The sequence below is a fragment of the Topomyia yanbarensis genome, chromosome 2 (assembly GCF_030247195.1).
Source record: "Topomyia yanbarensis strain Yona2022 chromosome 2, ASM3024719v1, whole genome shotgun sequence".
NCBI lineage: Eukaryota > Metazoa > Arthropoda > Insecta > Diptera > Culicidae > Topomyia > Topomyia yanbarensis.
The window spans coordinates 85,827,997-86,110,699 of record NC_080671.1 but is presented as its reverse complement, the minus strand read 5'-3'; the positions used below and the strand labels follow the sequence as shown (position 1 = coordinate 86,110,699).

The following is a 282,703-nucleotide window of genomic DNA, read 5'->3' as shown; positions in this document are numbered from 1 at the left end:
AGCTCCGTATACATTGACCACGATCTTTGATGTGTTGTGCAATTTCCTAAGTACGAAGTAAATCACGGCAAACAAAATACGCTCCGGCAATCTGATCATGCCAGTCTGATTGTATCAGCAGCATTATGGAAATGCAATTTTAGTCGGCAAGCAATACAAACAACAAGCGAGAGATAGTAAACAAACGAACCTTGTTCCGTTTGTTATAGTAAAAGCTTGGGAAACTAGAACTACAACACTAAAACTTTCTATATTGATAAACTAACTGCAAAAGGCAACTATTACGCGAGAGCTTGTGTTGAATATTCTACCTCATAGGTTAAATTTAGGTAATATTAAGTAGATCGAATTTTTGTTATGCTTTTTCAAGACAATGGGTGTGCCGATAAATGAAACCGTCAAACTAGTTTCTTTTGAGCAAACGCCTAAAACACGCAGCAAACAACGGGAAGACAGTCACAGCAAAATCGGGGCTTGCCGCTTCCGGTCGTCGAAGTCACCGGTCGGTTTTCCGGTGTTGAACCTCAACACCATAATACCCTAGGCAGAAAGCACTGCGTTTCCGATTAACATTAATATTGCCACAGTATTTCACCACCTGTGAAAGCCAAAGTTCGCTAACCTTTCGCGACAGGCTGTTTTCTCAGTGACCGTTAGGTCTGAATCAAAGGTGTTTGTATACTTTTTTTTAATTTATTGATTCATGTACTATCTGACCGTATGGCGCATCGTCTATGACCGAGTTTAACTTGTTGTTTTGCTCTATCTGTCTCTCGTGTTCAACCAGCGTTTCGTATAAATAAAGTAATAAATGCTATGAAACCCACATTGTGTGGCGGATTGTGAGTCATCCATGTGTCATTGTTGCGCTTGTTTTTTCCTTTTGCGCCATGTACACATGTCTCGTATACGAATGGTATAATCCGTTGCAAAATTTTACCACCACGAACTAAGTGAAATTATCTGTTCAACCAAGTGTTTTCAGAGTTGCAAGTAATGATTGTGTCACTTGTTGTTGCTGTGGATGTCTGAACTAAATAAGTCGTCGATCTGGTCAGATGAAGATGATCTAATCGCGAATCAGAATAAATTAACTTGAATGGTACGTTCCCCATTCCTGATTCTGAACACAACCAACTGTATTATTTCAAAAACTAATTGCGCGAAAAATGGAAGCTAAAACTGTGGTCTGGCAGATCTTATTCCCCATTTTCAGGAAAAACTTCAAGACACAATTTACTCAAGAACTCATCTCGGAGTTCAAGCTTGATGTCGGTGTGCCGAATCCCGAGGAGCTGCCGGAATCTGAGATACTTATACGATTCATTACGAACCATGTCCCGAATCATCCCAATAGTAGCGGAACAGATCGGAATTTCTCTAAACCGAACTCCATGCTGATTTGGCAGAAAAAAATTTACCTTTAGGAATTTGGCATATTTTTTTTCCATTCTGATGGAACCTGCACCTCTAAATGTAGCCTACTAACAACGTGGAAACAGTACAACCAGGTCACAGCCCACAATACTATCATCCCAGTATACCAGTTTTGTTGTACAGCTGTGCACAGGCCCGATGAGAGGGGGAGGCAGCCAGGGCAATTGCCCTGGGGCCCGGATAGTATTTGGGGGCCCGCGATCTTACCCGAAAGATTGGCGAAAACGTCCGGTATTCAAAGAAGATCAAAAAATAGCAATAGTAATTTCTTTGTAATCATTAATAAATTGTAATGTGATGAAATCGTATAAAAATAAAAACTTTATTTGATAGTTGACATTTGTTAATACAAACGTTCTTAAGGGAGTTGTCTACTTTGTGTACAAGTTTAAAAAACGAGTTTTATTGCTTAAATCGACGGAATAAACTACAAAATATTGAGAAGCCTATTTAAAGTATTTTCAAAGAAAGCAATAGTGCGTCAAACAGAAATGCGCACGGACAAACGCATCCGTCCTCTTCTACATTCGCTTCTTTGCTGGTGGTGCTGGTTGTTGGCTTGGAGACACTGGGCGTGATTGTTGTTGAGTGAATATTTGTTCCTGTCAGATCCGTAGATATTGGTTTTGAAGCCGTTTGTGGTTTGACATAAGATAACAGTGTGTTGTTTACGGTTATAGTGGGTGTGCTTTTCTTAGCTGCTTTTGCACAAAGTTTTCCGTGGTGCAGTGTCTTTTTGTAGAATTCGAGCAATTGTCTGATGAAACGTCCCATTTTTTCATACTCTGTTGCGTTTCGGCTTCGCCTCATCAGAAACCGACACTAACATATTGTCGGAATAGATTAGCGCCGGCTTGACGCAAATCCCTTAAAACTAAAACACACTTTGTGTTTCAATCGAACGACTGACCAAACGTGATGTCCCGTTCGAGCAGAAGTTCTGTTTATGCCGATGAGACACAGTGAAGCCGAAACTTATCTTGGCTTAGCAGGCCCATGCGAAAGCACTATGCTATATTTCACCCTAAGGAGGAAAATTTGGTAAAAACCAAAATTTTCAACCTGGTGAGAAATTGGTGAGGCTAAGCCGGCGCTAATGTATTCCGACAATAAGTTAGTGTCGATTTCTGATGAGGCGAAGCCGAAACGCAACAGAGTATGAAATAAGGATTTGTGCCCTCCTGTACAAAGACTGGTTTTTACCAACAAATTTTCACCCTGGTGAGAAATTTTGGTTTTTACCAAATTTTCCTCCTTAGGGTGAAATATAGCATAGTCCCATTTTTTGTTGATCCACATAAAATGATTACGTATGAAAAAGTTGATTTGTACGGAAGCATGCTCACCACAAGAACAAGATAGGGATACCCGGAAAAATGCGAAGTTGCAGCTCTTATGGAAGCCACTTCTCCGTATCTTGACATAAATTTGTTAACCACGATGTCAAAGGTGTGTGAAGATAATTCATTTAAGCACATCTCTCTAGAGCCCTTGCCTATGTATACGGGGATGATGTTGTTAACGTGGCAGCTTTCGTTGATGTGCTGCACGTTGTTCCGCGAATATTTCTTAATGTTTGATGTGGTGTATTTGCAGGGCGTTAACTTTTCCTGGATTGAGCACAATCTGCACATTTAGTAATTATTTCACTTCCCGAGTAGCTTGTCTTACAGGACATTTCCAAAAATCAATAGCAACACAATTCGTCTGCAGTCGTTTTTGCCGTGTATCTATACCGGAACGATTTTTAGTTTCTACTCTGGGTGAGATGAGAAGATAGACTAACCTTAATAAACTGGTGATTAAAATGGATAACCTTTATATATTTTGTATTTTTGTAGCACGTTGAGTTCAGTTCATCCAACAGCAGCAGTACTCGGTTGCCCACTGTATTCGCAGTTGTTTAATTTGCGTCTTCTTATTTCTTTCTGTGTCTATATTGTTGTCGGGTCCTACATATTCTCACAGCATATGAAAACCGGTTCCTGCGTTAGCCATATCACATAGTTTATTATTTAAACCTGCATAAAATCTACGGTATAAATTGTATATAAATTAAAAATATTTTTGATGTAATAATTTTAAACGAGTATTTCGAACTGCATCTGCTACCTTCTCATTTTGCTTACAGCTGAACACTGCTCCATTGCTACACGCAAATAAATCAATCCGTGTATCGCTTTGTCTGCACAGTAGATGCAAAATGCTGTGTTCCAAACCACTATGGCCAATGTTTACACCCTACAATTTCACCATGTTAGACATAGCGTGCTGATTATGTTCCAGACCATCAATCAAGCAGAAGTGTTTGCTTCGCGAAACGAAATATATCCGCTCACTGTTAAAATAAAAATTCCAAATTCCTCCTGTGGATTGGAAGTATTATTCCTGCTATTGTAACACCTGCAGATCGTTCAGAGGCGCAGAATGCTCTGCTTTAATTGTTTTTTGTCGTTACCCAAGTAACCAAAGGTACTAATTTAAAATTCTAGATAAGCTATAAGTTAGCATTTCCATTGCTAACTGGCCGTATTTTTAATGCTTCAATGTCCCTAAAATGTAAAGCATTACATCTAGCACTATATCGACAAACAGAACATAGACATCGTGCTAAAAAGCTTTTGAAGATAAATGCTATGAAGCTTTTATAGAAAACTCTAAGTGCTAATATAGAATCTTCTTATAGTGCTTCGAGACACCGAACAATATCAAATATACGTATGCGTTCCAATAGTAACATGTAATGTCATGTAATAAATGACGATGCAATAAACTTAAAATCAAAATGCAAATTCTGCACGATTTTTCGAAAAAAAAATACAATTGCAAATATAATCCACAGTAGACGTTTGCGTAATTTCAACCAACATCTAGGTAGAGTTTGAATTAAACCAAGTATACATGCAAATCTCCTCACAGATCGGTGATTAAACGCGTATACCAAATTGAGACGAGGTTTTCGACTGCGGATCGAATCCCATTTCTATAGGAACTAATTCGTCAATTTAAACAGTCGGTTTGTCAAACAAAAGAAGAGAAAGGGTGGGCATGGCAAGGCACAAATCTCCGATCAATATGGGAAACGTGCCATTTGAGCTAGACGCTACTGCTTCCTGATTCCCGAGTACCCGCAAATTGAAAAACTCGTAGCTATGGCCCTGATTTTACCCGATTTGGATACCACGGAAAAAGAAGCTGTCGAAATTCACCTGTCTGGCACGCTATTTGTGGATGTAGCAATATGAGTCAACCGAAGACTAATAGAAACCATGGACTCACGAGTTTCCCATGGATGAAAAGGAACTAACTCATACTGAACTAGAGGGCTTTGGTTTAAAAGGGCTAGGCAGTAATACAAGCCTTGGGCCCGACGCAGCTCTCGACGACCCTGCGCTGCAGTAAAAGCTCTGTCGCATTCAAACAGCTAGCTACAAATGATGGTATAGACATGATATATTATATCGAAACATGGGTCCACATAAAAAGGGTAACTTGGAAAATCAACATAAAAGATCGCATAAAAAATCACATAAGAAAGATTTCAGTGTTTATCGAAACATAGTTCCTAGCAGATGTTTTGAAAACCGGTATTTTACTTCACAACTCTTGGGCCCCTCCCGATTTCTTTTTCTGCCTACGTACTTGCATATACTTGAAATAATTGAAATCATAAAATTCATTTTTAACACAAATGGGTGGCTAGGACTGAAAGTTTACGATTTATGATGGTACCGTACAATAATCAGATGAATAAAATGTGTGAAAATTGATCATATTAAGACATATCTCAAAGCGATTGAATTATGGAATTATTTATAGTGGGAAATGCATTTATTTTTTCACTAATTTTATATATAAATTAGTAACATTTTTGCAAAATACTCGAAAATTTTGGAACTTTATGCAATTAGAGTGCATGATACAAGGTTTCCATATATTTTTTCGGGTGCTTAAAAAAATTGATTTATTGATTTATTATTATTTATGCACAGATTTTATAATTTTTTTAATGCCTTTCAAATGTTTTTTTCGAAACCTTTCGTCATGTGCTCGATCTCCACAAAGTTTCAAATTTTTTCGAGTATGTTTAAAAAATGTGTTCAATTCGTATAAGCGATACGAAAAATACATGAATTACATAACTTACCTTTTCATTTTCAAAAATGGAAATTTTTTATTACTTCATTTGAAAGTATAACTTCTCGAGAATATTTTCCCAAATTTTCATAGAGATACGAGAAATAGATCGAAAGCTACAGAGCTTCCAAGTGCGTTTCGTCTACGGCTCTTGGTAACTTGACATTTCAAACTCGATTATCTCGTTGTCGTCTCGAAATGTCTTTTTTTACAAAAATGGTTTTTCCGTGATTTTTTTTTCAATTGATCGTAATTAATTTTTCTCTTCGTTAGCGATTCCTTTTTTATGCAAAGATTTTTTTTATGGATGAGAATTTTTTAATGCAATTTTTTGAGCTTAAAACAGCATTTTTTAGGAAAAACGTTCCCTTATGCAGGGAAAAATTATTATTTATTCAACTAATCGTTAGTATACTCATAGAATACTAATAGAATTTTTTGAGGTTTGGGATTTTAGTTGATCTATTCGTCTTCAATCGTGATCACCACAAACCTCCTTGACAAAAAAGTGTTTCGGAGAAAAAGCCATGCCTCCGCCAATTATCAATATATTTTTATGAACTTATGCTTGTTTATTTCACTAAAAAATGTACTACTAAAATACTACAAGTTTCATGTAATGAAATCATTGCTTTATGCCTTTACGTAAATTCAAACTTTTGTTGACATTTTCCGATAGCTTGGTGCCGATCTATTTTCGCCACCTAATGCTAGCAGAAGTGGAAAAGAATGATCGCATGGTCGTTCTAGGCGAGGATTTGTGAAGTTTCTTTTGCCGGCGTCGGCGGTAAAACATGATGATGAGTTATGTTCTATCAATGACCATGCGGTAGACTTGGGTGCAACGCCCAACTCCTACTTAGCAGAAGGCAAAAGACTATTCACATTTCCTTTCAATCATGTCCATATAAGCATATATGCATAGTCCTAGTTTTCCGTTCTAAGTTTATAGCTGATTCGCTCTAGAATACCTACACACAGAAAAAAAATCTTGGTAAAAGTAAGAGTGATCCGCTCTTAGCAAAAAACAACCAACGCCTACTAATAGGTTGAAAGTAAAACTTTCAAATTAACCAACAATAATAATCAAAATAAAAGTTTGCTATTTATGCTAATGAAGAATAGTAATTAAAATAAAAGTTTTATTTTCAAACTAAGAGTATGCGTTAGTTGTTTTTTGTTGAGAGTGAAAAACTCTTATTTTTACCAATATTTTTTTTCTGTGTGTATCCGTCTTTGAATTTTATTGCTTTCGTTTCTCTTAGTCTCAAATTTGCCGAAAATAGCCAAAAAATCGATACAGTATAATAGATTTCTACGATACAGTTGGATTGCTCATTCTTTATCCCATTATGAATCAACCGGAGTGAAGTAATTAAGTTGTCGTTTGTTGTGTCTTGCCCTTCTCGTTTGCGATTACTGTTTACACGTTAGCTGATGAGGTGTTCTTGAAATCGTTCCGATATGAGCAACGGCATATAATTAAGATTTCTGCGGCTCTATGTGCAACTACTGCCATTTTCTGGTTATGCAGTTAATTACACTGTTCTACAAAAATGACCTGTCAAATGATCTACACACAAATATATAAATCAACCCAAAGTATAAGTTCTTTTAACTTACTTTTGAGTTGTGCGTCGCTTTCGCACTTATTAGTGTTGTCAAAAACAAAACGAGAGATTCGACTCAGTCGATGTCTTTCGTGTAGTAAGGGCATGTTCAGGAGCGTTTTATTTTGTATAGGAGTTTCAAAGTAGAATTGAAACTGAAACATTCACATCCCCAACAGAGCATTTTGTTTTATAATTTCGAACAGTTTTGTTTTAAAATTTAAAACTGTTATACGACGCCGTTGCTGATTTTGAAACACGCTTAGAACTGTGTTTTAAATACATGGAAAGTATTCAGCACAGACACTTTGATCCGATAGACCGGGGAAAAATAAATTTGAATACAGTAACGCCGAAAGCATGGCGAGACATGAATTTTAAACTGAATATAACACACGCTAAAACTGCTGCTGGGGACAGCAAGTTCCAGTTTTAGAAATTTTCAGTTTTATATTATAGAACTGTCAAAATTATGAATCTAAAACTAGAACACTCCTGAACATGCCCTAAGGTAATTTTGAGTTGATGGGGTATACTCAAAATTAGGTAAATTCAACTTAAATTTAAGTAAATTGAACTAAAGGTTGAGCCATGATTTTTGCTATCGATGCATAAATAAAATTCTGTGTGTAGTCTTGCCTACGCTTGAGCGCCACAATCGGTCAGCGAAGGAAGCTTTTTTATAGCATTATTTATAGCATTGCCTAGTTTGACTCTGCACGAACAACAAACAACTGACAGCTCAATACCGGCGATGTGTCGTTTCGGTCGTTTTTAATTACATATACACGAATACATAACGTTATCACAATCAAAACATTGTTGCAGTAAGAAGGACGGAACCTGAAATTTGGAATAATATACTCTCGAAAAACTCATCCATAATGGCACTTTTCAACTCGTTCGAATTTATCGCCTTCGGCTCGAGCTTCAACATACCGCTGCCACTGATTGTGAACATGCTAATATCCATCGGCGCATTTTACGTGAGTCAACATCTGATCCCGCGTATGAAGGCGATGTTCATCAATGCGAATCTCTCGGGAGTAGACATGAACAAAGCGACCAAGATAAGAATGTGTGTTTTTTTATTGAGAGAAACCAATTTCCTTACTTTAATTTATTTTGTTTATTCTAGTCCTGAGGCATTCGGAGTTGTAACGGGTTGCATATTCTTGGTATCGTTGTTTCTGTTCATCCCGATACCTTTTGCAAGTAATTTCTCGAAAGATGATACTGGAGAGTTTCCGCATCATAAGGTAGTCCACAGTAGGATCTAAACATTTTCGCAATTCATTATCGATCAATTTTAGTTTGTAGAATTCATTGCTGCTATGCTGTCCATCTGTTGTATGATTCTGCTAGGATTTGCCGATGATGTGCTTAATCTTCGATGGCGTGATAAGCTCTACCTGCCGACGATAGCATCGCTGCCTTTACTAATGGTGTACTACACTAACTTTAACTCGACAACGATTATTTTGCCCAAATTTGTAGCCAGCTTTGTGGGGACCTCACTAGATATCGGTGCACTGTACTACGTATACATGGGTATGCTGGCGGTGTTTTGTACAAATGCTATTAACATACTAGCAGGAATCAACGGGCTGGAAGTATGCCAATCTTTGGTGATTGCGGTGTCGATCATTGTTTTCAATCTGGTGGAGATTATTGTTGGAAACAGCAAAGAGGCGTACGAATTTTCGCTGTATATATTACTGCCCTATGTGGGAGCAACGCTGGCGTTGTGGAAATATAATCGGTAAGTGAATTTCATGTTCTGGGTTTTGAATAGTATATTGAGGACGCGTAGCACATAACTTGAACCGGAGAGCCGCGTATCATATTTCATTTGTGTCAGTTCGTCGAGATTGGAAAATATCTATGTATATGTGGTAAACAGTATTACACAACTTTCTTAGAGATGACTGAACCGATGTGTAAAAACTTAGTTTCCACATTACGATATAATGCTTCCATAGGTTGCTATCGATTTTCTTTTATCCGACAGTTATTTAAGTTATAAATTGGATTGCAACGAGAATTATAATTTACTGGATCATGATTTGCCTCGAGAAGAGGTAAACTATTAGGTTTAGTTAGCTAATTTACCACTTGTAGGAATTGCTTTATTGGTCTGCCAACGAAAGTTCGAATAGTACTGTGAACGCCCAATCCCATCGGTTATTACGCTTAGCAGCGACACTCATTACACCCAGACCACGGCATGTACCTATGAAGGTGAGATGGATGCGTGTCCATTGTCTGAGTACTGTATTTCTTTTTGATAGAAATTTAACAACAAGAACGAAAAGATTACAACACTAACTCGTAGCTCACAAAACATACAAATCTGGACCTTTTATTCAAAACGACATATCTACAATGAGTGACTCTCTTTGTTTACTTTCTCTTCTGTTAATAATTAGGTCACTTTAACATTTATCCCTCAACTCTTTGCATAATACGCTATTCGAAACCACCGTCTTTCGATCTGTACTGTAAAATAAGTGAAAAGTGCTATAGTGACGCCGCAAAAATCGAAAGAGAAAGTAAACAAAGACAGTAACTCATTGTAAATATGTCTTTTTGAAAACACGCTCAAGAAATACAAACATCTGTAGAACAATTACATGGATGAAGACGATAATTCAGGAAAAGCTAAAAAAAAATCTAAAGTGAGTGATGGGTGTTGATCCGCCACCCCCCCCCCCCCCCCAGAACAGGGTCTTCCCTCAGTTACGCGATTCCCACCTTCATGAACTCTGGCGACCTGATCAACCAGCAAACATTCCAAACCTACCCAAACCTCTCATGCTCTATATGCTGTTGAAACAACCTCCAAGAATATCCTAAACAAACTACTCAGTATTTAACAATTCTCGAACGGCCAACAAGTCGTACTAACCTACCACCTCTACCTAAACAAAACCCAGGGCCTCATCTTGGACCCAAACACAGTCAACCTACCCGCCGATGAAATCCTGACGGCCCTCAAATCGCAAAATGTGATAGGTACGAAGGTCGGACGAATCACAAAGCTAGTCAATGGGAACCCCACCAACGCACCACTACTTGTCCTCTTTTGCCGAATTCCTCCTACCTGAAACAATATTCATGGGGCTGGTGAGAACTCGAGTACGCCAATAATACACATCGCCCATGCAGTGCTTCCGCTGTGGAAGATTCGGGCACGGCAGTCGAAACTGCAGCTAGAAAGAAATTTACAGTAACTGTTCCAACGGACACGATGCAGACAGAGAAATCCCTTGTAAGGAAAAAAAATGCCTGTGACCAAGGCTAGCACTCGGCCAGAGACCGAAGATGCCAAACTTTTCAAATGGAAGAGCAGATTATTAGAATAAAATCTGCAACCCACATAATAACATAACTAGCAACATATTTTTAGGCCACTATCCCTAACAGCAACCACTAACACCACTTTGGTGGATTCCCCGGTCGTCTCTGGTGTCTCACGCCACCGTGGGCCACAATGCAGCACAATGCCAGAACCCACCAAACGTACAAATACCCAAATCTGCAATAACGGGAACGTCTAGCAATCGGGTCCGCAGGCCTTTAACTATTATTACCCTGATCGTTACCCAGTCCATCCACTGGCAAACAGGGCTCTCCCGACCCAGAGGACGACAGCCGGCACGCCATATTATCAAGGACCCAAAACAACGATCACTAAACCCAATCCCCGGATACTATTAGCCAGTGGTTTTCAAACGGGGTGAATTAGGTTTTTGTAGGGGATGAATATTACTCTGACGATTTTCAGACAGGAGTACATGATGGAGGTCAATATTTGGAAAGGGGTACATGGTACAAATAAGGTGGAGAACTACTACTCTTGGCACTCAATTGCCTAGAAGACAATCAAGCGACAACCGGAAACCAGACTTCGTGTACCCATCGCCATACCCCCGGGGGCACTGGGAGGGATTCACGCCAGTTTCCAATCGTTGAAGGAAGTAATGCCGTAACCCTCAACGACGGAACCTTTACTTTCATCCGAGGCCTATTCTACCCTCAATGGGAAACGGAGATAACTCTCTCATCACCAATGAGGTCACCACAGTCGAACCCCTAGAAATCGCCAAATAGCAAGGGTAGCATTTCTCGTCACTCAGCTGACGCAGCCATGCCCCCTTCGTTTCTGAAACAAAAAAAATCGAGGAGAATCCCTTCGCTCCCCACCGCCGACTCCGACCAGAATCTCTACAAACCCTTTACTGGAGTTGAACTGACATATGCTCTCTCCACAGCGCATGGAAAATCCGCTGGCCACGACAACGTCGGGGTAGCCTTCAGCATGCCCCCGGAGGGTAAAAGAGCTCTATTGGAGAGCCTGAACCGAATCTGAATTGGGCAGCCCATCTCCACTTCCTGAAAGACTGAAAGAAATACCGAAAACGTGTGAAGGTGCCCGAACCCCAAAAGACTTTCGACCAATAAGCCTGCTACCCTGTATCGGAAAAAAAATCAGAGCGTTTAGTGAACAGGCCCCTGATATCCCACCTAGAGGAAAACGACCTGCTGGATCAAAGGCAATTCCCCTTTCGCAAGGGGGCGGAAACCGGTGCTCATCTCGGAGCCTTTGGTGAAATCGTTCATTAGGCACCCGTACATCCAGGCCATCGAAGCCACCTGCGACCCCCTGACCACCATATATTGGATTCCTGGCCACTGCGGGATCAGTGGCAATTTAAACACTGACCAATTAGCAGTGCGCGTTTTTGACCAAGTCGGTACCATCGGCCGACTTTCATGGCAAAGGCCATCAATTTCCAAGCAGAGAGCTCTCTCCAGATTACGCACGGGGCACACAAAAATAACCCTTCTCCACACAGTCTCCACTGCCATTCTGCTCGATATGTAACACCAGGACCACAGTAGAGCACATCTTGACAAATTGCTTAGAACTCCAAGATCTCCGCTCGCAGCATCAACTCCCTTCATCAATCCGGGAAATCATTTCTAACGACCCGGCACGCAAGGAGGCATTAATCTCCTCTTTTTAAAGACATTGGACTCTTCAATCATATAAAACAGCCGGCCTACACGAAGACCCTCCACTCCATCCAAATGGGTGTTAGAGAGCTTCTCCGCGGTCCACTATCGCTCACGTCAACTCCATCCACCATGTGGGGTCTACCAACATCGAGCTGGCTTTAGGGAGGTCGCCTGCAGCCCCGCAACACTATATTGAATGATATATAAATGTTGAATGACGTGTAAATATCCATTTCTTTTAAGGCGAATGACCTCTTAGGTTAAAGCCGCGCAAATAAATAATAAGAATAATAAATCAAATGGAGAATCGTACCATCTCGTGTACATATATGTCAATTTTCACTACGCAGTTGTGTTGCCTACCCCGGGTCAGTGTAGTGGTGTGACGAAAAATAATCGCCACTTTTTCAAAAGCACCATTCCGCCCGGTCAATTGGTTTTCCACCAACTAATTTGCATGATTTGAATCCTGATAATCTAATAAATCTACTGATTTTCTTCTTTTAGTGTTTAATGAATGTTTTATATGGATAAACCGGTGACAAAGCTGGACGCATTTTTTCCAACGCATACTATCAAGCGTTTAATTCGTGTATACGCTCACCGAAAGTTCTTTGAACCTTAATTGTTAGTATTGAATCTCTAGAATACTCGTCCGCAACATCTGTTGCCACGCTGAACATTTGTTTCAAACAACCATGCGGCCCTCGCGCGTATTTACTGTAAAACATGCAGATTTCAATATATCGGCAACATTAATAGCGTTTTTCTCGAAACAGCATTTTTCAAATTGTCGGACACAACTCAGAAACTATTCAAAGGATTGACTTGATTTTTTAAAATATATGTAGCCAACCGATGAACTACGGAAAAGTAAATAAAAAATTCTCCTCATTGCAGTGAGCGAATTCTACACAAAAAAAAACAGATTTTTCGGTTTTTATGAAGCCATTTTCCGAAATTCAGACTTTTTTCTATTTTTTTGGTTCATCGAGTAACTACAAATCCAAGCTTAAAAAATCTTACCGAATTTATTTTAGACAATTGTATCAAGAGTTATCATGTTTGCCGTGGCGCTCCTCGACGTGGATATGGTTGGACATCTACTCTTGGCACGCTCGCATGTGTGGCTCTGCGTGACCGAAAAATGCAATTTTTCGTGCATGTTAAATGTATAAATAAATCCTTACATTACACAAGAGGTACATTGTTGCCTTACTTTCGAAATCGTAAAACAAAATCTACACCTACACAGCCAATACATGTAGCGGTCCTGGAAGATTGCAGACGTTCGCCTACAATTTTTCTTGTCAATAGTACTGTTTGTGGTACATGTGGTATGTGATACAATCACTAAAGCGGCCAGGCCAACTATGCAGCGTACAAAATGACGATGATACAAAATTATACGGCAATCAAATTATTTATTTAATGAAGAAAATTAATCAGCAAATTAGTTTGAATCTTAAATAAGGAAGAAACGAGGACAACTGTTTCAATTTGATAAATCATTGGAAGTGACGTGGCTAAGAGGGTTAATGTCACTCCTTTTGTCCTTTCCTGGGACACATGTATTTAGCCCAGCCCTGCCTAAAACAAAATTACTTTCGGTTTACAGACGCCCCCTTAACAAACTCACATTAGATTCTCGGAGATGGTTGGGCAGATTTTCACAAACTTAGTCTCAAATGATTATCTACATTATGTATTAGAGCTACTTCTCATAGCGGATCGGTTCAGAACAATCGAAAAGTTTCCCAAATTCCTTCACTTGTGCTTTAGTCGAACGATGATATGGGGTGGTGAGATTCCGAGGTGACGAAAATTAATCGGATCATGTGAAGATTTTCTCTTCGAAGATTGATTGATAATTTCTAGTGAAGATTTATTTTGAAATCTTTATACTTCTTCCAGTAGTGTTTGCAATCGGAATAGTAAGTAAATCCCTTCTCTGAAGTAGAGTTACTAGTTATATTCATTAGGGTGACATTTATTATTGCTTTTAATAAATACACCAAGCATCACACCCAAGCGAACTCGGCAAAAACATAGTACTATTTTCTGAGTATGATAATGTCTAAAAGGAGTGCTTTAGTCGCCGCGCGACGAAAATGCAAAGAAATGTCAGGCAATCATGGTGAGCGACTAAAATGTTGCGACTAGGTGCATGTTTATGTTAATAATATGGGATTAATGTTTCGATTTTAATGCTTCAGTATGTGACAGCAAACTTATCCGCGCACATATTTACCAGGGACTCGCTCAAATGGCACGGTCCTCATGGTCATCGGAGATTTGTACCATGCCGTGATATGTCATTTTTCGGACGGGAAGGATTGGGGAAGTGGTATTGTTATTCAAAATCGGCTTAAACCGATTTAGATTGATAAACGTTCACCGTGACTTTTTGGAAGCCATAGTTCAGTTCATAACCCTTTTCCGCCAGAAATTCCAGAGATCGATGGCCGATACTGCTGTGTTTTTCATGTAATCGACTTGATTCTCAGAACAGGATTATGAAAATCTAGTCTCATCAAAACATCAGAACTCTTCAAACATTGCTTGGGATTCCACGGAATGGTAAAGAATATCTTGTTCTGGGGAAGGCTCATGGTTCGGCAATGAAGCAGAAGTCCCATGCTCGCCCACTTATCTCCTCTAAGTTCTGTTTCAGCCAGGTACAGCTTTGTACGTTAACCGGAGAAAATCCAACAATACAATACCTTAAGCCAAACCTACTGCAGCTGTTGATGAATGAGTTAGGAGGGATTGTAAAGAAACACCCGTGCAGATCTTTTATCAGACCATCCTTCAGTGCAATCGAAATGTGACCTTTCTCCAACTCGATAACTAATAAGATTCGAAAACTCTAACCAATAAGCCGAAGCATTGTTCGAGTGAGCGATTTTGAGATTGTGCTTTTTTCTTTGATTTTTATCAAAATTTTACACATTTTTAAGGGATTAGAAGAAGCACGCTTCTTGCAACTGTCAGCATTCACACTTGATGTTGTGAAAAGTGACTTAATTATCGATTCACCAAAAATCCGAAATGGAGTGCAAAATTTACGATAAAAATAGTGGTAATGTAAATCATTCTAGCAAAGTCCATACAATCAAATCCAATTTTGTACTACCACTTATCGAAAAATACATTGTTTCACAGTAGAACCGCAGTAGGGTGCTTCATCTAGATGTTTAAATTATCGAAGACGATGTAATTAGAATCAGATAACGACGGTTCGAGCTCGTTTGGTACGAGCCAGTTTGTCAATTCAGACGTCATACCGTCAGAGCAGAGAGCTACATCTAACACCTCTTCTCTGCCAGATCGTGCAAATGTTGCGCGATTTCCTATAATGAGGCATTATATAGCAGGTGGGGCTTAAACATTAGAATTTTTTAAATTGCATTTTCTGAAAGTGCATAATTTCGAATAGAGTTTTTTAAAGTATGGTTGCAGTGGATCTCAAAAACTCTCGACAAACATGTCAAATGGTCCTACGTGCAAATGAGAGCCTCTCTTTGTTTACTTTCTCTTTCGATTATTATGGCGTAAGCATAATACTTTTCAATATTGTTTCAGGATATATCGAAAAACGCTGATTTCGACTAGCATATTATGCTAAGAGTTAATGAACAAACGTATAAACGGACGAGTTATTAGCGAAAGAGAACGTAAACAAAGAGAAACTGTCATTTTCACTTAGGACCATTTGACATGTTTAGCTAGAACTATTCATCATATTGTCATAATTATTTTTAATTGTTCCTATTTACATTCTCTTGTACTCGAACGCTCCATTTTTCATCAAAAAATTTTCGATTCTTCGCTCTGAATTTTTGTTATTGAAACCGATTTTATGGTCAACATGGTCTTCTTATTGGGATATTTTTTTTGTGAAACCGAACCGTTCAATTCAACTTCACTTCAATATTTTGATTTGATTTCTTTTTAGTGGTTCATATCGAAGGGACCATTCATAAATCATGTAACGCTTTTAGGTGGGGGAGGGTACGACAAATTTTGACAGGTTTTGACATATGGAGGAGTACACTAGAACATTACGCGACATATTTTACTGAAGAATTTTTTTTAAATGTTGTTACGTAATATGGGTGGTGGGACAGAATTTTTTTTTACAATTTGTTATATGGGTGAATGGGGGTCAATTTTGGTCCATTTTTCCATTGAATAGTTCATGAATGGTCCCGAAGAGTGTTCACCGGAAGCTTCTACTAGCGTACTTCGGGAGAAGGGCCATTACTCCGACATTTTAATTTTTTTTAAATTCAAATTGGCTTACGCTTTTTCAAATAAAATTTGCATAAACCCATTAAAAATCATGAACTTGGTTCATTTTCCTCCCTCAATTTTGTATATTAACCCTTAAGTATGTGTACATTAGGGTGGGACAAAAAATAGATTCCAGCTCCGAGAAACATTTTGGGTACCATTTGGGTCCTAGAACATCTGTGCAAATTCTTAGCTCGATCCCTGAAACTATATTTTTGCGCCCACTGTTTAAAGTTTACATGGGATTTTATATGGGAAAACTAACTTTCACAAAATAATTCCTCCAGGAATCGCCCATTGCTTCCTAAAAATAAACCGTTATGTGGCTTTTGTAGGAAATTTAACAAAGAATCAAAGTCTCGAAAACTACGAAACGATCTAACGCTTGAGAAAAAAGTTACTAAGCTGAAACCAAATGATGCTCTGACGATTGATAAAATATTCATTTTTTCTAGCACCACTGCTGTTGATTGTCCAATTATATGCAATTTTGTTTTGATCTTCTCTTAATACGTCTAAATCATTTATCTATATTGTTTGGCCACTTCGCAAGAGTTTTGAGGGTTAAATTGAGTCTTCTTTTGTACATAATAAGAGGAAGTTAAACATTTTGTATATAATTGGGTCATTAAGCTATATATAGTTTTCCGTTCCATTCGATAAATTTTAGGTGCAATATACATAATATAACATTATTTCAAAAAAAATTTCGTTGTGCTTCGTGAGAACGATTTCTCGACAAACATATGATTACGGCTTAAAAGCCAACTGTCAAATATCTCTTTGAAAGGAAATTCCGGACAAACCGTTACTCGCCAATCACAGATGTTAATAGCTAACAAAAGATGAAAGTTTGCTCTTTCATTAACTGCTAAGAACTGTGTTTAGCCAGTAACGGGTTTTCTGGAATTTCCTTTCAAAGAGAATTTTGACAGTTGGTTTTTAAGCCGTAATCATGTGTTTGTCGAGATTTTTTTGTTTTTTAAAATAAATCTTATGTAAACTTGGCAGCCATACATAGGAAAACTGCGGTTGTTTACATCTGCCTATCAGGACAACACCCAAAATTAAAAAAAAAACTATATGCAATGGATGGTGTTTATGTCAAATAAAAGTAACCCTCCGGGAAAACCGAGAAAACATGCCCTAATTTTTTCTGACAGGCCATCATTTGTCCTGAAATTCGATATGTCAAATCCTTCCTATAGTGTCAAATCCAGACTGTCAACATATTTCTTTATTTTAAATTTTAATATTATTTTCACGTTTCCTGAGTTGGAAAAAAAACATTGTTGCAATCAAGAAAATCAGCTTTATCGATGTAAGTAATAAAAAACGACTTTTTTTTCTTATTTAATGACCCAATTCGACCGTCAACAGCAGTGATGCTTTGAAAAGTAAAATTTTCACCAATCTTCAGAGCATCAATCGGCTTTTGCTTAATAACTTTTTCCACAAACATCAAATCGTTTCGTGGTCTTCTACATATACTGAAAGCTCTTTTCACGCATTATCTCGACAGACTGCTATGAAATTTCGTACGCATTGGTTGAGTCTTCAACGAACTCCTACGCCAAATCTGAATCACATCTGTTGGAGCATGTTTTAGCACAAATGATTCTAAGTTTGTATGGAGTTTACTATGAGAAAATAATACATTTTCATTGAACTCATAAATATGCCGCGTGGTGCCCCTGAAAAATATACTATATGCTACATTCTATAGATTCAGTCACGTAGAACAACTTCTTCTAAAGACAGCTCATAGCTATGACAACTGGTTCATGAGTTATTGCAAAATTAAACTTTCGTTGCCCTGAAAATTATGAAAATAGTGCTGTCTCTGGCTACCCGGCGAGCTGAAGCTTCAATCAAGTGAACTTTGACGTATTTGTTATGGTCACCAGTTGTACCGTTGGCGATAAGCGGAAATATAGTCCAGATGGTATCATCCGACACATGTGATCTAAAGGGCTTTGGATCGAATTGTAACAGAATTATTTTTATGTATTTTTTGTGTACAATAATATACGTTGAGCAAATTAAAATTGAGACGAAACTGAAGCGGGAAAGATTCCCGTTATTTTGAAGCTCAACTGATGTTCATCACATCCCTGTGGAGCTGGTACTGCTATAGAGTGCCCCGTAAACTGAAGGCGGGTTAGTTGAGTAAGTGGCCAATATCTGTCACTATACGCCAGCAAGAGTGTCTGCGGCCATGAAGCACGATTTGATTTTGACCAAAACTTTTGAACGAATCATCCAGGGATTAGGATTGGAGTAGCATCGTGAATATAACGTTAGAACATAACTTTGTCAAAATCAAATAACACGTCAGAAATAACGGTTGTGATCTCCCTTATTACTTTATTTGAAACTAACAATTCGACATAATAACGTTCCCGCTTTACAGGCAGTAAAAAAATAAAATGTCAAAAAAAATTAAGAATCGAACTCATGTCCTTCAGATTATCTATTTATGACGCTCGCATCTGAACTATAAAACCGCCTATGTTGATAGCTGCCTAATTCGGTTTATGACTGGCATATCACGGTTAACTTGATTGAAGTATCAGCCAGAGTATCCAGATAAATTCATTTTCCACCAACGACGTAAGACACTTAAGCATTGTATAAAGAATAACTTTTGAACCAGAAGTTGTAGCCTATTACACTCTTCGGAGAAGTTGTACACGGTACCCGTATCTACCGAAATTAGCATAGTATATATTTTTAGAATACATAGGAACGTGTCTACGGTATATTGAATAGTGTGGATCGTTTATCCATGTTAAATCACATACAAACTTTAAACCATTTGTGCTAAAATATAGTGCAACCTATCAAATCAACATTTTGCATGGTGGAATGAGGTCGTTTAGCGAGTAGTTTTAGATCGGTTCCACTGAATTCTAAAATTTGTGCCACCCTAGTGTGTGTGTGTGTGTATGTGCGCGCATGCATGTGTCAAATAATGTCACTCAATTTTCTCAGAGATGACTGAACTGATTTGCACAGTTTCAAATGAAAGGTATACCGCACCCATAAGCTGCTATTGATTTTTAGTAGATCCTACTTCCGGTTCCGGAGTTACGGTTTGAAAAGTACGATTACACGGCAAATCCCCATATAAATTGGTAACACCAATGGTGTCCGAATGATATAATACATATATAAGACCAATCAAAGTAGCTGTGACCACATTGGCCCCCGAGGGAACTCCACAAGTTCCTAACCAACTGTCTTATTTTCCACCGAACTCTTAACCGGATTTACAAACTGGCTTAGACCAGACTGGTCAATCAAAGATTCTTGGAACATATTGTGCCTTATCGATAATTCCTGGGTTCCGGGCATATCCCAGAACTAGAGCTACTTCGGTGATGACTGAATCAATTATCACTGACCTAGTCTCAAATGGAAGGTACAATATGAAGTTGGGTGTTGCACTCCCCATCCATCCCTCTCCCTCCTTGTTCTCACATCCCTCACCAACTCTTTCACCCCTCTCTATCAGACCAACCTCACACCCGCATTCGCTTCTTCAATCTATATACCAAAATACGTTAGGTTGTTCCCGACGCAACCGCCCCCTCCCACTAATTATCCCCCACTTCCTTACCACCCGCATTTCAAAATATGTTAACATGAAGATAACATTGAACTCACGCTGATTAACCTAATTAAATATTATATTTTTGTTTGTTTCAAGTGTGTCAGCGCCGACATGTTGCTCATCAGCTTCGTGGCAGTCGTGCACTTATATATACTTACCAAGTATGTAATAGACATTTCCACAATGTTACATTGAACGTACCCAGCTATTAAATCATAGCTATGGTAAATGAGAAAGGCACAATTGCATAACTAGGTGGATTAAAACTGGTTTTTACTTTCCGATGCTCAATACAATTCTCCTAGAACAATTATAGTTGCCCAGTTGCGTGACAAAAGTAGTACATGACAGGCAAAATTGATAGTTTTTTTTTAGTTTTATGGGCGAATGACCAAATTGTTAAAGCCCCAATAAGCAAACGAAATTTATAAGCTTTCAACCATTTTTCAAGTCAATAAAATATAACAATTTAAAATTTCATCGTTAACTGAAACTGTTCCTGGCAGCACTGCTCCAGCTAAATTGAATCCAATCTAACTGCAATATTGTGCCTTGCAGGATAATCGCTCGATATGCGATTATATGAAAGCTCAATTGAGATAGGCGCGTGACAGCCGCCTATATAAATTTATAGGCGGCTTTTTCCTTGAAGCTTTCGAAAAGCACACAGCTGGCAGAAAAATAAAGCTCCACTGAAATCTGCTTGCGGAGCAACTGCGGCTATATTTGATGCGCCTTTCAGACGCCCGCAATGTGAGATTTTATTATAAGCGCGACAATAACTTAAGTTCCACAGATCACACTGATGTTTGTCAGTGCTCGAATTAAAGGTTATAGCCCCAGATTGCAGCCTTACTTGTTTCTGTAAGCAAATTTTGCGAAATTAAAATTATAACTATGTGAAAACCGAGATAACAACTTTGTTGGTTATAAACAACAGGGCCATAAAGAGGCAACGGATTTTTAATTTATCCAGTTTCCATATTTCGTCTAAGACGAAGATTGTTTCGGATTGAAAAGAATAAAAGCTATTTTGATATGTTTTGAAATAATCAACAACCGTAACACAGTATTTTATTTGCGAAATTAAGGAAGCATAATCACAAAACGCATATATAATTACTTAAGTCCAATCAATCACTAATCATTTTAATTTATTTTACTGAGTATAATACACAATTCAAGCGCTGTTTACGTAGACCTTTTAGAAGATTATCCCAAATGCAAAATAGCTTCGACTAATAATTTTTCTAAAAATAGTTTATATCAAATCTATTCGAAATAAGGCAAAATTTTGCTTATGGTTCACTATCTAATGTTTAGTGTCATTTGCTGGTAGGTACACAAATATGTATGCAATAATGGGTTGAATGTTGATTTTTTACATCCAACACACATACCAAGCTCGCTGTTGAGATTATGATGAGAGTACCGGAATTGAGTAGAGAATTTCGACTATATTTATAATTCACTGTTACTGAACTGTAGGGTTCTGTGATGAGTATGATAGAAAATGTACTGTTTTTGAGACAATTATACGTTATGATGATGGCGTTTTGAATGCTGATCGTCTAACTAAAGTACTCGTCGTCTATGACACTGTCCTCCCAGCGAGCAAATAGATTAATGACAATATTATCGAACCGCCAGCTATTCTCGCGGACGTAATCTGGCGCATAGTACTTGTCCACATGGCGTTGCAGTTTAACGAGATTCGTTTGACCGTCGAAGTACTTCCCACTGGCGATTAAATTCTGAACGTACTCTCCGTTCATTACAGTGCTCTTCTTCGGGTCAGGAAGATATGATTGATTAGTTCCACTAATGCTATCACTATTTGTAGTGCCGGTTAAAGCTATAAATTCTAAATATTTCACTATATCTATTGGTTGATAACAGTGGCGACAGTACCAGCCACCGTAATGATTCAGATCACCAATTAGCATCACTGGCTTCTCGATCCGAAGCAGTGCGTCCGGATCGGATCGATAAGCTTCATCTACCGTACTTAATTGACATGCAGCGCTTCCAATCCGTGTGCTGTACGGATGCTGCCAGAAGAAGCCGAACACATTGTACTTTAGTCGGAACCGGACAGGCTGCGGCCAGTTATCGTACCAACGAAAATAATTTACGGCTCGACGGTTCAAGATTTCATCCGTTTGACTATAAAGCAGAATATCTTCTGCATGCATATCAGTTCTGGCAATATATTTTTTCATTTTTCGAAAGATATTTCTTCCACTGCAGGTAGTATCTTCCAAAAATATGATTTTCTGCTGGTTTTGCTTCAGAAAATCAGTGCTCTTTATGTGCTCTGCTATGGAATAGGTTTCACTCTTCATTGCCCCCATGACAGGGATCTGTTTATCACACAGTACAAACATGCTCACAACATCGATCAGTTCCATGAGTTGAATTTCCAGTACTTCCACGCTGATGAAATTTGTATCGATTATGTAAAATATTCTTTTCGGCACCTTGCGAGGTGCGGCCGTTTGATTTCTCGGTGGAATCCTCGATGCTATGAAAGCCCTCCAAAGCACTTCTGGCTGACCGCAATCGGGCCCGTGCCACTCCGGCAGACAACGACAACGGCCGTCCGCGAGGATGTCATTGTCCGTATCGTCATCATCATCATTATCATTCGCTCTATCGTGCACTTCTAACGTCTCTACATCTAACCCTCCTGTATCGAGCTCAGTCTCATTAGTTTGCTTCGTATGTGGCCCAGCGGAAGAAGTGGGTGCCTTTTGCACGATTGGTTTTGCCTCTGGGAAGCGGGTCCCTTCGATGAAGCACAGTCTTTGCTGCTCCCGGTAGCCATCATGGTAATATATCAACCTGAAACAATAATTTATTTTTGAGTATCCTTGATATTTATGTTTAACGATTCAAAGTAATGTAAAATTTGCTAACGTTATAAAAAAAATCAATTTTTGATCACGTAGCTGCACTACTTTACTGTGAACTAGATGCCCGTGATATAAAATAATTCAATTCGTTTCCCAAATAGGGTAAATATCAGTTAATCTCAATTTATAATGTAATTCATAACAAGGGCTACTCCACTTAGGCTAATTTGGATGCCACCTACATTCTGTACAAGAATGCGAAAATTATATCTGGGTGCTAACAAATTCCATGTACATAGAGCCGTACTAACCTTTAAACAGAACATATTATGTACTATCATGTAACAAATACATACTACATGCATGTATGATTTCCATGATATCATACTGTGATTTAGCTACAGAAACATTATTATCCTTCAATATTTTATAGGTATGTATAACCCCTACACATAAACTGAAACCGCACACGAAAAACCTTGACTGTCTGTACGCCTATACCTGGCATGCAGGCGTTTTTGCACGTAGCTCAGCTGCTGCCTTCCTTTTTTCATATGTTTCAATCGATAATTTTTCGGGGCGTTTTGCTCTCTCCCGGATACACTTGAAAAAAAACCATCACTTACCTATAGTATTTGGTGTAATTGTCCGGTTTAGGTACCGTTTTCAGCTGCACTGGTTTAAATCGGGGATGCCGCACACGATTCGGTCCCGGCTGATCGACTTGGCCATAGTTTGCCAGGGCCAAAGTGGAACTCTGATTGCTTATAAATTTTACATTGAACCAAGACGTTGGTTGGCTGTCTGGTGCGCTGGAGCCCTCCGGTGGGCGTTTTGCCGATCCACCTGTTAGTTCATCCTGCTGGATATTGCTGACCAACAGCGATCCGAATGCCAGGAACACCGATATAAGAAAAATTTGCAACAGAAACAGACCCCATAGGAAAAGTCTGACATCCAGTTTTTTGTTGGTCAAAAACATTGAGCCGCCCACGCTAGTGATTACATCAGTTTGTTACATTTTTTACGTATTTCACTGTGAAGTCTATCGGCACACTTTGGCTGACATTTTTTTTTATCTTAGTTATTGATGAAAACTGATTTCAAGCTCATCATCATAAATCCTTGACCGTTCGAAACTGCGCTCTACTCGCGAATGAGTGACTCATGAAATGGCAAGGAAAGTGAAAATTTTTGCGAACCTTTTGACAATCTGTCAGCGCTGTCAGACCAACCAACAAGAATATTTTTTTTCACAGTGCGTATTCAGAACCAAACATTTGGAACATTAGCCAAGACACATGTATTCTCTCTATTTCTCTATCATTTGCTATAAAAAGGCTCCGTTTCAAAATAAGAGATTATAGGGTAGACGATCGCTTACTCGGTCAGTGTGGCAAGCAGAAAGCAAAAGTTTAGCAAAGCGAAATTGATGCTGGCAGAGTTTCTGCGAGCATTTTGCGCGATTTGTGCGAGAATTCTGGCAACGAATTCGCTCAAATGCAACAACCGTTTCTGACAAAAGTGGTTACACCAACCGACGCTGCTCTTTTTTTATCCAGAATCGAGCCAGAAATGTACGACCAAGATCTCTGCATGCTTCCTGCCACATCTTTGTCAGATGTTTTGCTCGATTCGTGCAAAATTCTACCAGGTAGGAATTCCCAGGATCTTTGCACAGTTTATGTCCGAGTTATGGCAGGGTTTAGCTCGGTTCCTGTCAAAATTTGCCAGAAAATGCGAGCGAAACCGAGTTCGCCCTAGCTCAACTAACCCGACAGGGTATACGCGTAGAAATCCGACAGGGCTGCCAAATAGGGTTGCCACCCCTCCGGGTTTGACCCGGAGACTCCGGTTTTCGGAAGCGATCTCCGGGTTTTACATCAATTTCTCCGGGTTTGGTGGGAAGAAGCATAGGTTCAATTTTTTTTTGGAATAATTGATTCTTTACAAAATATTTAAAAAGTCTAAATTAACTATTACTGTGGTTCAGATTTATTTTTCCCGACTAACCCTTCGTTTCAAGGTGGCGAAGAGTTCACCAAATATTGCTAATTTCTTTCACAAAGCAATGAAAATGAAAAACAAATAAAATTAATCTTCCGGAAGTCGCGCTAGTGCACTGAGTGGCTGCTCTGAAAATCTAGCGAAATCGTCTTAGGGGACCAGCGGCTGCTCGTTCGGTAAGCCATATGCGCGACTTCCGGAGGGTTGAGGAAAGTATTTCGCTATGTGCTACAATTGAAATGTTGCATTCCACTAAGTCGCTCAAAATGGTGTAAAAAAGTTATTTTACTGCAATTTTACCAAATCATTTCACTCTTAGTGGTGCTTATCACCAGCTGCACTAAGGTCTGGCAGATTTGTTCTAATCCAACCGACTAGGTCAACATCAAACGAGTTCTTGCGGTGTTGTTGCTACTCCAGCAGCGATCCTTAACTGGGCTAGAGAGGTGAGTTTTGCCCCTTTGTTGCGAAATTAAAATTTGTTGGTGACGAATAACCGACACCACATAGTGTGATGTCGCAGCTCTCCTTCTCCTTTTAGTTGTGGAGGAGAGCAATGCTCGTTCGACCTCCACAGTGAGAGTAGCTGCTGCTTTTGTATTCTTGGCACTTAGTCGAGGAAGTGAAATACTACACCACATTAAACCGATAAAACCGTTCTCAAGCGTGAAAAATTTACAGTTTGACTTTAACGTGGTAATAAAAAGCGATTAAAGTGCTCTAAAATACCTAGCAATCGCTTTGATTCCAATTTCTGTCTCGTTCCACTCAAAATCCACCACCCCCCAGATCAGTGAAAATCTCCGGGTCAAAGCCTCTCCAGAGGTGGCAACCCTACTGCCAAACCAAGACTTACAGAAATCTAGCAGAGCGGTCTCTGCCAGAAAATTTGCTCACTGGGTATACTTATGACAGATATGTGATATCAAAATCACTGCACGGTTAAATAAAACAACCTGTAGAATAAGTTCTTTCAACTTACTTTTGAATTGTGCGTCGCTTTCGCACTTATTCCCAGTAAGTTCAGTTCTAACTAGAATCGGTTGTGTCACTGGAGCCGGAATACGAACTGGAACCAGCCAGAATTCCGGTTCGTTTCCGGCTGAGCTTAACTGGGTTAGTATTGTCAAAAACAAAACGAGAGATTCGACGCAGTCGAGGCCTTCCATGGAATAAGGTACTTTTGAGTTGTTTGAGGTATACTCAAAATTAGGTAGATTCAACTTAAATTTAGGCATATATAACTCAAGGTTGAGTATAAAAAACCTGTCAATGAGTTGTGGTTTTTGCCGTGGCTAAAAGGAAACTACCTTCAACACGGTTTACCTAATTTTACCTTATTCCACGATACCCCGAGATTGAGTCGAAAGAGCTCAACTTTTGGTAGTATTTCGTATCCGTGTACGATGCCAGATTTACAGTCATGTCTGTATTTTACAGACTTTCGATGGTCTCCTACATACGTAATCAGAAATCTACAGACTTTTAAAAGAGCAACAGTGTTTAACAAAATCGTACTAGAATAATTTGGTCGGTGTTAAGTAAGGCCGGACTAAGTCGCAAAACATCAAAAAATGAAGATAATGATAGCACTGGATAAAGAATTTTGTCAGCTACATTCGATCTTTGCCAGATTTGAAATATGTAACAATAAACAAGAATTATGGCAAAAACTAATTTTCAATCATAATGTAAAGGATGCTGCGATTAAAACTTTTAACTCGTTTTTCTCGAAATCAACATTTTGTCACTTAGTCCGGTCGGTCTGACTTAACACCGACCATTTGATCCGAATACGAATGATTCCTTCACAATAGTTTACTAATTTCAAGTTACTTTTAAAGTAATAACCTAGTGTAAATAGGATGTACACAACCAGACTTTTACCGACATTATTCTGCTACAGACATTTCACAAAAACATGTCGTCGCTGTTGTGCTATCTTATGACAAGCGCCATTTAGCACTTTTCGAGAAAAACGATTTTTAAAGTTTGAGATTGAATATCTTAAAATTTATAAATGCTAGAAGCTTTTCGGAGAAGACATTCGATACTTCTATCTTTTCTGAAGTAATCTCTCGATTTGTGTGAAGATCGGTTGACTACACTTACAGTTTTTGCTTAAAATGTAAACCAAAGTCGCTCGCATACGTGTCATAAGTGTGTATTCATGATAAAATATGTATGACGTGTCACAAATGTGCACAGAAGATTTCATATAAAAATGAATTATAATTGATTCGTAAAATTATGCGTTGTAGATCACTATGTCCAATATTATACTTTTCCATGCGATAGCAGCAATATCCGGTTGCAAAATGATAGTATTGGATCACAAAGTTTTCCCGATTTTCCTCCTTTATTCAGGAAAAACAAACAAAAGTTGGTTTCATTGACAATTTAGAGACAATGTCTATCAAACAATGTTATTGTTGACAGGTGACTAGACGAGATAAATATTCTTCTTGCATAATCCATCACTACATTTCGGTATACTTTCCAAAACAAGTGGAAATCTCAAAACGAAATTTGCTCAATAATCTTGAATATATAAGCCAACCATTCCCAGAAAAAACTATGGTAGGAAAAGTTTTGCTCCCGTGACAAGAACCTAGCTAATGCTTATGGTTGATCTGCATAGGAATTACCTATGTCATCAGAAACATCTGTTGGCTTGCTATAAGCTTTTCGGCTTATAGCAAGCCAACAAACTAAGAATGTTGTCTCTTTTTTCTTTGTCATAAGATAGCACAACTCGATCACTCGAGAAATTGGCGCTTGTCATAATCGTGTTTCGCTATATCTCAGTAACCCAGCAGAATTTCAAAATTCTGAAAACGCGACTTTATGGAGATTTCAAAATTTAATAACATGGCATATCTAACTCAGTTCACCCCAAAATGGCGTTTGTCATAAGATAGCACAACAGCGACGATGTGGCATCGCTGCCATAGTCTCTGATCGTTGTACTGCAGCAAATGGAAGCGCTGCCAGCGCCATTTCCAGGCGGTGGTGAGCCCATAAACCCAACTATCCATTAGTTTGACACTTGGAAAGTAAACTATGACTATAGAAGCTTGTTTTGAAATTGATTTGCATCGCGTTTTTAATCAATCACGCAAAATGAATGCAAGCCAATCCGAACTATTGACGTGTGCAGCGAAAATTTATCCGCTCTACTCCATAGGATTTAGAAATCGTAGGCTCGAAAACCAACTAGTTGTTTCCAGCATTTTCGCGGCAATTGGTGGATATGATGGTAATGTTTGTTAAATGGAGTGAATAATTGCGTCATAGGCTTCAAGTACTTCGACAGGTGTTCTTACGACCCCAAGTAAGCAACAGTTCGATACTCACCAGAAGACCCCAACGCATATAGCTTAATCGCAACAGCTTCGTTCTGGGAGTAGAGTTTAGGGTATGAGCCAGCATAAATAAAATAATAAATAATTATTGAACTTTTGAGTTTCCTAAACCTTTATCTTGTTTTTATCTTGATGCAATAAAATCAAACGAATTTAGGTTAGCAAGTCTTGGTTGCTGTGGCTGACAATCAAGCTTCAGTTTTTAGAAGGAAATAGATTAGAGCAGTCGACAGCCACCTACCTCGCAACAAGATGGGAAAAATGCAAGGATTTTGAAGATGTGCACGAAACTAGATAAAATAGATGAGAGCAGACGCAGAAGTCACGACATAGAGGAACATGGGAGGATTTGACCAGGTTTACAGATGAACTTACGTAGATTTTTAAACGTATTCATAATCATATAAACATGGTTGAAAGTTATAAGGTCGAAGTTCATATTCATGATTTTTCGCAGAATTCTTGATTTACTTTTTCAAAAGTCAGTTTTTATGAAAATTGAGAAATTTATATATGTTTGCAACAATGTTATAATTTTCGATGGTACATTCTTCAGTGAAATAAAAAGCATTCGTTGAAGTCTACTCACATCGAACTTGACCTTTCGAACCATGTTTTACACTAGTGAGTTTTGTACTGGTTCTTTAAAACAAAAAAAAAAAAAATAAAAGATCGGAGCCCGGAAGTCCGACTCTTATTTCGCCTTTCTCAATAGAACGGTATAGCAATTGCTCAGAAAATCTACTTTTTCAACCAAGCTCCAGATTTTTTGTTTGCTGTCGCCACAGTCGGAACCCATTGAGATATGAACCGATCCGGAGATGCCGAAAACCCTCTTGCGCATCTAATAATACCTGGTGAAATTAGTAGGAAAACATTTCTTCTTTTATTTTTATTTTTCAGCATTCTACCAAGACGTTCAAAAAAAAAAACTACTAACTTTTAACTAATTTACTTCTACAAGAATACTCAATTCGCTTAACTGCAAGGTATCAATACATTTTTCTCTAACATTTTCCTGGCTTTTGAATGAAATGAAAAAAAGTACAATAAGTGCCATACTTTTTCAATTAGAGCTGTAGTATTAGTGAAAATGAACCCAAACACAAGAAAACAAATAAAAAGATAAATGTCTCATGACATAGAACAAATTATGCAGCTCTTCAACTATAACAATCTGAATTATTAAAATTACTATGTTAACCATTCAGATTGTCAAGAATTTATTGAAAAATCGATCAAAATTGTTGAATTTTTAATAAATTACGTCTAAAACATTACCTAATCTCATTAGCAGAAACACGCGAAGACATCATTCAATGGAAATTTTTCTCATCTCAAAATGTAAAAACAAACTAGTAATTTACAGAAAAAGTAACAGTTGAGATTTGATAGTACGTGTAGAACGATTTTTCCCCAAGTATGATCTTCTATCACCCCTCGAGAGATTCTTAACCATGAACCAAACACCCTGTATGTAAAACGAAAGAAATCTATTTTTTAGGAAAAGAAAACTCCTACACTGAAAATAATCGACACGATAAAACCATATGCAGTTAAACATCACTTTCATATGCATTCTCATCTTAAAAAGTAAAAGAAATTATTTCGCTTTGCATTTCACATGGAAACCCATTAAAACGCGTTTCACTTGGTGTTTGGAATTAAATTCAAACAAATTCTACGTGAATACGACTATATTATTGCGCTTTTCACACAATGTTCGCATGAATTCCATTTGAAAACCATATTTCAACCGTGAACCACAAACGCATGAAATGCAACCGTGTGTTTGTGGATTGAAATAATTCAATAGATTTCCACACGATGTTAACGATGTTTAGTTTTTTCAGTGTATGTCCATGGGCACAAAACTTAACTTACCCCATGGAAAATCCTCCCGATTTTCCCACCGACTAAATCGGTATGCGTCCAACTAATCGGCCGATTGTTGCAATTACTCTTATGGGAGTATACCATGGGCGTCTGCTGACGCGACTACCGGTTAAATAGGACTAACGAAGCCTGACGAAATCGGTCTATGCCAACCAATTGAATCGGTCGTTTAGTTGGTAGAATAAAATTGGGACCAGATTTATACAGATTAAATCTGGCGATTGATATGTTGTTCACCTAAAAAACACAATTTAGTAAGTTAATTAATCGGTCGTATCCGAAGCACCCGACTTAGTCGGTCGACTGGGAAATTTATCAACTATTAAATTTTCTATGGGTCAAAATAAGTTTGATTTTTTGTGTTTCGAACTCATCTCGTCAGTAACTAGCACCAACTGGTTTAATCCAATTTTCCCACTTTTGGGAATTAATATTGCATGATGTCATCATGCCGTTTGGCTCCCTAGCCATAAGACAAGAGTTCGTTTTCGTTTTCTCGTCAGCAAACTGTTTGCTGTCCGGGACATCACTCGGGACAAGTCAGTTTGCTTAGATGTTCAGATGTGTCGTGTGAAGTGTTTGGAATTTGTTTTGTGTCTAACTAGTGCTAATTTAGGTACTAGTTTAGATACATCGTCTAACTAGACACCCCGTTGCTGCTAGTTACTAACGAGATGAATGAATTTGCCGGCTGTTCGGCCATCTGTGGGAGCTGTCCATCAATGTCAGCTTCTTTCTCCGAACAACCTAGATAATCCGTGTAGTGTCGGTAGTGGTTGTTTCAACCGGCTAAGAATTACACTACGGACTACCTATTCCGGTGGTAACACCAAACAGGGAACCCTAATTCCATAGTGTCATGCGACCCGTGCTATGGGTAAAATTGTTGAGGGGGTTTAAAATATTCTCAATGGCGAACGGAGCCTGGGAAGAGCCGGGCGAACTCCCCAGTAACTGGCTGTGGTCCACTAGGAGGTTGTTAACTCTATTATCTTTCTCCAGACAAAACCAGCCTAGAGGCCGTGTGGCATCCGGCGGGTTGAAGTATGTCAACCAAGAATTGATCCACTGGGTTCCTGTTCCCATGTCGTAGGAGGCGACTGAAAACAGGAGTCCTCAAGTCAAGGTGTTACTCCGTGCCGAGGACTGAATGGCTGGCAGGACTAAAATATGCCAATCGCGCACGGAGTGTCGTGCTGTGTTATGCGAATCTCTGACACAGTGGACGTTCGTTTCTTCGCAAATCGTGGGATTCAAATGATGTTCATGTCCCTAATATCCATTTCGGGGTTCGCTATATGCGATTATAAGCCAACTTGTTTGGTATCTTCTAGTTGCTGTACAACAAGTGCTGATGATGAAATGTGTAGTGCTGTAATCGAATATGGTTTGAGTAGCACAAATTAATCTTCAGCATAAACGTACAGCAACTATGAATCTATCTCGCCTTGTGCAGGAAGGGAAAGCTTCCATAGCTTTGGTTCAAGAACCGTATTTCCATAAAGGAAACTTCTATGTTGGAAAGCTACTTAACCCCGTCTTCGTAGCTTTCAAAAAAAATGGCATGACAAATCCACGTGAAATGCCTCGTGCATGTATACTTGCGAATAGTGCAATTGACGCTTGTCTTATATCGGACCTCACAACTCGTGGTATTTGTACTGTCATGGTAAATATGACTGTTGACAACATAAACAAGAAATACGTCTATTGTTCGGCATATTTGCCGCATAATGAACCATCACCTTCTGATGATTTCAAAAGGGTTGTATCATACTGTGGCAGAAATGGGTTTCCTCTCATAATCGGCAGTGATGCAAATTCCCACCACATAATTTAGGGCAGCTCTGATATCAATTTGAGAGGCACCGAATTGATGGAATACTTAAGTAGTACAAATCTGCACATTCTTAATGCAGGAAACCGCCCAACTTTTGCACGAGCTGGCAGAGAAGAGGTGTTAGATGTAACTCTCTGCTCTGACAGTATTACGCATGAGTTGACAAACTGGCTCGTACCAAACGAGCTCGAACCGTCGTTATCTGATCATAAGTACATCGTCTTTGATCATTTAAACGTCTCGCTAGATATCGTCACCTATCGTAATCCCAAATCTACGAACTGGGACCTCTACGAAGAGGGCTTACCGACTAGGTTTCATGGGTATCTTCCGACGATTGAATCTCCAAGTGATTTGGATGAGGTCGTGGATAAAACAAGCTCACTCATAGTAGCAGCATACCAAGAGGCTTGTACGCTTCGAGTTATGCGTGCTTCTAGAGAAACACCTTGGTGGAATACCGAACTTGTTCGACTCAAAAAGTTATGTAGGAGAGCTTGGAATCGCAGACGCAGGGACGGGTCGGAGGCATTTAAGTTGGCTCGCAAAGCATACAGAAATGCCCTTCGATCCTCTGAGCGAAGTGGTTGAAAAAGCCTCTGCACAAATGTCTCAAGTCTCAACGAGACTAGTAGATTAAATAAGTTACTTTCGAAATCGAAAGACTTTCATGTCAGTTCCATTAGAACTGCTAATGGTGAATACTCGTCTGACGAAGATGTAGTACTCAACTGTCTTTTTGACACACACTTTCCAGGTTGTACGGAGCCATCACTGACGACTGCCCCTGAGTTCTTTTCAGGCAGTTCTGATTCTTGGGCATTTGCTCGTAGAATTGTGACAACCGAATCGATCAAATGGGCGATTGAAAGTTTTGCTCCGTATAAGTCTCCGGGAAAGGACGGAATTATTTCAGTTCTACTACAAAAAGGATATGAACACTTCAAGCATATTTTGAAAAAGGTGCTTACTTGCAGTCTTGCAACAGGATACATTCCATTAGCGTGGCGGGAAATAACTGTCAAATTCATTCCCAAAGGTGGCCGCGTCACTTATGAGGAGGCAAAGAGCTTTAGACCGATCAGTCTGACCTTCCTTCTCAAATCAGTGGAACGTTTAATCGACCACTACATTCGGGATGGTAGCTTGGGCGAGCACCCGCTGCATGCAATGCAACATGCATATCAGCGGGGGAAGTCTACTACCACCCTGTTACACAATGTTGTCTACAACATTGAAAAAGCTTTTTCACAAAATCAATCAAGTTTAGGAGTTTTTCTCGATATTGAAAGTGCTTTTGACAACGTGTCTTTCAAATCCATTTTGGAAGTAGCACGAGATCATGGAGTACCTTCATATATCACGAACTGGATACACGCAATGCTTAGCAACCGACATATGTGCTCATCGTTAAGACAAGTAGAGATGAGGAAACTGAGTGTCTGCGGATGTCCTCAAGGTGGTGTGCTGTCACCACTTCTATGGAACCTTGTCGCCGATAGCTTGTTGAGAAAACTAAATGAGCTTGGGTTCCCGACGTATGGTTTCGCCGATGATTATCATATAATGATCACCGGTATTTGCATTAACACACTTTTTGATTTGATGCAACAAGCCTTATGTGTTGTTGAGCGGTGGTGTCTTCATGTTGGACTATCAGTTAATCCAAATAAAACCTCAATGGTGCTTTTCACGCAACGAAGGATTACAACCGGAGCTCGTCCATTGCAGTATTTTGATTCTGAAATTATTGTCGAAGATCAAGTTAAGTACGTTGGGGTAATTCTCGACTCAAAACTTAATTGGACAGCTCACATCGATTTCAGGATCAAGAAAGCTTGCATGGCCTTTGGCCAATGTAGACGGGCTTTCGGCAAATCTTGGGGACTCAAACTCAAGTACATTCAGTGGATCTACACAACAATTGTTAGACCAATACTGGCATACGGGTGCCTTGTTTGGTGGCAGAAGGGAGAAGTCATGACAATCCAATCAAAGTTAAACCATCTTCAGAGGATGGTCTTGATGGCGATGACTGGTGCGTTCTCGATAACACCTACTGCTGCTCTCGAGGCACTCTTGAACATAAAACCACTACATGTGTTTCTGAAACAAGAAGCACTTTCTTGTGCATACCGTCTTAAGGTTACTGGGCTCTGGAATAGTAACCCAATAGATCGTGTAACTAGCCACACAAGACTGTGGCCCCAAATGGTTACTTGGGATGAATATACACTTGCTCCCAGTGACCTTACACTCACATGTAGTTTTCCTTCTAAAACTTTCAATGTGAGAATTCCTCTTCGTGAGGAATGGCTGTCTGGCTGGATGGAGCGACAACTTGAAGAATACGTAGTTTGCTATACGGACGGTTCTTTGTTGGAGGGCCGAGCCGGTGCTGGTGTCTATTGTCATGAGATGAGATTAAACCAATATCATTCGCTTGGTAGATACTGTACCGTATTCCAAGCAGAAATCTTTGCGATTCTATGTGGCGTACAATCCGCACTTCAACAGGGAATTTGCGGTAAAAGAATCTATTTTTGCTCTGACAGTCAAGCTGCCCTGAAAGCACTTAGTTCGGCAGATTCGAGATCGAAATTAGTAATCGCATGTCGAACTCAAATCGAAGAACTTAGCAGTTCAAATGCTATCTACCTTCTATGGGTACCCGGTCATTCCGGTATTACTGGAAATGAATGGGCGGACGAATTGGCTAGAGCTGGCGCTGCGACTGATTTCGTTGGTCCAGAACCAGTTCTACCACTCAATAAGTTGGATAAAGCACAAGATTCGCTCTTGGGCTGCATTCGAACATGCCAACCATTGGCGTAGCTTGCAAACTTGCGTTCAAACAAAGGCTTTTCTGCCGGATGTGAGCCCGAAAATGTCAAAAAATTTGTTGCATTTTTCCAAGCACAACTGCAGTATTCTGGTCAGGGCACTGACTGGACATTGCAAACTCAATTATTACATGGCTACTATTCAGCGCGCTGATCTTTGTGAATCCGATTACGGAACATCATATCATTTGATATGCAATTGCCCTGTATTAATGCAATTGCGCATCCGGATTTTTGGTTCTCCATACATAGATGAACCTATGTAAAGAGAGCTGAAATTTAAGGATATGCTTTTGCTCCTAACCCAGTGTGGTAAAGAGCTATAGTTTTTTTTAATCCGTATTTGAATGACAATATCTCTTAGGGGGTGTTGTCGTTCTGTTATCTCAATATCCCCTCGGGGTGTTGATATATCCGCTCACTGTTTGAGTAGAGGTTCTAAATCCCTCCGGGGGTTGGAAGTTTTATTCCTGCTGTTGTAGCACCTGCAGATCGTTCAGCATCACTCCGGGGGTGCAGAATGCTCTGTTTTAATTTTCCTTACCCCTAACCTTACCACTTCCCCAATCCTTCCCATCAGGAGAATGATGAAAAGACGATTCTTGGCAAGGCACAAATCTCTGATTAACATGGGGAACGTGCTATTTGAGCCAGACGCTACTGATTCCTGAACTAGACACCCCGTTGCTGCTAGTTACTAACGAGATGAATTCGAAATACAAAACCTGTTTTAATCCACCTAGCGGTGCAATTGTGCCTTTCTCAAATATGAACACGGGAATTTTTGCGTTGTTTATATTCATTATAAGCTTCCGAATGTATATATTACATTTTTATTATACACGACATGACAACTAGATACAAGAATAGAAATCATTATTCGAGTTCTAAAACTTTATAAAAAAAACAGCCACATTAATATTAAATTGAAAAAAAGGTGCGAAATCGGCAAAGTCCCAAAAAGTCGATCTTTATAAAAAAATAAATTTCCGTGATAACGTAAAATCTCGACGTTTCATGCATTTTAAAGATGTTTGGCATCAAAAATACGAATTCGATTTCTGAAATTTCATGGGGTCCCCCCTTTGAAAAAAATTTTGAGCTTATATGGGAATTTCATATGTGACCGGACGGTTTAGTCTATATTTCCGGAACCATATAAGCGATCCGTACGAAATTTTATAGACATCCGTGGGAATAATATTCTACATGACATGACAACTATATACAAGAAAAAAAAAATCATTCGAGTTCTAATATTTTGTGAAAGAAAAAAACAGCCACGGTAATATTGAATTGAAAAAAGGTGCAAAATCGGCAAAGTCCCAAAAAGTCGATTTCAACAAAAAAAAATTTTTTTCGAGATAACATAAAATCTCGACGTTTCATGCATTTTAAAGATGTTTGGCATCAAAAATACGCATTCGATTTCTGAAATTTCATGGGGTCCCTCCTTTGAAAAAAAAGTTCCGGCTTATATGGGAATTTTATATGTGACCGGACGATTTAGTCTATTTATTATTAAAATCGACATTTTCTGCGTGTTCGTACTCATCAACCTGTAATTCCGGAACCGGAAGTCGGATCCATTAGAAATTCAATTGCAGCCTATGGGAACGTTGCACCTTTCATTTGAGACTAAGTTTGTCAAAATCGGTTCAGCCATCTCTGAGAAAAATGAGTGACATTTTTGGTCACATACACACACATACGCACATACACACACAGACATTTGCCGAACTCGACGAACTGAATCGAATGGTATATGTCACTCGGCCCTCCGGGCCTCCGTTAAAAAGTCGGTTTTCAGAGCAATTGCAATACCTTTCTATTGAGAAAGGCAAAAAATATACTTAATCCTTATGTAATTTTCAATTACACTTTCGGTCCAAAATAAGCTTTACCACTTGAACGTTTTCGTTTGTGTTGGATTGAATATTCTCAGAAAACCACGCACAACGTCACGAAAAGCCGTCAAAGAGCTCCTGCTTCAGCATCGTTCAAAAACGATGGTGAAAAAACCTTTTTCAAATCGTCTATTTGCTCGACGCGCGAGCTTTACCCTCTAGTATTCACGTGAATGGTTAGCAAAATGAGCCGCCGCTGATGCTCAAACGTCATTTTCCTAGAGCTTCTGAAGGTATTGCACTAGATACAACGACGCGAGTTTTAGATTAATGGTTAACGTCGTGGATATTTTCAATATATTCAATGCGGGGGCGGGTGATCGCGGTGGCCATTATTGTAGTTGTGGAGCGTGAGGGAAAGGGATTAGCCCCCCTCAAAACGGATTGAATGGGAGGGGGGGGGGGGGGGGTGCATTGACATCTCTTTGGATGGACTTTAAGGTTTACTCACCTTTGTTTGAAAACTCCTGTAATGGTGACTGTGGTGATGCCGGTTCGTATACTTGGATGTATAGCACAAAGTATTCGGAAGATTCGTCAAATAACTCGCTTGCTTCCGTGCCCATGCATTCCAGGTCGCCCATGTATACTGGTGCTTTTGACCCTGTTTCCGACTCTGAAATTATATAAAGTATCAAAGATATCAGAGGCAATTTGTGCTGCGCTTTGAAAAATCCGTTGCTAAATAATTTAACTAAAAAATTATTAGGCTTCAGATTTAGTTGAAGCGGGTTGTGAAATCTTACTCTCGTCCATCATGCCGTCCATATTATTTGATTTATAACATTGTAAGCAGGTATTGATCGTCTCAAAATAAGTCCAGGCGATCCTCCAGATGTTTCTATTTTGTTCTTTTCAGATCTGTAATAAATCGCATCAACGTAATATATATTATATTTGTTTAATATTCTAAAATTTTGAAGGAATACCTGTATTTTCTAGACAAATTGTGAATTCAGGTGCGTAATTCGTTTGTCAATAAATGTATGTTGTAAACTTGGAGTTCTTCGCACATTTTCGCATAAATGTCGAAATTTTTGCATGTACCTCACAAAGCTGCTGCATTTTCGCTTAACACATCGATCACTCGAAGAGTTTCGCTGCGTTTAATATTTTACATTTTCCGGTTTTGTTTTCACTCATTATGTGTGATATGTTCGGAACGCGAAACAATTTGTTTTGAAAACAAAATTTTCTTTGGTCATAGCTTACTTTTCAAATGTCAAATTAATGGAAAGTAAAATCTCTAGAGTTCACTGCTTGGAAATAGCGCCGGTAGCATTTCCATTGGTTGTATTTTGAGGCAGTACAAGTGACGGATACCATGGTACCGAAACCAATCATGATGCTTGCGTAATACCACAATAATTCTGGGTGACACACATACGATTTCTCAACATTTCATGGTGATTTTGGTATCACATGTGTGTCGTCATACTACCTGTAAATAATTATTTACTGTACTGAGAATAAAAACAACTGATAGATACCTGTATTTACAGTTTTGAAGCCTTTAGTAAAAATATATTGCTATCAGAAAGTCTGGTTCTACATGAGCAGATAATAAAATGAGCTCGATGTTGAAAAAAGTACTCTTAGCCCTACAAGTTTGTGGTACAAATTTGTACAAACAGCTATTTTTAACTGAAAACTTGGTTTATGAGTTGCAAATGTTACAAAGATTTTAAATACACCAGGTTTGAGATTAAAATCACAATCTTTCAAATTCGAATAAATAAGTTTATAATACTTGCGAATTGAACGAATTATCTCAAACGGTCCGCAGACGAGACAACAAAACACACACCACAAAAAAATACTCACTATGGATGTTGTTCTAGCCATTCTAACGCAGCAACAGAAACCGCGTGTGAATAGCTAAAACAAAATCCATAGTAAATATTTCTGGTGGTGTGTCCTGTTGCCTCCTGCCTAAACACATTTCCAACTAATTTAAACTTCGATGTCGTTTCAGGTATCCATCACAGGTCTTCGTGGGGGACACCTTCAACTATCTATCGGGAATGACCTTCGCAGTAGTCGGAATTTTGGGACATTTCAGCAAAACCGTTCTCCTCTTCTTCATCCCTCAAATTATCAATTTCATTTATTCCGTTCCCCAGCTGTTCCGCCTCATTCCCTGTCCGAGGCATCGCCTTCCCAAGCATGACCCAAAAACGGATTTGCTGAACTACAGTAAAACCCAGTTTCGTGTGAGTGATCTAAACATTTTAGGAAAATTTTGCTACGTCGTGTTCAAAAGTTTGCGACTGATTCGCAGCGATGAGGACAAAGACGGCGTAGTGGTTTGTAATAACTTTACGATTATTAACTTTGCAATACTGATTACCGGTCCGATTCGGGAGGATAGGCTTAATCGGTTGTTAACCATGTTCCAAGTGATCTGCTCGGTGTTTGCGTTCGCTATCCGGTACCCGCTGGCGCATTATTTTTATGATACCAGCAACTAGATTTTTTTTAGAAAACTGTTAAATTATGCGATAAAGTGTTAGCCAAAGTCACCTATTTTCGTTTAACTTTAAAGAAGTTAAAATATAGATCCGATGGATTTAGAAAAAAATATTTTAAAATTGTTATTTACGCCGAAAAAAACGATTTCACTCATTATTATTGCGCGATTCATTAGAAACGTGCGTTGATCGTTATAAATCCAAAGAAACATCCAGTTGACCAAGTTTAATCAATTTAATTATCCCATGCTAAATGACAGCGGTAACAGTATTTATTAAATTACCGAAAAAGTAGTTTTCAAATATTTTGTTTAAAACACAATTTTTACAACGGTATAATATTTTTCAAACCAAATCCATATAAGATAAGAATAGCGACAATCTCTGGGTCTTCTATGGGAAAAAAAACAGGCTTTAAGTAAATAAAGTTTTTTTTCTGTTTTCAAACCTAATGAACCATAAGTTATCGATAGGACAATGTAGGAAACCATCACTATATTCACATTCATATTTCATTCAAAGCTTTGATACAAATCACGCTGCTTGGAGTGTCCTTTTCCCGGTCTACACTAAACACATAGAAAAGCGGAAAAACATGATTGATTATTCAAAGTAGCAATCATTGTACAGTTCAAAAGATCGTACCATCAACAACGTTCATCTGCTTTCCACGAAACTTGCCTGTCATGGCAGCGGCCTTTTCCGGTCAGGTAAAGCTAAGGATAGGGTGACCATACGTCCTGGTTTCCCAGGACATGTCCTGGTTTTGCACTAACTGTCCTGGTGTCCTGGGAAGTCGAGGAAAAAGCTTGATTTGTCCTGGTTTTTTCTCATGTAAGCCTAAGTGTTCAAAATAATAAAATAAGAATTTTTCAGTCATAAAAAAAATTCAACGAATTATGTATTTTTGATTAAAAACGAAATGTTTATTCTCCAAAAAACGTCAATGAATATTGGAGAAAGGGCCCTTGTCACCCGTACGACGAAACTTAGTCGCGATGCTCTCATAAGAGCGCTGGACGACACTGACGTCCATCTTCCGGATACAATTCCGGAACTGGTCAACTGCTTCGTATTTTTGTACACTAGGGCACTGAGGGAGCCAATAAAATCCTCAATGGAACTGCACTGTGACAAGTTGGTTGGGTTCCTTTCTTTCGGCACGTACGGTATCTTTTTCTGCTCAAGATACTCCAGCGTCTTCTTGGCGTAATGGGAAGACGCCTTGTCCAGCCAGAAGACGTACTTCCCATCCGCGAGATATTATTTCAAGAATCGCAGAGGAATTTTTTCAAGACACCTTTATTCCAGGGGCAGGGCCGACTTGTCTTAGTTGTCATTTCCTGGAATGTGGGTTTTCGAGAGCGGAAAGTAAGTTTCGTCGTCCAGCACGAGCGGTAGTTCTTCGTCATCCACCGGCACTGGGATTTCACGATCGCTATCTGCTCTTCCGTGTACTCGGGGGAACAAATCTTCTTCCGTTAGATGATGTCCTCCATCTTCCGTGAATCAAGATATGGGAGTAGTGATATTTTCGGCAGGCGTCACGCAAACTCGTTCCGTCCTTGTTTTCGAACAGCTCTTTCAACGATTCCTTCTTCTTCTTCGTCATTATCTTCGCCAGACGGCCACTTCAGGCCTTCCACTCCATGTTCAGGGATGCCAGGATCCGTTAAACTATACTCACGGGCACGTTTTCATCTCGAAAGTGGTTTACCGTAAACATTTTTCCACGATGGCCATGCGTTTCGTAAAACCGTACAACACGCTCGCGGAGTGCTTACTGTTTCGACGCCATCTACGATTAATCTGATAGCACCCGTCGAAAAGAAACATGCCGTCCATTTCTAGGGAGTACAGAGAGCAATTCTCTTTACTTTAATGACAGAAAGGTATTGAAATCATTATCATTTTTTATTGAACACCCGTTATATTTCTAATTGAGTTTTCGCTTTATTCACTCTGCTCCAGAGATCGACAAACAAAACTTAATACACTCGAATCTCCCAATTTTACCATCCGATACCTTTTTAATTCTCTCGATAGTACCACGTTATTTCATTTTCCAACTTTTTTACATGGAAATTGAAAAGAGAAAGAGGTGTTCGTATGTATGTAGCATATGAATGAGCTTTACTCTGTTTGCAAGAAACTTTGGCAACCGAACAAATCAATGTCGATGAAACAATGATTACCAGAGTTTCTTCTTGGCTAAAATCGTCTTTCAATCCGAGATCCGAAAAATTTCCTTTGGTAGATCTGAGAAGACACATTCAAGTTTTTATGTAATTGGTTCACTAATTTTTCTCGGTGAAATTAAAAAAACGAAACCTTCTTTCTTCATTGTTACGTTACATTTCGTCCTATTACGCTTCCTCTATCGTCGGACGCCTACAAACATTTATTTCGAATAATTATTCAATGTTTGTACGCGTCCGACGATGGCTGAAGCGTAGTAGGCCGAAACGTAACGTTACAACGAAGAAAGAAGGTTTCGTTTTTTAATTTCACTGAGAAAATCAATAAACCAAATACATAACAATTTTGCGGTGACCAATAAAACCTAAATACATTGAAGTTTTGGTGACTCTTCTTCTCCTAGAGTTCTCTTGCTAGTGGCAGTTTTTCGTTTTACTGAAAATCCATTTCATAAAAAGTAAAATGGCGCAACATCAATAACTATCGTGGAATAACCTCGTTGAACGCTCTCTCGAGCTGGTGATTATGGAGCCCCTTTGAAATCAATACCAGTTCCTAATAACTCTATTTTTTCATCTCAATCGGATCGAAAGCTAAATCGGTGTGCTTGCTAACTGTGCAGTGAATCAAACGAATGTTTCTACATACTGTCTGCTATCTACATGTACCGCGCCAGCAGAGCAATCGAAAAATAACAGTTGTCCCAAGCCAGTGTGAACAATAAAGCACCGTCACTTTCATCGATGCGGTATCGATCGTTTATTTAAAAATGCATGAAACTCAGTAGCACAATTTGAACGATCTTCGGTACAATACAGCATATACAGTTGTTTGTCTAATTCATCCTTGTGTTCGCGAAGTGGAACAAATAGTAAAGGCGCATACTCGTAATGCGGTACTGATAGCATTTAAAACTTTGGACATGGAGAAAAGTTTGGTTATCGGAAACAACATGCCACACGTCGTTGCGCATGACAATGTTAGAATCAAGATACCCGTTTAGATCGACGATGATAAGACTGATGTGCGTCTGGACGATCTATCCCCCCGTACTACCAATAAATTCACTACAACCATCACGTCGGAGCACGTAACGGTGAAAGTTTGAAACCTGGAGAAACTTTTTTCCAGGTATATCCAATGGTGTTCGTATCGTGAGAATGCGAGTTACGAAACCTATTCCTTCGTGCCAAACCATGTGCGAAAGTCGCGCTCAAACTGATACTACCAACACCAACCTATCCGCCGGTTTTAATATAGCAATCGATAAAAGGGAGAAATTTGAAATCAACGGTAGGTTTTACAACTGTTTCGATCCTAGCTCTCAGATCGAGAGAAAATGGTTTTCACTGGAAATTGCCAGATATAGCGCAGGGAAGCTACTAGGGACCGTTGATGTTTCGGTTTTACTTCAATGACGTGTATTTAGTGCTGAAAACTCCTCGCAGGTTCCTGCACAAACGATCTCATAATATTTTGTCTCATTTGCTCAATACAGGATATCCCATTTCTCCGACAACAGCATGAAACATTTGTCGGTAGTGGTGTAGCAAGAACTGCGTTTGTGTGTGTAAATCCGAAAAAGCACGGTGATAGAATTCACACGAAAATTTTTCTGATAGAACTCTTCCTCCCAGACCCACAAATTTTTTTTACCGCCGAAGCTTTGCCTGCCGGACCCAAGAACTTTGTAACTGCCGAAAACCTTTGTATAAGACACAGTCGATTGAGAGGTAACGGGGAGAGGCAGTCCCCTTTCAACTGTCCTGGATTTTTACGCGCCTCATATGGTCACCCTAGCTAAGGAGGGTATATGTCCTCCCGAAGCTACTCAAGATACTGCGCACCTTAAACTAGATCCACAATTGCAGCATGCCGACGGGTGCAATCAGCCAGATTCCATCACGACGTTCTGCTCTCAACGGAACTTTTGTGTTATGGTAACGACCTTTCCGTGTCAGGTAAATGCAATGAATAACATATACATTCCGAAGTAGGACATACAGATTACAGGTGGACGCCATCGCCGCTCATCTTTCTACCGCTCAACCGTCAGGACATTACTTGCAAGAACATCTTAGTATCTACTATCAGAACGTGAGAGGACTACGCACCAAAATTGACGAGTTGTTCATCACTGTTTCAGATGCCGAATATGATGTTATTGTTCTAACCAAAACGTGGCTGAATGATCAAATCAATTCACTCCAGTTATTCGGCTCAAAGTACACGGCTTACCGTAACGATCGCGATCCAGACAGTACAGGGAAAACACGCGGTGGCGGTGTGCTTATCGCAGTGTCCAACCGGCTCTCGTCTAAACATAAAACTGCTAGAACCGATCTCGAACAACTATAGGTAGATATTCGCGGTCGCGATACTAATATTTGTGTTGGTGTAGTGTATATTCCCCCCGACTCCGCATGTGATATAGATATTATACAGAAGCACATAGACTCAGCACTTGACATCGCAACTTCCATTCAACCCAACACGGCTCATCTACTGTTTGGTGATTATAATCAACCTGGACTTCTATGGAAAAGTACCTCCTCCGGCTATGCTTACCCAGACCCTTCTGAATCAACCTTCTCGAGAGCGAGTATTGCCTTACTGGACGGAATGTTTGTATTGAACATGCTGCAAATGTGTACAGTAAATAACAGACGAAATCGAATCCTGGACCTCCTTTTCGTAAATGAAGAAGCTTCTATTAACTGCACCGTTTCAGAAGCCCTTGAGCCGTTAGTTGCTTGTGACGCACACCATCCTCCTCTTCTAGTAACGCAGATCTGTCCCCAGTTAGTTGTTTATGACGAAATGCTAGATGTCAGGGAGTTCAATTTTTCGAAAACTGATTTCAATAGGCTCCAAAACTCACTGCAGGCAATCGATTGGGAGACTTTGCTGAATTCCGCGATCGATGTAGATGTTGCCGTAGAAAAACTTTCACTGGTCCTAAAACACTACTACTTTCGCTATTTCCGAGGTCTTTTCGACGTTTTAACTCTCTCCAGTAACGCCATCTTTTCGCATTCAGCTGTTACGGCGGATCTGATACTAACAACTAGATCCCTGACCTCCTCGTGCACGTTGCCCTTGCTTTTCACGAATTCTTAGAGTTCTTCGATTTTTTGCCTCAGCTTCGTCACTTTAGGCAACCCAGACGGCTGGTCTTCTTGGACAATGCTTGGTTTAAGAGTGCTTCCCTGAAACCCTAGCTTTCTTTGGTGTCCTATTGGTTTGTCGCCGCTCGTGCTCGGTATGGTCACCCTAAGCTTTGATTGTAATGTATTTTAACGTAACAAGCGTAAACTCTGGCGCAAAAACTGGTGTCAAAGTGCAACTGCCATTATTGAGAAGGATGAAGGATGCTCACTGTGGTATGCAGACAGTCAGACACCATGTAACAGAGGGTACTGTACTGAGACAAGTCTTTGAGGTTCACGGGGACAATCAATCGAATCAAATTGATAACTTCAAGTCAATTTAAAAAATCAATTATGACCATTTCGACATGACAAATTTCCGCACGATTTGGACGTACCTTGTTGCTCGGGTTGGCGTAAAAGTATTGTAAAGTTTTACAACTCTATGTTGCTGGAAGATAATCCTCGCGATGATACAATGTAGGAATTGGTTGTATGCTGAGACATTGTATTATTTCTAGGGGGTTCCCAGCTGGTGCTCGGTATCAGAAAGCTGGCTAACTAAGTCGTGCGCAATGGATGGGTAGAGCAATCTAAATGCTGAAAATCTGGATATTTGGCATCAGATTAAAGACAGAGAGCAGCAAATTTATACCAAATATTTGTTCCAATCAAGAAGTACCTTGCTTGCGTTAGGGACTGATTTCAAATTTTGGTCTGATGTCAACAGTTTAAATTGGGCGGCTGCGGTGGGCTGGGCATGACGTCAGAATGGCGAACGTCAACCCGGTAAAATGGTTCTAGAAACTAATCCAACAGATACAAGGAGGAGAGCTGCACAGCGAGCAAGGTGGTTCAGCGAAGTTGAATGGGACCTAAGGAGTAGGGCATTGCAAAAAATTTTTTTTTTCGAATTCTCAAAGGCCCCCCCCTCTCATATTGTGACAAATGTCAAAGTAAGCTCAGATGCCAAATTTCACATCATTTGGACAATTTTAGACCCCCGCCCACTTCGCTTGAAATTTTTTGAAATTGGTACTATGGGAAAATATGGAGGAAAAATACATTAAATGCTATAACTTTTGAAGTAGCAATCAGAAAATTACAATTTATACCTCTTTTGGAAGGAAATAATCTAAGTATTTGAATGAAGATATATCTGTTTCTTGAAAAATACGGGAAAGTGGGGTACTGGGTCATTTTGGCCCCAAAATCCCCTATTTTTAATGATTTTTCTGCTCCGTGAGGCAAATCATACATATTTTGTAGTTTTTCCAATGTAAAAAAATCTCAGAAATCGAACGGAATCCTTTTGACCTTAGTTCGAATACGAGAAGTTGGTGTTATAGGGCTTTTTGTCAGTCATATTAAATTTTATCATTTTCTCATGCTTATATCTCCATTATTCTTCAATCAATTTTCATAAAATGTAACTTATTGAACGTGTAAAATTCTGAGGAATAAAACAAAAATAAAAACGTTAACGGTAAAATTCAGAAACATCAAACTTTTTGATATTTACTCTACAAATCTCATTTTTTTCATTATTTGTCATAATACCTCAACTTCCCCTATTTTTCCAGGAATGAAACTTTTCTCATGTGATCCCTAAGCATATTTTACACTAAAAGTAGTAAATTAAATAAGAATTTTGTTGTTAAATGGAGTTAATATGTGCGATTTTATGATAAAAATGTGAAATCGACACTATATGTCAGATAATTTGATGTTCTTGAATTTTACCGGTAACGAATCTATTTTTGTTATAATCCTAAGGATTTTCCACGTTCAACAAGGTATAGTTTATGAAAATTGAGTGAAGAATAATAGAGATATATTCACGAGAAAATGATGAAGTCTAATATGAATGTCAAAAGGCCATTTAACCCCAACTTCTCGTATTCGGACTAAGGTCAAAAGGGTTCCGTTTGATTTCTGAGATTTTTTACATTAGAAAAACTACAAAATATGTATGATTTGCAACAGGGAGCAGAAAAATCATTAAAAATAGGGGATTTTGGGGCCAAAATGACCCAGTACCCCACTTTCTCGTATTTTTCTAGAAACAAATATACCTCCATTCAAATACTAAGATTATTTCCTTCCAAAAGAGGTATAAATTTTAATTTTCTGATTGCTACTTCAAAAGCTATAGCATTTAATGTATTTTTCCTCCATATTTTCCCATAGCACCAATTTCAAAAAATTTCAAGCGATGTGGGCGGGGGTCTAAAATTGTCCAAATGATGTGAAATTTGGCATCTGAGCTTACTTTGACATTTGTCACAATATGAGAGGGGGGGCCTTTGAGAATTCAAAAAAAAAATTTTTTGCAATGCCCTACTAAGGAGTCCTCGTGCCCTGCTAGGCTGGAGACGTCTTCTTGATAGAGCAAAGCACATCACGGCCTTAGACTGATTGGTAAGGTAAGAAACGCTCGTGATGGACGTCTATTCTTGGTGCTAAATGGAACTTCGGAAGTTTTAGTTTTCCTCCCAAAAAATCATTCAACTGCCTTTCCCTTTTTGATCTTTATTTTCTCTGCACGGTCGTTAAATAGTACGTGGTCTACTGCATGGCCTATGCCAGCTTGGTTTTCATATACAATGGATTCTGTATGTTTTCGGTTTCTTATTATACTGCTATAGTTTAAGTATTGAAGATTACTAGTGTTTTTCTTCTGTTTCTCTGCGGAATAGATGATTGTTTTCAGCTACTTCTGCTTGTGTGAGTGAGTACACTATCGTCACTGTAAATGTAATTTTCTACCGTTTAACCAAATGTCCAACCATATCGTATTCATCTTTCCAGTTATTGCATTTTTAACAAACAACTATTTTTGTACCATGTGAAACAATCCAGCATTTAGTTTTATTTCGTCGTTTCCATCGGCAAAGTAACTATGATTTACAAATTTTAACATCAAGTTTCAACTATAGAGATAATTTGCTTCTACTTTTGAAATGCTCAACTCATTCTAAAAACTAATTTTGTAATAACCAGGTTTTCAAATGTGTGTACGGTGTAGATTATGTTTTAGTATGAGTACTAAGAAAGAACATTTAATGATTTTTTACTGGAAAAACTATTTTTTTGTCGTTCGTAAAGAGCTTTTTTTAAGGTTTTCTACTGTTCTCTCCGTCCTTCTCTTTTATATAAATATATGAATAGTATCTCAAAAATATATATAGTTTCATATTGTGTATGCTTCTCTTCTCATGTGTAATGGCTACACAATTTGCTGTTCCACTTTTCTCGCTCGCGTGCGTCGCGCTATGCTTACAAAGTTTAGTGTATTTATTACTGTGCTGTTGCTCAAAAAATGTTTACTTTCACATTCAAGGTATCTAAGTTGTAATGATTTTTTTTTGTTTGTTAAGATTTTATTGTTGTTTTCATTATTCTCAAATACATTTCATATACTGATCACAGTTATCTATATTACATTAACAATAGGTAATAATGTTTTTTTCTCCAGTTTGCTCTGTGATTATTTAGTCGAAATTGAGACCAACTATAAACTTGCAAAACACTGAAAACTGGTTTGTTTGTTCTATGAGTGTGTGATTTTCTGTGTGATTTTTAATATTTCTGTGATAAAAGTTACAATTAAAACTTAAACTTAGGTAGTATATATCTAGTCAATTGCGCAAGGTGTGTTTGCTTAGCACACGGAAACAATAGTTAGCAAAAATATAGAAGCGTATTTTCCTTTTCATAAAAGAAGTAAAGCATAATCTTAACAATTAAGGGGGTGATAAGATCTTACGTTGAAGGAATCGGCACGATGCCTACCAGTGCCTATTCAGCATCGTTGACTGTTGAGTGTAGCGAACTATTAACTAGCCTCTGATAATGTCACAATTCACGTGGATGGCCTGCTAAGCCTAAACAGTTTAAACATTCTAGCGAACAAATTAAAAACTGGTACTTTATGCAGTCTATAGCACATTTGGTTCTATCGGCTAAGTTGTTGAATGAGAGGTAAAATAATATTTAAGCTTGTACTATGTTTTTGTGGCTGTTCTCTTCAACAGGGAAATGACTGTATCTTGAATTAATGATGCGAGCCTATTGAAAAACTAACTTGTTTTAAAAATAATCAGTTCTGCAGATTATGTTTCCATATTTTGATTATTTAATTCAGTGTGCTTGTGGAGTCTGATACCTAAGTGTACGTTTGTGTTTGGGTTCATCATAATGACCGCAAATTCTCGTTAGATCTCAAAACACAATCACTCTTCTAAGCGTCTTACTGTTGTCTTAAAATTAAATTAAAAATTATAATGCTCGTAAGTGCAGTGCATATACGTTCCAGCATGCGAGAAATGCAGAAGCACTGTAAGAACTGTATACGTTATTAAAAGTAGGAAAAGGAAAATATTTAGAAGATAGAACTCCGATACATATAACGAATAAAAGAGTTGCACAGTTTTGTGAATAGTATAGTTTATAAAAAAATAACTAGCACCAAGTGAAAAAGCATACATTCAAAGCATGGAAGAACAGTTGAAAAAAATATGTTTTTTATAACAACTTGTGCACACAAGTGTAGATACAACTAATCATTCTGGGGGAAGTTTTCGGTTTTGTTTAATTGTGTACAACCAAGGAATACATATCTTGTAACAGGTTTAGGACGCATTGACACAATAAGGTTGCATTTTCTTTGATCAACTATTTCATGCCTTCCGTTTTTCAAAATTTGTTCCCAAATTTAACGATATGATTTATTATAATAAACTTTTTATAAGAATATTCTTAACATTCATCAAAATGAAAACTGCCTCTGTTTTATGTGAGGCACTAAGCAACAAGGTATCCATGGTTAACGGGACATTTTTTTTAAACATTTAGAAACGATGATGTCAGCATTCCCAAGTATTACAGGGTCCGGCACTCGAAGTGTAACCAAATTCAGACCGGTCGCTCAGCTGTCGCACTGGCATTAGCTATCTATAAATTGGCTGAATGACAGTTCGGAGTGTTGTTTACAAGCGTACAAAAGCCAAAAGTGAATGCAAAAAAGATGGGTAGGTAATTGAGATATCTGACGTTTAAAATACTCACACTGACATCTCGCATTTTTATACTACCGCCCTCCCCTTAAGCCCAGAAGCGGTTTGTTTTCCTCCCAATTCACCGTGCAATCAATTTGTTTTCCTCCCAATTCAAACGTCAAAACGGCACAATACCAACGCAGCTGGATAAGTCTATGTCCAAGAGGGTGAATGCTTTGACGTTTCTTTGAAAAATGAGTGAAGCCAACATATGCTGGCTTCTTGGCTCAGATAGTTGCCAAAAATGACAGCGAACGCGCCTTAAGTAACATTCACATTGCTACGAGCCTCACCCCACTTAGGAGCGTCTGATCCGCAGCGTGAAATTGAATTTAAGCAAGCTACAACCCAGTGATCAAGGTGAAAACATTGTCAACTCGTGACCACTGACGGACATTCCCCTGAATAACGACGAATCACCTAACCAGTTTCTGTTAGGATCAGTAAACGGTCTGAGGTCGTGGGTTCACTTCGATGACAGTCCGGTACATAGATGGAACTGTCGAACTCAATCACAGATCATGGCGAACTTATTCTGGAAGCAGTGGATCCGTGACTACCCACGATCACACGCAGAACCAAGCGCTTTACTCCAGCAAAACCAATTGTTGTCGGCGACATTTTAGTAACCGTTGACCCAAAGTTCGACCGAAACTGCTGGCCTAAGGGTAAGGTTATTGCAACGCAACATGCTCCCAACGTACGTGTACGGACAGCAACCGGTGGACTCAACGAGCGACCTGCAGTATCTCTAGCTGTGCTCGACGTATGCACTCTAGACAATAAGCTGACGGATAACTCATCACGTATTCTGGAGGGGAGTGTTGAAAACGCTCGATATTCAACCACACCTAATTCGGTACAATTGATTTCGATATTGCAGAATTTGGTGCGTGTCCCACCCAATCCGTTCAGGCGATCGGCAGCAGTAGAAAGGGCATATAGGGGACGGTGGAGAGTTGTGAACACCGCTAAGCTATAAATAATAAAAATGTGGTAACTACTACTAAATGTTTCTACAACAAGATACAACTAATCATTCTGGGGGAAGTTTTCGGTTTTGTTTAATTGTGTACAACCAAGGAATACATATCTTGTAACAGGTTTAGGACGCATTGACACAATAAGGTTGCATTTTCTTTGATCAACTATTTCATGCCTTCCGTTTTTCAAAATTTGTTCCCAAATTTAACGATATGATTTATTATAATAAACTTTTTATAAGAATATTCTTAACATTCATCAAAATGAAAACTGCCTCTGTTTTATGTGAGGCACTAAGCAACAAGGTATCCATGGTTAACGGGACATTTTTTTAAACATTTAGAAACGATGATGTCAGCATTCCCAAGTATTACAGGGTCCGGCACTCGAAGTGTAACCAAATTCAGACCGGTCGCTCAGCTGTCGCACTGGCATTAGCTATCTATAAATTGGCTGAATGACAGTTCGGAGTATTGTTTACAAGCGTACAAAAGCCAAAAGTGAATGCAAAAAAGATGGGTAGGTAATTGAGATATCTGACGTTTAAAATACTCACACTGACATCTCGCATTTTTATACTACCGCCCTCCCCTTAAGCCCAGAAGCGGTTTGTTTTCCTCCCAATTCACCGTGCAATCAATTTGTTTTCCTCCCAATTCAAACGTCAAAACGGCACAATACCAACGCAGCTGGATAAGTCTATGTCCAAGAGGGTGAATGCTTTGACGTTTCTTTGAAAAATGAGTGAAGCCAACATATGCTGGCTTCTTGGCTCAGATAGTTGCCAAAAATGACAGCGAACGCGCCTTAAGTAACATTCACATTGCTACGAGCCTCACCCCACTTAGGAGCGTCTGATCCGCAGCGTGAAATTGAATTTAAGCAAGCTACAACCCAGTGATCAAGGTGAAAACATTGTCAACTCGTGACCACTGACGGACATTCCCCTGAATAACGACGAATCACCTAACCAGTTTCTGTTAGGATCAGTAAACGGTCTGAGGTCGTGGGTTCACTTCGATGACAGTCCGGTACATAGATGGAACTGTCGAACTCAATCACAGATCATGGCGAACTTATTCTGGAAGCAGTGGATCCGTGACTACCCACGATCACACGCAGAACCAAGCGCTTTACTCCAGCAAAACCAATTGTTGTCGGCGACATTTTAGTAACCGTTGACCCAAAGTTCGACCGAAACTGCTGGCCTAAGGGTAAGGTTATTGCAACGCAACATGCTCCCAACGTACGTGTACGGACAGCAACCGGTGGACTCAACGAGCGACCTGCAGTATCTCTAGCTGTGCTCGACGTATGCACTCTAGACAATAAGCTGACGGATAACTCATCACGTATTCTGGAGGGGAATGTTGAAAACGCTCGATATTCAACCACACCTAATTCGGTACAATTGATTTCGATATTGCAGAATTTGGTGCGTGTCCCACCCAATCCGTTCAGGCGATCGGCAGCAGTAGAAAGGGCATATAGGGGACGGTGGAGAGTTGTGAACACCGCTAAGCTATAAATAATAAAAATGTGGTAACTACTACTAAATGTTTCTACTGTCATGACGTCACTTTATCATTGGCAATTTATCCGAAGAACAGGATTCTACCAGGATATCTGCTATTAGTTCGTGTTACGCCGACTATTAGCACCGAGAACTGACGTACAAGCAAAGTTTTCAATATGTGTAAGAAATGAAACTGTCGTTTTGAAATGCCACTAGCAAGTAGGAACTTGCCACCAGGCGGCGCTACGATCGGCCAGTAAACGATATAAGGGTGTTACGTGCAAACTTGGATCCAATGGTGACCCCATGGGAACCTGGTGATTTTCAACGTATTTTCTTTTAAATGTGTATACAGGTGTTGCGTCCGCAAGAAGAAAAACTAGCATCCATGTTCATCCAATTCACTCTTCCGCCCACTTGCCATATGAACGACTCGTATCAGGTTCTTTACAGACACATCCCAAGCAACCATAAGCATTAAGCCATTGCACTATGCTGGCTATACATTTGCACTAATGTTGCATTGAAACTCCATTACAGCATTAACAATGCAATAAAGCTCTATATTAGCATCAATAATGCATAACTGTACAGCCGACATATAGCATTATCGCTTGCTCTATATGCGTATATAAAGCTGATATAACATCGTGTTGATCGTACCATTGTGTTGATCGTGTGTTTACCGCTGAAATACAATTTTTAATTTTTCACTATAAAACCCCGTTGTATCGTCAAAATTGTGTGTCATCCTTATAAATTGATTACCAAGAAGTGCCTAGTGCTTGGAGTACACCTTGATTTATCACCCTACTTGCAATTACGAGCGATTAAAAGTCGAGTTTTGTAAATAGCAATTGCAATTCGCATTGTTCTACTGGCTTGTTTTTGGCACCGACAGTACCAGTTAGCAGCTTCCCCTCTCTGCTCTGTTTTCATCAGCCGCGAATCTGAGCAAAGCAAGGATGGAGAAAAAACTGTGTGGAGAATGTAATTTGCCAATAAACGAGCCCGAACCTGTATGTTGTGGCTTTTGTGACGCGTTCTTCCACATTAGTCAGCAATGCTGTGGATTCAACAAACATTCGAACAGGGATCTGTTTGCGCAGAGAAAGGCAATTTTGGTTTGCTGCAAATGCAAGGATAAGTTGAATGGTCGAAACGTTTTTTCCTACATCAACGATGCAATAGAATCGGAGCAGTCTCAACTGTCAGACTTAAATACTCTCTCTGCTCAAGTTCGTCAACTTTTCAACCTGATTGAAACGCGTAGTAAACAAGTTGAAAATATCGCAGTTGAGCGCGCTGTTAGTGGACCACCAAACGATTCCAACTGGCCTAAATTAGGTGTTAAACGACGCCGCGGCAATAATGGACAACCCGTGCAAGCCTCTGCTGAGCGTGGAACGAAGCCCATTGACTTAAGCGATTTGTCAGTTCCGGTCGTTGTTACTTCACCACCACCACCGAAATTCTGGCTTTACTTGTCCGGTTTCCAACCAATGGTAACAGTCGTCGATGTTCAAAACATTGTGGGTCGATGCTTGGATGTGACCGATGCTGTTGACGTCGTGCGTCTAGTTGCCAAAGGAGCAGACGTTTCAAAAATGTCGTTCATATCGTTCAAAATTGGACTGGATCCTATCTGGAAGGAACAATCGCTCGATGCTTCAACTTAGCCAAGTGGACTTCTGTTCAGGGAATTCGAGGAACAGCCTAAAAACGCGTTTCAGATGGAATGTTTACCCCTTCTATCAAAGCAGTGGGGAACCAGCAATCGTAACTGCAGCTTCGAATTCACGAGAAACAATAACAAGCATTGAGGAAGCCCTGCGCCTCCCGACCCATATACGCACTCCGCTAACATCCTTCTATATAATCATTCTGTTTCTGAGGTCGGTGATTGCAGAGGGGGCTTCCAGCCTGTTATCCCAGGCAAGTATAATAGTGTTTTTGCACCTGCTGTACCTGATAATTTCTCGCATTCCAGCAGCGCTGCTTCAAGCAGTCTCCGGATATACTACCAAAACGTACGCGGATTAAGGACCAAATAGATTCATTCTTTCTGGCGATTTCGGAATCTGAGTACGACATAATCATCCTAACGGAAACCTGGTTGAATGAACAAAACTATTCCGCGCAGCTGTTTGGTCATCAATACGCCGTTTTTAGGAATGATCGGTCCCCCTTGAACAGCCGTAAGACTCGCGGCGGAGGCGTTTTGATAGCAGTGTCGTTAAAACTAAACGCTTATATTGATCCCGCAACCATCTCCAATACGCTCGAACAGTTGTGGGTCGTTGTTGATGTACCACAAAACGCACTCAGTATCGGTGTTATATACTTGCCCCCCGATCGAAGATTTGACACAGTGAGTATCAATGAACACGCAGAATCTTTGGGTTCGATATCATCACGATTTAACCCCCACACTCCTGCTATTCTATTTGGTGACTATAACCAGTCAAATCTTCAGTGGTGTATCTCGGAGGGAGACACACCGCATATTGACCCGCTGGTTTCGCATATGCTGGCTGCTTGGGGCGCTCTCCTGGATGGGTTTAATTTCCATGGGCTCACCCAAATTAATTCATTATTGAATCGAAACGAACGCCTGTTGGATCCCGTTCTCGCAAATGATATCGCTCTTCCGGTCACTGCAGTATCGGCACCCATTGAGCCCCTGATTGATCTTGATGCTGATCACCCTGCTCTTAGTGTTGCATTCAATTTGCCTACTCAAATTGTCTATGAAGAGCCTTCCATCTCGAATTCCCTGGACTTTCGTCGAGCCGACTATGCCGCATTGAAAGATACGCTCTTAATCACCAATTGGGATTTTATTGAATCGGCCACCACTATTGATGAAGCAGTGGAATACTTCAGTGCCGCTGTGCAGGATGCTGTTTCCTACGTTGTTCCGCCTAAACTGCTTCCGCAAAAACCGTGTTCGAATCCAAGATTACGCTCTCTCAAGCGAGCGCGATCTGCGGCTCTTCGAAAGTGTTGCAGTTCCAGGTCGCCATATTTTAAACGACAATTGAACATCACAATCAACCGGTATCGTCACTACAACCATTTTCTGTACAATCGTCATGTTAAGCGCACCGGTGAGAATCTTCGTCGAAATCCAAAACTTTTTTGGTCGTCTGTCAACTCAAAAAGAAACGAAACTGGTTTACCATGCTCCATGTTTTTAGAAAATTCAACTGCCTGCACTGAAAGCGAGAAGTGTAATTTGTTTGCGATGCACTATAAGCAAGTATTCCTCGATTGTTCCGCCACTTCGATCCAGATAGAAGAAGTAACGTGTGGGATGCCTCGTGATGTATTTGATTTCAATATTCCAGATATAACAGAAGACATGGTAGCGTCTGCTATGCACAAATTGAATCTATCGTTTGCTGCTGCTCCTGATGGTATTCCGTCGTCGGTGCTAAAGCGCTGTGCAGTCGCGCTTTGTAATCCACTGGCTAGGCTGTTCTATCTCTCGGTTCAGCAAAGTGAGTTCCTTACACGCTGGAAGTTTTCCCACTTGTTCCCAGTTTTCAAAAAAGGTGCCAAGCGTAATATTTCCAATTACCGAGAAATCACTTCTCTGTGCGCCTGCTAAAAACTGTTCGAAATAATTGTGAACGACACTCTGTTCGTTCGCTGTAAGAGTTATATAGATAGTGAACAGCATGGCTTTTTTCCGAAACGCTCAGTATCTACTAATCTTATGCAGTTTACCTCGAACTGCCTATGGACTATGGATTCAGGATGGCAAATCGATGCGACGTACATGGATCTGAAGGCGGCATTTGATCTAGTGAATCATGAGATTCTCCTTAAAAAACTGGAACTGCTCGGTATATCAGTGATGGCTGTGGCTTGGTTCAGGTCATACTTGACGAACCGTTCTGTACAAGTTCAAATTGGATCGATAACATCAGAATCTTTTTCAAACCGATCCGGAGTTCCACAAGGTAGTAACCTCGGTCCGTTGCTGTTCTTGCTTTTTATAAACGACGTATCCACGCTGCTTCCACCGGGCTATCGTTTCTTTTATGCGGATGACACGAAAATTTTCAAAATCATCAAGTGCCTTTCAGACTGCTTGGAGCTACAGAATATGCTGCATATGTTCGAGGTATGGTGCAAAAAGAACTTTATGTGTAAGTATAGCAAAATGCAGCATTATTTCTTTCCGTCGGAAAAGTTTGCCAATCGTGTACGATTATGAAGTTGGCGGAAGACCTCTTACACGAGTAGAGCACATTAAAGATCTTGGCGTCACTCTGGACCGTGAAATGACTTTTAGACTTCACTATGTCGATATCCTGTCAAAAGCAAACCGACAATTGGGGTTTATCTTCAAAATTGCAGAATTTCGAGACCCTCTATGCTTACGATCATTGTACTGTTCACTTGTACGCTCATTGCTGGAATATAACAATGTTGTATTGTGTCCTTACCATGCTAATTGGATCGCGAGGTTTGAGAGTGTTCAACGTAATTTTATAAGGTACGCTCTGCGGTTTCTGCCGTGGCGTGACCCAATCAATTTACCGCCATACGAGGACCGCGCTGTCGGTTGCTAAGAATCGAGCCACTGCACATAAGACGGATCACTTCACAAGCATTATTTGTCGCAAAACTACTCACGGGCGACATCGACTGCTCTACTTTGTTGACTCAGCTGAATGTGTACGCTCCTGAGAGACCTCTTCGTCGCCGTAATCTGCTGTTCCTGGAATACGGATCATGCAACACGCAATATGGTCAGCATGATCCACTTCGATTTGCTTGCACGCGGTTCAACGAATTAGCAGAACTATTCGATTTTAATGTGTCGTCCAAGGTCTTTCATCAGCGACTACTTGACCTTTTTAATGTTGTTCGTGACAATTAGTTTTAAGTTTTTTATTCATTAAAACAATATATGTCAGATGAATGCTTCATATACAAATAAACAAATAAACACGTACATGCTTCAAGGAACTTTAAAGCATGTAAGCTTTACATGTGCATTTAGTGCCATTATAGAGCAAATAAAAAGCCGATATAATGCTATTGTAATGCTGTGGGTTCACTCGTTATGCCACTCTTCTTGGAGATCGTATTTAATTTCAATGGAACATATGCAATATAGTCCAGGAAGCAAACGCAGCGCACTTAGCGTGAAGGACTAGGCAAGGTACTCCAGTTCGAGACTTACTAAAGGTAATTTTCGTAAAACATTCATATCATGTGAGAACGAAAACCCATCAAGGATACTCATTACAATGCATTAGAAGAGAGTCAATTACGGTTTTAAACAGATCATTTTATTTTAAAATTTTTCCGCCATGGCGGACAATGTCAGCCAACTAAGGCTTTTTAATAGCATTAGTAGTGCCAATATAAGACTTTCAAATTTGACATTTGTGCGCTGGTGCTGTATAATAGCATTAGTACAGCAGAACGAGCTGTCAACCTCTGCACAGTAATAACACTATGGGCCCTATTCTCAAAGTCACGTCACCGAGTGACTAGAAGATAATTCTCTTCTAGTCACTAAGTGACGTGACTGTGAGAAAAAGGGCCCTATACTTCGCCTTTTCTGGCATAATACCACCCCACAGAAAATTTGACAGTTGTGAAATGTCCCAGTCGACCGACTAAATCAGGTGCTTCGGGGTCGACCGATTAGTTAACCGACTAAGTTGGGTTTCGTCGGTAAATAGCATCCGTCGGCATATTAATCACCAGATTTAATCTGTGTAAATCTGGTTCCAGTTTTAAACTACCAAGTAATCGGCCGATTTAGTAGGTTGAAAGACCGATTTCAAGATTTCGTAGGTCATATTTAATCGGTTGTCACGTCGGCAGGCTCCCATGTTATACTACCATAAGAGTCGGTGCAACAATCGACCGATTAATTGGTGGCACACACTAAATGATGACTGCGTGAGTTGCAGTGACGCCAGATTTGTGGAATATTCAGGAATGTTCCACTTTTTGTCATACAACATTTTCGAGCGCTATCTAAGAATTCGACTCCGGTTGATGAAAATGATGAAAACAGTTTAGCTTAAAATTTCGATCTTGCAAAAGATTAAGTGCAAAAAGTGACAGTAGCGATTACGATACGATTGAAGTGTTATCCTACAGTAGTGAATAAGCCGATTCCGATACGATTACGATTTCGATTACGATACGATAACGACTCCGGAAATTTTATGAAACTGTCAATGGCATACGGAGAAAAACAGCGTCGTCTCCCGTCGTGTGCAATGACCGTGAAGGTAACTTGCTGACAGATAAAACTATGGTAGCAGCCAGGTGGAGAGAGCACTTCAAGACATTATTGAATGGAGAGAATGTTAGCGCGTCAATGAACAGAATAAGGATAAGTGACGATGGACAAGTTGTGGAGCCTTCGACGCTACAAGAGGTGAAAAAGGCAATCAAAGAGCTGAAAAACTGTAAGGCTGCTGGAAAGGACGAGCTCCCGGCCGAACTTTTCAAACACGGTAGTGAGCAGCTGCACGAAATACTTCACCGTACTCTTTTGAAGGTATGGGAAGAAGAAGAACTACCTGCTGACTGGCTAGAGGGCTTCATTTGTCCCTTATACAAAAAGGGACACAGACTGGAGTGCGCCAATTATTATCGAGGAATATCGCTCCTCAATTCGGCGTACAAAATTATGTCACGTATTCTGTTCAACAGATTAAGGCCGTTGGAGGAGTCTTTCGGGAATACAACTTGCAGACACACCATCAGTTTATTGATTTCAAAGCGGCGTACGATTCAGTGAAAAGAAACGAGTAATGGCAGATAATGGTAGAACATGATTTTCCGACGAAACTGATTGGGCTGATTCGTGCAACGCTGGATGGATCGAAATCAAGTGTTCGGGTTACGGATGAGATTTCGACGTCCTTCGTAACCTTGAACGGATTGAAGCAGGGTGATGCGCTGTCAAACTTGCTGTTCAACATTGCTCTTGAAGGTGCCATCAGGAGAGCAGGCGTGCAAAGCAACGGTACCATCGTCACTCGGTCGCATATGCTCCTAGGATTTGCGGACGATATTGATATCATTGGAATCGGCCGCCGAGCCGTGGAAGAGGCATACGTGCCTTTTAAAAGGGAGCAAGACGAAGTACATGATAGCTGGAAGAAAACGTGGGTCCAATAGTGATGTTGGTGGTGAAGTGGTGTTAGGTGGTGATAAATTTGAAGTAGTGGAAGAATTTGTGTACCTTGGAACTCTAGTGACGTGCGATAATGATGTTACCCGCGAGGTAAAAATGCGTCTTGCAGCTGAAAATAGGGCTTTTTACGGACTTTGTAGCCAGCTGAAGTCCCGGTAGTTTGCAGACGAAGACAAAATTCGCGTTGTACAAGACATTGATAGTTCCGGTTGCCTTGTACGGCCATGAAACGTGGACGTTAAAGGAAGTTGATCGTAGAGCGTTCGGTGTCTTCGAACGTAAGGTGCTGCGAGCAATACTCGGCGGTAAAGAAGAAAATGGCATCTGGCGGCGTCGCATGAATCACGAGTTATACCAAGTATATAAAGGAGTGGATATTGTCAAACTAATAAAAAACAGCAGGCTGCGGTGGACTGGTCATGTGGCACGAATGCCGGAAGAACGACAGGCGAAGATAACATTCAGTAGAGAGGCGGGAAGAGGCCGACGACTCCGTAGCAGGTCACGATGGCTGTTTGCAGTGGAAGAGGACCTAAAGCACTCAATGGGTGACTGGAAGAGATTGGCCCAGGACCGGGTCCAGTGGAGGAAAATTCTTCACTCGGCGTAGATTCAACGAAGCGAATTGTTGCCCGTCAAGTATCAAGTAAGTACGATTACTATTCGTCTCCGACGGCGATTGGTACAGCGAGGATTCCGTCAGCGAAGAGGAAACACCGCAAATAACGATCGATCAACCAGAATCGCAAATGAACATCAACAACCGCACCGAACAACCGAAACAAGTGACACTTAGGGATCCGTCGTGTATAGTCCAACCCAATAAAGTGAATTTTAACCGAACAACAGGTTTTTCAGCAAAGTTTGTTCTAGCTTGTTCTCTGTGCTATAAGCGGTTGTAACATACAGTGTTGCTAGAGAAGTTTATATGAAGCAGGATTACTAAAAGTACACCCATAAGTAAAACAACTCACAGAATAAGTTATTTTAACTTAAATTTAGGTACTTTCGAGTTGTGCGACGTTTTCGCACTTATTAGTGTTGTTAAAAACAAAACGAGAGATTCGACTAGTCGAGGTCTTCCGTGCAGTAAGGTACTTTTGAGTTGTTTGGGGTATATTCAAAATTAGGTAAATTTAACTTAAATTCTCGACAAACATATGATTACGGCTTAAAAGCCAACTGTCAAAATTCTCTTTGAAATGAAATTCCGGACAAACCGTTACTGGCCAAACACAGCTCACAGCAGTCAATGAAAGAGAAAATTTTTCTCTTTTGTTTACTACCAACATCTGTGATTGGTGAGTAACGGTTTGTCCGGAATATCCTTTCAAAGAGAATTTTGATAGTTGGCTTTTGAGCCGTAATCATATGTTGGTCGAGAATTTAAGTTAATTAAACTCAAGGTTGAGTTATGATTTTTGCCGTAGTTGAATGGAAACTACTTTCAACACGGTTTACCTAATTTTACCACATGAAACCACGAGATTGAGTCAAAAGTGCTCAATTTTAGGTAGTTTTTCGGTGGCGTGTAGGTAGTATGATGGCGCCAGTGGTTGGTTGGTAAACCTGACCGCTACGCATTCAAATTGATTTGGGTTCAATCCCGGCCGAGGTCGTTGAGATTTTTCTGAGGTGAAAAAATCTGTGGTCACGTCTTTCTTCGAAAGGGAAGTAAACCCGTTGGTCCCCAATCCATGAGTTGATGGATCGATACCTAATCCAAATAGTGGATTCACCTCTCTAGCGTCGGTAATCAAGAAGTAGAATCCAACTTCCTATACTTACTAACAAATATCCTCCTCCCGTGATACTTGTGGAGTTCGGGCCTGGCCGGCGCCGGTATTGAACAATAAAACACTTTAGGATTACCAGAAGTTGCACATTGAAAGTTGTTTCGCTACTCCTAGGCATAATTATCTACTGATTCCCTGTGCAACTTCAGCTAGTCCAGATCGATAACGGAGTAGCAGCCAGGGGTGGTCGCTCAAAAAAAACAATTTTGGGGTAAAATTCTCTTTAAACCACCCTTAAGGTAAAGCGATGCCAAAATCACAACAAAGGTTCGGTTATGTTCGGCTATGTTCGGGTTACGTTCAGCATCTGTGTGTGGTTAAAAAGCACTATACCGATATGAGATGGCACGCACACAAGCGTATCGTTCAACAATCAGCTCACTGATTCTTGCACCACGTGTTTCATTTGTTTTGAAAAATAAAAAGGTACAAATTTCCCAAACGAATCAAAATTCCGGGAAGAGAATCTATTCATCAGCTTGTGCTAACATGCCTGCATACAGTGATACAATTTCTAAACAATCTGAGATAAGAGTATAAGACATTCAGGTTACAAATGGTTTTGTCTAGCGCGCCAATGCAATGTTTTGATTTTGACGATGAAATAAAAAGAAGAAGCAGAAACGACGCCAGCCATTTTAGCTGCCACATTGTGGTTCTATTCAGCATGTCCTTAACCTAAAGACAACAAAAATAGCTGAGCTTGGTTTTACTTCGTATTTGACCTATTCCTATGTGGTGGCGCTACCTGAAAACAGTGGCGCGCACCCCTCGGTATGAGCAAATGTAAAAGCATGTAAGGACACGTAGAAAATATAAATTGCCATTCATTTCTCGCTTCGAGTACTGTTCGGTCGTTTTATTTCACCACGACGCTTCCCACATTGGTGACCCCGACGAAAATCACGATTGAACGTGTAAAAGTTAAAATGTCTAACCCCGGTGAATTAGAAAACGCTAATCAGGCGGCAGCGGCAAGTGTCGCCGTCAAGCTTCCGGATTTTTGGAAAAATGATCCGGTGATGTGGTTCGCCCAGGCGGAAGCACAGTTCGCTCTTGCCAACGTCGTTCGCGATCACACGAAGTTTTACCACATCATCGCCAAGATCGACCATTCGGTAATCTGTCACGTAACCGATTTGGTAAGCAATCCGCCAAACGAGAACAAATACGACGCAGTAAAAAATCGTCTGATTGCAAGATTTCAAATGTGTGTGCAAAGCAGACTCGAGCGGCTGCTAGCTTCCTGTGACTTAGGTGATATGCGGCCGACTTACCCGCAAAGATGCAAGAGCTGGCCGCAGGATTAAACGTAACAGACGACTTATTGAAGATGCTTTTTCTTCAAAGAATGCCACCTAACGTTAAAGCAATCCTTTCTATCAGCGACGGTACAATCGGGAAACTAGCGGAGATGGCGGATAAAATGCTAGAATCCCCAACCAGTCATACTGCGGGCCCGTCAAGTGATCCGGATGTCAACAACGTGAACGAGTACAACGATATGCGGAACCAAATTGCGGTTCTCACGGCCGAGATACGGCATATTCGAGCGTCACGGAGGGATTCACAACGCACTCGTTCGGCGTCTAGATCGTCAAGAGAAGAGGAAATTTGTTGGTATCATCGCAAGTATGGCGGACGCGCACTAAAATGTCGAGAATCCTGCAAGTATAACCACTCAAAAAACTAATCAATTGTTCATCCGAAGCGACGGGGGTGAACGATTCATTTACGAGTCGCCGCATATTGCTTCACGACCGCACGAGCAATTTTAAATTTCTGATTGACACCGGTTCCGACGTTTCCATCGTACCGGCTACAAATAATGATAGATCGAAAGGAGCTACTTCATTTGATCTCCACGCTGCAAATGGACCTAAAATAAAAGTTTACGGTAAACGTTATCTGTCAACTGATTTGGGACTACGACGAAGATTCAACTGGTGTTTTCTGGTAGCAGATGTTGGTGCGGCCATAATAGGTGCCGATTTTCTAGCAGCGTTCGGTATTCTAGTTGACTATCACTCATCACATCCAAACAAAAGGCCCTCCGGTGGCTTTTAAATGTCGCAGAATGCCACCCGACAAGCTGGAAGCAGCAAGGAAAGAGTTTCAACTGATGACTGAACTTGGTATTTGTCGTCCTTCAGGCAGCGCTTGGGCCAGCCCGCTGCATTGCGTACTGAAGAAAAACGGTGATTGGAGATTTGTTGGAGATTATCGTGCTTTGAACCAGGTAACAGTACCAGATCGATACCCAGTTCCACACATACATGACTTACTAAACGCGTTTCAGGGCAAAACGATCTTCACAACTCTGGATTTGGAAAAAGCATACCATCAGATCCCGGTCGAGCCGGCTGACATTCACAAGACCGCTGTAATAACGCCCTTCGGTCTCTTCGAATTCACTCGTATGCAGTTCGGTCTGTGCAATGCAAGTCAGACTTTCTAATGGTTCATGCACAAAGTGTTCGCCGACCTAGATTTCGTAGTTGTCTTTGTGGATGATATATGTGTCGCATCGACCTCTGAAGAGGAGCATTACGTTCACGTTCGCGCCGTTCTCGAACGATTGCAGTCATATCGGCTCATCATCAACGTAGCAAAAAGTCGATTTGCAGAGCCTAGCGTCGAGTTTCTGGGCTATTCGGTAAACAAAGATGGTATCTTGCCTCTTCCCGAGCGTGTCCGAGCAGTGACAGAATTCCCGTTGCCTTCAACTGTTAAAGAACTACGTTTTTAGCTCTTGTAAACTGCTACAAACGCTTTATTCCTCGAGCTGTTGATATCCAAGCTGAACTGCGACGACTAGTTCCCGATAACCGAAAGAACGATGTGAGGAAGCTAGTCTGGTCAACTCAATCCACTGCAGCGTTTGAACGGTGTAAGCAATCATTAGCAAAATCAGCACTACTACATTACCCTGATCCAAAGAAGCCGCTGGGATTGCTTATAGATGCATCGAACACTGCGGCCGGAGCTGTACTTCAGCAATTTGACAACGGACATTGGACGCCGCTGGGTTTTTACTCCAAGAAATTTTCGCCAGCCCAGGCGAAATATCCAACATTCGGAAGAGAGCTCACTGCAATGAAGATGTCTGTTCAGTATTTTCGACATATGCTTGAGGGCAGACAGTTCGTTATTTTCACCGATCACAAGCCACTCATACACGCCCTTACGTCGAACCCAAATAGCAGATTACCACATGAGGAACGGTACCTTCAATATATTTTGCAATTTACCAACGACATACGACATATAAGCGGACAGCAAAATATCGTTGCGGACGCATTGTCGAGAGTAGATGCAGTAAGCATTCCTTCACCGATAGATTTCGACAAAATCGGCTCGGATCAGGTAAGTGACGATAACCTGCAGCGCTTATTGAAATCCCCTACCTCATTGAAGTTGGAGCTCCGCCAAACTCCATTGGCCCGCAAGTTAATTTACTGCGATGTTTCGCGTAATAGAATAAAACCATACATCCCTTTACAGTATCGAAATACTATTCTCAAGCACATGCACGGATTAGCACATCCCGGTGCACGTTCCACACGACGTTTAATAGCAAGTTGTGTGGACAAACATGAACAAGGATGTTAACAAATATGTACGAAATTGTATCCAGTGTCAACAATCCAAAGTTCACCGGCATACTAAGGCACCATTTGAAAAGTTTTCCGTTCCTGGTGCGCGTTTTCAACACATTCATGTGGATTTAGAAGGACCTCTGCCACCGTCTGGTGGGCATCGTTACCTTTTGACAATAGTTGATCGATTCACTCGTTGGCCCGAAGCGGTGCCTCTATCAGATATGACCGCGGAAAGTGTCGCCACAGCTCTTTGTGCAAATTGAATTTCCCGCTTTGGCGTACCTGAAACCATTACTTCTGATCAAGGCAGGCAATTTGAGTCAGTACTGTTTCGTGAGCTGTCGAAAGCTTTTGGATCCGAACACATTCGAACGACCGCGTATCACCCCCAGGCCAACGGTTTGGTGGAACGTTTCCATCGAACCTTAAAAGCCGCTATCAAGTCGGTAGACTCAAAACATTGGAGCGACCGTTTGCCGCTGATAATGCTGGGACTTCGGACAGCTTTCCGCGAAGATTTTCAATGTTCGGTCGCCGAGTTAGTGTACGGGCAAACATTACGTCACAGAGAACAGACGTCCATCTTCAGCATTCAACTTGTGTAAAATCTCTAACGGTTTCGAAGGTAGTTGGGATATCCAAACCAGGTGCGCTACTGTCGTCATGTTTTTTGTGGCTGAGTTCGACAGAATTGACAGCGGTTATTCCTCTACCCAGTCACACTAGTCCGGAACCGGTTCGGACTTCCAGCATGAATTGCAGCTCAAATGCATCATCCGAAAGAGACGGAATCGGTTGTTTTCATTGAGCAAGATTCCATACTGAATCCATTCAGGATTTCGAACCAGTTCCGGAATGGATTTGACGGATAGTTGGGATAGGTTGGTGTGGCGGCGCTAGTGTTTATCGTATATTAGTTCAAATGTTTACACACGTTTTGCCTTTCTCATATAAAGAAAGGCTATGCAATCACTGTAAAAATTGACTTTTTAACGGAGGCCCGGAGGGCCGAGTGTCATACACCATTCGATTCAGTTCGTCGAGATCGGCAAATGTCTGTGTGTGTGTGTATGTGTGTGTGTGTCATTTAAACTCACACAATTTTCTCAGAGATGGCTGAACCGATTTTCGCAAACTTAGTTTCATATGAAAGGTATAACGCTCCCATAAGCTGCTATTGAATTTTTAGTTGATCCGACTTCCGGTTCCGGAGTTACGGGTTGAAGAGTGCGGTCACACAGCAAATTCCCATATAAACTGATACCACCATGATGTTCAAATGATGTAAAACATATTAAAATTTATGTAACATTACTCTAGTTTGCGGGTCTGGATCACTAATGATCAATCAAAGCAGCTTTGACCACATTGGTCACCTATGACAGTTCATGACGCCCCCGGGGAACCCGCCAAGTTCCTAAGCTAATATCACACCCACTCCCCAACGAATTCTCTACCGATTTTTACAAACTTGATTTCAAATGAAAGATACAGTAATACCATTGACTGCTGCTGAATTTCATTCTGTTCTGACTCTTGCTTCCGGAGTTACAGGGGTGTTAGTAAGGATACACTGGAATTTCCCATATAAATCGGTACAATCGTAATACCTCAGAGGCTAAAAACTATTGAAATGGTCACCAAATTACTTCTAATCGCAGATCTAGATCACTGATTGCCAATCAAACATTCTTTGAATATATTGTCCACTATCGACGATTCCGGAAGTCCGGAATTCCGGGCATATTCCACAAATAAAGTCACATCGGTTCTTCGGTGATGACTGAACCGATTTTCTCAAACCAAGTCTCAAATGGAAGGTAAAATATGCAGCTGAGTATTGCATCAGAGCCCCTCCGCCCCCCCCCCTCCGCCTTGCCCTTACATCTCCCTCCTTCATCACTACCGTCCCCTTGGACCACCCTCACGCCCGCATTTCCTTCATCCACCCCGTATACCAAAATAAAATGAAGGATTTCTGACGCATCCTCCACTCCCACTCTACTAACCCCCCATTCCCTCCACTTTTAAACCCATTCCACCAACATTTCAAAATATAATCACATGAAGATAACATTGAACTCATGCTGATTAAGCTAATTAAATACTATTCTTTTGCCTTTCTCATATAGAAAGGTTACGCAATTGCTCCAAAAACCGACTTTCTAACCGAGCCCCGGAGGGCCGAGTCTCATATAACATTCGACTCAGTTCGCCGAGATGGAAAAATATCTGTGTGTATGTATGTGTGTATGTATGTATGTATGTATGTATGTATGTATGTATGTATGTATGTATGTATGTATGTATGTATGTATGTATGTATGTATGTATGTATGTATGTATGTATGTATGTATGTATGTATGTATGTATGTATGTATGTATGTGTGTATGTGCGGATTTGTTAACAAAATGTCCACATCGGTGTTTTGGAGATGGCTGAACCGATTTTTACAAACTAAGATTCAAATGAAAGGTATACTATTCCCATAGGTTGCTATTGAATTTGATTTTCAACCGACATCTTGTCCCGGATTACGAGTTGAAGAGTATGGTTACAAAACAAAATTTGTTGATTTGTCCACATCGGTTTCTCGGAATTTTCTGAACCGATTTTGACAAACTTGATTTTAAATGGAAGGTCCATCAGCTGCTGTTGAATTTTGTGCGGATCCGAGTTCTGGTTCCTGAATTACAGGAGGATACGTACGATCACGCATTAAATCTCGATTCTAACGAATTCTGCGATGAATGTAAAAAGGTGAAATTTTTGCCTTTCTCAATAGAAAGGTATTGCAATTGCTCTGAAAACCGGCTTTCTAACGGAGGCCCGGAGGGCCGAGTGACATATACCATTCGATTCAGTTCGTCGAGTTCGGCAAATGTCTGTGTGTGTATGTATGTATGTGTGTGTATGTGCGTATGTGTGTGTGTATGTTACCAAAAATGTCACTCATTTTTCTCAGAGATGGCTGAACCGATTTTGACAAACTTAGTCTCAAATGAAAGGTGCAACGTTCCCGAAGGCTGCTATTGAATTTCTAATGGTTCCGACTTCCTGTTCCGGAATTACAGGGTGATGAGTACGAACACGCAGAAAATGTCGAGTTTAATAAATTCTGCAATGAATGCATAAAGGTGAAATTTTTCCGAAAATATGACCACAGCTGCTTCGATTTGTAGTATTAGGTCACTAACATCCATTCAAAGTCTATTTGGCCACATTGGCCACCATCATCGGTTCAGGAAGCCCCGGCGGAAGTATCTAAATTCAGAATAACCGATGTGACTGGTTTCTCGGAGATGGCTAGACCGATTCGACTAAACTTAGCCTAAAATGAAAAGTATTGCGTCCCCGTAAATGGCTATTTAATTTCATTTAATTATTCCGATCCGACTTCCGGTTCCGGAGTTATAGGTTGTGGCGTGCGATCACATAGCAAATTGTGATTCAAACCGATACTCCGATGAAAGCAAAAAAGGTAAAAATTTCGCTAAAATGTCTCTCAAACAACTTAAATTTGCTGTTCTAGGTCACCGACGGCCAACCAAACTTTCGTTGACTACATTGACCACCATAGACGGTTCCGGAAGTGCCCGGGAAAAGCGGCCATCTTTCAAAATTTACGAACTCACATCAGTTTCCCGGAAATGGTTGGGCCGATTTTCACAAACTTAGTCCCAAATGACAGCTATAATATCCCCACAGATGTTTATAAAATTTCGTACGGATCGCTTATATGGGGCCGGAAATATAGACTAAATCGTCCGGTCATATATGAAATTCCCATATAAACCGGAACTCAATTTTTTTTCAAAGGGGGGACCCCATGAAATTTCAGAAATCGAATTCGTATTTTTGATGCAAAACATCTTTAAAATGCATGAAACGTCGAGATTTTATGTTACCTCGAAAAATTTTTTTTTGTAAAAATCGACTTTTTGGGACTTTGCCGATTTCGCACCTTTTTTCAGTTCAATATTACCGTGGCTGTTTTCTCTTCTTCAAAATTTTTGATTTATTTTCCTGTATATAGTTGTCATGTGATGTACAATAATAAAATGTAATGTATGCATTTAAAAGCTTTTAATGAATATAAACAACGCACACATTCTCGTGATTCATGATTGAGAAAGGCACAATTGCACCGCTAGGTGGATTAAAATAGGTTTTTTTTAAATATTTTTGTTCAATCGTTGATGTCTGTTCTCTGTGATTACGTCTACCTGGAGAATACCTCGGGAATGCAGCATCAAACAACCTTGATCGTTCTGAGTTCGCTAAGCAACTACGAGATACAATGGGTAAACTAAAGCCAACTGAAATTCATCATCACGATAAACCAAAATTTTTCATCAATCAAAACCTGGCAAAGTGCACTCATGTTTTCGTCAGACACGATGCTGTAAAAGGATCGTTAGTGCAACCGTATAATGGACCATACCAAATCGTCGAGCAGTACAGTAAGTACTTTGACATCCTGATTAGCGGAAAGAAGCGAAGGATTTCCATCGACCGCATCAAACCTGCCTTCATATGTGAAGAGGATATAGCTGTACACCCTATACCGGATTCAAAAACACGAATTACCCCATCAGGACACAAGATGAGATTTCTTGTGTAAATGGAGGGGGTTATGTGGTGGCGCTACCTGAAACCAGTAGCGCGCACCCCTCGGTATGAGCAAATGTAAAAACATGTAAGGACACGTAGAAAATATAAATCGCCATTCGTTTCGCGCTTCGAGTACTGTTCGGTCGTTTTATTTCACCACGACGCTTCCCACACCTATTATGAAATTATTTCTTGATTCACGAACCGACGGTTAACAAACAATAAATATAAAGCGAATTACATTCGAAGGCATGAAATTAACTGTTATGAAAATGCAACCAGATACGCGTTTTTCGCTGATACTGTTTCCTCAAATTCAGACAGATGGTTAAAGAAGTTACGATTATGAAGAAAACTGTAACAAATTAGAGTAAGGTTTGTCAAAAAATAACTACGCTACAAATTTCTATTAGATGATTTGGTTTTAAAAAAAGTACGGAATCGTTTTGATTGTTTGCTATAAAATTTCAAATTACCTCGCACACTAGGTTTGTTCCAGTGCCTGATTGTTATTCTCAGTTTCTCCGTAGCCAGAAATCTTGCTCCTTTTTACCCCAGTTTGCTACCAGGTACTGGAAAAAACCTACTAATAATATCTTTAACCCATTATTGCCCAACTTATTTTTCACACGCAGCGCAAATTGAGTTTTCCGATTGGAAAAAATGATGTGGTCATTCCAGTGAAATTAATTTCCTACTAAGAGTAGCTGATATAATAAGGAACAACCAGTGAACATTTCAGATTGATCGATTAATTAATTTCTGAGATATCGTGGTCGCCGCGAATGAACTTTTCAACAAAATACAATTCCGAGATAATCGAGTTTCACTGTCGCTGCAGCGAATCAACGGTCTAGCGTATCAAACACTACGCACCGCCTACGAGTGGTCAATGGGTAGCGGTCTATGAATCGGTGTAACTCAAGTTTTGGTATTCCGATCTTAATGAAATTTTGAGAAAATTTTCCTCAGCGTATGTAGTTTGAGAATATTTAATTTACAAAAATTCGATTTTTTCATCATGACAAAAATGTATCACCCCTTAAGAGAAAATTGAATAAAAACAAAACATAAACACCCGGTTTAACCATTCTAACTTCTCTAAACGTATTCTGTAAGAGTATATGAACAATATTAACTCATTGATAATGCCTGTTCTGCGTTATTCCTTAAGTAATAGGAGTTATTCTTAGCACCTACTATATATAGTAGGTTGGGCAATAATGGGTTAATATGCGATCTGTTTATGTTTTTTCCCATTTTCGATAAACTAAATTTTGGTTCAGAAATCATTAATCATCCTCAATCACACCATCCGACATATTCCAATTTATAAAGATTCATACCGAAAATGGCCCAATCAGTTCCAATTCGCTTTACGTCAGTTTGTGTGCCTTCAAAATCCAATTCAAGGTACCTAATTAACCACTTCTAGTTTTTTATGTTTCCTGGTGTTCGAACGACTACCTTAATTTAGAAGCTGTTAAAATTTTGTCCAAGAAGAAAACTCCGAAAAATTTTGTACTTTAAATTTCCGGTCGTAAGCTTTTTTTCCTAATGATTGAGGTCGGAATTTTAGTTTTTCTTTTGTCCCGAGTAATACTTCCAGTCAATTATCCAATTTACGCGTATACTCTAATTTTCATTCACAATTATTCATCTTCCGCTCAAATTGGGGTGATGCCTGACTGACCGTACTAGATTAGATCTACGAAACGGCCAGACGTGCACCGCTAGACGTCAAGCTTGACGTCTGGATCTTGTGCTTTCCTTTAGAAGGAAATGTTATTTAGTTTGCTAATGAATCAACAACGAAAACTTCAATAAATAGAAACAATAGAAACAGGTTAGAAAAACAGAATCAGATAACGACTAAAACTATAAATAGGTTTGCTTTTTTTTTGAAAAAAAATGGCATCACAATGCTCGCTCGAGAATATTTAGGAGACAGCGTGAAAATCTCAACCTTAACAAAGATAAAATTGGGCACTTTTGAAGTGCCCAAGAAATACCAATAAGTAGTAGTACTAGTCTAAAACAATCACAAAAGATCAAGCATAAAACAGAACTCAGGGAATGTTTCCGTTAATGAGAATAGGAAGACCCGCTTTACTCTCGTCGGGCACGCTTAGAACGGGTGTTTGCCTCATTTTCCTGGGGACCTCCCTGCTGGACACCAGCCCCACCGCCTGTCTGGGAACGGGATTTTTTACCACCTACCTGCACCTGACTCTGGGCCGTGATCTGCAGCGAAATGGCGTTGGTGTTCAGCTTTTCCGCCAGCAGCAAATCTTTCAGACCTTTCATTTTCTGACTGTACAGAGTAATCAGAGGCCTTTTAGGACCACCATCCTCCGAATCTACCAGCTCAAGTGATTCTTTCTTCGGTTCCACCTTCACTTCAACTTTAGTAGCGACAGCCTCTTTCTTCTCGATGTATTTCTCTTTTTTGCAGTTTTTAGCAGTATTGCCGTTGGCTTCACCCGCAGCTACCTCACTGTCCTCCGAAGTGAACGGTTGGCCGCCACCCTGCAGCAGAAAATCCGGATTCAGAAGCTTTTCCCCACACTTACCAACCAGAGCCTCCAGTGATTTGGGCAAACCTGGTTTGCCATTCTCCATGTTCGCGTCCGATTTGTTAACGTTATTATTATTGTTGTTATTGTTGGCAAGTGACCCGCTGACTGGTTTACGGTTCTCCGTATTATCCCCATTGACTTGGTGATGAAAGATCCGAGGAGATTGTTCTCCACACTTGATAATCACCTGTGAGCGGATATCGTGGTCAAATTTGGCGATCGTCGCCACCAGAGGTTTGGCCCAGCCAATGTGCAAGATCGGCGTTAGACTGCCCTCCTCCCACATGCAAATTCCATCGTAGAACCGTAACAAATTGGCAAAACAGTGCGAATCGCGCAGAATACTTTTAGCCGAATGGCCGGAGCTCTCCAATTTCATCACCTGCGGGATCAGTTCATTAGCGATGTCCAAAAATTCCTTATAAATTTCTTCGTCATCCCGCGAGTAGTTGTATCTAAAGGAAACAAAAAAAAAATCCGATGAGTAATGACGAAAAAAAAAAACGTTCGCCGAAATGACAATAAACCAAAAAATTAAGCTTTCCGCAAAATCTATTTCTACTCACAGTCGAATCACATCGCTGCTGTCAGCCCACGAAGCAAACGCCTCCCGGTACATGTTCCTCCGGTAGTAGAACCCTCCCTGGTAAGTGTACGGGTAAACGTGATGATTTTTGTAGTACATCTGTGCCGATCGAACCGATTCGTTGTACAGCTCCTCACAGTTTCTTCTACCAGTGGTCGGAGAGACTTCCTCCAGCTCCCCCAAACAGCCGAGGGCCATCGGGTATTTCTTCAGATGTCCCATATCGTACAACTGCCAAAGTAACTGCTGTTGCAGATCGGCCACCTCCAAACAAGCACTGGTCGCCGTCAGCGATGGATTGATGGCGGAAACAATTGCAGCCACTTCCATGTATCGATTGCAAACCACCGGATTTCCGGCAACGTACAGCCAAGTTTGAGACTCTACGCCTGGTGACACCGATTGACCCCGCTTATCTTCCGCTCCCTTTCCATGCCAAGTAACCTCTATAGTCTCGTCTCCAGTCTTGCCAAAAACCACCCAAACGTGATCCTCGGAAATAGCCAAATGTACATCTCTGTAACCCAGCATCTGACATCCGGCCACCACAGCAAATGCCACTCCAAAACAGTCCAACTTATTCCCACACAAATAACTGTACAAACTCTGCAGATGAGCCCGATCCTTGTAAGAGCTTCGCAGGAGCGAATTCCATATTATGTCAGATACTTTCTTAATCACCTCCCTACTGGCAAACTTCGAATCCGTCGTATTTTTAACCAGCAGCTTCTCGATAGGCGCCAGCACCGATTTAAACTTCTTGTACAATCCTTCGATAACATCGTACTTAATGATCGGAAAATTGCTAATTCCGTCAACGTTCGGTTGCGGTTGATTTCCTGTACCTGCCGTTGCCGGTGCTGATTCCAATACCTTGGTCGTCAATGAGTGCTCAATAAGTCCGGTAACTATCGAGAGCAGTGTTAGATCTGGTTCCTCTTCTCGGTTGTTCAACTGTTGACGGAACAGCTTAATCACGTCCGGAATAGCCCGTAGTGGGAACAATTTGATCACATCATCGCAGAACTCCGTCATCGCTCCGGTTTACTTCCGGGAACGAAATAACTGTCGTATCGCTCCGAACTCGAGAGGGTTGGCCACTTCAGTACCCAAAAAATCCGAATTAATTGAACCAGGCGAACAAAATATGCCACTTTTCACTTACGTCGCCGCAAAATTTTCTTCATTTGACGTTTCTGATTCATCTTTTTCACCTTTGTTTTCTTTTTTCTCTAAATTTATTTTGCTATTTTTTCGCGTCTTTTGCGCATTTTCTCAATCGTTCAGTAATGCAGGGCTGCAGCAGCTCGATGGAATTAGGGGAAGCAAATCGAGCTGTTGAAAATTGTGTACACTGATAAAATAAAGTACCCATTAATGCGTAGAAAACTACGCATTTTTAATAAAAGTGGAATAACCCATTAAATGGGTAAAGGGTTTGTACCCATAAATGAGTACAGACCTTGTACGTCAACCTGGGTTTGTTTTACCTATTATTTTTCGCGGAACTGTTGCAACAAAATGCGTAAAAAATACCCATTCATGAAAATCGCACCACAATGCAAAAAAACCTATCAATAGAATTATTTCTATTATTCTATACTATAGTACCATCAAATACAAATACATATTTGTATTTGGTACCATGCTATCACTTGCATTGATTCATTACCCGTAATGTATATTTTCGTTGGCGACCAATAGGATTTTCGATTGATTGACACCGGGGTAGTGGAGTGCACTGATGAAACTGCACCATTTTTGCACTTTCTAGCGGAAGTGCAGAAAACTGGGTATGTTCCATTGACACTTCTGCTGGAAAGTGCAAAAACCAGTGCACTCCATTACACCGGTGCACGTCAATTGAAAATCCCAATACAGTCGTGATTCGCTGGTTGGGCCACAGCCTTGTCCAACTAACGAATTTGATTCGCTAGTTGGACCGACTGACAAATGTCAAAAACTCTCCAAAGGAGATGTTGGCAATGTGAATGCATCTGTTCACATCTCTAGATATTGTCAGATTGATTGTCAAAGTAAATTTGACACGAGATTTTGACGTTCAGATGCCTTTTAGTTGGACAATGGTCCAACTAGCGGAGGTCCAACTAAAAAGCGGTTAAAGTGTCCAACCAGCGAATCACGACTGTAGAAATTGTCAAAGCGTTTCCGTCACATCAATCGTATATATGGTTGAGAAGCAACGATAAATGCGTTGTCTAGGGGCAGCATTTTTAAAAATCAGCTAAGTTAAATGCATTTCTTTCTATCAAAATAGAAATTCGTAATGTATTTTGCGTTGCGTGAAATGTATTTTGCTTTGCGTGTAAGACGTCAAAACCCTACAAAAAATTAGCCCTACATTCAACAAAACATCGAACAAAGTGAATCAGCGTAGGACGTTTGTTAAACAAACTTTTTACGAGGGAGTGCAAAGTTGATGCAAAAATGGAAATCAAATGCATTTTTTCTAATTTGATGCAAATTTGTTATACATTTCTAGAGTGATCTGCCCCTAGTGCGTTGTCCATTCGTTCACCAGCAACCGCAAAGATAACACCTATTTGGGTGTCATGGAGCGAGCTGGGTTCACATTGGCGATCCATGCCAGGAGACCGATTGATCAGTAAATAAAGCATATACACAGTTTTCACAATCTGTGGATCATCCAGAATGCAACTTAAACGTTTTATTTGAAAAAAGTACTAAAGATTCAATTTATACTACAGTGAATGAAATCAAGAGCGAAACAAATTGTTATGTGTGAAATTTTCAACAACAGTCGCAATGGTATTTATGCTATAACTACTTCACTAAATTTTAAAGATTGTATCGTTTCTAGGACCAACCTGATCATATTATTGTAGATCTATAAGGGTGTATTGAAAACACGTATATGGCACCCCTATCCCATTTGTATTGAACTAACATAAGTCAACATCTCAGCGGACACATAAATTATGGGCCCCACTGACAGTTCAAATTGTTCTGCTCGTTTTGCTCGAAGCTCGATTTTCACTACGGCATGACTCAATTTTTTGACATTTGTTAAAAAGCGAAAATATTGGGCAGCTATTTAGGCAATCCACCACGACGTTTGTTTGACAATTCAGCGAGGGGTTTTATCAACAAATTTACTCCTCCGAACAGAAAAACCCGCCCGATGACCATACTTCGTTAGCCCGATTCGTTTGATGATGGATCGAATCGGCGATTTTGTCGGAACCACCCGAGTTACGTCAGAAGAAATAATCAGCTGATTAGAAATGTCTCATGGATTCCTTATTGAAGAAATGTGTTGTTTTGGACATGTCGGTAAATACCAAAAGCTTTACACCATGGTGCACCAACAAATTAACCGAACTCGACTATCACTAAATTGTGACGAATGAAATTGATTCTGTTTATTGTGGATCGACCCTAACGCGACGATCTAGATGTTGGCTTTGAAATCATGGGGAGGGGTACGACAAATTGTGACATGTTGTGACATACGGGCGAGGGGGAACAGGCTAGATCGCTCGTAACATGTTTTGCCTGTAGAAAAAAAATTTCCCGGAATTTGTTACGTAATAAGGGAGGGGGGTATAGAGAAATTTGTGACATTTTGTTTCATGAGGGAAGGGGGAGCCAATTTTGGACAATTGTTGTGTTACGTAATTTATGAATGGTCCCAAAGCGTCATTCAAAGAGTTTGAATGTGCATGATATTGGACAGATACAGCATTATGTATTTCTTTTCATACATCCAAAAATTTAAATATCGGGCATGCAAAATTGTATGCAAAATTCACGATATTCGATAAACCAACAAAATATTTCTGCAGGCGCTCTAGAAACATTCTTTATTTTAAATAGCGTTTGCGTTAAGCATGATATCTCTACAAACCATCCCATGTTTTGAAACAAACATTCATCGATTTTTAAATAAAGTGCCGCCATTTTCACAACTAATTTGTTTGCAAGCCCTTTCTTTCAAGATCTAAATATTAAAGTAAACTATTAAAAGAACTGTTAAAAAATTTGATCAATCGGCTCATCGGTCGCAGAAATGTCGTGCACGCAACTAACGCTACTGTAAGGAAATGCTACGACACAACGCCCGGCAAATAAATCCATTTTTGCATAAAAATATAAACATTCTTTAGCAGTAAGGCTTGGGCTATATACCTAAAAAAATCATGAAAACATCAGCACACTTAAAGATATATAGTCCGTTGATCTGCAAATCAGTTGGAAAAGGACAAACTGCACTCACTACTCACTCTAAATGTTTGCCGGTCAAGATACTTCCAGCAGAATATCTTTCGAAGAAACCAAAGCCTTTTGGAATAAATTAAAAATCTTTTTCCCGGGATCCCCGAATCCCGGAAATGAGAAAAAATAATTGCCCGGGAAGCAGGAATCCCGGGAAATCCAAAAATCCCGGGATTCCCGGGAAATAAATTTCCGATATGGAAGCTCTAGTAGAAACAGTAGAAACTAGAAAAACTCTAAAAAGAGAACTGCGGAGACTCCATTGTGAATCGATTGGATTCGGGTTTAGCTGTCGAAAAACGAATCCAATCGAACATTTCCTATCCTTATAACAATGAACGTGTTGCCATACAAAGCCGGGGCATACGTTGCCAAAAATGTTGTTTTTCTCACCGCAGTTCTCTTTCTAGAGTTTTTTCTAGTAGAAACTAAAAGAATGCTTACACCAAATTTGCATTCCAGTCGTGATGTCGCCCTTCAGCAATCGCCATTTGTGAAAAGGCTAAACCGTGAAAATGAATTACAGAAGGGCACGGTAAATTGACTATACTGACTTTGTCTTGCTAGATAGTGCTGGGTAAATGGGCGAGTTTGACAAGATATTTCTAATAGGGCTCAACAAATGGGCGCATAGAAACCCAATGCAAATGAAAGGGCGCGTGCATCTTTTCTTCAAATTTCATAAAATATCAAAATATTCCAATATTTATGAGCAACAACCTCCGAGTAGACATCATCATATTATTTGTCATTTATATAATAGATCCGCCGTTTACAAAATAATTTTGTGAATAGTAACCATTCGCCTCGGATGCATCCAAAAATATAAGTTTAGCTTTTATATTCCATATATAAAGGTCGTCTGTTTCGCCATTGTGTTTTCTTTAATTATAAATCGAACTAAAAACCATTTTAATTAATTTTCACGTTCACCTCAATCTTGTAGTATTTTGGTTGCATAATGTCATAATAGCAAAATCGCAGTTTGTTTACATTTGCGATTTAGGCTCTAATGAAAGATCTATGTCGATATGATTAGGGCTTATAAGCCAACTATCAAAATTCACTTTGACGAGAAATTCTGGACACACCGTAATTACTCAAATATGGCGCATAGGTCAACGAAAAAAGAATTTTTTTCTATTTTGTTTACTATATAACATCTGTGTTTGGTGCGAGTTTTTTGCACATTTTCATGCACCATCCATATCTATAAGACTATTTGAAACATCATATATTCCTTGGAATATCAGTTGGCAGTTGGCTTTTGAGCCCTATGGCCAATTTCTTCACCCTTGCTTAGGCTGTTCGCAATGCTCTGACGTAAGCTTGTTTCAAAATGACAAGCTGTCGGATAATTTAGATCTGTCAAAATACGGTTCTATCACATTCGCCCGAATGACATTCGCCCGAAAGTCATTTACCCGAATGACGTTCGCCCGAAAGCCATTTGCCAGAATGGACTATTTACCCGAATGCCATCAACCCGAATGGACCACTCGCCCGAATGTCATTAACCCGAATACCACATTCACTCAAGCATAATATAAAATCGGTAACTGTCTAGTTTAGTGACTTTAGTGATAGAAGTCCGACTTTAATGCGGTTTTTTACCAAAAGGATGTATTTTAACCTAAATAAACCAAATCCGAGCGGGAAATGTGAAAACTTTAACCAAAGTTTGATAAACTGAACAATAGGGCATCGCAAAAAAAAATTTTTTTTTGAATTCTCAAAGGCCCCCCCTCTCATATGGTGACAAATGGCAAAGTAAGCTCAGATGCCAAATTTCACATCATTTGGTCAATTTTAGACCCCCGCCCACTACGCTTGAAATTCTTTGAAATTGGTACTATGGGAAAATATGGAGGAAAAATACATTAAATGCTATAACTTTTGAAGTAGCAATCAGAAAATTAAAATTTATACCTCTTTTGGAAGGAAATAATCTTAGTATTTGAATAGAGATATAATTATTTCTAGAAAAATACGGGAAAGTGGGGTACTGGATCATTTTGGCCCCAAAATCCCCTATTTTTAATGATTTTTCTGCTCCGTGAGGCAAATCATACATATTTTGTAGTTTTTCTAATGTAAAAAAATCTCAGAAATCGAATAGTGTGATGCGGCCCTTTTGACCTTAGTCCGAATACGAGAAGTTGGGGTTAAATGGCCTTTTGACATTCATATTAAACTTCATCATTTTCTCGTGAATATATCTCTATTATTCTTCACTCAATTTTCATAAACTATACCTTGTTGAACGTGGAAAATCCTTAGGATTATAACAAAAATAGATTCGTTACCGGTAAAATTCAGGAACATCAAATTATCTGACATATAGTGTCGATTTCACATTTTTATCATAAAAATCGCACATATTAACTCCATTTATCAACAAAATTCTTATTTAATTTACTACTTTTAGTGTAAAATATGCTTAGGAATCACATGAGAAAAGTTTCATTCCTGGAAAAATAGGGGAAGTTGAGGTATTAGGACAAATAATGAAAAAATGAGATTTGTAGAGTAAATATCAAAAAGTTTGATGCTTCTGAATTTTACCTTCAACGTTTTTATTTTTGTTTTATTCCTCAGAATTTTACACGTTCAATAAGTTACATTTTATGAAAATTGATTGAAGAATAATAGAGATATATGCATGAGAAAATGATAAAATTTAATATGACTGACAAAAAGCCCTATAACCCCAACTTCTCGTATTCGAACTAAATTCAAAAGGGTTCCGTTCGATTTCTGAGATTATTTCACATTAGAAAAACTACAAAATATGTATGATTTGCCTCACGGAGCAGAAAAATCAATAAAAATAGGGGATTTCGGGGCCAAAATGACCCAGTACCCCACTTTCCCTTATGTTTCAAGAAACAAAAATATCTTCATTCAAATACTTAGATTATTTCCTTTCAAAAGAGGTATAAATTGTAATTTTCTGATTGCTACTTCAAAAGTTATAGCATTTAATGTATTTTTCCTCCATATTTTCCCATAGTACCAATTTCAAAAAATTTCAAGCGAAGTGGGCGGGGGTCTAAAATTGTCCAAATGATGTGAAATTTGGCAGCTGAGCTTACTTTGACATTTGTCACAATATGAGATGGGGGGGGGCTTTGAGAATTCAAAAAAAAATTTTTTTTTGCAATGCCCTACTGAACAATAACAAGTGAGCTGATACAGCGGAGCTAGTGTGATGCGGCTTGGCCGCATATCCGAGGCCAAGGATCCGAAGCGGCGCAAAGCCGCTGAGATTTCGTTGGACGAGGCGTTGATCCACCCGTCGCCGGAGTTATACGCAAACCTGTGATCCTCTTGTTTGCCCGGTTTACTCAAACATAGGGGCTATAGCTAGTTTAAAGCCGACTGAGCGGTAGCGAAGTCGGACAGTAGTGCACCAGAAAGCTATGTGGCGTAGCCACATTAGTCAACCGTACACTGACCAATGTGACTATGCGACATCGCTTTTAGGTGTACTATCCGACGTCAATGAGGTTCTGTTGCCAACGCCACAAATGCTCTTCAGGTGCAAACTGATGCATATAGGACGCAGTTGTCAGCTCGAGCGGTGAAATCTCGTGATAAACCGGACAAAATAATAAGAAATCTTTCGGAAACACCATCGATCGAGGTAAATATTTGTTAAGATGTTCCGTTAACGAATTTAATCAATTAAATTAGTAATTATATCTTGCATGGTGGAAGTCCATTTGGCACAACACCGTTAGTAAATAGTAGCTCATAAATGTTATGTGACGAAGCTAGTGTGATGCGGCTTTCCCACAATTACCGAGGTCGAGGAACCGAAGCGGAGGTCCCTACTCGGCAAACCTGTGATCCATTGGTATGCTTGGTTTACTGAAACATAGGGGTTGATTCCTTCTTTAAATATGAGCAGTTCTTTGAGTTTGTATACCAAATAACCCCCGCAATTAAACCGGTGATCCACTCGTTTGCCCGGTTTACTTACACTTAGGGATTGATTCCTTCTTTTCAACATGAGCAGCTCTTTTCCCACAATTAGGGGTTGATTGCTTCTTTCAAACATGACAAATCCTTGGATCTGCATGCCAAATAAGTTTGCAAAGAAACTGTTGATCCACTCGTCTGCCCGGTATACTCAAACATAAGGGTTGATTCCTTTTTTCAAAACAAGAGCAATTTCTTGAATCTATATACCAAATAGCTCTCTACGTAATATTGGATTTCGAGACAGGATGATTCTTCCACCTAATTCACGGATGATTCTTCCATCTAAACCAAAGTTTTTTCAGAAAAATAAAACAACTTGGTCATCAGACAAAATATTCGGAAGATCACCGAATACAACTAATTTACAAAAAAGTTGTTGCCTTGGCTTTCTTGCCCCATCAAGGTGTTCCAATGGCACTCGAAGAATTGAGGAAAAGTTGTCCAAAGGCTCTCGACGATTTTTGGATTAATTGTATTTTTGGTAGGAAGGAAACTATTCAAAAAGTTTCTCGAAAACCGTTGTTTGCCCCCCGCTTCGTGATCAGTTTTCGAAAATGTATCGACAAAGATTCCTAGAACCACCAATAATGTGGAAGACTAGCACAATAAATGGAACGGTTTGTTAAGCCGTGGAAATTCTATGATGTGTTGAAGCAGTTGCAGCTTGAAGAGAAAAACCCTAGTACATATGTTTTACGTACACTACAAGCGGTACCAACAGCTAAAAAGTCTAAAAAGAACTCACGAAAGGACCTAAAACTGGAAACCCTAGTTAAATCATACAAACCAGGTGATTGGATTAACTATTTGACTGGTATAGCTTTAGTGTTAATTTCTTCATAGCATCAAATGTAATAAAATTTGTATTTCATCTTAATAAATTAAATTTTGTCGATTGACATTTTGATGTTTTTCGGGTATATGGAATTCGGGCGAATGGCATTCGGGTTTATGTTGCATTCGGGCGAATGTCTTTCGGGTGTTCGTGGCTTTCGGGTGAATGACATTCGGGTTTATGTGATATTCGGGTAAATATCCTTCGGGTAAATGGCTTTCGGGCGAACGTGACAGAATCCAAAATACATATAGAACAAGGTGTTCCCAATGCGATGTTTTAGTCACCTGTTCTAAATGTTGTTTATTTGATTTTGTTATTGTTTGGGTCTTATGTGACACATTGTTTTTTTCTGCTGTCAGTCGACACACATACCAATGAAAAAATTAGAACAGTGTTCTATTCGTGTTTTATATTGTGGAAAATTTAAAACAGAATAGTCGGGCTGTTTTAAATCTGATCCAAGAAAGTGCTCGAAAAGTAGAACTGCATCTGATCATTGCGATTGATCTGTTTTAGTCGGTGATGCAAAATAGAACATCCCATATCAAAGCCCTTATATAGAGGGACTTTGATCCCATATAGAATACATCAGCTTTGCGAACAGCCTCACATTTTATGAAAGAGAAAAGTTTTCTCTTTCGTCAGTTGCTAGGATTCATAATCGGCGATTAATGGTCTGTCCAGAATTTTCTCTCAAAGTGATTTTTGACAGTATGATTATTGGCTCTTCTCAAAAAACTCGCGAGATTTGCTCGAATTAATTGACTAAAGCTATCAGGGTTGCGCACACACTATTTCAATTTGTATTACACCCTGTTTTTATCGTTTTGTTTTCATACCTATTTTTATTTATTTTGTTATCAAAATGCTTCATAATAACACGAAGTATAGGAAGCTTCAACATATTGTTACTGTGATCAGCAGTTTGTCAGTCATTTCTCTTATCTAAAACCTGTAATTGGCGATTGTAAGGACATGATTTAAACCTTATATTACATGAGATGGATTTAGTTCACAAAAACACATTGAACTGCGACCAAGGAGCCGTCAGAGCGGTACGCTACAACGGTAAATCCCTATGCTTTCCAACTTTGTAAGATTTCTGTGTAATTTGTAATTTATTAAACGTACGGTAACCTGTTACATATATTTAATTTAGGTCTCGGAAGTTGTGTTGAAGTTTTATATGATCGTCTAGCTAACGACACAACTGAATCTTCTAATTTTTCTTCATTTTAGTGGATGGTTCCTACTGCCTTACCTGTGGCTCTGACAAGAAGATCAAACTTTGGAATGCTCTCAATGGTTTGTTACTGAAAACCTACGGTGGACATGCAGGAGAAGTAATGGATGCGGCAGGTAGCTGCGACAGCAGCTTTATAGTATCCGGATCAACGGACAAAAGTATTATTTATTGGGACGTTTCAACAGGACTGCCAGTTCGTCGCTTGCGAGGCCACGCCGGAGCAGTCAACTGTGTTAAATTCAACGAGGATTCGTCGATCGCCGTTTCAGGTTCGACCGATAATACTGTATCGTGCTGGGACGTTCGAACCCGAAAATTGGAAGCACTGCAAACTATGCGAGAAGCAAAAGATTGTATTACCTCATTGATCGTAACGGAGCACAAGATTATCAGTGGATCATTGGATGGATCCATTCGGCAGTACGACTTACGAGCCGGGGAACTAACATGCGACACGATTGGCGTTCCTATTACTCACATCATTCAAACGAAGGACGGACAGTGTATATTAGCAGCTTGCATGGATAGTACAATTCGGTTGATTGATAGTGATTCCGGAGAACTTCTGTCCGAATACAAGGGACACAAAACGGAAGATTATCACATCGAGTGCGGTGTGATTCAGAGCGATTCTAATATAATATCAGGTTCTTCGGAGGGTTGTGCTCTTATTTGGGACCTACTGGAAGGTACCGAGTTGCGTAGGCTACAGATGAACTCCGGGGTGGTTCACTCGCTATCAACACATCCAACGGGGACTGATATACTATTTGCCATTAAAGGAAGAATCGAAGTTTGGGGACATCCTTCGGAAGAAATGGAACTGAATGACTAATATATACAACTAGATATATAAAAATCTTCATATTTTTGTCAGAGGCATCCGAACGCCTTGGTGATCTTAGTTGTTCCGTTCATGGTTAGGTTATATATGATCAATTAATACTGTTTAGGGGTGTAATATTTGAAAAATGCTTAAGAATTAATGTAATCTTCTACCTTCAAATCCTCTCAAAGCTTCAATGTGACTATTATAAACGCGGGTAAAATTGACTGTAGACATAACGAGTGAATCCTATTTGAAGTTACGTAAATAAAAATACGTATGTCGACCTCTACTCGCACTTAGTACAGTCGTGATTCGCTCATTGGGCCACAGCCTATGTCCAACTAACGAATTTGATTCGCTAGTTGAACCGCAAATGCATCTGCTCACATCTCTAACTGTTGTCAGTTCAATTTTCAAAGTGAATTTTACGTGAGATTTCGACATTAAGATGCTTTTTAGTTGGACAATAGTCCGTTTAGAGGAGGTCCGACTTAAAAGCGGTCCAGTTAAAAAATGACCCACCATCGAATCACGACTGTACTTACTCAACGACGCCAGATATACGACTAATCTGGACCCTAAATCTAGAGAAAATTTTCAATAGGACGTAAGTAACAATGAGATTCTCTTTGGGGTCTTTCTCTTCTGTTCATTACTCGGCCATTTCAGCATTTACTACTCTACTCTTTGCATAATATTCTAGTAAAAACCGTCGGCTTTCGATATGTACTGGAAAATTAGTGCAAAGTGTTGTAATGACGTCGTAATAAACGAAAGAGAAAGTAAACAAAGAGAGGCTCTCAATGTTACTTACGTCCTATTGAAAAGTTTCTCTAGAAATATCTACCCATTGACGCATGAACCGAGACCAACGGCTTTATTTTCCTTCTGAAGGAAGACGTGATCAGAATTTTCGAAACATCCCAATATACTGGAATTGAACCCTGACCCACTGACGTAAGAAGCTATCATACTACGTTTTGAAAGTTGTATGCAACAAAGAGAATAGTGAAAGAGACGAAGAGTGAAAATCAGTCAAAACGGCAACACTCCCTTTATGATGATTTCAACACTAGAATTTTGGCAACCGCTTCTACAGGCAGCACTTTAAATGACTCCTATTATATTTTGAAAACAAACCGTATGTCGATCGATGGATTTGTTTATCAAACGATGTGCATTTCGAAACAAAGAGATGAAATAATTCTAAAGCTTATTTTTACTCATACATATACTCTAGAATGCACCTTACAATCACGATTGAACTAAATTCTGACGAAAATTCAAATTTCTTTTTTGATAGAAGTACAATACTTATCTCCTCCAACTCAGGCATGAGTAATGTTTATTTACATTGCACGATTGGTCTGCTCAATAAGGTATTTTTGGCTTCACACTATTCGTCTCTTTCCCTATTCTCTTTGGTATGCAATAGTTTTATTCCTCGGTTGAACTGTTGAACGTCAACGGTACACGGTTAAATAAAACAACCTGCAGAAAAGTTCTTTTAACTTACTTTTGAGTTGTGCGTAGCTTTCGCACTTATTAGTGTTGTCAAAAACAAAAAGAGAGATTCGACTCAGTCGAGGTCTTCCGTGTAGGAAGGTACTTTTGAGTTGTTTGGGGTGAACTCAAAATTAGGTAAATTCAACTTAAATTTGAGTATAAAAAACCTATCAATGAGTTGTAATTTTTGCCGTGGTTAAATGGAAACTACCTTCAACACGGTTTACCTAATTTTAAGTTCCCCCACGATACCACGAGATTGAGTCAAAGGAACTCAATTTTAGGTAGTTTTTCGTTTCCGTGTACTAAATTTTACACACGCAGAAAAAAAATTAGTAAAAATGAACAAATTTTGGTTTTAAATAACAATTTTCCCGTTTGATATAGTGACAAACAAGATTCAGGTTTGATTCAATCAATACTGTTGGTTGAAATTACCAACTAATTCATTTGTTGGATTTTCAGTAGTTTCAACAAATATTTCGTTTGAAACAACAAAATCATGATAAGTTTAACCGAACAAACAAGTTTGAAGAAACAAAAACAAATCGTTTGTATTAACCAAAGGAGAGAACAACTCAAATTTAGTTGAAATTAAACAAAGATTCTGTTGGTTTTTAACAAAGGGATCAGTTAGATCTAACAAATTTTATTTTGATTCAACCATGTTTCTATTTAAAATGTAAACAGAAGTATTTGTTGAACTAAACCAAATACATGCTTTCGAAAAACGCCCATTTCAGTTTGAAACAGTCATTCGCCACGTTTTTGATTAAACTAAACGTTTTGTTGATTCAAAAAGGCCTGATTCTTCTGCGTGCATGGAACGGAATCGTACCTTGAATTTCGTAAGTTGATACACCAATTTTACCTCCAAGTAATGCTCCAAATTGCGGATAGAATGTCAAGTACGGCAATGTTTAAGATCAATAGCCATTGTGTTGAACCGAAATATTTTTCCACCATGCCACAGACCCTCGCTCATTTTGAGCAACCAACATGTCCGGGGCGCACCCCGTTTGCCACATGAGCAGATCACTTGCCAAATCATGTATTTCTAGGCAAACTTTATATGTTTCGGCTTCTTTACTTTCTTCGGAATATCAAACTTGTGCTGGGCGGTGAAGGACAGTAGCCCCGGAAGTCCGCCTTGACGTATGTCTCATCATTTCATGATGAGACAATAAGGCTTCGTCAGTATCTGGAGTATCCAGGCCCGTGACTTTCCTACCGTATTTTGCCGTTTGTCACGATTTGCAATCTTCTGCACTTTGTACGTATGCAGTCCCTCCCGGTCCTTAGATCGCTGAACGAAAGATTTGGACAGATTCTACTTTTTGGCCACATCCCTGACCGATGCATTGGGATTCCGCTTAAACGCTTTCACTACACGTTTGTGATCCTGATCACTAATAGAATATCCATTCTGACCGCATTTCTTCTTCCGCTTGACGCTCAGAGTTTGGTAGTAACGTTTAATCATATGACTCACCTGCACGATCCCCAGTTATTTTACGATGTCCCGATGAGAGTTGAGGATTTTCCAGGTGCTTGCACAAAATCAATTCGCGACGTTGCTTTTCGGGTGACGCCATTTTTTTAAAATACAATTAGGTTTTACACCAACCGACATAACCCAACAAAATGAGCCGGATGAACTTCGTTTGACAATTCTCGGTGGTTTGTTTACATGGGAGTTACGTGAGTGCAAATGCAACAGATGAGCACCCGTTGCACTCGAACTCACGCAACTGACAAAGTAAACAAACCACCGAGAATTGTCAAACATGAACTTCATTCATCATGAGTTCATTCGTGTCGTCATCTTGTAGAACTCAATAAAAACAATACACTCTAAATTATTCCTATTCAAATTTTCAAGAGAACATATCCATCAAAGAGAATAGGGAAAGAGACGAATAGTGTGAAGCCAAAAATACCTTATTGAGCAGACCAATCGTGCAATGTAATTAAACATTACTCACGCCTGAGTTGGAGGAGATAAGTATTGTACATCTATCAAAAAAGAAATTTCAATTTTCGTCAGAATTTGGTTCAATCGTGATTGCAGGGTGGCAAGATAGAATTCCTTAATATCGGTATAGTCACTAAAAGTTTATCGGTAGTTATCGGTAGGCCGGGTTGTTGTCCCAAAAACGTAGTATTGACATAGAATTGTAAAATACTGACAACACAGATCTGAGACCAAATCCAACCCAAAAAATGAATGTTGAGTAGGATGTGTCCAAAATCAATAAAAATCGGTAGTTTTCGGTAGGAATAACAAAATATCGGTAGTTTTGCCTTGGTTGTCTGTGAATCGGTAGGGAAGACCAAAATCGTTAGGACTACTGATAAATCGATAGGTCTGGCCACCCTGCGTGATTGTGAGGTGCATTCTAGAGTATATGTATGAGTAAAAACAAGCTTTAGAATTATTTCATCTCTTTGTTTCGAAATGCGCATCGTTTGATAAACAAATCCAACGATTGACATGCGGTTTGTTTTCAAAATATAATAGGAGTCATTTAAAGCAAAGAGAATAGGGAAAGAGACGAAGAGTGAAAATCAGTCAAAACGGCAACACTTCCCTTATGATGATTTCAACACTAGAATTTTAGCAACCGCTTCTACAGGCAGCAGGATATTTTAAAATTCAATGGATCTTAATTATTTTAAATTCATATTCCGGTATGTTTTAGTGAAATAGTGTTAGATGTTGCGCTTCTTCCATTCAGCATCAATTAGTTTGTGTCGCAGAGAGGTTAGTTTACTAACTTTTGAACATTATCCAATGATTTTTAGCTAGTGGCAACGTAGCATGCTAGCGCTTTATCATTTTTTTTCCGGCGGTGTATCCATTTCCTGTTTTATATGAAGGAATTTTATTCAAAAAAATAATTAATGGCAAAAAGAACACTAACGACATACTTTCCCACAAAAATCAACTTGAAACTGGAAGGAAACAGTCAACTTTCGTGAACCGTAAAATATTTCTGTTTGTTTTTTTATCGAAAGAAAAAAAATAGCGTTTCCCTCAGGTAATTTTTGCCAGCTCTCAGTTACCCCAATTAACGGACAAGATTCGCTAGTTGGGGTGCAGTCGTGACCCAACTAACGAATTTGCGCTGTACTATACAACGTTTATTCCGTGATGCTATTTGATGTGGATCACCCTTTAGAACTTAGACTACGGTGCTTACAATAGTTACATTGTTTGATTCGGTATTTTTCTTAATTTCTTGATGTTCCTGATATGATGAAATTTGACAAAATCGATTTCCAACTTTGAAATAAGCAACATATTTTCTTTCAATCGTTATATATTCCACTTCGTTTGCAGTTGGCCGACTATTACAGCTCTAGAAATCAATCAATATCATATCAAATATAAGCGAGCGAGTATCGCCTTGAAATTCCTTTATTTTCGTTCTTAGCGTTCTTTGCTGCAGTAATACAACTAACGATTCTCTTTTTGCACGAATTCTGGTAAGGTAGATTTTATTATATACTTTGACAATAGTTTTGGGCATTCATTTATTGCGACTGGTTCGGGGAGATATGGTAGGAAGGATGGTAGAGTCTCCTCTCTGTTGTCGGTAATAGGCAGAGAGTGCGGAATGCGACCGACAGAAAATGAATATGAATAATAACAATAATGAGCATTTTCATCATTCGAAAGTACAAATGTTCAATACCTTAATGGTTACGTAAAGGTCGCTTAAAGGTGCTTTCATAACGAAATATCGAAATTATTCGAACCTGTTAATATGAGCGGCACAATCAATTTCAATATCAGTCACTTAAAACAGTCGAAATACAAAACACAATAGTATAGATTTTGAGATATGAAGAACACCGCATTTTCCCGATGAGCCTCAGGAAATGCACTGTAACTCGCCCAATTGTAAAAAATTAGGGATGAAAATTGAAGAAATTTTATTTTAATGTTGCATTGTTATATGAAAATCGATATAACAGCAAAAAAAGTTTGAACCATTTTTTTAACTGTAAAAACATACTTGGACCGGAACCAACGGTTTTATTTCCCTTCTGAAGGAAGACGTGACCTCAGATTTTTCACCTCAACGGATTCGGCTGGGATTGAACCCAGACCTAAATGCCTATCAGGTAGCCACTAAGGTGCATTTACATTGCTTATTGGTTACCTGGGGTATTATATGAATAGTTTGAAAATAGTTTAAAAGGATTCTGGAATGATATTTATGTATACTGATTATTAATATATAATTATTGACAAAGAAAACTCAGCGGTGTCCAAAATAAATTGCAACATTTTAGTACTTTACAACCGGTAACAGTATTGATGTTTTGAACACTTTGTTTTCCTCCACCTGTCATAGGAGGATTATTTTCATGATGGAACCTGACGTAGGGGCAGATCACTGTAGGTAGGGTGACCATATTAGGCGAGGACAGCCTGAAGGAGATTCTATCGAACGAATGCTTTCCAGTCCAACATCCAGAACCCTGTCAGAATGTCTCTCGTGAGCATTCGATAACCGAGCACATCTTCGGATTTGCTGACATGTGTTTTTTTTTTGTTCTACTACAACCAACAAAGGTTTCAGGCTGTTTTTGGAGAAATCTGCAATTCTTGATTGAGCGAATGAGACGATATATTTTGGATTTGTAGGCAGCGGACCGACAAGGAGTCTTCAGTACTAAATTCATGTCATTGAAGCACAGCAGAAACAGCGACGGTCCCAAGTAACGTCTCTGGGCTATTCCTTACATAGAAGTGAATGTGGATGTCTGGCAATATCTAATAAAAATCTTTATCTCTCGGTCGGTGAGCTAGAATCGAAACAACTGCAAAAAGTACCCTTGATTCCAAAATTCTTCATTTTATGGATGGTTATACCATACTTCACTCTATCAAAAAACGGCAGATAGGTCGATGCAAATAATATCAGTTTGAGAGCGGTGTTCCATACTCCTTGTCATGTAGGATGTTAGACAAGGCAAGTTAGTCATTATTTAACATCCAGATGTGAAGTAGTTGTTTTTCGATTAGGTACTGTTTGCATTAACCCTGAAATGGTTTCATAATCACCAACTCGAGACAGCGGCCAATGAACTACTTCCACGATAGTAATGTCTCGATCATGACACGGATTTTTAGCAGCATTGAAAAAGGCCACTGGCAAGGGTTCGAACAAGAAAAAAAAAATCACGTTTTGCGATTTTTTTAGAACTTTTGGTGAAGCGAATTGACCGAAACTTTTGTGTATTATAATGTATCACTTCAATGACATTATGTAATTTTTTCATGCAAAAATAACTACAAGCGACTCAGTGATGAAGCTTTTTGTAGAACGTCTCTGGAAAAAAACACGATTTGCGGTGTTAACAGTCATTCAAAAACTACTCAACCGTTTTATTTCAAATATTGCATTCACAATCTATGTAAAAAATACCTAAATCTTTCGTCGAGTTTTTGAGATAATTTTTCAATTAAGGGTCTTTTTCACTCATCTATCTATATAAATAAAAGTCAATGTTTGTATGTATATGATTTATGAACTCCCAAACGGCTTAGCCGATTGCCGTAAAAAATATACATAGGAGGAATTTCTTATGGAGAGTGTTTGTGTGCCGTTGGTAGCCTGATGGTGCTACGGAACAAATTGTGTTTTACTCCTATTTCGTTGAAAGTCGTTCTAACGCGCGATGGGTATTAGCTAGTTTGAAAAAAATGGCTATCTGTCAAGAAAAATTCTGCTATTTTATGTATAAAAAAAACCCTTAATTGAAAAATTATCTAGGGTTTAACTATTTATTACAACAACAAAATTACAAATTATAAATACTTTAACCGAGCTAATTCAAATGTTTAAATTAGTTGACAGTTTTATACAAGACAGCTGGAGGAAAACATACCCCCCAAGAAGTGTGTATGTGTGTGTGTGAATGCTTTGCGAATAGAAATATAAAGTAATAAAACCATCATTTTTACTGTAACAGTACAGTAATTTTACAATAATTTACAGTAAATTCTAGTGCTATGCTACAATACAAAAATAATAAACTTTAACGTTTCCCAAGTAAATTTCAATGTAAAATCGACTTTTACAATGAAAAAGGGGGGTAATTATGTACCTTAACATTTAAAAATTCGATTTTCATTCATTTTTTTTCTCGAAAAAAGTAACATCTATTGTGAGTTCACTGTATCAGTTTTTTGCTTAACAGTAAATATTATTGTTACATGAAATATTATTGTATATCTACTGTGAGAACTCTGCGTCGAACGAAGTTGAAACAGAAAGACCTATAGTAGGGTAACCAACCAATTTTGGACCCCTAGAGGAAGTGAAATTACATGAACGTCAAAAAAATATTTGCTTGTCTATGTTTTTAATGCAATACATGCACGAGTCTGCTCCAAAATTACTGTTCTTGAAAGAAAACTGTCAATGGATGTTTTATACTTTGACATAAACTCGAAAATGACATTTCTTCGCAGCATGAATTTTTCACATTTCGGACCCTTCCACACTAATTTGGACAGTGTTCCAAGCATATTTTGGATACACTGAATGTGACTGAATATATTTTGGAAACAGTGCATTTTTTTCTACTAAACTGACTCGTTCTCTTTGCAGTATGTTTAATGCATGAACGAAGAACATAAGCAAATCAGTGACTGCCAATCAAAAATGGTACATTAATCTTTATATGGAAGGCTGACTGCATGAAGTATTTTTTAGTTCTATCATTTTGAGAAAAATAAAAGCTTTCGGTACAATTAAATTACTGCAGACTTAACAAAGCAGCATTAAATGTTATGCAATAGAGTAAACAATAATTTATTTCGTGTAACAATTTTGGAGTTACATCCTCAAGTGGATGATAAATCAAGGTTCAAAGTTTCGTCAGGAATCTTCTTGTACTAAATATTAATTTTTAATTCTTTTGTTTACGGGGTGGTTTCTTGTTATTCTTTCTAAGCTCAGTTTTTCTTTGTTTCTCTTCCTTTACTTTCCTTTTTTCTTCAGTTTTCGCCTTGTGGTATTCAACTGTTCGGCGCAATGTTAAAACAGCAGGACTACGTCGCTTGAAACGTGATGTTCCTGTTCGTGTGAGTGTTTCATGCGATTCTAGGAATTCAGCAAGCACACTCTTATTATCATTATTTAGCTGTGATATGTCTTTTAGATTTGTCAACATATAGCTCGTCGAATTCAACAAATTCGAACTACAAATGTTTTTCAACATTTCAGAAGTCTCCTCTTTGGTCATATTATGGTCTTCAATTAAATGTTCCTCAATCGTTTGATTTTCGACATCCATTGGTTTGAACATTTTTAAATAATTTGACCAAAAAAAGAGCAGGCGACCTACCGTTACAAAATTTTCCATTTTTTGATTATTCTAACTCGATAAACAAATAGCTGTCAAGAAAGAAAATCGAGGGGTGTCCAAAATAAGTTGATATCAATTTTTTAAGACATATTATGGACACCATTTATTTAAGATTTTTTAGATAAAACAACAAAATTTTCCACTTTTTGATTATTCTAACTCTATAAACAAATAGCTGTCAAGAAAGAAAATCGAGGGATGTCCAAAATAAGTTGATATCAATTTTTTAAGACATATTGTGGACACCATTTATTTACGATTTTTTAGAAAAAACCTTTTCAAACACGTAAAATGCATAATACCAAATCAGACAAACTAATTAAATCGATAAAAAATCTAGAGACAATTTAGAATAGGGCGTAAGTAACAATGAGAGATTCTCATTGGAGTCTTTCTCTTCTGTTCATTAAGGCTAGTTTACATTTCGGAAAACGTGTCACGGGATTTGGGTCCCTGTGTATTTTAAATGGAACTCGGGATTTCAAATCCCGTGACGGGCAATGAGTCTACACAAAAATGACAGTTTTCCTGAAGTGTAAACCCACCCGCGGGAAACATCACGGGATTTTAAAACTCTCCACACAGAAATCCGGCCGGGAACAATTCAACACAAATTGTTTCCGACGGGGAAAATAGTATTTTTATAAGGTTTGCAATTCGCTGCAAGTTTGATACTGTTTGTATTTTTAAGAAGCAGCAGAGTTTTTGGTTTGACAGTTTGGAGAGATCTCGGCGGAAATCCCCTGATCAAATCCCGACGCAAATCCCGTGCGAAATCCCGTGACCCATTTTCCGAACTGTAAACTAGCCTTTACTCGGCCATTTCTACATTTACTACTCTACTCTTTGCATAATATTCTAGTAAAACCCATCGGCTTTCGATATGTACTGGAAAATTAGTAGAAAGTGTTGTAATGACGTCTTAATAAACGAAAGAGAAAATAAACAAAGAGAAGCTCTCAATGTTACTTACGTCCTATTGAAAATTTTCTCTAGAAATATTATAATTGTACATTTAAATTCAATTTAAAAATGTATCATTTCAATCGGTTCCTCTTGGCTATCGGTGAAACATGAAACGTTTTCTTTGATATTTTTGAAAACTGTGGATTCTGTTTAATTTTAAACAATTAGAGATGAACTATTGATAGTGAAACTTAATAGACAACCCAAGGAATGTAATTACTGCATCAAACCAAACAAATGCAGAGAAACTTGGCAGTGTAGGAGGCAAATACATTAACAGGGTCCAAAATATGTAGGGGTCCAAACTAGGTTGGTTACCCTATCCATTGTTTTATGGTTGTGTGTAGAGTAAATCAAGAGTACTTATTCAAAAGGTCCTAAGTGACATTGAGCTTGAACTGAGAAAAACGAGTTTCATGGACTTAAAACAAATCCCTATTAGAGAACAAATATGTGTTTTGATAAAACAATTATGCCAATATAGTCTAAGGACTATGCTCTATAGGTAAATAATACTGAAAACATGATATTTTTAGTGCTAACGTAGTTTTTAAGCGCTTTATAATGATGCGTCCTTTTGAAAATTATAGGACCGTTCACATAGGTCTTTTTTCGGGTCTAAGAATCATACGACGCTGCACATAAGGCTTTTTTCAGCAAAGGAAGCTCTTACGACGAATATTGAATTTCTTCAAAGTTTTCGACAAAATGAGCACCGGAATACGAATGTTCTTCATTACTATGGTAAATAGTTGCACTGGATTTAACAGAAGTCTTGAAGAAAAAAATTGCGGGAAACTTTAGTTTATTCTAATAAACCATTGGCTGGAAGTGGTTAAACCAACGAATGGCATGTTACTTTAGAATACCTAAGCTTTCCAATTATCATTTAATTTATTATACTTTCTAAATTCAACTTCGAAAATAAATCGCATGAACAGAAGAAAATAATTTCTTTTATTTTGATGCTTTGGACGTTTTTACTAGGTACCTATGTGCAGTTGGAAAACAGAATGAAATGAATCTTGCGTCGTTTTTGCATGGCGCCTATGAACAGTTGCAGAGGTTTTGAAATGTTTCACGCATAGGCCCTTTCAATTTAAAAGGTCTCAAGTGCAAAACTTCAAAATATGATCATGAAAACTTTGCGACTTTTTATATAATGCTTGTTATTTTGATAAATACTGGGTATAATGAATCCTGGTTTTCGGTATTCGTTAACTATGTTGTAATCACATGCTGCGCTGCAAATAACTCAGTTTGATTACATTTGTCACTAAGGACCATTTGAATCAGCACTCTTGAAATGCTATTGTAGAATTCTATCCGGGTACCTACTTTTGACTAAAACTTTACGAAGGAATTTTTCAGGGTCGTGAAATGCATAATCCAAAGACAGACAAAATTACTAGAGCATTGGAAATCCATTAAATTGAACATTTAATTAAACCCATTTTGAAAATGCATTGTATAAAATCGGCTAGATTGCTAGATAAATGGGAGACAATCAATTTGGCAGCTTTCCAGAACTATAAAATGACCCAATTTTAGTTGGCATCGACAGCAGAGGGTTATTGTTGCTTTTTTATTATTTCCCCATCATGGTTCGCTGATTTCCTAACGCTGACGATGATGATGATGATTATTGTACTTACTAGCAAACAGTTTTGTCGAAAAGAAATGTATAGGAAGAGAAAAGGTTGTGGTGGTTTTATTCCGTCCGTTTTAACAGCAAGCACGTTTATGAACCGTAAGAGACCGGATATCGCCGGGCACAAAAAATTGGCTGGTAAAATGTATACTAATAATATTACATATTAGTCGACATTCCAGTGTCATTTAATTTTTAACATCTAACATTCTTTCCAAAAATTCATAAATTATGTTAAATCTCGCGTGTGTACTGAATTCGCTGCCATACGGTTCGGTCTGCCATCGTAGTAGAGGGAAAGAGAAAGGGTACGAGCCTTTTGTGTGCAAGCATTGCTCTCTGAAGGCACAACAAACAGACCCGCGTTCCTGGCCGATGTAGGAGCGAGCGAGATGAAAATGCACTTTAGCGAACGAACGAACGAAGGTCTTGGCCAACTTGATTCGGTTTGATGATTTCAGTGTTCTTTCTACGAAATTTATTTGCGTGCCGAATGGACTGACTGAATGCATGCGCGCTGAACAGAGCCAGTTTTCGGTAGTAATTTACCACGGAACAGTGAACGTAATCTACTCGGAAGTGCGGTGAAAAAAAGTACTTGAGTGTGTGAACGAAATTAAATAATTGCGAATTTTGTGCCTTTGAAGAGTCGTGAAGTCTGCAGCTGGGCTAGCGAAAAGGATCTTCCTAGGTGTGAGTTTTGTGCATTTATCGGAGGTACGCTAGAAATAATGAGGTTCGTTGTTTGAGAGTTTGCAGAAATCACCGAAGATGTATCGTTTACATATCGTGGTGCACGGTTTTATTTCGGTTTAATTTGGTATTTGAACCGTAGAGTATCAAATGATTGGTTATTGAAACGTGGATTGGTTGTCGGTGTTAGAACGAAGAAAAGGGAATATTTTATTGTACAAGAAAAATCGTAAAAAAATTGCTGTAAGCAAGCTGCAACGCTTTTGAGGAGTACGATTTTATAGGTAAGTTTATTGTTCAATGGGTTACAGGCGTATATGTATACACAATGTCCTTGTTTATAACTAACAACTAAAAATGAGTGCTGTCATTGTCCTGTATGGTACAGATCCTAGTTTGTACACATTAAAGAGGAGACATTAAATGTGTTGGTGTGGTGGAAAGCATTGCACTTTCTGTTACTGAATGAGTAGCCGTTCATGTGAGACAAACACACAGAAAAGACCGATGTTTATTGTGGTAGGGTAGGTATAAACGAACGAACAATCGAACAAACTTAGATGGATTATTTTTAATTCTACAAAGATTAGTTGATTGTATTTTTATATAAAATATGCCCAATATTTCAAGACGTTTTTAGAACAGCCCGTAGGAGGCGTTAAAATAAACTAAAGTTAATGAACTGATTACTCGTCATCATTGGTTTTTGAATGATGTGTATATTAATAATCGTAGTTTTCTTGACCTGACAAATGGTAAAGCCATCAGGGTATCGTTCACGCTAAATAAATTACGATTACGATTGCCGAGCTAATTCTTTAATTTCATTTAAAACTTACTGCATTTTTGTATTTGATATTACACTACACTCCTGTAATAGGTGTTAAATTCGGTTGCACTCTATTTGACATAATATTCATTTGGAAAAATGGTCATTTGGCATAATCAGATCAGATTTTCGAGTAGTAAAAAAGGATGCAAACCAAATATTTGTTTTTAAATTTCGTTCGTAATTTTGGAATGGAGTTTTTGTTATTTATCAAAATCTTGAACAGGATGCCATTAGCAGTGATTGAGTAAAAAAGTTTAAAAACTCATAACTTGAAAAAAAAAAAAATCATTCAGCCAAGCAAAAAAATACGTGTCAATTATTTTTAGCTAAACATTGCAAGTAATAAATTTTTTTGCTGTGAATCGGACGTGGAATAACCCATACATTAATTAAATATATAAATACAGTAAATTAATATATCGAGTTTCAATCGAAATTGATAATCCTGCAACAACACATTTTTTGACCCTTTGGCGATTTAATTTAATTTGCAAATGTAAGATTCTTGGTAAAAAAAAAATTGTATTTTGGCAGCTCCATTGCCATTCACTTTTTTGTATGCAAATGACATTTTTTTTATAAAATTGAAATAATACGACCACACCTTCCATTGAACTAGCTTGACCAAAAATGTTCACTCATGTTGCTAAATTCAGTGTCAAGGAAGACGGATAATGCCAAACAAGGACGTGTTTTATTTGCCTAGAAAATCAAATAAATATTATTCTTTAAAAGGGCTTAATAGATTTTTGGAAATAAACTTGTTTCGCTTATTATTCCGTTGCAGAGCTGAATTTTATTAAAGATACACCTTCGTAGAATCAATTTCAAAGGTTTTCTATATTCAATTATAGTAAACTGAGAGAAAGCAGCAAAACAAAAGTCTGTTTACAAATCTTATTAGCCCTTTTTCAAAGTTTTGAAGGAATTATGCGTATATTGCTATTTTTGAAGGTTGAGGTCTAACGGTTTATATAATATTTTAAAGCAGAAGTTTATTCATTTAATGACCTAATTAATTAATTTATTATTAATTAATAATGCAAAAATCACTCTGACAGTACCAATGGGGATTTTTTTAAAATAATGAACAGGTGTCTATTCCAATCACAATAGTGGCATTGCGGTGTATGACCATCGAGTGGCATTAGGTCAAAATATCGACAAGGTAGTGTCATACTGGTATTGCTGCTGTACTGGATGGAGACTACGAATCTAGCTCACTTTACGGTACCCAACACGCATATATCCGTACGATGTCACTATACGTACCTTGGTAAATTATTATTGTTTGTGTATAGATTCTTATGCGCTGATTAGTGTTTGTGATGCCGAGTAACTTTATGTTTATGCTGTGCATACGTACGCTCTACTGACGGTGATGATGATGATGATGATTGAAACGTGCATATTTCCAACATAACCACAAGAGTATAATTTGCTTCAGCTTTTTGTCCATGTAGCATAGATGCGGTACAGACGGTACAGATACGAGACGGATATTTGTAGTTGTTGTGTTGACCAGGCGGCAGTTGGACAACACCGTTACAACCGTAGTTCAACTTAATCAACATCGAGGTCCTACTATACATTAGGGTGGATTGATGGTTACAGAACATCGTGTAAGTTTACCCTATTGATATTTTGACTTTGGACCTATATTCGAGCTAGTGTACCTATAGTTGTGCGTCACATAAAAAGTGAGATGCGAACCCCAGACGGGGGGTTACCACTTCTGAAGAGGCTTTAACCCGGAGATTTCCAAAGGCACCATTTTGAGCGACTTAGTGGGATGCGAAATTTTAAAATTAGCGAAATATTACATTTAAACCCCAGACAAACTTTAAACGGGCACTATTAAGTTGGTTAAGGACCGATTTCATCACCCTCGTTCAACCTTTAAACCAGGTTCACCAGTATGTTTAAACCTGGTTTAAGCGCTAAGCTAATGGCCGATTTCTTCACCCTTGCTTATCTTTTAAACCAGGTTTACCGAAACCTGGCTTAAGCGTTAAGCGAGGGTGAAGAAATCGGGCCTAAGTGAAACAAATAGGCTGCAACTGCTTTAATGGAAGTGTAGCCCCCCTTTCCGCATAGTAGCAGTTTCCGGATCAAAGGAAACATTTTAGAATTGAAAGGGAACTTCTATCCCTATCTGCAATTAATGCTTCAACAGTCGTACCGGCAGTTCTCAGATGGATGGAACGAGTTTGTTTCTTGTCCTTACGAGTCGCTATCGTATATCTGTCGTTATGTTATCGACGCTTGCTTTTTATTGGTGTTGCTGGTTGTTGGTTTGGAGGCTCTGGGTGCAATCGTTGTTTCTACTCAGATGGTATGGTACTGGCAGTAGGTTTCGAGATACAAATTAATCGGGTGGCCTTTTAATTGTGTTTTAGCAGCGCATGTCGAAGGCTGTTCGTTGGTGTTGATTGTAGTAGGTTGATTTTGCTTCTCGGCGCATGGCTTTTCGTAATGTGCAGTTGGTCACCGAACTGGCACTTAGGAATCTGACCAAAGTGGGGGCCCAGCGTTATTTGCTTATAGTTAATATTAAAGCTACAAAGCAGGAAGATAATCAGGTTTGACCAGCCACATACCAATCAAACGAACGCCGTTGTGAACACCTGTGGAAAGGTTTCTCAAAATATCGCTCGAGTGCTACTTCTCCACATTACGACACGAGTTTTTAATGTGGTCTGATTTGGTGCGCGGTGCTAGGTCGTGTGAACGTACTTCGATTTCAGCGTCATTGATGTAAACAAGGGTCTGTATTTTAACGTTGTCCTATTCGACTCAGTGTTACATGTTGTTCTTTGCACTGAAGTACTCTGCCTGGGCTACACTTCCCAACGTCGTCAGTAGAGTGACAGGAAAAAAATGACCTCTATATCGGCCCACACCTGAGTCGATTCCTAGTCTCGCCAGGAGTATTTGCTCCAATTTGAAGCAAATCGGACAAGTCTAGCTACCGGACCAACTTGCCTGAAGTTTGTATGGGATTTTTAGACAATTTACATGGAGAAAACACACTAGCTCGCATTTTCGCCGCTAGGTGGCACTGTATGCATCGTATTATCACTGTAAGTGAAAATAAGAAAGATATTTTAATTGTCTACAACTTTGTCGAACACTGCGAGTGAATCCGGCTTTGTTAAAAGAAGTTATTAAACTTTTAACGGAGTGATGTCTGAGTTAGTTTTGCATGGGGCCTAGCAGTGCATGGTTGTGTATCAGTACTCGATTCTCACAAACTAAACATTTTTGGGGAATAATCGTTAGGTTTAGCTCAATAATATGTTCAGATGAGTTATAGTAATTAATGTGAGTCATGCTTTGGATAGAACATTTTAGTCCCATATGTTACCGCATAGAGGGCGCCAAAATTGACTTTTCAATGGAAAGAAATAGAGATTAGGTGTTTTCCACAAAGTTGTAGAACAGGCATTTTGCAATAATTCTTCCGAACATCTTGATATTCTATCTCTCTTATATGAAAAATTAGTGTTGGCGCCCTCTACGCGGTTACAGGTGGAACTAATTTTTTTTTACCATAACATAAGTCGTATTATGTACTACAATTCTTATGAACACTGATAGAATATATTCGTAAATCGCTATGCATTAGTTTCGTACAGATAATTTTCATAAAATATGCGAATTTTTTGTACATATAATGAATCGTTCGTAGTTCTATTGAAACACATTTATTTTTTATTACGAGTTTTTCGTGAAAACCACGAAACGACTTTCGTTGACTTATTACGAAACAGCTTCGTTCGACAAACGAATTGTTCGCTGCTATATACGAATATCTTTATAATATTTACGAGCACCATTCGTCGAACCATCAACGTCAACAGAGCTTCAATAGAGGTAGAATATGGAGTCATTGTTGCTATACGTCAGATAATTGTTGATGTTCACGACGATCTCGATCTGGCTATTTAGTAGCCGTATCCTTGTCCGCCGGTTTCAGGAAGATTTTCTAAACCTCTTCCGCTTCTAGTTGATCCAGAATCCGGAGCAGTACGGATTCAGTTGAGCCATCGCTCGATGGTTTTGCATGGAAATTTTTGAGTTTTTCTCTGCCGGAGCAATGTATAAGAATATGCTAATAAATACTAAAACTTCTCTTAGATGAACGAAATGAATTCGTGCGACCAACGAGATTGTTCGTAATATACATAGACTAAAACTTTTGTTCATTAAACGTCCATTTCTTCACACCAAAATCTTTCTAGTACTCAATAATGATGAGCAGGTTTTGCCAGATCGATCTTTTTAATTAATAAAAAATCGGTGCTGTCCAACATTGATCTTAAAACATCGAATGCGACATACGAAATCGTTTGTAATATACATAAACGTTTATTAAAATACACGAAAAATTTCGTTTCGTTCACGAAAAATAATGTAGTTATCAACGATTACATTCGTGCAATGTAACCTAAATAAGTAAAATTCACGAAAATTTTCGTTCATCAAGCCACAGTAAAATCGATTTGGCCGCTTCGATTTTTTTAAATAAAAAAAATCCATATTGTCAAACATCGATCCGAAATGATTGACTGAAAACAATAAGAGGCTAATAATACGAAAACTTTTCTAAGATCTACAAAATGAATTCGTGCGACCAACGAAATCGTTTGTAATTTACACAACTGTTTATTAAAATAAACGAAACATTTCGTTTCATTCCCGAAAAATAATGCCGATTTCAACAATAACATTCATGTAATGTACAATAAATATGTAAAATTTACGAAAACTTTCGTTCATCAAGCGGCCATTTCTTCGTACCACAATAAAATCGATTTGGCCACATCGATTTTTTTAAATAAAAAAAAATCTATGTTGTCAAACATCGATCCCAAAAGATCGACGGAAAACAATAAGAGAATAATAAATACGAACACTTTTCTAAGATAAACGAAATGAATTCGTGCGATCAACGAAATCGTTCGTAATATACACACACGTTTATTAAAATAAACAAAACATTTCGTTTCATTCACGAAAAATAATGTCGTTTTCAACGATAACATTCGTGCAGTATACATTAAACGTGTAAAATTTACGAAAGATTTCGTTCACCAAGCGGCCATTCTTGTTCGTGAAATGAACGAAACCCACTATTTAGAATGCACGAAAATACTTCGTTGCAGAAAACGACGAATGAGTTTGTGTATTGTATGATCCATTTCATTATATTTACGAATTTATATTATCAGTGAACGTACTATTGAGCTAAATCTAACCAATACTTCACAAAAATGTTTAGTTCATGCAACATTTAGAACTAACATAATACCCAAATTTCTTATGCTTTTCGAATGTGTGTGACTCCTAACTTTTGTTTGCTGCTCACGTTCCAAAAAAGGAAAATTCCTATTAAGTTTATAAAAATTTCATATCTTTTAAAAAAAAACTCATGATAAAGCTTAAATTTCATAGAAATGCGCCATTTTATTTAAAAATAAAATATTTTCGATGGTCAATGACCGGTCGGGTTAAAACCCAAATAAATAACCATAAAAAATCCAAAGATGCCTAATTCTACTAGACGTAGAAAAGGGATTCAAAATATTATTCACAATTAAAACCAAAAAGTTAAGGAGTTGTTTATCAAATAGAATCATGGTAACATAAAACTACAGCTATTTTCACGAGCGTGCATTATGAAACACCTCGGGAATGAAAAAAAATGTAATCTCGTTTGACTAGTATCGCATTTTCAATCTCGATATTTTGCCAATGTTTGAAAATCGGAATTTTACTGCCGCTATCGGTAATGAAAAATATACAAACAAAGATTTAGAGAATGTAGAAGATTTCGAAGGTGTAGCAGATTTGGAAGATTTAGAAGATTTAGAAGATATAGAAAATTTGAAAGATATAGAAGATCTTTAGAAGATTTAGTAGATTTAGAAGATTTGAAAGATTTAGAGGATTCAGAAGATTTTAAAGATTTAGAGAGATTTAGAAAATTAAGAAGACTAAGAATATTCAAAAGATTTAGAAGGATTAGAAGATTCAAAATATGCAGAAGATTCAGCAGATTTAGAAGATTTATAGGATTTTGAAGATTTCGATGATTTAGAAGATTTAGAAGATTAGAATATTTAGAAGATTAAGAAGATTTAGAAAGTTTAGAGGATTTAGAAAACTTAGAAGATCTAGAAGATTAAGAAAATTTAGAAGATTTAGAATAATTAGAAGGTTTAGAATATTTAGAAGATTTAGAAGACTTAGATGATTTTGAAGATTTAGAAGATTTAGAAGACTTAGAAGATTTTAAAAATTAAGTAGATTTAGAAGATTTAACAGATTTAGGAGATTTAATAGATTTAGAAAATTTAGAAGATTTGAAAGATTTAGAGAATGTAGAAGATTTCGAAGGTGTAGCAGATTTGGAAGATTTAGAAAATTTAGAGAGATTTAGAAGATTAAGAAGACTAAGAATATTCAAAAGATTTACAAGGATTAGAAGATTCAAAATATGCAAAAGATTCAGGAGATTTAGAAAATTTAGAGGATTTTGAAGATTTAGAAGATTTAGATGATTTAGAAGATTTAGAAGATTAGAATATTTAGAAGATTTAGAAAGTTTAGAGGATTCAGAAGATCTTAAAGATTTATAAGATTTAGAAGATAAAGAAAATTTAGAAGATTTAGAATATTTAGAAAATTTAGAAGATTTAACAGATTTAGAAGATTTAAAAGATTTAGGCAATCTAGAAGATGCAGATTTAAAATATTTAGAAGATTTAGTAGATTTAGATTTGAAAGATTTAGAAAATGTAGATGATTTCGAAGATGTAGCAGATTTGGAAGATTTAGAAGATATAGAAAATTTGAAAGATATAGAAGATCTTTAGAAGATTTGAAAGATTTAGAGGATTCAGAAGATTTTAATGATTTAGAAGATTAAGAAAACTAAGAATGTTCAAAAGATTTAGAAGGATTGGAAGATTCAAAATATGCAGAAGATTCAGCAGATTTAGAGGATTTAGAAGATTTGAAAGATTTAGAAGATTAGAATATTTAGAAGATTTGAAAGATTTAGAAAGCTTAGAGGATTTAGAAGATCTAGAAGATTAAGAAAATTTAGAAGATTTAGAAGAGTTAGAAGATTTTGAAGATTTTGAAGATTTAGAAGATTTAGAAGATTTAGAAGAGTTAGAAGATTTTGAAGATTAAGAAGATTCAGAAGATTTAGAAGATTTATAAGAGTTAGAAGATCTAGAAGATTTAGAAAATTTAGAAAATTTAGAAGATTTAGAAGAATTAGAAGATTTAGAAAATTTAGAAGATTTAGTAGATTTAGATTTGAAAGATTTAGAAAATGTAGATGATTTCGAAGGTGTAGCAGATTTGGAAGATTTAGAGGATATAGAAAATTTGAAAGATATAGAAGATCTTTAGAAGATTTAGTAGATTTAGAAGATTTGAAAGATTTAGAGGATTCAGAAGATTTAGAAGATTTAGAAGATTAAGAAAACTAAGAATATTCAAAAGATTTAGAAGGATTAGAAGATTCAAAATATGCAGAAGATTCAGCAGATTTAGAGGATTTTGAAGATTTAGATGATTTAGAAGATTTGAAAGATTTAGAAGATTAGAATATTTAGAAGATTAAGAAGATTTGAAAGATTTAGAAAGTTTAGAGGATTTAGAAGATTTAGAAGATTAAGAAAATTTAGAAGATTTAGAAGATTTTGAAGATTTAGAAGATTTAGCAGATTTAGAAGATTTAGAAGAGTTAGAAGACTTAGAAGATTTTGAAGATTAAGAAGATTCAGAAGCTTTAGAAGAGTTAGAAGATCTAGAAGATTTAGAAAATTTAGAAAATTTAGAAGATTTAGAAGAATTAGAAGATTTAGAAAATTTAGAAGATTAGTAGATTTAGATTTGAAAGATTTAGAAAATGTTGATGATTTCGAAGGTGTAGCAGATTTGGAAGATTTAGAAGATATAGAAAATTTGAAAGATATAGAAGATCTTTAGAAGATTTAGTAGGTTTAGAAGATTTGAAAGATTTAGAGGATTCAGAAGATTTAGAAGATTTAGAAGATTAAGAAAACTAAGAATATTCAAAAGATGTAGAAGGATTAGAAGATTCAAAATATGCAGTAGATTCAGCAGATTTAGAGGATTTTGAAGATTTAGATGATTTAGAAGATTTGAAAGATTTAGAAGATTAGAATATTTAGAAGATTAGGAAGATTTGAAAGATTTAGAAAGTTTAGAGGATTTAGAAGATCTAGAAGATTAAGAAAATTTAGAAGATTTAGAATATTTAGAAGAGTTAGAAGATTTTGAAGATTTAGCAGATTTAGAAGATTTAGAAGAGTTAGAAGACTTAGAAGATTTTGAAGATTAAGAAGATTCAGAAGATTTAGAAGATTTATAAGAGTTAGAAGATCTAGAAGATTTAGAAAATTTAGAAAATTTAGAAGATTTAGAAGAATTAGAAGATTTAGAAAATTTAGAAGATTTAGTAGATATAGCATATTTGGAAGATCTGCAAGATTCAAAAAAATTAGCAGATTTTGAAGCCCTCGGAGAATCATAGAGTTTAGTAGATCCAGAGTATTTTAAAGACCTAGAGGTCATCTTGGAAAAGTTCATGGAGCTTTAAAAAAATTAGAGAAGCTTGTCGATAAGGAAGAGGTAGAAGTTTTCACAAAATTGGAAGATTTAAAAAATTTAGAACTCACGGTGTTAGCTCTCAATCGAGAAAATCCAGGTTTGTTTTTGCTATCAAAGTTTGATTCGTGCATTGTTCTTGGTGTGGATTCTACTTGTAGTGCCAAAGCTACAGTCTCAGCAAAAGATAAAAGCTGATATTCGGCAAAAAAAATTAAGTGTGTAGATTCGTGCATTGTTCTAGGTGTGGATTCTACTTGTAGTACCAAAGCTACAGTCTCAGCAAAAGATAAAAGCTGAGATTCGACAAAAAAAAATTAAGTGTGTAGACCAGGAGGAGTATTGTTAGGAGTGTAGTTAAGGGATGATATTAAGGACATCGTATCCAGTGTCACAAAATTGCAGCCAAAATGGGTGTTATTTCTTCTTATTGGCTTATTCTCAAAATTAAAACAGGGGCGTACACAAATGACGTAGCTTTTCTTCGGCGATTTTCGGCCCTTCCCTTCCCTTTGTAGCATTCGGTCACAAAATTTTAACCCGCCACGCAGCCGGTGGATAAAAAAAATTCAAATGTGCTTTGTATAATTCTTTCCAATATATGCCCTTATAAAATTTTTTACATCTTTTATAAACATTTTCATTATAACAGCAAATTGCGCACAAAATGAATTTCATGGCAAAAATCGTGTAGATAGGTTTGTTGTGAATTCTACATATTGACCATTCAAAAGTTACGTAACGCTTTTAGGGGGGGGTACGACAAGTTGTGATATTTTGTGACATAGGGGGAGGGGCAGTAAGTTAGATCGTAACATGTTTTACCTGAAGAAAAAAATTTTTTTCAAGGAATTTGTTACGTAATAAGGGAGGGGGGATGGAGAAAATTTGTGACAATTTGTTACATGGGGAAGGAGGGAGTCAAATACAGGCACTTTTACGTTACGTAATTTATGAATGGTCCCATATATGCCATGGAGCATGAAGAGTTCTCTAAGTTCACAATCCTGCAGTTGCTACAGTTTTGATACGAAAAAGAATACGTTCGTTTATATTTCTACTTAATTTTTGTTGGGTTAGATCAGAAGAGAAGATTTTACCCTTAAATGCGCAATGTTGTTTTAAAACAACATTGCGAAAATCATCTCAAAATTATCACCACAGACGTCCATCTTCAGCATTCAACTTACGTGATATCCAAACCACGTGCGCTACTGTCGTCATGATTTTTGTGGCTGAGTTCAACAGAATTGACAGCTCTACCCAGTCAAACTAGTCCGGAATCGGTTTGGACTTCCAGCATGAATTCCAGCTCAAATGCATCAACCGATAGAGTCGGAATCGGTTGTTTTCTTTGAGCAAGATTCCATACTGAATCCATTTAGGATTTCGAACCGGTTCCGGAATGGATTTGACGGATAGGTTGGTGTGGCGGCGCTAGTGTTTATCATATATTAATTCTAATGTTTACACACGTTTTTTAAATATTTTTGTTCAATCATGGATGTCTGTTCTCTATGATCAAACTAAGTCTACTACTTGGGAAGGTAATTCTTTCTTGTTTATCTCCAATAAAGTCACTTGACCAGGTTTTAAGTTAAAACTATGTAAATCTCTAAAAAAGTTTTCAATCCTTCCGAATTCATCGAAATGTAACGTGCAAAAGTATTGCGCGTGTTCTAGATTTTTTGCAGAATTGGTAATTTACTTTTTCAAAAGTTATTAAAGATATTCTGTGATCGTTGTTTCTGGTCAAGTCTCCCCACCTCGGGGAGAATTGACTAAGGCATGGAAGATTTAATCAATTTTGATTTATTTGATGCATTTCCTTTTTGGGATAGTTTTCACGTCACGAAATCAGCTATATAACTGCCTACTCTGTGAACTAGTACTATAAAGACATAGTGTTTAAGGTGGATTTTTTATGACGCTAGTAACATTAACAGCAGGTACCACAGAATAGTAAATATCAGGAATTTTGTATCTTTCTTCAGCTTATTGTCACTTGTTCCAGTCTCCCCATAAAATTTTAGTCAAGTCTCCCCAACATTAGATCTTTCATTCAATGTTGTGCTAATTTTATAAATAACCATTCCAATATTCCAATTAATGTAAAATAATTTCCTTACTTCATAAGGATGAACACGGTATATGAGTTCTTTAAAAAAAACTAATTACTCTAGCAGATATGTCCACACAAAATTTGATAAAAATTACATCATTTAACACAAGAATTACGGAATATTTTCTATGAGGAAAAAAAAATTCACTTTCAACTTTTAAAACTATCTGATGGGATTGAAACGAGTATAAAAATATTCCTTTAAAATGATTAAATAAAACACGTAATTGATAATTGTTGAATTTCGCGCTTGGTCAAGTCTCCTCATGTACATATCTCATAAATTTAAAATAGCATACATAATCTTTACGTTTTCTGGAATCGAAAAACTTACTTAGCCTGTAATACACTGTGTATAGTATTTGATAAAGTTGCTGATGAATATTTCAAGAGTGCTGATTCAAACGGTCCTTAGTGATAAATGTAAACAAACTGAGTTATTTGCAGCACAGCATGTGATTGTTACATAGCTAACGGAATACCGGAAACCAGAATTCATTATGCCCCGTATTTATCAATATAGGTAATAAGCATTATTCGAAAAGTCGCAATATTTTCATGATTCTATTTTGAAATTTTGCACATGAGACCTTTTTAATTGGCAGGACGTATGCGTGAAATATTAAAAAACTTCTGCCACTGTCCGCCTTGCAAAAACGACGCAAGATTCAACATCAAAATAAAACAAATTATTTTCTTCTGCTCATGCGACTTTTTTCGAAGTTCAATTTTGAGAGCAAAATGCATTAAATTATAATTGAGATCCTCATTTATTCCGATGTAACATGTCATCCATTGATTTTAACCACTTCCAACTAATGCTTAGTTAATATAAACTAAAGTTCACCGCAATTTTTTCCAAGGCTTCATTTAAATCCGGTGCAACTATTTACCATAGCAATTGAGAACATTCGTAGTCCAGTACTCATTTTGTCGAAAACCTTGAAGAAATTTAATATTCATCGTAAGTGCTACTTTTGTTGACATAAGCGTCGTATGATTCTTGGGCCCGAAAAAAAGACCTTTGTGAAAGGTCCTCTAATTTTTGGCTCAAAAACTATATTAGGACTAAACATTTCTTGTTTTTAGTATTATTTACTTAAAGAGCATAGTCCTTAGCCTATATTGGCATACTTGTTCCATCAAAACACATATTTGTTCTCAAATAGGGATTTGTTTAAGGTGTATGAACTTTTAACCTCGATTTTCTCAGTTCGAGCTGAATGTCACTTGGGATCTTTTGAATAAGTACTCTTGATTTGTCCAGTACGTTTCTGACAGAGCCAATGTTTAACGAAATATTCATGCGGGACTTCCAATATAACGATAGTTTTAGTTACATTCTGAATTGGTTTGTCAAAATAAGTTGAATGTGCAGAGGCTGAGGCTGAGGCTTAAGTCATTTTCCTCAATTTGGGACACAGTTTTTCCTACTACATTCAGGGAACAAGTTACAAGGATCTGTTGCACAATATCTAATCGTGAACTCGGCAAAGTATTCCAGTCGGGCACCTCGCTTTCTAAGGTCGCGCATTGATTGAGGTCTCCGTTTAATTTTTCGTCCACTTTTGTAGCCTACTCTCGTTTGTTCGCTCTCTCTCTTTCTCTGTCGATCATTGTTGTTTCTCGCTACTTCACAATCCAACCGGGCACTTCCAACCTTACTGATATCTCAACGACGTCAACGACAAAGGCAAGCCAGGGTACACACTCATACACAAACTCGTACACTTTTGGTGCGTCTCTTCGCCTTCAGTTAATTTCCAGTCAACCTACGGCACCAACGGTTGGCGTCGTCTCGAGTTTATTTTTTTTGTATTTACTGTCGCTCGCGCGCCGTTCTCTCTTGCCTTGCTGTGTGTATATCGCATATTAGTAGCACTTCTACTTCCGTCGAGTCAAGACGCGCGCGAATCGTCGTCAGTTTCGAAGTGGCCTTTTTCGGTTTAAAACAAAATAACTATAACCTAAATTGTCTCCGTTTCCGTTTCCGACGTTCTTTGATTGAAACTACCGTAGGTTAGCGTGTGTCGGCTGTGTAGGAGGATTGGCATTAGTGGGTGTGATAAGGCCCCCGCACCAGGTTTGACAGAAATAGTACGTGATTGTTTTTAGGTCAACGATAAGTGATATACATTTCGTCTGGATTTCAGCAGTGCAAAATAGTGAAATATTGCCGATTAGTTGCCCCTTATCAATGGTATCCGAACGGAACGTATTGTGAGTCACGTAACGTTACATAACGTCATCGGCAAGTGAGCGGAGTTTGTAGCGCCAGATCCATACCGAGCTACCTCCAGTATTCGCGGTATTGAATTGATTCATTCATTGGATAAACTCGAAACCTACGCAGTTGGCCAGTAGTACAGATCTCGTACGATCGTTGTATGCAAGCGGGGAGATCTGGCTGAGTTGTGAGTGGTCGTGGTACGGCAGGGAAGAATCTAGCGGGAGAGGGTGGACCCAGTGCAGTGGTAGGTGGATCGTGCTGGCAAGTATAGCGAGAGTGAAACCATTTGTGGCTGATTTGTTTATTTCCAAACACGACGCTGTGATTGGTAACAGTAGCCGTCCCGGTAGCAGCAGCTTGAAGCAAACAGAATCTCCAATTGAGTTGCAGCAGATAGCAGGCCAACTGAGAAGCGCCAGGCAGGATGACGATATTTAGCTTGTGAGTTTTTTGTTTAGTATGAAATTAATATTGTTCATATCTCCAACTTTTTATGTGAATTGTTTTTTTTTATTATTAACCCTCTGACTACTATTATGCTGTTTAAAATAAAACATTCTGTGATCAATAGAAAGTAAGGTATAACTGACAGTTCTCGTGTGACGTTTTTCACATAATGACTTCGAAGTAATTGCCATTGCGTTTACATAATCAAACGCTAAATACAACGGACAAGGTACAATGGAATTTTTCACTTTATTGTGCCATAAGAGTATCTTGAAGGGAATTACCATTATAACGGTATACTCTTTTGGCTTCCTTGACGTAAGACATTTGAAAAGCATAGAATAATACCTACAAAATACAACTGTTTCGAATTGTAATATTGATATAAAATATGCAGACTTTGGAGAATTGTTCAATTTTGAATAATCAAATGGAACTGCATAATCACGAAATTACATATAACATGACCAGGCCCGTAACCAGGATTTTATTCCGGGAGGGGCTTATAGAATTATTGCATAATACTTTTAGTTCTGATGACGTCTTGATACAGTCACTAGACACTGAATGGCATTTTGTAAAGTTCTTAATGAAGACAATTTCAAATCTACGACAATTCCAAAAACATGTTCTCTGTCATAAGAAAGGCTATAGTACATCAACGAATTAGTGATGTTGAATTTGATTTTTATTATTAGTTTACAAGTTACAATTTACTCTCGTTACAACAATGGATATTCTAAAGTTCTCAATATATATGCGCTCGCAGAATATGGCAATCCTCGAAGGCGCTGGAAAACTCAAGTTGTTCTAAGCTATACGGTTAAAAGGTGTAGAAGATGCTAAATCGAAATAGGTAGAAAAATATTCATAAATTGTTCGAACGTAGTGAATGTCGAAATTTGCACAAAATCTTCTGATATAGCAAACGAATTGTAGATGCGCAGAAACGGTTCAACTTCTATTTTCTTGATTTGGCATCCTGCAACTATTACCAGTTCTAATGCATCGTGCTAACACAATTTTTTGACATATTCTATATAAATGAAACTACTTTCAAAACTGGTCTTGGCTTGGTAGATCAGAGCCCCAGTTAGGAAGGGTTTTTGGTGATTAATAGAATCAAAATAAATATATATCAATAATTTAATCAAATAAAGAAAACTGCCCAAAATTTAATCTGTTAAAGAAAATTGTCCACAAATCGAATGAAAACCACTTGATATTGATTACTAATATCTTGTAATTCACGTAAAATTTGTTAAATGTATCGTTGCTGATACCACCAATATAACATGAAACTATAAATATGAACAAGCTCAATAATTTTGAGTATCTCTTGATTCCGACACATGGAAGGGAATACATGGCACTTACTTCCCCATTGCCGAAGAGTAGGTGTAAGACCAACTTTCTATGATTGTTTCGGTTACACTTTCTAAGTCAATTTGTCACTCCATTAAACAAATATATTGACACTAACCTGTTCAATAATTGGTTTGTTTTTTTAATAAAAATGATTCGCTCAATTTTTTTCCACGATTACCATAAAAATTTGAAGATATTCGACTTCTTGAACCAAGCTGTAATGTCTATTTTATTACAGGTTCATTGACCACAATTTCAGAAATAGTTTCAATTGAAGCTGTTGACATAACGCACCAAAGCCCTATGGATAACGAAGACGTAAGGATATCTCGAAGATGAAAAGATCAGAGCGCAATTCCGAAAGCACTCGAGCTGAGTGTATAGAAAATATAGAAGACCTGCTCTTGAGTCGATTTTAATTGATTGATTTCTTTTTGCTCTCTTTTTCTCCGTGATCTCTGATCATCTCTCTCATTTGAAAACATGAAATCGAAACAATAATCCATTATTGACTTATAGATTCAACTAGTTTCAACATTTTAGTCGTTTTCCGTGATAGCCTACTGACGTCAGTTTACTGTATCGTCACGTCGTTTTCAAACTTATATAGACATTAATTGGAAACCAACGAAAGCGATCAAAATGCTGCTGCTAAAATATAAAAAGGATAAAATCACGACGGTTAGTCCTACCGCTTTTGTATATGTTTCTGTATGTCAACGAAATTAGTAATATACGAGCGTATATAATTTGTGGATTGATGAACACCTCCACTTTTGGGCTTGATCCCTTTTTCATGGTTTTTCTTGATTATTGTTCAATTTACCGGACTAACAGTGTTTTAACCCTCAAAAAGGCAACCGGGTCTAAGAGGCCCGGCACGTTACAATTTTTTAGTTACAAAAAAATGTGTATGCAGTATAAGCTTGGGCATGGAAATTTTGATAAGTAGCTTTGAAATCTATAACAAAAATAAAGAATTGTGAAATTTTCATCTATGGAGTTTTGCGCAGCTATGTTTGAATTTTTTACATGCACAAAAAGGCAAGCCGGGTCTGGCAGGCCCGGTGTGCATGCAATACTAGGCTACTACTACTACTAGGAATACCACGGGTTTTATACATTAATATTTATCTGAAAAAAACATTTGAATGAGTTCATCGTCATATTAGCAGGAATTTTTTCATGTTTTGATTGATTTTATCTTTTTACCTTTTCTTTTAAGAAAAAAATCTTGAAAGTTTGAGCGAATTCTATACATTTCTTTTATAAGAAATGTAGAAATAGCATACGATAATGACGTGTGTCATATTTTTTTGGGTAAATACTTTTATTTCACTCACTGTGGTCTACTTGACAATTATTTGGATACAACATAACCTAACTCTGTCGTTATTGTCTATTTGTTGTCTATTCTTTCTGTTATAGTTTTCGTAATAATTCAAATTGTAGGATCTAAAAACAACAAAAAATTGAAATGGCTATAAGACGATATGCCCATGTTTTCAATCGTCTCAAAGAATCTGAAGTAATGGAAGAAATTTGAGCAAATTCAACAGCAGACGATTCCGAAACTGATTTGCAAAGCGAGGAAGAAGATGTGAATGATATTGCTTCCGATGATGAATTTGATGTAGAAAAATATGAATATGTACTCCGGTTATGCATCAGAAGAAATTGATAGCAACCCAGAAACATTTATTGTTCGTGTTCAAACGAAATGGAGCTTAGAACCAATCGACAGTCGACGTGATCTTCCGAGTACTACCCTTTTGGAAAAAAAAATTGAGCTTTTTACATTCATCGCCTTATACGCTGAAATCGGGATTTACTGCGTGTTCGTACTCATCATCCTGTAATTCCGGAACCGGAAGTCGGATCAATTAGAAATTCAACAGCAGCCAATGGGAATGCTGTACCTTTCATTTGAAACCAAGTTTGTAAAAATCGGAAAAGAATTCGCTGAGAGATAGGTATGACATTATCTTAGGAACTTGGTAAGTTCCCCCGGGGCATCAAGAACCGCCATAGCTGGCCAATGTGGTCGAAGTACCCTCGGTGGGTCATTAATGATCTAGACATGCAAAGCCAAGTAATGTTGCACATATTTTAATATATATTGCATCATTTGGACATCATGGTGGTATCAGTTTCTATGGAAATTTGCTGTGTGATTGTACTCTTCAACACCTAACTCCAGAACCAAAAGTCGGATCAATAAAAAAAAACAATAGCGACCGATGGGAAGGCTGCACCTTTCATTTGAGACTAAATTTGTACAAATCGGCCCAGCTACCTCAGCGAAAAATCGGTGAGATTGTTTGCCACATGCATACATCCATACATACATACATACATACAAACACATACAGACATTTTACGATTTCGATGAACTGAGTCGAATGGTATAAGAGATTTGGCCCTGCGGGTCTCGGTTAAAAAGTCGAAATTTCGACCGATTGCATAACCTTTCTATATGAGAACGGTAAAAAAGGAGCTTGAATTTAGACGGGCCTTAGAGGCCCGGCTTGCCCTTTAATGTTAGGATTTTAGCTTGCCTTCACAAGGGTTAATACGGAACGCATTCCCCGTATAAAATGAAATTGAGTGTCAGTAGAAATACTGACGCGAAAACAAAAACTGTTTTCTCGGCAAGATTGTCATCAGTTAATTGAAATGTTCTTGTCTGGCAAGCGTGAATGTGATGTCTGATGTGCTAAGTGTGCTCTAATCTATTACAGAAAATGAATTTGTATGATGTATGTATGATTTTAATCATTTTATACTGGCGAATAGCTAGTATACAATCTGAGTTTTGTTAGACGCCATCACTAGCTCATTTTGGGACAGTTTTCGTGCTTATTTTCTTTAAAATTTCTATATTTTTATTATATAAATCGTTTGTTTGATTCGGTTCAATGCATTAGCTAAATGAAGCCGTGGGTCTTCAATATATTTCCATAATGTAAACAATGAAAATGATAAAACGTTAATAGTTGTCCAACAGACAACGTACGAGCGACTAGCGATTGCGCGTGGAGACCTGTTTACCAGGCTGGGAAAATAATTATGGTGCTGACTGTTAATTTTGAGATAATAGACGCAGCTTTTGCCGTCAATATTATCTGAACGGCAGCCGTAAATTTGGCAATGTTTTTTTTCAGGAAATGGTATTGGAGACTACGGATGTGCAAAGGTGTAATGTGTATAATGATACTGTTGCATTATGTTGTGTACGTGCAGGGTCAGCTAGGACGACCAAGATTCCACCATTTATGGGAAATTACTTCCTAGATGATTCCTTAATAATGGATCCCATTTTTTCCGAATGTGAAAGGAATCTTTTCAAGGGCTGAAATTGACGATTCCTGTCAACAATACACACCTTGAATGCGATTACTTCTCGTATTAAAGCGATTCTAGAGAAAACATTTACATAATCGACACAATCTGACATTTCTGGATTCTGGAACACTATATGCGATTAACTATATTTTGTCGATTAGGAAGGTCAACATGTAAGAACTACATCAATCATCTCCAACTTAGTAAAATACTCCACAAAATGGGTTTTAAAAAACACATGTTGTGTCCGCTGCCAGCATTGTTTAGAAACACATTTCGATATTTTGTACACCATAAAGTCAGATTGTTTTTCTACTAGCATCCATACAGTTTCATATATTTTCTGATGTAATGGTAATAACTGTAATAATTGTAATAATTGCAATAGTATTTCAATAGCTAAAATCTTTTCAGATCACGTATGTGGTTCAATCGCTCTATGTTAAAGATATTCTAAAAAAATCCCATTTCTTTTCACATAAGGCATGCTTTTATGCCAAAAAGTTTGCATCGTTCAGTGGCATTATAATTAACTTAGAATCATTCTTTAGCGATTGTTGGCATACAGAGGAATGCCAAAATAGATTTGTTCGACGCTATAAACAATCAGATATATTTTTATATTTTCGAATAACGAGTCATGTTTCTTTTTGCTGAAGATGTCACATCATACACGAGGGTTAAATGAATGTATTTTAGAAATAGCTGAATCTCCAGATTTAAAGATTAAAGTATGAATTACCAGCTTAACTACATCTGCATCATTGTAAATCGAATCTAAAAAATTTAAAACCGGTTATGAACATATATTGTTCGAATTTTGTCTATAAGATTTTGTCCCCTCTCGCAGGTTGAAGAGATTGACGGTATTGTAAACATCATCAAGCCTCGATAGATTCAATAGTTATTTAAATATAAGGACGCCTATATCCACCAGATAACACGGTCCATGGCAACATGACCGGGAACTCTAGTTTATACGAGGGAACTCACTCCCTCCTAGCATCTGAACCGCACACAAATAATTTACTATCAGATTCACGGCCCACGCGATCATTGAAGAACACACGTGAATATGTGGATGGTACTATGGTTAAAAATTCATATGTATACCACGCGAAGTCACATACACACTAGGACACACGAAAAACACGTTAACATACAAACGCTTGAGCTCTTTGCGACAACCCACGCACACCTACACCCGCGACCTCGAAACATGATCATATTTTGAAGATAAAGTCTTAAAACACACTCACTTAAAATTCTCAAGCGTGGTCTCAAGCGAGAACTTACAAAAATGTCCGTGCGCATGCGATCACGAATCGGTCACGTTCGGAAGTCTAGCCTAGGCCCATACCTTCAGCGGAACCAATCAAGAAAACACGACCATTCAAGAACGCACGTAAATATGTGAATGGCCTCACGGTTACAAAATCACGTCAGCATACTAACGGTTGAGCCCCTCGCGATCATCCAAGAAACCTACACCCGCGATCTCGCAAATATGATAACATCCCGGTGATACGGTGAACGTCTAAGCACCTATACATTAAAAAACGCGGTCTCAAACGCGAACCTACTATCGTCCGTATTCGCGCGATCTGGAATCGATCACGGCTTTACCCTCGGTCCCAGTAATCTAGGTCTTTCCACTCGCTCCTAGCATCTGAACCGCACCCTCAAAAATTTACGTTGAGATTCACGATCTGCGTGATCATCCAAGAACACACGTCAATTCGCGAATGGTCACACGGTTACAAAATTGAACTTATACATGCGAAATCATAATAAAAATAAAATAGAAAAAAATTAACTCATCCACTAGAAAACACGTTCCATGGCGACATTACCGGGAACTCTAGTGATATGGGGTAACTCACTCCCTGTCAGAATGTGATCCGTACACCGAAAACTAAATATCAGAATGAAGGTCCGCGCGACCATCCAAGAACACACTAATATGTGAATGACCACACGGTTATAAAATCGGATGTATACACGCGAAGTCACACACGTGATCACACGCGACAAACAAGATAACATATGAACGCTTAAGCTCCTCGCGATCGTCCATGCACACCTAGGCTCGCGATCGTGCTAACTTTATAACACCCCGGCAATAAGGAGAACACTTTACTACCTACGAAGTTTTAAACACTGTCTCAAACGCGAGCCTACAAACATCCGTTTTCGCGCGATCGTGAATCGGTCGCGTCCCGAAAACCATTACCCTCTGTCCTAGTCACTTAGGAACCATACATTCAGTAGGACCAATCAAACAATAAAGGTCATATTCACTAGACAACACGTTCCATGGCGACATGACCGGGAACTCTAGTGATGTGGAAGATTCTCACTTTCTTCTAGGATCTGAGCCGTACACCAAAATAAAGTATTAGATTCACGATCCGCGCGTGATCATCCAAGAACACAGACGAATATGCGAATGGCACACGGTTATAAAATAGAATTTATACACGCGAAATTACATACACATTAGCACACGCGACATGCAAACGCACTCGCGATCGAACAGGTTAACGTACAAATGCTCGAATCCTTCGCGATGATACACGCGCTCGCGAAATCCGTTCGCCCGCACATATCTGAACCGTACAATGAATATCACATTCAGAATCACGGCCCACTGCAATCGGCCTTAAGGTTGGACAGAGAAAGGGTAAAAATTGAAAAGAAAAAAGCCGTTTTTCTTCATAAAAATCAATCAGCAGTACTGCAACAACATTCTACATACGCTGAGTGATTTTTATGAAGATCTGACATACGGTGTGGAAAAAACTGCTTTTTTCTTTTGCGATTTTTGCGCATTCTCTGTCCAATATTAATCAGTATTTTAGTGGGCGACATTGTCTGTCTCGTATGCAATTGTAGTGTGTGATTCTAACGGGAAGCCCTTCCGAGAATCTAGCTCTACTGCTCCAGTTGTCCTAACTCTCGTAAAAAATATTGTCTATAAGATTTTGTCCCATTAATCGATCATAATTAGGTAACCCATTTTTGCGCATTCAAAAGTTGCTAGTACATTTTGAAAGGGGCACCACGTTAAAAAAATCGCTTTAAAATATACGCCATAAATCAGTATTTTTCTTACAACAGTGTATTTGCTGTATCTTGAAGGTTCAAACAATTTTTCAAGATGCCCTAAAACCTGTAGTATTACATTTAAATAAAAGTCAATGGGTAATCAACAATCCACTAGCTATAACTTTTGAAATATTTAAAAAGGAGCCTCGGGAAACGTTCAAAAGTTGAGCAGTTTCTCAATCTTTCTTTTCATAAGAAAGGTAAAACGTGTTATTGTTGAACGAGAAACGCGAATAACATAATGCAGCGAAGACACGATACTGACAAAATTGGTCAATAAGCTGCAAAATCGGAGGCTCATACAATCGGATCTTCGTTACACTGTTTTATTAATTTTTGTTTGAACCATATTTAAAATTTCTTGAAAATGAACATCTTCTCAAAATTTTGATTTGGAAACCTATCCTATAGGCCGGTTGTATTTTTGTTTGGCGAATACTATATTAGCAAATATCTTCAAAGTTTTGGGTACTAGTTCAGATACATAGTCTAACTGGACACCCAGATGGTGCTAGTTACTGACGAGGAGAATCCGAAACACTAAAACAAAAAACCATACTTTATGTAAGGTATGTGCCCTCATGCACAAAAAAATTGGTCTTGTTCAAAAATTTTCCCACTTGGGAATTTTGCATCTTCAAAGTTGTTTTGAGTAAAATTGGCGAAAAGATAAAGTATAAACACGGTTTCTTATTTTTTAATAAATTTGTTTTGCCGAGAAATGCCGAAACTTTTTTTTGGGCAGTGCTTCGCTATGTTCGTCCTCGTTAATTTTCATATGGGTCAACAGTGTTATGCTTGCTATGAACATCCTTGGTTATATGGCTATTGTTTTCCGATTTTATTTTACTGCATATAAGAAGTCTTCATTTTATTATTTTAGAAATTTCACTTTTTTGTCATATTAAGCGGGTGACACCAATCGAGCTGACAGTTCTTTGAACGGAGCTAATTAATATATTTGTGTATTTAGTGTTTATTTGGTTAGTAAGGAATTAATCCAGAGGAGATTTTATGTTCGACAGTAATACGCATGGTTTAGCCAGAGTGGAACGATAGCTTGTCGCTGTGGGTGTTCTCTTATGACCAACGCCATTATAGGGTAAACTGACTTAGATTTTTGATTAATTTTTCAATCAGACAACAAACCCAGTATCAAGTATACATTGAAGTTAAAAATCTTTTAACCAGCCAATATATGAACTACATAATCGCTATACAGATCTACTATTTTCATCAACTAGGTTTATGTCTTGTGAGTAAAACGTAAAAACCATATTTTTCTCTGCGCCTTAGGTTGCGATTTCCAAATAAATCTAACATATGAAGACTTTTTGCCTTTCTCATATGAAGAAAGGCTATACAATCACTCTAAAAATCGATTCTTTAACCGAGGCCCGGAGGTCCGAGTGTCATATACCATTAGATTCAGTTCGTCGATATTTAAAAATGTCTGTGTGTATGTATGTGTGTGTGTCATTTAAACTCACACAATTTTCTCGGAGATGGCTGAACCGATTTTCCCAAACTTAACTTCAAATGACAGGTATAACGCTCCCATAAGCTGAATTATTAGTTAATCCGACTTCCGGTTCCGGAGTTACGGGTGGAAGAGTACGGTCACACAGCAAAGTCCATTATAAACTGGTAACACCATGGTGTTCAATTTATGTAATACAAATTCAAATAGATTCAACATTACTTGGATTTGCGGGTCTAGATCTCTGACTAATCAAAGTTGCTTTGACCACATTGGCCGCTATTTTCCGGTGAACTCTTAACCGATTTTTACAAACTTGATTTAAAATGAAAGATATAATACTTCCATTGACTGCTGTCGAATTTCATTCAGTACAGACTTTTCGTTCCTGAGATACTGTTTGGTTATTGCGGTCACAAAAGAATTTCTCATATAAAGCGGTGCAATCGTAATCCCCCATGGGTTAAAAATCGATTGAAATGAACGTCAAATTGCTTCGCTTCGCTGGTGCAGATAGCTTATGGTTTAAAGATTTTTGGAATATAATGTCTACCACCGATAATTCCGCGTCTCGGGTACCAGGCATATTCCAGAACTAAAGCCACTTCGGTGATGACTGAACCAATTTTCACTAAGCTAGTCTCAAGTGGAAGTTATAATATGAAGTTGGTTGTTGCACCCCCTATCCAACCCTTTTCCTCTTCCTCCCACACCCCATCCTAACTCTCTCACCCCCTCCTCCCTTACACCAACCTCACATCTGCATTCCCTTCACCCACTCGTATGCCAAAATATGTTAGCTTGCCCTCAATGCATCGCCCCTCCCACTAATTATCCCACTAACCTCCCTCCCCACCCCGCCATTCAAAATATGTTTACATGAAGATAGTTCGTGGCAGTCGTTCACTCATATATACAAGTGTAATAAGAACATTCACAAAGGCTCGATTTCATCATCTTCGTTTAACTTTTAAAGCAGGTTTAACGCACCGCTATATCTGGATTAAAAGTTAATCGAGGGTGAAGAAATCGGGCCTAACACAATCAATTGCATTGCATATACACTCACAATATCTCGCGAAGGCCACGAGCGTTTGTACATTTGGAATGATAAATGTACAAACGCTCGTGGCCTTCGCGATAGTATAAACCTGGTCGCAAACGTGAACATGTAATTGCGATCATCATCACATGCTTCCACCTGCGATCTCGCCAACATTAAGACATTCCAGTAATTAAGTGGACGTTTTAGCACTTGAAAATTTATAAAAGCGGACTCCAGCATCGTCCGTATTCGCGTAATCATAAACCGGTTACATCTGAAAGTACCTACGCTCGGTTCTAGTAGCCTACCAGATAATGCTTTCAGTTGGAGCAACCAAAAAATGTTACTCATATCCACTAGACAGTACGTTCCATGACGACATAACATGGAACTCTAGTGATATGGGGAACTCACTATCTCTTAGTATCTGAACTGTACAGTAAAGATTAAGTATCAGATTCACGTTCTGCGCGATCATTCAATATGCGAATATGCGTGTAACCACACGGTTTTTCGAATTCATACTCGCGAAGTTACACACATGCTAGTACACGCGAAATGCAAACGCCCTTCACGATCAAACACGTTAACATAAAAACGCTCGAGCCCTTCGCGATCGTCCACGAACACCCGTGATCTGGCAAACATGTAAAGACCCGGTAATTAACTGAACGTTTTCGAACTTCTAAAATTCAAACCTGGTATCAAACGTGAACCTGCAAACCCCGGTGTGCGTGCGATGATAGTTCGGCCACGTCCAGCCGTCCCCAGCCTCGATTCTGCCAGCCTAGGTTTATGCCTTTAGTTGGACATGATCGTGATCGGGAAGCCTAGTGATATGGGGGAACTCATTCTCTTCTAACATCTGAACCGCACACTGAAAATTAAGTGTCAGATTCACTGTCCGCGGTATCATTCACGAACATACGCTACTATGCAAATTACCACGCGGTCGAATTTATAAGGGTGACCGGGGCTGGTTGACCGAAGGGGCAGGTTGGCCGAGTGCCTTTTATGAAAAGGCTATTAGGCACAGTAGCGACATCTATATTGATTTTGTTGGGGTATTAGGTCACCAATGTACCGACGTAATTTCAGGTGTTTTGGTGGTGTCGTTTATACAGGAGCACGTTTGTTCTTTTTTCGGCACTGGTGAGTAAATTTCTGTTTCTGAAAGTAATATGTGTTACTATGTTTTAATTGCCGCAAGGTTCTACTGTATCGATTTTGTTGGCTATTTTCGGCAAATTTGAGACTAAGAGAAACGAAAGCAATGAAATTGAAAGACGGATAGGTATTCTAGAGCGAATCAGTTATAAACTTAGAACGGAAAACTAGAACTAGGCAGGCTCATATGGGTATGATCGAAAGGAAATGTGAAGAATTCTTTGCCTTATGCAGAGTAGGAGTTGGGCGTTGCACCCAAGTCTACCGCATGGTCTATGGTAGAACATAACTCATCATCATGTTTTACCGCCGACGCCGGCAAAAAATTCTTCACAAATCCTCGCCTAGAACGACCATGCGATCATTCATCTCCCTTTCTGCTAGCATCAAGCCGTGACGTATGCATTCAATCGACACCAAGCTATCGGTGTCGCACCGATCCTATTGTGATTGAACTACTTATTGATTTTTTCGTTCCGCACACACGGATGGCTGATAGCAATTAATGACACAGCTCAGCTAGCAGAAATCGAATTTTTATGTACTTTTTTACCAACTAGTTTATATGTTACTATGTTTTAATTGCCGCAAGGTTCTACTGTATCGATTTTGTTGGCACACATTTCACATTTCCTTTCGATCATGCCCATATGAGCCTGCCTAGTTCTAGTTTTCCGTTCTAAGTTTATAACTGATTCGCTCTAGAATACCTATCCGTCTTTCAATTTCATTGCTTTCGTTTCTCTTAGTCTCAAATTTGCCGAAAATAGCCAACAAAATCGATACAGTGAAAGTAATATGTGTAACGCGAATCAATTTACATCCGATTTCCAATAACTGTACCAATAACTGGAAAGGGTATTCAAAACCCAACAAAATGGCATAACGGTTACCAGTGTAACCTTATATTTGTTAGTGTAAAGAGTGATTGTTCTCGAAAATATATATTGGGGCTGGTTGGCCGAGTTGTAAATTTAGTGTGAAATTCCAACCTTTTTCAAATCTGAGCCGTACTACGAAATCGTCTGGAGGAACCCCTGCCGGCTCGAGGAAAACCGCCCGGCGTCCCAATACTTGATACATCCGTTCGAATCTGTAATCCTGGTCGTTGATTCCTGATGCCGGAAACTGAAAGTTTATATCCCCCCCCCCCCTGTTCAGCCTTGTCCACCCTCTCTCCCATGTCTCTGATACACAGATGTATGACTTCACCCCTTCTCCCCTTGAATATCTTCCCAAAACTTATGTGCCCCCTATCTTCTAGTGTTAGTTGATCAATCCGTTCGAATCTGTAATCCTGGCCGTTAATTCCTGATGCCGGAAACTGAAAGTTTATATCTCACCCCCCCCCCCCAACCCTCCCCTTCAGCCTTGTCCGCTCTCCCTCCCATGTCTCTGATACACAGATGTATGACTTCACCCCCTTCTCCCCTTGAATATATTCCCAAAACTTAAGTGCTTAGTTTTAGTTGATCAATATTTAATCTCGTTAAGAAATGCCCAACAGTACAACTACTTTAAAATAGCCCTAATTAATTCCCCTTAATCTTGAACCACTCTTTCTAGTTATTTCTAGTTAATAAGCTTGTAAAATGTTCCGCTTAGTTAATAATTAATTTCTCCTACAATCTCCCTTCTAAAAATCATAAAGTGAATTACTATACAAAGAACACACAAAATTACCCGTCCCCCAAATCTTACGAATATTATATTATACCCTCTTTTATATGTATAAGTTAGCTGTAAAGTTTTTTTTTTAGTTTCATTATATAAAACAAAATAATATTGAAATGTGTAACCCCCTAGTTTTAAGAAATTCAAAATGTAAAACAATGAAAAAATGGCACCTTTAAGCTAACGCATACGTGCCTTATCAAATAAACAAATTGAAAAAAAAAAAAAAAACCTTTTTCAAAGCAAAATTTGATATTATGCTAATATTGATGATTATAAGGAAAAATATACACGAAATAAGTAATAAAAACACTTTAAACTTATTACTAAATAGAAATAAGAGATTCGAATCATTAAAAGTTGGCAATTGTTTATTAAAAAGTTGATTCGAATATTTCATGAATTAAATGCCAAACTGGATTCAGAGTCTTTGCCATGGGCCCCTTCAATCCTAAAATTTTTCCTCCTGAGGAGTTTCTGGCAGGATTTGTCACAGATCGACCCAACCCCGAACAAAACTCGTCCATTAGCACAGAATCTGCTGCAGATGTAAGCCTCTCTGAAGACGTCAGACCTCTTCCCAAGGCGAGTGCACGATCTGATTCGAAGAAGTGGCAAGGTCGTAAACGCCGATCGACTAAAATTTTGACCGATTTCCCAATAAAAGCAGTATTGGAGGAGCAGAAAAATGAAATCAAACGTAAGCGTACCCTGGCGGAGAAAAAAATCTGCAAGAGCTGGTAAAAAGTTCACTAAAGCTGCCAAAACTAAGCTCAAAAAGGTTAAAAAGACTAAAAAGTGAAGAGTAGATTTTATTTTCCTTACCCAACTACGAAAAAACGATATTTTTTTTAATTAAAAGTTTTCCACTGTTACATTTAACGTTTTCAACTTATTTTACCAAACTCGGCCAACCTACCCCAGACCTGGGGTTGGTTGGCCGATTTTGCTTTCCGCATTTGTTTGCCAATAACTTTTTCTCTGATTTTTTTCATAAATGAAAAAAATTACATATGTGCTCTAGGGTTGTATCTTCATGACAGCTCAAACCGGTTTTCAAAAAGTCTAACCAGAATGAGTACAGAAATTCCCAAAGCAAAACTTGGCCAACCAGCCCCGGTCTCCCCTACTTACCAAGTTACATACACGCTAGCACACACGACATACAAAGGTATGCGCGATCGAACACGTTAGCATACAAACGCTTGAGCCATTGGCGGTAATAAACGCGATCATGGAGTCACCACACCCGCACATCTGAACCGTACATCCAATATCACATTCTGAATTACGCTGCAATTGGCCCTAAGTAGTGTTTAGTGGGTGACATTTCCCGTCTCGTCTGTAATTGATACGAGTGATTCTGACAGGGACCTCTTTCGAGAACCCTGCTCTACAACTCCAGTGTGACAACTCTCCAAAAAAATCTTACTCGACGAAGCAAGACCGTTTAAGAAATCTTGGTGTTGGGCTTTAAATTGAAACTAAACGATTCCGTGGTTCGGTACATGTCAAAAATTGTTAGCTTGTTGTGAGATATAAATTTATAGATAGAAGGAATATTCTCACTACTTGAAGTATGTAGTAATTTTTTTTCATGATTTGATGATCTAATTTGGTTTTTCAACCACTGAGAATGACTGCAACAAAACTTTTTTTTTACTAGAAAGTGTGCGTTTATTTTCCAGAACTCACATTTTTTTTAATAAAATACCTACATGAAATACATAATTTATGAACAATCTAGAATCGCTCCAATTATCACCAAACGTTTGAAATCAACACAAGAGGCCTGCTGCATTCATATGCTATTTCAAAACAAAAAAGTTCCTTTCACTGTCCACCTCCTCCTCCTCCATTCCTACCCGTAGCCGTCATCGGCCATTAGGACGCAGGACTCAAAACGCGACCTTTCGACACGGTACATATTTGAACAGGGCAATCTTATTTTGTTCGACCGACCTGGCCTCACGAAGTAGAAAAAAAATGCTCGAAAGTATGCTGCACAGCTTATACATACCTATATAGGTTCGTACGGTCAGGCTGATAAGTTTCGTGCTGCCACACAATTTGGTAACACCTGTCAGGCTTATTTTCGGCTGCGGGTCGTTATCGCCGAACAGAAATCTATGCTGCCTTTGGCCCTGGGCACGCTAGAACCATAGTACCATACCAACTGTCTGTGCCTTTTTCTTTCTTGTGTTTCCTTTTCACCCAACTAATGATCACAGCCGCGTATGGCATCGCCGGCAATAAGGTCTGACTGATTTTTCCGTCGTTTTTGTGCCCACTGCCGCACTGGGTAGTAATCTGGGACCATATGGTGCATCGAATGCAAGCTAGCAAACGAAAAGGCAAAAATCACGTGAAAGACGAAATCCAGGGTGAAGTAAAAAAAAACATTATAGTAGGGTACGGCGAGGCATGGTGCATGGTCGAGGAATGTTTTTCTTTCGTTACGTTTCGTTTTTTGAACAACACGAGAACGGGGCGCGGAAGCAATGAGAAGAAGACGAATCAATACCGAACGCACGTGGAAGTCTGAAGAAGCTATTCGCTCTTTACGCCATCCGTGGGGTGCATTGATATCGGTCAGCGGAAGAATTTGAGTTCGACGCACGGTCGAAAGAGCTTTAGGTCGTCGTCTGTCGGTCGATTGGTCGACCGGGGAAAGAATGCGGTAGATCCAAACGGAATTTGACGAGTATAAATGGCATCGTAAACTACTATAAAATCGGCAATGTTTTGAAAATAAACATCATGGCGGGAGAGAAGGTGGTACTCGATTCCTAGGGGAAAGAATGGATAAGTAAGTGTAAAGGAGTTCGGAATATCGGAATTTCGGCTGGTTTCCGTTGGTTCGATTTCAATGTCTCATCAGTAAACAGAATTTCTGCTCTGTCCCGGAAAGTGTAAGTAAGTATGCTCGAAATCGTTTAATGAGATCACAAGTAGAGTTTCTAATTTCGGACTACCGCCAGCTTGGTGCCATAGTCAAATGTCATGGTACTGAAGAGACGCAGTCGAAACGCAAACCTCTGGGGCGACATTATGGAACCAGTTCGAATCGACTTTTTCGTACAAGCTTGCATACAATAACCCTTTCGTTTCGAGATGCGCAATGCCACCCCTGGTCTTATATAGTTAGGTTTTCACCCTTAACGTACAATTTTCTCTTTAGGGAGGAATATTTCATATAGCACGGAACCGTTCAAAAATTCATGAACAAAAGATCACGATTTCGTGAACTGTACGGTTTACGAAAACCGTGACCAGGTTTCTGAAATTATGAATAATAAACCTCGTATTCATGAAACTATGCGTTTTCAAAAAATTAGTTCGTGCAAAAATGTACATGGCATTACATCGCAATGTTTGGTTGGATTACTGTGGTTGTTTACTGGAGAAATGTTTGTTTTTGTTATGATTCTTGTTCATACATTAGGGATACACTGGTTTGTATAATATAGCAACTAAAAGAACCGACATTTGAACGATGTTCATGATTTCAGGAGCTTTGTCGCGATTTTCTTAATTTCTCATCATGTTACCGTGATATTTGGTCATGAGTTTACTAGAGGTTTACTTAGGAATACAAATTGTGTCTCCGCTTTTTAGAGCTAGTATCAATCCAGCGCTAGCTTAATCCGTTAACTAAGTTAGTGTCGGATGCTGATGAGACGAAGTCGAAACGCAAATTCCACAACTAATTTAGTTACAGGTTTTGTGCTCTTCACGCGCAAAGATGGTTTTAAACCATTTTCTCCTTAACCCATTGACGACTTTTATGGATGTAATGAATTATATGAATTTGTTAATTGCTTATTAGTTTTAAACAATTCATGTGCGAAAATCTCGTTTTTACATTTCTTACAAAAGAAATATATAGAATTCGCTCAAGCTTTGAAAACTTTTTCCGAGGCCCGGAGGGCCGTGTCTCATATACCAATCGACTCAGCTCGACAAATTGGGACAATGTCTGTATGTGAGTGTATGTATGTATGTACAAAATGTCACGAGCGGCGGAGATATTAAACATTTTGTATTTTTATTCCTCGCTTACCAATCTCCAGTTATTACAATGAGACCGTTACATACAAAGTATTGCTTTACTGGTTTTTAGGGGGTAAACTAAATCTATTTCGAATATCGGGGTATGGAAACACATCTGCGTGATTCAGGGAATTCGATTCTGAAAGCATTTTTATGAATTACCACGATAGTAAATCAACAATTGTCAAAAATCAATATGTAAGTTCACTTCAGAGACAAAATGCTGTATAACTTTTTCTAAAGTTCCTGTATGTATCCCTTGGGTTAGGCAATCGTTCAGCAGTGAGGTAGATGTTGGATGGTATATTAATTCAAAGATCAAATATTTCTCATATAACTATACTGCCCATAAACGCACATAAGAGCCCCATATTGAAAAACAGTAAACCGAGAAAAACGCTGTTCAAGATTTACATTTTCATTGAGCCTGGATGGGACAACCATGTTTTGGTATTTTTTCGATATTTTCTGAACAAACCTGGTAATCTTATTTGTGCATTGTGATTCAGTGGTGATACAGTATACAATCCAACAGATAACTCATTTTCAATAAAAATCCATATGGGACTCTTATGCTTTTAAGGGCAGTATACTCGTAGCTTCACCGAGAGCAACTGTATTTTTGAATCCCAAAATTCTAGCGAAAATTTGGCTTATTTTGCAATATTCAGATCATATTGGTCATGACGCAAAAATTATTAGTTGCGTATTATAACAAGGGTGTAAAGAAATAAATATATCGCATAATATGCCTAGAAAAATAAGGTCACTGAGCTAATCATCATTTGCCATTTCACACACACCTCCTATTCCCTTCTCTCTCACTCTCTCGTTCTCTCTCTCTCGCTCTTTCTTTCTTCGTGTTCGTGGCAACTGTCACAACTCACATCTATCTTGCTGTTTCTCTATCCATTTCTAAGCTGTGTGATAAGATCTCCTGCTAATCTGAAATATTTATTAATGTCCAAACTAATTTCATGTGTGCGATATAATTGTGGAGGTTTGAGAAGACAATACTATTTTTTGTCTGTTGTCACCTTATAAATAGTTTTTTTTGCATTTAGTATAGGAGAGAGCCACTTGTAAAAATAGGTTTAATATTACATCCTACATTGTCGCTGTTGTGCTATCTTATGACAAACGCCATTTAGCACATTTCGAGAAAAACGATTTTTAAAGTTTGACATTGAATATCTTGAAACTTATAAATGGTAGAATCAATTCAATGAAGACAATTGATGCTTCTATCGATTCTGTATTAATCTTTCAAATATTACGATGATCGGTTGACTATGTTGCGAGTATTAACTATAAATGTAAACAAAAGTCGCACTCACACGTGTCATAGGTGTGTATTGATGACAAAATTTGTATGGCGTATCATAATCGTGCATGGAAAATTTTCCATAGAAAAAAAGCATCAATTATAAACTTTAATTCATATCTTTGCCTTTATTTGGTCTATAAACAATCGGTGAGATGCATTTTGAAGGAAATTTGTCAAGGAATTTATAAAAAATAGTTATTTTTGGTTGCAGTGTTGCCAAATATGCTATATTTCCAGTGTAAATCTAAAACTCCATTATTCTCACACTTCCTGTATTTTTGTTTTGAAAATAATTATGCCATTGTGTTTCTCAGATAGTTTTACACATAAAAACATCTTATGCATCACGATAATTTGAGCCAATCGTCATTTGAAGCAAAAAATTGAAAATTTTTCAGCACGTTTCTCGCTATATCTCAGTAACCAAGCAGAATGTCAACATTCTGGAAACGCCACTTTGTAGAGATTTTTTCGACAAGTAATGTGGCATATCTAACTCAGTTTACCCCAAAATGGCGTTTGTCATAAGATAGCACAACAGCGACGACATGGCAAATAAAATATTGGTAGTCCTGAGAAAATTTGCAAAATATTTGTATTAACTATAGAAGAAAACTATATCTTTTTTTTCAATTATTCACACCCTTAAGATGAAAGAAGTATCACTTTGAAACGTTGCACTATGGGTAGGCAAGTGATTAAAAATCGAAAACTACATCAACTTTAATTTAATTCAGCTCCATTCAGAGCTTTTATATACACTATAGTTAAGGAAGTTCTAGGCTACCTCAGAAAAATATTTAACCTAACTGGGTAATATGGATGTTTGAAGATGAAAATTTTCAATAGAGACATTACACTTGGGTTATTTAAACTCTTCGTATCTCTATTGAATTTTGAATGAAACGTGCTCAAATATTTAATGTGAAAAGTAAGAATGCCATTTTTGTGATGATATTATTGAAAATACATATTCATTGTATTGGTATGAACTATCATGAAGAATAACGGATCAAAGTCCAAAAATATTTAAGATTTAGAACCGGGAACAGAAGTCTCCCAAAGACCCCATTCTCGATGGGGGATGGAAGTACAATGTGTCTTCTAACTTATCGTCGTCCATTTTTGCTCTATACTGAGCACACTTCAATTGATGTTTTAATGGCAGTCGCAATTGGTAGAGAGGCGTTGGATAATTCTGTGCACGTTTCGTTTGAGTTCTCCGTATTGTACAAGTAAATTAACGGGGATTACAATCAGAGTTTATGCATTGAACAGATAGTTGATCTGACTACATTTTTACCATCTTGATAGTTTGAACTATTTCTTTTTCATAGTATTGGTTTGTATAGGACTCATTTATCCGTATTTCCTGAGAATTCCGAACGAAACAATATGCAAGCTATAAGGATGACTAAAAAGAGACTGTATTGCAAATCAACTGAATGCACGGCTTTTTTGTTATCGACAAAAAACACAATCACTAACAGAACCTCGGCTGCTCCGGAGCAAACAGGAGCAAAGAGGATAAGAGAATATAGGAACGGGTTTCTACCTGTTTGAGCTGGAGAACTTCCAGTTTTTTTTATACATTTAATGTTCAGTTATTCCTTTTATTTATTTTATTCAATTTATTAATTTGCATCAATTTGTTTTATTCTAATAATCTTATAACTAATATAAAATATTGATTTATTTTTCATTTAATGAGCTATGATTCATGTATTTTATAATTTGGAATTATATAAATCATTCCACTCATTTTATGAATTTGAAAACCATTTTTTTTCATTTTTGCTTTACTTTTTTATTCATTAGTTTATTTATTTTCTATAATTTATTCAGTTTATTCGTGCAGGACTAGAGACTGTTTTCACCCCGCCTCTAGTTGGGTGCTAACTTCGCATGAGTTCTGCATACTAATTCATGATCCAACAGTGATATATGTAAGAAATATCTCATCTCACTGCTAGGTGGATTAAATAGGTTTTTTTTCAATAAATTCAGCTGTGTCTGAACTACAAGACCGAAATATCTATATTTTTATTGCAAGTATCTCAAACATTGATCTAAATCATAGGTTTTTGCAGAATTTTTCGTAGGTCAGTTTAATCGAAAAAAATTACCAAAATATGCAAAAATGGAGATTATTATTATGTTGGTCTATAAAAGAATCTTAGAGACATGGATAACTTCTCAACTAGCATAAAAATAGATTATGTGGTTTTTGAGGTCGCTGATTACGATTCTGATTACCGAATTTAAAAATTCGAAATGGTGGCTACACAATGGCAGCCATTTTTACGAAATTTGCGATTTTTTTACAATGAGCATAAAACTCTATTCTACCAAAGTTTTTGTGGTAGCCGATTACGATTCTGATGTCAGAATTCGAAAGTTCAAAATCGCGCCTAAAAATGGCCACCATTTTTTAGGAAATTGGCAAATTTTATTAAAGTTAGTATAAAACTCGATTCACGGGGGGTTTTGGTTCACACAGTCGCCATATTGGATCTACCATTTTGAATTTTACATTTTCGACGTCAGACTCAGAACCAGAGACCCCGAAAACGCCCTTGTAAGACATTTTAAGCCATTAAAAAATATGAAATTTAGTCAAGCACAGTCGCCATATTGGATCCGCCATTTCGAATTTTATATTTTCGACGTCAGAATCAGAATCAGCTACACCGAAACCCCCCTTGTAAGACGTTTGAGGCCAACACAAAAAAAAACAGGAAATTTAGCCAAGCACAGTCGCCATAATGGATCCGCCATTTTGAATTTTACATTTTCGACGTCTGAATCAGAATCAATGACCCTGAAAACCCCCTCGTAAAACGTTTTAGGCCAATATAAAAAATATGAAATTTAGCCAAGCACAGTCGCCATGTTGGATCCGCCATTTTGAATTTTACATTTTCGACGTCAGAATCAGAATCAATGGCCCCGAAAACCCCCTCGTAAGACGTTTTAGGCCAATAATAAAAACATGAAATTTAGCCAAGCACAGTTGCCATAATGGATCCGCCATTTTGAATTTTACATTTTCGACGTCTGAATCAGAATCAATGACCCTGAAAACCCCCTCGTAAAACGTTTTAGGCCAATATAAAAAATATGAAATTTAGCCAAGCACAGTCGCCATATTGGATCCGCATTTTGAATTTTACATTTTCTACGTCAGAATCAGAATCATCGACCCCGAGATCCTATATAAAGCTAAAAATAACAGTATTAACCGTTATGTGTCCAACAAAAAAAAACACCTTTAACAGGCCAACGAAGCTACCCGGGTACCCACAAATTGAAATGCTCATAACTATGGCTGCCTTTAACCGATTTGGACACTTTTAGATGATTTAGATTCAAGAACTCGACCACTTTTTGATTCTGTAAAATTGAACGGATTGAATTGATTTGGTTGTTAGTAATCCGGATTTTCCGGAGTAATGTTCCAGTACTAGGGTATGATTTGTAATTTTTAATAATGTCCTAGCAATATGATTATCAAAACTCTTCAAATTGTCTTGCAAGTCGATTATTTATTGTCACGGGACCCTATGACAATGTGAAAAATGTATTTGGAATGGAATGGCCACTCACGGCCCCACGGGAACCTGCTCCGGAATGTCCGTTCCGGGGTCAAATCACCAAATGGTTCCAAAACCACGAGATGCAACCTACTGATGCAATTCCACGAATTTTGATACCCATATTGCCAGTATTCCATTGAAATTCAAAAATAGTATCCCAGCACTGGAACATGCTTCCGGAAATCCGGATTCCCGGGAACCGAATGAAGTAACAATTTTTACCAAGTCTAAAAGTGTATGAGTTTCCGAATCCAAAACACCCAAAACTATCAAAATCGGTTTTTTCATACGTTTATTTGACACGGCATTTGCAAAAGCTTTTTACGCCAGTTTCTTTTTCTACATAGCACGTTACAAAAATCCTTAAGACTAATTTTAACTATACTAGTAATTTGTCTAAAACTAACACTGAAATCACTTTATTGTTTGCTTTTTTCCTTACATTGTTGTATTTCATAATGATCTTGTATTTTCGAGTGTATTTATTTACTTTTTTTCTGTTATTGTCTAAACTTAAAAACTGAATATTCTAGGACACTTTAATTGGTGAATCATTAGCCTTGGATGAGAGTATGAGGAGATGAATTTAATTAAATTTTGACAGACGCTGTTTTTTAGAAAATGATAGATAAGTTCCATGTATAGAGGATCGCGATACGCCAGGATGTCTCTAACAGGAACATGGATTGGTCTTCCTCGGACTTGTAAAGAATCTATTAATTGTGATCTGGCTTCACGATATTCAGTGCAGGACCAAACAACATGCTCAATGTCGTGGTAACCTTCTCCACAAGCACAATGATTACCCTCATCGAGCCCAATACGACGGAGATCAAAATCGGTTGGAAATTACCTTAGTTATTGGCATTTCAGTTTTGTGGGTACCCAGGTACCCACGTCGGCCTGTTACGTAATATAAAAATTCAGGAGCCCCTCCTCATTCTATCAACAATATTATTAGCCCAAACGTTTGACTTAGTGAAGTTTTAAGATGTCACAAATGTTTCAATTTCCAGCTATGTATAAAACATGGGAATTTCATTAATTGAAACCTAAAAAGGTACCCGGGTACCGCGTCGGATACATAGGGGAAGATTGGGTAAAACGCACCCCCGGGGCAAAATGCACCCCTTGCTTGTCTCGAAAACTGCTGAAAATTTCTAGAAAAGGGTAACACCAGTCGGAAGTCCGCCATAGTAAACATACTTTGCCAAAGTTTGATAACCGTACGTCAATAGCAGCTCGAGAAATAAACAAAAGACAATAACGTGCTCTTCTCATGTTATTATCGTGGCTCGTGCAACAATGATTTCCAACTCTTATAAATGTATTTTGTAATATATTATCTGTGCATTCTGGTTGTGTTTATACCGTTGTTCATTATTCTGTCGCACTATATATGAAAAATCTACTAAATAATTCACCTTTTGCTAAATTTATATCTCTGCTCCATCGGGGGCTCTTTTTTGATTTTGCTGATTCTTTAATCGAAAACAAAAATTGTTCTGAAAACCTACTAATTGCATAACCTAAGTCTATTTAATGGCACGCTTTTGTGAAATCTCGTCAGAAGACAAAACCACTTGCTTGTTCACCGAGCATTATGCCCCGTTGTTGCGGTGCTTTCTACCCCGTTGTTGTAGTGTATTATGCCCCGTTGTTGTGATGCATCTTACCACCGCACAGGTGCGTTTTGCCCCGCTTATTTTCCAAAAGGCAATTTTTAATGATTTTGAAGAATCGAATCTTTTTCATGTTTTTGATTATTTTGCAAAGCGTTATGATTGTGATTACAGAGGAAAATGTTGGCTAAACGATTATATTAATTAAATTCTCCCGATTGATGTTCTATAGCTGAGTTATGATCATATTTCCTTAGGGGGTTGCGTTTTACCCCATCTTCCCCTAATGGTTAACAATGAAAAAATCGCGTCGCAGAGGGGTTAATGCAGCAATAGCAGTTTTTACCAAAATTGTTTTCCACTAAGAAGAAATATAGCATAATGATTTTGTGAACTGTTTCACGAGCACAAATGGTCAGTCGCTAGGAATCATGAATCAGTTCACGTTAATGTGAATAATATTTTTCGATTTCGTGAACCATTTCACGAGCTCGTGGTAAGTCGTGACTATTATAGTAGAAATCATGAACTAGTTCACGAATACATGAAAATTATTTCATGCTTTTGTGAAGAATTTCAAGAGCATGAAGTTGTGACAAATTCGCTAGAAATCATGAATTAGTTAACATTAACAACTATAACATTTTATGACTTTGTGAAATATTTCACGAGCATTGAATCGTGATTACGGCAACTTTTCTTGAGGCAATAAAGAAATGAATCGAGATCTTGTTAAATGCGATTTATAACATAAGTACCGTAAAACGGGGTATCTTTGATCACCGGGGTAAGTTTTTTCAGTAACGTACGATAAGATGATTTCCTATATCAAAATCATCGAAACGAAATACAAACCATATTCTATACATGTTCAGCAAATGATTATTTCGTCACTTTATGAACTTTTATGAACACTAATTCAAATTGAAAATGATACAACTTTCATGCATCGTTTCAATCTATTCAAACAATTCCTTGCGTATTAATGAAATGAACCAACTTCAGCCGAACTAATCACTTTTTTAAAAACCGTAAATATTTTCGTCCAATAATTTATTTTAAAAATCCGAGATTTTTATTGCTAACTATTTAATTTCGACTATTTCCCCGAAAAAGTACGATAAAAGTCGGCCGCATTCTTCTAGGCGCCTGCAGATATGCAATTTACACAAAATTGGGAGTGTTATCTCTTATTTCGATACACATATTTTGCCGATCAAAGTTACCCCGAAAACATCGAATGAATATTTACAACAAATTTATTTTATTTTTATAGTAAAACAAGATAAATTACAAAACAATTTGGACGTTTTCAATCTACGGGTACCAGTACTTGTTTTAAAAATGCAAACAGTTGCGTTTACCTGTTTTGAAGAAAGTTATTCGAAAAATTGTAACAAAATTGATCAATGTTCCCCCGTTTTACGGTAATGAAACACAAAATATATTTTTCGGGCAATTTAATCACAAGATGGCGGCTGTGCAGTATTTTCCCCATGCGCATTTTTGGAGGTGGACCACGGCCGGAGATCTATCTCCCGTAATGTTTGACCAAGAGCCAAAAGCTAAAGGTTTTTCTGATTCCTTATATCAATAGCAAGCGAGGTACGTAGGATTTTTTTCAATATTCAATATTCAAAAAAACGCCCGGAAAATGTCATAAAAATTGACATAAAATAATTAATTAAAAAAGGTTAAGCAATAAAAAAATAAGATCCTACGTACGTCGCTGGAGAAATCAATTTCGAAGATACTGTGAAAATTTCAAAGCGATCAAAAATCATTTGTTTGAGTTACGTTTCCGGCCAGCTCAAAAAAAGTGGTTTCGAGAAAAACGCAGTTAAAGTTTTCAGTACGCACGGGGGTACATAAGAAACGTTGCGGCAGTATTAAAAATTTGAAGATAAATAAATACATAAATATGTATTGTTTTTATCTTCCATGTTTTGGGATATAATTTTTAACATCCAAAAGCATATTTTAGACTAATAAATATAAAATCCTTTTTTTTTAAATTCAAGTTTTTTTTGAAATTCAAGTTGATTGATTGATGATTGAAAGGATGCATGAATAATATTCCGGGTTTCGTGAAATGGTTCACGAGAAAAAATGATATGCGCAAAATCACGATCCAACCTGTGGTTTTACGATTAACGCTCATAAAGTTGTGAACTAGCTCACGTACAGAAAATCTATTTGGCGGAAACCATGACTGAAGTTCACAAAACAAAAACAAATATCTCCACTAATAAAAGCGTTAAGTAGGCGTTACAGATGGGAATGGAACAGAATAATAAAACACATGATTTTTGTCCTGTTTTCGTAACGTAAAAATGTGATTGTTTCAGAATTCATGGCATTTTATTCACGATTTTGGGAACAATTTGTTTTTCCGTGTGGTTTCCGATGGTTGTTTTACTTCATCCAGAATTTTGACAGAAATTAGTCAAAATTCTGTATCGAATTCAGGTTGATTTAAAAGAAATATTTGCATTTATTGTTTGCATAGAGCAAACTTATTTATATGAAGAGTTTACCTATACATTAACTTAACCCTAAATTTTATTAAAGTACCGGACTAGATAGTTTAAAAAGGAAGTGTTTTAATGCCTAGTAACAATTTAGTTAACATGTTCCCATCGTTTCCACCATTATCCACATATGCGCAATGTTTCCATCGAAAGCATAATTACAAAAAAAAAACACTATGCTCCACTCCATTGGACGTGCCCAAAGTACTCATCAAGGGATCATAAAGCCGCTTCGGCGACAAGTAACAACAGAACAACACACAGAGCGAGAGATCGGGAACGACGAAAACAGCTATTATAACTGTCGTCTTCGACCAGCCTACTGGACAAAAGCGCAGAGAATCCGGTTCTCGCTGTTTCGCGGTCTTCGTTTTTCACATCCGGAAGAGACAGCACACAGCAGCTTAGAGAGGCGACTCGCGCACTACCTCGAAGTGAAGTGTTGTTTTGTGTTACATGTATTACGGAGACGAGCTGCCCCAACGGGCCGGGTCCGAGCGGGGTTGGATCCCGATGGACGACATGGCGGGTGTTCGCGCCACATTTTTTTTAATGGTCGCGGCGGCGGCGGCGGCAACTGTGAGCAACGAGATCAATTCCAGTGAATGGAATAATGATCCAACCCAACAACGTAAGAACCAAGCGAGTATGGAGAAACACGTTCAAGAGCGCTAATTACAAGTATGAGTCCTTCCGTTCGATGGTCCCGGGAGGAGATAGGCTAGAGACGCACGGAGTGCGAACGTACGATCTTACATATTTTTATTAAAGTTCAATGCTTCAAATTATAACGTAACAATTTCCTTTACGCACATTTTCGTTTTTGGATGGGGCTTATCGAGAAATGTGTTGGAATGGAAGCTGGTGGACCGCATTAGGTAGATGGTACTGTAGAATCTCATTTTATCACTTGAAAACTAATCTTTGCGAAAACTAATAGTTTGCGTGAAACCATAGTTCCCCGTGTGTAAAATTTTCTAGTGGGCCTAAAATCTTCCAATAGAGTCTGGGCGTTACTTTGCACGTTTGGTAAAGACCGATCGTTAGGAAAAATCATCCATATCCCTGAGGTGATTCTTAGTTCCACCTGGAGTGTCCGCTTCAAATTCGAAACCCTCCGGCACTCGCGCGAATGGTTCCCCGAATGAGCAGCCGCTGGTGCTGAAAGAAGATTTCGCAAGAGTTTCGGAAGGTGTTGCACAAAATACAACGGAGCGAGTGCCGGAGGATTAATATGACAATCCTTGCTACCGGACCAACGTTCTTGATGTTTGCATGTGATTTTTCGACAGTTTACATATAGTTGATCGTAAGTTTGTTTGTCGCTAGATGGCATTGTCAAAGATCGCATTCTGCTATATTTTTCATTGGTGGAGAAAAATTTAGGTAAAAACTGAACTTTGTTTAAAACCATTTTTGGAAATTGCGCGTGAAGAGCACGAAAGCTACAATTAATTCAGTTATGGAATTTGCGTTTCGATTTCGTCTTATCAGAATCCGATGCTAACTTAGTGACAGGACTAAGTTAGCGCCGAATTGACGTCCAAAAAACGAAAACACTTTTAGGGTTTCTAAGCAAAGCCCTAGTCATGTGAGATGTCTCGATGTATAAAACCAATTTTCTCCTAATGGAGAAAATATAGTTTTTACTTTATTTTTTCTCCATTTAATTGAAAACGCTGTTTTGGGTTGGTTTGTCGTAGATGAGTTGGCAATCGGTTGAGTTGCATTCTACTTTGCATCTTCCGCGCATGTACCTACACATAGTAGTTTGAATACCCGGGAAGTAGTTTTTCCAAGTATCCGGTGTAACGGATTATACTTCTCCGTACTGCGACGTGCATTTTGCAATTAGCTCATGAGGGCTACGTGGTGATAAGTCATGTAGCCTTACCTCTATAAAGTCATTTTCTATATACACGGGAATCGTAATTCCAACGGTGTCACTTACAACCACTTGCTTTAAGTTGTTATACAGAACGAAACGTTCGGTTTGGGCTAACGTGTTGAATGATATCAGTACTGCATTGCGGAGATGATGATTCTGAAGATAGATGACTTCCGTAAGCCTAAGCTCCATTTTCACCTTTAAAAGGTATCACAAAAAATCGATTTTATTGAACTAAATTTTAAGTCAACGTATGGTCAGAGCAGAGTTTTTTCGTTACATTTACTCATAATGGCAAGAATACATACAATGTTTTCTTTGTTCTCTAAGTAATGTATACTAGATAGAGAGACTGCTAGTTACCTTTTCCTTAGCTCGATTGTAGATCTAACTCGGACAGTAGTAGAAAGTATACTGAGAAAGTTTTAGTTTCACGTTCTATTATTAATACTAAGAAAAATAGCATTTAAGCTATCAATTTAGAAAAGATTGAGTTTTATTGAAACTAAGGTAAATTATTGTGGAGATTTTTTAGGGGAGCCCGGAGCTAGTTGGCGGAGTCCACTTTTCTCGGCTTCCATTGGCCATATGGCGCTGTCTCTCATTGTGTACCGCAAGTAATGTGAAATACATTGTCCAATGTGTTTATGTTGCGTAACATTTTATTTTGTCGGAGTTGTGGGCGAAATTGTGTTTTCGAGTATACTAAGAACATTTTCTTAATTTTAAATATTTTGTGTTATTCAGTGATTTCTAATCTATTCCACGAATGATTGTATTTTTTAAAAGTGCGTGAAAAGAGCTTTCAGTATCCGTATAGATGTTACACCTATTCACAAACAAAAGTTGTTTTTAAAATACTTTTGTATAAAATATGCGGTGACGCATGCGGGTCAAGTTGGCGGTACTATCTACAGTGCAAAAATAGTCATCAAATATTTTTATTTCTGTTATTCACTCCTAAGTAAGAGAATCTTTCTCTTGTGTATCTCGTCTGAAGAATACCGAAAGTTTGCTTTTGAGTATTGAGTACGCATCGAAATCAAAATTCTGAGGCATAAAAATTGAAATATAGTTACAAATGTCAGTTAATATACAGTTTTTTATTAAAATGACATTCAACACGTTCCTGAAGTAATTGAATTTTTATTTGATCGCTGATTTTGTTGGCGTACCCACATATACTCCGGGGCCGGGCAAATTAGAGGGATTTCCACGTCATATATTATTCATAAGAACTAAGGCAATGCAATAAATGCTTTGATCAAATTCGGAGATGTTTCCAACAGTCTGCCCTTTTTATGCAACGTGGTCTATTTTGGTCGATCTATCTAAATTAAAACGTGAAAAAAATGAAAGCTGAAAACACCGCTAACTAGCACCGGTCTCTCCTACAGGTTTGTATTTTTCAATACGAAAAATTATTGGATTTTGCAATTAAAATAAGGTCAAACATTATTCGATTTTTGCAAAGGTGACAAATTAATTTGAATTTGAATTTCGGTTGAAAGTAACGCATATCTTTGCCTTTGCAGAAGCTAAATTGTGTATCTGATAAAAACCCACTTTTTTAAACCCAATTGTTGAGGCGGAACAAGATTATTTTCTAGAATAATTTTCAGATGCAGAATAATATTGCAATCGGTCGATATGAGTTGTGATCGGAGACTGGTTTTCCTGGTTTTGGGATGGCAATGACCAAACCCAAGCGACAATAGAAATGCTTGGAGGTTTGTCACTCGTTTATCTTAGTCATTAGAAGGCAATTATTGAAGCAGATGATTTTGTTATGGTTTTATGTTTATGTTATGTTATGCTTTCCGCAATACTTATAAGCTGTATTTCTGTATAACAACTTGGTTGTAAAAGGGTTATGTGCATTTTTTAAACCTAGAATAAAACCTATCATAAATCAAGCGATCAAGTCATAATACAGTTTTATTATTGACTATTGAATACATTTAAGTTGTACGATTACTTTAACAAAACCTATTCAAAACAATAATTCTTATGAAAGGCATGGGATACAGTACACGGAGAACTTTATTTAGTCATCGATAGCATATTTTTAAATCTTTTCTTCTGCTGGAAATTTCGTGCATTGAACTCTTGTTCACTTGATTGTTTCATAGTAACAACAAGGCTGTTACGTCGACAAAAACAGTTCGCAAGTATCGCTGAACATCTCTCCTGAATTTTCGAAAATGAACTACCCGGAGGATAAAGTCATGAAGCTATTACATTCAGTTTGGATTACTGGGCATAGTAATATTCTAATAAGGTTTTGTACTGCAAACTGTTTGGGAATCAACCCAGTAAAATCATTTTTGCCTGTCCCCTAAACAAAAGAGCTCTGAAAATTGACTTTTTAACCGAGGCCCTGAGGGCCGAGTTTCTTATAATATTCGGCTCAGTTCGTCGGCAATTGTCTCTGTGTGCGTATGTGTGTGCATGCATGTAACCACCAATTGCAAATCGGTTTCTTGAAGAAGGCCGAACCGATTTTATCAAACATAGTCTGAAATGAAGGATACAACGCCTGCTATTGAATATCATTCAATTCCGACTTCCAGTTCCGGAGTTACGGGTTGAAGAGTGTGGTTACGCTTGGAATTTCCTTATAAATCGGACTCAGAATGATATCTAAAACCTATAAAAAGTCATAAAATGGGTTCAAAATTGCTCGGATTTAGGGCTTCAGTTCACTGATGCCCTATCAAACACACATGGACAACTTTGGGAAACTTCGGTGGAACCGGAAGCTTCAAAAAAGCGGCTAAGTTCCTGAATTGAATTCACATCTGCTTCTCAGAAATGTCTGATTCGATTTTCTCAGACTTATTCCCAAACGAAAGCCACATCATCCCTATAAACTGCTATTAAATTTCATTGGAATCGAAGTTCTGGTTCCTGAGTTACGGGTTGAAGTATGCGGTCACATGCGAAATTCCCATATAAACCGGTTTAATCATTGTACACCGGATTCTGTTTTTGCACGCACTTTTTTTGCACGGTTTTTTTTGCACGACATTTTTTGCACGGTTTTGCAAAATAATACGATTTTTATGTATAAAATACCTATTTCGATATACAAGTTTAATGATTTGATCATCCCGTGAAAAAAACCGTGCAAAAAAAATCCGTGCTATTTCGAGAAACCGTGTAAAAAAAATCCGTATTATTTCGAGAATCCGTGCAAAAAAAATCCGTGTTATTTTGAGAAACCGTGCAAAAAAAAATCCGTGTTATTTCGAGAAACCGTGCAAAAAAAATCCGTGTTATTTCGAGAAACCGGGCAAAAAAAAAAATTAATAGACATTTAGTAACGGCAGATGAAAATAAATGTCATTGGATATTTGCAATTCAAATGGGGATGATCTGCCAATGTGTAAAAATCGCGTATTTTCAATTTTAGGAAATGAGTTGTTATTCAAAATTCAAGTTATGGTAGTTGAAAATCAATAATGTTGGGCAATGGTTTTTCTAGGATTGTATGTTTTTTAGATATCATCAAATAATATTCCGATTCATATATCACATCGCATTGGCAATGGAGCAATTGGTATATGGCCAAGTTCCCCCGGGTAGTGCCACTACACAAAGTATATTAATTTTGATTGGTCAGTTTGATAAGCTAGAAACTGATAGCGGAGATTTTAATATGCAGGGATACGCAATACGTATTGTTTGGTCTGAGTAGATAACGACTGATGTTTCTTTTTACCAACCCATTAGTGATCTCTGATTAAATAGGGCTTTCAAAGAGTTAGGGACAGGCACAAGTCTATTTTTTTTACTGAGATGGGACAAGTTGGTGCTGGACCTGTGGCCTTCGTCTGGTATGATCAATTCTCGTTGGTACGGATGTGTTCATGACTGGTTTGTGGATGAGTGGTCCTACTTACAAGTGAACTGATCACTTCGCTTGGGTGGAGATATATGTGAATTCTGCTAGCTGTCGAGCTTGGATATGTTAGCTGGTTCCAAGAAGATGTGCAGAACTGGCACCTACGAGAATGTTGATTGTTTCACTCGAGCTTTGGTTCTTGGAAATAACAAATCGCTTCCTCGGTGTGATATGTTCGAGTTGAATGCTCAGTGGTATAAATGTGCATTCGGTTCGAGCAGATTGAGTCGTTTGGAGGATTGGTGGTCTCCGAGAGCAGATGCGAATAACTCTGAAGTATCCAATAAAGGGAGATTGTATCTGTGGAACTGAAAAATATTGTCACTACTCTAGCTTATTGGTACATCATAATAACTACCAAGATCGACTATTTAGAACAGAAATTTTCAAATTCTGTTATAAGATCGAAAAGAAATATAGCACAGTTGTAGTGAATAAAGTATTTGCGAATAAGGGCCAATACTGCTGGCATCTTTTATCATATTTATTAATAGTCGATTGATCCGCTTCAGACCTAGGAGACGAAAGAAAAGAATAGGTACAAGACAAAAGGCGGTTCTAATTCTAAATTGGTTTAGTATAGATACAGACGACTCAAACGCACTGGCAGGAGAATTTTTTCAGAATTAGACAAATTAGAGGACATCACACTTTTTGGGACACACATGCACAAAACTTTATCGTCCTCCTAAAGATCGGTGTTTAATTGGCAGATAGTCGCCATTTCGCACGATTTTGCAAAGTTTGCCTCGCGGGACGGACCGATATCCACCCAGGCACAGGTTGCAGTCGTTAAAAAAACTAGATTCGCTAAGTGTAAAGTAGCGAATTTTCAGCTTTGCAGGAAAGAATTTTTCATCAAAGTGCAGTTTTGGAAATTTTAATTGCAAAGAAGGGGTCTGTCAACATTGCAAAATGGCAATTGCTGCCTCTTATCAGAAAAGAGTATTTAATTAAGTAAAAGCCAATCAATAGGCCGTTGAAAATTGACAATTTCTGACATTTCAATTGCGCAAGAGAGTCTTTGTATCAAAATGATTTTTTTTTTTACTTTTCATGAAAATTCTTTTAATGAGAAGATAACCATTTACATGAAAAAATCGCAAAAAATGACAATTTTGATATTGTTGTCCCAGAATCGAACAATGTTTCGTACCAAACTGTATATGACCGCATACTGTTCGAAAGGTCTAGTTTTCTTCGTTCAAAAAATGTTACAAAACCGAAAATCGGCTGAAAATGACAACGTAGCTAATTTTGTTGTGACAAAGGTCCCAAAAAAATGTTTTTTTGCTTCAAAATGTCCAACAGTATTCATTGTTAAATACGATAACCAAATAGCTGTTAATAAAAAAAATCAGATTTTTTTTACACGGTTTCTCAAAATAACACGGATTTTTTTTTGCACGGTTTCTCAAAATAGCACGGATTTTTTTTGCACGGTTTCTCGAAATAACACGGATTTTTTTTGCACGGATTCTCAAATAACACGGTTTTTTTACACGGTTTCTCGAAATAGCACGGATTTTTTTTGCACGGTTTCTCGAAATAACACAGATTTTTTTACACGGTTTTTTTTTGCACGGAACGCATCCCCCGTGCAAAAAAAGAATTTGGTGTATCTAAATGATGCAAAGCTAATTTTTTTGGTCCAGTTCACTAATTGCAAATCAGTCTCTTTGACCACATTGAGAACGGTTGAGTATTCCGTAATAACCGAAGAAATGGCCAGGTTCCGAAATTAGATTCAGACCTGTTTCTCATATATTGCTGACTTGATTGTCACAATCTTTATCTTAAATGGAGGGTATAGTAATCTTAGGTTTAAGAGGGGGTAAAAACGCCACATTTCAGCTCATGAATTGTTAAAGAATGCTTTACAATTGTGTGAAAATCGAATTTGCTGATTACTAGTTTTTTACCGGCGTTTTAGCTCGCTATACAAACATTTATTAGAGTAATCAAATGATTTGGTATATATAATTCATCCCACAACTATTAAGTGCGATTAAAAGTACAGAAAACAGAACATACGATCATCTTCGTGTGGTCCGCTATCGTATCATTGTAGCACGTCCATGCTGTAATAGCAGCTGGCCAGATCTAACCAACACTTAACAAGATCATAATGGGATCCATTTTTTAATGCTCTCTCTTTCATATACTTCCGAGTTCATTGTCCTATTCGTCACAAAACGCTGGTTTTCTTGCCACAGGAACAGATTCCTTGCCCAATCGTTATTTTTTGCAAACTTATCCTCGAACACAAATTCGAATCTGCTAAGAATATTGTCATTAGCTGAAGCCTTGTAGAATTTGACCTTCGAGGTTTTTTTTACAAATCGTCTTTTGCATAGGTTTTATCCTCGAGCAAGACACATTCATCGAGTTTCGTCAGCACGGATCGGATTCTGGTGTCTGTTTGTTATTTGAAGCGTCGGTAGGATTTGTAACCTTCTAAATGAAAGGGAAACCAATTCGTCGCGCAGCATAGCTTTCAGTTTTTTCGCTAAGTCGTTATTCGGATCTGCCTTTATTTTCCGAATGACCTTCAACCGCAATTGACGGTAGATGATTCCACTTCAAGCCTTGGTTACGTGAGCAAACGACAAGCTTTCATACTCATAAAACACCATCACTATGCTCTGGTAGATCCCATATAAAAACCATATCTGGGTGTATGTATGGTTTATTTTAATTTTATTTCGATTATAGAGGTTTTAACCTTAAGGTCTTTCGCCTCTTCTGGTTAGAAAAGTCTGTTATGAAAAATTTCTAATCCTATGTGCGGGGTCGGAACTCGAACCCAGTTGCGCTGCGTACAAGGTAATCGATTTACCAACTACGCTACGCCCAGCCCCGTTTATTGTCTTGATAGTTGTGAACTTTTGCACGGACCATGATTATGGTCTTTTCAAGGAGCTATGTGGTGTTTGAACCCATGAGTATTTGCTCAGGTAGCACCTAGCGGGCAGTTTTGAGATTTTCTTCATACCATTATTTGTTCTTTTCTTCTCCTGCATGATGAATATCTCAGAATTACATTAGTTTCAAACAGTGGAAAGATAGGCCGAGCGGAACTATTTGCTAACAACGAAATGATTTAAAAAGTTTGCATATCCGACATTGGGAGCGGCGATATCGCCCATTCCAACATTACCTGCTTTACCAGAACGAAATAATATTTTTTTCTTACTTAACTTGATTGATAAAAAATTGAAGAATAATCCATAAAAATTTCAGAAGCCTATTCAAAGTGCTCCCGAAGATACACAACCGAATACTTAAGAGCCTTTAACAGGCATGCGAGCACACGAATGAACATGGTCGTGGGGACCGCTACTCACCCACCCACTCGGTATTTTTGCCTGTTCCCTTTAAGATTCTTTGGATTCGGCAAGATTTCATTTCTTCAGATTTGAATTCTCTGCTGAAGGTTAATGATTTGATTTCTTCAGATTTGAACTCCCTACTAAATGAACCTAACTTTGTAGTTAAATCCCACTTTGAAATTTGTTTTTGTAGCACATTCAAGTCATTTTATTCGAAAGAAATATTTTCTAAAAAAACAGGTTCTTAGGTTCATGTAGAAAATAAACTTATTTAAATTGAATTTTTTTTTTAATTTTAATTGTTTTGAATTATAAAAACGTGTTTTCTATTTCTATTACGGTAGGTACAGTCCTTGCAAATGTCGTCCTGTCCTGTTCATTGTTTTAAAGTGGTTGTATATTCCAGAACACTGATGCGATGGTATTTTACGAATGCGATAAAAAACGATTAAGATTTTTATTCATCAAATTTGAATAAAAAATATCCCAAACGACTTACTTGGAGTCTTCGATGAAAATTTACGGCATAAGTTAGAAGGGAAAAATGTAAGTGTATATATTCTACTACATTGCGGTTATGTCTCTTACATTACTCATCCATCTTTTTGTTCTCATCTTCCATCTAGCACAAGTGTCATATCAAGACGAAACTTTCCCCACTGAAACACGTGTATTTTCCAAACAAATCGCTTTCAGAACTATCCAACCACTAGCATAGACTACTGCTACAGAATTGATAAAGTGTGCGAATAATAAGTGCTACATGCTTTAATATTTGATTTAATTATGGGAGCGGGCACAGTGTAGTACATAAATCTATTACCTTGTACGCAGCTCACCTGTGTTCGATTCCCAATACCGCACATATGGGTACAAATTTGTGTATCCCAAAAAGAAGCGAATGACCAACCTCTCAATCTAAATTTAAAAAAATGGTTTAATGTGTATTTAAGTTGTTCTAAGTTAAATTGGTAACCCTATTGTTGCTACATCGATTTTTTTAAATTTTGGGGTCATTCACAGCCCTTAGCTAGTTGAGTTAACCATTTTAATTCTAAATAGGCTAGAGCGTATACAAAAAGGAAGTTTAACACTCGATGATGGTACTAAACTCCTTCCTCTGTTTAGCCCGTTCTGAAAACAAAACGAAACAATCAATCAACAAGTGTTTATTCGAGAAATAACACGAATGAGCGCTCCTTAGCCGAGTGTACAGGAGCACAAAAGACTGTGAAACTTTTTCAGGAAACATCTATTGATCTTAAATCTACTTAACACGTCTAAGAGGGAATATTGTCGGTGCGAGAAATGATCTGTTTTGTACGTAACGACTGCGGGAGCATTCCTCTTGCACCAAATTTTGAACCTCGCATCACTCTGGGTAATACGAGGGAGAGAAACGATGAATAACTTTACAAAGAAGCTGCATCCCAGACTAGTGAGGAGAATGCATGAATGAAGTAACCCAGCTGGAATCCGAATCGAAAAAATCCCAACACCAAAAAAGCAATGTTTTCTAGGTCTTTCAACCATCGTTGCTCTCGATCTCGCCAGCGCGCCGTAATGTTTGTGTTTTGGATGTCTGGTTGTGGATCGTAGCCCTACACGCGCAGTGTTACCATCCCTACATATATGTATGTATACGTATATGATGAGCACGGTTTGTAGACAGGAAATTCCGAGACGCGCGGATGTACGCATCGTCCATGATACGCACGATCTGTCGAGTTACGCACCAAACAGTAGCAGTTTTGTGGCTACCGCAGTCGCCGCCGCCGCCGCCGCGCCGTTGACGATTTGTTAGAGGATTAGTGCGATGAAAAAACAACAATGCATGAAAGGCGAAAGAAAAACAATCATTTCAGTTGATGGAACGACCGGTGAAGAGATGTGTGCTCTCGCAATTGCTGAAGAATTGTACACGCTTTTTTTGTTTAATTATATACAATTTTCATAGGATCATGCGTGGCGAGTTTTTTTTTTAGGATAGGGATGAGATAGTAAAATGTGTATCTGACGTCTGTTACTGGAACACTTTTCTTACTCAACCTTCTAAGAAGTTTACTATATTATAGTTTATTACAAACTGTATAACGATATTTTTAAAAAAATGTCGCATCTATGCCGGAGTACCGGAAAAGATGGATCAACTGTTGTCACCGGTGGCGACGAGTTCGTTGTCAGATAATATTGCAAAAGTGCGTTAATAAGTGGCAATCAGCGTCTTGGTTTGCGACATTGGACAGCCACGCTGTGGGCAGTTTGTTCACTAATCGAGCGTTTCCTGCGCGTGAAAATGTGTGCATTCCCAAGGGCATATGATGACTTTCAACTGCAAAAAAATGACACGACACGTTGCCGACAGGATGGCTAGCAGGCATCCGGTAATTGCTATTGCGACTGATTGGATACCGAAGGCTGAAGAAATGTTTTGTGTGGTATGGTTGTGTCTGCACTATTTTGCAATGACAAATCCGCTTCCTGTGGTGCATAGTACATTTTAGAAATATGAACAAGTTTTCGACCCATTCCCGCTGCCATTCGAAGAAATGTTATGGAATTTTGATTTAAAATTTTACAGTTGATTGTTAGGAATTTCCTTCGATTAAAACTGTAATACTATGTATATCTGCCTTGCTCAAATGATAGAATAATTCACAATATGAACCTTTAATATAGGGTATATCCAGATACAAGACACCATTACAATCGGCCGATACGAGTTGTGATCGGACGCTGGAATGACGATGATCTTTGCTTGTCTCCATTTTTTTACGAACAATATTACCCTCGAGAAACATGTTAAATAAATTCCACATTTCACATGAATTTGATTCTGGCTGGCTCTGGGGCTTTATTGTTGCATGACAATAAAGTGCAAGTGAGAACTCTACCATTGAAAACGGTGTTTCGTTCGTGCTATCGTGTATTCTTTGTGTATATTCCACGCTTTCGTTAGTGCTGTTGCGATTACGCATACGTTTGGTCGTGCCTCGAAGAGTTCTCATCGATGTTTCTCTCGTTAATCCGTCAACGAACCGTCGCCCGTAACCGGGTTTTTTAGTTTCCATGAAGCTTTTCATTTGCGTTTCTAACGTCGCGTATTTATTTCGGTGATATGAAGTTAAAAAGGTATCACGTATACCGTACATGTAAATACTTGTTTTGATTCTATTGTTTCGGATATAGTGGACGCATAACTCCTCCAATCAATATTTAGTGTGAGGTCATAGTACATTGAAAACCCGTTTTTATCTGCCCCTGTTTTTATCAGTTTTTTGATCCGATTTTATCGATCAACCAGTATTATGAGACTATGTCTACGGATTAAAGAAGAATATTTGTAGAGCTTCAATAAAAAAATCAAATCAAAAGAAATAAATATGTATTGCCATTGTCCCCATTTTATCAACCTAACATAAACAAAGGGGTCTCCGCTGTATAGCCAGTACAGATTGAAATTACGATAGACAGATGGTTGCTACCGTGAGAATTTGGGATTACCTTCCATGTGCAATGTAACTGTTGCGAGCTCGTATATAAGGACAAAGCAAATGAGGAGGTATAGGAATTCTTGACATTTATATCGGATTCAAGATGATCATTTTGAAGTTGTCGCGGAGATCATGTAATGGAATAGATCAGTTATCATCCTGAAGGCATAACCTCATAACGAGCTGTAGGATTGGAAGTCACATAGAAGTAGCGGCGGAGCAAGTAGGAGTTAAGTGATATCACAAAGTTTTCGGTGCGTACCCGAAACTCTGCCTTTGCAAGCGTCAACTTCAATGTATGGTATCGAGAGTAGAGGTTGCAGGAATTCGATGAAAACATGTAAATTTCTGATCCCTAATAATATTCTTTTTCAAGATCCAGTCCATGTAAGAGAATTTTATCTGTTCAGCACAAGGTTGAATTTATGGCTCAAATATACTAAGGGGAGACTTGATTTTGATTGTTTTTTATGTTTCAGGAAGCACTGGAAATTCTTACTCGTTTCTCAGGTGTCCGAGATCAGGAGCTATTTGCTACGGGATTTTAACAGCCTTTCCTAGAGTTATTATATTTGGTTAGCCATCAAGGGACACCCTTGAGCCTTTGCGCGGAAGCTTAGGGGGGGGGGGGAGGATTGATTTTCTTTTTTTCGAAAACTCTTAACCAGAGTGGATGATGTGTCTTCAATGGGTCGTCAGATTAGACGTGATCGGTAGCGCAGCTCTTTTTAGCATTTCTACTAAAGGGCGGTTGGAACGTTCCTTTAGGATACGTTTCAGAGCAATTTGTACGCGGGACATGTTAAGAGGGTGTGCGGAGTCTTCCCACAGTAGAAACATTTTTCAGCATTCTTTCTGTAAGAATCACCGACATGATTCTCTGCATTTTCCACAACGTGTCTTGTTGATACAATGGGTAGCTGTATGGTCTAATCGGTTTCAACGACACGCGGCGTAAAGAGGTGAACTGGTAGACGAACCCGATTCGAGCGGACAATGTTTGACAAATGTGATCGGGAGAAGGTCACATGAAACGAGGTCGATGGAGCATAAATTGTTTTCTATCCTGATTTTTGCTTCTATGCTGATTTTTGCTGAACGCAAGTGTTTGCGATCCAGAATTTTCACTGACTGGAAAATGGCACCTTTGAATGTCACAACCCCATACTTCAGCGGATCTTCGTCTATCATTCTCATTTGGATGATTACTCCATCGATTTCAACTACCTTTGCAGGAACGTAGACACGATATTCCTGCGTAAAATACAGTAAGCAATCATGATAGCATGTTCAAGCTTATTCACTGTTACTCTACGTTTACTTGGCCGAACCTCAGTTATATCGGTTACGAGCGACTGTCGTGTTGTTCAATCTCACGATATCGCGATGTTATTGAATTTGATTTTGTTCCAGAAGTATACCACGAAAGAATCGGTCGAATTTTGTTTCTCTATATTGGTTCCGCCATCCGGTTAATCATTTGGGAAAGACTTCTTCTAGAAGCATCTGCAGCAATCGGAGTTTTTCATGCACTGACAGTGGGTTTCTATATCATCATCATTCATCATCACATAGTGGTGTAGCACTTCCAATATAAACTAATAAATTTGGAATGTGCGAAAATGGGCTACTAATTTGGTTGCAAAAAACACAAACGGTCTATGAGATGAAACACTATAGCCATGTAATGGAGAAAAAAAATCGGGCGATTTTAGATATCGGGGTTTTAAACAGTTCTAGATGAAATGACCGAAAGCCATTTGGCCGAAAGCTGTTGGACCGAATGTTATTTAGTCGAAGGTGCCATTTGGCAGAATTCAAAGTATCGAGTATCTAAAATGCGCTAAATAGTTTCTTTTTATGAAAAATTCTTCAAAGTACCATAGCTATTTAAAATAAGATGGATTTCCCGGGTGAGATGTACATATGTGGGTGAGACGTCCCACCTGGTAGTTTCGTAAAAATTGATATGTTCGGGTCGTTCTCCTACAGAAATTTCCAGCCTTGCGTAGTGTATTCATTGCTTATCAGATATTTTTATACTAAATCGTTTTTATAAAATTATTAATCCATTTGGGCCTTGAAAGGAAGTGATCCTTCTTGATCACTTTCTTGATTTTCTATCGCACTCAATTCACGAAAATTGGGAAATGGTAAAACAAGTATGCAGCCATTTGTTGCATTCATGGCAATGCGTCCATATTATTTCTTGAGCGTTGTGTTTTTCCTATATACTTCGCATTTCTTCACTTTTTGCGTTCTTGGTTATCTCTTGATTGCCGCAACCAATACCGCTTTCTGAACCCAACAACTGAGGACCATCGAATGAAAATAAAATTTTTGCTTTTTGAGGCCCTTATGTGAAAAGTGAAAAGCAATATTTTTTTGCCAAAATTTCCTATTTTCCAAAAAGGGTGCTCTTGTTCCGCTGGGACATCAGCATTGCTCGAGAAAGGCAATTCGTGCAATGCATATGTGCAGGGCATTTTGTAGGTAAAAACATGATCACATGGAGGCGTTCCAGTACTATATTTTTGTACATTTTACCCACACGTTACGTTTTGATGTCAAAAATAATATGTTCATGTCGAAGTAATTCGAGCTAATTCTGTACAAAACAGTGTCATGCCAAAGCCGAAAGCCGTTAGGCCGAATACTGTTCGACCGAACGTCATTAGGCCGAATGGGTTTTTAGGTCGAAAGGGGTCATTAGGCCGAACGGGGACAAGTATCTTTTGTTTTAGCCGAAAATGATTTTTGTTTCAAGTTAGAAGTTACTGAACTTTTTTCATCACTGAAAACTCGTGAACGATTCGATATATGCAAAAAAATATTGAAGAAAAAGGTGAATTTATAGAATGAGCTTGCGGAAACGTACAAACGCTCGAAGGCCTTCGCGATTACACAAACCTGGTCACAAACGCGAACATTAACCTACCGCTCGCTCGATCATGAATCGGTCACGTTTGGAAATCTCTACCCTCAATCCTAGCGGCTCAGACTCATGCCTTCAGTTGGATCAATAAAAAAATTACGCTTCGATTCACTAGACAACACGTTCCATGGCGACATGCCCGGGAATTCTAGTGATATGGGGAATCTTACTCTCTTCTAGCATCTAAACCATTCACTAAACATTAAGTATTAGATTAACGGTGCGCGCTCGATCATAAAAAATAATTTATGCTCTCGACGTTACATGTACGCTAGCACACGCGACAAAAACGTTAACATACAAACGCTCTAGTTCTTCGCGATCATCCACGCACACCTATGTCAGCGATCTGGCAAACACCCTGGTGACTAAGTGAACGTTCAACGCGCTTATAAATTCACAAACGCGCTCTCTGGAGTGAATCTACAAACGCCCGTGTTTGCGGACCAATCAATAAAAATGACGCTCATATCTCCTACACAACAAGTTCCATGGCGACATGAATGGAAACTCTAGTGATATTGGAGAACTCACTCTCTTCTAGCATCTGAACCGTACACTGAAAATTAAGTGTCAGATACACAGTCCGCGCAATCATCTAAAACACGCAAATATGCGACTTGACACACGGTTGTAAAACCGAATTTATACACGCAAAGTCAGATACACGCGACAAACATGTTAACATACAAATGCTTGAGTCCTTCGCGATGATCCTACACCCGCGATTGTGTAAACTTCATAACACCTCGGTAATAAGCTGAACGTTTTAATATTTACGACGTTACAAACGCGAACCCGCAAAAGTTCGTGTTCGCGTTATCATAAATCTGTCGCGTCGGAAAATCTTTACCCTCCGTCCTAGCAACTTAGGTACACCGGCGATCATTCCAGAACACACGCGAATATACGAAAGGCACACGGTTATAAAAGAGAATTTACACACGCGAAATAACAAACACGTTAGCACATGCGACATCTAAACACACACACGTTAACGTACAAATGTTGCAGCCATTCGCGATGATACACGGGATCGCGAAGTCCCTAGGCCCGTACATATGGTCGGTGTTAAGTCAGACCGGACAAAGTGACAAAATATTGATTTCGAGAAAAACGGGTTTAAAGTTTGAATTGCAGCATCCTCTACGTTATAATTGGAAATTATTTTTTGCCATGATTCTTGTTTATGGTTATATATTTGAAATCTGGGAAAAGTTGAATTAGCTGAAGAAATTCTTTATCCAGAATTGTCATTATCTCACTTTTTGATGTTCTACGACTTAGTCCGGTCTGACTTAACACCGACCATATCTGAACCGTACAATGAATATTACATTCAGAATCACGGTCCGCTGCAAATGGCCTTAAGCAGTGTTTTAGTGGGCGAAATTCCGAGAACCTAGCTCTACAGTTCCAGTAGGACAACTCTCAACAAAAAAAAATCAATTTTTGGAATAATGCTTCTACGATTCCATTTCAAACAAATATTATTTTGCTGTAAGACCATTACAAATTGGAAAATAATTGAACAATGAAAGGCAAAAATTTTGGATATTTTTCTAAAAAGAATAGAAATGAAAGGAACCAGATTTATTAATATTTTTTTTCCAAAAATCATCACATACCAATAATTCAATTAGCTTTATTAAAATGTGTAAATGTAAAAATGTAATATCGATTTTGATTCATCGGGATCTAAGTGCTTATTTTCTGAATCATTTTTTTGAAACCTGGTTTAACCCATTCATGCCCATGTTGTTTGTGGACAACAACGTTTTTAAACAGTTATCACTTTTGATTGAGACGAGATTTGCTCACAAAATAAGTAAGGCTCATTAATGTGATTATTGCCTTTAATTTGAGTATTAACAATTATAAGCATCAGCTCTAGAAATGAAGTTATTGCAATTAGTCTGATTGGATGCCGACGGAGCAGTGCTGCCAGGAACAGTTAACGTTGACGACGGAAAATGATTTTTTCATATAACTTCGTTATGATGCAATATTATTGAAAACTGATAAAACTTATCAAATTAGACTGTCGTTGGCTACGTTTTTCACGTAATTGGACTATTGTATTTATTCTAGAAGAATTGTATTGAGCATTAGAAGGTAAAAATTGACCAGCTTCTAGCACTGCCATTGAAGCACCTATCTTTATGAAGATAGGCTTTTCATGTTTCTTGACTCCACCGTTTTCAAGAAAAAATAGTTTTGAAACCCTACATGAACTAGAAAAAAGTTGGGCATGAAAGGGTTAAGTAGAGGGAATTCTTTAAGATTGAAAATAACTGAATTGAAAGGGTGGCTATTTTTCTTCGGTTCACGTCGATCATTACTTCTTCTACGTTTAATTGGAGGACGATAACTACAGTGGGATTGGGGATCAGAAGTATAATTATCATCATTGTTAGAAAGTAAATCGAAAGAATTTTCAGTGGCGAAAATAGATGAAGATTTAACTAATGCAGCGTATGACACTTTACTTTTCGTTAATGTTCTTTGGTATAATTTAGATTTACAATTAATATATGCAGGACATTCATTTAACTGAGTACCTTTGCATAAACCACATATTTTCATCGAATGAATTGCACGAAGAAGTAATATGCGTATTACCACTTTTTTCACATTTTATTTTATTTAAACAAAATTTCTCAGCGTGACCCGAAAAGTTGGTAATGATCGATCACAGTGCATTACTTTCGGCGTGAAAATGCGAACCCGAAATATTTCATTATTTACATATAAAAAATCTAAAAGAGCAGATCCAGAAAATATTACACGGATAGCATAAGAAGTAATGCATTTAGTTATTATTTTCAATAACTGTTGTGTACAGGCGTTCACTGTGTAAAACCTGAACAGACGATTCATAGATTCGAAAAATATTACTCCATCAAGTGGGCGAATGGCCACCCGGTTAAAGCCCTCAATAAACAAATTACAATTACAACTCCATCAATTTCAACAAGATCAGAAGGAACATAAACTCTATAGATATCAGAAAAGAGTTTAGAAGATACTAAAGAATTCATCTCAATACAATTAGAAAATGTAATTTTAAATTTAATTAAAAAAAAATAATTTCTTTTACTGAGTTAATTTTTTTTTAATCTCAGAAGAATTGTGTAATCCATTTATTGGTTTGTATTTTTTTCTAAAATAAACAGTATAAGGTCCCTTTTGAGGATGAAAGATATATCGTCGCTGTTGTGCTATCTTATAACAATAAACGCTATTTTGGGGTAAACTGAGTTAGATATGCCACATTACTTGTTTAAAAAATCTCTACAAGGTAGCGTTTTTAGAATTTTGACATTTTGCTTGGTTACTGAGATATATCGAGAAATGTGCTGAGACATTGTGAGTTTTTTACTTCAAATGACTGTGTCTGGGGACTGGCTTTAGTTATCTTGATGTATTAGATGTTCATCATTTTCAAAATAAAAATACACGAATTTTGAGAAAAATGCTTTTTAAGTTTTAATCTGGAAATGTAGTATATTTGGAAACACTGTAACCAAAAATTACAATCTTTTCTAGATTCCCTGATTCATTTCTTTCAAATTGCATTTCACCGATTGTTTATAGACCATATTAAGCCAAAGATATGAATGAACGTTAAAAGTTGATGCTTTATTTGCATGGAGAATTTCCTCATCAATACACACTTATGACACGTGTGAGTGCGCCTTTTGTTTACATTTTTAGTCAATAGACGAATTTCGCGCTAAATAGTATTCAGAGTTGGCAGCACCCCCTCAGGTTTTAATAAAACTTTCTGTACATGAATACTTTGTCACAAAAAGCCATCTTTGCATAGTTTGTTTTTGCCACTTTGCATACTTTGTTTTTTCTAAAATGATCCAGACTGTCTTTTGAAAAGGGTCAAACTTTTTTTTACCAATTTTTTAAAATGGCTGTAGTCCGAGTGAGTAAGGGCGCTATAACCCTGGCTCATTAGCCAGGGTTAACCTAGGACCAAAGGAGTGACATTAACCCTCTTAGCAAAGTCACTCCCAACAATTTATCCAACCCCCATCAAATTGAAACGGTTGTGTACGGTTGTCCACGTTTCTTCCTTATTCAAGGTTCAAAATAATCCGATGATTAAATTATTCATTGAATGAATAATTTGATTGCTGTATAATTTTGAATCATCTTTATTTTGTACGCTGCACAGTTGGCCAGGCCGCTTTAATGCTTGTGTCATATTCAATATGTGCCACAAACATTAAAATTGTGGACGAACGTCTGCAATTTTCCAGGATCCCTACATGAATTGGCTGTGTATGTGTCACTACACTAGACTAGAATTTTTTAAAACGGCTGTGGTCTAAAAATGACAAATCCTGCAAAAAATGTTGTATAAGTGATTTTCACAAAATTAGTCAAATTTTTGAATAAAAATATTGAAAAAAGTCGACTCCTACACTGAAAAAAATCGATTTAAAAAATTTAAAGTCGATTTACAAAAAACCCATCTTTGGATTGGATGAAATTTTGACCCAAGATAGATAATTCACTAAACCAATGAAAGTCATAATACTCTCAGAATCCAGTAAAACTAAGTTTGTGAGAAGATATTGTCAAATTTAGCAACTAAGTATATTTTTATTAATTAAGAATCCCATTGAAAAGAGTTTATGTCATTAAACAAATATTCCATTATTTCTTCTTTATTTTCTTGTTTAGTTCTAAAGAAGGATCAGGGAAAGAAATAACCACCACAACATTATGTATTGAATTCTACATAACTATTTATTTATTTTTATATTTAACATTTGTTTTAAAACTATCTTCATGCATGCTACATATTTTGTATTATTTCTATACAAGGAAAATATTTTTGATTCATCTTCTGAATTAGAATACCTTTTCGCCTCTAATTTGTCAGCAGAAATAGGCACAAAATTGTGGAATTTCTGAGTATTAGTTCTGAGTGTTTTGGCGTTATTTTACAGTTCTTCGAGATCGGTTCAGTGGATATGTAGCAGAAATTAGTTATATCAGTTTGTTCAACTGCCCAGTTACGCTGAAGTTTTTTTATGCGGGGGATACGTACCGCATAGAAAAAATCCGCATAAAAAACGCATAACTTTGAAAATCCGCATAAAAAAAAAACCGCATAACTTTGAAAATTCGCATAAAAAAACCGCATAACTTTGAAAATCCGCATAAAAAACACATAAGGTGTGAAATATTTTTCATAATTAAGAGCCATAGTACTCAAGGAAGACCAAGGACTTGAAGTAAGAAAGTTTAGAAAAAAGCGTGGAGTAGGGCCATATGAGCAAGTTTAGAGTTTCCCGGCTACTTAACTCTTTTTCTTCTGCAACACAGGAGTCAGGATCTTTTGGCATTAAATGCGAATCACCTGAGTCTGCGGCATGTCCAGACAAGCGTAAAGTCACTTAATGACTTATGCTGTCGGAACCGTGACTCCTTGGAATCGCAAGACTGACCTCGGCACCTAACCGACCAGCATCGATAACGATTTCGAGAGAAATTTCAACGTCAGGAAATTTCTCCGTCGGAGTAGACTAGGCCCACCACCGGGGATTAATTCGAATAGATCGGGAAGTAGCTCTGGCAGATGCTCGTCGGGGCGCCTGACAACTGGAAGTCACACTCCACCCCGAATCGCAGGACCGACCTCGGCATCTGCGCGGGTAGTATCGGTTTCGGAAGATCTTCCACTGCCGGGGAACTCTTCGTCGGAGTAGGAAAGATCCACCGTCGGGGACTATTCCGAGTAGTCCGTAGCGAATCGCCGGCTTCAATCATCGGGGCGCCAGTGAACCGGACGCAATCCTCCACCGGGAATCTGCCGGACTGCATCTAAGGAAGAATAACGTGTCCGTCAACGGTTGCAGGAGACATTCTTTCGTCGGGGAACTCTCCGCCGAGATAGGCTAGCTCCACCGTCGGGAACTACGCCGAGTAGCACCGAACGCGTCAGACCCTGGTCGTTGGGGCACCAGTGAACCGGAAGCCAACCTCCAACCGGAATCGCCAGATCGACTACGGCATCCAACTGGTCAACGTAGAGAGGAAGGCATGTGGAATATCATGCCGTGCAGGACTGATATGGCGGTTACGAGACAAGCGAAATCTAGCACGACCAGCTAGACCTGGAATCAAGTGAAGTGCATTAACACGCCTCCCCCCAAAGTAGTCATTTCAAATGGAATCCGGGGGATCAGGCAAATGTCGGACTTCTTGGTGGAGTTTAGAGGAATAGAGAGTTTTCTTCTCTGTTCAGAGTCCCTCACTCTGACACACGATGGACGAAATCGGTAGTATGGTCTAACTCTACTGACCGTGTGCCGGGTCGGCGTAAATCACCACCATCACCAAGTAAAAAAAATACACGCTCAGAGACTTTTTTCCGATCTCGCCGAACTGAGTCGAATGGTATAAGAGATTCGGCTCTGCGGGCCTCGGTTAAAAAGTTGAAATTCCGACCGATTGCATAAGTTTTATTATGAGAAAGGTAAAAAGATATTCAGTCATTTTCTGTTTTTATTTTCACTGCATCAAGAATGCTTCTCATATCCTTAACCCAAAGACTAGTAATTTATAACCTAAAATAAAAATATGAACATTTTATGTCTTTTGTTTAAGCATGTCCGTTCACGAGGATCTATCTTTCGATAAAAGTCGCTTCAGATGATGCCCTAGAAATTAAAAGGAAGCTGCATAAAAAGAATCGCATAACTTTGAAAATCCGCATAAAAAAAACCGCATAACTTTGAAAATCCGCATAAAAAGCGCATAGCTTTGAAAATCCGCATAAAAAAGTCGCATGAAAAAATCCGCATAAAAAACCGCATAAAAAAGACTTCAGTGTATATAACTCTCGAGGAGTTGTTATGGTATTTCCATAGTCGCGAGCAAGACTGGGTCTTTTTGCCATTCGCTTGAAAGTGCCATTTTCCATGGGATGTTGCAAAAAATGCCGTGCGAATTCTTTCTTATTTTTGTATTGTGCATAATTGACATAAAATTAAAGTTTGAAAAGTTTGTCAATTGTTTCATAAAATTTATAATTTCTGAGATGAACAACTGAACTGCAGTCTTCCAGTTCACCAGTCTTCTGACTTCTAGTCTTCCAATCTTCCAGTCTTACAATCTTCCAGTCTTACAATCTTCCAGTCTTCATTGAAGTTCCTGTTGGAGAAACGTACCGTAGAAGTGGTTCGTGCGATCCGCTAGTCTTGTCCTGATAGGGATATACACTTCTTTCAATGGTTCGTCTTTCTTCAACACTCTCTCTCTCTCTCTCTCTCTCTCTCTTCTATCTCTCTCTCTCTCTCTCTCTCTCTCTCTCTCTCTCTCTCTCTCTCTCTCTCTCTCTTCTCTTCTCTCTCTCTCTTGAATGACTGAGTTTGACAATCCAAATCCTGCAGCTCAGCAATCCAATCGTGGAAGGATAATTCTTCACACAGACTTACCACGGTCACCGCAACTTTTGCCCCTGAAAATAAGGGAAAAATTTTATTAGGCAGCACGAGTTTTCAAAAAACTTCACTTCACTTAAATTTTTACGCAAAAAATGCTTCATATTTCAATAAAAGAAAAAAATGACACCTAGTGTCTTCCGCAAAGTTTTTAAAATAATATTTTCCACATCCTTGTCGAAGATACCTAAACAGAGCATGAAAATTTTGAAAAATCAGTTTTCAGCTCTCACTACTAGGAAGTTTAATCATTATTATGTCATCGCCAAGAGCAGGGGTTTTACTTTTACTGAAACTTTTTCCAAGTCATTTTATGTCTGAAATGCAAAACTCGAGATAATTAATTTTGGTCAGCTTTTCACAGCTTCTGGACCACAGTGCGACGGCCAGCTGCTGTGTTTTCCGCAATAACAACATTGTTGTGAGCAGCTCGTTGATTCGACTTATGCTTCTCGTATTAAAGCAAAGTGTTTCAACTATGGGGAAGAGGGCAGAGGCTTCTGGAGAGCGGATGGTTTGATTAAAACATATCACCACCGGGAAGCGCAGCATTTGGCGTACTTCCAGCTGTGTAATGTACATACAGCAACTAACAAACAACGAAGAATCACATAATAGGTTGGACGTAACAAATTTGTCCGGGCCTAAAACAATGAAATCCGAAACCCCGGCAAATGGATTCGAATGGACGGGTGGAAGCAGGTAACAAAAAAGCCGGAACAAAAAGGTCAAACGTGCGGTGGTGCACCTCACCAAGGAAGTAAGCAAGAAATACCGGATTGGGAACAGACAAAAAAGTGGCTTTGCGTGAAATTCGTATTCCACGTGACGGGAGGGAATGAGAGAGAGAATGGGCGAGATGGGGAAAAAATCAGTGGAAAACACAAACTGCGTCGAAAATTGAACAGCCAGCCGGAACTAAACCGGAAGGAAGTAAGTGTACATAACGAACGTGTGAGTTAAGTGATGAAAAAGAGCGATGGCAGAAGAGGAAGTTGGTGAAGACTCTTGTGCGGCTGTCGAGAATGTGTTTTCATCATTGCTGGGGGTATTGAGTTTTTGTCACTTCTTGGCTTATGTTACAGAACTCAACTGTATCTGAAGTGAAGCGCGAGGCTGAAAAGTGGACTATCTCGAATGGTGTCAATTCGTTATGACCGTCAATGCATTTTATCTGATCGAATCCATAAGCATTTTTTTAGATTTAGATTGGATCGTACACTGAAAAAGCTTGTGTCATGCTATGTTTCCATTTTATAAAGCACCGTGTATTTAAAAACACTCAAGCATATGATATTAAAGTCCATTAGACCTTATCGTCCATTAATCTTCTTGGCATAAATAACATTCATTCGAATTTCACCGTTAATCAATGTTTCTATTGAGAGCTTATTCTCTTGTGCCAGGCAAACCTGTCCGCTCCACACCTGGTACTCGAGCAAAATAAACTCCTAATGACATACTGTTGTCCTTTAATATACATTACTGTCATCTGTATGTTGTGCTAGTTAGGTACCAACACCAGCAGCTTGAGTGGCATCCTCTTCAGCTGATGCGTTTCTTTGTGCCTAACAGATACTCCAATAGATGAAGCCTTTCTCAAGAGGACATCTGCATAAAATGCAGGTTTTTCTCTCTTCATAATGAAGGGTTTCTTTTGTTGCTTCAAAATGCGAAACAGCTTCGCACGAATAAAAAAAAAACGTCTCCTCGATATCAAGTAGCAACATCCCGAAAGGGTTGGGTTCTTCTCTCGAATGTGATATTCGACAAATATGTTCTACCATATGCTGTGAAGCCTTGAAACGGGAGTTGTAATTAGATCTCTCACGCAGTTAGCTAACGTTGCTTTCTTTCCATCCCATCTCTTGTTACAGTTATGGAATGAGGACGAAGGTCCCGAAGCAAAAGGACAAAATGACAACAGGAGGCCAGCTGCAGAGTTCGGAGGATACCACCACGCATCATCACCATCACCAACATCAGCAGCAGATTCCGAACATTGCTGGAACGATCACCGATGCCGGTGAGAAGCAGCAATATCTTCCTAACCACCCAACTCTTCATCATCATCATCATCACCTACATCATCAGCACGCGCATCTACCTCAACTTCACCCGTTTTCCTCTTCGGTGACCAGTGGCAGCACCGGACTGCTAGCAGGAAATGGCGGTGGCTCGGCGCCTTCGACTCTGACCAGCGGAACTAAATTACCTGCAAAAATCTCACCTCTAGGACCGTCCCCCTTCCGACAGCTGCTTCCGGTGGCACTAAGTATCATCTCGTTCGCCACCGTGCTCAGCATACTGGTCATCTACATGGACACGACAGGTTAGTACTTACGCTTTGTTCGCTGGTTGCTTGCTGGCCGTGATTAAAACATTCCTCGCATTCCTCGGGGAACATTCCAATCCAACCAACCATATTTCTCAACAATTTTATCCAAATTACCGCTGCACGACTGCGACTGGCTAATGGTTCCTAGCGGGTGGATGAGGGGAAGCGAAAAATGAGATTTAATTTGGTTTAAGTGTAATGCTAATGTGTGCCTGAGCGAGAATCAAGCCGGTAAATCGCCTTCTCCTGGGGGGTGAGTGTGGAGCAGGAATGTAGACATTATCGTTATAAAATGCATGGAAGTGCAGAATAACTGGCCGGGCCGTTTTGAAACCATTCGAGCCTCTTGGCACTATTGTGCCGAGCGACCCGTACATCCCTGTAGCTTCATTACGTTTAAACAGCTGAGAGAGATATAAAATAGTGTCTGCAATAGAAATTAGAAAGTTCCTTTATGGAGCAACTTATATTTTGGATCAAATGTAGATTACCGTGAAGGCACATAATTCCGCGCACCTAAGGCATAAGGAAACTTAAATTTATTACAAAAAATCCAAATAAAATGACTAAGTTATACAAATCGCACTACTGGATAGCATTTTTATCACGTTTATATAATTAATTATATTAACTGGAGTATTGATGCAGAATTATACAAAAAATGCAAAAATACAAGATGTGTCAGTGTACGAAATTCCGCGCATATATTTTGCCCAAATTCAAATTCCGCGCACGGGTGTATCAAATTCCGCGCATTTCAATATTAGTCAAGAAACCAAAAAAAAAGTATCGAGTTCATTTGAATTTTTATTATTAACGCACATATTTTGAATTCAAAACATTGACATTTTTGGTTTTAGATTGAATTGGTTTTTTATAATGTGGTTCTTTTTATTTTCTTATTCTTCGTCACAGTTTTTTGTTGCTTTCTTTTTTCTGCCTGCTCTTCTTTAACTTGTTTTTTCTTCAATCTCTCTTCTTTTTTCTTTTGTATATTCATTTCCACTATTTTTTTCTTCTTTGCGATATCTTCAAGATACTGCTGATAAGCCTTACTGGTCGCAACAGAAGGTGGTTGTGGTTTTACATTGCTAATTTTTTGGGCTTTGGGATATAAGTTTGGAGGTACGTGGAAACTTTCTTCAAATTCGTTTAAGGATGCTGTGGATTCATCAATGGTTAGATCTGATTTTGGCTGATCTAGCTCTGTAAAAAAATCACATTAATTTGGTTTCAACTCAGAATGGATACATATATACTACCTTGGTTTGGCGGTACCGCTTCCTTGCCATTCGCATCGTTTGTCGAGTTCGAGGAATCAGTCAGCACAGCGGCTTCGGTTTTAATTTTTTTCCACACTACAAATAAGTTAGCATCTTCGCGTTTGCCTGACCAGGTGCTGGAATGCATGTGTAGGTTGAATTCCTCTCTCTGCTGATCCGTCAAGAACTTTTCAAGACTTTGAAGAAGCTCGAGGGCTGTTATCGAACTTGGAACACTTTCTTGGTGAGGTAGATTAGGTTGGATGCTCCTTTCATCCGATGTTTGATTAGAGCCAGAATATTCAGTTTTGAGCGAGGAATAATTGATGGCATTTGGGTCGAAAGGGTAAAGACCACATTTTCTAAACCCATTGGACAGCGTAATAGAAAGATTTGTCATATTGTCGGTTGCCTTTTTCAGAAGCGGTGCGATTTCTTTTTTTGGAAGAATGTTACCTGCATGATGAATGCGCCATCCAACTAGTTCTTGATTCCAATACGTTTTGAGCGGACGAAAAAAACTCACATCTAGCGGTTGTGTTATCTGAGTTGAATTCGGTGGCAAGCATACCAATTCCATTTCCGTTCTTTTGCAAAAATCAGTGGTATCCTGCGACACATGCGATCTGTGCCCGTCGACGAAAATGATGACTGGAAATCGTATTTTTTGCTCGACCACCCATGGATGAAAAACATCTTTCAAATACAATAGAAAAGTATCACGATTCATCCACCCTGATTCGGTTTTTCCGGCCGCCCAGCCTTCTGGGAGCTTCTTCCAAATTTCACTCGGCATTCTTTGTTTGTAGGGATATAACATCAATGTTGGAGCAAGCAAACCCGCAGCATTCGCCGCAAACAGTGCAGTGTATGATTCTCTGTCTGAATTTCCCACTTTTGCGTGTACGTAAGAAACTCCAACCTTTGCAAGAACTACCTCTTTCGTTGGAACTGTGCGGATTGCTGTCTCGTCCATATTGAAAATTCTGGAAGGATCATAAATTGCCTCTTGCAACCCTGGTGTACTAACCACGTACTCTGTTATCTCCTCAAACCAAGATCTAATCATAGCTTCTGAAACTCCTGCTCGATGTTTAGAGAGTGGGCTTGGTACTCTCCTGGATATGTTTGGATGGCGTTTGAGGAACCCTTTCATCCATGTCCTTCCAGGGACACCATTGCGGAAAATGTTCTGTCTGTTGGTTTTTGTAACGAATTTAGCAACGCAAACTTTAACGGTTTGGGTGCTTACTGGAAAACCGGCCTTGGACATTTTAATTATCCAATCCTCTATCTTCTGTTCTTCTTCATTAGTGAGTAACGTCAATTTCCCGGGCCCACATTTTGCATATTTATGTGTCACTTTATCTCGCAATGTGCTGGCCGGAATGCCGTAAATTTTCGCAGCTTTACGAGTGGAATGTCCTTGCTGGACCATATACAATGCTTTTTCGACGTTTTCCAGAGCGTATTTCATATTTTTCTTGTTGGCCATGACTACCACATATATGAGCGGAATTAGGTTCTCCTAAATACAAGTGCACCTTTTTCCACGCACTTTAATTTTAGCGATCAAACCTAATTACACTCTCGCTGTCCTTTTTTTCTTATTAATTGGTGTGCAACACACGTATTTTCACTTATTATTCACCACACTTCGGAAATGAAAATCAACCCTATCACTAAAAATTATTTATAATTTCTTCACTACGTCCTTAACGTAGACGCTAACAAAATATGCAAACATGGCAGCTACCGGGTTGCGCGCTCTATTTTATTCTCTTGCAAGTGTGTGAGTGTCCAGGCAAAGTCTAATTTTAAACCTTTGTTAAGGATAGGCATACAGCAAAGTATGTGAATATATATGTTCAATAGTTTATCGTGCTTGCTTCTGTAAATTGAAAAATAGTGCTGAATGCGCGGAATAATGTACTGCGCGGAATTATATGCTTCCACGGTATATCTAGATGGAGAACTTAAATTACTTCACAATAACCTCAAAAATAATTATTGATCAATGCCATACAACGGAAGAACATTGATATTTTTTTTTGTTTCAATTATAGAAGTTTTAATCTTAAGGTCATTCACCTCCTTTTTCCGGTTTGAAAAAATTCTTACTATGTGCGCGATTGGAAATCGAACACAGGTAAGGAGCTTAGAAGGCATCGACTTAACAACTGCGCCATGCCCACGATCATTTTATCAAACTTTAAAATGTTTCACAATATCGTCTTGACGTCAAAGAGAAAGTTGCAGGAAAGTTTACGGGCCTTTTGAAAAACCTATTATTCTTGATGGAGAAACGTGACTAACTTATGAAAAGGTCGTAATAAAACAAAATAATTGTGTTGTTAAAACAAAAGTTAAAATATCTCGAGAACCACTAAATTTTGGAAATTTTTTGTTAAGAGCATTTCGATTTAAAATGGCATTTAGAATCATATTCAAAAAGAAAATTGTATTTTTGACTGCAAATAGTAAGAATTATAAAAAATGTCAAAAGTTGTTGTTAGGAAAACTTTTTGTATTGAAAGCTTCTCCAGGATCCAAATACACTAAAAAAGTTGCTTTTACGTCTTTAAAACGATAAACATTAAATTTTTGATATTTTTGATGGGGTGACGCGAATAACTTTTAAAAAGAGCATAATTACACGAATTAATTGTTTTTGAAGAAGCAAAATTTCAAATATCTCGAAAACTATCGCATTTTGTAAGATTTTTGTTAAATGCATTTTCATTTTAAATGGTGCTTAGAATTATATTCTGTAATAGAATTACAATTTTGTATGTCTATTAGTATGAAATTTAAAAACATGTACGAAGTTATTGTTAGGAAAACTTTTTTACCGATTTTTTCTCCATCATGCAATCACATTCAAAATGTTTCTTTTCTCTTTAGGTTTTTGGTAACAAAATATAAAAAAAATTAAAAAAATGGGTTTTTTCGCAATTTAAATTTTTATCATAAATTTTTGTTTTTTTTTTGAAAAAATGACAACATTTTTTCAGTGTATATTTTTTTCAGACAGAAGTATTCATTCCCTGTAACTCGTTCTCAGATAGTTTTGCTGTATAAAATACAGTATTCGAACAAAAAAAATTTGAAATTCATACACGTAGAAACGTTTACGCCCATTTGAAAAGTTGCTCTTGAGTCAAAATAATCTTATTACCTGTGAAAATTATTTAGTCTTGCATGACGGTGAAACGTGTAAAGTTTCATTGGAATCTAAGATGGTCGGTAACGATTTTAAAGATTTTCGGACGGATCTTCGTGGAATTCCTCATATAGGAGTCCCGTTTCAAAGTTTCTGCTGAGATATTTTCCCAGTTTTCAAATGAGAATAACTTCTTTTGTACTGATCGAAATCGCTATATTTTTGAACTATCCGATCGGAAATATGTGCACGTATATTTTATTTGATTTCGTAAAATGTACTATTACTATAAATAACAAAAATAATGAATTTTGTGAAAGTGGTAATTGTCAGCGCTGATTGGTCCGAACAATTCAATCAAGCAGCGAGCGTTACTAGGACCGCCTCTTTGCATCCAATGAACCGTAACTCATATATATTTAGACGTAAGAAAAAATCGTGTGAACTGCTTGGAATTTTTTTGTGTTTAACTAGTGCTAATTTGGGTACTAGTTTAGATACATCGTCTAACTAGACACCCAGATGGTGCTAGGTACTGACGAGATGAATTCGAAACACAAAAAATAAAACTTAATTTAAGTTAGGTTTTGTGCCCTTAACGCGCAAAGTGGTTTAATCCAATTTTCCCTTATGGGAATTAATATTGCATAATGCAAGGTGTTTGGCTCCTGAGCCAAAAGACAAGAGTTCGTTTTCGCTTTCTCGTCAGCAAACCAGGGTTGCCACTATTTTTTAAAGAATATCTGGCAGTTCAACTAAAAATGTCTGACAAAATCTGGCCCTTGACAGCGACCTCAAAGTCATCGAAATTTGGCATACATTTTAGTTTTCATAGAATTTATATCAATCGATTTTTGTAAAATGTGGGACATTATCATCCAAATTTCCAAAATGTGTATGTAGCAGCTTCTAAAACTTAAAAAATCTGGCAGAATGAGAGATTTGTCTTTTTGTCTGGAAGCTGCCAAAACCTCTGGCTGTGCCAGATAAATCTGGCATAATGGCATCCCTGCAGCAAACCTGAGCCTCTGTGCTTGCTTTCCGGGACACCACTCGGGACAAGTCAGTTGCTTTGAACGTTCACATGTGTCGTGTGAACTGTTTGGATTTTTTTTTGTGTCTAACTAGTGCTAATTTGGGTACTAGTTTAGATAGATCGTCTAACTAGACACCCAGATGGTGCTAGTTACTGACGAGATGAATTCGAAACACAAAAAAAATAAAACTTAATCATTTCAATGATGTACAGGCGCGCCTGTTTTATGCATACAATGATTCCTTAACCGAAAAAATAATGATTGGCGATGGCTGCTGAACAGGTTTGGAAGCGACCTGGTTTTTTGTTTCGATGATTTTGTTGGAGGGAATCACCTTATTGTACAGTTACTGAAACAAATAACAGGTTATCAAGGATACCCCGTTTTACGCTAGATATGGTTATTTTTGTTTCCACGTTTTGTTCTCAAGTTTTAATTGTCGCAAAGTTCTACTTTATCGATTTGTTGCATGCTTATATGACCATAATCGGAAAGAAAAAGCGAAGAATGTTTTGCCTTCTGCTTGCTAGGAGTCAGGCTTTCCAGGCGAATCTAACAGCATGGTCGGTAAGCGAGCATAACTTGTCGTCATGCTTTGACACTGATTTCGACAAAAGATTTTTCATTCTTTCTCACCTGGAGACGTCAATTGTCGATGAGTTAAAGTTTATTGTTTTTGCATTGATGCACATTATAGTTTGGTACATTCTTATTCGGGGTACACCCTGAACCTGGACTGTAATACTTTGTTTCAATTTTGTAATTTTCTGAGACACTGTTTGTTTCAAAACGAGACTGGTACAATATTGAAACAGTTCTACGCATACCGTTTATAACAAACTGAACAAAATGAAAACACTAAACTTAAAAGTCACCACCACTAAAATCTCTACTACATTCACAGCCAGATCTCATGGGATCTTATTGGTAACAGCACTTCTAATAAGATGGTGTACTGTCAAGCGCGCATGTCTTCTTTATCGACAACTAAGATTGCAATTAGAAAATGGGGTCGAACCAGAACTAGAACTTCTTTTCTTTATACTGAGAATCAAACCTTAGAACAGACGGATCGTAATGTTTACTACTTTACTCTCTGCGCTACGCACTCGTTCCCTCATCGACCGGTTCACAAAGTCACGTAGACCTCACGTGACAGCTTTACCGATAACCAAATATAAGGGTTCAACACACGCCGACTGGAAGATGCCACGGTGAAAAGATCGTTTGTTGAAGAACTGGAGACTCGTGGTGCAGATATTCCGGAAGGTAGTTGCGTAGAACACCAATAGACCGCCATAAAGACCACCTTTATCGCCACCAGCTAGAATAATCTGGGCGAACTGCGTACCCAGGGAAAACAATGGAACCTACGCAAAAAAAAAATTGTTTCTTTTTCGTACAGGATGGCACAATACCTAACTTACAATTAGTTTTTAGCGTTTCGAATTCTCCTCATCAGTAACTAGCACCAGTCTTTGGGCTAGTTAGATGATAAATCTAAACTAGCACCAAAGCCGGCACTAGTTAGACTCTCAACCCTAAATCCAAAAAGTCATACGTCTTGCGTGAACTAAGCAACTGGCATGTTTTTGGATTTAGGATTGAGCGTCTAACTAGTTTTGGTTCGCTAGCCAAAAAACTGTATTGGATTCCGCATTTTTATCAGCACACCAGAGCTTCTGTGCTTGTCTTTCCGAGGCATCACCCGGAACATTCCAGTTGCTTAGTTCATGCAAGACGTATGACTTTTTGAATTTAGGATTGAGCGTCTAACTAGTGTCAGCTTTGGTGCTAGTTTAGATTTATCATCGAACTAGCCCAAAGACTGGTGCTAGTTCCCCGTATGTAGTCGGGGATTTGTGCCTTGCCGTGTGTTTTCATCATTTCCTGGGCTGAAGGAAAGGACAAGGAGGTGTGGGGAAGTAGAATTGGAAAAGTGGGGAAAATAACAGCACAAAAACAAAAATAAACAACAGGTAAGTTAAACTCACAAGTAGTTCAACTCGCCTGCCAGTAAGTTTAAAGCTCTTTACCACATTGGATAAGAAACTTTAGTATGTCTCTGAGTTTCGGTCGTCCAAACATGGTTTCGTCTATATAAGGATGGCCGAAAGCTCGAAACGGCAAATCCGCTACCGCTGGACAGTTGCATGTCAGATGATATAAGGTTCCGTAGTCGGATCCACAAAGACCACATGAAAAAGACTCAGCGCGCTGAATAGTTCCCATTTGATAATTGAGTTTGCAGTGGCCGGCCAAAGCCCTGGTCAGCATGCCGCAGTGGAGCTTCGATAAATGTAGGAGATTTTTCGAAATCACTGGGCACGGTTGTTCTAGAAACGCCTTTGTTTGGCGACACGTTGGTAGATTTCTCCAATAATTGCGGTGCTCGGACGAAGCCCAGGACCGTATTTTTCAGCCCATTCATTTCCAGTAATACCGGAATGTCAAGGAAGATAGTGTTGACAATTCTTAGTTCTTCGATTTGGGTTCGGCACGCGATCACTAGCTTGGACCGTGATTTGTCTGAGCTAAGGGCCTTGATTGCAGCTGACTATCGGAGCAGAAGTTTATAACTCTGCCGGACAAACTCAGTTGAAGGGCCGATTGTACCCCGCACATAATCGCAAATATTTCTGCTTGGAATACAATACAGTATCTACCTAGTGAGTGAAATTGTTCCAATCTCATTTCACGACAGTAGACACCAGCACCAGCACGTCCCTCCCTCAGGGAACCGTCTGTGTAACAGACCACTTGCGTTTGTTGTTGTCTTTCCATATAACTAGACAACCACTCCTCTCGAGAGGGAATCTTCACATGGAATGTCCTGTAAGGAAAACTAGATGTGAGTGTAATATCGCTGAGAGCAAGAATATCTTCACCCCATGTAACCATTTGTGACTCCAATCGTGTATGACTGGTAGCAAGATCAACATGGTTACTGTTCCAAAGCCCAGTAACCTGCAGTCTGTATGCACATGATAGTGCTTCCTGTTTGAGGTGTATTTGTAATGGTTTGATATTTAGAAGTGGCTCAAGAGCAGCAGTCGGAGTCGTGATGAAAGCTCCAGTCATCGCCATGAGCGTCATTATTTGCATATGGTTTAGATTTGACTGGACCGTCATCATCTCTCCCCTCTGCCACCACACAAGTCATCCATATGACAGTATTAGACGCACAATTGTCGTGTAAATCCAATAGGTTTGAGACCCCAGATCTTTCCAAAAGTTCGTCTGCACTGCCCGAAGGCCATGCACGTTTTCTTGACTCTGAACTTAATGTGAGTGGACCAATTCAGTTTAGAATCCAATATAACTCCAACGTATTTGACTTGATCTGCACACAGTAGCTCAGTATCAAAGAACTGCAAGGGACGAACCCCGGTTGTTATTCGCTTCTTCGTGAAAAGAACCATTGAAGTTTTGTTTGGGTTAACTGATAATTTGACTTGTCGACACCACTCTTCGACAGCTCTTAAATCAAAGATTTTTCCGATGCAAAATCCAGTAATTAGTATTTGGTAATCGTCAGCAAACCCGTAGGTTGGAAATCCAAGCTCATTGAGTTTCTCCAACAAGCCGTCGGCCACCAAGTTCCATAACGAAGGTGATAGAACGCCGCCCTGAGGACAACCGCAAATACTCAACTTCCGTATCTCAGCCTGTCGTAGTGACGAGCAAAGTATGCGGTTACTAAGCATTGCGTTTATCCAACCCGAGATACATGCAGGTATCCCATGACCGCGCGTCGCTTCCAGAATAGACTGGAAGGACACATTGTCAAAAGTACCCTAAATATCTAGGAATACACCCAAGCTAGATTGCTTGAGCGAGAAGGCTTTCTCAACGTTGTAAACAACATCGTGAAGGAGAGTGATCGTGGATTTCTCACACTGATATGCATGTCGCATTTTGTGCAGTGGATATTCAACTAAACTAACGTTCTTGATGTGATGATCGATTATCCGTTCCAAAGCTTTCAGAAGAAAAGAACTTAAGCTGATAAGCCTAAAACTGTTGGCTTATTCATAGCTTGAGCGCCCCCCTTTTGGAATAAATCTAACAGTTATTTCTCGCCATGCTTTCGGGATATGCCCGGTAGCAAGACTGGAAAGCAAAATCTTTTTCAAGACATGTTTAAGAATATCAAATCAAATCATTTGTATGGAGCAAAGCTCTCAACTGCATACTTGACCGATTCAGTGGAAACCAATGTGCGTGCTAACGCCCACGAGTCCGAATCACCAGAATGAGATCTGTGAACATCTTTTTCGTCCGTCACATAAACACCATCTCTGGTTTTTAAGGAGTTCATCTGAAAATCATTCGATTTGGACAGAATTTTATTTAATCTGATAGCCTCGTTCAGACTAGAGACTTTAGTGCATAGGCTTTGCCAGCCAGCCCGTTCTGCAGATCTAAGACATTTCTTATATGCACTACGAGCTGACCTGAAAGCCCTGGAGTCATCACGCTGACGCCGGTTCCAAGCTCTTCTCATAACTTTCTTCATTCTTTCAAGCTCAGCCCTCCACCAAGGGGTTCCCCTAGTCGATTTAACAGTACGTAGTGGACAAGCTTCTTCGTAGAATGCTAATATGAATGAGTTTGTCGTATCCACGACGTCATCTAAGTCGTCTAGTTGACTTATTGTTGGAAAATTGGAAATTTAGTCGCCAAGTTTTCCAAAAAGAGTTCCCAGTTTGTAGATTTAGGATTACGATATGTCACCACATTGAAGGTGACATCAAAATGATCGAAAAATATATATTTATGATCGGATAGAGACGGTTCAGTTTCATTTGGAACCTGCCAATTTCCCAGTTCATGCAAAATTCTACCAGAGCAAAGTGTTATGTCAAACACCTCCTCCCTCCCAGACCTCGCAAAAGTTGGTCGGTTTCCCACATTCAGAATATGGAGATTTGTACTACTTATGTACTCTATCAGTTCAGAGCCTCTCAGATTGATGTCTGAGCTGCCCCAAATGATGTGATGAGCATTCGCCTCACTGCCGATAATGAGCGGAAGCCCATTTCTGCTACAATATGATACAACGCTTTTGAAATCATCAAAAGGAGATGATTCGTTATACGGTAGGTATGCTGAACAATATATATATATATATATATATATATATATATATATATATATATATATATATATATATATATATATATATATATATATATATATATATATATATATATATATATATATATATATATATATATATATATATATATATATATATATATATATATATATATATATATATATATATATATATTTATATATATATATATATATATATATATATATATATATATATATATATATATATATATATATATATATATATATATATATATATTTGTCTACGTTTCCGACAGTCAGTGTCAGTGGCGTAGTAGCGGGGGGGGGGGTTTTGGGGACGAAACCCCCCCCGAAATATTTTGGAGAATTTTGAAAAAAATCAATATGTTAAACAAAAATATGCCTAATATTTTAAATGAAATTCTCAAAGGTTCATTTGCAAAAGTTATCTTGTGAAAATATTTCCTTGTAGTGAAAGACTGCAGACTCGACACCTACCTGGCGGAACGTTGTGGAGGCTAGCTCAACCGCCGAGGACTATAACAAGTAGATCGCGGCGAAGCGAGGAGCTGGGAGCTTATTGGTTCACGAAACGGATATCGGTACCGAGAGAAATTTCGCCACATTCTGTAGTCCTTGACTGACGGCGAACATGGACTGGAGAGTTTGAGAAAAGTATCCCCATAGAGACCACCGGGCGATTCGCTACCGCATCGGCCAATGGAACCCTGCTGCAGCACGAAGAAGGTCGGGCCGCAAGCTAAAGTGGAAGACGAAAGCCTTTAACGAAGACCTCTTTGTTGAGTTACTTCGGCGAACAACGGAATCAAGTACGTTGATGCGGCTGATCTAACAAGAAGGATTGTGACGGCTTGTGACGTTACAATGTCATGAAAACTAGGGCCATGCAATAGACGGCATGCAGCTTACGGGTTAAATGAGTAGCTCAGTACGCTACACGCAGCTTGTCTTAGATCCAGAAGGCGGGCTTAGAGCGTAAGATCGGAGAGTGAGAGAGGTCGCTAGCGACGTTTCGAGAAGGTAGGTACGGGAGATCAAGCTTAGCAAGCCAATTGCAATAAGCAGCTGTGCTGTGAAATAAACGCCAATCCCTGGGTGACGCGTACTGAGTCGTCATGACGAAGACGAGGGTCCGTCGACACCAGCTGAAATATACCCGGGTAAGATAAAGATAATCGTTGAGGGTCTCTTCCCGAAACACGATTCAACTACCTGGTCACCGACACCGTACTGCGAAGAAGAAGGAGGTAACACAGCCGAGTGGTAAGTGACTAACGACGAGCTCAAAGAAGCGTCGATGCACTGAAAGCAGCGATCCTGGCATATCCGGACATGTTTAGGATGCTACTGGTGAAGTCTTTAGATGATGGTGATCCCCGAAATGAGGAAGGTGCAGAAACTGATGTTGCTGCCAAAGTGTGGGAAGTCACCAAGCCATCCAGCCTCGAATAGACCAATGCCGCAGCGTGGCATAAAAGAATGAGCCAGATCCTGAAGAGCTACTTTCAGAGTAGAGCACTGCTGTACCAGACAAACAAACGGGCAATAGGCAATGCGAGTCACAGCGGGCGTTCCTCAGGGCTCCATTCTCTGTCCAACATTTTGAAATGGGATGTACGATGGGGTCTTAACACTGCGGCTTCCCAGGAAAGTGAAAATCGTTGGTTTCGTGGACGATGTGTCACTAACGGTGAGACACTTGAAGAAATGGAGGTGTCGGTGACGGAGACAACGAAACCGCGAAAAACTGAACAGGACGCCTCGACTGCTGGTCGTACGAGTTGCGATTGCGTACCGGAGGCAGTATGCCTTGTCGCCGAGATGATCCCCATCTGCATCACCCTGACGGAGGATATCAAGTGCTACAAACAATGAAACGCCAGAAACGTGAGGAAAATGATGAGAATCGATTCGATGGTGACGTGGCAGCAGGAATGGGACAATACGGAGAAAGGAAAGTGGACCTACCGGCTCATCGAAACCTGTCGGCGTGGGTCAATAGAAAGCACGGAGAGATGACCTTCCACCTGAAACAGCTCCTGCCGAGCCACGGCTGCTTAAGGAGTATCTTCATCGGTGTGGGTACGCAACGTCAACACTGTGCTTGGAGTGTGAGATCGTCGAGGAGGCACCGGAGCGTCTTTGAATGTCCGAGGTTTGAAGTCTTTAAATGTCCGAGGAGAGTCTTTGAATGTCCGAGGTTTGAAGTGCGGTGCAGGGAGCTACTTAAAATGGGAGGACCGGACATCGACCCGGATAATGTAGCCTACAGAATGACAAGCGACGTAAAGACGTGGAACGCAGTAAACAGAGATATGATGTAGATCAGTGATTCTCAACCTGGGGTCCGCGGACCCCTAGAGGGCCGCGAAGTCATTGCTGGGAGTCCGCGAAGAAAAATATATTTTCCGAGTGCATATTGAAATTTCACGTCATGTTTCCTAACAAATTGAAAATAACATATTGATAGCATACAAAATTGATGTTTATCTATGGGGGTCCGAAGCAACCCAGTGTGATATCTAAGAAGTCCGTGGTACGAAAAAGGTTGAGAACCGCTGATGTAGGTCACGACCGTCTTACAATGGAATGGACATCGAACAACGGTTTCGGGAGAGCAATCACCGCCAGGGAACTCTCCGCAGGAATAAGCTAGATTCACCGCCGAGGACTAGTCGAGTAGACTGCAACAGAGAAGCGAGTATGAGTCGTCGAAACGCCAGCGAATCGGACGGCACGCTCCATGCGGATTCGTCAGACCGACCACGGCACCCCACCGGTTGCTCCGACAGAAAAATAGCGAAAACCAAAGAAGAATAGATATTGGGAGAACTTTTTTCGCCAGGGAACTCTCCGTTAGCGTAAGCTAGATTCACCGCTGGAGATTAGACTGAGTAGACAGCGACGAGACACCACTAGTCGCGGGTCATCGGCGCACCAGTGCACCGGACACCCTGCTTCACCAGAATCACCGAACTGACCTCGGCACCTAGCTGATTAGCTCGATCTCGGGAGAACTTCTCTCGCCGGGGAATTCTCTGTCGGAGTAGGTCAGGTCCATCGTCAGGGAATAGACCGAGTTGTTCGCGAACAAGTCGAGGTGCTGAATGAATCATCAAGGAAGTAGTGCCAAATGGCCCAAGAAGAGAACTAAAGGGCTTAAAGGAGTTGCGGTGCTAAATGGCACCGGTCACGGAGCCACAGGGCTCAAGAAGTTGTATTACTGAACCAAATCGGTATCGGGAGGTATCGGGAGAACTTCTTTCGTCTGGGACCTCACCGTCAGCGTACAGTCCGATTCACTGCCGGGAACGAGACCGCGTAGATTGCAACGATACACCACCAGCCGCGCCGGGGCTCCAGCAAACCGGATGCCCTACTCTACCGGAATCGCCGAACTGACCACAGCACCTGGCTGGTTGGCTCACTTTCGAACTTCTCTCGCCGGGGAACTTTTCGTCGGAGTAAGCTAGATCTATCGTCGGGGACTAAACCGAGTAGTTCGCGTACCAGTCGGAAGCTCAACGAGGAAGTGGAACTGAATTGCACAAGGGAACTGAAGGGCTCAGTAAATTAGAAAGTCGGAAGTTTGCCGCCCAGATTGTCCTCGTAGGGGAAGAGCATTAATTCTATACCAACAGCTAGCTTTCCTACCTTGACTACCCAAACCCGTTCCCTGAGTTGTTGGTTTTGAACATTTTTTTGTCCTGCTCAGAATGTTTTTGAACATTTTTTCATATATATACAAAAAAATTTCATATCCCCCCCCGAAAAATTTTCTTACTACGCCACTGGTCAGTGTAACTGTGACAACACAGATATCGCGAGTTGTGAGCTCCGATATGAGACACGCGTCAATAGCCTTATTTGCAAGAATGCAAGCACGAGGCATTTCACGTGGGTTAGTCATGCCTGTCTTGTTGTAAGCATTGAAGGCAGTGTTAAGTAACTTTCCAAAATAGAAGTTTCCTTTATGGAAATACGGTTCTTGAACCAATGCTATGGAAGCTTTACCTTCCTGCATGAGTCGAGATAAATTCATAGTTGCTGTACGTTTATGTTGGAGATTGATTTGTGCTATTCTAACCATTGTTGATTAGAGAACTGTACATTTCATCTCCAACACAAATTGCACAACAACTAGACGACACCACGCGAGTTGGGATGTTAACGCATATAGCGAGCCATATCAGGTTTAAATGGGACATGATCATTTGATTCCCACGATTTGCGAAGAAAATAATGATCCACTGTGTCAGAGATTCGCATAACAGAGTAAGGGCAAAACCCAAAATGCTCCGTGCGCGACTGACATATTTTAGACCCTCCAGTCATTAAGTTCTCGGCACCGAACTACACCTTGACTTAGGGTCTCCTACTTTAGGATGAGCACAGAACTAGATCGAACATGGTGTTCGATGTTCATTTGGAAAGACTGCTGGGGAGTTCACCCAGCTCTTCCCAGGCTCCGTTCGCCATTGAGAATATTTTAAACCCCCTCAACAATTTTACCCATAGCACGGGTCGCATGATACTTTGGAATTGGGGTTCCCTGTTTGGTGGGTTTTTACCACAGGAACAGGTAGTCCGTAGTGTAATTCTTAGCCAGTTGAAACAACCACTACCGACACTACACGGCTTATCTAGGCTGTTCGGAGAAAGAAGCTGACGTTGAAGGACAGCTTCCATGGATGGCCGAACATCCGGGAAAGCTAGTTTTAGTCGGATTTGAAAAATGATCAGCAACTGACATCAGCTTCCTGCCAGTTAGACGATATATACAAACTAACACCAAAATTGGCACCAGTTAGACACTAAATTCAAACAGTTCACAAAACATGTGTGAATACCTAAAGGAACTGGCTGGTAGCAAGTGATTTCTCGGTTAGCATCACATAAAGAATCTATACAATTTTGATGTAAGTCAGGGTTTAGCTTGACGAGTTAACGTCTATGATTAAATTGTTTTTATTTTTTAGTGAGACACGGCGCAAGTTGAAATGCACTTTTAATCCAAAGTATTAATTCGACTATATTTTACATTGTCTCATCAAAATTAATAAATAATAAAATTGGAAAAAATGAGTATCACTGATGGTTATCTCCACCGATCGTTTGAAATCATTCATCCAACGGGTTGCACCCAGGCCAATCGAACAAATTAACTGTAACTGCACTGCATATAGTGCACTTACCATCAAGCGAAGACCTCCGCTCCCCGTCACTTTAGCAGGTTCACAGACCATTCATTCCATTCGGCTCCTCCGCATCTCTTCGGTTCGCCGCGTATCGGAGTGGAAAATAGCACATCGTGTGACCGCAAGGCCGGATGTGGTCATTATTCAAATCACTTCTCGCGTTCCAACAACAAAATATGTACCTACAATAGCGAATGGCTGGTCGGTTGGTCGTCCCATCATCGGCGATGCGGCTGGCAACACACACATCGTAAATCTTAGCATATTTCTGGCCGCTACCGCTACAACCGGTGCATCATTCGGTGATGATGGTGCGTTCTTGAAGTTGCAACGAAATTCGATCGATCAACCCCCGGTTTCACCCATGTACAGCCAAGCAGTGAACTCTGATGACCATGGCCAGGTTTTGTCATTGTCCGGTACCTGTCTGTGCCACTGCACCCAGCATCGCGGATGCTGGTTAAGATTAATCGCTGCATGCCTTGCGAACCAATGTTGGCCATTTATGGGACACGGTCATCAGCAGAGCAGTACAAGTTACCATTTTCTCTGCCTGGATGGATGGAACACGCAATTACTTTCCCGCCGTTTAATTTGACTAAATGCTCAACGATTTTGGTACAGCGTGAGATAAAAGCCCCGTGGTTGTGTAATGTCGGCCCAGAAACGGTTGAAGGAAGCCGGCGCCAAATTAACCGCGCGGCGACGGCGGCGGCTGCAGTGGTATGGCGGGGAAAAGTCGGCCGTAACTTTCTTCCGCGGGGTCGGAGACTAATTAAAACCATTGAGGAATTTGAATGTGGGGACCACAATGCGGTCGCGAAATCGGCTTTCTTTTTTTTTACGTATAAAAAATAGCTCATCAGACGGTTGGGGTTGCTTTCCTGCATGTTTATAAAAGTGATTTAGCTTCGCGATTAATTAACTGATAGCTAGTCTGCGTTTCTGCTTTTCGGAGGGTCTCGAGTGAGCTGGTAGTCCGTAGGATAGATTAGACCGTTCTGAAGGGCTCGACTGAATGTTAAAAAGCATGTAAACGGTGTGGCAAGAATCGAGGTTATCTCGCCACAATTTTACGACTCTATAGATAGTTCTTTATTTTTATACCCAAAGTACTTTTTTCAGGCATAATTGCAACAATTTCATAAGACCGCAAATAACGCGACAAACTAAAAACGAATATTAAGAAATATTGATATGTTCTATATTTTTGATAAATATGTTATAGAGTATAACAAAACTGAACAATAAATCTATAGAGCGAGTCACCTAATTGTGGTTGAAATGTTTGCTAAATATTGTTTTTTATTTTCATTCATAGAGGATTTGTCCTTAGGGTAATTTGCCTCTTTCTTGGGGATTAGACAATTCCTAAACCTGGTTACGGGCATCAACATCCAACAAAACTTTCTTAAGACCTTCCGGGGTCTCTGACCATCAGTGAGTGGCCTCTATAATTCAACAAATGTAAACAGATGTAAAGTTGCACTCCATTAACGTGCTGGATTTGTTTTTGTACTTAGCTAACGGAAATCAGAAGTAGATATGTCAAGGATTCGTCTGACCACTCCATTTGACCATGTATTGTTGTTACACGATTAGTAATTATATGCCTTATCTACGATTCAAACAGTGTTGAATCTGTACAATGTAACTGATACGATAAAACGCAAACCAAAGGCTATTTCCAACTCCGGAAAGGCCACATTCTCTTTTTTAATATACATTCCATTTCGCTAGCAGATGACGTTGGAATCAATTTCATATTCTATTGATCTCTTGAGATTTATTTATCTTTGATTATCGGAGCTGCTGGAATAGAAATAATGGTCCTTCGTTATTTAATCTGTTTCTGTACAAATTATTGTTGGAGTAGCTTCCTTGTTATAGGTTTTGAGAGACGTCTTGTGCACACGTTCAATGTGGCCAACTCAGGAATGTCTGTAAAGCGGTGAAGTTCGTTTAAAATTGTTTTCAAATTTTAACGACATTCAATTAGTTAGAGATTACTGGGTAGGGAAAGTTATGAAACTTAGAGCTATAGTACTCAAGTGAGAGCAAGGATGTGAAGTAAACAGATTGGAAAACTAGAAGTGGCAGGGTCATTAGAACAGGCTTAATATTGTACGGGCTTAATCTTTGTCTTCTGTTAATGAGAGTCGAGCTTAGGCAGAATAACTACGAATCACCCGCGTTCACTAACATGTGTCCTGATAAAGGTAGACGTGTCTATCTTTACCGTGACAGTAATCTCTAGCTAATTGAATGTCGTTAAAATGTAAAAAAGAAAATGTGACTAACATAGTCGAAATAAAAAAGGAAAAAATTGTATTCAAAGTTAAACATTAAAATAACTCGAATCTATAAATATGGGCGGTAAGAATTATTTTCAAAGCAGTCATGTATGAAACATGGAATAGCAACGTGGCACATAATTCGCTTTAGCAATTGTCTTTTATTGTCTGTAAATAAAGGTTTAGAATTTAACTCGCTCATGCAGTATTACGTTGATTCAAGAACGCTCATAAAAATATTCAAGTAGAATATTTCTAAGTAGGGCGAGCATAGTGTAGTATGTAAAATGGATTGCCTTGAGCACAGCTCACCTGGGTTCAATTCCCAACCCCGCACATAGAGTTCGAGAATCAAAAAGAGATTTTTCTAACTCGAAAAGAGGCGAGTGACCATAAGTTTAAAAGCCCTATAACAAAAAAACATATTTCTAAGGATTTATCATCATTTATAAATTTCGGAAAAACAACAGCGTACGATATTTAACGTTTTTCAGCTTTTGTTGTGCTGAATGAAATTAAAATCTTTGTACTATTTAGTTAGACAATGTTCATCAAATTTATACGAAATTTTGAAGTATCGTACGTCTTTCATTAATAAAGAAAAAATGATTTCCAAAACGATGCGGAGTAAGTGATATTTCCAGGCATATCTCGGGCAGAGTCATCAATAACAAGCACCAATCGAAAAGCAAAATCTTGGAAAAATTTAATAAATGCTCGATGAATATTTTTTTAAAGAGCCAGTTTTTCAAAAGTGGGCGCCGCTTTGTTCCAGAAGTTGAATTGATGTGCTCCGATTTAGATGAATATTTCAGTCATCGCTTGTTTGTGTATATGTGGGATGGACTCCGATCAAATATTCAATTCATACTTTGTGGGGAAGTTGGTTTTAACAGGCATTGAAAATTGGACCAAATAAATAGGTCGAAATTTTAAAATCTCGCCAACTCTGGTATAACTTGATGAAGCTATATTCTGGTTAGTTTTTCTGAAAAGGCCTTGGGGGGGGGGGGTCAAATTTGACATCCCTTTTCGATTTAAAAAAGATGAATCGAAAAACATTCATATTTTACCATGAAAAAATGACAATTTTAAATGCATTCTAGGTCTTTGCAATAACCTAGGGTAGGTTTGCATGGATGAGATTTTAAGTAAACTTAGGACTATAAGCTTGTCGTAAAAACTTTTCGGGGTCTAGAAATTTGCGAAGTATAACATTTTTCAGAAACTTCATATTTTTAAATTATATTTTTACTTGAGATTTCTTTCCAAACATTTTTTACTTAATTTTTTGATTTCTCAGTCAATTCTACCTCAACTTGATGTGTTAAAGTCATATATTCTGTAGAAAAATCAGGGGATTAGTACGATCGAATAATTTCCCTTTCACAAACGCATCACAGCATGTGGTCAAGAGCGATTTTAATTCAAGAAATAAATTTTTCAGAAAAACTAAACAGAATTAACTTTGATCAACATATATTTCTTGAACCATTCGTTATCGAGCACTCAGTCGAGATAGAAGTCTTTTGTCATCGGTCCGTACACTCTATAGCGACAAATAGTGTTAATCCGCGTTCAAGGTTATTGGCACACTCTACGCCTAGTTGAGGTTTCATTATTTTTCCCTTCTTTTGTGTTTCTGTTTCTGAGTACCGTTAGCCGGTCAGTGAAGTGAAGCAGTGTTCTTTTAGTAAGCCGTCTGGATACCGTTACATACACAAGCTAAGTATTAGTTTTCGTTTCCCCTTCTTGGTTGTCTTAATAACGTGCACTGGGCAATAGGCCCGTGCAAAAATGACTTCCCCTGACGGCGGTTCATCTCAAGGTGAGATGGACGTCGAAATAAAATCGGCTCCCCGGCTCAAGGTATATCCGAGCTCGGCCACCGGGCCATTTGTGATCTTCTTCCGGACCAAAGAAAAAAAGTGTTTGAATCTGTTGCAGATTTCTCGAGTTCTGACAGATCGGTATTCGGCCGTGACAGAAATATCGAAAATTCGCCCTGATAAGCTTCGGGTGGTGGTTAACAGTTCTACTCAGGCAAACGATATTGCTGGCTACGAGCCCTTTACGAAGGAGTACCGGGTTTATATTCCAGCTAGCAGGGTTGAAGTCAGTGGGGTCGTTTCCGATTCGAGTCTGAATTGCGAGGACCTGCTAAAATGTGGGACTGGCTGTTTCAAAGACCCCATGCTTAAGCCAGTGAAGATACTGGAATGCAAACGTTTGCATTCAGCATCAGTCGCAGCTGACGGCAAGAAAATATACGTCAACTCAGACTCTTATCGGGTGACCTTCGCCGGCTCTGCCCTGCCCAATTACCTCCTCTTTGACAAGGTTCGTCTACCTGTTCGCCTCTTTGTGCCGCGGGTCATGAACTATACTAATTGCAAACAATTGGGACACACAGCCTCCCATTGTAGCAATAAAGCCCGCTGTGGGAAATGCGGTGGGAATCATGCGGATGATTCCTGTGGTAGAGATGTCGAAAAGTGTCTCTACTGTGGGGGAAACCCACATGATCTCCCTTCATGTCCCGCGTACAAACAGCGCGAGGAAAATCTTAAGCGTTCCCTTCAGGGACGCTCTAAGCGATCTTTTGCAGAAATGCTTAAGATAGCTACGCCACCTGTCTCTACGAACATCTTTACCAACTTGTCTACTGACGAAGGCGACTGTGATGAACCCCAGGAGGGAACATCTTCTGCTGTGCCTAGAAGTAGTAGAAAAAGGAAGAACATTTCTTCTTCCAAGCTTCGTCGTAAAGGCCAGAAGGTGTCTCTTCATGGTCCCCCTAAAATAACTACTCAAGGAAGTACTGGTGCAAAACCGAAGCAAGTCGCTAACGGTCTCAGTAACCTGAGCTCAGAAAAGGAGTTCCCAGCACTTCCAGGAACATCAAAAACCCCAAGTGTTCCCATATCTCAGCCAGAGAAAGAAAACAGTGCTGGCTTAATAAATTTCTCTGACATTGTGGACCGTATTCTTACAGCGTTAAACATTTCTGACCCCCTTAAAAGTATCTTGATAAGCTTTCTCCCCGCAGTAAAAACATTTTTGATGCAGTTCACTGCGAAATGGCCCCTTCTTTCAGCGATTGTATCCTTCGATGGCTAATTCATCGAACGAGGTCAAGGATTTAATCACTGTTCTACAGTGGAATTGCAGAAGCATTATCCCGAAAATCGATTCGTTTAAAATCTTACTAAATAATTTGAAATGCGATGCATTTGCCCTATGCGAGACATGGCTCACTTCAGAAATAACCCTACACTTCCACGATTTTAATATTATTCGCTTGGATCGAGAAGACTCTTACGGAGGAGTACTTTTGGGGATCAAAAAGTGCTATTCTTTCAATCGGATCGACCTCCCCTCGACACCAGGCATTGAAGTTGTCGCTTGCCAAACCAGAATTTGCATTGCTTCCACCTACATCCCCCCTAGAGCCTCAGTTAGCCACCGACGGCTTTGCGATATTGCGGAACTCCTCCCCGCACCGAGGCTAGTTTTAGGTGACTTCAACTCCCACGGCACGGCATGGGGTTGCCTTCATGACGATAATCGATCTACCCTACTCCATGAGCTTTGCGACAACTTCAATATGACTATTTTGAATACGGGTGAAATGACACGGATTCCTGCCCCTCCAGCGCGTCCGAGCGCCTTAGACCTGTCCCTCTGCTCGACATCGCTGCGGTTAGATTGCATGTGGAAGGTAGTCTCTGATCCCCACGGCAGCGACCATCTGCCAATCGTAATTAATATTGCTAACGGTTCAGGGCCACCGAATACAATCAATGTTTCGTATGACCTCACACGAAATATTGATTGGAAGAGCTACGCGTCCGCGATATCCGAAAAAGTAGAATCGACACAAGAGCTTCCTCCGGAGGAAGAGTACGGGTTCCTGGCTGGCTTGATTCTCGATACCGCGATTCAAGCTCAGACTAAACGCGTACCAGACGCGAATTCACGCGGGCGTCCTCCCAATCCATGAGGGAAAAAAACCGTTATGCACCTTTAAATCTGAGCCGACACAGAGTTATTGGACTTTTTCCCTATAAATAACTTGTTTGTCTTTAAATATCTCTAACTCAATAAGTATACTTTGTTTTTTAAATCTTTATATTTCAAAGGTGAGAGAATTCTTGTCAGGTGGTTTTCTCATATCTTTCCGTTAATGAGTTTAAGGAACCTTATAGAAGTAATTTATTTAAAAGTTTCTTCACTTTTTTAATCACTTCTCAAAAATCTGTATAGGTCATATCGTCATTTTAATAATCCAGATTGTTTATCTTAAAATGCCGCAAAATTTGTTCTTTGACATAGGGCACTTATATTTTCTTATTTCTGTTTGAGTTATTGAAGTTCAATATTTTATATCTTATGTGCTCTTATGCTAGCACTACTTGAAAAAGTAAATTACTTAACTTATTTTTTTAATTTTCATTGGAAAGCTAACAAAATTTCACAGAGAAAAATGCACTAATATTTTTCAGTTGAGTAAATTTAGTATTCTTTTAGTAGTATGTTAGTTTAAAGTTAGTGTTATTATTAGCATTTTTGTTACTTTTCATGAAAAAGTAAATTAATAAAATCTCTTTTCGTTTCAACGCAAAATTATTTTGATCACATCATTTCATATGCAGAAACAATGATTTCGAACCCAGTGCATTTGGCGTGACATCATGTTGTGTCAACTATTAAATTACAGCGAAAAAGAAAGAGATGGGTATAAAGTGCTAAAGAACCAGCTATATAGAAAGAACATCAAATGTACAATCGCAGTTATAATTTTTTTTTAATTATTAATAAGAAAAATCACAAAACTCTTCGAAAAATACTAATGTGGAATTATTTAAGTAGTTTAAAGTATTTAAGTAGAACTATTTTAACTATTTAGGTAGTGAAAAGTCAGTACTCCTAACTAAGTGATGTTTGTATTTAATTCGATAGAAAAATTTCTCAGTTTCTAAAGAAACTTTTGGAATAAGGATATATTGCATTTTTTTTACTATAGTTTTAAGAACAAATTAGGAACCGTCTTGAAACACAACTTTTCGATAATATTTATTCTTATGTTCATGATTCATTATTTGTACAAAATTATCAAAAAACATATCAAAATACTCATGCTTAACTAATTCAACAATAGAAGGTTTCTTAATTAACTGAAAAACATGATGGCTTTATTTAGTAGAAAATTTTCTCAGCTTTCAAATGGACCTGTTAGTTTAGAAATACAAAGTATGCTTTTTGAGTTAGAGGTATTGTAAGAAAAAACAGTTATTTACGGAAGAAGTTCAATAACTCTGTAATGGTTGAGATTCTATTAGGCGGAGCTCTGTCGTGTTAGGAAGATTCATGTCCTAGGGCGCCACCTGCACGACATACCACTCCATGGCCATTTTTCTGTAATGACCAGATGTCAAATCCAGCCAAAACAGAAGGAACAATTGTGTTGATTGGGTAAAGGTAACAGATGTCTTTCCAGGTATTCCTACACATAAAATTCCAGCTTGATGGTCCCGGTTGAAATGTAAATGTCTCTCTTCAAGCCACACAAACAGATGCCCTGCCACACGATATATTTCTTGGCGAACTTCGACAGCTTGATGTTTTTAAAATCTTTGCCAGCTTTCCTCTTCCAGTCGCCGTATAATATTCCTGTCCAAGAAGCTGTTCAATGTCTGCTTTGACGCAAGTTACGTATTCCTGTACCACGCAATCAAACTTCGCCAGCGTCGTCATGTACAGCATCCGCAATCTTTCTTTGGGCAAATTGTTTTGCTTATCGTAACGATTTAGAGTCACCAGCTTCTTGTAAGTCGACAGTCCTGCTAGTATTTTAGTTCGATTGACGGTTGTAGACACTTCCAGCTTGCTTGCAACATTTCGGAAGAAGAAGTTCAGGTTCCGTTTGAAAAAGCTGGCCACTCTTTTCGTCATTTTTGCGGTCTTCGGCTTCCGATTGCCTTCCAATCCAGTTTTCCGAACTCTTTCATTACATTGGTTGATTTGGACACATTCAACTATGTCGCCAACTTGGTGAGCGAATAGTGCGGATTTTCGCGATGCCCGATCAAAATTTTGTTCCGTTGCTCCTCTTGCTTCGATGCTATTTTCACAACTGGAGAGCAAATGTCAAAATCAAACAGTATGTATGATGCTACATACATACATCTATAAAATGAGTGGTTTTTAGTTTTTTTAGTGGACGGTGAAAAAAATGCGTCATGTTGAAGTTGACAAATTTTTCATCATAACACCCTTTATTTACGTATTCTTGATATTAAAAGTGCATAACTTGAGAACGCGACCGTATATACAAAATCAAACTACCCCATCCTACTCAGCACTCAAATTTAAGGGTAAATAACCACTTACTTCACCTTCTTATTTCTATTCTATTCTATTCTAACCCTTACACAGCCAGTATTGAAAAGCATCCTGGAAAACACTGCAGTTATACTTTAGTGTTTTTCTTGTCTACATTAATATTTGAAGCATATTATAATATGTCGCAAATATTAAAACGGCCAGGCCTACTGTGCAGAGTTGGGTTTGAAGATGTTTCAATATTATCCGGCAATTGAATTATTCATTTAATGAACAATTTAACCAACGAATCGTTTTGAAGCTTGGATGCGGATGAAACGAGGACAACCGTACCGACCGTTTCAGATTAGAAGGGGGTTGGGTTAAATCGTTGGGAGTGACTTGGCTAAGAAGGTTAATGTCACTCCTTTGGTCCTCTTGGATGGGACAGAGGTATTTACACCTTGCCCTGACTAATGAGCCTATTTAAATTTAAAATAACATTGCGCAGTTAAGGGTTAAAGAAAATAACTTTTGGTATATGGGTTTATATGGGCTTCAATATTATTTCATCAGCAAAATAAAGGAAAGATGAAATAATTTTGGTAACTGAAAATTGATGAGTTCGAATACCATTTGTTAATTATGTTATTTTCAATTCGGATCTGACAATTTACTGTCCGAAAAGCAGAAAATTCAGATGGACATGGAAGCAGGAATTCATTGCATCAGCGGATTGCAGCCGTCCGATACTTTACATCATTTAAGCTGACGTTATTAAGCCATTAGTGGAGTTTTTAAATAAATAAAAACACAGTAAAACTCAATTGAGAAATATACAAAATAGAAACTACATGGAACATAAAATATAACCGGAACAAGCTCACCGGAAACAGACTTGGGGTCCAAAACTATTCAAACCAGGCGGCTTCATACTCTTCTTCACTCCTATATCCTGATATCTTGCTTGGGCCTTCCTTTAATGTTGCGGAATGCCTGTCGTATTGGATCGCTTGCCTCTTCAGCTCTTCCGGAAAGTCCCTCCACTTCTTCCGAGAATAAACAGCCAAACACTATCGATATTAAAATCTCGAAATCGGTGTTACTAAGAAAAAACTATCAAAATCGTAGAAAATATCGCGAAAAAAATTGTCGACAGAAAAAATGAATTGTCTCGAATCAGATCTCGCCTACTAATCCCACTTACTTCACCTTCTTATTTTGCTTAATACTTCTAATCTTGCTTAAATTTCAACCGGCTCTTTTTATAATTGATAATACAAAAAATCTTCAATTGTTCATTAAATCCTACTCTGGCGTACTAGAGACAAACGGAAAACACCTCATTTCATCATTTTCTTCCTACTTTCCGAAAAACAGCATGCGGATTCATCACTTCCAAGTTGTTGGTTTTCGTCGGGCGACGTTATACATCGCGATTTTGTCAGTTTCATGAAATTTTTTTTCTGATGCATTTTTGATATGTCAGTTATCCACCCTCCATCTGCGCGGTGTGAGACGTGAGACGACTAATCTAACTACGACTTTCCTCACCCGATTCTGAAGAATCATTTTAGGTGACGTGATTTTTTGGTTTATTTTTATTTACGTGACTTTAAAATATTTTTTTTTTCATTGGTCACGCAGGTGACGTGAGATGACGATTTAATGGCAGTAGGTAATTTTACCTCTCGAAAATGGTCACCTAGAGTGAAATGAAATTAATCACCTCACGACACACGGCAGCGCACGATGAAGATGACTACTTAGTTCGTTAGTGTGCATTCCGAGCTAACAAAAACAATGACAAAAACTGATAAAATTAGGGCATTCGAAATCGAAACTTTACCGCAGTTGTTTTGTGGCAACAGAATGCTTACTCGGCACACTGGTGCTGTTTCAATTGCCCAAAGCTAATTTATAGTACGTTACGTACGTAGACTTTGACCAACCGAAGGCATAAGCTACCGATAGATTTGCTTACTTTGGTGTTTCGTTTCTTTTTGTGTCAGCGTCTTTCCGCTGAAACTCCCGGTCAGGTATTATTTTTTTCGCATGCCAACAATTAGGTACACGAACAGCAACGGCGGAAAACGACAACTTCATTTGTCGTATCGGTTTTATGGTTTTAGTTTCTGTGCTGTTGCCACTGCAGCAGCAGCGTTGGTGGTACCTTCTTCCGGTTCAGTTTAAAGTTACTTACTCATAATGCTGCTTACGAAAGAGCTTTGTGTAAGTTTTTTTCTTCTTCTACCGCTCTTCATTTAACGACGCATTACGAATGCCGAGGGCAGTGCACTTTGGCTGAGTGACCGTTCAGGCGCTGAATTATGGATGTGCGGGTGCACAGCCACATGTAGGTCCAAAAGGTCATTGAATTTTGACCGGGGGGGGGGGGGGATTGTCCGGTTCCGAACAAACGGCAGACGATTTTCCTATTGTTTGAAGCTTGAATAAATTAGCAGCTTTGCATTAAGATTCGGACTATTCAAAAATCAGTTAATTAGTCGGTCTGATGTCTGGTACGTGATACGCTTCCAAAGCAGAGATGGTTCAAAATTGTTTTATTAGGGAAGCAATTTAATTCCCAGTCGTTCCTTTTGATTGTCTGAAATATGCTAGAGTTGCTTCATACTGACTCTCCACTGGAGCTGAGTACTCCACAGGTTGGGTTGTACGCATCGCTGGATTCATTTCCCGCCAAATAAGCCGTTGAGTGCTGTGGGGAAAGAGAAAAAAAACTAATCAGAAACGGAATCATGTGGAAGGTAAAAAACTGAGCAAAAAATACTGCCAGAGGCTAACAACATCAGTGGAGGTTTAAGTAAAATAATCCACTACCGGTGTTAACCATTTTATCAACTCCCTTCATCAGGTTATTGTTTCCCAACATTTTTTTTTTATCAGCCGGTCCCCATTTTTATGAGGCTGCCCCCACGAACGAGAAACCATAACGATTACATTAGGGCGGGGAACCCCCGAAAATTTCGAGCTCTCGACATGCGATAGGATGGTTCAGGTTGTCGTTGGTCTGACACTCGTTCAGTAAGTAAATTCATAAAAATATCTCGTGAGGTCGAAACTTAACCTTAATTTTAAGAATCGATGTACTCTATGAACCAATTCCAAATACTATCTGCGATAAAACGAAAACATCAAATTAAAACAAAGGTGAAAGAACACCGTCGTACCACCCTAATAAACATACCTTCAAATAATAAACAGCCCAGCCGCTGGTGGTAAGGGGGGCTGGATGACCATATAATTTCGAGGGCTTGATACCTTTTTGTGCTCTTCGTTCTTTTTTTTGCGGTTTGAGGTACACTACAATACCTACAACGGTCGACAAGAGTTCAGTAGACTGGGTTAGCAACCTGTCGAAGTAACAGAGAAGAACGGCCTTCGAAAATGGGGTCGATTTTGTGGTGTGCCCAAGCTCAGATGAAAGTGCATACTTTTGGCCTTTCTTATATGAGAAAGGCTATGCAGTCTGAAGCCAGGTCCGTGCAGGACCGTAGCCACTGATAGACACTGGAAGCTGAATGTAATTTTAAAAACATTTAGTGAAAACAGTTCCAAAACTAAAACAATAAACACGGAAAATCCTTAAAATATGTTATCTGTAACAAGTAAGGTGGAATAAGTAGAAAACTATCCCAAAAACCCGTCTCCCGAACACACATTTACTACCCAAATCGTGCTGCACTGTGATGGAGGACGAAACCTACGTCAAGATTATTTCCAGTGATAGCAATGTATCAGCGTGAAATCCAAGTTTATCGTTGTAGAGAATGTTCGAACAAAGAGAATGTCGAAATTTGCTCTAAATCTTCTGAACAGGCAGACGATTTGTAGATCCGGAGAAACGGTTCAAATGTATAATTAGGCGGCTTGCAACTATTACTAGTGCTGTGGTACCCGAAGTTTGTGTTAACTCAACTTTATGATATATTACAGTTCATCTTTGGCAATATTTATTTATCTATTTAAGTGTTCAGATTATTTCACAAATCCCAACTTTTTACGTAGGACTACGTCTTTGTTTTCGATATGGGGGTGCACTTTGCAAATTCGACAAAAATGGTATGTAACGAAAAGTAGTCCAATTTTAAACGCTTATAATTCAACCATCTCACGGTAAATTTTCACATTTTTTTCGCATATCGCTCAGAAATACTTCTAAGAATAGATTCCAATAGATAAACCCAAAGACTTTAATATCATGGCATTACAAATTTAAACTATGTATAACATAGTCAAAATACCACGCATTTACACACAGAAGGCTGCGCTTCCCTAGTCTGGCACGACAGATTTATGTACCTAATGCGCTACGCTTCTATGAATGACGTCATCATCGACTATTTAAAGGACAGATTTGGTCGAGCAAGCTCAGTTGCCTGTTGAACGGTAGCCAGGACAGAGCACTGCGCTGCTTGCTTTCACAGCCAGTGTAGCAGACTATTAAGTCTGTTACACTGACTGTGGAGACACGCTACGCAGTACAGTTCAACTGGCGACTGAGCTTGTCCGATCGAACACCATGCTTTCCCTTGTGTCGTGCTCGTTTCAATCACACATTTCATGTACAATCTAATTCATATCATCACTATCGTTGGCTCATTTTGCTTGGTACGTATCTTCCATTCGTGTACGGATACGATGTACTGTCATAGCTCTTTGATTCGAGCACTGTACACCGTTCGATTGGGTTTATTGTTTGAGGTGAATGTGTAGGTGTATTCAAGTTGTTGCGGTCACATGCGTGTATGATAGACATTTGAGTCTCTGAGATTTGCGCGAAGCGAAAACGTTTATTTTTCTTTGTATTGTCATCTCTATCACAGGCTAAGGAGACGAAAACTTTCTTAGCAACAAATTTATGCGAATTGATGGAACGCGTAACGAAAATAAATAATTCCATCAATTTATTGATTCCACGAGATTCATTTCCTTTCAACCTATCCCAATTTGATTCTCCTAATACATAAGTGCTTCAAAGACCATTTATGAATGAATACACTGTTACTCAAAAAACCGTTGCAAAAACGCAGTTCATATATAAAGTTATTTTCGATTCTTGTGTATGTTTTGCTTCGTTTTAAGACCACTGCATTCGCGACATTTATATGTGTACTTAATTATAATAACGTCGAAAAGCTTTTTTTTAAGACTGAGAATCTCCCATAAAGATTTAAAAAGTTCTAGATATTAGTTCGAATTTCGATCGCAGTTTTCTATCTGCTTTTTTAATATCTTCTTAAATAGGTTTAGTTGGATTTGATCGCCCATTATAAATAAAATGACCTGATGAGCAAGACGGTTTGGTTCAATATATGTACCATTCGATGTTGATTGGTTGTACGTGAAGTGAACTGCAGAAAGAATAATATTTGATTAATTATTAATCCAAATGTAATAAGAAATGAATTTTTTTTTGCAGTCTTACGTCAACAGTTCGTACAACCCCTTGGGTTTGTCCCTCGTAGTTTTTTATGAAATCGATGCTTTTTACTCCATTGGACTTATGAATTAAAGATATCGCAGAATGATTTTTCTAGTTCAGAAGGTAAAAGGTAGACCAGTCATTTTCATCGTTGCTTTCTAAGTTCTTTTAAGCAAGAAACTTAGGCGATTTTTTGGACAGATTTTTCAAAGGCAAAGAACGTAGAACATGGAATTTTTGGAATAGCGCGAAAAGCAGATCTTAACGTTTCTTTTTGGCCCGCACTTCAATAATATTGTTGTTTTCGAAACAGTATTGAGTAGTAGTGCCAAATGTCTGTCTGACGCCATGTTGAAAACCAAACCGGTTTCGCGGAATACTTCAAAACCCAATCAATATAGTTATTTTTGGAACGGGCTTGACAAGTAGACAATAAATATCGATGTTTGAGGGTTTGAAAATCAAGATGGCGACTGTCGGTTCAGTGGAATTCTCTAAAACCTTACCAGTATGGGTATTTATGGAACGGGATTGACAAATAGACGCCAGATATCGATGCTTTAGGTCATTTTGAAAACCAAGATGGCCGCCTAGGTTTAGTAAAATTTTCAATAACCACAACAATGAGAATTTTCGAATGATGAATAGATACCGGATACCAATTCTGAAATGGGTGTTTCAATCCAAGATGTTATCTGGGGCCCGGGTCGTATTTGGGGGCCCGCGTTTTTACCCGGTAGATGGGCGAACACGTGCGGTATTCATAGAAGAGCAATAAAAATATCAATAGTAATTTCTTTGTAATCATTCATATTATTAAATTATTGTATGATGGAAGCGTAAAAAAACGGAAACTTTATTTGATAGTTGACATTTGTTAAAACAAACGTTCTTAAGGGATTTGTCTACTTTGTGTACAAGTTAAAAAAGCGAGTGTTATTACTTGAATCGAGGAATACACTACGACATATTGAGAAGCCAATTCAAAGTATGTTCGACGAAAGCAACAGAGCGTCAAACAGGAATGCGAGCGCACGGACAAACGCATCCGTCCTCTTCTACGTTCGCTTCTTTGCTGGTTGTTGGCGTGGAGATACTGCGCGTGATTGTTGTTGAGTGAATATTTGTTCCTTTGAATATTGATTTTGTAGTCGTTTGTGGTTTGGCATAAGATAACGGTGTGCTGTTTACGTTATAGCAAGTGGGCTTTTTGCTCTTTTGCACAAAGTTTTGCGTGGTGTGTCTTTTTGAAGAATTCGTGCATAGGAATCTTCCATGGGTGCATAATCATTAATCAGTGTTGTCTGATGAAACGTCCCATTTTCGGTTGATCCGCGTATAATGGTTACGTATGAAGGAGTTGGTTTGTACGGAAGCATTCTCACCATAAGAACAACGTTAGGGACATCCGGGAAAATGCGATGTTTCAGCTGTTATGAAAAGCACTTCTCCGTATCTTGACATAAATTTGTTAATCACGATGTCAGGGGTGTGTGGAGATAATTCATGTAAGCGTATCTCTGCACGTTTAGTAATTGTTTCACTTCTCGAGTAGCTGGTCTTACAGGACATTTCCAAAAATCAATAGCAACACAATTGTTCTGCAGTCGTTTTTACCGTGTATCTATAGCGGAACGATTTTTAGTTTCTACTCTCGGCGAGATGAGAAGATAGACTGAGCTTAACTAACCGTTGAATAAAATGGTTAATTTTCATATTTTTGTATTGTTATAGTACGTACTATATTGTTGTCGCGTCCATGTGTCGCTTTGTCTGCACAGTAGAAGCAAAATATTATGTTCCAAGCTACTGTGTCGAAAAAAATGAGTGACGATTACAAGCAGAAAGTGGCCTATTGCGGTCAAAATATATTCCTATTTACTTTTCGAGACGTTCCTTAAGATCTGTTGTTAAAAGTACAAATGGAGCTAAAGATGGCCAATGTTTACACCATACAATTTCACCATGTTAGACATAGCGTGCTGATTATGTTCCAGACCATCAATGGAACAGAAGCGTTTGTATCGCTCATTGTTAAAATACAAATTCTAAATCCCTCCGTGGGTTGGAAGTATTATTCCTGCTATTGTAGCACCTGCAGATCCTATTTGCCTTACCCCTAACCTTACCACTTCCCCAACTTCACATCAGGGAAAAGATAAAAAAACGATTCATGGTAAGGCACAGATCTCCGATCTACATAGGGAATGTGCCATTTGAGCCAGACGCTACTGATTCCTGAATACCCACAAATTTAAAAACTTATAACTATGGCAATTTTACCCTATTTGGATACCGTGAAATAAGAAGCTGTCGAAATTCGCCTGTCTGGCACGCTATCTGTAGATGTGGCAATATGAGTCAACCGGAGTTTAATAGGAACCACGGACAATACAAGCCTTGGGGCCCGACGCGGCTCTCGACGGCCCTGCATCTACCTATTAAATGCAAAATATACAAAAATAAAAGCATCTTTTTGTATTGCACTGGAAGACCTTCTCAAGTAATATTTATGTTAAATATTCAGAACCTTCTTGGATATTAAAATGACATCAGACCTCTGGTAACTGCATATTTGACAAGTCCGGTCCAAAACATGTTATCTGAGTTATACAGAATGTCGCTAAGCCGGTGGTCACCATTTTGTAAATGGCCTCAGAACATTGATATTTATCATGCGTCCATTAAACCCGCTCTGAAAATATGCATACTGAATGGGTTTTAGAGAATTCCACTTAACCGGATTCATTTTAGAATGTCCCCAGGCATAGATTTTTGACATCTACTTGTTAAGCTCGTTCCAAAAATACCTATATTGACAGGGTTATAGAGAATTTCGCTATACTGGAAGTCATCATAATGGTTTTCAAAATGGCCTCAAACATCAATATTTGGCGTTTATTCGTCAAGCCCGTTCCAAAAATACCCATATTAGTGGGGTTTTGGTGAAGCCCACTTAACCGGGATTCGTCATCTTGGTATTCAAAATGACCTCAGATATCGGCATTTCGCCGCTGTTGTGCTATCTTACGACAAGCGCTATTTAGCACATTTCCAGAAAAACGATTTTTAAAGTTTGAAGTTGAATATCTTGAAAGTGATAATTTGTATAAGCAGTTCAAAGAAGACAATTGATGCTTCTATCTATTCTGTATCAATCTCTCAAATATTACGAAGTTCAGTTTACGGTTTACTATGTGGCGAGTTTTTACTAAAAATGTAAACAAAAGTCGCACTCACACGTGTCATAGGTGTGTACTGTGTATTGATGACAAAATTTGTATTGCGTGTCATAATCGTGCATGGTAAATTTTCTATAGAAAACGCTTTTAATCCACCTAACAGTGTGATGATATATTTCGCTCTTATCGCTTTCTTCGGGTATTATAACGATTGAGAAAATTTAGAACTTGATGCTTCGCGATGTTAAGATAAGGAAAATATGGTCAAGAAAGGATTAACTAAAATTTACCCTTGTTTGTCTGCCAGAGTACATCAAACATATTTTCATATGAGGCTGATAAAATTGGGGGCTGATCAAATCGGGTCTTCAATGAGATAGGCAGTATTCGAAGAAGTTTCTTGTGGACGAGTGTAGAACGACTTTGTTTCCACTTACTTGAAGTCAGCGGCGTAGTTAGAAATTCGGTTGGGTGGGGATTGGTGAAAATCTCACTTTTTGTCCAAATGGCATAATTACGAAACTGCCATCTTTGAAGTTTTAAAATTATGGAGAATCAGTTTTTCAAAAAATTGTAACAGAGTTCCTGTCTTTCACGAATTTGTTGAGATTTTCATTTAATACAACTTTATTGTAGGCATAAATACTACGTATATGGAGTATATCGAGTCATACAATGCACAGTGGTCCAGATCGCTAATTTAGGAGGAATTTTTACTTTCTGACAAACCTGTATAATTTAGCCGTATCATGTCTTAGGATGAATTTGTGTACTTTAGAAGATGCTTCTTTTTATTGGAATAGTTATTAGGGTGGTTCTAATTTATCTAAAATACGAAAATAAACTTTTTACTTATGAAAGATAGAGCTCCACAGTCTTCCACAAAGTTGTAAAGTAACTTATTTTGAATAAATTTGTTGAACATATTAAAGCTCTATCTCTTTTAGTTTTTGTTATACAAGAAATTTAAAAAAAAAGATTAGGGTGTTCCTGAAAAAAACGTTTTTTTAGTATAACTTTCGTATCTTTTACTTTTTGTTAACACAACCTTTGAACAGCTTATTGAAAACTTCAAGCCGAGTATTTTTCTCCAAGACACCGAAGGTCTAACTTTTTTCTTTAAAAAGTTATGGACACTTTTCGTTAAAAAAATAGCCTATTTCAAGGCTCAATATCGCTGATGCGGGCACCTAAAATTGAATTCTGTTTCCACCACATGAAAGACCATACTTATTAGTATATTTGAGCAAAAATTGGCGAATACGATATTTTTTTAAAATTTGCAATTTAGATTTAAAGTTTGTAGTTTTGCAGGTTCAACGCATTAAAGCATTTACACACATATCGTTGTATTATGAAAAAAGCCACTTTCAAATATCATTCTCTCATCGCAGCAAGCTTTGCATAAGTGAAACGACTGTCAAAAAAGTTTTCTGATTTTATTTGTTTTAAATAAAACTAGTAAATATGGATATTAGTCGAAGAGAGTTGGCGAATTTGCTTATTGCTGGTAAAAAGACAGATGAACTGCTTAAGTTCATTACAAGTAGTAATCCAAATGTAAAATTGAGACTTGTTAATGTTCGAAAGAAATTTTATATTTTGTTAAAACAACCTTTGAACAGCTTTTAGAAAACTTCAATCCACGTTTTTTCATAACTCTGAAAGTCTAACTTTATACTTTCAAAAGTTATGGAAACTTTTCGCTCATAAATAGCCCTTTTTCAAATGTCATTATCTCTGATTGGGGCAAATAAAAGTAAGTTCGGATTGAACCATAGAAAAGAACATACTTTTAAGTATATTTGAGCAAAAATTGGAAAATATTATTTTTTTTAAGCATGTAATTTTAAATTTACTAACCAAAGTTTTAAATTTTATCGCATAGCGACATAAAAGAAATTGCCTAAAGCCTTTGTATTTCCTTTTCTGTTTTGCTTACATATCAACAATACAGAATGTGTTCATTAAAAATAATTTGGCTATGACAACAATTTATGATTTATATAAGGAGAATTTATTCAATGCCAATTAATTCAAAAGTAGATGCATTGCATTTTCAGGTATATCCAGCGGTGCTCGTTGAATTCGACGTTTACATTTAAGAGAAATTATAGGATCTGATGAAACAAGAAGTCTCTTGAAAACGTCATCAAGATTGACGAGTCGATCGAATTTGCGTGCGTGGAATTCTCGGAATCTGCGAATACTTTTATTCCTGGTTTCTTGAACTTCTTCACTGCACATACCTACTGGCAGCATGTTATGTTGAATAATGCTTCCTCCATGGACCAGGAGTTTATGCACGGTTGGTGAGAGAGCGTACCAACCATACAGGCGTACATAAAGCAATCGTGTATCTTCGGCGTAACTCCGGTAAGCATCCGCGTTAATTCCCAATTTGCTGTTGATGATTGTTAATAGCACATACATACGTTCTAGCAACATTTCGTCCAACCCGGTTTCTTCTGCAACGACATCTCGGTTTCTGAAAAATTTTCGAGCTGTGTTACCATCGTTAGAATTTCCGCCACCTGGCAAAGGTTCGCTAATACGAAGACCTAAACGGTCACGTAACGCTTGTCGAATTTTTATTTGTCGTTCCTTAAGCTCGCTGGTATTTTTGCCTACGCGCCAACGCGGTTTTGCTAGAGCTAAACGGTAAGCAATATTCAATAGTAACTCCATTGCTCGTATTAATGCATGTAAAGGTGAAAAAACATATAAACTATCCGGTGGATCGCTGGCTTCCAGTAAAGGATCATTCAATCGCTTTCCGGAGCGTTTGCATATATAACACGCTTGAGACGGTGTGCCTGTTACGTCATTCACTACCTTCGTATCAACCATGGAAAATATGAAGCTTGAACTAATCGGAATCTTGCGCATATTAACATTTACTATAGTCGGGACTAATTCATCGATTTGCTTGTTCATCGCGGCAACTTCATCCTTTGTTAGTTCAGGATTTTCCTTCTTGAAAATTAATTTAACTGGTCGGCACAGGGATACTGAAGATGGAAAATCATTATTCCAAAGAATGCAATCTCTTGACTCATCTTTCCGGCGACTAACTACACGTAAAGGTACTATAGATAGAGCAAATATATGCGAATCGTTATACTCGAATAGTTCTCCATTTTCATCTTCGTCAACGCACATTTGCTTGTATCTATGTTCAAGTGGAAAAGAGACTGTCAGTCAAAGTTTAGAAGAAAAATAATGTTGCCTACCGGGAATGGTTGCTGCTTCCATCGCAGCCCCACTTAAAGATAACAAACGTATTATCCTCAGGATGCAGTGGTAGAACTCCAATATTCAGAAACGAGATGAGTCGTTCCACGGTATGGTTAACAAGAGCTTGAAGGGGAACATACGCACAAGAAGGCTGAACAGAAATTCCTGAAAAAAACTGTTGATTCAGGGACGAATCTTTGAGAATAGTACATACCGATCGGATAGCATAGTTTCTTTTCTTCTACTATTTTATTATACGCGGGATAAATGTCCAAACCCTTCTGCATAACTGAGCTGCGTATGTTTTGGTACTGCGCCTTAGAAAAATCATTTTCACAAATAAATCTAAGTGCCTCCTCCGCAGTAAACGCTTCTGCAATCGGGACAGCCATAGATCCTAAATTCTCTACGGTAGATCTGACGGGACTTTTCGACAATCGTGCGATTTGTCTGCCAACTAAACGGAAACCAGTAGAATTAGCGTTGACGGCTGACGCTAAACCAAGTTCTTCCGTGGAATACTTATCGCGCAACTTTCCTAATCTTTTTATTTTGGCTCTGCGACATATTTCGGAAAATGGTTTCCTCTTTCGGCCTTTACCTTTACCTTCGACTTCGAATCTTAGCTTTCCTTCAAGCCACACAAAATTTTCCAGCTCAAACCGAATTTGCGTGCGCTTACTCCGAATCCACAACCTTCTAAATTCCAACATGAAGATTTTTATTTTCTTCCGAGCACTAACAAGTCTCAATTTTACATTTGGATTACTACTTGTAATGAACTTAAGCAGTTCATCTGTCTTTTTACCAGCAATAAGCAAATTCGCCAACTCTCTTCGACTAATATCCATATTTACTAGTTTTATTTAAAACGAATAAAATCAGAAACCTTTTTTGACAGTCGTTTCACTTATGCAAAGCTTGCTGCGATGAGAGAATGATATTTGAAAGTGGCTTTTTTCATAATACAACGATATGTGTGTAAATGCTTTAATGCGTTGAACCTGCAAAACTACAAACTTTAAATCTAAATTGCAAATTTTAAAAAAATATCGTATTCGCCAATTTTTGCTCAAATATACTAATAAGTATGGTCTTTCATGTGGTGGAAACAGAATTCAATTTTAGGTGCCCGCATCAGCGATATTGAGCCTTGAAATAGGCTATTTTTTTAACGAAAAGTGTCCATAACTTTTTAAAGAAAAAAGTTAGACCTTCGGTGTCTTGGAGAAAAATACTCGGCTTGAAGTTTTCAATAAGCTGTTCAAAGGTTGTGTTAACAAAAAATAAAAGATACGAAAGTTATACTAAAAAAACGTTTTTTTCAGGAACACCCTAATCTTTTTTTTTAAATTTCTTGTATAACAAAAACTAAAAGAGATAAGGCTTTAATATGTTCAACAAATTTATTCAAAATAAGTTACTTTACAACTTTGTGGAAGACTGTGGAGCTCTATCTTTCATCAGTAAAAAGTTTATTTTCGTATTTTAGATAAATTAGAACCACCCTAATAACTATTCCAATAAAAAGAAGCATCTTCTAAAGTACACAAATTCATCCTAAGACATGATACGGCTAAATTATACAGGTTTGTCAGAAAGTAAAAATTCCTCCTAAATTAGCGATCTGGACCACTGTGCAATGCTATTTACGAAGTGTTCCTTAATCTAGTTTTTGTTTTCTAAAATAACTTTCTATTGTGAGCTTCACAAACTCAAACTTTGGATAAAATATTTTATCGTTTATAAACAATAGCAAAGATATCATAAACAGTAAAATCATAATAATTTAATTCAAAATTAAATAGAAATAGCCTAAAATATGTTAATACCTTGAACACATGGAGCCTTCATGTCTTCAACAAAGTGGTTTGTAATAGCATTCCCCAAAATTTTGCTGAAGACATTAAGTCTGGAACTAAATTAGTTTGAAGAGTAAATTTGCCATAAATACTTTTTGGAGGATATAACGTCAAAATTGATTAATCAATTGGTGTGCTGTTTAAGTTTGTAAAATTCATCGAAGATACTAAACCTGCGAAATTGGCGGAACGGAAAACGACATTTTTCATTATTTCCCCTACTTTTGGTAGGTGGTTTTCTCGTTAATAATTCTATAACGTTTTCGTCTCAACTCGACGCATTCCCAAAATAAAAACATTTTCAGCAAATGTTGGAAATTATGCAATTTTTTGGTGAGCAGTTCTAAGTTTCATAGACATTAAAGTAATTCCAGTTTCGCTTCCCATTAAAAAAGACCCTAATCCATATTACAGTACACCCCTTCAAAACTGAACTCATTATGATAGGAAATTATGATTATGATTATGATTGATTTCAGAACTCTGGAATGAGTTTCTATTGGAGTGTTTTTAGACAAGTATTTGATATTGATGTTATTCGACAACTGTGAGATAGATCAGTTACAGATCAGGATCGCATTCCCACAATTTTTCAAAGGTCCTCATGATGTTTCAAACAACAGGTTATCAATGTACTGATCAGATAATTATTATTGTAATATTGATTTAAATCAGTCAGCATCAATTAATTTTTAACTTCAATCCAATTATTTCTTTTTGGGTGAGAGGGGAGGGGGTGGTTAAACCACAAAGCATCCTCTTGGCTACACTACTGCTTGGAGTTATTCATTTCGCTTTTCATTTTTCGAGATATGTTTCAGATCGATCCGATGGTTATAAGTCAGAAGATTCGCGCAAATGAAAATTTTTGCACCGATAAGTGATCAAGTTCCATCTAGACAACTTGGCATTGTTCGGTGGTTATTCTAGCGGTTGTAGATAGAAAAATGAAATACGAAATTCGTTTTATCGAAATAATATTTGGCTTATTTAAATGTATTATTAGTATATTGAACAATACATAGGCGACAAAGGGTAATCCACAAACAACAAGCCATAACTTTTAAAGTATTCGAAATATGTATTTGATGCCTTCAGTAAAGTTATTCACAAATGTAAGAGCTACAAATTTGCTGAAGGCATTATTTCAATACAATCACTTCCAAGTAAATTTATGAAAATATCTTATTCTTAGGGGGATTATTCAGTAAAATCACAACACCAAAAGAAAGGGCATATTGTATGCTTTAAATTCCCCGAAGATACTATTGACCTAAAATTATCCGTTTTGGCGCTAACAATACATTGAATGTTTTTGGTCTTATTTCTGGCTATGGGAAATAATAAAAATCTTTCGTCCGCATTTAATGGTAAATATCTCTTTTGATAATAGTCCGATAATAATAGTTTCAACAATTTATAGTTCGTTCGAATGGTATTCGTATAAGCTTTCTAAAATAATATGAATTGTTTAGTTACGTCGTCAATTTCGACAAGAAAATTTCCAAAAACTACCAAAAACGCGATTTTTGCGCCTTCAAACATTCCTATCTTGGAAACTAAACATCAGAATCAAAAACCATTCAATAGCGTTCTGTCTGGGTGATTTTTAAAATTGGATTTGGATAAGAGCGGTTCAGCCATTGCTGAGAAACACGAATGAGAGTTTGTCCATTACATACACACACAGCCACACACACACACATTGTCCCAAATCGTCGAGCTGAGTCGATTGATATATAAGTATATATATTCTATTCATTTCTAAGAAATGTAAAACGAGTGAATGTCAATATTGAATACATGAAATCGAAACGTTTGTCCCAACTTATTGACTTATAGATTCAACCAGTTACAACATTTTAGTCGCTCTCCGTGGTTGCCTATCGACGACTGTTCGCTGTATTGTTAGGTCATATTAAAACTAAATTTGACATTAATAGGAAACCATAGAAATACACTAAAATATGGCTGCTGGTTGCAACAATAAGTGCATCGTGAGAACCTAGGAGCGAAAATTGATAGCAAAAATTATCTATCGATTCTTTGCATGATTGAATAGTATGTGATTTAGGAGCAATTTGCATCCGATTAAAAAAAAAAACCCTGTTTTAATCCACCTAATGGTGCAACTGTGCCTGTCTCATTTCTCCAAACTATAATTCCACGGCTGGTTATGTTCAATAAAATTGTGGAAATGTCCATTACATTCCTAGTACACTTTGCACCTATACACAAAGGCTCGCCAGCCACGAACTTGATGAGCTACGTGTCGACGGTGAATCACTCTAGTCAGCATTAGTACCAATGTTGTCTTCCTGCTAACTTATTTTGTCATGCTGGGTGGGTGTGTGAGGAGAAAACCCTACAAACGAACCACTTCCCAGCTTTATTTGGTATGCCTGGTGATATACTTATAGTATAAAGTTGATGGGGTGGCATGTATTTGAAATTTTACCCAAAGACATTTTTCCAGTAGGGAGCGTTTAAGCAAATTCACTCCGAAGAAGAATGTAGTCGTAATACCCTAACCTTTCACTGGCGTATATGATTAAATAGTGGGTAATCCTTCCTAGTATTCGTTGGTCACTTTTTTTGAATCGATTCAATCGGGAAGATCGGATTGGATAAATTAAGGTAAGATTAATTTACCGACATACGTGAATCATCCATTCCCAGTAAGCATTCTAACAGAATGCAATTGTGGTTAATGGTAAATCTACTCACGTGTACCATATATAACATCGGCCAATTTATACGCTTTTAGTTAATCTCTTTGAATCTTTTTTTACTTAACTCGGAATTTTTACTTTTACTTTTAATACTCTATCTTAAATTATATTCATACTAACACTCACTAACACAATCAAATGCATATGCTCTCATATACACTCACAATCTCTCTTATTCAACACGTACAAGCGCTTGTGGCCTTCTCGATAACACAAACCTGATCGCAAACGCGAACGTGCAGCTGCAATCATCCTCACATACTTACCCACGATCACGCCAACAGTAAAACACCCCGGTAATTAAGTGAACGTTTTAGAACTTATAAATTTTCAAACGCTCAAGCATGGGTTACCGAGCGCGATTATGAATCGGTCACGTCTGGATATCCAATCAAAAAAATGACGCCCATATTCACTAGACAACACGTTCCATGGCGACATGACTGAAAGCTCTAATGATATGGGGGAACTCTCTTCTAGTATCTGAACCGCGCTCTAAAAATTAAGCATCAGGGTCACGGTCCGCACATTCATTCAAGTACACACGCGAACATGCAAATGGCCACACAGTTATAAAATCGAATTTATCCACGCGAAGTTACATACACGCTAACATACGCGACAAATACAAACGCTTGAGCTTCGTCCACGCACAACTACGTTGGCGATCTGGCAAACATGAAAACACCCCGGTGGTTAGCACTCGTGAACTCACAAACGCGGCCTCATGCGTGGATCTACAAACACGCGCGATCATAAATCGGTCACGTCCGAAAGTTCCTTACTCTCGGCTCTAGTAGCCTTCAGCCTTTACTTGAACCATTTAAAAAAATGACATCCATTAAACAACGCGTCCTATGGCGACATGACCGGAAACTTCGGTGATATGGGGAATCTCACTTCTAGCATTTAGCACATTAACCTACAAACGCTTAAGACCTTCGCGATTATCCACGCAAACTAGGGCATTGCAAAAAAAATTAATTCTCAAAGCCCCCCCCCCCTTCACATATTGTGACAAATGTCAAAGTAAGCTCAGATGCCAAATTTCACATCATTTGGACAACTCTAGACTCCCGCTCACTTTGCTTGAAATTTTTGAAATTGGTATTATGGGAAAATATGGAGGAACAATATATTAAATGCTATACCTTTTGAAGTAGCAATCGGAAAATTACAATTTAGGGGAAATGGGGGGAAGCCTGACACCCTGGGTAAGCCCGACACCCCACGACTTTTCCCACGACTATTTTAGGCATTTCGATACATATCGTTGCCATATGGATTCATTAAACGTCAACAAAATAAACAAAACAAGCGAAAGCAAAGTTGATGCGTTTTTGAATGTTATTTTTAGTTCATACATTTTAAGGTTTCAATAACACAAAAGCTTTGAAAATGACCAGTTTTTGTGTCACACATTCTATTCTACTCTCCATATCGTTATTTGAGTGAATTGAAGATAAGTTTGAGTATTTCAATACTGTTAATTAAGCATTTAACAAAAATGTGCGCTGTTGGGGTAAGACCGACAGTTTTTGGGTGGGGTAAGACCGACACGGTGTTTGGATGATTGGGTTCGTTTTTGATTCGATACAAACGACTCGGTATATTTGTTGTGTTCGATTATACTATAATTACGTCATGTTAATAATTGAAATACACGGAAACTATGTTTTTTGCATTTATTTATCAGTATTGTCTCAAGCCGACCAAACAAATTAAAATTTAAATTGAACTAATAATATTACAAAAAGAAATGAAAAGTATAATCTAATATGAGAATTTCAAATAATATTGATGAAAAATTTTCATTGACCGTCGGATTATTGATCAACAGTGTTCCGAAAAATCACAACACGAACCGGATAGCTTACTACGAAGCGTGCGTCACTTTTAAGTGAATGGGTCCTAGTAACAGCGTATATAATCTGCTTGCAGAACAGCTCTTCTTTGTTATAATTGCTATACAAGTGGCAATAAAGCTCGAAAGAATTACTTGAGAAAATCCGTTCCATAATATGAACCATTATTATTTATTCATAACACCACGCATACGAATGTTCTTCCTCTTGCTACGTGATGAAACTACAAAAAGCATGCGTTTGCATCACACATACTCATATACACATAATTGCACTTTATCACACATACACAATACATTTTTAATGGAAAAAAATTGGACAAAAAGAAAGTTCAAAAGGGGGTCGCTCTTGCCCCTTTGGGGTGTCGGTCTTACCCGCAGCGTTTTTAAAATGTCATTTTTCTCCATTTTTTGGCAACCAATAATTTTTAATGAATTCAATTTTTTGAAACGCTGAAAAAATTATATTTTGTTAAGAACTACCTAAACAAGGATTATGCACAGAATATACAATTCTACAATACATACAATACAATTCTCCTAAAGCTTTGTGATATTTTAGAAAAATTATTGCGCCTAAGGTTCAACAACAAAATTCTTATTTACTTTGATAGTTCAAGTGTAAAGTACGCTTGGGAATCACATAAGAAATATTTCCATACTGGAAAAATAGGGGAAGTTGGGGTATTAGGGCATTTAATGAAAAAAATGTGATTAGAAAAACTGCAAAATATGTAAGATTTGCATCACGGAGCAGAACAATTATTAAAAATAGGGGATTTTGGGGAAAAAATGACCCAGTACCCCACATTCCCGCATTTTTCTGGAAACGAAAACGTCTCCATTCAAATACTAAGGTTATTTCCTTTAAAAGAGGTATAAATTGTAATTTTCCCGATTGCTACTTCAAAAGTTAAAGCATTTAATATATTTTTCCTCCATATTTTCCCATAATACCAAATTCAAAAATTTCAAGCGAAGTGGGCGGGAGTTTAGAATCGTTCAAATGATGTGAAATTTGGCATCTGAGCTTACTTTGATATTTGTCACAATATGAGAAAGGGGGCCTTTGAGAATTAAAAAAAAATAATTTTGCAATGCCCTAACGCACACCTACGTCAACGCGGTCTCAAGCGGGAACCGATTTATGCCCCCGTTCGCGCGATAATGCGTCAGTCACGTCCAGAAATCTCTTCCATCGGTCTTAGCAGCCTAGGTCCATGCCTTCAGTTGGACCAATAAAAATTACGCTCATATTCACTAAACAACACGTTCCATGGCGACATGACTGAGGACTCTAGTGTTATGAGGAAACTTATTCTCTTTTAGCATCTGAATCATACACTAAAAATTAAGTATCAGATTTACGGTCTGCGCGCGATCATTCAAGAACACACACGAAGCTGCGGATTACCACACTTTTATAAAATCGAATTTTGGCACGCGAAGTTACATACACACTTGCGATAAACACGTTAACATACAAACGCTCAATCCCTTCATGATCATCTACGTTTACCTACGCCTGCGCTCTCGCAAACAGGATAACGCCTCGATGACTAAGTGAACGTTTTAGTACTTATAAATTTACAAACGCAGTATTAAGAGTGAACCTACACACGCCCCTGTCGGTTACATCCCTAAGTCCCTATTCTCGACCCTAGCATCCTTTATTTCAAAATAGTAGTCGGACTTATACACGCAAAGTTTCACACACGTTAGTACACGCGACGTACAAACGCCCACGTGATCGACCACGTTAACGTACAAACGCTCGATACCTTCGCGATGGTACACGCGATCGTGATGTTCCTACGTCCGCACATATCTGAATATTACATTTAGAATCACAACCCGATGAAATTGGCCCTAACTGTCCGGAAGTCGCACTAGTGCACGCTGCTATGAAAATCTAGTGAAATCGTCTTAGAGCAGCTGCGGCTGCTCGTTCAGTGAGCCATTTGCGCGACTTCCAGTGGGTTAAGCAGTGTTTTAGTAGGTAACATTTCCCGTCTCGTCTGCAATTGTAGTGAGTGATTATGACGTGGAGCTCTTCCGAGACCTTAGCTCTACAGCTTTAGTGGGACAACTCCCGAAAACAAATGAATCAAATGCAAAATCGACTCCTTGAAAAAAAAAAGTTCTAAACAGTAGTTATTTTCTGTAAGGACAGTCTAATTTGTCCAATTATTAACTAACTACACATGAAGTTGTGTTTTCTAGATCGAGAAAAAGATAGAATTCCTTATTCCTTTGCCATCGGGCTGGACCCGCCTGTGTATACCACATCTGATCTACCTTGAACTCATTAACCGGTCTGATCGGACACGTCATTAAACAATCAATCAACGTTGTTCATGGGATGATAGCACGATTCCAATTTATTGTCTGGACTCGCTGCTACTCGAGCGCCACGCACATTCATTCACATTATGCCGTGTCATTTCACCTGACCATCCGAAACTAGCCAGCCTTATTCTGCGAAAAAATACCAAGTAGAGTCAATTTTATGACCTGAGAGAACCTTGATCGGTCTTCGGAATCCTCTGTAGGGTACGATGTGTAATAGGTTCCAGCTGAAGATTTTCCATTTACAACAACAGAAACTTCAATCAGTTCTGCTGAATTTTCCAATCCGTCAGTTTTACTCTTTTCAACTAAGCAAATTGAATTCTTTTCTGCGTATATTCAATCACATCCCATCGAAGAAACCCCCTCCCAACAGGAACTTTGCAGACTCATTGCGGACTAATCAGAGGGCTCGCGACGGGTGTCTAATTAACCAAAGGGCAGAACTAACAACACTTGTTGTTCTTTCCCGCCCGGTCGCGGTCTGTCTGCGGTGTTCCTTCGCACGCCAAATCCAATCATACACAATTCTCATGTTCTCTTCGGTATAATCTACCACAAACCAGCCACGTCCGGGTCATGTAATCTATCGCGGGTGATCGAATAGCAACAGTGTGCGTTGTGCAACAGTAGGCCAGGAGAAGGGAAAGGCTTAAGGTTGGTAGGTGGTAGTGTAGCCGGCGAAAATTACACCCAGAATTTGACCCGGATAACCACAAGGTGGAAACCAAACAACAACGCAAAGCCCCCAGCCCGGACTAGATGGAGGAAGAAAACACGAAGAACCACAGAACATATAATTTTATAACTGGAGGATGCGGTATTTAAATTAATTTATTGGGCTTCTTTCCGTTCTCGATATTGATCTGGTACGGCATAGTCCGGTTAGCATACTAACAATAGAGGGCACACACCGGCGGGCCAAGGGTTCCGATCTGGGCAAAACGATAACGAGAGAAAGAAAGAGAGAGTGGATGACCGCACACCGCACCAACTGACTGACTGACTGGCTGGCTGACTCCGACTTCGGTTGGTGGGGCCGCAGTGTTATTGGCCTCCCAATTTTTCGCTTCAATTTAATAATTCAGCAAATTTGCATAAATTACAGTTTGGGTCCGATTTTGGCAACAAGCAGAAATGTGTAGTGTTGCCACAAGCGAACTTATTTTTATCACATCTATTTTGAATTACTTGGATTCCGAGTTCTAATCAATAAGCCAATGTTATTAATAGTTTCGAAAATCGAATAATATTGTGTGAAGTCGGAGTCCAATGAAATGCGCTAAACAATTGCACTCTCTGACCATGTGACGATGAATTCATTGTTTGGTTCTTTTTTACCCCGTTGAACACCACGATGTTAAAGATACATCTGCTGTTAGGTCGCACAAAAAGTACACTGACAAACCAAACAAAGCGCATTTGTACAGTCACAACAGGCACGTGATCAAAAAGAACCAATAACCGTTATCCTTATTCCTACTGCTCGTTAAGTGTGTTTAATTTAGAAGCTGCTTATTAATTACTGTAGCACCTGTGGTTGTCGCTAGAAACTAATAACAACGTTGTAATCAGGAGGGTTGGTTGTTCGGTAATGAAAGTTTCATCAAGATGCATAAAAACTTTCCACACACACTTCCATGTTTTCAATAGACCTCGACTGTAATAATCAAGCTGGCTTTTCTCTCCAGTTATTTTATTTTTTTTTTCCCGTTCTGCGCATTATTTTCTCAATATCGAATGTCTTTCTCTAATATATTGCAGCATACGTGTCGTAAGTCCACCCAACCTTTACTGAAATTATGTCTAATTGATGTGTTGTCTTTTTCTTTGGTGTTTCTTTTTCTGAGACACTCAAAAGCACACGTGAATGTTCAAACGACAACACGGTTATAGAAATGCATTAGTATACGTGAAATTCCAAACGCGCTAGCATACGCGACACAAACTCCTGCGCAATAAAATGAACGGCCACAATGATATACAAACGCTCGAAACATTCGCAACAATACAAACCCTGTCGTTCATGCGAACCGGAAGTCCTTCCCCTGGGTCCTATCACCCTTGTATCATGCCTTCAGTTTAAAAATCTGAGCAGTACACTCAAAATCTAATATCAGACTCGCGATCCGCTAAAATACATTTATCAAGGCAAATAACTCCGACAGACCGAATGGATGTATTTATATTTCTATAATATATCGTATAAACGACACTTATGCCATCGAACCTTTACTGAATAAATCTTGAGCGTTTTTTCAAAACGTCATATCTGCAATGAGTCACTCTCTTTGTTTACTTTTTCTTTCGATTTTTACGGCGTCACTATAACACTTTTCACTTATTTTACAGTACAGATCGAAAGACGATGGTTTTAACTAGCATATTCTGCAAAGAGTTGAGGGATAAATGTTAAAGTGACCGAATTATTAACAGAAGAGAAAGTAAACAAAGAGAGTAACTCATTGCAGATATGATGTTTAGAAAAAACGCTCAAGAAATGTCTAATAAATGTGTTATTTCTTCTTTGGCTGTTTCTTCCTCGACGACACTCAAAAGCACGCAGAAATATAGAACGATCATACGGTTATAGAAACGCATTAATATACACGAAAGTACACACGCGCTAGCGTACGTGACATTCAAACGCCCACATGCAGAAAAGAATGCGTACCATTGCATACAAACGAACGAACTTTTCGCCACAATTCAAACCCTATCGCAAATGCGATCATTCACGCATATCTATTCCCACGATATGGTAATTCTTTAGGTGTTGTGGTCAATATGACCCCAAATGAACTTTCAAAATGCGATAACTTTTTATGTTTTGCACCTAGAAGTTAAGAATTTCTTGACTTTTCCTCTTTCATGGAGAGCAATGATTTTCAATAGAGTTCAAAATTTTAGCTCATTCCTGAAGGGCAGTACAAAAAAGTTACGAATAATGGGACCATTCTTAAATTACGTAACGCAAAAATTGCCCAAAATTGATTCCCCCCTCCCCCCATGTAACCAATTGTCACAAATTTCTCCAACCCCTCTTCTATTACGTAACAAATTCTTTGAAAAAAAAATTGAATTCGTTGAAAACATGTTACGTAACGATCTAGCTTACTCCCCCTCCCCCTATATCACAACATGTCACAACTTGTCGTACCCCCTCCCCCCTAAAAGCGTTATGTAATTTATGAATGGTCCCTAAGGTGCTGGCGGGTCATATTGACCCCGATTTCGAACTTAGTTTTAAGACACATTTTCAACCAAATCTGTATGAACTTATACTGAAATTTTTTGTTAGGGTTTCAATTTTCAGTTTCTGGTAAATATTACCGTTTTTGAACGGATTGGTCTGTGGGAATCGGTGCCGAATGAGGTCATGTTCGGCATCCATAGACGTATGCAGAGCCATCAACATAAATCGCAGGTTTATTGACAGAATACGAATTATAAACACAAACAAAACTAAAATGAGAATGTATATATTAAATTTGGACATGATACGACCGATCTTGGATGTCCCGGATTGCGATTCCGATGCCGGTTCAGGTGGTACAATAGTATTTCTCATAATATTGATCAAGCGACGATGTGGTCAATCAATGAAACTGATCCCAAAAATTTGTAATTTGTCAAGCAAGTTTATTTAGCAAGTTTATAAGTTTATATAAACTCCCATCTAAAATGATATTGATACTCTGATGCAAATACTGATCCTGGATTCTACGTGAAAATCATCCGGAAGATCCGAAACATCCGTAAAAGTAGACAGTTATACGGATGTTCCAGATCTTCCGGAATCGTAGTCCAAGATCGGTCGTATCATGTCCAAATTTAATATATACATTCTAATTTTTGTTTTGTTTGTTTATAATTAGTATTCTGTCAATAAACCTGTGATTTATGATGACGGTTCTGCATACATCTATGGATGCCAAACATGACCTCATACGGAACCGATTACCACTGACCAACCAGGTCGAAACGGTAATATTTACCAGAAACTGAAAATTGAAACTCTAACAAACAATTTAAGTACCAGTTCATATAGATTTGGTTGAAAATGTGCCTTAAAACTGAGTTCGAAATCGGGGTCAATATGACCCGCTAACACCTTATTCGTTACCCTTCCGGAAGTCGCGCTAGTGCACTGAGTGCATGCTCCTCTGAAAATCTAGCGAAATCGTCTTAGGGCACCAGCGGCTACTCGTTCAGTGGGCCATAAGGGCGACTTCGGGAGGGTTTTAAAAAGTTTACATCTAAAGAAGGTTAAATGGCTAGTAGGGTAATCTTTTTTCAAAAAATCATTTTTTCACATACCCTTAGATTTAACCTACTTATCCACCGGAGGGTTTCAAATAAGGCCCAAACATGTTGATACCTCTCGAGGTTTGGGGCGCTCGAGGCGCAAGCGCGTTTTTATCGTTCTTTTTTCAACTGACCACCACGATTCCGAACGATCTACTTAAAAAAATTAAATATTCGCAAAATGTCTGACTATCGTTCCCTTCAAAATTTATGTTAAAAACATGGGAAAAAATCGAAAATAGGTTAATAACTTTTTTATTTATTAGAGTAGAGTGGGGTCAGGTATATCATTTTTTTGGCGAGCTCGTGCGATGGTATTTTTGGCCTGATTTTGACAAACAAGCAAAAGGTTATACATCTATCAACATTTTAGCAATAATGATTTTATGCATGGCTAAATCCAATAAGGCGAAAGTCCTTTTTTCGATGTTTTCAAAATCGGAAGGTACGATAGGTCACTATATTCAAGGTTGAATAAAAAAATGTACGCGCCTAAAAAATCAGCGGTTCTACTATTTTATTTGAAGAGTTTGAATATTGCAGATTACTTACAAATTCTTGACACAAATAATAAATGCAATCCATTGACGTCGTGCAGTTAAGAAAATGAGGAAGTGGCAAATGATGTGAAAAAACATGAAACCACCGAAAGAAATGTTGAAAAAACATTTTGTTTCAGCATATGTGTCTGATTTTGTACTTGCAAATGACTTCTTCGGTGTCGTCGTCGCCGCCAGAGTGTGGAATTGAAGTTGTTCATTGCGGCTTACGTGGTTGCTTAGTTGCGTGACGTCCTCGTTTGTGGTTTAGAGCATTTTTTTAGATTTCTTTTCCTTCTCTTTTTTGTTTATGCTTTTTTCGATTATCCACTTCAACAAAACCTTAAATTATTATATTGTTTACTCATGCGAAATGTCTGAAGCACTTTCATTGGTGACGAACCATTTCGTTTCATATGAGCACGAAATGTTTCGCACGGAACCTTCAATTGTTTAGAGGCTGATCGAATACTGGTGCCATCTTGAACAGAAGCAGTTGCGTTCTTTATTTCCTCTTTTCTCCGTTTTGGCGTCTTTCCCGCAAAATACGCACAATTTTCCTTTCAAAATAAATCAAATTTACATTATAGTATTAACCTGTAATGCCCCCAAACGACCTATCGTGCCCCCAAGCGCATGTTTCATGTTGATGTCCGTGTAAGTTTCAGAAACAAAAATGTCGAAAAACCAACGCAATACTTGTGTTCAGCATTAATTTTGACGTAGGTAAAAAAACTCATTTGACATTTTTTTTAAATTGACATGCCTGGTGTAGTGGGCAAAAAATCGAGTTCTTTTTTATCCGCTTAATTGTTAGTATTGAACCCCTAGAAGAGTCTCCCGCAATCGGTGACCAGGTGAACTTCTTTTGTTTTAAACAGCCACGCATTCCTCGCGTGTTTTTGCTATAACACAATACACTCTAAACTACTTCTACCCAAATGTTCAAGAGAAAATACCCAATGGGTCATTTTCTACAGCGTTTTTTCCGCGATGCAATTTGATGTGGGACACCCTTTAGTAGCGTTTTTCTCGAAACTGCGTTTTTCAAATTGGTGAACTCGGTAACTCAAAACATAATCAACGAATTGTCTTGATTTTATTTTTACGAGAATGCACAATATGTGTAGCCTGTCGATGAACCACAGAAAACCATATAAATTTTTAATCTCCCTATTACTTAGAAGAAAAACCTGTTTTAATCCACCTAGAGGTGCAATTGTGCCTTTCTCATTTCTCCAAACTATGATTTAATAGCAGGTTCGAACAATATAACATCATGGAAATGTCTTTCACTCTTATTATACTTGGCAAGTATATATAAGAGCACCTTTTTGCATTCATCGCGGTATCGGTTTGAATCGGAGTTTTCTATGTGATCGCACTTTACAACCCGTAACTCCGGAGCCGGAAGTCGGATGGAGATGGAATTTAATATCAGTTTCCGGGGACGCAACACCTTTCATTTGAGACTAAGTTGATCAAATCGATCTAGCCATTTTCGAGAAACCAATATAACCGTTATTCTGAATTTGGATGCTTCCGGATCCGCCGATGGTGGCCAGTGTGGCCAAAGAGACTTTGAATGACTGTTGGTGACCTAGATCTACAAATTCAACAGTTGTGTTCACATTTTGGAAAAAATTTCACCTTTTTACATTCATCGCAGAATTTGTTAGAATCGGGATTTGCTGCGTGATCGTATGTATGACCCTGTAATTCAGGAACCAGAACACGGATCCACACAAAATTCAACATCAGCTGATGGACATTTCATTTAAAATCAAGTTTGTCAAAATCGGTTCAGAAAATTCCGGGAAACCCATGTGGACAACAAATTTTGTTTTGTAACCATACTCTTCAACTCGTAATCCGGAACAAGATGTCGGTTGAAAATAAAATTCAATAGCAACCTATGGGAATATTATACCTTTCATTTGAATCTTAGTTTGTAAAAATGGGGGTTAGTAAAGTGGGAGTGGCGGATGCGTCAGAAATCCTTCATCTTATTTCGGTATACGGGGCGGATGAAGGAAATGCGGGCGTAAGGGTGGTCCAAGGGGAGGGGAGTGATGAAGGAGGGTGGTGTAAGGGCAAGGCGGGGGGGGGGGGTAGGGGCGGCAACGCAATGCTCAACTGCATATTTTGCCTTCCATTTGAGACTTGGTTTGAGAAAATCGGTTCAGTCATCACCGAAGAACCGATGTGACTTTAATTGTGGAATATGCCTGGAATTCCGGACTTCCGGAATCGTCGATAGCGGACAATATATTCAAAGAATGTTTGATTGGCAAGTGATCTAGATCTGCGATTAGAAGTAATTTGGTGACCATTTCAATAGTTTTTAGCCTCTGAGGTATTACGATTGTACCGATTTATATGGGAAATTCCAGTGTATCCTTACTAACACCCCTGTAACTCCGGAAGTAAGAGTCAGAACCGAATGAAATTCAGTAGCAGTCAATGGTATTACTGTATGTTTCATTTGAAATCAAGTTTGTAAAAATCGGTAGAGAATTCGTTGGGGAATAGGTGTGATATTAGCTTAGGAACTTGGCGGGTTCCCCGGGGGCGTCATGAACCGTCATAGGTGGCCAATGTGGTCAAAGCTGCTTTGATTGATCATTAGTGATCCAGACCCGCAAACTAGAGTAATGTTACATCTATTTTAATATGTTTTACATCATTTGAACATCATGGTGGTACCAGTTTATATGGGAATTTGCTGTGTGACCGCACTCTTCAACCCGTAACTCCGGAACCGGAAGTCGGATCAGCTAAAAATTCAATAGCAGCTTATGGGAGCGCTATACCTTTCAGATGAAACTATTTGAAAATTTGCGAAAATCGGTTCAGCCATCTCTGAGAAAATTGTGTGAGTTTAAATGACACACACACACACACATACTTACACATACACACACATACATACACACACAGACATTTGCCGATCTCGACGAACTGAATCGAATGGTGTTTGACACTCGGCCCTCCGGGCCTCGGTTAAAAAGTCGATTTTTACAGTGATTGCATAGCCTTTCTTTGTATGAGAAAGGCAAAAAGAGCGAATTTTACAGGAAAATATGAGATTTTACGGTTTTCATGAAGCCATTTTCCGGAACTCGAACTTTTTTTTTTTCCATTTTTAGTTCATCGAGTAACTACAAGTGTAAGCTTTACAAATCTTATTGAATTTCATATGTCAGATAATTTTATCAAAAGTTATCGTATTCGCCGCGGCGCTCCTCGACTTGGAAATGGTTGGAGGGCTACTCTTGGAACGCTCACATGTGTGGCTGTGCATGACCGAGAATTTTTTTTCATGCACAATGAATATATAAATAGTTCTTGATATTACACAAAAGATCCATTGTTGTTTTGCCTTCAAAATAGTAAAACAAAACTTTCGGTTTGAGCACTTTATACCAGACGCTCCCCTTAACAATTACGAATTACGGGAACTCCCACTCTAAATTACGGGACGTATAAAAACTGGACAACAAGTGTTAGGCCATCGTAGTTGGAGTCTCCAGTGAGATGAGCAGCTCATTTTCTTCCTTCATCTGAACCGTACAGTCAGAATCAAACATCAAAATGACGGTTGGCAGGAACAAGCATACACATTTATATAAACGAATTCGAACACGCAAAGCTATACAAACGCTAGCATAGGCGTACTGAAAACGCCCACGCAATCAAACACGTTAACGCCCGCGATAAAAACGCTTCGGTGATCAAATCAACTCGTTAGCACTTTCACTTTATAAACGAGAAAATGAAAATTACCATACGATTACACTATTGAATTTATCAACGTGAACTTATATACAGACTACCACACGCGACAAATAAACTTCCACGTGATCATGTTAATCCACGTACGCGTGATCTCGCATACATGAAAATGCCCCGAAAATTAATTGAACGTTTTAGTACCTACAAATTTAAAAACGCGGTCTCAAGCGCGAACATATAAACGCTCGTTCCCACGCGATCATGAATTCTCCACGTCTCTCCACATCTGAACCATAGTGAAATAAGAGAATTACCTGCAAAAAATATCTTTCAAGAGCAGACAGTCGAACTGGCCGTCTGAGATGTTTCAATACCCGTTTTATTTCTCATGCATAGTGTCAGTTCTCCAACCAGAACTGTGCTGCAGTATACAGTAAAGCGTTAACACCGGAGTCTCTGTTGAAGCTAGGTTCCAATCCAGCCAGCAGAGCGGAATATTTTGTTTCTGGGATGCCAACCCTATACTAATATTTATTTTTCGATCTGTTTCAAAGGTATCACACTTCGACTCATAGTCGTCATCAACTCAAAACAATTGTCTACTTTTTTGACCTTGTCAGATGATGATGGTGGCTAAGATGGCATTTTGGTATTCGTAAAACGAATCTTACATGAGTGATTAGTTAGTGGTGGTGATAGTAAATCGACTTGCTTTTGTCATACCGTTCGTTCCATTTCCATTGAATCGTGTGAACGCTATGACGTCCCGTTGTGCTTCTGGATTGTTTACGAATTTTTGGCTTCCAACGTTAGCAAACCGTGATATCTGCCATACCTATTTATACTATATTGCTTCGAGCCGTCATCAAAATAAAGGAAAAACATTGTTTTTTAAGGCACAGGAAAACAAATTCCAGAATTACTCCATTTTAATTTATAAGAATTCAAACAAATCAAATCGCATGACTACTCAGGGGCCGTTCATATACTATGTGGACAGAAATGCCCTGGTATTTGACCCCCATCTCCCCCTCCGTGGACAAGCAAGGACAATCTCTGTACCCCTACCGCCTACCCACGATGTGCACGTGGACATTTCATAAATGAACTTTAAATGACAGGAAATTATGGATTTCTCCAGTGTCCTGGACTATTAGTTTAAAAAGTTTTTTAGTGTCTGAAAAACACATTTTTTCAGTCATCGTAACATAGCATCCATAACACAAAATGGAAGTAACCTATGAATTGTTAAATTTAGTCATGTAATAAGATATCAAATCCAAAAATGTAATTGAAGAAATCACAGCTGATTGGATCAAATATTTCTGAGAGCAAAATTGTGTGATGTCAGTTAACAGCATTTTTTCAAATAGTTTCTTACTTTTGGAAAAAAATTCGAAGAAAAAAAAAACAAGCGCTTATGCCGATGATGGTGCAATTTTTTTCTTCATTCCAAAAAAGGAAAAAGTAATCAAGAGTCCTTGTGGACAATTCTTATACTCCCACTCCCGTCTCCATGGACAAGCGTGAACTTTGCCGAAAACCCCACCCTCCCCTAAACTGTCTACGGGGTATATGGACGGCCCCTTACCAAATCAAAGCAAAAAAGATGGCTGGGTAATATCTCTGACATAACCGGAACGTCGTGATTACACTTGTTAATTCAAATCTAACGATACTCAACGGAATCATATTTAAATGGGAATTTTTAAAATTTCCTTATGATAATTACGGTGGATCTAAAAAGAACCTTTGATGTTGGCGTTGGTTTTGATGGGTAATTCGCTGGATTCGAAGATCGTTGGATGGTGCAGACTTCTGACATGATTGATATAGGTCATCAATCGGATATAATTTTACCATTTACAGATTTACAATTAAACCACTAGATCAATGAAACAAAGTATCATTCGTGTGTGTAAACTTTAACCTTTGACAGCAGAGTGAGGAGCGCCCGTTAAAATTTGTACATAGCTAGGTGACGTGCCCAACCATTCTACATGTTGCTCTTTCAAAATCCAAGCAACGAATGATTGTATGGTCGGTCTAGGAGAGGATTTGTGAGGATTTGGGCGTCGGCGGTGAACATGATGATCAGTTATGTTCTATCAGCAACTTTGCGGTAGACTTGGGTTGAACGCCCAACACCTTCCAGCAGAAGGCAAAGGATTATTCACATTTGCTTTCGATCATACTCGTATGAGCCTGTCTAGTCCTAGTTTTCCGTCCTAAGTTTATTACTGATTCGATCTAGACTACCTATTCGTCTTTCAATACCACTGCTTTCGTTTCTCTTAGTCCTAAATTTGCCGAAAATAGCCGACAAAATTGATACAGTTAAAGTTTAGCTTCGTACAGCAGCGTGAAGAACGATCAATAAACATTTACACACAGGTAGGAAACGTGTTCATATCTTGCTAGTTCAAAATCCAAGCAAAGAGTGATAGAAAAAGAATGTGTGTGACCTATATTTTCTACGTCGCTTTCGAAAGATTTTCTGAAGATCAGATTTTGCTTTATTTATAGAAATCATACATATACTTCAAAATTTAATACAAAATGGATGCTCATTTTTCCGACTTATTAGTACAAACATGGTGTAATTCCGTTCAGTACAATGCAAGTTACTTGTATTTTAAAACTCTACCTACTGTTTCTGAAATTTTGAAAAGGAGCTCCTATATTGAAACTTTAGTCGTAGTCACGATATAATATTTGCATCGATCCCCAGTTATACCAGGAGTTTCAGCAACAAATTGGACTAAATCGGACACGTCTAGCTCATAATTTTCTCTACTAGGCCCTGCCGAAAACCTAAAAACAACAATCGACCATATAGTTGCCAGATTCCGATTGTTTGCTTTTTAGAATTTTTGAAAGTATTTGTACCTCAAAATCGCACCTAAACGAAGAATTTACAAATCGACCTGTATTTAAAAGTTTACCTTTATATTTATTGGGGTCATTCAAGAGTTTTATTCAATTTGCATGCGACTCGGACTCAGTTTCTTGTGCTTCTGGGCATAAGGAGAGGGCCGTAGTATAAAAATGCTAGATCTCAGTGTGCGTATTTTAGACGTCAGATATCTCAATTAACCTTTCTACTCCCGTTAAAAAAGAAATGGTGCTTAATTATTTCATGAGGAAAACCAAAAAAATTGCACTGCAAAAACCGGTTGAAGTTAGGTATTTCGTAAGGCAAACAAACCAAAATCCTTTGGCGGTACATTGCATCTGTGGTTGTAAATGAGCTGTCAGAAATCTTAATGTTGGTATAGGGTTGCCAGGAAACTGTGCTGAATCGCTGGTATAAAGAGTCGCTATCTCGTTTGTTTATCATATCAGTGTCATTAAAAGAGATTATAACTACTAGAGGGAGCAAAGCGCTACTGTCTCCATGTATTCACGGACTGAAACATGGGGTCTCGTTCTAGCACATTGTATCCCATTACTTTAAAATGTGTACCCGGGGCAATATGTGTCAAACTAATAGGCCTAGCATATGTAAGAACGAAATGATAAATTTTCAGTGTTAGCAGAAGCCCGGGGACAACTTGACAGCTCCCATATATTGAGCTCATAACAAAGACTACATATTAAGAAGACTGATATCTCTTTCCTTCCCCCATACAAACGAGAAGCGACAGAGGTTACAGCGCCTCTATTGGAGGAAGGTAGGAAGCTTAATGTAATAGTGTATATGTGTGTGCATCACTATGGGAAGTACCACCTTTACCCGCAAGTGTCGTGGCTGTTACTGTCTCCAGATTCTGGACAGAGTTGCCAGTCTTCCTGATATGCAGTCTTCGTTCATAAGCAAATTTTGTGGTGATTTGGTGATGTCATGGCGAAACATAGATTACGTTTTGAATTTAAAAAATCCAAAATAAAATAAATCGATTTTCGGAAATACAAGATGATGTCTTTCGAAATCAAGCCACTTCCACCTATATTGGAATTCCCGAAAATCTTCCGGATCGAATCAACATCTCACCAGACATGAAATCCTTCGGTAGATGCCGTTCCGTTGGGTTTTTATAAGACCGAAGTCGAGTACAATGCCAGAACAATTCTGAAGGGATCCATACCAAAACCATCGCAATATCCTCCGGACAGAATTATTGCAATAGTCGAACAAAACTCTGGCAGGAGTCGAACAAAATTGTACATTCCAGGCAGCATTCTTGCTGAAGCTGAGCACTACCGGTTTGCTGCCAGAATTCTGATAAAAACACACAAATTTTATTCAAAACCAATTGTGCTAAATGTGTAGAAATATATTGTTTATTTTCCCGATCATGATACTAGAATTCGTGACGTTCTTAATGAACTTTCATTGGCCAAAATTTTTCATTTATATTTCTCGAGGAAAAAGGACCAATGATTTACCGATTATAAACTTTACTCAAGAAAACCAGAACATTTTTAGGAAAAAAAACTTCCAGCTAAATTTATAATAAGATTTATGTAACTTTGCTGATGGTTTCCAGTTAGGGATAAATTTATTCTCTATTAATAGTTTTCTTTATCCACATTTTGGAATACGCTTTTTCTAAATGTCGTTCTAGCCGCATTGACGGCGTTCATAACACACGTAACGAAACACGCTTTTCTCTTGAAACTTTTTCGTTTCGTTGTTCGTGGTACTCGTACAGAGAAGGCATACTAGCGCCACAATCAAATCGGTGGTACATATATGAAACAAGCACTATCTGTCAAGTTGTTCCTGGGTTGGTTAGCAGCGACATGCGACCTCTACCTAGTCTAAAACGGCAAGTTGCTGGCTAACGGGGGGCTATTTGCCAACTCGGATGCGCTAATTGCCCTTCAATTTGCCAGCAAATGGCTGGCAATTAGGGGGATATTTCAAATGCAACATTTGGGCGATTTGCCACCGTCATTTTTTTGCCGCCCAACCCGCCCTTAAATCGCCCACAAATCGCCCGCGGAACGCGCCATTTAATAGCACTTAATTGCCTAATATGAAATAATACTTATTTTCGGATTCATTATCTACTCACATATACTTACCACTATACTAGGTAATCACCACTGAATTATAGGATGAATCAATGGTGAAATTGGTATTGCACTCCAAAACTTCCCACAATCTGACGTTCATTAAGACTCTAGGTCAGAGATCTTGTTCCACTATTCCACAATTTCCCACATTCTTTGGCTAAATGAAGTGCACTAAACAAACAAAGTACAAGGGAGAACACACCAATTGTTCAAAAAACAATTTTCAGCTTAAGTCAAGCATGAACCGCCCTGTTTGAAAAACGCGAAAATCAACCAAGTCCATTTCAGCCGCCAGAATATTTGTCTAAGTATTGAAATTGTCTTTAAATCGCATTCGCAAATTGCATTTGTTCCGAGGGGCAACTAACACAGGTGAGTTGACTCAAACGTCAAACTTTTTAAATCGCCTGACCATGTTCGTCCGCATTTTTTTTGACAGGGTAGTAGTTATAATCTCTTGTGTCATTCCAATTGAGTACGAGACTTGCCAGAAGGATTCGACGAGATTTTCCTGGATTTGACTGCTTTTGACAGGTCTCATGTTTGATTGCATTGACACTGACAGATTGGGTAATTTCGGACGAGATGCCGAACATTTCTAAAAATCAATTCTGCATCAAAGCAAACCATACAATATATGATGAAATTTTTATTTTTATCAATTGCGACAGGTATCTAGAATACACTGAACTGGTTTTTGTCATGAAAAAAAAAATTCCACGAACATTTTAAAAACAAAGGTAAATTCGGGAGAGATGCTCCAGGTACGGGTGTGACGCCGCATCTTGGTCCCAAACTGAAAAATGGTAAACATTTCAATATTGAGGTTGTTATGGACGGTGCCGGTGTTTAAGTGGTAAGCGCGACCGCCACTCACACCAGTTGGTCTGGGTTCAATCTTAGCTAAGATTTTTCTGAGGTGAAAAAATCTGAGGTAGGTAATGGTCACCGGTCCATGAATTTGTTGCTGGGTCGATCAGATAGTGGGAGTCACCTCTCTGGCGTCGATTAGGCAATCCATTATCCGATTCGTTTGAAGTTGGATCGAATCAACGATATTGTCGGACGTCGCACCCCTCGGAATAACGTCAGAATAAGTAAACAAGAAATAATCAGCTGATCAGAAACGTCTCATGGATTGCCTAATATTTGACCTCGTAGCGGAAAAAAGCCGACGAAAAATAATTAGAACTTGAAGAGAGGATGTAACGTATTTTTGGCGCTTAGCGCAGTTTTGTGTTCCTTCCGCACATCACGCTGAACCTTATCAAATGAATAACGATGTTCGAGGTTCTAAAGTTTTCTTATATCTGCTGCTCGAACCTTCGACTGGCCGCTAGCAGCTGGGCAAAGGTATATTGAGACTTGGCTTACCATTTATGTAGGGTAGCGCTAAAGCTGATTATTAGGCATTTTAAAGTGTTAGGTACCTATTGTGCTGTTATTGTGTTGAGTGTGAAATAAATTATAAAATGAATTGACTTCCACCGGAACATGTTACTAGGTTAGGACTGGATCAAATATAACTTATTCCAACTACGGAAAAGTTTTCAATTGATTTAACCTATCGAACATAATCTAAATTAAATGTGGATGTCCCATTCGTGCGACTGCTCATTAGGTGTGGGTGGCAACGATTACTCTAAATGTAGGTCTGATGTAAATTCGCAACACTCCACCGTCCAGTCGAGTACACTGGAGTTCACCATCGATATTTACTAAGGTTAGATTACCTATTTAGATACGCTTGATGTGGTTCGACCGTACAAACACGGCTAAGCCGGTTAGTGGATATGCCCGTAATTACATTACTATTTATTTAATTCAGCATCTACAGGCCAGACGGCAATTGCTGGAAAGAAAGAAAAATGCTCTGGGCCGGTCGCTAATAATTAATTTGTTCATGTTTTTTTCTGTCGCAAAAGAACCAGATCTTGAGGCGATAAGTGCGCGGTCAATTGGCACGAACCTTGTGTCGAAAAAAAAGTAACACGCTCAAAGCAACCCTCATAACCATATTTCGTCATTTTTGTTTCTTTTCAGAAATTCGACATCAACAGTTTCGACTGAACATGTCCCGCGACTACGACCTGATGGGCGTCCCCCAGGACAACCCGGCGCTGGTGAAATACGTTCGAGACATCCACATGAAAAAGTACCCGATGACCTTCATGCGAAATGCTAACGCTCCGGTGGAACATTTGAACTTTACCAACCGGCACGAGCTGACCCCAGAGATGGCACGTTTCGTCTCCGATCTGCTGGGGAAGAAAAAATTCGGAACGTTCTTCCAGTCGCTAACCGGCATCAGCGATTCGATGATGACCGCACCGTGGCTGGCGGAAACGATGAACTGGGGCGGATATCTGGTCGAACCTGATCCACGAAAATATTTCTCCCTCCGCAAACAGAATGCCTTCCGGTCCAATGTTCAGGTTATTCACGCCTGTCTGTCGCCCAACACCTACCCCAAAGAGGTTAGTTAGTGAAGTCAACGTTGAGCTGAAGGGAACCCCGGTGATTGATTGACAATCATTTAGTTACCTCGCGTCCCCTCGGTCTAGACTGAAAATCTATTCACTAGTGCTAACCACATTTTGCGTTAACCGTAGGTCACGCTTCATCACGACGACGACAGCGAAGTACGAATCAACAGCGTGCTGGATGAGGAGACAGAATGGTTCCACCCACGCGTCAAATGTTTTCCGGTGTACACGCTAATGTTGGCTGTCAACAGGACTTCGATCGATTTACTTAGCCTTGGCTGCCAGGGACAGGAACTACAGGTAACCGACAATTCAAGCATTTAAACGGTCGAGGGGATGGGTTGGAACGAAGGAACTGTGTTTGCTTGGTTAGGTCGAGTGGCTTCGTGGTTAGAAAAATCGATTTTAGTCAATACGGTAACGGTTGTTATCTGGATTATCCTCGTAAACACTATTTTGCGGTTGAATTTTTTTCACGCTGGACGTATGTAAAGTATCAGCACAGAAAGCTAGGGTAAATTGTGGGAACTGTACACGTGTCTTTGTGGTGAGAGCTATAATAGCTTAGGTTAGAATTATCATCATGTTTTAATTGTAGGTTGTTGTTGATAAATAATTCAATCATTGTGGGCGTTAACTGTACATCATAAACGAACGGTAATCGTTTGGTGTTAATTAGTTTTGGAACGATATACTGGTTTGCATGGGAAACAAAGGGTAAATCATTAATCCTTGAGTGGATTAGTTGATTTTTCTTATAATGGAATAGGTGCAAAAATTAAGACGTCTAGGTCTCATCCCTGAATAGAGTATTTGAAACAACTGCAAAGAAATATGAGAATGTGGAAATCCAAGATAGAATTTCTTCTAGTGTGGTAACACTTGCTTATAGGCTCAAAATAAAATGTATTGTGATTTTTATTTTTTACATCTTGTAAATATATAAAAGACCCATGGCTCCTCTAAGCTGACGCATTGAGCCGTGCCAAATAAACGAATTGAAAAAAAAATAGTTTACTCTCTTCTATTAGTAAATTATTTGAAAAAATGATCCTAACTAGAATGATGTCACATATCAATGAGAATTCTATTTTTCTTCCCGAGCAGTTTGGATTTCGTATTGGACATTCAACTTCAACTTGTGAGAGTAACTAACATGATAAAGGCAAATATCTCAGAGGGCTATTCCACTGGAGTTGCTCTTCTAGACATCGAAAAAGCTTTCGACAGTGTTTGGCACAAAGGATTAATTGTCAAAATGTGGGATTTCAATTTTCCAATTTACATAATTAAGATAATTGAAAATTATCTTACTAACCGTACTCTACAGGTTTCTTATCAGAATTGTAAATCTAATAAGCTACCCGTTAAAGCAGGCGTCCCTCAAGGATCAAGCGTCGCACCAATCCTATACAATATTTTTACATGTGATCTTCCAAATCTACCTACAGGCTGTAAAAAGTCACTTTTCTGTGATGATACTAGCATCTCAGCAACTGGGAGGAGTCTTCGTATTATCTGCAGTTGACTGCAACGAAGCTTACCTGAAAAATGGAAAATTTCCACTAATGCGGCAAAAGCACAATTGATTGTGTTTCCACATAAGCCTAGAGCTTCTTCTCTTAAACCAAATAATAACCATATTATTAAATTTAATGGTTTGAATTTAACGTGGACAGATCAAGTTAAATACTTGGGTTTGATTTACGATAAAAAACTCACTTTTAAGGATCACATTGAAGGAATCCAAACAAAATGCAACAAATATATAAAATGTTTATACCCTCTTATAAATAGGAATTCTAGGCTCTGCCTAAAGAACAAACTATTAATTTATAAACAAATATTTAGATAGGCAATGCTATATGCAGTGCCAATCTGAGCAAGTTGTTGTGCTACTAGGAAGAAAACGCTTCAAAGGATTCAGAATAAAATTCTGAAAATGATTTTGAAGCGTCCTCCCTGGTTTAGCACAAATGAGTTGCACAGACTCGCAAACATAGAAACAGTAGAAATTATGACGAACAGTATTATAAGCAACTTCCGAAAAAAATCGTTGCAATTTTAAATTGCAACGATTAGCTCTCTTTATAGTTTATAAGTTAGTTTATAAGATTTGTTTAGCTCCTTATTCACAAGACTAGTAGGTTTAAAACTTCCTACTGAAAAAATACTTAGCTGCGAAAGCATATTATATCTTAATAATAATTAACTGCAAACAATAGGGATGAAAAGTCATCACTTTCAGCTTAATAAATTAAATTTTTTCAATTTACATTTCGATGTTTTTCGGGTATATGGAATTCGGGCGAATGGTATTCGGGTTTATGTTGCATTCGGGCGAATGTCTTTTGGGGTATTCGTGGCATTCGGGCAAATGCCATTCGGACGAATGTGATAGAATCCATGCTTTGCACTTCAGCGGACGGAAACGACCATCAGACAGGTGGTTCCAAATACCCTGCCTACAAGAGGGCGACTGCAGATTCCCCATGCAAGAAGTGCTAGTACGCTCATACGCTTTCTGGGGAATGGGGCATTCTGGAAAATGTCTTTCTGGGGAATGGTACATTCTGGGGAAGGGAATTCTGGGGAATGGCTTTCTGGGAAATGGCTTTTTGGGAAATGGCTTTCGGGGGAATGGTATACAACCTAATTATTCATTGCCAGCGGATTCTATCACATTCGCCCGAAAGCTATTTACCCGAATGACATTTGCCCGAATGTCACATAAACCCGAATGTCATTTACCCGAATGCCACGAATACCCAAAAGACATTCGCCCGAATGCAACATAAACCCGAATGCCATTCGCCCGAATTCCACATACCCGAAAAACATCGAAATGTAAATTGAAGAAAATTAATTGATTAAGCTGAAATACAAATTTTATTACATTTAATGCTATGGAGAAATTAACACTAAATCTATCCCTAATAAACATCCTATGATCCAAGACCCTAACGACCTGTTCAGGGTATAATCCAAACAATAGGTGGAATTGTTGGACTATATGGGTTAAAGTTCGTGTATAATTTTTTTTATTAGGGATCCCAATCCAATCACCTGGTTTGTATGGTTTAACTAGGGTTTCCAGTTTTAGGTCCTTTCGTGAGTTCTTTTTAGACTTTGTAGCTGTTGGTACCGCTTGTACTGTACGTAAAACATCCGTACTAGCGTTTTTCTCTTCAAGCTGCAACTGCTTCAACACACCATAGAATGTAGGATTTCCACGGCTTAACAAACCGTTCCATTTATTATGCCAGCCATCCACATTATTGGAGGTCCTAGGAATCTTTTTCGACACATTTTAGAAAACTGACCACAAAGCGGGAGGGGGGAGGGGGGGGGGGGGGTGAACAGTGGCCCTCGAGAAACTTTTTGGTTAGCTTCCTTCCTACCGAAAATATAATTTTCACTAATGTAAGCCAAAAAATCGTCGAGAACCTTTGGCCAACATTTCCCCAATTCATCGAATGCCATTGGTATATTTTGATGAAACAAGAAGGCCAAGCCAACAACTTGTATGTAAATGAGTTATATTCGGTGATCTTTTGAATATTTTGTCTGATGACCAAGTTGTTTTAGTTTTCTGAAAAAAAAACTTTGGTTTAGATGGCAAAGAATCCGTGAAGGGCAGCACCGGGGAAAATTTTTCTAGCAACATTTATCACAGTTGTCTCAAAATCTAATATTATGTAGTGGGGGACGAATTCACAGCGAGATTTGCCGGCTGTTTCTATTAGCGCACAGAATGCTGTATCGCATGTAAACTTCATTCTTTTTCGGTAATAGTATATACACTAATGGAACGAAACGACGAAAAATTTCCTCGCCAACACTTCCGTTGACGGTAAAGAGCTGCGCAAATTGCCATGGAACTGTACTGAATGTTCCATCCATAATCCACATTGTTGCTTGTGCTTGTATTCTTAGGTGCTGTGTCGATGCAAAAATCAGAATAGGGCCATAATCAGTGTCACTATTATCTTGTAAAAAAGGTTCGCTGTCTAACGTTTTAGTGTAACGCTCATCGATGTGATTCAAATCGTCACATTCCTGTTGTTCTGGTGGAACATCGCGACGTCGCCGACGTTGAATAATGCGGCGTTGTGCATGTTTACTGAACCTACAATTAGTTTTGGTATAAGGAATTATATAGTTGGCCATTTGGCCTAAGACCGTTGCCATAAATGTAAATTCTATGCTTTGAAAGACATTTAGCATAACAGTCGTTTAGAATATGGGCAAATATTGTATATTAACAATATAGTCCACTCCTGTAAATCCCATACGAATCAAAAGGACATAAATGTAATGCCATCAGTAGACGAAACAGGTTTTTAATCTCAATAATTAATCATTCTGCGATTAGCGTGCGCCGTAGATTGAAATGTCAAACGCGCCCAAGAAGTATAGAAGAGAAAGGTGGGCAAATTGCACGGCTCACTGAAACGAGGATTGCTACTCCGCGAATTGACAGTTTTCGGTGACGTCAGAGAAATCGTTGAGATTAACAAACAAATTTCTCGAAAGTTGTTAATTGACAATATTTGAGCTCTTATGGTGGAAAAAAAAATAGTGTGCAATGGATTCTTGACGTAAATTACGCCATAATTACACTAGACACAGTGGATAATCAGTGCATCTATGTGATTATTAGCGTAAATCGGGAATTTAGCTGCATGCCATAGAAAACATATCCCGCCGTAATTTTCTGTTCACAGCAAAGGTATTGGACATCGGCATAGCTTCCTTGTGATTTATCTGGTGTTGATCATTCGTTAGCAGCAAACAATATAGGAATTTCATGTAATTGTTTTCGCCGACGATTTCTATGACGCGCGCTCGTCAAATGTTTACACTTTAACGAGCTAGCCTAGTATATGTAAGCCGTGGGCAAATTGTTCATTTCCTAACGTGTTGGTATTTGAGTGTCTGAAACCTTGAGTATGCTGCCAGGCCTGCGCAACGTAAGAATCAACAGAAGGAAAAAAAGTGCTGCCAGGCCTACGCAACGTAAGAATCAATAGTTGGGGCTCAGTGTAAAATATTTCGTGGGTTTATCGGCGTAATTTGTTTTTACATCAGCTGCATTTTAGGGATGCTGCTTTAAACTACCAGAATCTTCTCCAGCTGCGTAAGTAAAAATTATCCCAAATACATGTTCTGCCCATAAAAGCATATTGAAAAACAGCAAGCCGAGAAAAACACTATTGAAGATTTACATTCTCATTGAGCCTTATGGATGGGACAACCATGTTTTGGTATTTTTTTCGGTATTTTCATAATAAACCTGGTAGTTATTTGTTTATTGTGATTCAGTGGTGATACAGAATACAATCCAACATAACTCATTTTCGTCAAAAATCCATATGGGACTCTTATGCTTTTATGGGCAGTGTAAGCAGAGAATGAGATTTCCAGTATTTTCGTCAGCGAAATATTTTTCTGTTTTCTTTTTTTCTGTAAACTGTGCCTCTTAATGAACTGGTCAGACGACGCAAAAAAATGATCATTAGAACCAGATCATGTAGCTTTCTCTTGCTGGGAAGATAATAAATCCAAAAAAGTTTTCTCCACTGAAAAAACTTAACACGTTAACATCATGTGGAAATCTATTGAATTATTTCAATCTACAAACACATTAAATACACACCGTTGCCACTTGAATATTCATTCGAGTGTGGGAGATATGGTTTTCAAATGAAATTCATGCGAACATGGTGTGAAAAGCACATCAACATCATAAGAAATACCATTTACTAATTTTTTAAATGAATTAGACGTGAATATCACATTGTTTTACTTATAGATTTCATTGGCAGAAGAATCGGTGAAATCAATTGTTTTACATGTAGAAATACACTAGGGTGATGAGTCCATTATCGCTATGTTTCTATTATCACGCTACCCATTTGAATCCGTTGGTTAGAGCAGTGTCTGCCATCTTTGTTCAACGCATTGAGTCAAATGGTAGCGCAACAATGGGGGCACTCGATTCGTGTTTTCGTTGCGCTCAAACACAATAATTTCACTGTTTTCAGCGCATGTATGCTATTATCTTGGTACTTAACAACGAAGCAAAGCTGTTGATGCCAGTTTTTACGCATTCCATTATTTGTAGGCCGAGTATTTAATGATTCAGTGAGGCGCCCTCCTTAGTATGGTGAAAATAGGCACTTCACCCTACATGTTTTTCATGCGAAAGTCATGTGGAAAATTTAATAGTATGGCAATGATCATTCAATGGATAAATATGTCATATTCACGTGGAATTTGTTTGAATTTAATTTGAAATACCACATGAAATGCTTTTTAATGGATTTTCACGTGAAATTCAAAGGGAAATCATTTTTTTTTGCTTTTTAACATGAGAACGCACATGGAATGATGTTTAATTGCATATGGTTTTATCGTTTCGATTATTTTCAGTGTCCCTAATCTAGAAATGTCGCCACCTCTAATTGTGTTGAACTGCGAATTGTCATTACGTACTGCAAAATTTACAGTGTACTAGTAACCTTTTGTGCCATGGTGGCGCCAGTGTGGTGTCTTTTAAGGAATGTAGAAGTGAACCATATTGTTCTTTTATAATATTGGATAAGGGTCAATGGGATTGAAATATGAAAATAGCTTTTGTGACAATGTGAAATGCACATTTCGAATTCAGCACAGATTCAAAGATAAAGATAGAAGGAATCAATCCCTAAATGTGAGTAAACCGGGCGAACAAGTGGATCACCAGTTTGATTGCGAGGGCTATTTGGTATACAAACTCAAAGAACTGCAATTTAAAAAAGGAATCAACCCCTATGTTGCAGTAAACCAAGCATACCAATGAATCACAGGTTTGCTGAGCAAGGACCTCCGCTTCCACCGCTCGATCTGACAACTGCGCCCTACATGCATCAGTTTGCACCTGAAGAGCATTTGTGGCGTTGGCAACGGAACCTCAGCGGCGTCGGACAGTACACCTATAGGGTTGCCACCTCTGGAGAGGCTTTGACCCGGAGATTTTCACTGACCTGGGGGTGGTGGATTTTGAGTGGAACTAGACGGAAAGCGATTGCTCGGCATTTTATAGCACTTTAATCGCTATTTATTACTACTTTAAAGTAAAGCTGTAAATTTCAACGTTTAAGAACGGTTTTATCGGTTTAATCTGATGTAGCATTTCACTTTCCCGACTGAGTGTTGAGAATACAAAAGCACCAGCTACTCTCGCTGTGCAGGATAAATCGAACGAGAATTGATCTCCAACAGGAAAAGGAGAGCAAATAAGGCAGGGCTGCGGCATCACATGGGAAGCACTATGTGGTGTCGGTTATTCATCACCAGAGGTCGCAACAAAGGGGCAAAACTTATCTCCCTAGCCAACAGTTAAGGGTCGCTGCAGGAGTAGCAACAACACCGGAAGAACTCGTTTGATGTTCAGCTAGTCAGTTTGATTAGAACAAAGCTGCCATACCTTGGTGTAACAGTGAAGTAATTGTAGCAAAATAACTTTTTACACCATATTGAGCGACTTAGTGGGATGCAATATTTCAATTGTAACATATATCGAAATATTACTTTTATTAATTGATAGTAAATTTGATTTGTTTTTCATTTTCATTGCTTTGTGAAAGAAGTCAGCAATATTTGGTGAACTCATCTTTGCCACCTAAAAATCAAGGGTTAGTCGGACAAAATAAATCTGAACCAGAGTAATAGTTAACTTAGACTTTTTAAATATTTTGTAAAGAATCAGTGATTTCAATAAAAAAATGAAATTATGCTTCTTCCCACCAAACCCGGAGAAATTGATGTAAAATCCGGAAATCCGGAGATTGCTCCCGAAAACCGGAGTCTCCGGGTCAAACCCGGAGGGGTGGCAACCCTATACACCTAAAAGCAATGTGGCATAGCCGTATAAACTGTACCTAACACTTAGAAAGCGGTGCAAATGTAAACGCATACTTATGAACCCTTATGGCACTGGACTAGGATTGTAGGCAAGAATCCGTAATTCGGCCAGATAGGTCAGTCTTGAAGAGGCATGGCCAAATATACAAGTAAACAAATAGGAAATGCTCTCTTCTAAGGCCATAGGTAATCTACACCGTAAAATAGGAGAATATCGAAAAATGAGAGGATTAGTAGGGACAAATATGAATCGCGCGGGTAACACTTAGCTTTATTCTACTCTATTCTATTCTAGTCTAACCCTTACACAGCCAGTATTGAAAAGCATCCTGGAAAACACTGCAGTTATTCTGAAGAGTTTTTGTTGTCAACATTAATATTTGAAGCATATTTTCATATGTCGCAAATATTAAAACGGCCAGGCCTACTGTGCAGAGTTGGGTTTGAAGATGTTTCAAAATTAGACGGCAATTAAATTATTCATTCAATGAATAATCTAATTAACGAATTGTTTTGAATTTTGAAAGAGGAAGAAACGAGGACAACCGTACCGACCGTTTCAGTTTAAAGAGTATATAATAAATCGATGGGAGTGACTTGGCTAAGAAGGTTAATGTCACTTCTTTGGTCCTTTGGGATGGGACAGAGGTATTTACACCTTGCCCTGGCTAATAAGCCTAGGATGAAGCTCCTTTACTCGCTCTCAAACTCTGAAATGAAAAATAAAGCAAAAAACTAATGTTGGCAACACATTTTTGCGTTGCTGCCAGGAATGTAATGGACTAGACGTCACTTTCACTCGAATGTTGCCAATTCGTTAATTTAATCGGGATAACACATGCTCCGAAACAACGAGAATCCACAATTGAAACATTAAGTAAACTAAATTCTTTTGTGGGGAACGAAAATTAAAAGAATAGTTCACAGAATGCCATAAAAAGAGGTTCACACTAGAAGAACGACTAGTGAATCCGGTTTTCCAATCTGAACCGACGTATATCCCAACAATTCTTGAATGTTGACCTTTGACAGTTCGACTAGTACAGTTTACAAGGACCTAGATTTCTTTGCGATCTGCTTAGAGCGAATAGGGTCATGCACAAAAATAAGTCCATGCAAGCAGTACTAGTGAACTGGTGACAAACTGAGGTTACAGTATCAGTAAAGAACCTAATACAAAACTATAGGTACAATGCAAAACCATGCTGTTGGACAATCACAAAATAAATTAGATAGCTCTCACCCTATTGCAGATGAACTCTAGAGAAAATTTACAATAGGACGTAAGTAACAATGAGAGATTCTCTTTGGTGTCTTTCTCTTCTGTTCATTACTCGGCCATTTCAACATTTACTACTCTACTCTTTGCATAATATTCTAGTAAAAACCGTCGGCTTTCGATATGTACTGGAAAATTAGTGCAAAGTTTTGTAGTGACGTCGTAATAAACGAAAGAGAAAGTAAACAAAGAGAGGCTCTCAATGTTACTTACGTCCTATTGAAAATTTTCTCTAGAACTCCTCTCACGGTAATCATATTTGTCAGCTACCTTGATCGTGTTTTTGAGATCAAGAACTTCTAACTTCTTCCACTTTCTGTAAACACACCTTGTCAGGAACCGATCTCTTTCTACGCAGAATAAGCCAATCGGAGATAGAAATATTCCTCCCACACGTGTACATATTTTTTACAAGTAATTTCTAAGCCACTATTCTTTTCACATTCCGTTATTGGTGTACGAAAAATGCATGAATTTTCAAGAGCACCCAAATTTGCGTCAGATTTAATCAACGCCTACGTAGATTCTCCAATCAATGCGCGGGTAACGCTTTAGGATAATTTTTGTAAATATTTTTCGAATAAATTAAATTTTTGAGTGACACCAACTCCAGAGTTGTTATACAACAAGAGAAAACCATAGGAATGAAAGTCAACACCACAGCGTTGTACCCTGCGGAGTTGAAATCGTCTCGTCGTCGTCGTCGTCGTGGCAGCGCTAAACTTGTTATCCTGAATGATTTCTCCCGTCATTTCAACGCTCTTCCAAGGTGAAGCAGTTCAGACTAAAACTGGAGCAGTTAACCGAGCAGTTGATTGACCGAAAACCGTTAGTCATATGGGAATGAAAGCGTCATTTAACTGTCAAAGAAATATCAGGTAACTCCTCGCACCAACGAGAATCGCATTTGAATTGCACCATACGCGCGCACGTTAGTCGGAATGAGAAAGGTTACGTTTCGTGCAGGGAGAGATAGTTGTATATGGATTCTCGAGCGAGAGAAGAGCGTGGAGGTTAAAATATCGCGGAAAAACCCTTACCAAAATCTTCTTAATTTACATACTTTTCGAGGACCTACCACATTTTAGCCATAAGAAACCGACAATAGATATTTCGAAAATGTTTGTCAGTCTGAATTGCCACCGTTTACAGTCGGTTACCATTCATAAAAACCATATCGAAAATTGTAAATATTAAGCGACTCTAGTGAAGGTGATGATAAGCTTTCGTTATTGTGCGCTCGTTTCGTGTTGAAATGACGAATAGATTGCAAAATATGATTCAAGATCAATTAATCAATGACATTATTAAGAAAATACTAAGCTTTTCATAAAGTAAATCCTTCAAATCCCATGCTGAAAAAATGTTTATAAAAGGCACGATTTTTGTTTAAATATTTCTGATTTTTCTCTAAACTATATATGCATATGCATAGCGACCACCAGGCGATTTGCTACCGTATCATTCAACGGAACCCTGCTACAGCACGAAGAAGGATGACCGGCGAGCGAATGTTGAAGACGAAAGATTTCAACAAAGACCTTTTCGTTGAAGCATTTCAGCCGGACGATGGGACCGAGAACGTCGATACGGTATATCTAACAAGAAGGATTATGACGCCACAATACCGCGAAAACTGGAATCGCGCAGTAGACGGCGTGCAGCTTACTGGTGGAACGAGACGCTCAATACGCTGCGCGCTGCTCGTCTCGGAACCAGTAGGCGGGTTCAGAGAGCAGTACCGGAGGCAGATCGAGAGGAGCGTAAGGTAGTGTTTCGAGAAGCTGGGCCACTTTAAAATGGGAGATCCAAATTAGCAAGTCAGATTACCACAAGGAGCTGTGCCGAGAAGTTGACGCCTATCCATGGGCAAGGCGTACCGAGTCGTGATGGCGAAAATGAACCCGTGGAGAGAACTATCCTTAACAGATTGACGAAATACACTAACAGCGAGCGCAGACTGTCCAACATGCAGTTCGGATTTCGCAAAGTAGCATCGACAGTGGATGCAATTCGGACTGCGCTCGAGAATGCGGAGAAGGCATCCAAACGAAAGCGAAGAGGAGATCGATACTGCGCTGTGGTCACGATAAATGTGAAGAATTCATTAACAGCGCCATCTGGGTAGCCATCGCCGCAGCGCTGCACAGAATGAGGGCTCCCGCGTGTCTATGCCAGATCCTGAAGAGCTGCTTCTAGAGCAGAGTGCTGCTGTGCGCGAGGAACGAAGGGCAGAAGTCAATGCGCGTTACAGAAGGGGATCCTCAGGGCTCCATTCTCGGTCTAACTCTTTGGAACGGGATGTACGATGGGGTCTGGATACAGTAGCCACCCAGGAAAGTAAAAATGGTTGAGAGACTTGAAGAAGTGGAGGTGTCGGTAACGGAGACAATAGACGCGATCGAGAACTTGAAAGTCGCATGATTTCAAGTGTCTGCGCAAGCCATATTGCAGCGGCTACTAGGTTCCTGTGAGTTAGGTGGTATGCGGCCGGCTCACTTTCTCGCAAAGATGCACGAGCTGGCGGCAGGATTGAATGTAACAGACTATACGCAGAAAAAAGATTTGCAGGTTCAAAGAAAATGTGGATTAAATTTAATAAATAAAATTATTGGTCGGGAGACAATAAATTTATTTATTGACTTCAATAAAATTTATTTATCGGTTCAGTAAAAAAATTTATCGCCCCCTTTTTTAATTTTTTTATTGAAATTAAAAGAAAATTATAGAATTTAAAAATGTTTTTATTTAAAGCAAAAATTTATTGTTGTTCTAATAAAAAGATATTTGCAAGCCAATATTTTCGTTGGTTAGAATGATAAACAATAAATGATTGGATTCAATAACACATATTTTTGGGTTAAATATGCTAAATTTTTCTGCGTGTATTTATTGAAGATGTCTTTTCATCAAAGAATGCCACAAAACAATAAAGCAATTCTTCCCATCAGCGACGGTACAATCGGAAAACTGTCGGAGATGGTTGATAAAAGTATCTGTGTGGACTATCTTGAAAGGAGAAATTTTTAATACCTACTTTTTTGTACTCATTATCATGAAAATGTATTCTGATTTTTACTACTATTATAATACGAGTTCTAAAACACCCATTTATCTACTATCTATTTCAGATCCTTCAAACGATTCCGTTCGATCGCGTGCATGTCAAGGTGATCTCGATCCATCTGGTGCACTACTATGAAGAGGAAGAGCTGATCATCGATGTAGACGAGTACGTGCAGAACATTACCCGTTTTCTACTGAGCAAGTCGTACAAAATGGTCCGTAGCTTTGATCGTAACTTCATTTATCAGTACGTGCATGCAAATGGCGGTCATGGCGGTAGTATCAGTCGTGTCAACAGTGTAGTAGGCGTACCCGATGGGTCAACTGGCGAGGGGAGCGGAAGCAGCAGCACTAGTAACGTGAAACCTACTATCAACAAGATTAGCACCAGCGAGAAAGGCGAGCTAATGCGTAAGGTAATCGGTACTACCTTATCACCATTGCCGATAAGTAGTGCACCGACTGTGAAGGCTGCCACCGAATCTAACCGACCGACCTCTGCCAGTACGGAACGAGGGTTGGATGAAGCAGATTCGCAAATGTACGGCACTAGTTCAACAAGCTTACCACCAATGGTCACTTCCCTGTGAACTGAACAGAAACGAATAACGTCCAGCAACATTTTTTTTCCTGACATCGATTCGAAATAGTGTGAATTTTATAACGAAACTAAAGCTACCAACTCATCATTCCAGAACAGTTATTGCTCTCTATTCAGCTTGTGGGTAGTAGATCCATCCACACGAAAAAGTACCCTGTAGATACCAGCATTAGGATTTAAGCAACGAATGAAACAGATAGCCCCTGATGGGATCCGTTATCCTTATTTTGAGTCTGAACTGAAACTCGATCAATTTTTAACGTATTATGTCGTTTTATCAACGCTCTCTGCATGAATTATGAGATGTTAGGCAAAGGGGAGGTAAGAAGACAAATTGAACAATAGAGAGAAACGAAATAGTTTCATATTTATTTATAAAAATAGCATTTAAAGAAATCGTCAATTGATTATAATCGAATAATTTGCTTATCATTACATAAAATGGCTAAGAAATTAACTTGAGTGTGCTGAGTTCGCACTTTTTTTTAACCGTGAAGTGGATGAAAATGATGAAAAATTTATTGTTTTCCTGTGAAATATTTTAAGTTATGCAATTTTGATGCAACATAAAGTGAAATAATTCTTTTAGGACAGTTTTTTTACTTTCAAAATTGAACAGCTTTCTAAAAATATCCTACACATAAGCAACCATAAGCCCATAAGCCAATATTGTAGGTGGAAACATCCGAAATCTTCAGGTATTTATGAAATTCTGTTTTGATGCGGACGAACGGAAATATTAATTATTTTTGAATTTCTTTACGATAAACTGAATGCGGTCACAGCAGACTCATGTTTTTCTTTGTCGTGAATTATTTTTAACATATATTAATTGTAATTGGTTTCGATTTTGATAGAATGATTGCTCAAACGATGATGGATAGTGGAAGAAAGGGATGGATTTAGATATTGATACTAGCCTCTGAAGGGCAGTTAAAAGATTGAACTGTAAATGAAATTGTTGCAGTTGATCAAGTTATTTTAGAATTGCGATACAAAAGAGGCATTTGCATTTTGAATTTGTGGAAGATTGCATTTTTTTGTGTTAAGAATAAAGCCTGCGCAGTAATGTAGAATTGAAGCGCAAATAGTATTATTTCCATTATTAAAAATACTTTATAATTTCTTCTTTTTCTTAATTATGACTAGTTTATTCTTATATCGAACCAGAACTACTTGTTATACCAGAACAATTATACACGAAACAAGCGATGAAACAGAATTCCTGAATAGATAATTCAAATGAATGTAGTTTTATACATTTATCTTTAGGAAGTGAATTTAGGCTTGTGATAAACAGAAACAAGCAACTGATTGACTACTTATCATGTTTACTCCTGTTGAAAATTACACAGTATGAGAACGTAATGAAGGACATACTTTCTCCAGTATTTTGTTATGAACGCTTTAATAAGCATAATCGATGTTGTGAAACGCCTTTCAAATCATGTATTATCCCTGATACCTAGCTATCATCAGTACGGAAAACGTCTCTGAAGGAGATGGATACTTTGCCAAAGACGAAGCTTCATACGAAAATAAGTTGAACTCAAGGCCAGAAAAAAAAACAATCTTTTAAAACTCAATCGGTCCAAGTCGGAAATGATTCCCACCAAGCAGAGCCGTAGCGTGGTATTCTGACGCCCTTAGCGGGGTCACAGTTTCGCGCCTCTTTGATGTCCACTTTGGATTCGACTGAAGCTCGTACATGTTTGACTGTCGCCCATGTCATGTAAATTCTAGCCGCAAATCATGATATGTAGATTTGCGAAATCACTTATTTCAAGGTGTTGAAGTTTTAGGACAGACAAGTTTTAGGAGCTGTGACCTGCGATTGTAGTTGGTGGATTGTACATTGAAGTGCATATTATTAGATTTGAATTACCAGTTTAAGTGCCGTCACGATATCCTGATTATGTCCTAGACATTACCTGCTCATTTTTATACAAGAGAGTGAAATAAAAGTGCTTTGTGGGTGAATGGAGAACAGTGGGTCTAGTTATGTAAGGTATGCCAACTAGGCTCGATGGAACTATCCAAGTCAGTCTTAGATATCACATACATTTGAAGAAACATCAGATATTACTTAGATCACGCTGTTTTCAACCCCTATTCGGTAGTTTTTACGCCGCCACCCGCGTTACGGCTTGGTAAGGTCAAACTGGTGTCGAAGGGGGTCAATTAAGGTTAGCTGACGTATTCTTGATGGTCAAATCATTAGCGTTTCTGCATTAGAATCGACAGACAGCTTTAATTGATTATAGGATTAGGGAATATGCTTAATGTGATAAATAATGTCTTTTTCGCTTCAGGTAGTTGATATTCGAGCCTTGAGCGCCTCATATACGAGTTCCGACGGAAATTGGGGATTAGATAAGAGAAATTGAGACGGTTGACCGACGGCGTCGAAATGTTGGAAGATATGAGCAGCGGTAAGCGAGTTTTACAAGAGGGAATGAGACACTACCATTGAATTAAAAATTTGTAAGTAGCACCAACAAACATCTAGGGCCCTATTCTCACAGTCACGTCACCTAGTGACTAGAAGAAAATTTCCTGTGAGAATAAAGCCCCTAATTTCAGAAACTGTACGAGATGGCGCTGGGCCTGTGGCCTTCGACTGGCATGGTCCATTTTTATTGGTTTTGAAGTCTTCTTGGCTGGTTGGTAAATATCTGCTCCTACTTGCAGATTGATCCATTCGTTTGAGTGGGGACAATGTGGATCCTACTAGTTGTCGACTCTTTTGACAGTGGGTATGACGCTAGTTCAGGAAAGAAGTGCAGGACTGGCATCTAAGAGACGTAGACGGACGCAGGAGAGAAAAAGGAGATGAGACAGAAGCCGATTCAATGCGAAATTTTCCGATATGACGCAGACCCCAAGGCGATGGTAGGATGATTTTTCATAGGATTACACAGCCTAGATGACACGACGTTACACACTCTAAACTTGTGCTAAATAGAGCTATGTATGTATGTATTTTTTTACTATGAAGAATGCATTTCGCACTGACCCAGTACACGTGCTTAGTAGTTGCTACCACACGGAAGTGTATTAGAGTGGCGGGCTCGACAAGGACTAAACTACCTAACGGGTAATACCGGCTAAACTCCATAGGGCTCCGTCATCTTTCCCCTCCCGGCATTACTTCTGGGGAGGGGGGGGGGGGGCAGTACTTACTGTACTCCCGCACACATCCAGTATGAGGCTTGCTTGGGTGCCCGCTCTGTCACACCCTGACGGTCGCTCTGACACTCCATGTGAGGCTTACTTGGGTGCTCATCATTTACTTACCGTGTGAGGCTGACTTATGTGCTCACCTCTAGCATACCATGTGAGACTGACTTGGACGCTCACCCTACACTCCTCTGCCACGCCACAAGGTATCAATAGCTATAGGTACCAACATTCTACGCTACTACCCTCTCATCACCGTCACCGATTTGGTTTGTCTTGCGTGGAGCTACTGGTTGGCTCTCTCAGTCCCAAGTACGTCTAGTTCGACAAGGTTCGTCTGCCTGTTTGGCCATATGAACATTGAAGTACATACACGCAAATGAGCCTTCGTAGCAATGAGGCCCGGTGTGGCAAGTGCACTGAGAATTATTAGCACGACCCTAAAATTGTGAATACTGCCTATTATGGAGAGAGTCCACATGATCTATTTGCATGCACCGCACACAAATAGCGAATCTGAAGCGTTCCCTTGCCAGACGGTGGTACATTTATACTGACTTATTTTATGACTTATTCCACTTATTTTACAAAGCCTATTCTACTTATTTTAGCGCCCCACCTAAGGTTGGCGCCATTGATGGGGGCCAACCCGGCCAACTGCATGCTACGGGCCTGCCACTAAATTTGAATCAAATCGGACAAGTCTATCTACCGAATCAATGTAGCTTTGTTAGGAGAAATTATTAAACTTTTGGTCTTACAAAGCTGGGATGTGATTCACACGTATACGAAAAACTACCTCAAATTGAGTTCTTTTAGTTCTATTTTGGGGTATCCTTGAATAAGGTGGATTTAGGTAAACTACGTTGAGGTTAGTTTTCATCTAGTTACGGCAAAACTCACAACTCATTGATAGGTAGCAAAGTTTAAGTATAGTATCAAATACCCTAAAAGTACCTTATTCATTGGAAGAGCTCGAGTGAGTTAAACCTATCGCTTTGTTTTTGACAACACTAATAAGTGCGAATCAGGCACAAACCTCATAAATGCAGTCATACCAAATACAAATTAAATACGCCAAGGTCCCATACAAAAGGGTCCTCATTTTTTGGCTCACTGAATAATCAAATTAGTCAACCCTATTCAACTCTTTCGTATTGACAGGTGAAATTGGCAGCGAAAAAATTAAACTGGACACACTTCATGATCAAAGTATGCTATTTTTCTTCAGATTAGTTTGTTTTGGTAAATTATTGACATGATCTTTTTTCGCAAACGAGCAAATGAAAATTTAATGCTCTTCAATATTAGATTTCAGCTGTTGGAACCGCTGAGCACCTTCAAAAAATTCCGGAATGAAAGTACAAGTTTATATTTTTAAATCAAATGTAAAATTCACAAAAGATCGCTCTACCGCCTAGATATTGATATGTAGGGGAGAGAGGGTAACAATGAAACAGATTTTTTCTACAATTTAATTTTGATGATAATACTTGTTATTTGTATAACTAAAAGTGATACATAGTGCCACTCTGTTGTTTACTAATACATATATTTTTTTCCAGCTGGTAAAATTCAGGGGAAATAACATTTTTTGGATAATAAACAGTCGATGGTAAAATGTATCAGTGTGCCCCATGGGTAGGAACTATGAAACACGATGTCGTCTATAGTGAAATATTCTACTTATAAATTTCATTATTTTGTTTTGACGAAGAATGATCCTAACGCTTTGAATTAAAGTTACATTGAGGCGAAAATCGTTTGTTTACGAAAGAATCCACTATATCATCGCGTAATATCGAACCACCATATATGCATATTAGCTGCAATCCTGAAATAAGGGACAATTTCTACAAAACTTGCCCAAATTTACTAATTTTGCACTATATTAGTAGTATTTACTTTGGCAAATCGGAACCCATTCACATTTTGAGACAGACCACAAAAACAAACAAAAATCACTGTTCCCCATACGCCATCGTTCCACAGTTACCCAATGGATCTATTCATGAAAATTGTGAAATTACACAGAACCAGGAGAAGTTGCCAAAAAACTTTGTTCGTGGCAAATGTTGAGCATAAAATTTGCTATAAATAGCAATAGACTAAACATTTATTCAATGAATGGTAACTCATAAAGATGGAATAATGTTTTTCATTGCAAATTTACTCTGGCTATCACAAAACAAACAAATATCCATTAAAAGAGATATAGTTATCAGATCTCTTCCAAAATATAGCAACACGTGTATTGAATTAGAAATCACGAAATATGAGGGAATGAGACGATTCTGATCATGCATTATGATTTTATTGCGAATGTTTCATAGTTCCTGCTGATCCACTGTTACCCTCTCTCCCCTACTAAAAAGACTGAAGACAAGCAACATCGAAGAAACAGATATAACCGTTTTGTTCAACAGAAGCGACCTTCCACGCAGGTTCATAACAACGGAATAATTCATAAAGCTGAATTGTGAAAAAGAATTGATAGTCGCAGCAGATAATGTAATAAAAATATAGAGTACCGGAATGAATGGAAGTGCTGAAGCAGAAATATATAAACAGAATAAAAGTCGAGCTAAGATAAATTGTAACTTTATACCGAAAATTATTGTTCCTCTAACACAATTGTTATTTCAGTGATGTCTGAATTACAAATTATGTTATCTGCAGAATTTAAAACCACACAGTACCAAGAAAACAGGCGCTTTGCTGTATATCATCCAAAAAATGATTTTTGGAGAAAAGTTAGATTATCGATTACATATCATGTCACCAGCCACTCCAACAACAACCATTAAACTAGTAAATTTTACTAAAATGTTCAGTATTCTACCATAGTCTGTTATTTATAGTTCAAAGAATACAGTTTATAATTTTCATTGGTGTTATCGAAATCCTGGTAGTTGAAGCGATTTTTCAGGTCAACCAGAAAGTACGATTTGAAATTCTGAAAGGAGTCTCTGTGCTGCGATACAAATGTTAATCGTAAATATTGTGCCTTGCAGGATAATCGCAAGGTATGCGATTATATGAATGACTCGCTGTTGGAAAAATGCGACCTTGTGTACGTGGTAACTTATGGAATTTTCGATTGATTAGTGGAGTGCACTGGTGTTGCACTTTCAGGCAGAAGTGTCAATGGAACATACCCAGTTTTCTGCACTTCTGCTAGAAAGTGCTAAAATTGTGCAGTTCCAGTGCACTCCACTACACCGGTGGCAATCAATCGAAAATCCCATTACACTCCAGTAGATAGCGAGCATACTACATGCATTTTTCAAATCTTACATTGCTGTTCCAGATTGGAAGAACGTAGTCAGGCTTATTCTGCATTACGGCAGATTACTTTTTTGAACGAATGAGATTTACATTCTGAATAACGATTTCGTACTAGCATTATTTTTCCGGTGAAACATCAATGTATCATTAGATATTAGTGCAAAAACAAAATCGTCATATGAAATACATTTTCAATCAAAGAGCAGCATCAAGCCAAAATGATTCAGTTTTTCATGTTAGTAGTTAAACAAATAGTACGGAATGTGAAGAGTTTCAAGTTTTTAATCAGAAAAAATAGATTTTAGTTTTCTGGATTTATTGATAACTTTACAAAATAATTCCTTTTTGTTTGAATTTTTGCTTATCATCTCGCACGCGCATGATACCTCTTATATTTTTCTACTGTCTGCTAAAACATCAGAGACACGCGTTTACACTCATATATAACGTTGGAATTCAACATGCTGCTGATATTCCTATGCGTCCATTATAGCAGACATAGCTTTCGTTGCAAAGTCAACCCTGACACTCTCGCCCACGAAACATTCTACGAGCTAGCTAGCTAAGTACTCCCACTAAGGTTCAGTCGGAAATGAGCCGGAATTCCGGATGGTTCCAGTTAGTATTCCGGCTCCAGTGACACAATCGATCAGTTAGAATTGGTTGTGTCACTGGAGCCAGAATACTAACTATAACCAGCCGGAATCCCAGCTCATTTCCGGATGAACTTTACTGGCTTTAAACTTTAAAATTAAAACCGATGGGCTGTAACAGATGACAATGAACACTTAACCTTTCGTCACTCGCACTAGTGTACCGAATGCAACCACTCTGAAAATCGAACGAAATCGTATTAGGGCACTAGCGGCTGCTCGTCCAGTGAGTTATTTGCGTAACTTCCGAAGGGCTTTCTTCTAAAGTACTCCATGTAGCGAGGCCCCTCACTAGTAATCTAAAAATGCTACAATAATAAAGTGAGGCGGTGCTGATTCGCATATCGCAAACCAAAATATAAACTATGTGTAGTATTGTTCCACTTCAAAATTTTTAGGCTTCCGTGGCTCTAACCAATTTGACTAATACTGCATGTATTACATTCGTGTTCCGCGATTCATTGGAAATGGAGAGTCATATCAATATTCTTCTTATTTAGTAGATTATCCTCCAAGCACAAATCGTACACAAACATATGTTGGACATCCTTTATTGAGTTGAAACTGAAACGTCAATTCGATAGTTAAACAATTAGATTTTTTATTTATCTTGTATAACTTACCATTGAAGGCACTACAAAAAATAGTAATAATGAATATTCAGTTCTTTTTAGCGGATGCAAACACGTTTCAAAACTTATAACTGCTTGCGAAAAATTTTCCTAAATAATAAACAGTTTCTATGGATACTTTCTACTTTTTTCAAAATTTTCAGCCCCAGTGACGCCAGTTTTAACAATATTTCATCAAGGTGCACTGTCACTCTGACAGTGTACCTGTATCGGTGTACCTGGGTTATAAAATGTGTCCTCGAAAAATCATCAGAGCATTCCGTATTAACATATTTGTATTTGGTCATACCTTGGTATAAAGCAACCTCGATACAAAGTAACGCCGATATAACGTAACTCGATAAAACGTAATCTTCTGAGTAGGAAACACCGTGCCATACGGTATCTACAACGCGTATTCGCAAATTACACACAGTGATTTTCCATGTTTTTCACGATATCCTCGGTCCAATTGTTGACGAATAATCGAGTGACGTGTGTAAGGTTCGTGTTAAACTGATGTCTTTATCCGCTCGCTCTGTTCTGGCGGTTGTGATTGCTGTGGAATATTTTCATTTCGTTTCTCCTCTTCGTTGTTGTCGTCCGTTTCATTTTGCTGAATTAAGAACTCGATATCGTTATTATCATCCGCTTTGCGGCGACGTAAATGGTGAGAATTTCTTCTTAGAACTCTATCTCCTTCTGAAACTAAATACGACCGATTCTCTTTAGGGCCCCTTACACGAGGCGCTAGTAATGTCATTACTGAGCAGTAATGTCACTTTTAATGATCGTGTAAGGTGAGTAATGATGGATTTTTCATACAATTTTAGTAATGTCATTACTTAGTAATGACACTTTTATTGTACGTGTAAGGGACCCTTTTCAGTTCTCGAAGCACTTCGGCTGGCGACCACAGAAGGGATTTCGGATCTTGCAGCAACACTTTATCTCCTCCTGCAAACTTTGGTGGGTCCTGCGCTCCTCTATCTGCATATAGTTTTTGCACCTGCCTTTCCTGGAGTAGAGCATCCTTTACGTTAGTAACCACTTTGGGTTTCAATGTGTCGAACGTCATAGGTAGATTCGACCGAACCAGTCGTCCAAGCAACCTTTCATTCGGCGAGGGAATGTTATCGTTTCTTGGAGTGTTTCTAGCATGCAGGAGAGCAAGATCAACGTCTGATTTGTCCTCGTTGCACTTGTTGAGGATGTTTTTGGCCACCTGCACATATCTTTCAGCCAATCCATTAGCACGGGGAAAATGTGGATGTTTTATGCTCGAAACCCCATACTTCAGAAAATTTTCGGAATTTTTCTGAATGATACTGCGGCCCGTTATCAGATTCTAGGATCTGTGAAATCCCATGAACAGAAAACCATGTTTTTAGCTCACGAACTACGTTTTCGGATGTTGCCTCCGAAAGCCGCTTGAAATCAAAAAAACTTGAATAGCTATCGACGATCAGGACGTAGTCGTCACCTCGGAAGTGAAATATATCAGAGGAAACTATTTGAAACGGTAGATCTGGAACATTTTTTGATAATAAAGTGTTTTTATGTTACTGCGCTGATTGTGCTGACATACGTTGCAACCTTCAACCATCTGCTGAATATCTTTGTTCATATTGAACCAAAAAAGTAATTGTTTTGCCCGCCTGATACAACTTTGAATCCCTGGGTGCCCACTGTGCACCGCTTCGAGCATCTTTTCTCTTAACTTGGATGGAATTATTACCTGATTTGATTTAAAAAGAAACCCTTCATATACTGCCAGTTCATCCCTGAAGCACCAATACTTTCGCAGAAGTGGTGAAACATCTTTTTGACTCGGCCAGCCATTTAGTACCATGTTCATCAGTGACTGCATTTCCAAATGCTTAGCTGTGTGCTCTCTTAACTCCGATGCAGCTTTGTTCGACATCTGCAGCACTACATGCATCTCCAGGTGCTCGCCATTTTGAGCCAAGTCGTTTTCTACGTCCCGACTCAAAATGTCAGGTATAGGAATATCGCTCGCTTTCTTGTACATTACATTAGGGCTGTACTGGGCAACTTCAAGCAGAATTCTTCGTAGTCTTGGTGATGCTCGATCCATGGGCTTCGAAAAAATAAACTCCAAGGGTTTATGGTCAGTTTCAACTACCAGCTCTTTTCCGTAAACATACTGATGGAATTTTCGGCAGGCGAAGCTGATAGCAGCCGCTTCCTTCTCAATCTGCGGATAGTTTTTTTTCTGCCGGGGAGAGTGCTTTCGACGCGTAGGCTATCGGCTTTCCATTTTGTAACAGGATGGCTCCCAGCGCTTTGGAGCTGGCGTCAACGGATGTGACAGGTGTGTTCACGTCGTAGAATGCCAGAACCGGTGGTAGCAACATTAGATTTTTTATATCTTGAAACGCTTTCTTTTGTTCGGCATCCCAAATCCAGGCCGCATTCTTTACCAGTAATCGTCGCATAGGCTCCGTAACTTCCAACAGGTTTGGTACGAATTTTGCTAGATAGGTGATCATCCCTAGGACTCGTTGAAGTTCCTGTTTATTCGTCGGTGTTTTCAGCAACCGTATGGCTTCCAGTTTTTCAGGGTCCGCATTCAGGCCGTCTTTTGTTACCACGTGACCCAAGAACTTGACTTTAGGCTGATTGAATACGCATTTTTCCTTGTTGAGTTTAAGGCCCCTTTCATTCAATATTCGGATCACATTTGCAGTGATTTCTTCCAGTCGTGATGAACTCTCTGCGTGAATGAGTATGTCGTCCATCGAGTATTCAACACCATCTAATCCTTCCAGAGTATCCTGCATGATTTTTTGAAATATCTCTGGCGCCGAAGCTAATCCAAACGGGAGTCGTTTGCAGCAGTACCGTCCCCAGCGAGTCCCAAACATCAGCTACTTCGCTGTTCGTTCGGTAACTGGAATCTGCCAGAAGCTTTTAGTACAATCAAGGATTGTGAAACACTTCGACTTTGTCAATCTCGTAGAAATTTCTTCGATTGTTGTTAGTGGATGATGACGTCGCAGCAAGTTCTGGTTTACCTGAGAAGGATCGATGCAAATTCTTAGTTTCTTATTTCGTCTCACCACTACCATCGCATTGACCACAGGTGTTGGTTCGTGAATTCGGGCGATGACTCCTAATCTCTCCATCGAATCGAGTTGTTTCTTAACCGTGTCACGGATGCTATGCGGTACATGTCTCGCTGGTCGCATCTCCCACTGAGGATCGTCGACTAATTCGATGTCGTATGATGTCGTATATATAGTTTTTTAAACATCCCAGTCCTTCGTAAATATCACTGTCGCCAATCTCTAACGCGTTCACTCGTGCTATGAGCTGTTGAGCCATGCATGTTTTCGTACCAAGTACAGGAATCACCTTCTCTTCAACGATTTTAAATAAGATCCGAGTCGATTTCGATTTAATGGAGCACAGTGGGTTAACTTCACCCAAAACTCGCATTTTGTGGTTCGAAAATGTTACTAGCCATTTTGTACTAGACTCTTTCAGTGGAAGTAAGTTCAACTTTTTAGCTAACCACAGAGTGAACAGTTCCTCTGCTGAACTTCCCTCGTCCGTTTCTTCTATTGCATTAACAATCGGGTGACGTGCGTAGTTTTGCCTTTTGCACTGTGCTGCGAAATGGCCCTTTCGACCACAGGATCTGCACTCCTTCCCAAATGTCGGGCAAGAAGTTTTCCTGTGTCTTCTTCCACATTTTCCACACTATTAGTTCGGTAGCACTGTTATCATTTATACTGCTTGTTTTGTTCTTCATTACTTTTAACACTTCCACTTTTTCTTCGGCCACCATCACTTTTGATTGCTTTGCAGTTAGTTCGTGATTGCGACATAACTCAATCGTCTTTTGCAATGTCAATTCATCGTTCAGTGGCTGGGGCACCAGTTTCGAGAATTTCACTCCAATGATTATTCTATCCTTGACTAGCGAATCGTGTAGCACACTAAAGGAACACTTCTTTGCTTGCTCCTTCACTTGTGTGACAAAATTGTCGAAGGGCTCCTCTTCATTTTGAACTATTTTATTGAAGGTGTAGCGTTCGTGTGTTATGCACGACTTCGGAATGAAATATTCGTCGAACCTCGCTTTTATCAGCGCATATTCTTTTCTTCTTCGGGTCGCAAATAGAATGTGTCATAAATCCGTACGCAGTTCTCGCCGATCGCGCTCATGAAGCTCGTGAAGATCGCCGATTGGACCTCTTTCGGGTTTTCAATCAACTGCGTCGCTGTCGCAAACCAGTTAAACTGTCGTACCCAAGCCTTCCATTGCGCCGCCATATTTTCACTTAGAATCAACGCCTTAGGTGGCTTAAGACCAGCAGCCGGTGACGCCGCCATATTTGTTTCTGGCACGGGATCTGCTATGCACTTCCAGATTTCAGCGAAGATTTCCGACGCTTGCATTCGGAGAACTACTAAAACTGTTTATTCTGTTTTTCGCATATTTAGCAAGCTATAATGCGATAGTTTAATATTTGTAGAGCACCTTAACGCGACAGAAATAAGCAGCCACATCTGACACCATGTAAGGTTCGTGTTAAACTGATGTCTTTATTGAGCGCAAAGTGTATACAAGAATAGGTGAGCTTACAACTAATTAAGTATGTATTAATACGTTACGTCACAACGCGGCTCTCCAGTGATTAACGTTGAAAGTTGCGTGAAAATCGATGAAAAAATCGGCCGAATTAATCCTCCGGAAGTCGCGCAAATGGCTCAGTGAATGGACACCCGCTGGTGCCCAAAGACAATTTCGCTAGATTTTCAGAGCAGTGTGCACTCAGTACACTAGCGCGACTGCCGGAAGGTTAAGTGATTTTTAGTTTGTCACCCGCGTTTATACAGGGTGTTTGGTTCATGGTTAAGGTTGCACAGATATTGGACAAAAATCGAAAACGAAAAAAGCAGTTTTTTCCACACCGTTTGTTAGATCTTCATAAAAATCAATCAAAGAACTTTTAATGTTAAAAACTCACTTACATCTCTAACTCAAAAAGTATATTTGATGCCCTCACACGTTTCAGCTAACGAGTTTAAATAACCTTTACAAAGTAATTTCATTCTTCGACATGATACACTTATCTTTTCTTGTTTTCGTGTGTTTGGGTTATTGAACTTGGACATTTTTATCTCATTTTTACTAATACTCGTTTTAATTGAAAAAGTATGGCACTTATTGTACTTTTGTTTCTTTTTATTCGAAAGCCAGGAAATTTTTTCTGAGAAAAATGTATTAATACCTTTCAGTTAAGTGAATTTAGTATTCTTTTAGAAGTAAAGTAGTTTGAAGTTAGTGTTATTATAAGCATTATTAGAATCTAGATTTGTTTTATTCGTAAGAATTTTCCACGTTCAACAAGGTACAGTCTATTAAAATTGAGTAAAGAATATTAGAGAAATATGCACGAGAAAATGATAAAATTGGGGGTGGGCGTAGCGTTGTTGGTAAATCTATTTTCATAAGATTCTCTATTTTCATAAGATTCTTTTCTAACCTGAAGAGGCGAATGACCTTAAGGTTAAAACTTCTATAATCGAAATAAAAAAAATGATAAAATTTAATATGAATGACAAAACGCCCTATAACCACAACTTCTCGTATTCGGACAAAGGTCAAAAAGGTTCCGTTCGATTTCTGAGATTTTTTCACATTAGAAAAACTGCAAAATATGTATCACGGAGCAGAAAAATTATTGAAAATAGGGGCTTTTGGGGACAAACTGACCCAGTGCCCCCCTTTCAAGTATTTTTCGAGAAACAGAAATATCTCAATTAAAATACTAAAATTATTTTCTTGCAAATGAGGTAAGAATTGTAATTTTCTGAGGGCCACTTCAAAATTTATAGTATTTAATATATTTTTCCTCTATATTTTCCCATAGGGGCCATGCATAAATGACGTAGCATTTTGGGGGGTAATGGGGGTATCCAAATTTGTAACGAAGTGTGACGAGGGGGAGGATAGGGTCAGAAGATGTGCGACGTAGCATTAAGGGGTTATATACAAAGTTGGAACTCAAAAAATCGAAAGAAAAAATTAGTATATATTCTGAAAGTACTTACTTTTGAAAATATCTGTGCAAAATTTCATCCATATCGGAGCACTAGATTTTAAATTACAGCCATTTGCAGCGCGCTGGTTCTTTCACGCTCATAAGGGTCAACCAGCTGCTCGTGGCTGCGGACGATCGAATAATCGGAATTACCGAAAAGCTCTGCTCGAAAAGCAGACGAACGATCTAAATAGGATGAAGCGGCATGTATCGGATTGTGCCCGATATTCACGTAAGTCGTACGATTTACAACAACAGCGAGTTGACCTTGAAAAGAAGCGGTTTAAACTGGAGGAGGAGAAATTCCATTTTAAGAAACAGCTGCTGCTGGAGAAGCAGAAGTATAAAAACCAGCAGCTACAATGTCAGTTACAGCTACTTGAATACAAGAAGCAGAAACTCGACCATGAAATGGGGTGGACAACAACGGCTGATGCACAAGATGGTCATAACGAGATGGACAGTGACGATTGATGTATTATTATCATTGTTGAAGTTTGCTTTTCTGTATTATAACGTCATTGTTTTGAAGATGCAAAATTCGAATAAATACCCTGGTAAGTTGTTAGTCATTCAATAAAACATATATTTAATCGAAATAATTTATATTTTCGTTATAAAATGCATAGAACAACTTGAACACACGAATTTGTACAAATAAGAATTATAGCCATCTGGGGTATTTCGGATTGCAGTTATGGAGTTGCTAGAATGTCGATTAAGAATGACAGATTGTAAAATTAGTGTATAGATTCAGGTTTTATTTCTGTGATGCAAAAAACAACTTGGTTCATAAAGTGTTGTTCATAATTTCTTCTCCGATTCAACTCGCATCACTTTCATTTCTACCAACATCGCGCAGTTCTGGATCGTTCTCTCCATTTGGTAATTCTGGTTCATCATATTCCATTTTATGGTTCATGCGGAGGTTATGTAGGGCTACGCAAACGTTGATAATTTGCGTAGCTTTTTCAAGTTTATAATACAGCTGTCTTACTGCTAGCAAGCATCGGAAGGTATTCTTGACCACTCCAATTGCTCTTTCCATGGTGATTCGAGTTTTGGAGTGAATTTCGTTGAACCTCGTCTGTCGTTCTGTGGTATTTTCACTCGTACGGAAAGGAGTGATTGGAAATGATGTCAAAGGGTAACCAGCATCACATGGGAAGGAATGAAAATGACATCTTATAACAAGACACTGTGCCCTTTGTCTGAATGGTACGCTTATCAGACTGAATTTCAATACTTTCAATAACTCTATTCTTACCTAGTAACCAGGAGTTCCTCTCCCCGTTATTGTATCTTTGTAACAGTAACTGATTTAGAGAACTGCCATTCCAAACAAACGAGTCATGCGAGGAACCTGGATGATTAGCATCAAGATACCGAATCATCAAATTATGATCGCAAACCTGTAGTTGTATAATATCTAAATGTATTAAATGCATAAAACTTAATATTTCAGTATTACCAATATTACATTCAGACTGTAAAAGCCTTTGTGATTGTAGAACAGATGTTTATTGCGGACTGGCGGAATGATGCTAACGTGGGTTCCATCTACACATCCGATTACTCCTGTTACTGGGAATCCAGTTTTTTCATAGAAACCTAATTTAATGCCGCTTATTTCATTGTATTCGGATGGAAACTGGATGACGTCCGGACAGACTTCTGTTTCAATTATGCCCAAAACAAGTTTCAAGACTTTTGACATCGTAGGTTGTGCCAATCCAATGAAGCGATCGTTTCCTACGCCCTTCTGATAGTTCCCTTCTGCAAAAAATCTTAATGAAGCTGTCAGCATAATCATTGAAGGAATCGAAGTAGATTGTTGAACAGGGTTGATTTTAGTATCGATAATATCCAATAAGTATTTAAAAATATCCTTAGAAATCCTGAAGAATTGAATGAATCTGCAAAAAAATGAAGCAAATTTATTTTGTTCAGTGATTTGTTCTTTACACTATAAAACTAAACTATTCCATATACTTACGATTTATCAGTTTGATCCAGCGGATTTGATTAATCTCTTATCCTTCTACGTTCCGCTGCCAGGACGGTATAATCCTCCTCGTCTTCACTATCGGTATCAAACCACCATTTAACACTCATTTTAATCCTTTTCCGTCGATATTTTTCTGAGCAAGGCAAAACAAATTGACAGAGCAGGCAATTATGAACATCACGTATAATGGTTATCCGAACGTCACCTCACTGTCACTCTCACTTCACGGTGTTAATTTTCATCATTTCTCTGTATGACAACGGTAATAGGTAAAAAAGTGAAGTGACGTGTCGGTGAAGTGAAAGTGAACGTGGAAGTGGAAGTAAGGGCCTCTGTAATTTTCCTATTCAAAAATATCGACAAGCGACTCGGTCACGAAGCTTTTTGTGGAACGGTCCTGGAAAAAACACGATTTGCGATGTTAACTGCCATTCAAAAACTACTTACCCGATTTATTAAAGACGCAAGATGATCTGAGTTGATCTGAACATTTATTGATAAATACGCATGGGTTTTCAAAAAAGCAGAATCCCGGACATCCTAGGGTAGCGTTACTAGCGATTAAAACGATGCTGGATATCGCAGAATTTGTGTTTCAATCTAAAATTTCCAAAAATAGACATATTGGAATCTGTATGATGTAGCAGTAACCTGACCAAATTAACATGTGGTAATCTGACCATCATAGTTGCATGGCGTTGTTTAACGATGAATAGTCCTTTGCCAAACGGGAATGCTGAAGTAGGGCTGGTTTACCGTGCACTACTTAAACGTTGTCTTGACCAGAACAAAAATTGTATTCCGTAATGAGTTTAGGGTGGCTTGCGTAAATAAAGCGCGAAATTTCCTTTTTCTGGATGATTACGGTACGGTTTTCACATGTTCAATCTGAACTTATGAACATCTATACTAAAGCTGCACAGCCTCGTTAATATATAAGCGAACGTGGCTGTTTTAGAAGATTAAGTAAAGTATCACACATTCAAATTCCTAAATTGCTGACAAAATACAGAACAAAGTATTTGTTGTTGATTTTGACCGTTTCTAGTTTGTATTTTTATTTTTTTAGCTCTCTTCTCATAGCTCTAAAGCTAAAGAATGTTCAATCTATAAGAAATAATGCGTTTTGTTTCGAACTACACCGTTTGATAGTACATGATATGTTGGGGTTTACGTTTCGAATTCTTCTGATCTGAAGCCACCGTAATCGCGATATAGACGTTAAGTTCAAATATGAAAATAATAAATTTCAATGTCAATGTTTAGATTACTGGAGTTACGGTAGTACTCAGTAATATAGTCCCGTTTAGATTTGTTCAGAACTTCTTGATTGTGAGCAGTATAACATTCATGATATGATGAAACTGGTCAGAGTCAAGATCCAATCTTGGAGAAAGGCATATTTTCTTCCAATGAACATTCAACTTTGCCGAGTCTTGCCACCTTTGAAATCAATCGATATAATGTTGAAACCTTGAGGTTCATTCATGTTCCATTCGCGCTGTAGGAAATAATGGCTCTATAATATTTTCCCTTTTTGTGGGATTTTTTTTGTTGAGGTCAGTATTTTTTGGTAAACAATTAAATTTTGTACACTTGTTTATTATGACTCGTTGGGAAGTCGTAGAAAAAAGGAACTAAATGATTCATGCTATACAAAAATAATCTACCTGGTCACATTTTACAGACAGCCCCGGATGTTAACTAATAAGCTTGACTGTTTAGTCCAGCGTGCTTAATTTCAATCCTAGTCGAGGTCAGTGGGATTTGCTAATATAAAAATTTCAAGCCATCCTTCGTAAGGGAAGTAGCTAACATTTTGACTTTGCGTTCGTCGTTTGACCGTAAACTGGAGTTTTAAATTTAACATATATAAAGTACACTGTAGAATTAAAATCATTTTATTTTAGGATCACAAGTTTTGTCTATAATCAGGGAAAAAGTATTATTATTGACAAAAGTAATTGTGTCGCTTCGTTTTGGCACGGTACGGCGAAGTTCTGAAATGTATGATGAAGGTGGACCTCTTTTATGTCAAAAAATAACATTATTGGTTCCGCGCCAGTTTAAGAGGGTCTAGGCATAGTGAGGAGCAGAATTCAGAAGAGTTTACATTTGTAGATTTGTACGTTGACGGTCCCAAACTTGATAAAAACTTGAATAGTTTTTTTCCATATCCGCGGAACGATTGCCAGGCACAGATTTATTGGTCATCATTTTCCGTTTATCACTCCGGTCGCTACATTCCAAACTTTGTATACTTGTAGTCCAAAACATGCAATTGTTTTTGTTAAAAATAAATTGAAACTTAAACCGTAATGTTTGTGCGACGCTCGAATTGGTTTAGTACAATCCGAACCTCGCTGTGATGCATTTCCTGTCGAATGGTTGTCTATTGCTCCTTGAACGTTTTGATCACATAGGATACGTATTAATGCGCGATTCCGAACTGCTCCGATTCATCGGGATATTGGGATATTGATAAAACAATGCCAGTACAAACTTTAAACTATAAATTTAAATTTCCGCCATTTTTGCAACGCTCTGAAGAGTTACTAGTGTGTGCCTTGTTTCGAACACAGGATTTATATCCATCCTCAGTGCGGGATTCCCAAAATCGCGGGGCCCAGTGTGCCCATGCGTAAAGACGGTACTGGGGCTTTCTACTCAAAAACCTGTTTTAATCCACCTAGTGGTGCAATTGTGCCTTTCTCATTTGTCTAAAATACGATTCCATGGCCATGTTCAATACAATGATGGAAATGTATATTACATATTCAGTACGATTTGCACATACATACAATGGATCGACAGCCAAGATCTTGAGATACTATGTGTCGACACTGAAACATCGCTTGAAACCAGCGGCGGATCAAGGAGGAAGATTCGGAGGGTCCGGACCCTGCCGAAAATTTGCAACTTGTTGTCTCATTGCATACTCCTACCTAAGCCTTTATAGGTCAAAAAAATTTGGGCCGAGATTAGGTTGACGATTTTTAGAGTGATTGCATAACCTTTCTATATGAGAAAGTCCAAAAAAGTCAATTTTCGTCAAAAAATTTTTCTCGAGATTTCATCAAATCAACGTTTCATGCATTTTAAAGTCATTCGGCATCAAAAATGCAATTTCGATTTTGAAATTTTCCCTTCCCTTCCCTTTGAGAATTTTTCATTTCCGTTTATATGGGAATTTGCTGTGTAGTCGCACTCTTCAACCCGTAGCTCCGGAACCGAAAGTCCAATAAATAAAAATAAAATTCAAGAGCAGTCGATGGGAAGGTTGTACCTTTCATTTGAGACTAAGTTTGTGCAAATCGGTCCAGCCATCTCTGAGAAACAGAGGTGACATTTTTTTCCCACATACACACAAACATACAAACACACACATACATACACACAGACATTTTCCGATCTCGACGAACTGAGTCGAATGGCATATGACACACGGCCCTCCGGGACGGGATTAGGATGGCGATTGTTAGAGTGATTGCATAACCTTTCTATATGAGAAAGGCAAAAATAGCGGAATTTGTCTTGAAAAATAGCATTTCCGTCATTTTATGACTAAAAAGCTCCCTTAGTTGACAAATTATCTCAAAACCTCAACGTAGGGGTTGGGTATTTTTTTACATAGAATGTGTATGCAAAGTTTGAAATAAATCGGTTAGGTAGTTTTTGAATGACAGGTAACACCGCAAATCATGTTTTTCAAGAGACGTTCTACAAAAAACTTCGTCACCGAATCGCTTGTCGAAATATTTTCATGGAAAATTTACAAAATGTTATTGAAATTATGCAGTATAATGTTCAAAAGTTTCGATTAATTCGTTTCACCTAAATTTCCAAAAAATCGCAAAAAATGTGTTTTTTATTACGCTGAAACCCTTACCCCCTTTAATTGTCCACACGGCTTATTGGTGGCATCATTTGAATTTCTCAGAGTGCGAATAAAATGCGCAAGTTACCATACCCACGAATAGAATAAAAAGTGATCTGACGTAAGGAACTGAGATTATTGCGTTCTAGCTCTATCAACGTCAGTCAGCCCAATAACAATTATCGTACCGATCAAATGAAGATGTTCTACGTTTTTTTTGTTATTCAGTAGAAAAATGGAACTAGGTATGTACAGCGAAAAATCATCCAATTTCTGTCTTAAAGTTATCTCACGTTGAAATACTCGATTCGATCGCAAATTATTTGGTTCGATTTCGACAAAGTAAGACGGCATAAAATGACCCTGGAAATAAAACACATCCGAATATTGGAATCAGTAAATGGGCTAACCAGAAAAGCAATGAACAATTAACATTTCCGTTTTTCACTTGAATAGTGCGAACAGGGAGCATCTAAATGAAGTAGGTAGCATGTATTAGAAGGCGCAAATGGTTCCAGGTATACAGAAATATAACTTTTGTTATATGTATAGATGATGATGCGGGAAGTAAAAAAAATGTTGGGAAAAAACCGATACTGCTTTCTAATTTGACATTTGAAATCATATTCTATAAGAATTCTCACCAACAGTACGAAATTTCGAAACATATTTAAAGTTGTTGTAAGAAAGTCTTTTTTATTGATAGTTTCTCCATGATTCAATTATATTTACAATATTGATTTTTTCTTATGGCTTTCGTCGACAAAAATAATAAATAGTTTCTTTTATAATTACAGTTTTAAATCCATCCATGTAAATCCAGTACATCTAAAAACACATACCCCTGTTAGAGAATTGCTCTTGAGGCAAAATGATCTCAATACTCGGGAAAAATACTAATTCTACCAACAGCTGACACGCAAAAAGTTGCATCGGAATCTGAGATGGTCGAACACGATTTTGATGACTTTTGGATGAATCTTGGTGGAATTGCTCATGCGCTTAAACTTTTGAAAGTGATCACATTACATAATTCCCAATATTTCAGCGATTTCAATGTAAACCGGGATCAGATAAAAATGGTCGCGACAGTTTTTCTTTTTATTCATTTCGTTTATTTGATAGGCACAAATGCGTTAGGTTGGCGGTGCCAAATTATTTTATTTTTACATTTTGGATATTTTAAAACTAGGAGGTTACAATGTTGAAATATTTTTTTTATAAAAGAGAAAAATTTTACAGCTATCTTAAGACTAGAAATAAGATTCTATATACAAGAGAGGGGGCAAAAGATTTTTTTTTATGAAAAATTTTAAAACAAGGAATTCAATAGTAATAGTTTTTTAGGAAATATTTACAGTTATTTTAAAACTAACAATATAGTTTGGTACACAAAAGGGGGAACAAATATTTATGAAAAAATTCATCGGTGTTTTAAAACTAGGGATACAATTCTATTTACAAGATGGGGGACAATAGTTTGAACAAAGAGGTAAAATTACAACTATCTTAAAACTAGGAATACGGAATTCAAATTTGATTTTTTATCGGAGACTTATGCTTGCTCAAGATATTCAGAGGGGGGATTATTTCCAAAATCGGTGTAGAAGCAGTTGTATCAAGGACAGGGGAGAGAAGGCGTAAATGGTGACCGGGAGAGAAGAGCAAAACTTGCAACTTTCGGACAAACGGGAGATCAGCGAAACCAATTAGCGCCTCAGTCTAGTAGGTCGGATTGGCGGATGGTATTCTTCGGACTCGCGGGAAATCCTTCAAAAGTCATCGGACCTCGAGTCGCTCTCGGTTCAGTTTCCGTAGTGGTAAGGGCGACGGCGGTTACATAGTGGCAGTCTGGAGCTGATCGGTTCCACACGGCAGGAGGAAACTTCTAAAAACGAGAAATAAAAAGAGAGGGTCTAAATTGGGATATTTATCGTTTTTATGAGAGTATAAATAAGGGACATATAGGGGAAATCACGATTTGCTAGCATATCTCGAACTGGGACATTGGGTGGTCTACCTCGGGCCCGAAGGGAATCCTTTAACTGAGACCTGGCGTCCAAATACCCGGCGCATACCCAGACAACGTGCTCGATGTCGTGATAGCCCTCATCACAAGCGCACAGACTACTCTCCGCAAGCCCAATACGCCGCAAATGCGCATCTAAGGTGTAGTGGTTGGACATAATTCGGGACATTACACGAATAAAATCCCGACCCACATCCATCCCCCTGAACCAAGGCTTCGTTGATACCTTTGGGATAATGGAATGTAGCCATCGTCCAAGTTCACCATTGCTCCACGAGGTTTGCCAACTGTTGAGTGTCCTCTGACGACAAATACTAAAAAAATTCGTTGAAGCAGATTGGTGTTTCGCATATGTCACCATTTAATGCGCCTACCTTTGCTAATGAGTCGGCCTTTTCATTGCCCGGGATAGAGCAATGAGAGGGGACCCAAACAAAGGTAATCTGATAAGATTTTTCAGATAACGTACACAAGGACTCCCGTATCTTCCCCAGGAAATATGGGAATTGCTTTGTGGGCTTCATCGAACGAAGAGCCTCGATAGAGCTGAGGCTGTCCGAAATGATGAAGTAGTGATCTGTGGGCAGAGTGTCGATGATCCCAAGGGTGTATTGAATTGCAGCTAACTCTGCGAAAGGGGGTGGCGTAGCGTAGTTGGTAAATCAATTGCCTTGTACGCAGCGCACCTGGGTTCGAGTCCCGACCCCGCACATTGGGTTAGAAATTTTTCATAAGAGATTTTTCTAACCCGAAGAGGCGAATGACCTTAAGATTAAAACCTCTATAATCGAAATAAAAAAAAAAAAAAACTCTGCGACGTAAACTGAAGCGGGATCATTGAGCTTGAATGAAGCGGTGATAGTATTGTTGAAGATACCGAAGCCAGTGGACCCATCGAGATTTGATCCGTCAGTGTAGAACATTTTGTCACAGTCGACTTCTAGGAATTTATTATAAAATATATTAGGGATCACTTGCGGGTGTATATGGTCCGGGATTCCATGAATCTCTTCCTTCATGGATGTGTCAAAGAACACAGTAGAATCAGAAGTATTTAGGAAACGAACACGGTTGGGAGTATATGAAGAAGGATTAATGCTCTGTGCCATGTAGTCGAAGTACAAGGACATAAATCGGGTTTGGGAATTTAGCTCGACGAGCCTCTCGAAGTTTTCAATCATCAACGGGTTCAGATTGTCGCTCCGGATGAGCAATCGATATGAGAGTTCCCAAAATCGATTTTTTAGCGGAAGAACACCCGCCAGCACTTCGAGACTCATCGTATGGGTCGAGTGCATGCAACCCAAGGCAATGCGCAAGCAACGATACTGGATTCTCTCCAGTTTGATGAAGTGTATGTTCGCAGCGGAGCGGAAACAGAAACACCCGTACTCCATCACCGACAATATCGTTGTTTGGTATAACCTGATCAGGTCTCCTGGGTGGGAACCCCACCATGTTCCAGTTATTGTCCGGAGAAAATTGATCCTTTGTTGGCATTTCTATTTCAGGTACCTAATGTGACATCCCCAGGTACCTTTACAGTCGAACCAGACCCCGAGATATTTAAATGTGAAAACCGGATTTATCGTTGCACCCATTAATAGAAGCTGGAGTTGCGCCGGCTCACGTTTCTTAGAAAAAAACAACCAACTTAGTTTTCTCCGTGGAGAACTCGATACCCAGCTGAAGAGCCCAAGCAGACAAATTGTCCAAAGTATTTTGTAATGGTCCTTGCAAGTCGGCAGCTTTGGGCCCTGTAACAGAGACCACCCCGTCGTCTGTAAGTTGCCTTAGCGTGCATGAATTGGCAAGACAATCGTCAATGTCATGCAGGTAAAAATTGTAGAGTAGGGGACTTAGACATGAGCTCTGGGGAACACCCATGTAGCTAAATCGCGATGTTGGTAAATCGCCATGCGAAAAGTGCATGTGCTTTTCAGACAACAGGTTTAGCAAAAAGTTATTTAAAATTGGTGAAAGGCCATGCTGGTGCAGCTTCTCTGACAGAATGTTGATAGAAACTGAATCAAAAGCCCCCTTAATATCCAAGAAGACTGATGCCATCTGCTCTTTGGTAGCATAGGCCAATTGGATTTCTGTAGAAAGCAACGCAAGGCAATCATTCGTCCCTTTGCCTTTGCGGAAGCCAAATTGTGTATCTGACAGTAAGCCACTTGCTTCAACCCAATTGTCGAGGCGAAACAAGAGCACTTTCTCAAACAACTTCCGAATACAGGACAGCATTGCAATCGGCCGATACGAGTTGTGGTCGGAGGCTGGTTTTCCTGGTTTTTGGATGGCGATGACTTCCACTTGCCTCCAGTCATGAGGGACAATGTTACCCTCAAGAAACTTGTTAAATAAATTCAACAAGCGCCTTTTTGCAGTATCAGGCAGATTTTTCAGGAAGTTGAATTTGATTCTGTCTAACCCTGGGGCGTCATTGTTGCATGACAAGAGAGCAAGGGAGAACTCCACCATCGAAAAAGGTGTTTCGTTCGCGGTATCGGGAGGAGACGCGGCGCGGCACGTTTTCTGTACCGCGGCAGAGTCCGGACAGATCTTCTTGGCGAAAGCGAATATCCAACGGTTTGAATATTCCACGTTCTCGTTGGTACTGTTTCGGTTACGCATACGTCGAGCCGTACCCTAAAGAGTGCTCATCGCTGTTTCTCTCGTTAACCCGTCGACGAACCGGCGCCAATAACTGCGTTTTTTGGCTTTCATTAGACTCTTCATTCGCCTTTCTAACGACGCGTACTGTTGATAGCTAGCGGGTAACCCGTCTTCCAGGAAGGCCTTATATGCAGTGGACTTTTCCGCGTACAGCTCTGAGCACTCTTTATCCCACCACAGGGTGGGAGACCGTCCATGGGTATTCGCGCTGGGTACTGGTTTAGTCTGAGCTTGATTCGCACTGTCGAGAATCAAGCCAGCCAAAAACTTGTGCTCTTCCTCCGGAGAAAGTTCTTGAGTGGATTCGATTTTAACGGATATCGCGGTCGCGTAACTCTTCCAATCAATGTTCCGTGTGAGGTCATACGAAATATTGATTGTTTCCGATGGTCTTGAATCGTTAGCAATTGAAATCACGATAGGCAAATGATCGCTACCGTGGGGATCAGGGGCGGTCGCGACAGTTATACCTCTAGTTTGAAATGCATTGGTTTTTACTCCAGAATTTTATACTTATAGTTGTTCGAATATATTATTTGTGGAGACATTTTTAACTGACATTTTCAGCAGTCGAAATATGACTGGCGGTATAAAATTTTGAGTTTCGAAAAACTATTTGTTTTTAATAAATATTTATTAGCAGAATTAAAGTTCAACTTCAAATTAAATTTTAGCATTTTTATGGTGTTTTGCTGTATAAATTCTCAAATACGTTTTGCCGAAATAAAATGTAGACATTGCCACCAAATAAATACTTTTCTTAGTGAGTCATTTTATTTCAGGTTTCTAGAGTACTATTGGCTTTTCAAAATAATGTTGATTATTGAAATGCATTCTCAGAATAAATATCGTTCACCTAGAGGCAACCTTGAAAGCATTAATAATTTCTCTACTTTAAATCATTAGATAGCAATTTTGTCGTAATTATTCCGAAAAGCACAAAAACCAACTCGCTGTTAGAATCGTTCTGTAATTGATTGGTGTAATTTTGTAACGTTGAGATTTAAGAGAGTTTTTCAAAGCAGAATAAATACGATAATCGGTTCCCCTTTTCCATGGTTTCTTTCCCAGTAAAATATACGTGACCATAGACATACATTAATACATAAATAAATAACATTTCGACTTGATCATGTACGTTTCAATAGCACACAATTTCGCGGATAATTTTTCGAGCCATCCCGTGAGCTGTGTAGAAAAATAAAAACAAATCACCCGTCCATACACATAATGGAATCATTTGCGGTACAAAAACTTGTGATCCCCAAAAAAATAATAATTTGATAATTGCCATTATTAAGTGGGAATCGAAACGATACACCCAATCGGTGTTTTTTTTGTTCATATGTACATCATTTAAATCAATGCGCGCGCAATCAAATCCCATAATCATGACGCCGTGTTGCAGCAAAAAGATCGCCAGTTTCCCATACAGATGTGATTCGCTGGATGGATCACCATCATAAACCACGTACACCTAGTGGTGTACGTGGTTTATGATTGCGTCGAAACTGAGTCAGATTTTAACCCCAACCGCTGTTAAAATGTATGAATTGATCCCAGTGAAGTTCAGCCGGAAATGAACTGGAATTCTGGCTGGTTCCAGTTCGCATTCCGGCTCCAGTGACACAACCGATTCTAACCAGCCAGAATTCCAGTTCGTTTCCGACTGAGCTTAACTGGGATAGCGCTTGGATTAGAACTTCAAAAGCAGAGCGTCGGGGCCAAGTGGAAACGGCATTACATTCGTAGGTGGGCGCACCAACAGTTGTCAAAAACTAGTCATAGGTGATAACTTAGTAACTAGTAGTGTAGAATGAGCATCTCTTCATATATTTAACTACTGACTGTTGGTGAAAGTCAATTTGACATGAAATTATGCTTTTTTAACTTTGGCAATATCCAATTAAAAAGTAGTTTAGTAAAAAATCGAACCACAACTCTATTTACTTAAAGTTGCTTAAACTTCAATGAACGTCAAAAACTGCTTAACCCATTGAATACATCGAAGATATTTAAAACGAGAAGCTTAAGTAACTCTAATATACGAACTTTTTGCTGCTTTGTTATGAAGATTTTGTACATTTTTCCAGAGTTTCAAAGATCCCTGCATGCTCTAGCTTAGGAAACGTTTGACCGGGTCAAATTCATTTTCGATTACTGACCACATATCGTCGCTGTTGTGCTATCTTATGACAAGCGCCATTTTGCACATTTCGAGAAAAACGATTTTTAAAGTTTGAGATTGAATATCATGAAACTTATAAATGGTAGAAACAATTCAGAGAAGACAATTGATGCTTCTACCTATTCTGTATTAATCTCTCAAATATTACGAAGATCGGTTGACTATGTTGCGAGTTGTCACTAAAAATGTAAACAAAAGTCGCACTCACACGTGTCATAGGTGTGTATTGATGACAAAATGTGTATGATGTGTCATAATCGTGCATGAAACATTTTCCATAGAAAAACTTCACCAATTATGAACTTTTATTCATATCTTTGGTTTAATTTGGTCTATAAACAATCAGTTGGATGCATTTTGGAGGAAATGAGTCAGGGTATCTAGAAAAAATAGTTATTTTTAGTTACAGTGTTGCCAAATATGCAATTTTTCCAGTTTAAAGCTAAAACTGCGTTTTTCTCCCAATGCATGTATTTTTCTTTTGAAAATTATTATGCCATTGTGTTCCTATGGCATTTTTACACATAAAAGCAACTAAAACTTCATTATAACATCAGCCAATCCCAAGATATAATGATTCGAGGCAAAAAACTCACAATTTCTAATAACTTTTCTCGTTATATTTCAGTAACCAAGCAAAATTTCAAAATTCTGGGAACGCCATCTTGTAGAGATTCGTTAGACGAGTAATGTGGCATATCTAACTCAGTTTACCCCAAAATGGCGTTTGTCATAAGATAGCACAACAGCGACGATATCACTGTTCATACACGCGCTGTTTGCAGTTTTTCCTACGCAGCCAGCAGCTAATTATATCAGTTTCATTGGTAAATTACATAATTATATCAATTTCAACAATGATTTTCACTTCTCACTTTATGGTGTTCAAGGCGAAATCGTGAAACTGCGTGGTAAATTGTGCGTATTTTTTATATTTGGAAACCTTTTGTGCTGCGAAAATCATTCGAGCGCAGGCTTTTAGTATTTTTTCTGGTACTCGAAATAATTGAACACGAATTTATTGGCTTATCATTGCGAATCACCACACGAAAAAAATCTGTGTATTTTATCCCGCTGTCGCAGCGAAAAAAAAAATAAAGTGTGGTGTACAGGACACGTCCACGGTGAAATTCAAAATGTAGCATTTTTCAAGATATAATCTATATATATAAAAAGCAATGTATGTTTGTATGTATGTCCGCTAACTACTTCTAAACTACAAGTGCGATCTTGATGAACTTTGGCATACGTATTCTTTCCCCCAAGAAGATGTTCATGGTATGGTTTTTTTTGGTGGGGGGTACACTGAGCTTAAGGGGGGGGGGGGTTTGTTTTTTAGGCAAAGAATTATTTATATCTCCATATTTATTAGTATTTGACATATATATTTCTCCTACTGAGCCAATGGATGATGGGATTGGACCAAGAGAGCGGGGAGGAGGGGAAGTGGGTTCTGAAGTAATCCTTATCTATTCATTCAATGTGATTATTACCGACGGTGGACATGATTGTTGGTTTCGGAATCTGAAGAAGAGGGAGGGTTTCTGATGCAGTATCTATCAATTACTTCAAAAATCTAAAATTTTGTTGCATGTATGTTTACCAGCACATACATGAAATGGCAAGAATTTATTTGATAGAGATCTATTACGCGAATGACAATACTGATGAATTGCATGAAATTGTCGAAAATTAAATTGAAAATTGCACTTGCGATCGCTTCATCAGAAGTTAAATCAACATTGCTGGATTATGGACGAACAGCTCTGCCCTAAAATAGCCACTAAATCTTGCGCTTGCGGAAAACGTTACTTACAATATCAATCAAAATTCGGATGTAAGCAAAATGCTGAAAGAATGCAACACTGTTATATCGGACGAATTCACGATGGTTCATAAAAGGAACTAATCGAATATTTGGTGGCGTGGTCCGCGATCTTTGTCAAATTTTATCCGTTAGTCGACACCTACTGATGAAATCAGTTCTTGCTTAGGGGGTACGATTATTGTTGAAAAAAAATATCGCGCTTAAAAAAAATTGGCGATACCGAGAGTGTTAGTCTATTCAGATAATAATGCAACATTTAAGCAATATTTTCCTTAATGTTCACCGCAAAATATTGAAAATCTTCAGGAGACACTTCGAATAAATACGATGTACAGCATAACTCTAAATCTACTGAACCAAATTGTCATCATAACATTGTTCACAAAAATAGGTTTCATGATTTTTTTTAGCGAAAATTGCATTTTTAGCTGCAGAATGCTATGAAAAATTCAAATATCAAGAAAAAAAATAAAAGCTTCGATCAATACCTGGGGATATGTAGAAGAACTGTGCAAACCTTGAAAACGATTGGTCCAATATATTTTGAGTTATGATGTACACCACAAAGCAAGTTTTCAACGAGATGCCTCTAGAGATTCTCTGTCACTGGCTCAATTTTCAGTATTCTGGTATGATATTTGAAGAAATATTGTTCAATTGTGCAGTTATTATATGGAAAATGAATGAATATACTAACACTCTCTGTATCGCAAAAATATTTTTTTAAATGTGCCATTTTTTATGAATTAACTTTACCCACGTCCACCAACACTCCGTTATGTCTTCGTATCATTGGAAATATGTTTCGAAAACAGAACTTTTCACTATATGTGCATACTTTTATTGAATGATTCTTATAGTCATCTTCGCAGGGTAATTCGCCAAAAAAGTTAGATATATGGGTTGGGAAAATGTTAATCGATGCAACAATAACTTGCACCACATTTCCACATGATTTTGTAAAATAATACAATCTGTTGAAGAATTAATCGATTGCGTATATTGACTTCAATTTCATACACTACTCCATCCAAAATAAAATCGATGGTAATAACATAATAACATGCCCAGCAATCTCCGTCAGATGAAGGTTTTTATATTTAATCGAAAGAATAAAGTTCTTTCTACGAATTTTTGCGATTAAGGAAGTTACTTAAGGTGTAAATTGATAAAAAAAATATTCGAAAATTGACAATAACTTTGTTGTTTCGAGAGCTACGGATTCATCGTTTTTATAAAAAAATGTGTATTTTATCGCTTTTAACAACTTTGTAGAAGACACTTTTAATAATAAAAAGTAATCGTAAAAAGTTATATTGGAAAAACTGTTTTAAAGGGGTCTATCCCAAGCAAACCTACATATCTCACTACTGTTACTATATAGAGCTTAAGTATCTTCAGTAAAGATTTTCACGATAATATTTTCTAGAACTTTACTGAAGACAGTGAGCTTCTAGCTAAATTGTTTGGGGAAATAAATTTTCTATGTGACTTTTAGGGTATTAATCACTCAATTCATTATATCAAAAGATGCATCTATATCCAGAAACTTCTTCGAAAAAATCCATTCTCTAAAACCAATGGTTCAGAAGTTATTGAATTTTGATCATGAAAACGTCGTTTTGCAACACTGTGCACCGCATGTGTTGCAATTGAAACTTTGTGTGCCTATTATATTAGTTACTGCGCAACATCGACCCACCACAACTGTGCTTTGGTTGAAAAATTTCATTTAAGCGACCATTGTAACTAGAAAATATAAAGGAGCAGATGTACTGCTACCTCGAATTCGAATGATATCAAGGGATTTGTGTGTAGAAAAACAGAGCAATTAATTTAATTGTGCTCCAGGTGGTCAAACTAAGAACATTGCCTATCCGCGAGCAAAAATATTTGTTATTTTTAGTATTTTTCAAATATTTCGTTTAGTCCTGATGGGTGTAGCGAAGCGCACCGGGTTACAGCTAGTTCGCGAATAAATTTTAATCGATCAACACTATCGACTTATCTCAGGGCTGGAGACTATATAGTCTTCAGTAAAACATGCTACGCCATGTTCTAGCTTACTTTGCTGCTCCAATATGTTAAAATTTCCGATACACCCTTCCTCTTAATATAAAATTTATTGATGGCCCTTTAACACTGAATATTTTCAATTCTTAAGATTTTCATAAGTTACAATTTATGAACCTGCACAATTTTGATTTCATAAGACGCTTATGCAATTCATAAGCAGTACATGAATTTTATAAGTTCAACTCACGGAATTCACAACCGTGTGTTAAGTTTATTATAAGGAATAATATGGTGAAAATACTACGATTCAAGACAATTTTGTTGGAGTTGGATTCAAATTAGCGCATGTTTTACTTATCGAACACCATCTTTAAACAAGGAGTTCAGATCGTAGACAAAAATAGTAATACATACAATTTTATGCAGATTATGGGATGCAGTTAGAAATATTTTTAAGGACAATTTAAACAATTTAATTTTTTAACGTGAATAATCATTTGATTAAAAATTGAAGCAAGGAGAAACAATCACTAGACAATCAGTAGACTTTTTATAAGGATGGCAAAAGATTGTTGATCCCAACATCAGTAGTAGAGACCGTATCAGAGAACAATCAGAGAAAAATGACAGGGAGAAAATGAAATTAAACTTGTAGCTTGGTGGCAAATGGAAGATCAATATCAGGACATCATGAACCGGATCGCCAACTGGCCTCCTTGGATCCGCTGGGAGCTCTTGGGATCACATTTGCAGGTAGCTGTTAGTAAGTCAACCAAAAGAGTAGATATAAATAAATTTGGAGGATAGCCAGCATATCTCGGACTAAAACCAGGCCGAAGGGATTCGTTTAACGCAGATCTGGCGCTACACAACTAGAAAAAATCGTGTAAATTTATGTCTAATGACCATGACATATACGAACATCAAACATGACATAGTTTTACATTTAATTATAATTTTACATATCGTTGAATTTTTAGAGTCACGTTATTTTACTCCACATATGGTGTTTCTATTCTATTCTATTCTATTCTAACCCTGGAAAACACCACAGTTAGTCTGTAGTGTTTTTCTTGTCAACATTAATATTTGAAGCATAATTTCATATGTCGCAAATATTAAAACGGCCAGGCCTACTGTGCAGAGTTCGATTTGAAGATGTTTCAAAATTAGACGGCAATTAAATTATTCATTTAGTGAATAATTTAATTAACGAATTGTTTTCAATCTTAAAGGAGGACGAAACGAGGACAACCGTACCGACCGTTTCAGTTTAAAGGGAATATAATAAATTGTTGGGAGTGACTTGGCTAAGAAGGTTAATGTCACTCCTTTGGTCCTTTGGGATGGGACAGAGGTATTTACACCTTGCCCTGGCTAATATGCCTAGGTTAAAGCGCCTTCACTCACTCTTAAACTTATCGTGCCGTGTCAGATAATCATATTAACAGTAACTACATAATTCCGAAGAATTAGGAAGTAAGTGGAGACATTATTATCTTTTGACTAGGGACAGGCGATTTATGTACCCTAATCCATGTCATAGTTCCTATAATGCCCTGATGCACCCATCCTGTCCAAATATTGAAATAAATGTCATGGATTAAATGCATATAACGAACCTTACAGTTAGACAGTGAAAATAAAAAGTAATGAAATACTTAGAAGGAATAAAATCACCTACCACTATCGAAAAAATGACATAACAATTTGAAAGTAGAAACAGTATAATCAGAACGATCTCACCGGTAATTGCAGATACATCTACTGCGTTGTGGCCCTGTCGGCGTAGGTTGTGGAATGATGTTTTGCTTCTGATGACGATGATGAAGACAACGCAATATATTCGGACGTCGGCAGTGTCAGTTTTGCTGCTGGAACTTGCTAGCCGCGATGCATATTGCAACCACAGCTGGGGTCTATCGGTGACGTTGATTTTGCTCTTATTGTTCGACGACCTATGAAGCAAACAGCTCAACGCCATCCAGCAGTGTCTCCTGCACGATGATAGCTGATGTCACTTCCGAACACAGCCAGCAGCGTTAGGCCCGGCAAACGTTCCGTTTGCACGAGCAGCACAATGCCGCCAAAATCGTTCCGGGAACGCTGAATTAGCTATCCCCTGTATAGCACTCCGTGTTCCACCACCGAGAATTCGTCTGAAGTTGTCCAACTAGTAAAACTTCTGAAACTGCAGCAAAATAGTGCTGAGAAAAAAAACTGACGGAAAAAACAAAACTGTCTCGAAAGAGACCTCGCCTACTATCTTCATTTTTTACTCCACATATGGTGTTTGATTAAGGTTGCACAGAGAAAGCGTAAAATTCGCAAACGAAAAAAGCAGTTTTTTTCCACACCGTATGTCAGATCTTCATAAAAATCAATCAGCAGTACTGTAACAACATTCTACATACGCTGATTGATTTTTATGAAGATCTGACATACGGTGTGGAAAAAAACTGCTTTTTTCGTTTGCGAATTTTACCCTTTCTCTGTGCAACCTTAAAATGTGTAATTTTATGACACTGCGCTTTGAAAGTACATATTTCATGTAAAATGAAATAGAACACGGTTATATTTCGTCATTTCGTCAATTACGATTTGTTAGATTGCGGCAAGTTTTGAAATACCTCAACGGTAAAATTCAGTTTTGTTTGGTGTGTAGTACACTAGGCGCACGACCAGGCAACATGTTTAATGTCGCGATAACCGTCACCGCACGCGCAGAGAACGTTCTCTACGACCCCAAAACGCGGGATGTGGGCATTCAACGTATAATCATTGGACATGACCCGAGATGCCACCCGAAGGAAGTCACGACGTTCATGCTTCCTTTTTACCCAAGGTTGGTTGATGCCTTTGGGATTCCTAAACATTCATTATCCCATAAAATATACCAATTTTCGAGCCAAATTCATTAAAGCTGTGCCATCTTTCACAAATATTTCCTTATAATGCCTAAGTGGCCGTCTTCTTATTACCATTCTAATCTAAGTGTTACTTTTCTTATTACCCGGAATAGAACAATGCGAAAGAATTCAAACTAATATTTGTATCAGGCAATCAGGAACGATTTTAATATAAAGAATCTAGGAACGCCCATATTTTCTCCGGAAATATTAGGAGTGCTTTCCATGCTCCATCGATCGAAGCGCTTACTTGGAACTGTAACGATGTGGACATGGTCTTAGGTAAACATAAAACCATAAGTTTTGTGGGGAAAATGCTTAGCGCGAGTATCTTTGCTGTCAGATAAATTTGTGTGTTTGAAGAACAATTATTACGTTTATATACATTATTATAATTTCATCGCGAAACGTCTATCATTCGAATGTGAATCTACGTGGAATGCTGTTGTCACCGAAAAAGGGTTCTTAGATCCGTTTATTCCAATCAAAGGTTGAATCGAGTACACAACGTAGGGCCCAGCTACTAGACGAAATATTGTTTCTAATGCGTTGACGAACCGGTGCCAACAAACGCGTTTTTCAGTTTCCATCAAGTTTTTTATTTGCGTTTCTAACGTTGTGTATATTCGGAAAAATTTGAACGATCTGACGTTCAAGAAGTCCTCATAGGACCTTTTCGCATACAATTCTGAGTACTCTCTGCCCACAACGGAGTGTGAAACCGTCCACGATTGTTCGCGCCGGGTATTCGATTCGTTTGACCTTTAATAACAGTGAAGAAAAACAAGCCAGTCAAAACGTTGTACACTGCCATCGGAGGAACTTCTAAGTTTAATTCGATTGTTTCGGGTATAGTGGACGCGTAGCTCTTTCAATCAATGGGCACACTAATGAGGTAGAGTACAACGATAAATCTAATGCGCTTGGCCGCACTGGTAGGCATTCGTGTAATTTCCACTGTATTCAAGATGGTCATACTGAAATGGTCGCGAATATCATGCAGTAAGATAGGTCGGTTATCAGCATGAAGACAACCCCATGGATTGCCGTGGGAGTTGAAATCCTCTCGAACCAGTTGAGGTGCGATATATATGGAAAGAATATCAATGAATTGTTATAGCGCGTTTTGATCCCCAAAACGCTTCTCAATATTGTTTTCTCGGCCATGGCGAATAATGCTAACATTGAGGAAGATCTACGTCGGAAGTAAACACAAGTTTTGGTTGTCCCATGTGGATTTTCCGAGACTTACTTCGGTTTTGTAACAGCACCCATCAAGCCTTTACGATTAAATCTTGCGGAGGAAATGATTCTCCTCTTTCGAAAATGTTTCCTCAACGGGATTGTCTGAATCACGCTCTCTAGCGAACAAGGAAGCGTAGAAATTAGTCGTGGCCAGTGCTTTCTTTAACATTCCTTACCACCGTTTCTCAAAAGAATGCTATAATTTTTCTCCGTGTAATTTATATGCGGGATATGTCGATAGTTCATTCGAAGTCTCTCCACAGACGAAAAAGTTTTTTTGATCCTCTCCGCATTTTGCACACCGCGCCTTATTTCTACAATGGGCTAATTGTTTGCAACGACGGTAGTTCATGCCCCGCGATACAAAAAGACGAACAAGTAGACGAGCCCCGTTCAAAAGAACAAATTTTTGAAGAACAAATCCGGCGAAAGGCTCGAAATGAGGCTGATGGAAAATGAGTTTTCTAATACTCCTCGATTTTTGCTGAACACAATTGCTTGCATACCAGAATTTACACTGACTGAAGCACAGGGATCTGGAAGGAGCCACCCCCTATTTCACAATTAAGGCCCTTCTCGGATACTACACCATCAATTTCTACTTCCCGGGCGGATACGCAGACAAAAAAAAATTCGTATACGGTCGAGTGTTGTTTAGTTAGATCACGCGATATATCGATGACGTTTAAAGGCTTGTCTTTGGTCCGGAAGTAGACCATCCAGGGGCCGGTTGTATTAGATATAATTTGTATCGAAAATGAGACTTATCGGTATTATGTTTGCCATCGGAGAAATATTAAAATCGACCTCCACTAAGCCTGAAAGGATGTCGGTCGCCGAAGATACCAATCGGCTCACACTCGGCTAGTTTCAAAACACAGTCAGAAAAAAACCGACTCGGAATAGTAGTGAGGTATTTCCGTCGGAGTTAAATTGATTTTTTTTTCTAACACGAACGTCAGCAGCAAGGTAGCGACTGCACAAAACATTAACAGTCCTTCCCGTCATGTACGGAAATCAAGATCTATAGTTTGGATCCACGCTTCCGAACCGCATCCGAACAGCTACCGAAATTCGTCATTCCACCATTGCGGTAATATGAGTTTAATACCGCAATGCGCAATTGCGCGGTCTGTTAGCAAAAAGGCAATAGAATCTTACCCAAAAGTAATATTAACATGTCCGTCGGATTTTGGGTGTAGTATTAAACAAACACATTTTCCTGAGCCGTCGGACATACAGCCCTGTTAACAAAGAGTGTTCCCAAATAGCCACCAGATATTATCAGGGAATTTTCATTTTCACTTCCACACGCCGTATCTGAACTTTCGTCAGTACGAGGAGAAATCACTTCACCCACTAGGGAAAAAGGTGTTCCGCCGGCCCTGAAAAAAATTGATAATCTTGTTTCATAAATCGAAAGGAAAACGTTCAACGTTCGTTTGTTCGTTCGTTTCATTGAGATCGGTTCAGCCATTTCTGAGATAATTACATGACATTTTGTACATACATACATACATACATTGTCTGGCAAATATCTGGGCAATGTGAAATATAAACCCGGTAGTTCGCCACAGTGGTCCTTAGCCTCTTGTCCAGGAACTCCTATCCCTACCTCCCCGCGGTGCCGGCCGGGATACGAGTAACCATAGGAAAGATCGGGTAGCCAACTCGTTGGGATTATGGTCGTATGCTGACAGGGAAGCGAGGCCTAGTGACCGGTGTACAATAGCGATCTCCCGTTCCGGTGATATGGGCCCACCAAACGGGATAACCCCAATTCCAAGGCGTGAAGCGACCCGTACCGAGGGACGAATGATCCGGGGGGGGGGGGTGATATAGATTCCGGATCGTTAACGAAGCCTGTGGGGTACCTGGGCACCCCCACAGTAAGCGTCCCTTACCACGTTAATGCGGAGCTCTGGCGTGGCAGACCTATTTTCTCGCGCAACTCGTAGGACTTAGTATGAGCGAAATTAAAAGTAATAAAAATGGGTGCAAAGAAGAGGAGGAAATTACTACGGTGTTGAACCCCTTTGGCAAAGGGGGTTTGGCGAGGTCTCCCCCGACAGGGGTTGACAGTGGAGTGATGGTGGCTGTAAACAACAGCACCTAGGGAGCGCTAGGTGTGGTAGGAGATAGCACTACCAGCACGCTTGGCGGACCACTACTCACGATGCGGGCGGTAGTCAAGCAACTCGATAGTATTATCGAGTTCACAAGAGGAAAAACAACATCAGCAAGGAGCTAAAACAGAACCTGCTGGTTCTCCGATAGGCTGTTCGAGTCGCAAGACAAGAACAAGAAGCCTACATGGAGAGGGTGGCGGGAAGAGAGAAGGCCGATAGAGGTATCCAAACCGAGGCCTCCTCCTTCATCGGTAGAGCGACGATGGCGCAGGAGGCAATAGATTTCGCTTTATCGGCCACAAAGCGCTTAACGGAGGGCAAGTCCGCGAAGCGCCTGGGCAGTCACCTGGTGAAGGTGCGCGGGGTAACGCCAAACGACGTGCAACCAATAAGGCCAAATGTCGTTTGGAAGGTGCGGATCCGGGTGTGAAGGATCCCGTAGGGCGGCGACCCAAGAAGGCGACTTCTCAGCCTAAAAAGGCGAAAGTCGCCAACCGGGTGCAAGGCGTGGAGCAACAGGGTATCAGCCAGCTGGTGCCATCGGTAGAAGATGGCGAATGGCAGCTGGTCAGTAGAAAGCGGAAGTCAAATGCACCTGAAGAAGAAGAAGGCGAAAGACAGAGGAGAGGCCCTGTTGGTGAAAACCAACGAGGGTAGCTACGCTGAGGTCCTTAAATCGATGCGAGCGGCCGAAAGCCTCTCGAAATTAGGACAGGATGTGCGAAGTGTCAGACTCACCAAAGATGGCGAAATGATCTTGGTGCTGAAACGTGGTGCACAATCCAGCGAAGTGACATATAGGTAGTTGGCCCAAGAGGTCTTGGGAAACGATGCTCAGGCGAGGTCGTTGAGATCGGAAGTGACTCTCCAGTGTAAGCAACTGGATGAGGTCACAAACGCAGAGGACGTCGTCTCGGCCGTAAATCACCTAGCAATACGCTTTAGGATCAACTATGGTGTGCAGCATTCGAGGGCGGGTAATCCCTGTCAGATACGCGGGTGGAAGATCACAGATCAATCACTTCGACAGCGAAGTTTTCACCGCGGTTTTGGGACTGGAGACCAACACCGACAGTCTAAGCGGGGATGCGCTGGTAGCTGTCCTATCACGCGCGTGCGACTATGCCGAAGGAAATGCTGCCAAGAAATGGCAGACGTGCGGCATATTGGTGGAGTGCAGAGACTGCAGCCCTACGATGAGCTTGCCTCCAAGCTAGACGTAGGATGCAGCGAGCCCGCACTGAGGAGGTAAGAGTGGACCGCCGTGAAGTGTTTCGAGCTGCGAAATCGGCCTTTAACAATGCCATCAAGAGCAGTAAGAAAGCGTGTTTTGACAATTTGTGCGAGGATGCCAACGTGAATCCGTGGGGCGATGCCTACAGTATCGTGATGGCAAAGACCCCAGAACGGTCACCAGAACGGTTGGCGAGAATTATCAAAGTACTCTTCCCGTCCCGAACCATAAGTCCCTGGCCCCCGGCGCCGCAAGGCACGGCGGGTACAGACGACGTGGTGCCCCGGTGACGAATGAAGCGCTACTTGCAGTAGCTAATTCTCTAGCGGTGAATAAAGCTCCACGGCCTGATGGAGTTCCAAACAGCGCTCTCAAGACAGCAATCATAGCGAACCCGAACATGTTCAGGTTGGCTATGCAGAGATGCCTTGACGAGTGCCGTTTTCCGGATAGATGGAAAAGGCAGAAGACGGTACTGTTGCCGTAGGCCGGGAAGCCGCCTGGTGACCCATCAGCGTACAGACCAATCTGTCTGATTTACACGACGGGCAAATTGCTTGAGCGGATTATCCTCAACAGGCTAACTCCATACGCAGAAGGTACGGAGGGCCTGTCAAATAATCAGTTCGGTTTTCGAAAGGGAAAGTCCACGGTGGACGCTATCAACTCAGTGGTAAGGACTGCCGAGATAGCGATCCAACGGAAAAGGCGGGGCATTCGATATTGTGCGTTAGTGACACTTGACGTGAAGAACGCATTCAACAGCGCAAGCTGGGATGCCATCGCGCTCTCGTTACACCGGCTTGGTCTGCCGGTGGGCCTGTACCGGATCATGGAAAGCTACTTCTAGAACCGTGTACTATTATACGAGACCGATGCCGGTCAGCGAAGTGTTCTTATTACCGCAGGAGTCCCGCAAGGTTCAATCCTGGGCCCGGTACTATGGAACCTTATGTATGACGGGGTTCTGAGACTAAAGTTCCCTCCGGGTGTGAAAATCGTCGGTTTCGCCGATGATGTCACCCTGGCGGTCTACGGGGAGTCAATCCTCGAGGTAGAACTAGCGGCGGCACACGCGATTAGCACGGTGGCGGAATGGATGAGCGCGAGAGGCCTAGAACTCGCCCACCATAAGACGGAAGTGGTTATTGTTAATAACCGTAAGTCGGTAGTACAAGCAGTTATCCAAGCGGGAGAAGTCGAGATAACTTCAAAGCGGAGCCTGAAGTTTCTTAGGGTCATCATAGACGACAAGCTGACCTTCGGCATCCATGTCGACTATGCGTGCAAGAAGGCTTCGACGGCTGTTGCGGCATTATCGAGGATGATGTCCAACAGCTCTAAGGTGTGCGCCAGTAAACGTAGGTTACTGGCAGGTGTCGCCGTATCTATCCTTAGGTACGGTGGACCGTCCTGGGCGAGTGCACTGGAAGTAACCAGTTACCGTCGCAAACTGGAGAGCACCCACCTCTTGATGTGTCTCAGAGTGATATCTGCCTACCGCACGGTATCACATGATGCATCCTGCGTGATAGCGGGCATGATGCCAGTCGGGCTGGTCATCCGGGAAGACGAAGAGTGTTTTGAATTGCGTGGCAATAGGAGAGTCCGCGAGTGTGCCAGGGTGACCTCGGTCGCCAGAAGGCAGCGCGAATGGGATAACTGCTCGAGAGGTAGGTGGATCCACCGGCTGATACCTAACATATCGAGCTGGGTGGGAAGACCTCATGGGGAAGTTCCCGCTTCTACGTCGAAAGAGGAGCTATGCGGCTGGGACACAACCCCTGATACCCTTATACAGGGGATATGCCAAGCGGTGGAGAAGTGGAACGCAGTCTCGACTGCTACCACTCAGATTGCCTGCAGGTTGCAGAGAATATGGCGCGCCGAGCAACAGGCGATGAGCATGACTGATTTGGAATTGGTTAGCTAGAGCGGAATGGGTTATGCGCGGAGAAATGAATGAATGGTCTGCTCATGCCGAGATGGGAGGGTCGTAGCGTAGCGTAGATTGCTGGTACCTATCGCTATTGACATCTTGTAGCATGGCAGAGGAATGTAGGGTGAGCGTGAGTGCGAACATCAGGCACGAGTGAGTCAGTACGTTAAGTACTGCCATCCCCCAGATGTTATACCGGTAGGTATTTCCTGGGGAAAGATGGCGGAGCCCAATGGAGTTTAGTCGGTATGGCCCCCTGGTCGAGCCCGACACGCCAGTACACTCCCGTATGGTAGGTTGGCAACTACTAAGTACGTGGCTGGGAAAGTGCGGTAATTGCATTCTCCATTGTAAAAAAAGACATTGTCTCAATTCGTCGAGCTGAGTCGATTGCTATATGAAACTCGGCCCTCCGGGCCTCGGAAAACGTTTCCAAAGTTTGAGCGAATCTTATACATCTCTTTTGTAGGAAATGTAAAAATGTTAAAATTCATTTTTTCGCGCTTTTCTGCCATCTGCATAGGTTATATGTATGAGTGTCCGTTAACCATCCGGGACTATCCAAGTAGATCGTGGCCGGGAGCTGAATGACTCAAGGAAACATGAGCTAAATGGCTAAATCAGCACCTAAGCGGCTCACGGGGATGAGAGTTAAACGGTGACGTAATAGCTGGAGACAAGAAGCAATAGAAGTCGAGAGTTAAATCAAAGCTCGAAGATCGAGGCATTTCATGAACCAAGTGAGGCTCCGAGATAAAGCAGATGAAAGAAATGCGCCGAAAGCACAACGAACCCGCTCCCCACGAAGTTATTCCATTGGGAAGTAGAACGTAAAGAGTATTGGCGGGGGTGTTTTTAGTGGTTTGGCATGTACGTGAGTCCCACACAGTGCCAATACACCACAGGCCCGGCTTTTGAAGATTTTTAAACCTTATTATAAAAACCTATTTTAATCCACCTAGCGGTGCAATTGTGCCTTTCTCAATCATGAATCACGAGAATGTGTGCGTTGTTTATATTCATTAAAAGAGTTCGAGTTCTAAAATTTTGAAAAAAAACAGCCACGGTAATATTGAACTGAAAAAAGGTGCGAAATCGGCAAAGTCCCAAAAAGTCGATTTTTACAAAAAAAATTTTTTTTCGAGATAACATAAAATCTCGACGTTTCATGCATTTTAAAGATGTTTGGCATCAAAAATACGAATTCGATTTCTGAAATTTCATGGGGTCCCCCATTTGAAAAAAAAAATTGAGTTCTGGCTTATATGGGAATTTCATATGTGACCGGACGATTTAGTCTATATTTCCGGACCCATATAAGCGATCCGTACGAAATTTTATAGACATCTGTGGGGATATTATAGCTATCATTTGGAACTAAGTTTGTGAAAATCGGCCCAACCATTTCAGGGAAACTGATGTGAGTTCGTAAATTTTGAAAGATGGCCGCTTTTCCCGGGCACTTCCGGAACCGTCTATGGTGGTCAATGTAGTCAACGAAAGTTTGGTTGGCCGTCGGTGACCTAGAACAACAAATTTAAGTTGTTTGAGAGACATTTTAGCGAAATTTTTACCTTTTTTGCTTTCATCGGAGTATCGGTTTGAATCACAATTTGCTATGTGATCGCACGCCACAACCTGTAACTCCGGAACCGGAAGTCGGATCGGGATGAAATTAAATAGCCATTTACGGGGACGCAATACCTTTCATTTGAGGCCAAGTTTAGTCGAATCGGTCTAGCCATCTCCGAGAAACCGATGTGACTGTTATTCTGAATTTAGATACTTCCGCCGGGGCTTCCGGAACCGAGGATGGTGGCCAATGTGGCCAAATAGACTTTGAATGGATGTTAGTGACCTAATACTACAAATCGAAGCAGTTGTGGTCATATTTTGGAAAATTTTTCACCTTTATACATTCATTGCAGAATTTATTAAAGTCGACATTTTCTGCGTGTTCGTACTTATCACCCTGTAATTCCGGAACCGGAAGTCGGATCCATTAGAAATTCAATAGCAGCCTATGGGAATGTTGCACCTTTCATTTGAGACTAAGTTTGTCAAAATCGGTTCAGCCATCTCTGAGAAAAATGAGTGACATTTTTGGTCACATACACACACACATACACACACATACATACATACACACATACATAGACACACAGACATTTGCCGAACTCGACGAACTGAATCGAATGGTATATGTCACTCGGCCCTCCGGGCCTCCGTTAAAAAGTCGGTTTTCAGAGCAATTGCAATACCTTTCTATTGAGAAAGGCAAAAAACATACGCAAGCACACAGACATTTTCCGAACTCGACGAACTGAGGGGAATGGTATAAGAGACTCAGCCCTCCGGGCCTCTGTTAGACAGCCGATTTTCAGAGCGATTGTATAGCCTTTCTATTGGAGGAAGGCAAAAATATGTTAAAAATTACCATTTTCAAATACTTACAGGGGGTGGGCGTAGCGTAGTTGGTAAATCGATTGCCTTGTACGCAGCGCACTCGAACCCAGTCTCGACCCCGCACATAGGGTTAGAAATTTTTCATAAGAGATTTTTCTAACCCGAAGAGGCGAATGGCGTTAAGGTTAAAACCTCTATAATCGAAACAAAAAAAATACCTACATGCAAAAATTATCAATCAAAAAAATTGTTTTTCTGAAGTCATAGAGTATGGTTTGGAAACTTTTTATACGAAAAATAAATGCGAAAACAGAAAAAAATATTTTTTTTTCTTTTTTGGGTAGGATTTGGTACTTACTCCTCTGTGGAAATTTCCCGATAATTCGCAATATGAATATCGAAAGTCCAATCGCCTGATTTTTTTAGTATTTACTTTTTACTGAACTTCAGAAAGAAAAATAGTTTGTTCATTCACATAATACCATAATCATATTGGACCAATCTTTGACCATTTCACCCTTTATGATTCAATCAACATGTATCTATCGAATTCTCAAACAAAAACTATGTTGCGGCTTTCTGGTTACTGTACTCATTTGTCTAATTATCTATGAACCCATAATTGCAGAAAGTTTTTTAATGCTTCTACTCACCCAATTGCCCAAATAATGAAGAGCTTCCTTCGCGCTTACCCTTTTGTGTTTCTGTTCTGAGCGTAAGTCAGTGCGGATCAGCTTCAAAGCTAATTAAAGCACCGATTGGTGTTCGAAATACATAATGAATGATCATAGCTTCAAGTTGTACATCATTTGTAAAATGACATGGCCAAGATTCAACATATTTGAATGTATTATAATATTGGCACCTTACGAGTGCTTTGACTTGAGTTGTTTTCTTTGTTGTACATACATATGTACCACTAAATTACTCAGAAGCATATTTAGCCAGTCATCAACACCGGCACGCATGCCATCGAGAATTTTCATTTTCCAAACAAAATCTGAAGGTCTCGCCCAGCTTGCCCGCAGTATCGCGTGGTGCTTTGAGTAGAACGGAACCTAGTTCAGAGCCATGTTGTTGCTAGTGTTGACTTCCGCAATTTCCATTCTGAGTGGATTGCTGTACTGGATCCATCGGAGGCAGCATAGATTCGCGGATAAATGGCCCACGTTGCAGCCAGCCTATCCCCTGGTCGGAAATGCACTGCTGATGGTTGGAAAAACCGACGTGGAGAGATTTGATGTGATAAAACGCGCGTTCCGTTTGTCCGACAGGATGTCCAAAGCCTGGGCAGGACCAAGACTTTTGCTCATTACCAGTCATCCGGATTTGATTCAACAGATTTTAACGAGTCCGGATTGTTTGGAGAAACCATTTCTCTACGAGTATGCCGGGTTCGGTGAAGGACTCTTCACTGCCAAATGTAATGCACCGGTTGGCGGTGGTTGTACTTGGAAAGTGCTGATCGATTTCCACAACTCGTTACAGATCACATTTGGAAGGCAGCACGGAAGCGGCTGAATCCATGCTTCAATCAACGGGTCGTTAACAGTTTTATTCCCGTGTTTGTGAGGTGTGCCGAGAAGATGCTGGCCAGTTTGAACGAGTGTGAGGATGGGGCAACGGTCAATATGCATAAGTATACGGCCCTCTGTACCGTTGAGATGGCTTGCGGGACAACCCTTGGAAGAGACATCCTTGACAGGAAAGGGAAACGGGAGTTCAAACAGGCATTGGATATGTGAGTGTTGCCTTCGCGTGTAACTCTATTGTGGAAGGATTTTTTCCCATTGGCTACCGGATGACTTGTGCGGATTGTGTGATTGTGCTAAAAGAAAAATGTGGTGCTTCGTTTCAGAGCTTCCGAGCGGGCATCGAGAAGAATGATGACTGTTCATCTGTATCCAGATTTTGTGTATCGCTTTACGAAGCTCTATAAGGAGTGTAATGAGGCCAGGAAGGCTGTCGTCGATTACTATACTGAGGTATGTTGTTCAGAAGAGTGTAGAATTTCACTGATTGATAATTTGACAGTTCTAAGGCTCCTAAAATCCGAGCATAAAATTCACCAGTGTTGAGCTCCTTCTAAAAGTATAGGAAATCATCTGCTTCCGAAACGCGAACTAAACTAACGTTGCTCACAGAAGTGCAAATTAGACTGTGTGTAGCAAACATTCACAAATATAGTTGAATAATAAATTTTCTTCGAAAGTTTAATTGCCCTATAAAAATCCTCCCGATTTTCCCTACGATGAAATCGGTTTTCGTCGGCTGTATCGGCCGACTTCAAAACTGACTAATTTATAGATTGTTGCACCGACTCTTATGAGAGTTCAACATGGGCGTATGTCAACGAAACAACCGACGAAATCAGTCGACGTAACACGACTAAATCGGTGGATGCAAAACAATTAAATGGGCTGCGGCATTTATCGATACTTAGGGTTGCCACCTCTGGGTAGACTTTGACCCGGAGATTTTCACTGACAGCCGCGGGGGGGTTGTTGGATTTTGAGTGGAACAAGACAGAAATTGAAATCAAAGCGGCGATTGCTCGGCATTTTAGACCACTTTAATAGCTTTTTATTACTACGTTAAAATAAAGCTGTAAATTTTTCACGTTTTAGAACGGTTTTGTCTGTTTAATATGGTGTGGTATTTTACTTCCCCTACTAAGTGCCAGGAATACAAAAGCACCAGCTACTCTCGCTGTGGAGGATAAGTCGAACGAGCATTGCTCTCCTCCATAACTAACTTTAGCAGGGCTGCGGCATTACATGGAAAGCACTATGTGGTGTAGGTTATTCATCACCAGAAGTCGCAACTAAGGGACAAAACTCACCTACCTAACCAACATTTAAGGGTCGCCGAAGGAGTGCCAACAACACCGGAAGAACTCGATTGATGTTGACCTAGTCAGTTGGATTAGAACAAATGTCATACCGTGGTGCAGCTGGTTATAAGCACCACCAACAGTGAATTGATTTGGTAAAATTACTGCAAAATAACTTTTTCAGATTATTTTGAACGACTTAGTGGGATGCAATATTCCAATTGTAGCATATAGCGAAATATTACTTTCCTTGATTTGTATTTGTTTTTCATTTTCATTGCTTTGTGGAAGAAATCCGCAATATTTGGTGAACTCATTTTCGCCACCTTGAAATGAAGGATTACTCGGGCAAAATAAATCTGAACCAGAGTAATAGTTAACGTAGACTTTTTAAATATTTTGTAAAGTGATTTGTCAATAAAAAGTGTAAAGTGTAATTCAAAAAAAAAAAAATAAATTATGCTTCTTCTCAGCAAACCCGCAGAAATTGATGTAAAACCCGGAGGCCCGGAGATCGCTTCCGAAAACCGGAGTCTCCGGGCCAAACCCGGAGGGGTGGCAACCCTATCGATACTCATAAATAAACGGAACCTAGTTTGCTTCGGGAATTTCTGAAAATAAGCACAGAAGAATATTGGAATAGAAGAATTTATTGGTGAATTTTTTTCTCGCTAGCTGTTATGAAGGGAGGTCAGTACATATTTTGAACTAGCACTAGCAATTGGCACCAGCATTCACTGCAGAAGCTATTCACTGGAAAACATAAAATAAAAATTAGCTCCACCAGTCTTAAATAGGCAACGTTAAAACACGTTTGAATGCATAACCGTAGACAGTCTAGTATCTGTTCCGCTGTTAGAGGAAGTCACAAAATCTCGACGGTTGCTAATACGAATACGGAATATTATAAAAATACAAACGGAAAACAATGCAACTGATACTTCCCCAAAACTAGCCGATTACCGAATAACTTTCGTATTCCGAAATTATAATCGGAATATTTTCCATTGCGCGTGCAATTCAAAATATAATATTTGAAATATAAAACTTCAGACCACTGGTTTTGTCAATCTCGCTGTCAATAAGCAAACCGATTTCGTCTGTTGAATAATATGTCAATTAAATCATGTTTCTATGTTCCCAACCGATGTCTCAGTCGATTAAATCGAGCACCAGATTTACATGGATTAAATCTGCCGATTAATATGTTAATTCGCAAATACATCCGACGTAATCCGATTAAGTCGGTAAATTAATAGGTCGATCTCGAAGACCCCCGATTCCGTCGGTCGAGTGTGCAATTTCGCTGCTGTCAAATTTTCTATGGGGTGAGCAACAAATGAGCGGCCGAAAATAAAAGTCGCACGGTCTGTCGGTCTACTCATGCTTCGTAAAACCCGCTTCATATACACCCAAGGTTTTTTATGCGGTTTTTTACGCAGTTTTTAACAAGGGCGGGTTTTCCCCGCGTAAAAAACGCATTAATTCGAAAATACTCGTAAAAAACCCTTAGAATATTTTTGGAGGTTATTTTGCACGGATTTCGCAAAAATATTTTAAGTCCTTTTGAATTCAAAAGACTTAGACTTTTTCCTGGAAAAAATTCAGTCTACAAAGAACTTAAAAGAATTTTAGCAGTTTTTTTTGCGCGGATTTCGCA

General features: G+C 38.8%; 7 protein-coding genes and 1 pseudogene across 8 annotated transcripts in view; 5 read left to right on the top strand and 3 right to left on the bottom strand.

The window, feature by feature from the left end:
• Positions 1-7,907: 7,907 nt before the first annotated feature.
• On the top strand, positions 7,908-39,500 carry LOC131678728 (UDP-N-acetylglucosamine--dolichyl-phosphate N-acetylglucosaminephosphotransferase). The gene is made up of 4 exons (XM_058959007.1): positions 7,908-8,262; positions 8,323-8,443; positions 8,498-8,946; positions 38,807-39,500. Exons 1-4 carry the CDS (start codon positions 8,069-8,071, stop codon positions 39,300-39,302), a joined length of 1,260 nt encoding a protein of 419 aa, XP_058814990.1. The 5' UTR covers positions 7,908-8,068; the 3' UTR covers positions 39,303-39,500.
• Positions 21,640-24,152, bottom strand: LOC131678727 (beta-1,4-mannosyl-glycoprotein 4-beta-N-acetylglucosaminyltransferase). Its single transcript, XM_058959005.1, has 2 exons — positions 23,600-24,152; positions 21,640-22,962 (listed from the first exon to the last, which is right to left on the bottom strand). The coding sequence occupies exons 1-2, from the start codon at positions 23,953-23,955 to the stop codon at positions 21,690-21,692; spliced, it is 1,629 nt and encodes a 542-aa protein (XP_058814988.1). The 5' UTR covers positions 23,956-24,152; the 3' UTR covers positions 21,640-21,689.
• Positions 39,501-62,118: 22,618 nt separating the features above from the next.
• Positions 62,119-62,499, top strand: LOC131679571 (uncharacterized). Its single transcript, XM_058960310.1, has one exon. The coding sequence runs from the start codon at positions 62,119-62,121 to the stop codon at positions 62,497-62,499; it is 381 nt and encodes a 126-aa protein (XP_058816293.1).
• A 7,958-nt stretch (positions 62,500-70,457) lies between these two features.
• LOC131678726 (menin) lies at positions 70,458-73,734 on the bottom strand. The gene is made up of 2 exons (XM_058959004.1): positions 72,553-73,734; positions 70,458-72,441 (listed from the first exon to the last, which is right to left on the bottom strand). Exons 1-2 carry the CDS (start codon positions 73,605-73,607, stop codon positions 71,517-71,519), a joined length of 1,980 nt encoding a protein of 659 aa, XP_058814987.1. The 5' UTR covers positions 73,608-73,734; the 3' UTR covers positions 70,458-71,516.
• An 8,799-nt stretch (positions 73,735-82,533) lies between these two features.
• On the top strand, positions 82,534-83,743 carry LOC131678729 (WD repeat domain-containing protein 83). Its single transcript, XM_058959008.1, has 2 exons — positions 82,534-82,722; positions 82,894-83,743. The coding sequence occupies exons 1-2, from the start codon at positions 82,656-82,658 to the stop codon at positions 83,733-83,735; spliced, it is 909 nt and encodes a 302-aa protein (XP_058814991.1). The 5' UTR covers positions 82,534-82,655; the 3' UTR covers positions 83,736-83,743.
• An 11,913-nt stretch (positions 83,744-95,656) lies between these two features.
• Positions 95,657-236,335, top strand: LOC131678723 (protein Star). 2 transcript variants are annotated; one of them, XM_058959002.1, is made up of 5 exons: positions 95,657-96,218; positions 161,436-161,890; positions 222,618-223,051; positions 223,187-223,360; positions 235,379-236,335. In XM_058959002.1, exons 2-5 carry the CDS (start codon positions 161,443-161,445, stop codon positions 235,901-235,903), a joined length of 1,581 nt encoding a protein of 526 aa, XP_058814985.1. In that variant the 5' UTR covers positions 95,657-96,218; positions 161,436-161,442; the 3' UTR covers positions 235,904-236,335. The 2 variants fall into 2 exon arrangements, with proteins under 2 accessions (XP_058814985.1, XP_058814984.1); XM_058959001.1 differs by lacking the exon at positions 95,657-96,218 and adding an exon at positions 109,412-110,211.
• Positions 236,336-250,486: 14,151 nt separating this feature from the next.
• Positions 250,487-251,838, bottom strand: LOC131684977 (putative nuclease HARBI1; annotated as a pseudogene).
• A 27,431-nt stretch (positions 251,839-279,269) lies between these two features.
• LOC131679570 (probable cytochrome P450 313a4) overlaps positions 279,270-282,703 on the top strand; it is a 24,370-nt gene continuing 20,936 nt past the window's right edge. Inside the window, exons 1-3 of the mRNA XM_058960308.1 lie at positions 279,270-279,633; positions 279,699-279,951; positions 280,069-280,195. Of these exons, the coding sequence (XP_058816291.1) occupies positions 279,282-279,633; positions 279,699-279,951; positions 280,069-280,195 (732 nt within the window). The 5' untranslated portion in view covers positions 279,270-279,281. The remainder of the gene's footprint in view (positions 279,634-279,698; positions 279,952-280,068; positions 280,196-282,703) is intronic.

Coding starts and splice junctions, on each gene's coding strand:
- LOC131679571 (XM_058960310.1), top strand. CDS start 62,119: ATGTCTAACCCCGGTGAATTAGAAAACGCTAATCAGGCGGCAGCGGCA.
- LOC131678727 (XM_058959005.1), bottom strand. CDS start 23,955: ATGTTTTTGACCAACAAAAAACTGGATGTCAGACTTTTCCTATGGGGT. Junction 22,963..23,599: donor AATTACACCAAATACTATAG/GTAAGTGATGGT, acceptor TTATTGTTTCAG/GTTGATATATTACCATGATG.
- LOC131678729 (XM_058959008.1), top strand. CDS start 82,656: ATGGATTTAGTTCACAAAAACACATTGAACTGCGACCAAGGAGCCGTC. Junction 82,723..82,893: donor CAGAGCGGTACGCTACAACG/GTAAATCCCTAT, acceptor TCTTCATTTTAG/TGGATGGTTCCTACTGCCTT.
- LOC131678726 (XM_058959004.1), bottom strand. CDS start 73,607: ATGACGGAGTTCTGCGATGATGTGATCAAATTGTTCCCACTACGGGCT. Junction 72,442..72,552: donor AGCAGCGATGTGATTCGACT/GTGAGTAGAAAT, acceptor TGTTTCCTTTAG/ATACAACTACTCGCGGGATG.
- LOC131678723 (XM_058959001.1), top strand. Junction 161,891..222,617: donor CATCTACATGGACACGACAG/GTTAGTACTTAC, acceptor GTTTCTTTTCAG/AAATTCGACATCAACAGTTT. Junction 223,052..223,186: donor CCAACACCTACCCCAAAGAG/GTTAGTTAGTGA, acceptor CGTTAACCGTAG/GTCACGCTTCATCACGACGA.
- LOC131678728 (XM_058959007.1), top strand. CDS start 8,069: ATGGCACTTTTCAACTCGTTCGAATTTATCGCCTTCGGCTCGAGCTTC. Junction 8,263..8,322: donor AAAGCGACCAAGATAAGAAT/GTGTGTTTTTTT, acceptor TGTTTATTCTAG/TCCTGAGGCATTCGGAGTTG. Junction 8,444..8,497: donor GAGAGTTTCCGCATCATAAG/GTAGTCCACAGT, acceptor GATCAATTTTAG/TTTGTAGAATTCATTGCTGC.